The sequence below is a fragment of the Mesoplodon densirostris genome, chromosome 7, assembly GCF_025265405.1.
Source record: "Mesoplodon densirostris isolate mMesDen1 chromosome 7, mMesDen1 primary haplotype, whole genome shotgun sequence".
Lineage (NCBI taxonomy): Eukaryota > Metazoa > Chordata > Mammalia > Artiodactyla > Ziphiidae > Mesoplodon > Mesoplodon densirostris.
The window spans coordinates 103,956,103-104,244,460 of record NC_082667.1 but is presented as its reverse complement, the minus strand read 5'-3'; the positions used below and the strand labels follow the sequence as shown (position 1 = coordinate 104,244,460).

At 37.6% G+C, this 288,358-nt stretch overlaps 1 protein-coding gene and 1 pseudogene across 2 annotated transcripts; both read left to right on the top strand.

Annotated features, from left to right (window-relative positions):
* The first annotated feature begins 38,260 nt into the window (after positions 1-38,260).
* On the top strand, positions 38,261-55,039 carry LOC132494245 (protein lin-28 homolog A-like; annotated as a pseudogene).
* Positions 55,040-109,713: 54,674 nt separating this feature from the next.
* ARHGAP20 (Rho GTPase activating protein 20) lies at positions 109,714-257,509 on the top strand. 2 transcript variants are annotated; one of them, XM_060103448.1, is made up of 15 exons: positions 109,714-110,011; positions 127,552-127,634; positions 197,335-197,436; positions 205,444-205,593; positions 218,652-218,693; positions 219,609-219,693; positions 222,987-223,064; positions 227,317-227,383; positions 229,785-229,973; positions 242,244-242,422; positions 243,817-243,978; positions 248,464-248,573; positions 250,975-251,164; positions 252,356-252,470; positions 253,543-257,509. In XM_060103448.1, the coding sequence occupies exons 1-15, from the start codon at positions 109,907-109,909 to the stop codon at positions 255,390-255,392; spliced, it is 3,507 nt and encodes a 1,168-aa protein (XP_059959431.1). In that variant the 5' UTR covers positions 109,714-109,906; the 3' UTR covers positions 255,393-257,509. The 2 variants fall into 2 exon arrangements, with proteins under 2 accessions (XP_059959431.1, XP_059959430.1); XM_060103447.1 differs by having other exon boundaries at positions 197,272-197,436.
* Positions 257,510-288,358: the final 30,849 nt, after the last annotated feature.

Below are 288,358 nucleotides of genomic sequence, written 5' to 3'. Positions count from 1 at the left end.
TTCTTTCCGCAGGCTGCAGAGTCATAATTCCTCTTGTTTCTATTGACAGCCCCCTGATGAATGAGCTTGGTCCAGGGGCTTGTGTGGGCTTCCTGGTGGGAGGGCCTGGTGCCTGTGCTCTGTTGGGTGGAGTTGAGACTTTTCCCTCTGATGGGCAAGGCCGCATCAAGTGATGTGTTTTGAGGTGTCTGTGAGTTTATTATGATTTTAGACAGCCTGTCTACTGATGGGTGGGGCTGCGTTCCTATCTTCTGGTTGTTTGTTGTGAGGTGTTTAGCACTGGAGCCTGCAGGCAGTTGTGTGGGGCTGGGTCTTGGTGTTGATATGGATACCCACAGGAATGCACACTCTGATTAATATTCCCTGGGTCCTGGAATTCTTTGGTGTTCCAGCATCCTGGAGTCTATGTTCCCACCCTGGAGACCCAGGCCCGACCTCTGGTCAGGGAGCCAAGAGCCCACAAGCCACACAGTGTGGCCCAATAAAAAACAGAGAAAAGAAAAGAAAAAAAGAAAGACAAAACAAAACAAGAAAACAAAAAACAAAACAAAGCAGACAAACAAAGCTCATGGCAAATAGCAAGAACAGCAGCAAACAAACAGCAATACAACACACACACACACACACACACACAGAGAGAGAAAAAAAACAAAAACAAGGGACCAGACAACCAAACAGGGGAATTCTAATATGAGAACAATTATAAGGATTATACTAATGAAAACAAAGAATGAAAAATAAAGCAGATATGGGGGCACACAAACAACATCAACAACAACAAAAAAAAAGTGAATAAAACAGAATATACACCTATAGGTAGGTCTCTGGACCTGCTCTGGACACCGTGGGGCCAGCTTAGACTCTGATCTGGCCCAATTCCTGTGTGTATTTGCCCACAAAGTCCAGTGTTGTGAAAGCTAGACTGGTCTCAGATTTTGAAACACTCATTGTATATTCAGGTATTCCACAAATACAGGGTTTACTCAGCTGATCTTGGGGATTTAATTCACAGCTTGTGCTGGTGCATAGAAAGATTTGTGTCTCTCTTCCTCAGTTGCACCACCCTTCAGACTCAGTTTTGCTTTTAACCCCACCTCTGCATGTGTGCTGACCTCAGGCATCTGATCCTTGCCCAGGTGAGTGGAAGCAAAACCAGCAGCTGCTTGGAGCACACTTGAGTACTCCCAGTACCTGCAGCGGCAGGAGCTGGTGTATGGGAATATTGTTGTCCCGTTCCCACGCATCTCTCAACAATGGTGCCTCACTTTCTAGGCAGACCTCGCTTCCGCTAGGGGCTTTCCTGGTCTCATGTCCCTCCACTCTTGTCCCTTCTATTGTATCCACACAGCCAACTGCATTTCTCTCCCTGGGTTTGCTTTTCCAACCACATGCTTTAGCCCTCTGACCCTGCCAACTTCAGTGGACTCTTGTCCCAGGCAGGGGCACCCAGGGCTGATTCCCAAGGAGGTTTTGGGTTGGGCAGCACTCAGGCCCCTGGAGCCTACACAGGAGGAGGTGACCCTGGCCCAAGGGGTGGGTTGGCCCCCCTCAGGTGGGAGCCCTTCCCAATGTCCACCGAGGCAGAAGAAGCTGGCAAGTGGGGAAGGGGTTTAATAATGGCAGCTCTGGGCTTCCCTAGTGGTGCAATGGTTGAGAGTCTGCCTGCCAATGCAGGGGACATGGGTTTGTGCCCCGGTCCGGGAAGATCCCACATGCTGCAGAGTGGCTGGGCCCATGAGCCATGGCCACTGAGCCTGCGTGTCCGCAGCCTGTGCTCCACAATGGGAGAGGCCACAACAGGGAGAGGCCCATGTACTGCAAAATAATAATAATAATAATGGCAGCTCTGCCCCTTGCATGCCACTCGGCTCTGATGCTATGGTGTCTCAGGCTTTTTCCATAGACATTCCCAGTTGTGGTGTCCCTTGCTCCTGTCCCTTCAGGCTGTCTTTTCACAGTCAAGAACTGTCCTCTCCCTGGGTCTGCATGCCAAACCCCTCTTTCCAACACCCAGCTCCCTTTAACAAGTTGAAGAATAAAAAGCATGATCAGGACAATAGATACAGAAAAAGCTTTTGACAAAATTCAACATCTATGTATGATAAAAACTCTCAACAAAGTGGGTATAAAGGGAATATAACAAAATAAAGCACATATATGACAAGCCCATAGCAAACATCAAACTCAATGGTGAAAAGCTAAAAGCATTTCCTCTAAGATCAGGAAAAAGACAAGGACACTGCTTGCACCACTTTTATTCAACATAGTATTGGAAGTCCTAGCCACAACAATCACACAAGAAAAAGAAATAAAAGGAATTCAAATTGGAAGGAAGTATGTAAAATTGTCACTGCTTGCAGGTGACATGATACTATACAGAGAAAATCATAAAGATGCCACTAGAAAACAACTAGAACTAATCAATGAATTTGGTAAAGTTGCAAGACACAAAATTAACATACAGAGGTATCTTGCATTTCTGTACACTAACAATGAACTATCAGAAAAAGAAATTAAGAAAACAATCCCATTTATAATTGCATCAAAAAGAATAAAATATTTGGAAATAAATCTAACTAAGGATGTAAAAGGCCTGAACTTGGAAAACTATAAGACACTGATGAAAGAAATTGGAAATGACACAAGCAGATGGAAAGATATACTGTGCTCATGAATTGGAAGAATTAATAGTGTTAAAATGACCATACTATCCAAGGCAATCTACTGATTCAGTGCAATCCCTATCAAAATACTGATGACATTTTTCACAGAGCTAAAATTTATATGGAACCACAGGCCGACCCCAAATAGCCAAAGCAATCTTGAGATAAAAGAACAAAGCTGGGAAAAAATAAAATAAAACAAACAAACAAACAAAAGAACAAAGCTGGAAGTATCACACTTAAGGATTTCAACCTATACTATAAAGCTACACTAATCAAAACAGTATGGTACTGGCCCCCAAACAGACTCATAGATCAATGAAACTGAATAGAGAGCCCAGAAATAAACCCACACTTACATAGTCAATTAATCTATGACAAAGGAGGCAAGAATGTATAATGAGGAAAAGACAGCCTCTTCAATAAGTGATATTGGGAAAACTGGACAGTTACACGCAAAAGAATCAAAGTGACTGCTTTCTCACACCATATACAAAAAATAAACTCAAAGTGGGTTAGAGGCTTAAATGTAAGACCTAAAACCATAAAATTTCTAGAAGAAAACATAGGCAGTAAGCTCTTTGACATGGATCTTAGCAGTATTTTTTGAATATGTCTCCTTAGGCAAAGGAAACAAAAGAAAAATAGATAAATGGGACTACATCAAACTAAAAAGCTTGTGCACAACAAAGGAAACTACCAATAAAATGAAAAGGCTGCCTACTGCATGGGAGAAGATATTTGTAAATGATGTATCAATAAGGGGTTAATACCTAAAATATAAAACTAACTCATACAACTCAAAATTAGAAAAACAACCTGATTAAATAATGGCAGAAGACCTGAATAGACATTTTTCCAAAGAAGACATACCAATGGCCAACAGGTACATGAAAAGATGCTCAACATCACTAATCATCAGAGAAATGTGAGTTAAAGCCACAATGAGATATCACCTCACACCTGTCAGAATGGTGATTATCAAAAAGACAACAAATAGTAAGTATTGACAAGGATGTAAAGGAAAGGGACCCTTCGTGCACTGTCAGTGGAAACTGGTAAATTGGTGCAGTCACTATGGAAAACAGTATGGGATTCCTCAAAAAAATTAAAAATAGAACTACTGTATGATCCAGGAATTCCACTCCATTGTTCATAGAAGCATTATTTAAAATAGCCAAGATATGAAAGCAACCTAAATCCCCATCAATAGATAAATGGATAAAGAAAATGAGATATATATTGGAATATTACTCAGCCATATAAAAGAATCAAATTGCCATTTGCAACAACATGGATGGACCTAGAGGGTATTATGCTAAGTGAAGTAAGTCAGACAGAGAAAGACAAATACTGTATCATTTCACTTATATGTGGAATCTGAAAAATAAGACAAATGAATAAATATACTTAACAGTAACAGAGTCATAGATACAGAGTACAAATAGGTGGTTGCCAGAGGGGAGGAGTTTGGGGGTAGGAAAGAAATACGTGAGGGAGATTAAGAGGTACAAACTTTCAGTTACAAAATAAACGATTCACAGGAATGAAATGTACAGTGTGGGGAATATAGTCAATAACTATGTAATATTTTAATTATGTAATATCTTTGTATGGTGACAGATGGTAACTAGACTTACTATGGTGATCATTTTAAAATATAAAGAAATATCAAATCTCTATGTAGTGTAAAAGGAGCTAATATAGTATTATAGGTTAATTATACTTCAAAAACAAACAAACAAACATACTCATAGAAAAATAGATCAGATTTATGGTCACCAGAGGCAGGGGGTGGGGGAAGGGGAAATTGGATGAAGGTGGTCAAAAGGTACAAACTTCCATTTAAAAGATAAGTACTAGAGATGTCATGTACAACATGATAAATATAATTAATGCTATGTATGAAAGTTGTTCAGAGAGTAAATCCTAAGAGTTCTCATCGCAAAGAAAAAACTTTTTTTCTATTTCTTTAATTTTTGTTTTCATGAGATGATGGATGTTCACTTAACTTATTGTGGTCATGATTTCATGATGTGTATAAGTCAAATCATTATGCTGTACACCTTAAACTTATACAGTGCTGTTTGTCAATTATATCTCAATAAAATTAGAAGAAAAAAATTGAAAAAAAACACTGCACAGAAAGGACTGAGGAAGAAAATGTGTATTTTTCTTTTCCTTTCTGACAAAAACAAACGTTCATATCATGTTCGAGAGTCTTCAATGAAGTTTTCATATGCTTATCTCATCTAAGTCTCACAAAAACTATAAGTGGTATTTTATCGCTTTTTATAGACAGAGAAGCTCAGACTTGGAGGGTTGTGGAGCTTGTCACAAATGACAGAGCACGCAGTGGGGCATCCTGACCTGAGGTCACTAATGGGAGTTGAGATCTCTCAAGTCCTTGTCTTTCGTCTCTGGGAACATTGCTGCTGGGTCCAATCAACAGTGTTTCTGAGTGCCTACTGGACATAATAGTAGATGGTTACAAGCTGCTTATCAGAAAGAACTAAGTTTGAATAGAAGCTCTTGCTAATCTTGTAACTTGGGGCAAATTACTCTTTTATTCATTCACTCAACAAAATTTACTCTGTCCTCTGTACTACATACTGTTCTAGACACTGGGAGCACAGCTAAGAGCGAAACAGCCATGGACATTGCTCTTGTAGAGTTTACAACCTAGAGGGGGAAACTACAAATAGGGTGCATTAGTAAAATAATTCCAGAGAATGACAAGCTCCATGAAGAAGTTGATACAGGGAAAGGAGACAGAGAATGACTTTGAGGAGGAAAATACTAACTTAAATAGGATGGCCAAGAAAGGCCCCTTCTAAGAGATGAGCTTTTATCTGCAACCTGATTGACAAAAACTATCTAGACATTTGAGCACCTGGGACCAGGGAAATAGAAAGTCCAGAGGCTCTAAGAAAAGGCTAATTTGGGGTTTGAAATAAAAAGAAGGGGAAGAAAAAAGAGAAATAAGCTGGGCCATATTATAGAGGACATGAAGACCTAAGTAAGGAGGTTAAATTATTCTAATCTCAATGGGAGGTCACTAAATTTTAAGCAGGAGAGTAACATTTACTGATTTATATTAACTGCTCATAAGTCAACCACTCTAAGTCTCAATTTCCTCATCTGCAAAATTCTTATAATAGTAGCTACTTGATAGTTTTGTTGACAAGACTCAATTAGACTCCATGTACTAGCAATTTATTATTATTATTATTATTATTATTATTATTATTATTATCATTGAGATGGGTGACATTTGAACATGATGTCATAAGAAATATAATAATCAGAATATACTATAAAATATGTATAGGTTACACCAGAACTATAAATTGCATATAGACATACAGATTTCCTGCAGATTTCAGTCTACAGAATCCACTTGCAAAATGTGGAGGTGTTTGTTGCTTTGTGACTCAGCTTTATTCCTGGGAGAGGTGGAGGAGAACCTAAACCATTAATCAAGGTTATTATCTTGTTTGCTTCCTTCCAAATTCTTCTTCTTTCCAGGTGAATCTCAAAAGGCTCTATGGCTTAGTTCGCCAATCCCCATTCATTGTTGTGGCACAAATTATTTGCTGTTCACTAAAACATTTCTTCTTCCTGGGCTCGCAGCTGGATTGCCTTTCCAAGATGCTCTTGGCCACTTAGTAGTAGCCCAGAGACTAAATGTGACCAGAGGTGATTTTTACCACTTCCTGGTCAGCCTATCCTGTAAAATCCTCTTATATAAGATCCTCCATGCTCTTTCTCCTTACCCTGGCCAGATATCCATGCCCAAGACAATGTTGGGTGCTACGTATTGAAGATGGTGGAATCTCGTTAGCCTGGGTCCCTATTTGATTTGCAGAGGGGAGCCATCAGGCTTACCTGGAACTGTCTTAGACTTGGTACATCTTATAGCAGGTCCAAGGTAGTACATTGGTGAATTCCATTTCTACAGTCTTGTTACATCAAAAGTCTTGTCTTGTCATTTACTACAAAAGTCTTGTCATACATGTTTGTGACCTAATTTCTGAAAATACATGGTTCTTAATAGAAAGTCTTCAACAGATACTCATAAGACCCTAGAGGGTCTGTTCTGGTTTGATGGTATATTTTTCACTTCCCAACTACCTCTGTCCATCCATCAACCTCTCTTTTATAGAGCAGCATAAAAATGGCTGTGCTGGAAAAAACAGAAATATAGATTAATGGAACAGGATAGAAAGCCCAGAGATAAACCCACACACATCTGGTCACCTTATCTTTGATAAAGGAGGAAAGAATATACAATGGAGAAAAGAGAGTCTATTCAATAAGTGGTGCTGGGAAAACTGGACAGCTAGATGTAAAAGACTGAAATTAGAACACCCCCTAACACCATACACAAAAATAAACTCAAAATGGATTAAAGACCTAAATGTAAGGCCAGACACTATAAAACTCTTAGAGGAAAATATAGGCAGAACACTCTATGACATACATCACAGTAAGATCCTTTTTGACCCACCTCCTAGAGAAATGGAAATAAAAACAAAAATAAACAAATGGGACCTAATGAAACTTAAAAGCTTTTGCACAGCAAAGGAAACCATAAACAAGATGAAAAGACAACCTTCAGAATTGGAGAAAATATTTACAAATGAAGCAACTGACAAAGGATTAATCTCCAAAATATACAGGCAGCTCATACAGCTCAATATCAAGAAAACAAACAACCCAATCCAAAAATGGGCAGAATATCCAAATAGACATTTCTCCAAAGAAGATATACAGATTGCCAACAAACACATGAAAGGATGTTCAACTTCACTAATCATTAGAGAAATGCAAATCAAAACTATAAGGAGGTGTCACCTCACACCAGTCAGAATGGCCATCATTAAAAAATCTACAAACAATAAATGCTGGAGAGTGTGTGGAGAAAAGGGAACCCTCTTGCACTGTTGGTGGGAATATAAATTGATACAGCCACTATGGAGGACAGTATGGAGGTTCCTTAAAAAACTAAAAATAGAACTACCATACAACCCAGCAACCCCACTACTGGGCATATACTCTGAGAAAACCATAATTCAAAAAGAGTCATGTACCAAAATGTTCATTGCAGCTCTATTTACAATAGCCAGGACATGGAAGCATCCTAAGTGTCCATTGACAGATGAACGGATAAAGAAGGTGCAGTACATATATACAATGGAATATTACTCAGCCATAAAAGGAAATAAAACTGAGTTATTTGTAGTGAGGTGGATGGACCTAGAGACTGTCATACAGAGTGAAGTAAGTCAGAAAGAGAAAAACAAATACCGTATGCTAACACATATATATGGAATCTAAGAAAAAAAATGGTTCTGAAGAACCTAGGGGCAGGACAGGAATAAAGACACAGATGTAGAGAATGGACTGAGGACATGGGGAGTGGGAAGGGTAAGCTGGGACGAAGTGAGAGAGCAGCATTGACATATATACACTACCAAATGTAAAATAGATAGCTAGTGGGAAGCAGCTGCATAGCACAGGGAGATCAGCTCGGTGCTTTGTGACCACATAGAGGGGTGGGATAGGGAGGATGGGAGGGAGACGCAAGAGGGAGGAGAGATGGGGATATATGTATACGTATAGCTGATTCATTTTGTTGTACAGCAGCAACTAACACACCATTGTAAAGCAATTATACTCCAATAAAGACGTTAAAAAATAAAAAAATAAATCCAAAAAAAGAAGTTGCTGTGCTGGTTTACAATCTAGCTCAGTGATGAGTGTCTGGAAAGTGAACTCTAGGCCTCTATTTAGGGACCTTCGTCTGTAAGCTTAACTCCTCCTTGAAACTATTTTTGGGCTCAGCCTATTCTGTGCTCTCAGTGCACTGTGCTTCCCTCAGCAGGGTGCTCAGTGCACGGTATGTGTGACGTGTCTTTCCCCTCCCCCACAGCTCCTGAGGGCACACTTGATGTCTTGTTCAGCTTCCTGTCCCCAATACCCACCACTCTGACTGGCCCCTAGGAGGCCCCTAGGAGGTGCTCAGGAACTTGAATTAATTTTGGGAAGAGGGGTGTAGTTTTCCAAACTTACTGCTTTGACACAGAGGTTAGACTCCTCTGCAGTAGTAATTATCATTTACCAACATCCATTAGCTTAAACTCACTTTGGGAAGGTTTCCAGGGCAATAGTCCTCAGTCACCAATGCACCCACCTATGCTTCACACCAGCACTGTGATGTCTGCATCATGTCCACAACACTTTTTTCTGTATGAATCAGGAGCTCTAACTGGAGGCAGGGACAGTGGTGGCTTGCCACCACAGGGAGCCTGAAAAACACCCTCTCAATTCCCTGTCCTCCCCAACAGTGCTAACAGGAATGTGGGCAGTGCCCATCTTTCCTCAGTATAAGGCTGGGTTCCCAACATGCTGGAGGATTAACTAAAACCAAGAATTGGCCTTACTCAGGTTTTTTTTTCAGACTGATTGGCTCTTCAGCAGTTTGATTTTAGCAAGGGGGGAAGGAATCACCATGATCCTGTTCATTATAATTTTTGGTTGTTGTTTCAAACTTGAAAGTTTCAGAAAGTAGTAGGGACCTAGAAAAGCAGTGGTTTAGTGGATAAGGGCAAAGACTTGGAAGTTTGATAGATCCACATTTGAATTCAGATGCAACACTTACTAGCTTGTGAACCTGGGCACCGAGCCTCAGTTTTCTCATCTGTAAAGTGGGAGTGAAAACAGTACTTACTTCAAAGCATTGCTGATAAGAAAGTGAGATAATGTATATGCCTAGCACAGTGCCTTTAGTATAGTAAGTAATCAATACATATTAGCTATGATGATTATTATTAACATCACCTTGCTTTATATGATTATCTTGACACTTAATTTTATAACTGAGTGAATTGAGGCCTGGAGAGATTAAGTGATTTACACAGCTAATTGGGGGTGGAGCCACTGTAATAAATCAGATTATTATGAGACTCAGTCTGGGGTTCTACCCATTACAAAATAGAGTTTATTCCCATGCTCCAGGTTCTGAAAATCAGTGCAGTGTTCCCCTGATTTGGAATATGGTTTCATTTGCTTTCAAGACTTTTACACTGGTTGTCACCAACTGTCAGAAGAGGCAGTTTTCCTGTCTTCAAGGAGCTCATAATCTAAGCACAATCTAAAATCTTTGAATATAGATGGAAATAGAGGACACTCAGTTCATATACTAAATTGGACAAATGGGTGATCTAATACAATTTCCAAGAAAGTGTCATAGGAAGAAGCTGGGAGTAATTTGGAATCTTTCTAACAGGTCTAAAAAGACGGAGAAAGTAGACACTCAGAACATGTAAATAAAATCAAGGGAAGCTGGGATCAGAGAGATTCTCCACCCTCAGGGAGCAGCGTGGAGGCAAGTCTGCAGGAGAATAATATCCGTTGATGGTGAGGAAAGTCTAAGAAGTTAAGCAGCACAAAAGTTCCAGACTGAACGCTCAAGAGTTGTCCTTACCTGAGTCCATTATATCACTTCCTCACCAGACTTCAACCTGCTCCTTCTGCCGCTGACTCTGCTGATGGCGTTTCCAATCTCCTGTCTCCCAAGCTTAGAAATCTGTGCTTTGCCCTCAACTGTTCCTCCACCCTCATACCCAGCCATCATCAAATTCTGTTGCTCAGCCAAAAACCTGAATCCAGCTTTGGAAACTGTCCCTACCTCTCATCTCCACTGCCACTGCCCTGTCAGAGCATGGGCTTCACCTGTCAGTGATACTCCAGCAGCCTCCTAACCAGCTAACAATAATATACACTTGAGCCCTCAGTAAGTTCTCACTCCCCTCTCTTCTAGGAGTCATCAGAGCGTGGGAGTTGATATAGAAAATCAACAATCCTTCAGGATAGCCTCAGTCTTGCCTTATATTCTCTTTAGTACTTCTGTTTCAAATGGAAAAATAGACGTAAATAAGGCAATTAACACCACAGAGTGTGAAATCTGTCAGCTAATGAATCAGTGAGAAAGTTTTGTTTTTAAGTAATACATGTCTATATTTGATTGTAGAAGCTTATTTTTGTTTTTTTAAACTGCAGGAATAACTAAATATTTTGATATTAAGAATTCTCTAGCTCCTTCTAGGCCTGCCTCATGACACAATAATGAAGAAATTTCAAGGTTTTAACATGGAATGGGAATGAATTAATGGGATAATTCTTCTGAAAGAGAGATGCAACATTTACATCTTTCAAGGGTTTATTTAGTGCCTACAACATATTGAACTTCCTGTCAGGTACTATAATGGTTGCAAAAGAATCTTAAGTGTTGGTCTCTGCCTTGAAGGACCACACAGTCTTGTCTTGCTGATAAAACAAAGACAAATGGTCCTGTTAGAGAATAGTACAAGTTGTAATTTATATAACAGAAATTAACTGAGAAATTTTTAAATATTTTATTCATTCATTAAAAATATCAATAATAAACCAATTACATGTTAACATAACATTTTGTGAAAAATAACTGTATTTCAAAAAATTTAGTGGGGAGAGTGACATCATTTTACATTTTTGCAAATGTCTCTAAAATTTCACTTAAGACAGCTAATTTCCTGTATCTGCTTCTCCATTCAATCTCTTGTGATATAACATGTCATATAGCCTCCAGAAAAATCATGAGAAAATGAGAGGATAAAGAACAAATGTTAGTATTATTAAGAAGAGAATTTGATCTTCCACATCCCGTGAAAGTATCTTGAGGACCCCCATAAACAGATCCTCAGCAATCTCTGGACCATGTTTTGAGAAATGCTGATCTAACCAATGTCCAATTTGTGAACATCTGTACTGTTTATAAGCTGCATCTTGATAACAGCAATACTTTCAAGATGCTTGAGTACATTATTCAGTAATCCATCTGAAAGCCTAGAATGATGCCACTCATTAGCATGCAGCAAAAAATTTCAATAATTAATAAAACAACCTTTTTTTTTTTGCGGTACGCGGGCCTCTCACTGTTGTGGCCTCTCCCGTTGCAGAGCACAGGCTCCGGACGCGCAGGCTCAGTGGCCATGGCTCACGGGTGCAGCCGCTCCGCGGCATGTGGGATCTTCCCGGACCGGGGTACGAACCCGTGTCCCCTGCCTCGGCAGGAGGACTCTCAACCACTGCGCCACCAGGGAAGCCCAATAAAACAACCATTTATTAACTACTTTGCACATAGTAGATCCTTCGATAAGAACTTGAGGCATTTTCTTACTAAATTCCTACAACACTGAGTAGTTGAGTTGGAGTAACCCATTTTTTAAAATAAATTTATTTATTTTATTTATTATATTTTTGGCCATGTTGGGTCTTTGCTGCTGCATGCGGGCTTTCTCTAGCTGTGACAAGCAGGGGCTACTCTTCATTGCGGTGTGCGGGCTTTTCATTGTGGTGACTTCTCTTGTTGCAGAGCAGGGGCTCTAGGCATGCGGGCTTCAGCAGTTGTGGCACACGGGCTCAATAGTTGTGGCTCCTGGGCTCTAGAGCGCAGGCTCAGTGGCTGTGGCACATGGGCTTAGTTGCTCCACGGCATGTGGGGTCTTCCCGGACCAGTGTTTGAACCCGTGTCCCCTGCATTGGCAGGCGGATTCTTAACCACTGTGCCACCAGGGAAGTCCTGGAATATCCCATTTTAATGAGGAAAAAGATCCAGAAAGTTTAGCAATTGCCTCTGTTTCAACTTTGGTCTCCCTAAAGCCCATACTATCAATATGACATTATATACTGCCTTCCATGAAGCAGAAAGAATAGAATTGGGGGGCAGGGGGAGAGCAGGGGAGAAGTGAGGAAAAGTGGTACATAAAATTATGATGTCAACATAACAATATCATGATTTCTTAGAGCTTAACTAATTTTGAGAATTTGATTTTTCAAATAATTTTCATTTTACCTACTAGGCTATAGTTGTAGCAATGAGACAAAACTGAAAACATTTACATAGAATCATCTATATGATGTGAGTAGCTTTTGCATAGACGACTCTTCAACATCTTATTTGTTTTTACTGTAAGCTCTCATTATTTCCATATATTTGCCTTTTCACACCAATGAATAATATCATTGATGCACTGACCGTAATACTAATAACATGTAATAGATTTCCTTACTTAGAGGCCCCTAAGTACTAAATGCTAAATGCTTTATTAGTATTTAATCCTTACAACTCTACAGGGTAGGTATTAATTACAGTCAGCCTTCTTTATCCAGGGTTTTCACATTTGCAAATTCAACCAACTGAAATTTCCATCCGTGGTTGGTTGAATTGTGGATGCAGAACCCACAGATTCAGAGGGCAGGCAGTAGTATACCATTTTAGATAAGGGACTAAAGCATCCACACATTTTGGTATTTTGCATAGGCTTCTGGAACCATGACTGTAGCACTATTTTACAGATGAAGAAACTGAGGTTTAAAGAGGAAGGAGGCCTAAAGTGGAGGAAACTAGGACTGAACCAAAGCCTTAACTGCTCTCTACCACCTCCATGGGAAACATATTTCCTCCATCTTTTCATGCTTTGTAGCACCAAAGGACTGAATAATAAGGATGAGAAGCTGCTACAACCGGCATCCTTAACTACTGTGTCCTCCAGCCCGAGGTCCGTGAGCCACTCCGCAGGGAGACAGAAACTCTGTACCCAGGTCCTCTTTGACTCGGTCCCATGTCCAAGATCTGGCCAGTGTCTATCTTCTGATCCATGGCGGTGACAAACCACGGAGCACACCATGCACTGTGATTACTTCTTTCTTTTAAAACAGCATAAGTCATTTCAGAAAGGTTGGATTATACAATATGTTAGAAATTCATAACATTTCTTTCTGGAGTTGACACTGACCATTGACTCAGATATCTATATCAGGTTCTGGCACTGGGACATGTTTTTAGAAGAAAAACAGTTTCCTGTGAAAACATTGGAAGTGGGTATAATCATAACAACCCTGTGACAATTATAGAACATTAGGATGCAGCTTCTAAAATAGGTTGAAATGTATAAAATACACTGAAATTTCTAAAATAGCCTGAAAAGCTTCAGAAGAAAAGTTCTGTGTAAAAGTTGAGTTAAAAAATTATGTACAAAGCCAAAAGTCTATAATGTACATAAAAATAACTATTTATTCATATTGACACATGAATGAAATGTAGTGTACTGAGAATATATTTATTTTAGTAGAAGAAAATGTATGTGTTTAGACCAGATATCATCTTGAGCCCCTTGCCCCTGTGAGATCTGTACCAACATGACCTGAGCCCAAATCCACAGCCTGAGAAGAGTCTGGAACCTTCCCCACATTTTCTGTGACTTCTGGGACATTCTCTGCCTCTCCATTCTACTGCCTCAATTCCATAGCATGTCCACCCAAGCACAAAGTCCAGCCTTTGGACAACATCCCACCTCCACCCCTGTTCCCCCAACAAATCCACCTGCACCCAAGTATTTTGTGAGTTTAATAATTTTACCAATGATTTGAGGATTTTGAAGTTGAGTTAATTTTGTATCTCATGCCTCCAATATCACCTCTTTCCTCCCTTCTTCTTCTTCCTTCTTTTTCTCCCACTGGGTTAATAAGGAGATTCTTCCCTTTCACATGTGGAGAAGTTTCACTTATACTCATCTGTCTCAGTTATCTCCCTCTTAAATAAATGCTGCGTCCTTCCTAAGAGGAACTAGAAGACAAAGTTGTCTCTGTCTTCTTACATGTGTACATGTGATCCATGGAGAATGCATGAAGAGTCTATGGCTCTTTGCTACTCTGTTATGTATTGATGGGCCAAGACTCTTTGGTTTGCAAGGGACAAAAATCAAGCTCAAACTGATTTAAACACATAGGGAATCTATAGACTTCATCTATGTTAACCTCAGGTGATGCTTCATACAGTACTTAACTGAGTCATCAGGGACACCGTACATCACTCAACGCTGTTCTCCCTCTAAGGCAGGTCCTCAGTAGGTGGTGGCCCTTAAAACTCCAGTCTTGTGAAAGGCTACAACTTACTGATATATCATTATGAAGTTGATCACACAATGTTTGTTTATGCTTGGTGCCTAGTACATTGCCTGGAACATAATGAAAACCCAATAAATATTTGCTGAATTCAATTATTTGTTTGATATTTATTAAATTCCTATATGTGTCAACCTTGAGAATACAGTAGCAAACCAGACAAAGTCTCTGCTCTCATCCAGCTTAGATTCTGCTGAAGGAGACAGGTAATAAACAAATTAGATAATTTCACAGAGTGAAAAGGACTCTGAATGAATTAAACTAGGCAATATGATAGATGGTGACTAAGATGTGACAAGGGCACTATTAGACAGGGTTAGGGAAGGATCTCTTTCCTCTTTTTTTTTTTTTTTTTTTTTTCTTTTTGCGGTATGTGGGCCTCTCACTGTTGTGGCCTCTCCCGTTGCGGAGCACAGGCTCCGGATGCGCAGGCCCAGCGGCCATGGCTCACGGGCCCAGCCGCTCCGCGGCATATGGGATCCTCCCAGACCGGGGCACGAACCCGTATCCCCTGCATCGGCAGGCGGACTCTTAACCACTGCGCCACCAGGGAGGCCCTCTTTCCTCTTTGAAGATTAAATATTTGAGCTTAGATCTGAATGATAAGAAGGACCCAACTGTGTGAAATGAGAGAAGAATGTTCCAAACAAAGAAAAAAGCAGCAAAAGCTTTACAGCAGGAATGACTTTAGCAGGTTTAATATATGAGATCAGTGACAGTGGAAAATAATGAGCAAGGAGATTGCTATCACATGAGGTCAGGGAGGTAGGCAGTTGACAAACCAGTGGGACCTATAGGTCATGAGAGATCATTTGGATTTTACTCTGGTGCAATGAAAAGCTACCAGAAGATGGTACACAAGAAAACTGTGATCTGACATATTTTTTTTCATTATGGTAAAATACATATAGCATAAAATTTACCATCTTAATTTTTAAGTGTACAATTCATTAAAAGCAAGTATATTAACACTGTTGTGCAACAATCTCCAGAACTTTTTCACCTTGCAAAACTGAAATTTTATACCCATTAAACAATTCCTCATTTCCCTCTCCTCCAGCCCCTGGCAACAACTATTCTACTTTCTGTCTCTATGAATTTGACTGCTCTAAATACCTCATGTAAGTAGAATTGTACAGTATTTGTCTTTTTGTGACTGACTTATTTCACTTATCATAACGTCCTCAAGTTTCATTCATGTTGTAGCATATGTAAGAACTTTCCTCCTTTTTAAGGCTGAATAATATTCCATTGTATGTATATACCACATTTTGTTTATACATTCATCTCTCTATGGACATCTGAGTTGCTTCCACCTTTTAGCCATTGTGAATAATTCTGCTATGAACATGGGTGTATGAATATCTCTTCAAAACCCTGTTTTCAATTCTTTTGGGTATATACTCAGAAGTGGAATTGCTGAATCATAGGTAATCCTATTTTTAATTTTTTGAGGTCTGCTGTACTATTTTCCACAGTGGCTGCACCATTTTACATTCCCACCAACAGTGCATAAGGGTTCCAATTTCTCCACAACTTTACCAACAGTTGTTATTTTCTATTTTTTTGTTATTTTTTTCACACCCGTCCTAATTGATGTAAGGCAGTATCTCATTGCTGCTTTCATTTGCATTTCCCTAATGATTAGTGAAAGTGAGCATCTTCTTATGTGCTTGTTGGCCATTTATATATCATCCTTAAAGAAATGTCTTTTCAAATCCTTTGCTCATTTTTAATTGAGTTGTTTGCTTTGTTGTTGTTGAGTTTCAGGAGGTCTTTATATATTCTGGATATGGACCCCTTTATCAGATATATGATTTTCAAATATTTGCTCCCATTTTGCAATTGCCTTTTCTGTCTGTTGATTATGTCCTCTGATGCACCATTTTTAACTTAAATGTAGTCTAATTTGTCTATTTATTTTCTTTTGTTGCCTATGTTTTGATGTCATATTCAAGAAATCTTTACCAAATCCAATATCATGAGGCTTTTACCCTATGTTTTCTTTTAGGAGTTTCATGGTTTTAGCTCTTATGTTTAGGTCAACTTACATTTTCAAAAGATCACCTTGACTCCTGGTGAGAAATGGATTATGAAGAGGCAAGAATGGAGGTAGAGAGATCAGTGAGGAGGCTCTCGCTGTAGCAAGAGATGATGGTGACTTGGGCAAGAAAGGCAGTGTGGAGAAGCTTCAGTCCAACAGAGCAAACGTTTATGGAGTGTCTTCTCATGATAATAGCAACTATTGAGTGTTTATTGTGTGCTGCCTATTGCAGAGGCTGCTGGCTGCTTACACAATATCTGTGCTCCTTGTCTTTACTATGAGAACCCCAATCTTGCTTCTGATGCCAAAATGCCCAACTGAAATATTTGCCCTCTCAGGTTTCCTTACAGTCATAGGAGGCCACAAGAAAACTTCTGGCCTAGGACACATAAAGAGAAGTCTGACAGAGATTTCTGGGCAAGTTTTTGCTTTCCTGATAAAGGAATTACCCTTTCATTCTTCCTTCCTTCTTTCTTCTTTCTGAACTGGATGTGAGGATGGAGATGGAGTGACCATCTTGTAATCATGACTCAACAAACATAAAAAAGAAAACCACATGCTAAGAAAGGCAGAGTAGAGAGTTCCAGGAGCCTGGGACATTGGCACTGTCCTACATGCAGTCCCTACACCAGCCCTGCGCTGCTCCCCTCAGGACATCCCCAGGAAAGCAACCCCCGACTTGATTAAGCCATGAGAGTTTGAGTTCTATGACCTGTAACCAAACACAATTCTAACTCATACACGGGACCAGTGCTGAGTATTCAGACACATTATTTCTTTGAATCCTCAAAACAACTCTATTAAGCAGGTAGCATTAGTTCCCATTTTACATATGATAACAAGGACACTAATACCCAAAACTCTGTCCCATATGTGAATTACTGGGCTGAACAATAAGAAAACATAGAAAAATCTAAATTCTGTGGCAATGGCATAGAAAATCCAGACATCTCATGAATTGTATATAAGTAGAAAAAATGAATAATTCAAAAGGAAAATGGATAATAATAATTGTCACTTGTCTACTCATTTTTAAGACCCAGCTGAAATGTCAGCTCCTCAGGGATATCTCAGACTCTCGGAGGTCTGGGTGTCAGCTTTGTGGTCCTCTCTCCTTACATGGCCCCCTGTAGTAACATTTATTGTGTTTAATTATAATAGACATGCTTATATGTCTGTCTAAAGCACAAGCCTGTGAGCTCTTTAAGGGTAGTAACCAGGTCTTATTCATTTAGATCTTTCTAGGGGCAAACAAATGCCTGATGTAGAGGGCGAAGTGCATGGAACTGAACTGAATTAGAATCCTCATTGGTAACATTTTTTTTAAAAACCTGGTATTTTCTGATTTTCAGACTGAGATTCACAGCAAATGATGGGGTGCTGTGATGCAGCTCTAAGAAATGAAAACAAATTACAAATATCGGAAATTAATTATTAGGAGGAATGAGATAAATAAATTGTAGTAAACTAAAAATTGCAGTAATGCAAATTAAGAGCTTCCCTGGATTTATGTGAAGAGACAATGTCTGCAGAATTTACAGCAAAGTGAGTAGCATCTGCCTTGATTTAGTTTGATTGTTAAATGCCTGAGAACTTTGATTAGCAGCTGCCCTCATTAAGACCAGCATCCTGAATGCCTTTTTGCCTTTTCTTCTTCTTTTTATTTTTTTTGGCAAGATCTATGAAAATAAATATTTGAAAACTTCAGTTTATGACAGGTATTAAAAGGTAGATCAGGGATCACACTGACCTTGTAGGAACACATATGTGCTGTTCACTGGAGAAATGTAAAGACCCAAATAACAAGATTCCAGTTGGTCAGTAGTACTCCTAGACACAAGGCAAGTGGGATCCTTCCCTGGGCTCCATACTTTAGAGGCTGTATTCTGGCCCCCTTCCATTCACTCCTCTCCACTTAGCAAAAGGTCCACAGAGCAAGAGGACATGTCCACCCAGAGCCAGTGTCCCCACCACCAGACCATGCCTCAGGTTCTTGGAACTCTAGAATTCACTATACAATGGCCTCAATTCTGCTTCTGGGACAAATTGCAGCCTCTTTCTTGCATCAGTCCTCCTGAGAGCAAACTGGGTTAGGCCCAGAGGATGGACAAGAAGTGGCTGCTAGTGTGTGGGAGGTGAACAAAGCTGAAACACACAGGCAAGGTTTCCCACATCTGCTCCTGAGATTCTTTACTGAGTGGCCTGAGGCAGGGAGGAAGATGGGCCACAGAACTGTGCTCTCTCCAAACTGCAGTGTTCCAGTGTAGAACTCCAAGACAACTAACAATTGTAAACTCGAGCCTGGACTTCCAAGTGCATAGGGAGTATTCTTGTCAAAATAGGAAGATAGCACATCTTTTATTTAATAATTTGTTTTCCTGATTTATAACTTAGAAATTAAAACATTTGTACTAGCCAGACCTCCATTTATACTCCTGCCGCACATCATATGATTAATTTTAGGAGTCAGTAAAGACAGAAATTAGTAAATAAAATTGAGAGAGAAGATAACACCTAAAAGACTAACTGATTTAAAGTTTTTCCCTTTTAAATTCACCATAAATGTGAACACTGGGATGGGGAGGACCTCAGAGCCTGCCTAAGAGCCCATGACACAAAATAGATGCTCATTAAATATTAGTGGAGTGAATTAATAAGCAACAAATATGTTCATTGCAGGTTCAGTTTGACAACCAACACTGTCTGTATTATATCCACCCCACCCACCAACCCCAGCTCCTCTGGATCCCCCACATGCTGTTAATGGGATCACCATTCTCCTGATATCCCAAGCTTGATATCTCAGCACCATCTTTTACTTTGCCCTTCATTCTACCTCACCCTCAGCCAACAACACTAACTCCCAGGCCCTGCCCATCCACCAAATTCCTATAGCAATCTCCATAAACTTCTCCCCATTATAGGGAAGCCAGTATATTTTTCTTCCCTATTATATGTGACAATGTCTTATTTTTGCTTTCCCATATCACTTAACACAGGGCTTCATACCCAGCTGGCAGTGAGGAAAATTTGTTAACTATCCATCACATAAATTTTGGACGCAGCAGAATCATTTTAAAACAGTTTTATGTTCCTGTATTCGAATCCCTGCTCTGCCACTTCCTACTTGTATCATCTTATACAAATCAATCTCAGTATCCTCTGGAAAATGAAAATGATGATAACACCTACCCCTAGGGTTGCCATGAGAATTGACTGAGCTTATATGTTTAATGTAAAAATAATTAATTGAACAGTATGGAAGTTCCTTATAAAACTAAAAATAGAGCTAACGTATGATCCTGTAATCCCACTCATGGGCATATATCTGGAGAAAAACATAATTTGCAAAGATACATGCACCCCAATGTTCATTGCAGCACTATTTACAATAACCAAGACATGGAAGGAACCTAACTGTCCATCGACAGATGAATGGATAAAGAAGATGTGGTATATTTATACAATGGAATATTACTCAGCCATAAAATAGAATGAAATCAATACCATTTGCAGCAACATGGCTGGACCCAGAGATGATCAGACTAAGTGAAGTAAGCCAGATGGAGAAAGACAAATATCATATGACATTGCTTATACGTGGAATCTTTAAAAAAATGAAACAAATGAATTCATATACAAAATGGAAATAGACCCACAGACATAGAAAACAAACTTATGGTTACCAAAGGGGAAAGGTGGGGGAGGGATAAATGAGGAGTTTGAGATTAACATATACACACTACTATATATAAAATACATAACCAACAAGGACCTACTGTATAGCACAGGGAACTATACTCGATATTTTGTAATAAACTGTAAGGGAACAGAATCTGAAAAATAATGGATATATATATATATATATATATATATATATATATATATATATATAACTTAATCACTTTGCTGTACACCTGAAACTAACCCACCATAGTAAATCAACTATACTTCAATAAAAAATAAAATAAATAAAAACATTTTTAATGAAAAAAAGTGTATTAATATACACAGTAATGATAATAATAATTAGATGACTTCATATGTGTAATGCAACAAAGTACTCAAAACAGTGCCTGGCACATAATAAGCATTTACAGTAAGTCCCCTACATATGAACCTTCAAGTTGTGAACTTTCAAAAATGTGAATGTGCGTTCGCATATCCAATCACGCAAGTTAGTTCATGTGTCTGGCATGAACTACTGTACCTTTCAAGGTACTGTACTATAAGATTAAAAATGTTTTCTTTATTTTTAGTGTTTGTTTTTTATGTATTATCTGTGTGAAAAGTATTATAAACCTATTACAGTACAGTAGTACATATACCAGTTGCGTTAGTTAGGTACCTAGGCTAACTTTGTTGAACTTAAGAACAAATTGGACTTACAAACATGCTCTCGGAACAGAACTCGTTTGTATATAGGGGACTTATTGTACTATGTTTAGCTCTTTTAACAATTTTCTTTACTCTTCTCAACAACTTTACTTGATGGTGTTATTGTTCCCATTTTATAGATAAGGAAACTAGTGCTTGGAGGACTCAAAGAGCATGTCCAGAGTCACAGAGCCAGCATGGCACAACTGAAATTTGAATGGGAATCAACCCACTCCAGCCCTAGAGCTACTGACCCCTCCCTACACTGTTGCAGCCCACAAGACAGTCACTAATGCCCTGTGACTCAGGGTGACAGGAACAATGGCACAGACACCAGACAGGTGCAAACACATTAGCCCACACTGCCCTGTGGTTTTACTCTCTGGAAATAGGGAAGCACAGCCGGGGTAATTCCTTAAATCACACAGCCTTTTTGAGTCAGGCCTGGGAATAAATGTGGACTGAATATTTACTTCCCACAAGCCTTTAGATCAACCCCACCACTTCCTCTGGCACCAGAAACACACTGTGTCTGGAATGTTCAGACTTGGTTGCACAATGCCAGCCACTTGGGCTATATAAAGAGCCACATGGCAGCTGCAGGAAAAGAAATTTGAGGTTTTGCAATGCGTACCAAGACAGCATAATATTTAATAGTTTAAGAAGCATGGACCTGGCTAAAAATCTTGCAGGCACTCAATAAATACCTGGGAGCTTACTTACTTGATAGAACACTCCTGAACTTGACAACTAGCCACATCACTGCTTGTAAAAACCACCTCTGTCTTTAATCCATTCTGAGTTTGTTTTTGTGTATGGTGTTAGGGAGTGTTCTAATTTCATTCTTTTATGTGTAGCTGTCCAGTTTTCCCAGCACCACTTATTGAAGAGGCTGTCTTTTCTCCACTGTATATTCTTGAGTCCTTTATCAAAATAAGGTGACCATATGTGCATGGGTTTATTTCTGGGCTTTCTATCCTTTTCCATTGATCTATATTTCTGCTTTTGTGCCAGTACCATACTGTCTTTATTACTGTAGCTTTGTAGTATAGTCTGAAGCCTGGGAGCCTGATTCCTCCAATTCCATTTTTCTTTCTCAAGATTGCTTTGGCTACTTGGGGTCTTTAGTGTTTCCATACAAATTGTGAAATTTTTTATTCTAGTTCTGTGAAAAATGCCATTGGTAGTTTGATAGGGATTAAAGAACTAAATGTAAGGCCAGACACTATAAAACTCTTAGAGGAAAATGTAGGCCGAACACTCTATCACATAAATCACAGCAAGATCCTTTTTGACCCACCTCCTAGAGAAATGGAAATAAAAACATAAATAAGCAAATGGGACCTGATGAAACTTAAACGCTTTTGCATAGCAAAGGAAACCATAAACAAGATGAAAAGACAACCCTCAGAATGAAAGAAAATATTTGCAAATGAAGCAACTGACAAAGGATTAATCTCCAAAATATACAAGCAGCTCATGCAGCTCAATATCAAAAAAACAAACAAACAAAAAAAAACAACCCAATCCAAAATTGGGCAGAAGACCTAAATAGACATTTCTCCAAAGAAGATACACAGATTGCAAACAAATTCATGAAAGGATGCTCAACATCACTAATCATTAGAGAAATGTAAATCAAAACTACAATGATGTATCACCTCGTGCCAGTCAGAGTGGCCATCATCAAAAAATCTACAACAATAAATGCTGGAGAGTGTGTGGAGAAAAGGGAACCTGCTTGCACTGTTGGTGGGAATGTAAATTGATACAGCCACTATGGAGAACAGTATGCAGGGTTCCTTAAAAAACTAAAAATAGAACTACCACACGACCCAGCAATCCCACTACTGGGCATATACTCTGAGAAAACCATAATTCAAAAAGAGACATGTACCACAATGTTCATTGCAGCTCTATTTACAATAGCCAGGACATGGAAGCAACCTAAGTGTCCATAGACAGATGAATGGGTAAAGAAGATGTGGCACATATATACAATGGAATATTACTCAGCCATAAAAATAAACTTAATTCAGTTATTTGTAGTGAGGTGGATGGCCCTAGAGTCTGTCATATAGAGTGAAGTAAGTCAGAAAGAGAAAAACAAATATCGTATGCTAACACATATATATGGAATCTAAAAAAAAAAAAAAAAAAAGTTCTGAAGAACCTAGGGGCAGGACAGGAATAAAGATGCAGATGTAGAGAATGGACTGAGGTCACGGGGAGGGGGAAAGGTAAGCTGGGACGAAGTGAAAGAGTGGCTTGGACATATATACACTACCAAATGTAAAATAGATAGCTAGTGGGAAGCAGGAGCATAGCACAGGGAGATCAGCTCAGTGCTTTGTGACCACCTGGAGGGGTGGGATAGGGAGGGTGGGAGGGAGACTCAAGAGGGAGGAGAGATGGGGATATATGTATATGTATAGCTGATTCACTTTGTTATAAAGCAGAAACTAACACACCACTGTAAAGCAATCATAATCAAAGATGTTAAAAAAGAAAAACCACCTCTGTTCTCCCCACCAGCTTCATCCCCACTCATGACAAATTGAGTTCTTAATCAAAGAACCTAAGAAGGGTTTCCCTGGTGGCGCAGTGGTTGAGAGTCCGCCTGCCGATGCAGGGGACGAGGGTTCTTGCCTTGGTCTGGGAGGATCCCGCATGCCACGGAGTGGCTGGGCCCGTGAGCCATGGCCGCTGGGCCTGCGCGTCAGGAGCCTGTGTTCCGCAACGGGAGAGGCCACAACAGTGAGAGGCCCGCATAATGCCAAAAAAAAAAAAAAAAAAAAAGAGCCTCTTCCATTTTTATCTTCATATGAGGTTTTAATTTCTCCAAAACTTAAGGATCTGACATACTATGTTTCTTCGTGTTAAGAAATTGTTTCAAAGAACATGTACATTGCATACCCCACAGCAAGGAAACATACTAGGATATTACAGAAATAATCCCTGATGTCAATGAAAAGCAAAAATGAATAAGCCACAGAAGAAAGGATTCTAGAACTTGTTCAAGTTATTCATTGGCTTGATGAGGTGTTTTTTGGATTATTTTTGGATCTTAATTTCATGTAAGGCAATTTAAAGTTATAATTTTGCTACAGTCTTTGAGAATTTCTTATTTTTCAAAGGTTTTCATTAATTATCTCACATTTGGATATTTTGGTAAATCAAATTTAGCAATTTTTTTAAGGTCAGATCTTCAGGAATAGATGTTGTTTAAGCAACAGGAACAAAAAGCTAATTTATTTAATCCAAATTTAAAAGACAGTGTTAACCAAGAAACTTGGTTCCATTTTTCTAAGGTTAAAGAAATTAACTAGAAAAACTTGATTTCCTGAGTTCTATATTTCGGTAAATTATGCAAATGACAACAAAACATGTTGATATAAGATATTTGTTTTTCAAAACAGGATTTTTAAAACTATATGCCATAGTCCACTGATAGGTCATGAAATTAATTTAGTAGGTCACAGATAATATTCTTTCTTAAAAAGGAAATAGAATAGAATAGGATAAAAGCAATCAGAATGCATTGTAGCTTAGTTTTGCAAAATTTTTCTTTCAATTATTTATATGGATGCGTATGTGTGTTTATTGGTAATGGGTTGCAATACAAAATGTATTTTTTTACTGTGGGTTGTTGTAAAAGTGTTTGAAAGTCCATAGAGCATGTCCTGGAATTAACACATCTCCTGGCTGTTCCTCTGTACCCTGTACAGCTACAGTTTAGTACAGTCAACAAACGTTTCTTGAATGCCTACATGAGAATTGACATTCTTGCTTATGACCAAGCACCCCAAATTATCTTAAGAAAGATTCACCTATATTCACCATCTTATAGTGAATTTTTAAATGGATCAAAATGAAAAGGGTATTTGAGTTAATTCCCAAGTAAGCAAAAATTTACTTAACTAGAAAACACCATTGTTCAAACGCACTGGTTGTTATTTATAATAACCCTTTGGAAACTTGAAACTGAAAACTACTTCCTTAACTTTTTTTTTCCCCATCCTGTGCACACACTGATAAGTTTTTGCAGGGCAAGAAGAGTTTGGGGAGGATATGAGTTAGCACAGAATTTTTCATTTAAGGAAAAGAAGTGTTTATTTTGAGAAGAAATGTCATAAAAATTACACAGATTCAAAAATTTTAAGCAGTGTATGCTATCTGAAGCTTGACCATGTCTCTTTTGGCATAATTTCCCAGTCTATTTAAATATGATAAACTTTTACATTATTTAGGAATTTATTTTCAAGTAATTTCATCTCAATTACACAGATTCACTATCGTGAACGTTTAAGAAATTTTCTTTAATCTATAACTTAAAGCAATACCAAAACTCACTGATATTATACAATTCTGCATTTGTGAAGAAAGACTTTGATAAAAAAACTTAGCAGTGTAAGTCATATGATTAAAACTTTTAATTTTGAAAAATTTCAATTATTTTTGGGTGCCTTAAATATTGGGTTGGCCAAAAAGTTCGTTCAGTTAATGAATACATTATTTGGTAAAGCTCTTGGTGAAAATGAAAAATGTCTTTTATTTTTATTTAAAACCGAATGAACTTTTTGGCCAACCCAATACCTTAGTAAAGTATCTCACACAGAGCAAGTTCTCAATAAATGTTGATTAAATGGCATGATTGGAGAGTTACTAAAGTAATCAAGCAATAGCAATAAAAATCTAGCTAAAATATATTGAGGACTTGCTAAGTGCCAGGAACTGGGTTAAGCACTTTGCATGTGTTACCTGATTTAATCCTTATAAAAGTGTGGAGGTAAATATTACCAATGTGCCCGTTATACAGATGAAATAACTTTCTCAAGGTCTCATAGCTGGTTAACTGGAAGAATGGGATCTGGGATTTGAAATGGGAAATGAAATTCAACACTGGCCTCAAATTCTAACAGTGTGAAGTGAAATCCTTTGAGATGCTTTGCCCTTAAGGAAAGAGCCTTCCCACCCCGCCCCCAAGACCAGAACTCTTTGCCTACGCCTTTTCGGAGTCTTTGAGAAATTGAATTATATATGTAAAAGAGAGAGAGAGATTTGTGTCTCATCTACAGAACAAATCTTTTTCGAAGTAGAGGTGGGAGGATGAGAGGGGTGTGCAACTTTGAGACTTGGTGGGCGGCGGGGGGGCAGCTTCTCAAGCTAAAACAGGGATCCGCTCAAAGCAGTTTCCCTCCCTCATGCTCATACAACCCTGACAAGTGTCCCGAATCTGTCAGTCATGTTTCTCTTCTACTGGAAACCTGCAGACCCTCAGCCCTGCCTAAGGAGTCAGAGCCAGGCTGTTCTCTGAAAAGTACTTGCTGCTGGTTAAATCAAGCATAGGTGGGGTGGACCAGAAGAAACTCACTAGGTGGATTAAGTCAAGAGCCTCCCACAGGGTAGTAATGGTGAGCTAAGCCAGGCAAGCTAAGTTCCTCCAGGATTTGACCTGGAAAGAATAGAGAAGGGAATGAAGAAAAATGTAGAGAGAAACTGAAACAATCAGAGAGAATTATAAGAGCGGGTTTTCAGTTCTAGCTCCAATCCATACATAGTAATCCACATTTAATTAAAAAAAATTTTTTGAACAACTTTTTTTCCCTTAGGAATTTACTAAGTTTCTTTTCCTAACTAATCCATTTAAATTCTCACTATGGCTATGAAACACAGAATTAAAACCATAAACACTACTCCATGAGCATCTATTAACAATGATCTCATATTAACTGTGTCACCCAGACCTTGTCAAAGGTTGAGAGAGGCCTGTGCTTTTTCCAGAGGTTCCTGTTATACATAAAAGTGTCAAAACACCTTTGGGCAAGTTGTAGAAAAGTTAAAGTTTCCCAGTGGACCTTTTCTTCCTCAGTCTTGTCAGTGATTCTCTGTGACTATATAAACCTCATGCAGAGATCCCAGCAAAACTCAGGACTTGGGCTCTTAGCGAACAGGAAGCCAAATAATCTTTTTGTTTCCCACTCTGCTAGACCTTGGTATTATTTTAGGAAGGAGAGGGCAGAGCAAAACCTAAAGGGAGGGGGCACAGGCTGGACATGTAGGGCACAGGGGCATACGGTTCCAGGTCTGTGTGCAGGAGACCCTCAGCAGTGGCTGAGCGCAAGTGCTGGGCACCCGTGGGAAAGACAGGGTGAGGAAGGAAGAAGGAACGTCTAATAAAAGGTGAGGGCAACAGGAAGAGGGCAAAATTAAACTTTTCCTTCAATTTTTGTCTAGCTCTCATAACACAAATACACATCTTTGCCTTGGGTTTCAGTCTCATGACAATAGATCTCAGAACTCAGATCTCATAACATCAACATTGTACTTTACAGTTCACAAATGGCTTTCACTCACAGTATCATACTTAATTCTTACAACCACCAGAGTGGGACAATATTGTTATTAACTCCACTTTACAGATGATGAAACAGAGGCCAACACTATTAACTTCGGGCAGCACAGGGTCGAACCAACTCCAAATCCAGGGGTCTTTTCCATTATGTTGCCTTGGATCCAGGTGGATGAAAAGCTTCCCCAGACATCATCATCTCAGTCTTTGCCTGTTGATGTGAGACAAGGATAGAAGAAAAAAAATTTTTTTAAACCTCACTTCTCTAGAGTATAGAACCTTATTTCAATATAAATGGATGTTTCTGCTACAGTTATTTTATCCAGGACTTTTAAAGGATTTACCCTCAGAAGACTTCATCCCTTCTTAGTGCCCAACTATATATAACACTTCATATTTTGACACAAAAGATGAATATTTCATTTAGGCAGGCTGATTGAAAAGGGTAACACACTATCTTGGTTGCCCTACTTAAAAAGAAGTCTTTATGCTTTCCTGAAGTTAAAAATAGCTGGATTTTGCAGCAAAAACTTGATTGCCCCACATCCAGCATAGGAAGTGTATCAGATTAGGCCCCCGGAACTCGGTTCTCTCATTCTCTCCAGTCTGTTATTTCCTTTCTGGCTTCCTACCCAACTGCAGAAATTCTTAATACAGAACAAATAATTTGATCTTGTGCTCATTTTTTTTTTGAGTCTCCATAAAAATATGTGGGATTTTTTCTGTAAGGAATGACAACTAGCATATATTTATCAAATCAGGGTTTATAAAACATTTGTACAGTGCCCAGAAATGATCACTATTTCCTTTCTATAAATATTGATACTCAGAATCAGAAAGATTGAGTAACTTGCCCAAAGTTAGTGGCAGATCTGGGATCAGAACCCAGAAGAGTGTGCTCGGTGTCCTTCCAATATTCCGTGCTGATTTCTGTATCAGTAGGAAATCCAAACAAGATAATTTACTTAACGAACAAGCAACAAAACCCTATTCATCTATTCATTCATTAATGCATTTATTCAACAAATATTTTCTGAGCCCTTGCAAGATGCTCTTTTCTCAGAACTGGGGATATGGCATTGATAAAATAGAAGCATATATTCCAGTTGTGAATCCAGGTAATTATCAATATATATATGTGTGTGCACAATGTTAAATAGTGGTAAATATTAAGGAGAAAAATTAAGCATGGGTAGAAGGGGGACAAATTCTTATTCACGTGCACCAGGAGAATATGTCTCCTCATAAGGCTTGTGTCCGTTTTGATTTTATGGTTTTAATAGTAAAACTACTGCAAACAACCCAAATGTTCATTTTCATGAAAATGGATAATGTGTGGCATATTCACAGAGTGGAATAGTATACAATAGCAAAAATGAGTTATCTATCTCTAAGCTACAATATTTATATTATAATTAATATATAATGTTATTATAATTTACATATAATTTATATTTATATAGTCATATAGTCATATAAATTATATGTAAATTATAATATAATAATGTTATATTAATTATAATATAAATTATATAATTCTATATATTATATTGATATATAAATTATATGTAAAATTAACATATATAAATCTATAAATTGTGTAATTATAACAAAAATTATAAGTGATTTATATGTTAATATAAAAATTACATGTAATTAATATATAATACTGTGATTAATGTGGTAAGCTTTTAATATTAATATATTAAAATTATAATTTTAATAATAAAATATAATATTAAGTGGGGAAAAAAGGAAGTCTCAGGTTACATACAGTATGATGTAATTTTTATAATACCAAAAAACAAGCAAAATTTGACAATATGCTGTTCAGGGATCCATACATATGTGGTAAAAATATTTTTAAAAGTTAAAAACACAAATTCTAATGAGAAAGCAGAGGGCTGAATCAGAGAAAAACATTGTTTGGTTTCATTTATGTTGAGAATGTTCTAGCACTTAGGCTAGATAGTGGGTTCGTAGATGTTTATTTCTATTACATGCTTCAAAATTTACATATATGTTTTATACATATATTATTGTGTATTTATCAAAATTTATATAATAATAATTAAAAACTGGTACAAGAAGCATAATGAGAATTATGTCATCCTTGATATTTTATGTTTGAGTAGCCAAGGTCCAAAGATATGTGTACAGTATATTGAAATGTATAAATGTCTTTCTCATAAACTGTCTTTTAAAAATCCTGTACAGCAGTTATTACTCTTTGTACCTTACAAGTGAGTAAGCCAAGGGAGAGCTTAACAAACTTCTTTAATTTCACATACTAATCAATGGCAGAGATGTCTTAATTGTATAAAATTAATCTCCCTATAATAAAAAAGCATACAGCTTTCTTGTTGAATGAAAGACCAAATGAATCCTAGAATGTTACAGCTGGAGATCAGACTTTTTAATCTCTTCATTTCACAGATGAAGAAATTAAGACCCACACATATTAAGGATTTGCCCAGAATCTCACAGTTAGTTTAAATGGAAGAAAGGATAGTTGACTCATGTCTTATGACTCCAAGTTAAGCCACTTGTCACTCTACCAGAACATTTTTTTTATCAGATAGATATTATTATTTTGCAGCCAGTTGGCTATAAGAGAACCCAAAACTTGAACTGTAAGGCATGTACAAGTATCCATTGTTCTGATGAGTGCTAGAGAACTGTGATATACAGTAGAAAAGCTGTAATAGGAAGCCTTATTTATAACAAAATTAACTGATGTGTTAAATATTGGGGCATTTTAATTCATGGACATCAGTTTGATATTTGAAAGACATACCTATGACATAAGATAAAAAAGGACCAAACAACTGCTTTCTGGAGACAGAGAAAAGGGCCTTATCACCTTAAGAGGCCCCAACCTTAGATGTTTAACATCTGATGAAACATTAGTAGCACCGTTTCTTCAACTAGCATCAGATTCATGAAAATGTATAAAAATGAGGTGTTGCATTAGTTATTTAAGAGTACTAATAATCTCAATAGTCTTTCCTCAAACTGCTTACGATCTACAGTTTTAAAGATTTAAAATGAATTTAAATAAACCCTGCAGTGAACAGAGAATGAATTACTATAGGAAATAGAATAAAGGAATGGAAAAAGCACTAGAGTTGGAGCCAAAAACCTGAGTTTGAGTGCCAGCTCTTCCATTCACTTGTTATATGTGGTTAAACAAGTTAGTTGACTTCTCTGATCCTTGGTTCACTAATTTGTAAGGTGATGATGATAATAACTACCTTAGAGAATTAAGAAAGATAATGTATGGGAAAGGTCTTGGTAAACTGTTATATACAACACAAATATCCTTGGAGTTTTTGTATAAAAGCCTGTGATTCAATCATTTGATCATTCCGTCATCCATTCAATAAATGTATAGAGAGCACTCATTCAGTGAATGGATGAAATGGTTCTACATGCCGTGGAGCATCCAAAGATTCAAAAGACCTGATTTTGGCCCTCAGGAACTGAAGGGGACTTTTGTTTGCTCATGGACATAAATAACTACAATATGAACCTGCATGTGATAACTCCCTTAGGATTAGTATTAGGGGAAAAATGATGTAGGACTATAGGGCTGAGAGAGACCAGTCTGATTTAGAGTAATAAGAAAACGCTTCCTACAGATTGCCGTTGGGCCAGTTTTTAAAGAATGGGTAGTTTTTCTAAAAGAAGAAGATGGTATTCCAGGTGGATGGAAAAGAATGAGTGAGGGAATAGAAGCAGGAAAGCACACCTTTTAACATTTAACATTTGCCTTCTGTCTAGGCACATGATTCTGCACAAAGTCACTTCATTCACCAGTGTTCTTCCTTATAAATCCACTAACCCCAAATAGACCATGAGTTCTTTGAGTGCCAAGATGTCTCCCAGAGCCCATGACAGTGTTGGGTCCACAATGGGGATTCAGTAAATGAATGGCGTGTTTGCTGGCATATATTTAAGGAAAGCTCATGTATGCTTTCCAGATGAGAGGGTGGGGAATAGAAAAATCTGCACAGAAAATTGCTTCAAATTAACAAGACTATGGTATATGGTAACCAGTATGATTTCCCACAAACTTTGCCATTTTTCCATAAATCCTATGTTTTGTATTTTGCAAAGCAAGAGATATTACTTTAATTTGGAAAGAACACACACACACACACACAAACACACACCGCCAAGAAGAGGAGAGCAAGACTTAATCTTGAAAGCTGATGTGTGGCTTGTGTTTTGGATGCCAGTAATGATAAAACAGAGAACATTAAGCTGAATTCATAGATACTCAGAGAAATAAGCTGAATGCCAATTTCATAGATATTGAAGTTTATGGCAACATCTTTCTCTTGGTTTGGGTTCTTCTTTTTATAATTATATTGCATTGTTATTAAAGAGCTCTTTGTCCTTTCTTGTCCTTCAAGCCAGATAGTCGAGAATGATCCTGATATTAAACCCAGAACACATGGTTTGAATTAGAAGCTGTAGGAAGATTCATCTCCAATATAAAGTCATTTGCAGGAAAAATATTCCAAGATACTGTATGTGTAAATTACTAACAAATGAATTCCCAGTGAATATTTCTCTCACTCTTTTGGTTCAGTGAAACAGCAGGAAAAAAATATATTGCCAACAGAAATATTTTTATAACTTTATTTTTATTCACTTTGAGATATATCTTAGGGAACAAGTTTTTAAGAAGAACTCCAGTAAAACATGACTATGTATATTATAGATGATAAAAATTATTTTATGGTTTGACTTTGCACAAAAGAAAATAAAACCCATATATTAGAGAGTTGGTATTGATATTTTTGTAAAGAAAAAAATGTGAAGCCATCATCCAGTATTACTCTAGGGAAGTTTTCTGGCCTGAGGGTTTAAAAATATTTTTATTTGTGTAAAAGTACAAAGTAAGATCAATTTTGTTTCCTTTTCATTAAATAGCAGTAGGCAATTTGTCTGCATTGCATTTAAGAGATACTTGTCTTCTTGCTTTTGGCAACATATGAAATTGTCTTGAAGAAGACTGCAATTGATAGGAAAGAAGACATCTTTTCATATTTGCATCATATTTTGGATTCTAGAAAGAGTTGCTCTTTAAAAAGACTCAAAATTGATTTTTGACTTTTTGAAAAGCAATCTTCAGTACCAGAGCAGAGTGATATCAGCCTTGGAGATACAGTGGGAACAAGATGGGCACAGCCCTGCCCTCTTGGTGTTAAATGACCCACTGAGGACTCCTGCTCTTCCCAGTCATAAGAAAATCATGTTCTGTGGAAGGATGGAGAGAATGCAAGCAAGAAAGTCAGCCAAAAAAATAATGATAACAATAATAACAGTAACAGTTCTGTAAGGAGGCTTGTGCTTTGCATTATAAAATGACTTCCATCTTTACGTTAGTCAAAAGATGTGCCTGAAAGCTTATTGCTTCTAAATCAGGAGGCTTCAAAGTCAATAAAGCTGATTATTAAATGATTGTACTAAGTACATTCACCATTAATGTAAGTTCAAGTTTTCAAGGATAGCCTTATTGAATATTGTCCTGTATATAGAATCCTTCCTGTTGGGGCAGCTGCCTGCATGGCAAGACACAGGAAGCTGAGCAGAGCATCTAACCTGCTTTTTGCTGTTGATAATATATATATAATTTAAAGAAGACTGCCATATAGAGCAAGATCAAGGGAAACTATGGAACGTGTTTCTTTTATCACTAAACTTCAATTTATGATAAACTGTAGTCTATCTGTATTCAATTCAACCCTGATCTTCTCTACTTCAAAAAGAAAACACTGGCCTTAACTTTCTCTCATGAAGTCAAAAAAATGCTGTTTGTACCTGCTCCCTGGAGACTGGAATCAAAGGGCTGCTGCTCCCATTCTTCGAGGCTGGCTCTGACTGCCCCCACAAAAGAAGCTTAACAGTGACTGCTGATCCTGGAGAGGTCCTAATCATGATTTCCACTAACCTGATAACTAGCCTGTGTCTTTTTGTTTCCAATGGCAGAAATATAAAAATAAATTTTCCGTATGCCTTGAAGGTCTCATTTAGAAAATGGGATCAATGCGTATTCTTACCGCACCATGCATGGCTCTCCTAAACGTAGTAAGAACTGCTGAACTAGAGAACTCTTGAGTACTTAGAATAAATGGTTGGCTAACACAAGGCTTACACCTCTCCAATAATCTTTCTGTTGGAGATATATGTTGTGTAATGGCTGAAGTGTTATACAGGAGGTGGAGAAAAAAAAGCATTTAGTTAACACGTTTCTCATATTAATATCAGTGATATCAATACACTACCTGTATAGACCTGTCCTAAAGTCAAACACTGTAGAGCAGTGCTGATCCAGAAGAGAACAGGATGACTTACTTCAGATAAAGCTGGACAAATCTTTATATAAAAGAAATATTTATAGACCCTAGTTGTTGACTGCTTTTTTAAAATAATAATAATAGTAGTAGTAGTAATAATATAATGTAATGTAACATAATATAATTATAGCAATAGCAGCTAACATTCGTGAGCAGAAAATGTGGAACTCGCTTTCTGTGCATGAGATCATTTAATCATCACAGCAGCCCTATTGAGAGGAAAATGCTATTATTACCTTCATTTTACATATCAGTAAATTGTCCAAAATTATGTAGCTATAAGTAATGGATTCTGGACTCAAACCCAGGCAGTCTATTCACTATGCAACAAAACTAACGCCCAGAAGAATAAAAAATTATGGTATTATTTATTATAATTGAAAGAGTCAGGGTAAAAACTAAATAAAAGAAAGCTTATAATCTGTGAAAGTGGGGAAGGAACTAAATGTAGCATCTCTCAAACATTTCTTCATAGGAGAAAACAAAACACTTCTGTGATTAAAAAGGTTTATGAAATACTGGATTAAGCCAAGTGAAACAGTGTTTCTTGCTGGAGTGTGTCTCATGGTCTTAGTATGGAGATGTGCACTGCGAGTCTCTGAAATGGAAAGGTGGAAAGGAGCAGTCATTTAACCAAGAACACTTTTTTTTTTTTAATGGGGCATGTCTGAAGAATTGAACTGATGTTTTCCAACACAGGCTTGAGAAAAACTGACCTAATGCACAAACAAGGGAAGCAGAGGCTGGGTAAGGGAAAGGGCGGCAGATGCCAAGTAGAGAGCTTATCAGCAAGTGAGCTTGTTCACAGTCCACTTGTGGTTGGACTAAGTCACCTTATAATGGGCATTACTGAAATAGGTAACATAATCTAACATAACACAACATAATATAATAGACTTTCATTATTGAAAGTTCTGTAGGAATCCAGGAGATCAAGGAATCACTCTTTTGGCAGTTTCTTCTCCAAGGGGGAGGAGCAAGGCTGTTTAACCGACTTGAGCGTGATGATGGCCCGAGTCCACCAACTGACAGCTTAAGAGGTAGCAACCTGGTACATCCCATGCTGGAGGGGACAAAGCAGCCACAGAAGAGGACTGCAAAGGCCTGGGCCACTATCCAGTCAGGCTAATGTGGCTTGCTGTTTCCAAGGATCCACGGGACCAATATCAGAGGAGGAGAGAAGGCTGTGGAGAATACAAAATGGTAGCTTTGCTGGACATTTCTGGTGCATATGAGTGGCATCAACTGGAATGTGAATAATACAGTTCTCCTCAGGGCTTCCTGAACTTGTTGAGAGGAATTTAAGTGTGGCTAGAGTCTTCTCAATTCTGAAGCTGAGGGCCTCCCTGGTGGCGCAAGTGGTTGAGAGTCCGCCTGCCGATGCAGGGGATACGGGTTCGTGCCCCAGTCTGGGAGGATCCCATATGCCGCGGAGCGGCTGGGCCCGTGAGCCATGGCCGCTGAGCCTGCGCGTCCGGAGCCTGCGCGTCCGGAGCCTGCGCGTCCGGAGCCTGTGCTCCACAACGGGGGAGGCCACAACAGTGAGAGGCCCGCATACCGCAAAAAAAAAAAAAAAAAAAAAATTCTGAAGCTGAGCCAGCAAAACAGTAACAATTGCAGATATCATTCTATGAACCTTTAACCAGGTGCTGGGCACTCTTGTTAATGATTTTATATTATTTTATCCTCCATCAATCCTATGATGTAGGCACTATTATTTTACAGTTAAAGAGACCAAGGCAGAGTTCAGTTACTTGTACGAGGCAAAGAACTAGGAAACCAGAAACAAATAGCAGTCAAAGGAAGTTTTAAAATGTAGTTCCTACACCTCTTGCTTAAACCCTCCTGTGGTACCTCATCCATCTTAAGCCAAACTCTTTATCCTGGCTAAGGATCAAAGTAACGTGGCTTCAACCTGTCTCTCTGTTCTGGATATCATTTGCTGAGACACAAATTACCCTAAAATTTAGTGGTTTAAAACAACCACCATTGAATTCTATCTCATGATTTAGTATGTCAGGATTGGGCAAGGCTCAGCCAGATGGTTTTTCTGTCTCATGAGGGATCTATTGGAGTCACTCAGTGGTATTCAGCTGGCAACTAAGCTGATCTGAGATGGTTTCCCTCATTTGTCTGGCACCTTGGCAGGGACAACAGCTGGAAGGTTTGGCCTCATCCTCTTCATGTATTTATTCTCAGGGCCTCTCCAGGTGGTTTCGCCAGCAGGTGGTCAGCCTTCTCACATGTCAGTTTAGAGCCACAGAAGGACTAAGATGGAGGTGTCAGCCATTCTAAAGTCTAAGCTCAGATCTTGCCCAGCATCATTTCTGCCACAGGCTGGGGTTCAACGCAAACATTTGGAGGCCACTTCAGATTCAAGGGGAGGGGAAATATACCCACCTCTCTGTGAGATGTGTCTCAAAGAATAGGTGTTCATCTTTCATCTGCCATACTCTCCAACTTAGCTCATCTTCCTCTCCCTCACTCTCAGTGCTCCAGCCTCATGGGATTTCTTGCTCTTCAAATGGGCCAAGGTTATTCCTCTCTCAGGACTTTGTGTGTCTGTGCCGGGGGTGCTCTTATCCTCAAGGGTCCTTCATGTCATTCAGGTCTCAGCTTAAATGTCACTTCTTCATAGGAGCCTCCTCCTCACCATCTTGCATAGGTCTTCCCTCATTGCCCAGTCAAGCTCCCTGATTTACAGTAAGTCCCCTATATATGCCCCTTCAAGTTGCAAACTTTCAAAGATGCAAAAGTGTGTTTGCATGTCCAGTCATGTTAGTTCACACGTCTGGAATATATTGTCACGTGTGTGCATCATCTACAAGTGGTTGTGCTTTTGTGTATTTTACTGTATAGTACTGTATAGAGTACAGTAGTGCAGTATCTTTATTTCAAGCCCAGGATGTCTGGAAGCAAGCATAGAAGTAGCGGTGATGTAGCTGGTACTGCTAAGAAGTTCCAAACGATAACAATGGCAATAAAAGTGAAAATAATTGAGAGAATGGAGTGAGGTGAAAAGATGGTAGACATCGCTCATTCTCATAACATGAATCATTCAACCATCGGCCTGATTCTAAAGAACAAGGACAAGATCATGGAACATGTGAAGTCTGCTGAGCCAATGATGTTGACAATAATATCAAAGAAACGTGGAAATGTGATGGAGGAAACGGAGAAACTGCCCAGTGTGTGGATTCAGGATCATCATCAGCATCAATCCCGCTCAGTTTAATGCAGATTCAAGAGAAAGCTAAAAGCCTTTATGAAGACTTGAAGAAGAAGCATGGCGAAGAATCAGAGGGCACATATTTTAATGCCAGCCATAGTTGGTTTCATCAATTCAAGGCTAGAGCCAACTTTCACAATGTAAAAGTAAGTGACGAGGCAGCGAGTGCAGATACAGTAGCTGCCCAGGAATTTCCTGAAACACTTCGAGAAATTACTGATGAAGGCATATATTTACCCGAGCAGGTTTTTCATGTGAATGAGACAGGACTGTACTGGAAGAGGATGCCAGACCAAAGTTACATCAGTAAGGAGAAAAAGTTGATGCCAGGCTATAAAGCAGCAAAGGATAGGCTAACTCTGTTGTTTAGTGGCAATGCTTCTAGAGATATGAAGCTGAAGCCTCTCTTAGTTTATCATTCAGAGAACTCAAAAGCCCTTAAAAACATAGCCAAGGGCTATCTTCCTGTTGTGTGGAAGAGTAACCCCAAAGCCTGGGTTACACAGGCCATTTTCCAGGATTGGTTTTTCCACCACTTAATCCTTGAGGTAGAGGAATACTGCTTGGAGAAGGACGTCTCATTCCACATTCTTTTGTTGCTCAACAGTGCTCCAGGCCAGCCCCCATTCATGGATGACTTTCATCCCAAAGTCAAAGTAGTGCATCTGCCAATGAATACTATGTTGCTCGTCCAACCAATGGACCAGGGAGTCAAGAAATATTATTTTACATCATACTTTTCATCAGGCAGTAAAGGCTAGTGACAAACCAGGAACAATCTTGCGATAATTTTGGAAGGACTATAACATCTACAAGGCCATAAAGAACATTGACTGCCTGGTGTGAGGTTATGGCCATCACCACAAATGAGGTTTGGAAGAACTTTGCCCGCAGTTTGTTCACGATTTTCATGGATTTGAGAAGGTGGATGAGGAGTCCAAAGAAGTCTTCACTAACTTAGTGACCCTCAGCAAGAAGCTGGAGATAGATCTGCAAGGGGACGACTTCACTGAACTCCTTGCTGTGCAACACCAGTAGCTTACTGATGAAGACCTGATGGAACTGGAGGCCCAGAGAAAGGATGAAGAGAGACAAAAGGAAGAAGAAGTTACTGAAGAGCCAAAGAGATTCATGACACAGGAAATGGCAAGGGGATTTTCTTTATTTGAGGAGGCACTGTTAGTTTTTGAGGCACAGGACCTGAACATAGAACGGTACATGAAGGTTACAGCAGCTGTTCAGAACTGTTAGTTTTTGAGGCACAGGACCTGAACATAGAACGGTACATGAAGGTTACAGCAGCTGTTCAGAATGCAATCTAGTGTTACTGTGTCATCTATGATGAGAAAAAAAGAGCTACTACCCAGACATCACTGGATCGTTTTTTCAAGAGGTTAGATAGAATCAAATCCAACAGGGAACTAGAACCTGTGCCATCAACGTCAGGAGTGAGTGAAATTACAGCTTGCTCTCCATCTCCAATCATTAACAGTCCTTCAGCTCTACCATCTCCTACCTCCTCTCCCTCCTCCAGTCAGTAACTCTTCTTGCTTGTTCACTCAATGCCAGCCCCTGGATGGCAGCTGTTGTACTGTACTACTGTGTTTTTCAAGGTACTGTACTGTAAGATTAAAAATGTTTTCTTTTGTGTGTGTGTGTTTTTATGTATTATTTGTGTGAAAAGTATTATAAACCTATTACACTACAGTACTATATAGCTGATTGTGTTAGCTGGGTACCTAGACTAACTTTGTTGGACTTAAAAACAAATTGGACTTACGAACACAGTCTTGGAACAGAACTCGTTCGTATGCAGGGGACTTAACTGTATTTTCATGACATTACTGCCATCACTGTGAAATAACCTCTGTTCTCATTTTCTTTTTCTTTTTCTTTTTTTACTGTTTACTCCAATTAGAATGGAAGACCAGGGGAATAGGGGCTTTGTCTATCCTGCTGGCTCACTCATTCTCAGCACTTAAAACCATGCTTGGCACAAAATAAGTCTTTGGTAAATATTTGTCAAATGAAAGTATAAAGCAGAAAATTGAGGGTCAAAACTAAATTTGACTGACTTCAGAGATAAACCAAACTATCCTTGCAACCTTTTGATTTCCAGGAAGATATGGTCAGTTTAGGCCCTAGGGCAAAATATTACGTAAAGAACACAGATCGTGGACACAGTGAAATAGAAATTCACCAGCAAGGAAGCTGCAGCCAGGCCAAACTATACTGAAAATTCAAAGAAAATACGCCATTCCAGCAAAGCCCAAACATTTATTTGTCTGACTTAGTTTTAAGCAATTTTTTTTTTTTTTTTTTTGCGTTACACGGGCCTCTCACTGTTGTGGCTTCTCCCATTGCGGAGCACAGGCTCCGGACGCGCAGGCTCAGTGGCCATGGCTCACGGGCCCAGCCGCTCCGCAGCATGCAGGATCTTCCTAGATTGGGGCACGAACCCATGTCCCCTGCATCGGCAGGCAGACTCTCAACCACTGCGCCACCAGGGAAGCCCTAAGCAATTTTTTTTTTGACCTTTGGAGATGAAAGATCTCCAAGGTATGGTGTTGCCTCAAGGCCTCCTGCAGCCCAGGTCTTGTTTCTGGCTAGACTCCTCCAACACTCTGCTTTGCCAGGGCTATACTACTGAGTTTCACCCCGTCCAATCTGGAATTGGGCCACAGCCATGTTTGTGCCGAGGCTTTAGTGAAACATGGTTTATAAACACTTGTTTCCTCTGAGTCACTGCACAGACTTGTCCCTTCAGTACAAACATTCTGTTTGGTTTTATAACTGGGGAAGGAGGAGGTGGGAGCCAAGGCTAACTGGATCATGTTTGAAAGGAAAGGGGAAGTGAGAAAATTTAAATAGATTTTTCTATATTGGTGAGTTACAAAGGAACACTTATCTGGGTTTCAGAGGCATGCAGAGTTTCATCTTTATTTATTGATTTGCCTTATTAAGAAAAAAATGTTCACAGAGTAAATTTTTCCTCTTAAGCCTCCATGAAAATGCTGGAAACATGGCAAAAGTTTTACAAAAACAATTTAAGAACAATTGATGCACACATAACCTTTTTTTTAAAGTTTATATTAAATGCCCTTTACTATAGAAAAAGGAATTTTGCTTCTGATTTCCAGGCATTGTTGACTATATTATCCTTTAAATAACCACATATTAGCTTTTATCATTATAATTTTTCTGTGATTTATGCAGTTCAGATCAAGAGAATTAATTCTTTATTTTCTGCCGTTTAAAAAAGACATTCTAACTCATAACTTAGTGCCAGGCTTCTCATCTATAGAATTTGGTTTATAATAATAATACTTTCTCATAAATAACTCATAAAGTTATTATGAAACCCAGATATAATTAAATAATGAATATAAAAATATAATGCCTAATTTATTCATTTGGGGGAAATGTTTCCCACTATACCAAGCAATTCTCAGACACAAGCTGGGTGGCCTACAACTCAATTCTGACACTATCTACCAGGAGACAGCATCAGATCCCACAGGTTAGGGGCTCAGTCCTTCAAGACTCTCCCCCCAGCCCCACTTCAGATGCCAATAGCAAGTCCAGGTGGTTACCTGTGCTTCTGACTGACTGACTATAGATCGAAGGTTCCAATGACCCCCCTCCTTGAGTTTGATTAATTTAATAGAGCTGTTCATAAAACTCAGAAAATCATTTTACTTACTAGATCACCAGTTTATTATAAGAGTGTATAACTCAGGAACAGCCAGATGGAAGAAATGCACTGGGCAAGATATGTGGGAAGGGGCACACACTCTCCCTGAATATCCAGTGTTCACCAACCCAGAAGCTCTCCAAAACCCAACCTTTTTAGGTTTTTTATGGGGGCTTCATTACATAGTCATGATTGAATAAATCATCAGCCACTGGCAATTGATTTAAACTTCAGCCCCTCTCCCCTTCTTGGAGGTCAGGGGAGTGGGACTAAAAGTTCCAACCCTCTAATCACACACTTGGCTCCCGTGGTGGCCAGCCTCCACCCCTAGGTTACCTAGGTACTTTCCAAAAGTCACCTCATTAAGTTAAAAAAATCTTAAAGTTGTTTTACCTTTATCACTCTCATCATTTAAGAAATTCCAATGGTTTTAGGATTTCTGCACCAGAAACAGTGACAAAGACCAAATATGTGTTTCTTATTATACATCACAATATTTTAGCCAGTTATGTGCCTGTGGGTTTTTCCAGAAGGCTGCACTATAGCTCCCACCACCACCTCCAGACACCTCCACAAGGCAGGCTGGAAGTACCAGGAATTAACTTTCTCACCCCCACCATTCTGAAAGCAATGAGTGATGGGAATGAGTGCATTAATACCCCCTGCTCCTTCACCTCTCGAGTGGGATAATTCCAAGGCATGTGCTCTATAATTTTCCTGGAGTTTTCTCATGGGAATAAGCTTTATTTGTCCACTTTGGTAGCTGGTGAAATAACACACCTCTTCTTTCCTACCTTCCCTTTTCTTTATCAATTCCTTTTTCCCCTGCTGGTGTTTCACTTGTATTTGCACTTGAATCCTGGTCTTAGGAATTATTTCCAGAGAAAAATCCACACTGAGATAGTTTTCTTTCTTACAAAGTTATGGTTATAATTCCCAGATGAGTCAGCTAGCTTTGTACAAAATAAAATCTCCATTTTATTACCACATCTAACTATCTTATTAATCTTGGTTATTGTTATTGCCTTATAAATATCTAAAAATATAGTAAGAAAATGTATATTTTTTAAAGTTTTTTAATACACACTGCCTCAATTAATTTTCACAACAGCCCTAAGAGATAGAGAAAACAGAGACTGGAAGAGGTTAAATGACTTGCCAGGAGTTACAGGGTCAGTAAGTAAGAAAATTGGATCACCTACCCAATGTATGAGGCCTTCGGGGAAGACTATGGCTAGGTTGGCAAGTGACCAGAGCTCCCTCCAGGCATATCGGTCAATGTAGCACAGTGAATTCTAGAATATAAAACCTGGTTGAGATGGGATGTAGGAGAGTGGGGTAGGAAGCCGCCTAAAATACTCTCTACCTTGGCCTGGATTATTTCAGGAATCTCCATGGAGATGAGTTGATATGTAGATTATAGTAAACAAGAGAGGGGAAGGAAAGAGCTTTGTGAGGACAACAAAGGAATATATGCTGTGGTCCCTGCTCTCAAGGGGCTGGCAATCCTGTTAGGGAGCCAAGCTATGTGCCCGTTAAAGAATCAAGAGCAGTATCAAAGAACTCTATAATTGAAGGACAAAATATAAAACCCGATGGCAAGTGATAAAATGATTAGTTAGAGCTGGAGTAACTGAAGTTGGCTTCATGGAGAAGATAGCCTTTTAGCTCAGTGCCCTTAGGCAAATTATATAATGTCTCTGTAAAGTGAGAAAATTATTTACATCTGAAGTTAGTTAGGAGCATTAAGCGAAATAATTCAAGTAAATATGATTGAGCAGGTTTTACATTACAGATTTGAGATTAGACACTGAGGATACAAAGATTAATTAATTCATTTATTCATTCACTCATTCATTCATTCAGAAAATGTTGACTGAACACCTACTATTAGCCTAGTGAATAAAACAAAGATCCAGCTTATGTTGTACCGAGGGACATAAGCAAAAACCACACTTAACCCAATGTTTATGTATATGTTTACAACACAATTAATCAGTGCTATAAAGAAAAACAGAGCAGAATAAGGGGGCAGAGACTGATGGGAAGGTAGGGGGAGAGTGAGTTCTAAATAGAGTGACTAGGGAAGACCTCTCTGAGAAGGTAACATTTAGCAGAAGTTGGAATGAAGTAAAGGAGAAAGCCAAAAGTGGCTGTCTGGTGGAAGAGCATTCCAGCAGAGTTGTGAGGATTTGTAAAGCCCTGGGGTGGGGGTGTGCCTGGCATGTTCAAGGAAAGGCTAGACTGCACTGTGGTTGAGGCAAAGTGAACAAGGGTGAGTGTGTCAGGAAAAGGGCTCAGACAGGTGGGAAAGGGCCAGAGTGTGTTGGGCCTTGGAGACACTGGAAAGAAGTTCTGAGTGTTGTGGGAAGCCACTAGAGGATTTTGACCAGGGGAGTAATGAGATGTGGATTTATATTTTCAAAGGATCATTCTGACTGTTGCATTGGGACTAGACTAGAGGAAGGCAGATGAGAATGGAAGAAGGAAAAGTTAGGACAGGTTAGGAGAAGAATGATGACTAGGACTGGGAAGTAGTGATAGAGGTGTTGAGAAGTCACTGGATTTGAGATAAAATTTTGAAGATAAAATTAATAGAATTTTCTGATGCATTGGATGTGGGTATGAGAAGACTTCAGAAAAGTCAGAAAGAACTCCCAAGACTTTTGGTCTGAGCAATTGGATGAATATTAGCATCATTCACTATGATTGGTAAGGAAAAGCTTTAAAGGGAAAGGAAGTCAGAAGTTCAGTTTTGTACAGGTTGGGTTTAAGACACCAAGCAGAGATGTCTAGTAGGTGTCTGGATATGTGAGTGTTCAGTGCTGAGGAGAGATCCAGGCTGATGACATAAATTTGGGAGCTATTGGGATACAGAGGGCATTTAAAGCCACGAGCTCATCCTAAAGTTAGTATAGATGGATAAGGGAAGAAATGTAAAAATCAAGCCCCATGGAATGTCACTGTTTAGAATTTGGGAGAAGAGAAGGAAGAGACAAAGGTAAATAAGTCTCACCCTCAAGGAGCTCACCAGTATATAAAGCACCATATCTGGGACATATCAGAGGATCAATATACATTGCTTTTTCTTTCTTTACCCTGTATAGAGTCACTGAACTTTAAGGAGAGGCAGCTAACCATGTGGATTAAAATGACACATCTATTTCTCATGGAGCATATCTGTGCTTTGGAGGAAGGAAGCTTGTGTATCCTGTTAAGAATCACGCTCCCTGTCACCCCGGTAATTGACAGTTATAGAACACTCTTCATGGCCATCTTACTGCAGCCTCTGTTCATTGCAGGGCAGGAGAACAAGATGAAGTGAGGGTGGGAAATAAATTGAAGGTGAAAATGTATGTTCACAGAAAACATTTCATTTTAATTTATGCTTCTTTTTAATGAGCCACAAAAGTATGTAGGAAAAAGGGGGACATATTTTATATTCTTCTTGTGTTTGCTCCATAAGGACATGGGTATTGGAAAATAAAAAGTGAAAGTGGAGGATAAAACAGAGCACTAGTTTTGGAGGCATAAAGACTAGATTTGGCAAGTCTCTTAAGGTCTCTAAACCTCACTTTCCTATTTTTTAAAATGGGGGTAAGAATAATAATATCTTTTGCAAAGAATTTATGAGGTTCAAGGCATGATGTGGTGGTTTTAAAATATGTCCAAAAATTCTTTAACACTCTTCCTTCAAAAGGTAGAATCTAATCCTCCTCCCCTTGAATGTGTGCCAAACTTAGTGAATCACTTCTAATAAATCACATACAATGGAAGTGATGTTATGTGAGTTCTGAGTCTAGATCATAAAAAGGAAGGTTTCTACCTCTTTCTCTCTTATATTTCATGATCTGGGGGAAACCTGCCACCATGTTATGAGGATACTCAAGAAGCCCTATGGAGAAACTCACATGGAGAAAACAGAGGCCTCACACCAATAGCCAACACCAACTTCAACCGTGGAAGTGGTTACTCCAGCCCCATTCAGCCACCATCCTGATTGCAACCTGAGAGACCATGAGCCAGAAATGATCAGTCAAGATGCCTCTGAGTTTCTGACTGACAGAAACTGTGAGAAATAATCAATGTGTTCTAAGTCACTAGGTTTGGGGGTAATTTGTTACACAACAATAGGTAACTAATATACATGATCACATTAGCCAAAATCTTGCTAAAGAATGAAAGGTGATTTTTTCAACAGTGGTTTGAATATATGGGTGGTTAAAGTGAAGTGGAGAAGAAAGAACACTGAACTAGGACTAAAGCAACTTGGATTCTGGTCCCAGTGCAGCCATGAGGTAATTGTGACAAAGGCCTAACTTCATACTTTAGTCTCTACTGTCTTCATCTCTAATAAAAAGAGTACTTTCTGGGAAGCCTCTAGCTCTCTGATTTCTCATTCTCTGAAGGCTAATTTGACTCCTGGGGTTATGATGAGTTGTTTCCTGATCAGAATATCATGTGTACACATGAACACTTTCTGCCCCTGAGGCCTTTCTGGTAATTCTTGTCATGAGGCCAACCAGTCTTATAATCTATGGATGAATTGGCCAAAACCTACCCCCTTCAACCAGCTTACAGATATACTTGAAATTCCACAATTAAGAATTGATTCCTTGGCTTTGTCTCAAATTAAAATGTACATTCCAGCAAGATCCCTTGTATTAATATCCTATTGCTACTATAACAAGTTATCATAAACATAGAGACTTAAGACTACACAACTTTATTACCTTATAGTTCTAGAGATCAAAAGTCCAAAATCAGTCTAGAGGTCAAAAGCCCAAAATCAAGGCATCAACCAAGCTGCGTTTCTTCTGGTGGCTTCAGGGAGAATCCATTTCCTTGTGTTTTGCACATTCCAGAAGATCCCTGCATTCCTTGGCTCCAGGCTCCACGTTACTCCAACTTCTGCTTCTGTCATCATATCTCCTTCTCTGACTCTGACCCATCTGCTTCCCCATTCTAAGGACCCTTGTGATTACAAGGGACACACCCCAATTGGAGAATCCAGTATAATCTCCCCATTTCAAGATCATTTACTTCATGTCTGTAAAGTTTTTTCTTCCATGTAAGATAACATACTCATAGGTTCTGAGAATTAGGAAGTCAACATTTTGGGGGGCCATTATTCAGCTTACTGCTTTCAAATTCTTACTCTGAAGTTATTTATCTGTCACTCTCAATTATACAAGCCCTAGCCAAGAACTTGAAATTAGTCAAAGGAAGCCTTTAAGACACAAAAATATATTCATAAAGTCCATACAATTTAATCATAAGAGAGCTCCCTCAGGCTGTCACTCAATTAAGTTCAATGAATATAGATAAGGCATTTACTATGTATAATATTACTAGACGCTCTAAGGAATACCAAGAACTCTAAAAATTAGTTCTGGCCTTTTAAAAGACTTGCTATCTAAGAAGTATAAGACAAGTGCATAAATAACTGCAATACAAGGCAAAATGTGGTCACACTATCTCATCTATACAATATTCAGTAGAAAAGAGAACATAAGGAAGACTACTATCAGATGAAGATTTTAAGGAAAATGTCAGGGGGATTGAGGGGAAGGAAACAAAGATGACACTAAGTATCCATGCCTAGGTAGCTAAATAAAATGAAGAAGTCACCATCAACTTGATCATGGAAGTCAGAATGGCCACAAGGGTGTAGGGGGCTGGTCTCAGGCATGCGATGGGTACAGTGGTTCAAGAATTATTCTAGAATATCTAGATCAGGATACCCAACAGGTATTTGGAAATAAGATATGCATTTTGGAGCCAAAAGGAGAAGCTAGTATTGGAGATATAAATGAGAAAGTCATTTCTACAGAGATAGAAATTGACAATTTGGAAGTAGGTGAAATAAAAAATAAGAGAATTTAAGAGGACCAAAGAAAGAACTTCTAAAAGACAGGAAGACAGAGAGGAAGAAGCAAAGGAAAGAGAAATAGTCAGAGAAACAGGGAAATCAGAACAATGAATACCACAAAAGCTAAGGAAGAATTTCAAAAGAGAAGAAAGTGAAAGCAGAAACTAACACACAATTGTAAAACAATTATACTCCAACAAAGATGTTAAAAAAAAAAAGGGAGAAAAGAAAGGGTCAGCACTACAGGCAATTGTAAGATACCAATGTGAAGGCAGAGTTGGAAGAGAAGCTCACTTTTAGAGACTATTTCCACCATTCAGAGGCCATAAATGAAATAAACGCAAGGGCATATGTAATAGTAAAATAATTAAGAAATTATGAATTTTGACAATGTGCTACCTGTGCTTTTAATATAATGTATTTAATTATGTGTTTATATAATTTAAGTTTTTAATAATGGTTGTGTTTAACCACAACAGATAATTCCTAAAAAATGTAAATGACTGGCAATTGCAAGACAGAAAGGGCCTGTTGCAGGCTGGCTTAAAAATTCACTAATTAATCCAATAATTCATTCATTCACACTGATTTCATCTCTGCACTTTGCTAGAGCCTGAGTTAGTCATTGAGAAGATAAATAGAAATAAGAGACAACCTTTATACTTGAGAATCTCAGGTTAATGGAGAAGACATACCTGCAAACAGACCCTAGAAATAAGTATAATGAATGCTGTAATAGAAATATGTACAGGTCTGACAAGAGTACAGAAGAGGGAATAATCAGTCCTGCTGCACTAAAAAAAAAAAAAAAAAAAAAAAAAAAAGCCATACTCTTTAGCAGGAATTATAATCTACCTGGTAGTAAAACATGATGAATAGGGCCTCTGGCTATGCAGTCAGGTGGACCTGGGTTCAGATACACTTCTGCTGCTTATCAGTATTCAGTGACTAAGTAATTTTCATCTGTAAAATGTGGCTAATAATACCTATCTCACAGTTTGTTGTGAAGACTGATGGAGATGATGTCTACAAAACATTTAGCAAGTACTCAATACCTAGCTTTCAATACATTACATCAGGTGTTCTTATTTTAGTGGTTCTCCCACTGTGTTCAAATGAAAATGAAGTGCTTGTAGTTTTCTGAGCACAATGTTCTTCTTCAGGGTCTGTGCCTTTGTCTGGTGAATTCCTGCTTATTCTTTAAAATTTAAGGCAAACATCTGGTCTCCTCTGTGAAGTTAGTCATTCTCTCCTTGTGATACCACCACTTAAATACTTCATTGTGGCACCAATCATGGGATAACTTTGAACTGAGGATCCCTTGAGGGCCTGGACCATGTTTTGTTCCTCTTGGTCTCCCTAGTCCCTGACACAAAGTAGACACAAGATAAATGATCAATTAGTGAGCATATTAAATAGGAAAAGATAAAAATTTAAGTGAAGGAAAGATGTAAGATTCTAGAGACTTTAAGTTTTTTAAAAGTTCTTGCCATTTGATCAGTAATTCTAACTCGAGGAGCTAATTAGGAAATAATCCTAATTAGAGAAAATGTACAAATATAAAAAGGGTTTTGCAGTGTTATTTACAATGTCACAAACCATAATAAAGAAGGTAAACATCTAATAATGGAGACATGATTTACATTGAAAATACTTATAACTACTTGACAAAATATTATGCAATAATTAAATATGATGGGTAGAAAAACTATACAATGACAAGGGAACATGCCAACGATATAAACATATGTGGAAAAAGAAGAATGCAAAATTAAAAGTATTATCTAAATGCACACAAACACACATGCCTGTGCACATATACACACAAGAAAAGGATTGAAGAGAAATACATCAAACTGCCCAATGAAGCTTGTGTCCGGGAACATAGGTGTTGAGTGATTTATTTCCTTTATTGGAGAAGAGACCATCTCAAAATTCATCTTCTACATTTCTATAAATAATGTATTACTTTTACAAAACTTTTAAAATCATAATGTACTATTCAACATGGGCCCCTGAATTTCCCTAGGAATATTCAGCAGCCTGGGGGCAGGATCAGAGGAACCTGATGGTTGGGCTTGCTCAGAAGTGAAGCAATTGGGGGATCCTAATTAAAGTATTGTGGGGCTTCCCTGGTGGCGTAGTGGTTAAGAATCCACCTGCCAATGCAAGGCACACGGGTTCGAGCCCTGGTCCGGGATGATCCCACATGCCGCGGAGCAACCAAGCTTATGCGCCACAACTGCTGAGCTGGCACTCTGGAGCCCGCGAGCCACAACTACTGAAGCCTGCGCGCCCAGAGCCCATGCTCTGCAACAAGAGAGGCCACCACAATGAGAAGCCCGCTCATTGCAACGAGTAGTCCCCGCTCACCGCAACTAGAGAAAAGTCCATGCACAGCAATGAAGACTCAACACAGCCAAAAATAAATAAATAAAAATAAAATAAAATAAAAATAAAGTGTTGTGGGCTTGGCTCACAACAAGGTCCAGTCTGGGTATGGAAGCATATTAAAAACCAGAAAAGGGTCATGGTCTGAGAAAATGCTGTCAGAGAGGATATTTTTAAAGCTTTATATCTTGGAAATAGAATCATTCCTAAAGCCAAGCTGAAACAAATGGATAGCTTTGTTTGGTCTTACTTTAAGACACTATTTTAATAAGTTGATTCATAGAAGCAGTTAGTTGAAGGAGAAATAGTAAACCAGGATGGATGGTCAAAATTGCTGGATACTGGTTCTCCAGCAATGAGAAATAGGAGCTGACTCTACAGAGGTGGCAAGCACAAAGACCCAGAAAGAACTGCAAAAACATGGGGACCCTGGGAAGGGGCAAATGATATACACTCATGAAAGATATCCTTGCATTACATTGCGGTATGAATTATAGTATAGCAACTTGTACTTGAAACAATAATTCATATACTACAAACATGAACCTAAAATCTTCCTTTAAAAAATGTCAAAATCAATGGGAAAATGTAAGTGAAAACACTTTGTAGTATGTAAAGTGCTACACATTTGGTCAATTATTATTTTTAATACCCTTAGCATATGAAGATAGTGATCCACATAATGCATTTTAAAATGTATCTATCCAAGACAATTAATTTTTAATTGGCACTTAAAAGTATAATCTTCATTTATCTGGAAATTTTATTTATGTAGAATGCCTCATTTGCTAATACTGCTGAATAAAAAAGACATTATTGTCCCAAAGGGATGATGTCTCATAACTTAGAACAAATGAGTTATTCTGATTCTTTCCAGAGCAAATTTTGAGAGAGAGAGAGAGTGAACATAATAGCTCGAGGCATCTGGGAGAAGGGATGCCACAGATGTGGAAAGAAGGAGCAGAAAGAGGCAGTGAGGTTGTCTAAAATAAACTTTCCTTACTCCTCACTTTTGCTAAGTGTTGGCCAGTGACTGACTGCCAGGCTGCAAGCCAAATTCCAAAAGGACAAGTAAATAAACAGTTAATGCTAGTTATTCTGCAAATTTGCACATGCCTACCCACACGAGCACTAAATTAAACTTTCTCCGACTGAAATCAGGCTTCAGGCAAGTAAGAACTGTTACCTATTCTTTCCTCATTAGGTATCCTTACTGTGACTTTGGCTCTGGGGAACATTTTGGTTATAAAGCAAGCAAATAGTTAATTTGAGCCCTTTTTCTTAAGTCAGATCCCTTCCTGACTACAGCAGCTGTACTTGCTATCCTTGAGGAGAAGCTACAGACAGTAGTGTGGTCAGATTTATACTTGTAGAAAAAAACAAGCGCACGTTCTCTGAAATGTCTCAACTTTGACCAGTTTAAACTGGATTTTATTGCTGCTTGATTTCCAGAGGGCCATGTGCCTGACTGCCCAGGGGAATAGATAGTGTTCAGAATGAATATTGAAATACCGAGTCATTATTTGCTCTGGGGGAGTGCCAGAGCTGCCTGCTGCCTGGGTTTTAGGGGAGCAGAATAAAGGGTTCCTATTTTAAAGACCCAGAGTAAAAGTATTCTCCGTAATCCTTTCCAGCAAGAACAAAACGAAGCCACTGCAAACAGTGATGAATCAAAATAATATGTATGATGAGAAAGAGCATCTTTTTATTTATTTATTTTTTTATTGGAGTATAATTGCTTTACAATGGTGTGTTCGTTTCTGCTTTATAACAAAGTGAATCAGTTACACATATACATATGTTCCCATACCTCTTCCCTCTTGCGTCTCCCTCCCTCCCACCCTCCCTATCCCACCCCTCTAGGTGGTCACAAAGCACCGAGCTGATTTCCCTGTGCTATGCGGCTGCTTCCCGCTAGCTATCGATTTGACGTTTGGTAGTGTATATATGTCCATGCCTCTCCCCAGCTTTGTCACAGCTTACCCTTCCCCCTCCCCATATCCTTAAGTCCATTCTCTAGTAGGTCTGTGTCTTTATTCCTGTCTTACCCCTAGGTTCTTCATGACATTTTTTTTTCTTAAATTCCATATATATGTGTTAGCATACGGTATTTGTCTTTCTCTTTCTGACTTACTTCACTCTGTATGACAGACTCTAGGTCTATCCACAAGAGCATCTTTTTATTGTGACCAAAATGTTGATGATGGGGCCTAGGACCAGTCATTCTAAGTGGATCCCTCACCTCTCCTGGTATGCAGATTAAATTAGTAAAAAATGAGTGTCAAGGGCAGTTTGAAAAGAGGACAGGGAGTACATTATCGGCCTTCCCAACAACCTCCAGCCTCCTGTCTGAGTAGCTTGAGCAGAAGGGTAACTGTAGACGTGTAAAGCACATGCTTGTTTTAAATCTCACAGCATCTGAGCTGGCACCCTCTGAATGATTAATTTATCAGAGGCAGAGGCAGCTAGGCATCTGATCGGAAGAATGGGCTAAGGCTTCCCCAAGCACTTTTCTGAAGGCTGGCAGTTATAAAGGTCATCCTGCTATCGGAGGAAGTAATTTCACGGGCCGGTGGCGATTCTGCCTTGGGTGATGATAGACAAAGTTGCAACCAGTCATGATATTGGGGATCCCCCACTAGGTAGTGATGAAGGAGAGTAATTCTATTGAGTTCTGATTACTTTGGAGGAGTAATGCAAAGAAAACTAATTTTCCCCGTGGAGGTAAAATGTGTACCATTTGAAGTAAATGGCCCTCACCTGAAGTGGATCCCAGGCTCCCATTAGGAAAAATGATCCTGTTTTCCTTTCAGAAGGTAGCATTTCACTTAATTATAAAAGTATATCATAAGACATTTTTAAAAAATAAGGCCCCCTTACCTAACCCCTGCCCTTGAAGACTACAACATGAAGTTATGGGTCCCCATTTGGATGGGACCAGATTGGAATGCTGGGTCAGAGTGCAACATTCACGATGTATAAAAGTTGGGACCTCTGATTTGAGTGAAAGCCAACACTGGAAGTGTCTGTAACCATAGTAACCAAATCAGAAGCACGTATTAATGTTAAGCAAAGACAACTGGCAGTTTGCCTAGGCATCACTTAGAAGCATTAACTCCCTAAGGTGAGCACTGCAAATAAGAAGTCTATAGAATGATGGTTCTGCAACAGGCACCCAGTTCAGCAGCACTCATTTGTTCTCCCTGAGAAAACCACTTCACGGACCTGCCACAGTGCTGGGGGCTGCAACAGGGGCTGCAGATATAGAAGCATCACGTGAGAGCAGGGAGCAGAACCCATTCCTGGACTGATTTCTGAGATTCTGTGCCTCTTTCTTATTGAGTGTATTGCAATTACAGATTTATATTGCCTTTATTGTAATCCAGATGCACAAGTCCACCGAAATGTTGTAATTCCCACTGTAAATAATATCAGGGTAGGCTCAGACCCCTGTAATGACAAGGCATTGCCTTCCCACGGAATATATAGGGTTTCAGGGACCCTACAATGGAAGTTTACAGGTCCCCAATCAGATCAGGACTGTCAGCAAGATGTGAGGAACAGAACACAAGCTTTTAGCTTCAGAAGACCTGAGTTCAAGTCTAAGTTCACTCACTTACTTCCTGCATAACTTTGGGCAGCCTGTTTCAGGCTCAGTTACTCTATCTCTCAAATGGGGATAGTTTCCACCTTAATGAGTTCACAGGATTAAATGAGATACTATATCACAGGGTACTTGTCTTGCCCCATTAGAAATAAGCACTTTTTTCTGTGCCCTCATAGCCCATTTTATTACATTTATATCTCTTACAAGGCACCCTGCAGCTTGACTCTTAATACTTTTACATGTCTAACTCATTAAATTATGAGCTCTTTGAAGGTAGAAATAGTACCTTATATTCATTTCTTGTATCCCTAATCCTGAACCTAGTTCATTTATATGAATTAGCACATTTATATAATTTGTATTATAAGGAGTTCAATAAATACACATTTAACTGAATTTCATTCAATTAAGTTGAGTTGAATTGAACTTGCTATCTTATTTGCCCCTCAACTGCCACTTCCAACTGGGGGTATCTTCACTGAGCAGTAGGCAGTGCTGAGCAGCTTGGGTAAGGGGGAATCGGGAATGGATTCAATCAGAGTTTGGGGTGGGGTTGAAGCCTCACACCATAGTATTTTAGGAGCTGTGTCTGCCATGACCTTCTGTACAGGCTGAGGGAGTAGGGTCAAATCCAAACACTGGAGCCATACTTATGGTGCTGTTACTATTTTTCTTACCTAGCTGAGATGACCCTTTCAATAGTTCCACTTTTCCTAATTTGTTTCTCAACTTCTAGACCCAGGATGTTTTCTCTAAGAAAAACTGTATCCATTGGATAAGAGGTGAAAGATTGGAAATGACTTTGAGGATGATAAGTAAATTTGTATCATCCTCTTAATACTTATTTTTATATTATGAATTTTTTAGAGAAGATATATGCCCTCTGTCTTTCACTGGTGAATCATTGAGATTTTTATATTGGAAAGAGTATTTGTAAACTTCAAAAGACTTTACTGAGTTAAGTTGCTATTCTAAGAATAAAAGTGTAGCATGGGTTCAGTTGCCTCTCTTCCATCACTTTTAACTTAAAGAATTTGTAAACTTGGATTCAGGTCCTGGAGCCAGCTCCTGTGTGCAGCTGTCAGGAATGTCAGAGCTGAGTTCGGGTGTTCTGTGGGGCTATCCTCCCATCCCCAGGATCTCCTCTCCATTGCCTGGGCCACCTATGAATTGGATCTTTGCCTGCCTCATACCAATTATGCTCTCAAGCATAGGACAAATCTAAACCAAGTTCCTTTTGGTGTTTTTAGGGGCTCGATATTCTTGACTTTGCAATCATGTGGTACTTCATTATCTTGTATGAGCATTGCTTTTGTGGCCAGCATCACTTCAGGAAGTTCAGAGCACCCTGGCTAAAAGTGAGTCCTGGAGTGTTTCCAGTTCTTCTAAAAGGGAAGCTGATGCTGTAGTAGTATCTGGCATTCCAAACTTTTCAATGCAAGAAATTCTATCTTTCAAAAACAGGGGTCATAATAACAGCAAACACTTCTATAGTACTTTCTGTGTGCCAAGAACCATTCTAAATTATTTCTGTCATACCTATTAAGTTAATTCGTACTAGGACCCTGTAAGGTAGGTTATTTTTAATAACCCAATACTATACATAATGAGTCTGAGGTACAGAGAAATAAATACCTTGCGCAAGGTTATATAGCTATGCAGTAGTAGTGGCAGCATCCAAACCCAGATAGGAAGGTTCCAGACTCTTACCTACAAGGCTATTCATTGAAAGGGCGTGTAGAAAAGCAAAAGACACAAATTCCAAAATCTCATTATAGCAAGTAATTTCAACTATTTCCCCTCATTAATACTCTTTCTGCCTCCGGACTTCTCTGGGGCCAGCAACCGGCCGGCCAGGGGCCCAGGACCGCGGGCTCAGCCAACTACCATGGGCTCTGGGGTCAAACCAGCAGTTTGCAGGTGGCAGCGCCGAGGCACCTGAGGAGCCGCAGGAGGATGCAGCCAGGGCGCCCGTGGAGCCGCAGCTGATGCACGGAGCCGGCATCTGTAAGTGGTTCAACTTGTGCGTGGGATTCGGCTTCCTGCCCGTGACGGCCCGCGCGGGGGTCGCACTCGACCCCCAGTGGATGTCTTTGTGCACCCGAATAAGCTGCACATGGAGGGCTTCCGGAGCCTGGAGGACGGTGAGGCCGTGGAGTTCACCTTTAAGAAGTCCACCAAGGGCCTGAATGAATCTCTCCGAGTCACCGGTCCTGGTGGGGTGTTCTTTATTGGGATCGAGAGGCGGCCCAAAGGGAAGAACATGCAGAAACACAGATCAAAGGGAGACAGGTGCTACAACCGTGGAGGTCTAGACCATCATGCCAAGGAATGCAAACAGTCACCCAGCCCAAGAAGTGCCACTTCTGCCAGATCATCAACCATATCATAGCCTCGTGTCCACTGAAGGCCCAGCAAGCTCCCAGCTCATAGAGAAGGCCAGTCTACTTTCGGGAACAGAAAGAAGAGATCCACAGTCCTGCCATGCTCCCAGAGGCCCAGAATTGAGCCACAGTGGGTGGGGGCTATCCTTCTGTGATCAGAAAGTTTTGAGGAACAGGCATCAACTGGCAGAGTGGAGAAAGTGGGGACAGGGTGGGTAGAGGCAGCTGGCACTGCCATATATCTCAGGCCAGGGTCCACAGCATCACCCCCTCTTCCCTCTTGGTGGGAAGGGGTGAGGCAAAGGAACTCCAATTATACTCTATCCAAATACACCTGAGGGCTTTGGGGGGTAACCCTCCCTACATGCTTTATCTGAGTCTCCAACCCCAGAATCTCCACCTTTTGAAAGTGACCTGGATAGGGAAGTTGTTTTACTCTTAAAGAAAGATAGGGAATAATATTTCCCATGCTAGAGTGAAAAGATTAAGCATGAGACCAGATTGATGGACCCAACCCACAAGCCACTACCTTCTGTGGGAGGAAATATCTCAGGGGTAAGGCAGGGTTTTCTGCATCTTGTCTCCTCATAACCCGCTCCTGGGATAGAGTGCTGAGAACTGTCCCAAGCAGTGGGTTGTGATGATAGGCAAAAGGGGTGGTTGAGGGAACAGCTGCAGACCTGCTGTTTCTAAGCTCACTCCCACTCCATTCTGTGCCAATACAATTTTATTTATTGGCTCCCTTGGATGACTGTACCTTGGGTCCCACTTTCTCCAGGATGCCAGCTGCACTAGCTGTGTGCGAATGACTTATCTTGTGCATTTTAACTTTTTCTTCATGATATAAATATTCTGGTTTTGTATTTTTGTGTATTTTAATCTAAGGCCCTCATTCCTGCACTGTGTTCTCAGGTATGTGAGCAATCTCAGGGATAAGTCAGAAGCAGCTCCAGGTCTGCACAGCAGGAATACTTTTTGTTGCTGTATCACCAGAGGGAACAACTATTTGGAGCATATAACCTATTGAACTACCTCATTTTTGCCAATTAGAGCTGGATTTTCTTCCATAGTGTCCTCTTTAAACCCCTCCATCTTCAGTATTTCATGGGAGACTAGGTTTTAACTTGGTTGCCCCATGACTGGTCTCCTTCTATTGAAAGACTGGAAATTGGTCTGAACAGGAAAAGGTGGTACAGAGAGGTTAGGAGAGGCTGGGCCAGGTAAAAGGTGCAGAGAGGGGAAGCCAAGATTAGGTAAAGGTCAACTGTATGTGTGATAAAGGATTCCTGTTCCAGACCTCTAGTCCCAGGGCACAGGACTCTCTGTATATACCAGATCCATCCTTCACTGGATTGGGCTAGGCCTACCATGCACAACAGGGTGTATTGTGGCCCAAGCCCATACCATGCAAAGTTTTGTCACCTAAGTGTTTTCTCCTAACATCTTTCTGGTGATGATCAGTAATCAAATGGCAAAAGGAAAAAAATTTTTCCCCTCTCCCTTTCTTCTTTACTCCTTACCATGTTTATTTACTGAATTTGAATTTTTACTAGGAATTGAACTCATAGTGGAATATGATCATAAATAATGTCCACAAACAATTCACAGCCTATAGGGGACAATAGACATATAAGTAGTAGGTAATGTATTAGAGTAGAAATACAATATAAAGAAAATTGTTCTTTGCAGAAGCACTGAAGAAGAATGGTTAATTCTGCCTGGAGTTCCAGGAAGACAGAAAGACAAAGAGAAGAAACAAGGATTTGGGGAAAGTTCAGAAGTAGATATGGATTAACTCCCAATAATTGAAAATCCTTTCAATTTAATAGGTGTTTACACAGAATCTATTATGAAACTAGCATCATGTTATCGGCAAAATGAATATGAAGGATAATATGACAAGGTCCTTACCTCAAGAAGTGTACAATCTTACTGAGGGGATAAAAGCTGTAAAGTCATCCCTCAGTATCTGCAGGATTGGCTCCAGGACTCCCCTCGAATACCAAAATCCACAGATGCTCAAGCCCCTTTTATAAAATGGCATAGTACAATCAGCACTTTATATCTGTGATTTTTGACCCACGGTTGGTTGAATCCAGGGATGTGGAACTCACAGATAGGGAAAACAGATTATATACATAAAATTATCAGAAGTCTATGATAAAGTGCCAAATGCATCATGTAAACAAGAAATGCAATAGAAGATGAGAGAAGGGAGCTCTAAGTATGGAGTTAGGCAGTCACAAAGAATTTCATGGAAATAGGACCTCACTATGTGTGTTCTCTGTACTAATCTTACTATGACTCCATCTTATTTACCTATCTTAATTTTCCCTTCACTGAAACTTTTCCTTTTTTTTTCCATTTTGTTAAATTTATTTTTTTAAACCAATTTAAATCCTTTTTTTTTCTTTTATAAAAGTGTAAGGAAGGAAAAGAGAAAGAGGGAGGGAGGGAAGAAGAAAGGGAAGAAGCAAAGGAAAAGTCTCTCCATTGGCCTTTGAACCTTATGATGCTCTGAGCCACGCAATCCAATAGCATATTGTTATGTAAACACTATAGTAAAGCAAAGTGGATAAGAACCTAAGCTTAAGAGCTTGACTTCAGGGGTTCAACTCTCAGCTCTGCCGCTTATAGGTGTGTCACCTTTGACAAGTTATTTGTGTCTTGAAAAAGTCTTGAAGAGAGAAGTTGGGAACTATTTTCTATATTTAGATTTTGAAAGTTTTTGCTGGAAACTATTTTCTATATTTAGATTTTGAAAGTTTTTGCTTTTCTGTGCCCCTTATTTCATAAACCACATATTGAGGACCAAATTTCCTAATCTATAAAATGGAAATAGTAATAGTACTTTCCTCAATAGGTATATTGAGAGGATTAAGTGAGTTAATCACATTAACAAGCTTAGAGCAGCCTCTACACAAAATTATTATTCATTAGTCATTTGACAGTTGTTTCCTGAATATTCACTATGTTCCAAGAACTGAGCTACATCTTGGGAATATATAAATAAACAACTTACAAACCCTATACTCAAGGATTTCACAATTTATTGGGAGGAACACTAAACAAATAATTTTAATATAGTTTGATATTTGCTAAATTAGCTACATGCACAAGCATATCTTCATATTCTACTTTTACTAATGTAACATAAAATGCATTAACTTTTTACCAGTTAAAACTGAGCTTGCGGTCAACTGAAACTTCTAGATTTTGTCATATGAAGTATTGCTTATTAAAGTCTTTTCCTTCCTGTACTACGCAATCAAAAAGTTTATATACATAATTGTTTTCTGTATTATGTTTTATCTGATTTAAGCCTATTTTTTTTGACTTGTTAGGAATGCTTTAAATCTAAGTGTCATCCTTGCCCTAAGTCTTCCTCCCAGGTTTGTGTTATCTGTAGATTTGATGAGCATGCCTTCCACATCTTCACTAGGTTTCTGGAAGAGGACAGACATGGACGCAGCCCGTTGGCACCATGAAATAATTGCCTTCATGTTAGTACCTAGCTATTAATCACCTTTTTTATATACAACCAACTGTAAATTTTAGCTACTGTGTTATCATTCAGGTTATGTTTTTCCCCATCCCACCCCCTTCCTAGCTCCTAAATTGTGAGCTCCTCCAGGTTAGGAACACAAAACTCTGTGTCCATAGGGCCTAGTATAATTCCTGACATATAATAGATGATCAATAAATAGTTGTTGAATAAATGAATGAAACCATCTATTCTATTTGGTTTGGGTTCAAGTTTTATCCAGGATATTCCTTTGCTAAATTGCAATAACTATTCCAGGCCAAGTTTGTGATCACCCTTTGGAATCTATTAAGTTATGGGTTATTAATAATAATAATTTTAGACATTAACTTAAGAAAGATAGAGTAATGTTCATGGATAACAAAGAGAAAATAGAGCTTAATTTCTGTTTTACTTCTGCCTTTTCAAGGAAAATTATCTCCATGATGAGAAAGATAGAATAAAATGGATGAGGTAGATGCAGAGATTCTAAGAAATCATCTGGCTGCTCCCAATCAGTTCAAGTCCCTCAGCCAGGGATTAAAGCCAGGGAACTGAGAAACCTTGAAAGCAAAATCATTGTGCTCATACCAGTGAGCTTCTAAGAGAAGTAGAGAAGGCGTCTTAAAAGACAAAGTAAGTAAAGGTAAGTAGCATTCTACTTTTCTAAAGGAAAGAAAATGGATTGGCATTTTGTTTATTTTTAATTTATTCTCTTTGTCCAAATTTGATATCAAGTTTATTTAATATTGTAAAATGACTTGGGAATTTTTCTTTTTTTTTTATTGTCTTGAAGATTTTGTATAAAACTGAAATGATCTGTTCTTTAGAGTTTTGTAGAACTAATAAAATCATCTGGTAAGATGTCTTCAATCAAGGGAGGTGGTTGATTACTGATAGAATTTTTTTTAATTACAGGACTATTTAGATTTTCAATTTCTCCTTGAGGAATATGGTCATTTTGCATATGTTTAAATTTTATGGGCAAAATGTAAATGTATTATTCTTTCACTAAGTCTGCTATATTGTATTATAACCACTTTTTATTCCTAAAATTTTGTTTGTTTTACCTTTTTTTCATGATCAGTTTCAGCAGAGGCATGTTTATTAATTTTTGGTTACATTAATCTTAGTATATATTTATGCTCTGTTTTTCTAGTCTCTACTTTTATTATCGTATTACTTTTACTTTCTTTAGATTAGCTCTGTTGTTCCTTTTCTAACACAAGATTTACCCTTGGCACATCCAATTTCACTTTTTTTAATGAAGTATTTAAAGCTATAAAATTCTCTATGCCCCCTATTTTAGCTATATCCCACACATTTTAAATTATGTTATTTTTATTATTATTCAGTTCTAAGTGTTTGATAACTTTTGGGGAGGTAAGGTTAGTTTGTACTTTAATTACACTGTAGACACATGATATAATCTGTATGATACTGATCTGTTGATAGTTGAGGGTTTTTGTTTTTTGCTTTTGTTTTGCCTAAAGTGTGGTCAATATCTGTAAATGCTCCATATCTGCTTGAAAAAAACATAGTTCATCCTCCTTATTTGCAGATTCTGCAGTTGTGAATTCACCTATTCACTAAAATGTACTTGTAATGCCAAGATCAATACCTATGGTGCTTTCAAAGCCAGTTGTGAACATGCACAGAGCAGTGAAAACTTTGAATTGCACAATGTGTACGTTCCCAACTGATGTCAAACTAGGTGATACTCTGCCTTCTTATTTCAGCTCCCATAGTCTGTCTTTTTTTTTTTTTTTTTTTTTTTTTTTGCGGTATGCGGGCCTCTCACTGTTGTGGCCTCTCCCGCTGCGGAGCACAGGCTCCGGACGCGCAGGCTCAGCGGCGATGGCTCACGAGCCCAGCCGCTCCGCGGCATATGGGATCCTCCCGGACCGGGGCACGAACCCGTATCCCCTGCATCGGCAGGCGGACTCTCAACCACTGCGCCACCAGGGAGGCCCCAGTCTAATTGTCTTTTAACTGTCTACTTAGTGTCACGTTTTTGCATGTTAGTTCTTTTTGGTGGTGATTTTTCTATCTAAAACAAGCCTCCAAGCATACTCTTAAAGGGCTGTCTGGTGTTCCTGAGGGCAAGAAAGCTGTGATGTGTCTTAAGGAGAAAACATGTGTGTAAGATAAGCTTTGTCCAGGTGAAAGTTATAGTGCTTTTGCCATTGAGTTCAAGGTGTATATTAAATAAGGTGTCTTTAAAAAGAAACACACATAAAACAAGGCTCTGTATTATTGATCACTAGATGAAAATGTCATGATCAGAGGTTCTCAGAACTTAACCATGGAAGCCTCGTAGATAGCCTCATCCACCAGAGGGCAGACAGCAGAAGCACAAAGAACTACAATCCTGCAGCCTGTGGAAAGAAAACTACATTCATAGAAAGATAGACAAGATGAAAAGGCACAGGGTTATGTACTAGATGAAGGAACAAGATAAAACCCCAGAAAACAACTAAATGAAGTGGAGATAGGAAACCTTCCAGGAAAAGAATCAGAATAATGATAGTGAAGATGATCCAGGACCTTGGAAAAAGAATGGAGGCAAAGATCAAGAAGATGCAAGAAATGTTTAACAAAGACCTAGAAGAATTAAAGAACAAACAAACAGATATGAACAATATAATAACTGAAATGAAAACTACACTACAAAGAATCAATAGCAGAATAAATGAGGCAGAAGAATGGATAAGTTACCTGGAGAAACAGAATGGTGGAATTCACTGCTGTGGAACAGAATAAAGAAAAAAGAATGAAAAGAAATAAAGACAACCTAAGAGACCTCTGGGAAAACATTAAATGCAACAACATTTGAATTATACGGGTCCCAGAAAGAGAAGAGAGAGAGAAAGGACCTGAGAAAATATTTGAAGAGATTATAGTCGAAAACTTCTGTAACATGGAAAAGCAAATAGCCACCCAAGTCCAGGAAGTGCAGAGAGTCTCATACAGGAAAAACCCAAGGAGAAACACACTGAGACACATAGTAATCAAATTGGGAAAAATTAAAGACAAAGAAAAATTATTGAAAGCAGCAAGGGAAATACAAATAATAACATACAAGGGAACTTCCATAAGGTCAACAGTGGATTTCTCAGCAAAAACTCTACAAGCCAGAAGGGAGTGGCACGATATACTTAAAGTGAAAAGGAAGAATCTACAACCAATATTACTCTACCTGGCAAGGATCTCATTCATTTTCGATGGAGAAATCAAAAGCTTTACAGACAAGCAAAAGCTAAGAGAATTCAGCACCACCAAACAAGCTCTACAACAAATGCTAAAGAAACTTCTCTAAGTGGGAAACACAAGAGAAGAAAATGGCTTACAAAAACAAACCCAAAACAATTAAGAAAATGATAATAAGAACATACATATCAATAATTACCTTAAACATGAATGGATTAAATACTCCAACCAAAAGACACAGGCTTGTTGAATGGATACAAAAACAAGACCCACATATATGCTGTCTACAAGAGACCCACTTCAAACTTAGGGACACATACAGACTGAAGGTGAGGGGATGGAAAAAGATATTCCATGCAAATGGAAATCAAAAGAAAGCTGGAGTAGCAATACTCATATCAGATAAAATAGACTTTAAACTAAAGAATGTTACAAGAGATAAGGAAGGACACTACATAATGATCAAGGGATCAATCCAAGAAGAAGGTATAACAATAATAAATATATATGCACCTAACAAGGAGCACCTCAAAACATAAGGCAACTGCTAACAGCTATAAAAGAGGAAATCGACAGTAACACAATAATAGTGAGGGACTTTAACACCTCACTTACACCAATGGACAGATCATCCAAACAGAAAATTAATAAGGAAACACAAGCTTTATATGACACAATAGACCAGATAGAGTTAATTGATATTTACAGGACATTCCATCCAAAAACAGAAGATTACACTTTCTTCTCAAGTGTGCACAGAACATTCTCTGGGATAGGTCACATCCTGGATCACAAATCAAGCCTCAGTAAATTTAAGGAATTTGAAATCATATCCAGCATCTTTTCTGACCACAACACTATGAGATTAGAAATGAATTAAAGGGAAAAAAATGTAAAAAACACAAACACATGGAGGCTAAAAAATACATTACTAAATAACCAAGAGATCACTGAAGAAATCAAAGAGGAAATCAAAAAATACCTAGAGACAAATGATAATGAAAAAATGACAATCCAAAACCTATGAGATGCAGCAAAAGCAGTTCTAAAAGGGAAGTTTATAACTATACAATCCTACCTCAAGAAACAAGAAAAGTCTCAAATAAACAATCTAATCTTACACCTAAAGGAACTAGGGAAAGAAGAAAAAACAAAACCCAAAGTTAGCAGAAGGAAAGAAATCATAAAGATGAGAGCAGAAATAAATGAAATAGAAACAGAAAAAAATAGCAAAGATCAATAAAACTAAAAGCAGATTCTTTGAGAAGATAAACAAAGCTGATAAACCATTAGCCAGACTCATCAAAAAAAAAGAGGGAGAGGACTCAAATCAATAAAATTAGAAATGAAAAAGGAGAAGTTACAGCAGACACTGCAGAAATACAAAGCATCCTAAGAGACTACTACATGCAACTCTATGCCAATAAAATGGACAACCTGGAAGAAATGGACAAATTCTTAGAAAGGTATAACCTTCCAAGACTGAACCAGGAAGAAATAGAAATTATGAACAGAGCAATCACAAGTAATGTAATTGAAACTGTGATTAAAAATCTTCCAACAAACAAAAGTCCAGGACCAGATGGCTTCATAGGTGAATTTTATCAAAAATTTAGAGAAGAGCTAACACCCATCCTTCTCAAACGCTTACAAAATATTTCAGAGGAAGGAACACTCCCAAACTCATTCTATGAGGCCACGATCACCCTGATACCCAAACCAGGCAAAGATACTACAAGAAAAGAAAATTGCAGACCAATATCACTGACGAATATAGATGCAAAAATCCTCAACCAAAGACTAGCAAACAGAAACCAACAACATATTAAAAGGATCATACACCATGATCAAGTGGGATTTATCCCAGGGATGCAAAGATTCTTCAGTATATGCAAATCAATCAATGTGATACACCATATTAACAAACTGATGAATAAAAACCATATGATCATCTCAATAGATGCAGAAAAAGCTTTTGACAAAATTCAACACACATTTATGATAAAAACTCTCCAGAAAGTTGGCATAGATGGAACCTACCTCAAATAAAGAAGGCCATATCGACAAACCCACAGCAAACATCATTCTCAAAGGTGAAAAACTGAAAGCATTTCCTCTAATATCACGAACAAGACAAGGATGTCCACTCTCACCACTATTATTCAACATAGATTTGGAAGCCCTTGAAATGGCAATCAGAGAAGAAAAAGAAATAAAAGGAATATAAATTGGAAAAGCAGAAGTAAAACTGTCACTGTTTGCAGATGACATGATACTATACATAGAGAATCCTAAAGTTGCCACCAGAAAACTATTAGAGCTAATCAATAATTTGGTAACATAGCAGGATACAAAATTAATGCACAGAAATCTCTTGCATTCCTATATACTAATGATGAAAAATCTGAAAGAGAAATTAAGGAAACACTCCCATTTACCATTGCAACAAAAAGAATAAAATACCTAGGAATAAACCTACCTAGGGAGAAAAAAGACCTGTATGCAGAAAACTATAAGACACTGATTAAAGAAATTAAAGATGATACAAATAGATGGAGAGATATACCATGTTCTTGGATTGGAAGAATCAATATTGTGAAAATGGCTATACTACCCAAAGCAATCTACAGATTCAATGCAATTCCTATCAAATTGCCAATGGCATTTTTTACAGAACTAGAACAAAAAATCTTAAAATTTGTATGGAGACACAAAGACCCCGAATAGCCAAAGCAGTCTTGAGGGAAAAAGCTGGAGTTGTAGGAATCAGACTCCTTAACTTCAGACTATGCTACAAAGCTACAGTAATCAAGACAATATGGTACTGGCACAAAAACGGAAATATAGATCAATGGAACAAGATAGAAAGCTCAGAGATAAACCCATGCACCTATGGTCAAATAATCTATAACAAAGGAGGCAAGGATGTACAATGGAGAAAAGACAGTCTCCTCAATAAGTGGTGCTGGGAAAACTGGACACCTACATGTAAAAGAATTAAATCAGATCACTCCCTAACACCATACACAAAAATAAACTCAAGATGGATTAGAGACCTAAATGTAAGACCAGACACTATAAAACTCTTAGAGGAAAACATAGGAAGAACACTCTATGACATAAATCACAGCAACATCTTTTTTAATCCACTTCCTAGAGTAATGGAAATAAAACCAAAAATGAACAAATGGAACCTAATGAAATTTATAAGCTTTTTCACAGCAAAGAAAACCATAAACAAGATGAAAAGACAGCCCTCAGAATGGTTCATGCAGCTCAATATTTAAAAAAAAAAACAACCCTATCCAAAAATGGGCAGAAGACCTAAACAGACATTTCTCCAAAGAAGACATACAGAAGGCCAAGAAGCACATAAAAAGCTGCTCAACATCACTAATTATTAGAGAAATGCAAGTCAAAACTACAATGAGGTATTACTTCACACCAGTTAGAATGGGAATCATCAGAAAATCTACAAACAACAAATGCTGGAGAGGGTGTGGAGAAAAGGGAACCCTCTTGCACTCCTGGTGGGAATGTAAATTGATACAGTCACTATGGAGAACAGTATGGAGGTTCCTTAAAAAACTAAAAATAGAATTACCATATGATCAGGCAATCCCACTACTGGGCATAAACCCAGAGAAAACCATAATTCAAAAACACACATGCACCCCAATGTTCATTGCAGCACTATTTACAATAGCCAGGTCATGGAAGCAACCTAAATGCCCATCAACAGACGAATGGATAAATAAGGAGTGGTACATATATACAATGGAATATTACTCAGCCATAAAAAAGAATGAAATTGGGTCATTTGTTGAGACGTGGATGGATCTAGAGACTGTCATACAGAGTGAAGTAAGTCAGAAAGAGGAAAACAAACATCGTATATTAATGCATATATGTGGAACCTAGAGAAATTGTGCAGATGAACCGGTTTGCAGGGCAGAAATTGAGACACAGATGTAGAGAACAAACGGGGGAAAAGCTGTGGGGGGTGAGGGTAGTGGTGTGTTGAATTGGGCAATTGGGATTGACATGTATACATTGATATGTATAAAATTGATGACTAATAAGAATCAACTGTATAAAAAATAAGTAAAATAAAATTCAAAAATTCAAAAAAAAAGAATGGATAAACAATAAGGTCTTACTGTGTTGCACAGGGAACTATAGTCAATATCTTGTGATACACCATAATGGAAAAGGATATGAAAAAAATAATGTATATATAGGTGTAACTGAATCACCTTGCTGTATATCTGAAACTAATGCAACTATACATCAATAAAATAAATTTTTTTTAAAGTAAAAGAAAAAGAACCTTGTATTTCTCCTAGGACCAATGATTCAGTATTCACTAACTAAGTGTTGCTGGAACTTTACAGAACACAATTATGAAGAATAATAAGAATCAACTGTATATACACTATAATTGTTAGGCAAATATTTCTAAATATACCTATTAAATTTTCTAAAAGGAGGACATGGCCATAGTGTCAAAAACATGGTGGACCTGAGTCTCTCATTATTCTCGCTGCAAAGGACCTCAGTATAGTGAGGGAGCTGTCCTGGGCATTTCTTCAGTGCTATCTCTTAATGTATAGGTGACTAAAATACACACACACCACCACCACCACAGCCAACAACAACAACAATTTGTAGGTGACTTGAAATTTTAAGAGAGAGCAAATATATAAAGTGAAAGAGTTAGAATCCAGTTCCCAAAGGTTTCAGGCCTGTGATAGATTTTTTTGGAAACTGTCTCATGACATTAAACGCAAGCCCCTTTGTCACCAGAAGATTGCATTTCATAACGATGGACTAGGGATGGAAGCATATGGGGGCCTGAGATAACAGGCCCCTTGATAAAGTAGATGCCCTTGCTGACTGCAATAAGCCACAGCTGTTAGGTTAATTTTGTTTTCCAAAAATAAAACTTAGGTGGGACCAACCAAAGCCTAATCAGCCATTCTATGGAAGAACTGCTGCCGAAAACAGACTGACTTTTTTCCCAAAACATCATTAAGTCGTAATGTGCTTTTCCAGTATTTCCTTTCCCATCACTTTTAACAAGCAAGATGCATTAAAAAAAATATTGGCTCAATAATCAAATGTTCCTTTCATCTTCTTGTTAATTTAGAACTGTCAAAAGCCAGTATTCATGACATTTCAGTCCATTACATGGGAGTGATGATGATCCACACACTGAAACTGGCTGATATCAAATAGCCAGATATGAATGGAAACTTCTGCCAAAGGATTAAGTAACCAACATATGGGTAAGTGGTACAAAGGGGGTGTGATGGAAGTTGGTTTAAAGATATCTTGTGAAACTGACTAGTGTTAAACATTTGAAACTTTCTAGTATCTTTAAATAATCTGGATGACAAAGCACTTGCCTACAGATTCTGACTTTGTAGGATTAGAAGAGGGCTATTTATCATCAGCTGTGGTACAGTCCTGCCCCCTGTGCTCTCCCCTAAACAGTCACACAAACCTTAACATGGGAAAGACTAGAAAGGATTCCAGGACTGTGTTTTGCCTATAAAACTAATTTATAACATTTATCTTGACAAGTGTGGCTGAAGACAGCCCTAATACCTAATAAGAGTTATTTAGCAAGTGCCATAAGACCCGATGGTTAAATAAATCATTTATACTGAAAATTAACTTTTTACTCCCCCAGGCATCTATTTCAAACCTTCTCTTCTCTCTTCAAATCTCTAATTTCTCCTCCTCTTCCTCCTTATACCTAAGGATCTTACCTCATACTTCATAGAAAAATATAAATCCAGTAGAAAAAGAACCACCTCATTGCCTAATGATCCTTCTGCCAACCTCCTTACACCTTCAATCTTTTCCCTTCTACATAAATTTCTCCCTTTCTAATGGATCATTCTCATTGACATACAAACATGACTTAATTAACATCTCCTGTCTTAAAAAATCAAACTGGACTCCCTTGATTCCACATTTCTCTAGCTCCACTGTTTCTCAGCTTCCCTTAGCAGCAAAACTACTCAAAAGAGTTATCTATGCTCTTTTCTCTACTTAACCTGACTCTCATTCACTTCTTGACCTCCTCTAACTGTGCTTTTGTTCCTGCTACTCATCAGTGACCTAACCTGGTCAGCATCCCAATTCTCCATTTCCATCTTATGTGGCCTCTCAGTAGCATTGGATGTGTTACTGAACCTCTTTTTCTGCACATATTTCATATCACAATCATTTGATTTTTCTCCTGGTAAGATCCTCTCCTTCTACCAAATTTTAAACATTGAGAATATATGGGGCTGTGTCCTCCACTCCCTAATCCTCTCTGTCTACACTCTCTAGGTGATCCCATCCAGTTCTATATGTTTTAAGATAAAGACTGAATTTTTTTAGCTCTAGTCCAGGGATTCTTAAATTTCAGTGCCATGAACACCTCTGGCAGTCTGATAAAGCCTAGGAACCCCTTCATAGGAAAACATTTTAAAATGTATAAGTAAAATGCAGACTATTATAAAAGAAATATATTGTGCTGAAACACAGTTAGCAAATACAAGAAAATAGATTTATGATATTATAATAAGAGGAACTACTTCTTTAACTCATTGAGTAATATGATATAGCAGAAAGTGTAATAACCACAATATATAATACCAATGCAGTAGTGAGTATAAACTATATTCAAGATATCTGTATTAATTGTAATGAAATATGAAAACATCTCATTTTTACTGGTGACTATATCACAAGCATCAGTAATATTATTGTGGTTTGTTGTCTACAAACATAATGGATGGGAATACTAAATTTCAATAAAAACCAAATTTAGTAGTAATAAGATAATAAATGATGAAGTGGGATTTATTCTAGGAAAACAAGACCAGTTCACTACTGGGAGAACCAATAACTGTAACTTACTACATTAAAGAATAAAGGAGAAAGTTACATGATCACCTCAAAAGATTTTTAAAAAGGATTTGATAAAATTCAATATCCATTTATGATATAAAAATAAAACTCTCATCAAACTAAGAATAGAAAGACATTTTCTCAATCTGATAAGGGACATCTTTCAAAAAAACTACAAATAACATCATACTAATGGTGAAATACTGAACTCTTTCCTGACCATAGAGAAGAAAAGAATGTTTACTGTCATCACTTTTATTCAATGTTATTTTGGAGATCTAGCAAGTGAAATAGTCAATAAAATTTTTTAAAGGCATAAATGTTGGAAATGAAGGAATATAACTGTTTTAATTCACAAATGATTGACTTATATAGACAATCCAAAGAAATCTACAAAATAAATACCAAAACTGATAAGTAAATTTAGGAGGGTCACAGTACACAAGGTAAAAATACAAAAATTAATTGCATTTCTGTATACTAGCAACAATCATTTTTTAAAAATTATTCCATTTAAAATAGCACAAAAATATGAAATGTTTAGAGATAAATTTAACAAAATATGTACAAGACTTGTAGAATAAAAGATACTAAAATATTCTGAGAAAGTTAAATAAGACCTAAATAAAGGTAAAGATACCCCATGCTCATGGATTGAAAGAGTTGAGATTATGTATTGAAAGATTAATTCTAGTGTCCTTAACTGATTTATAGGCTCAATGCCATCTGAATTAAAATCCAAGCAGGCCTTTTAAATTTTTTTATATTTTTAGAAAATGGGAAGCTAATTCTAAAATTTTATGGAAATAAAAAGGACTTAGAAAAGCCAAAACAATCTTGAAAATGAACAAAATTGGAAGGCTTCTCTACAGGATTTCAAAACTTACTATATAAAGGGTAATGAAGACAGTATCCAACTGGAATAAAGATAGACAAATAGATCAATGTAACAAATTAAAGGACCTAAAAATAAGCCTATATATAGATACACATATATATGTATTATAGATACACATATATATGTATATATATACATGTTTATGTATATATAATACATATATATAATCAACTGATTTTTATCAAATATATCAATGCAATTTAAATGTGGAAGGTCTTTGACACAATTGGATAATCATATATTTTTAAAAACCACATGCACACAACCTCTACTTCTCTCTCTTACATTATACCCAAAATTAATTTGAGAAAGATCAAATTACAAACTATAAAGCTTCTAGAAGAAAACATAGGAGATTATCTTTACGACTTTGATATAGACAGAGTTCTTAGACAAAATGCAAAAGCACTAACCACAACAAAATTCATGAAAATTTAAAACTTTTGCTGGAGGGGTTTGGGCAAGATGGCAGAGTAGGAAGACCCTGAGCTCACCATCTCCCACAGCCACATAAAAATTTCCACTATCTATAATAAGGAACTGAAGACTAGCAGAAAAGATTTTCCACAATGAAAGATATAAAGAAGGAACCACAGTGAGATGGGTAAGAGGGGCAGAGATGTAGAATAGTCAAGACACACACTCCAAGATAGCTAACTCACAAAAGGGAAAATAATCACAATCACAAAGTTTCTCCCCAAGGGACAAGGAGTCTGAGCTCCACATTAGGCTCCCCAGCTTACAGGTCCTACACTGGGAAGACAAGCCCCCAAAATGTCTGGTTCTGAAAGCCAGTGGGGCCTAGGTGTGGGAGAGTCAGAGGGCTCTAGAAACAGAGACTCTGCACTTAAAGTGTGCATGCAAAATCTCTCATGTTCCAAGTCCGAGTTCAGAGGCAATAATTGGAAAGGAACCTGGGCCAGACCCACTTGCAGATCTTGGAGAGCCTCCTGGAGAGGCAAGAGGCCACTGGGATACCCGCTGAGAACAGAGATACTGGTGGTAGCCAATTCGGGAAGATTGTTCTACCATGAGGACACTCTAGTGCTGTCAAACACAATTTTGGAGTTCCTTCTCTAGCCTATTAGCACCAGGAGCTTACCCACCCACCAGTGAACAGGCATCAGTCCTGGGACACCTCCAGGCAGAGTAGGCAGTCATGCAGGGACCCAGCCTTTCACACTAGCAGGCTGGAGCCAGGGACTGGAAGCCCCAGGCCAAGCAGCCAGCCCCACAGAGACTCAGGCCCACCCACCAGCAGGCCAGCAGCCATTTCACAAGGCAAGGCATAGCAACTAACCAGACCAGGGGCCAGCCCTACCTACCAGCAGGCCCATAGTGGTCAGCCACACAACAAGGGCCCATGAAGCCCAGAGGGGGGCACCCCTGGAGCATATAGCTCTGGTAACCAGAGATGAGTGTGCTGCTGAGCTCTATAGTATGTCTTCTACATAAGGCCACTTCTCCAAGATCGGGAAATGTAACTGACCTACCTACTACATAGTTATAAACAGAGAGAATTAGACTAAATGTGGTGAGAGAGAGAAATATGTTTCAAATGAAGGAATAAGACAAAACCCCAGAAGAAGAACTACGTGAAATGGAGACAAGAAATCTATCTGATAAAGAGTTCAACGTAATGATTATAAAGATGCTCAATGAACTCATGAGAAGAATCGATGAATACAGAGAGAAGTATAACAAAGAGTTAGAAAATATAAAGAGGAACTTAAAGGAACTAAAGAGTATAATAACTGAAATAAAAATACACTAGAAAGAATCAAGAGTAGATTGGGTGATACAGAGAAACATAGAAAACTGGAAGACAGGGTAGCGGAAATCACTTGAGCTGAACAGAAGAAAGAAAAGAATTTTAAAGAATGAGAGTTTAAGAGTCCTCTGGGACAACATCAAGCATGCTAACATCCCCATTATAGGGGTCCCAGAAGAAAAACATAGATAGAAAGGGACAGAGAAATTATTTGAAGAAATAATTGCTGAAAACTTCCCAATCTGGGAAAGGAAAGAGAAATTCAGGTTCAGGAAGCACAGAGAGTCCCAAACAGGAGGAAACCAAAGACGTCCACAACAAGACACATTACAATTAAAATGTCAAAAATTAAAAGTAAAGAGAGAATCTTAAAACCATCAAGATAAAAGCAACTAGGTAAGAACAGAGAACTCCCATAAAATAATCAGCTGACTTTCCATCAGAAACCTGGCAGGCCAGAAGTGAGTGGTATGATAAATTTAAAATGATGAAGGGGAAAACCTACAATCAAGAATACTCTACTTGGCAATGCTATCATTCAGATTTGAAGGAGAGATAAAGAGTTTCACAGACAAGCAAAAGCTGAAAGAGTTCAGTACCACTAAACTGGCTTTACAAAAAATGTTGAAGGGACTTCTTTAAGCATTAAAAAAAAAGGCCATGACTACAAATATGAAAATTATGAAAAGAAAAATCTAAGGGGTAAAAGCAAACATATAGTAAAGGTAGTAGATCAACCACTTATAAACCACTTAGAAAGGTTAAAAGACAAAAGTAGTAAAATCATCTATATACACAATAAGTAGTTAAGGGATGCACAAAACAAAAACATAAAATGTGATGCCAGAAATATTAAATGTGGTGGGCCGAGTAAAAATGCATTCAAACTTAAGAGATTATCAACTTAAAACAATAATGTATAAAGGTTCGTAACAACAAACCAAAAATGTATAACAGATACAGACAAAAAAATGAAAAGTACATGCAAACGTAACACTAAAGATAGTCATCAAATCACGAGGGAAGAGAGCAAAAGAAGAAGAAACAAAAAAGAACTACAAAACAACCCCAAAGCAATGAACAAAATGGCAGTAAGTACATACCTGTTAATAATTGCTTTAACTTTAAATGGACTAAATGCTCCAACCAAAAGACATAGAGTGGTTAAATGGATTTAAAAATCAAGACTCATATATATGTTGCCTACAAAAGACTCACTTCAGAGCTAAAGAAACACAAAGACTGAAAGTGAGGAGATTGAAAAAGATATTTCATGCAACTGGAAAAGACAAGAAAGCTGAGGTAGCAATACTCATATCAGACAAAGTAGACTTTAAAACAAAGTCAACAAAACTCAAACAAGGGCATTATATAATGATAAAGAGAATAAAGAAGAGGATATTACATTCAATAACATATATGCACCCAATACAGGATCACCTAAATATATAAAGCAAATGTTAACAGACATAAAGGGAGAAGTTGACAATAATACAATAACACTAGAGGACTTTAACACTCCACTTACATTAATGGACAGATCATCTAGACAGAAAATCAATAAGGCAATGTAGTCTTTTTACTGTGGGGGGGGGGTTTAAAAATTTTTATTGTGATTAAATATATATGACATAAAATATGTCATTTAAAGCATTTTCAGTATACAATTCAGTGTACTAATTCTATTCACACTGTTGTGCAACCATCACTGCTCTGTGTTTCCAAATCTTTTCAATCACCTCCAAAAGAAACTATAAGCATAAGAATATATCTCCCATCCCCCTCTTCTCCCAGCCACTGGGAAACTCTACTCTAATTTCCATCTCTATGTATTTGCCTATCTAGATATTTCATATAAATAGAATCATACAACATTGTCTTTTTGTCACTGCCTTATTTCACATAGCATATTTTCAAGTTCATCCATGTTGTAGCATATATCACAAATATATTCCTTTACATGAGTGAATAATATCCCATTGTATGTATAGACTGCATTTCGTTTATCCATTCATTTGTTGATAGACACAAGTTGTTTCTACATTTCGGCTACTAGGAATAATGGTACAATGAACACGGGAATCAAAGTGACTTTTCTTTCTTTCTTGTTTTGTATGTTTGTTTTTATTTCTCTAGAAATGAATTGCTGGGTTATAGGGAAGGTGTACATGTACTTTTTTTTTTTAAACATCTTTATTGGAGAATAATTGCTTCACAATACTGTGTTAGTTTCTGTTGCACAACAAAGCGAATCAGCCATATGCATATACATGTCCCCATATACCCGCCTTCTTGAGCATCTCTCCCCTCCTCCCTATCCCACCCCTATAGGTCATCACAAAGCACTGAGCTGATCTCCCTGTGCTATGCTACTGCTTCCCACCAGCCAACTATTTTACATTCAGTAGTGTATATATGTCAACGCTACTCTCACCTCACCCCACCTTCAACCTCCGACCCGTTTTCCTCAAGTCCATTTTCTATGTCTACCTCTTTATTCCTGACCTTCAACTAGGTTCATCAGTACAATTTTTTTTTTTTTTAGAATTCATATATATGTGTTAGCATACGGTATTTGTTGTTTTCTATCTGACTACTTCACTCTGTATGACAGACTCTAGGTACACCCACCTCACTACAAATAACTCAATTTCGTTTGTTTTTATGGCTGAGTAATATTCCATTGTATATATGTGCCATATCTTCTTTATCCTTTCATCTGTCAATGGACATTTAGGTTGGTGCCACATTCTGGCTATTGTAAACAGTGCTGCAATGAACATTGTGGTACATGTCTCTTTTTGAATTATGGTTTTCTCAGGATATATGCCCAGTACTGGGATTGCTGGGTCATATGGTAGCTCTATTTTCAGTTTTTTAAGGAACCTCCATACTGTTTTCCATAGTGGTTGTATCAATTTACATTCCCACCAACAGCGCAGGAGGGTTCCCTTTTCACCACACCCTTTCCAGCATTTACAGTTTTTAGATTATTTGATAATGGCCGTTCTGACTTGCGTGAGGTGATACCTCATTGTAGTTTTGATTTGCATTTCTCTAATAATTAGTGATGTTGGGCATCTTTTCATGTGCCTGTTGGCCAACTGTATGTCTTCCTTGGTGAAATGTGTATTTAGATCTTCCATTTTTTAACTGGATTGTTTGGTTTTTTTTTATATTGAGCTCCATGAGCTGTTTGTATATTTTGGATATTAATCCTTTGTCTGTTGTTTCATTTGCAAATATCTTCTCCCATTCTAAGGGTTGTCTTTTCATCTTGTTTATGGTTTCCTTTGCTGGGCAAAAGCTTTTAAGTTTAATTAAGTCCCATTTGTTTATTTTTGTCTTTATTTCTCTTACTCTGTCAAAAAATATCTTGCTATGGTTTATGGCACACAGTGTTTTTCCTACGTTTTGCTCTAAGCATTTTTAGTTTCTGGTCTTACATTTAAGTCTTTAATCCATTTGGAATTTATTTTTGTGTGTGGTGTTAGGTAGTGTTCTTTTTTCTTAAACATTTTTATTGGAGCATAATTGCTTTACAATGGTGTGTTAGTTTCTGCTTTATAACAAAGTGAATCAGTTATACATATACATATATCCCCATATCTCTTCCCTCTTGCAACTCCCTCCCTCCCACCCTCCCTATCCCACACCTCTAGGTGCTCACAAAGTACCAAGCTGATCTCCCTGTGCTATGCGGCTGCTTCTCACTAGGTAGTGTTCTAATTTCATTTTTTTACATGTAGCTGTCCAGTTTTCCCATCACCACTTATTAAAGAGGCTGTCTTTTCCCCATCGTATGTTCTTGCCTCCTTTGTCATAAAATAGGTGCCCATATGTGCATGAGTTTATCTCTGGGCATTCTATCCTGTACCATTGATCTATATTTCTGTTTTTCTGCCAGTACCATACTGTCTTGATTACTGTAGCTTTGTGGTATAGTTTGAAGTCAGGGAACCTGGTTCCTCCAACTCCATTTTTCTTTCTCAAGATTGCTTTAGCTATTCAGGGTCTTTTGTGTTTCCATGTGAATTTCAAATTTTTTTATTCTAATTCTGTGAAAAATGCCATTGTTAGTTTGATAGGGATTGCATTGAATCTGTAGATGGCTTTGGGTAGTGTAGTCATTTTCACAACATTGGTTCTTCCAATCCAAGAACATGGCATATTTCTCCATCTGTTTATGTCATCTTTGATTACTTTCATCAGTGTTTTATACTTTTCAGAGTACAAGTCTTTCTCCTCCTTAGGTAGGTTTATTCCTAGGTATTGTATTCTTTTTGTTGCATTGGTAAATGGGATTGTTTCCTTAATATTTTCTTCTGATTTTTCATTGTTAATGTATAGGAATGCCAGAGATTTCTGTGCATTAATTTTGTATCCTGAAACCTTACAAAATTCATTGATTAGTTCCAGTAGTTTTCTGGTGGCATCTTTAGGATTTTCTATGGATAGTATCATGTCATCGGCAAACAGTGACAGTTTTACTTCTTCTTTTCCAACTTGTAGTCCTTTTATTTCTTTTTATTTTCTTATTTCTGTGGCTAGGACTTCCAAAACTATATTAAATAAGAGTGGAGAGAGTGGACATCCTTGTCTTATTCCTGATCTTAGTGAAAATGCTTTCAGTATTTCCACCATTGAGTATGATGCTTGCTGTGGGTTTGTCGTATATGGACTTTATTATGTTGAGGTAGGTTGCCTCTATGCCCATTTTCTGGAGAGTTTTTATCATAAATCGGTGTTGAATTTTGTCAAAAGCTTTTTCTAAATGTATTGAGATGATCATATGGTTTTTACTCCTTAATTTGTTAATGTGGTGTATCACATTGATTGATTCGTGTATATTCAGGAATCCTTGCATCCCTGGGATAAATCCCACTTGATCATGATGTACGACCCTTTTAATGTGTTGTTGGATTCTGTTTGCTAATATTTTGTTCAGGATTTTTCATCTATGTTCTTCAGTGATATTGGTCTATAATTTTCTTTTTTTGTGATAACTTTTTCTGGTTTTGGTATCGGGGTGATGGTAGTTTCACAGAATGAATTAGGGAGTGTTTCTCCATCTGCAATTTTTTGGAAGATTTTGAGAAGGATGGGTGTTAGCTCTTCTCTGAATCTTTGATAGAATTCACCTGTGAAGCCACCATGTCCTGGATTTTTGTTTGTTGGAAGATTTTTAATTATAGTTTCAATTTCATTACTTGTGATAGATCTGTTTATATTTTCTAATTCTTCATTCAGTCTTGGAAAATTGTACCTTTCAAAACATTTGTCCATTTCTTCATGGTTGTCCATTTTATTTGCATATAGTTGTTTGTAGTAGTCTCTTAAAATCTTTTCTATTTCTTCAGTGTCAGTTGTGATTTCTCCTTTTCATTTCTAATTTTATTGATTTGCATGCTTTCCATTTTTACTTGATGAGTCTTGATCAGGCTTTATCAATTTTGTTTATCTTCTCAAAGAACCAGCTTTTAATTTTATTGATCTTTGCTATTGTTTCCTTCATTTCTATTTCATTTATTTCTGCTCTGATATTTATGATTTCTTTCCTTCTACTGACTTAGGGCTTTCTTTGCTCGTCTTTCTCTAGTGGTTTTAAGTGTAAGGTTAGATTGTTTATTTGAGATTTTTCTTGTTTCTCGAGGTGAGATTGTATTGCTAGTAACTTCCATCTTAGAACTGCTTTTGCTGTATCCCATAGGTTTTGGGTCATCGTGTTTTCATTGTATTTGTTTCTATGTATTTTTTTATTTCTTCAATGATTTCTTTAGTGATCTCTTGGTTATTTAGTAGCACACTATTTAGCCTCCATGTATTTGTGTTTTTTACAGTTCTTTTCCTGTAATTGGTTTCCAGTCTCATAGTGTTGTGGTTAGAAATGATGCTTCATATAATTTCAATTTTCTTAAATTTTCCTAGGCTTGATTTGTGACCCAAGATGTGATATATCCTGGAGAATAGATTTTCTGTTTGGATGATCTGTCCATTGGTGTAAGTGGGATGTTAAAATCCCCTAATATTATTGTGTTACTGTCAATTTCTCCTTTCATGCTTGTTAGCATTTGCCTTATGTACTGAGGTGTTCCTATGTTGGGTGCATAAACATTTGTAATTGTTATATTTTCTTCTTGGATTGATCCTTTGATCATTATGTAGTGTCCCTCCTTATCTCTTGTAAAAGTCTTTATTTTAAAGTCTATTTTATCTGATATGAGTATTGCTACTCCAGGTTTCTTTTGATTTGCATTTGCATGGAATATCTTTTTCCATCCCTTCACTTTCAGTCTGTATGTGTCCCTAGGTCTGAAGTGGGTCTCTTATAGACAGCATATATATGGCTCTTGTTTTTGTATCCATTCAGCCAACCTGTGTCTTTTGGTTGGGGCATTTAATCCGTTTACATTCAAGTTTATTATCAATATGTATGTTCCTATTACTATTTTCTTAATTTGTCTTGGGTTTGTTTTTGTGGGTCTTTTCTTCTCTTGTGTTTCCCACTTAGAGAAGTTTCTTTAGCAGTTGTTTTATAGCTGGTTTGGTCTTGCAGAATTCTCTTAACTTTTGCTTGTCTGAAAAGCTTTTGTCTTCTCCATAGAATATGAATGAGATCCTTGCTGGGTAGAGTAATTTTGGTTAGAGATTTTTCTCTTTCATCACTTTAAGTATATCCTGCCACTCCCTTATGGCTTGAAGAGTTTCCACTGAAAAATCAGGTGATAACCTTATGGGGATTCCTTTGTATGTTATTTTTTGTTCTTCCCTTGCTGCTTTTAATATTTTTTCTCTGAATTTAATCTTTGTTAGCTTGATTAATATGTGCCTTGATGTGGTTCTCCTGGAGTTTATCCTGTATGGGACTCTCTGTGCTTCCTGGACTTGGGTGACTGTTTCCTTTCCCATGTTAGGGAAGTTTATAACCGTAATCTCTTCAAATATTTTCTCAAACCCTTTCTCTTTCTCTTCTTCTTCTGGGACCCCTAAAATTCAGACGTTGGAGCATTTAGTGTTGTTCCAGAGGTCTTTGAGGTTGTCTTCAATTCTTTTCATTCTTTTTTCTTTATTCTGCTCCTCGACAGTTATTTCCACCATTTTCTCTTCCATCTCACTTATTCATTCTTCTGCCTCCATTATTCTGTTATTGATTCATTCTAGTGAATTTTTCATTCCAGTTATTGTGTTGTTCATCTCTGTTTGTTCTTTACTTCTTCTAGATGTTTGTTAAACATCTCTTGTATTTATCCGTGCCTCCATTCTATATCTGAGATTCTGGATCATCTTTACTATCATTACTCTGAATTCCTTCTCAGGTAGATTGCCTATTCCCTCTTCATTTATTTGGTCTTGTAGGTTTTTACCTTGCTCCTTCATTGGTAAGATATGTTTTTTGCCATGTCAATGTTTTTTTCTTTTTTTATGAGTGGGATTGTGTTCCTGTCTTACTGGTTGTTTGGCCTGAGGCCTCCAATATATGAGTTTGTAGCCTATTGGGTAGAGGTGAGTCTTGGTGCTGAGATGAGGAACTCTGTGAGACCTCACTCCGATGAATATTCCCTGGGGTCTGAGGTTCTCTGTTAGTCCAGTGGTTCGGATGTGGAGCTCCCACTGCAGGAGCTTCGGCCTGACCCCAGGTTCGTGAACCAAGATCCCAAAAACCACCTGGGGCAGCAAAAAAAAAAAAAAAAAGAAAAAGAAAAAGAACAATAACAAAGTAAAAAATAAAATTAGGAAACTTACAGATATGTTAGGAAGAATATAAAAATAAAAATAAGATGAATCATCAAGAGGAAGGTACATCAGTACCACAATAGTAAAAAAGAGGAGGAGGGAAAAGAAAAAAAAAGGGGGGTAAAGGCCTTGGCTTTTACCAAGGATGGTGGAGCCTAAGTAAGGGTGATGTTTGGGTGGTGGGCAGGGCCAATGCTAAGGATTCACAGGGCTGGAAAAGGCCCTGGGGGCTGTGGACAGTGAGGTTTAAGCTCAAGGAACAGAAGGGGCCTAGGTTTGCTCCCAACCCCTGGTCTCAGAGGGCAGGGGACCTCATCTGGGAGCATAGCAGGCTTCCTGGGCTCGAGTGGGTGGGGCAAATGCCCTTCTCTCCTCTCCTGCTCCTCTTATCTGGGAGGGCCCCTCCCACCTGCCTCTCCTGATCTCCCCAACCTACCTCCTATGCCTGAAAGGACCTACTTAGCCTGGAGGGGGCTCTGGAGGGCAGGGGGCCAGCCTGGGAGCTTAGCAGGCTCCTGTACCCAAGTGGGTGGGGCAATCGCCCTCGGCTCCTCTCCTGCTCCTCCCAGATGGCTCCTCCCCACTGCCTCTCCTGATCTCCCCAGCCTCCCTCCTATGCCCCCAGGACCCACGTGTCCTGGATGGGGCTTTGGAAGGGGAACACTGTCTTGGGAGCTCAGCAGGGTCCCTGGCCCAAGTGGGCCAGGCAATCGCCCTCCACTCCTCTCCTGCTCTTCCTGGAGAGTCCCTCCCCCAGCCTCTCCTGACCTCCCTGGGCTCAGGGGTGCCGATCCTGTCTGGCCTCCACTTCTCCCTCCTCAGTCCCCCTATGTCCTACCGGTTCACTTTGGGGTTTCTCCCATCTCCTTGGGCGTCAGAGTTCCCCACCAGTGGCTGGCAGGCACCCCAGTTCTGGGGAGATGCTAAATCCGTGTCTTCCCACACCACCATCTTGACTCCACCTCTCATGCAATGTGGCCTTAAGTGACACATGGGTCAGTGGATTTAATAGATATCTACAGAACATTCCATCCAAAAATAGCAGAATGGACATTCTTTTCAAAAGCACTTGCAACATTCTCCAGGATAGATCACATGCTAGGCCACAAAACAAGTCCCAATAAATTTAAGAAGACTGAAATCATATAAAACATCTTTTCCAAACACCACAGTATGAGACTACATCAAGGACAAGAAAAGAAACTACAAAAAACAAACATGTACAGGCTAACCAATATGCTACTAAACAACGAATGGATCACTGAAAAAGTTGAAGAGGAAATCAAAAAATACTTGGAGACAAAGCAAAATGAAAACACAATGATTCAAAAGCTATGGGATGCAGCAAAAACTGTCCTGGAAGGAAAAATTATAATGATACAAGCCTACCACAGGAAACAAGAAACATCTCAAATAAACACTCTAACCTTACAACTAAAGTAATTAGAAAACAAAGAACAAACAAAATCCAATGTTAGTAAAAGAAAAGAAATAATAAAGATTGGAACCGAAACAAATGAAATAGAGACAAAAAAATAAAAAAGATCAATGAAACTGGTTCAAGAGTTGGTTCTTTGAAAAGATAATCAAAATTGATAAACCATTAGCCAGACTCATCAAGAAAAAAAAAAGAGGGCTCAAATAATAAAATAAGAAATGAAAGAGGAGAAGTTACAACACCATAGATATACAAAAGATCACAAGAGATTACTACAAAAAAATTATGTGCCAACAAAGGACAGTCTAGAAGAAATGGATAAATTCCTAGAAATGTACACTCTTCCAAGACAGAATCAGGAAGAAATTGAAAACATAAACAGAGTGTTTACTAGTAATGAAATTGAATCAGTAGTCAAAAAAAAAATCCTAAAAATACAAAAGTGCAAAATGAGATTAATTCATAGGTGAATTCTACCAAACATTTAAAGAAGAGGTAATGCCTATATTTCTTAAACTATACCAAAAAGTTGAAGAGGAAGTAATGCTTCCAAGTTCATTCTACAAAGCCAGCATCATTCTGATACAAACACCAAACACACAATGAAAAAAAAATTACAAGCCAATATGACTGATGAACATTGATGCAAAAATTCTCAACAAAATTTTAGCAAATAAATTCAACAATACATTAAAAGGATCATACACCATGATCAAGTTTGATAAATGTCAGGGATGCAAGAATATTTCAATATTCACAAATAAATCAAAGTGATACACCACATTAACAACTGAAGAATAAAAATCATATAATCATCTCAATAGATCCAGAAAAAGGTTTTGATAAAATTCAACATCCATTTTCAATAAAAATTCTCAACAAAGTAGGTATAGAGATATAAACTTTCAATGTAATAAAGGCTATATATGGCAAAACCACAGCCAACATCATGCTCAATGGTGAAAAGCTGAAAACATTTCCTCTAAGATCTGAAACAAGACAAGTTTGGTAACTCCCACTACTTTAATTCATCATAGTATTTGAAGTCCTAGCCACAGCAACAAGACAAGAAAAAGAAACAAAAGGAACCCAAATTGGAAAGAAAAAAGTAAAATCATCACTGTTTGTAGATGACATGATACTATACATAGAAAATCCTAAAGACACCACCAAAAAAGATTAGAAGTCATCAATGAGTTCAATAAAGTTGCAGGATACAAAATTAATATACATAAGTCTCTTTTTGTTTCTATACACTAACAACAAACTATCAGAAATAAAAATTAAGAAAACAATCCCATTACAATTGCATAAAAAAGAATAAAATACTTACGAATAAATCTAACCAAGGAGGTAAAAAATCTGTACTCAGAAAAGTAAAAGACACTGATGAAAGAAATTGGAAATGACACAAACAGATGGAAAGATATAATATGCTCATGAACTGGAGGAACTAATATTGCTAAAATGACCATACAACCCAAGGCAATCTACAGATTCAATGCAATCCTTATCAAAATACTGATGAGATTTTTCACAGAACTAGAACAAATAGTCCTAAAATTTATATGGAACCACAGGTAACCCAGAATAACCAAAGCAATCTTGAAAAAAAAGAACAAAGATTGAAATATCACACTTGCTGATTTCAACTTATACTATAAAGCTACAGCAATCAAAACAGTATGGTACTTGCCCCCAAACAGACACATAGATCAATGAAACTAAATAGAGATCCCAGAAATAAACCCACACTTACATGGTCAATTAATCTAGGACAAAGGAGGCAAGAATTACTATGGGGAAAAGACAACCTCTCCAACAAGTGGTGTTGGGAAAACTGGACAGCTACATGCAGAAGCCTCAAACTGGACTACTTTCTCACACCATATATAAAAATAAACTCAAAATGGATTAGAGACTTAAATGTAAGACCCCAAACCAGAATTTTTTTAGAAAAAAAGCATGGAGTAAGTTCTTTCACATGGATCTTAGCAATATTTTTTGGATATGTCTCCTTAGGCAAAGGAAACAAACAAAAAAATAGACAAGTGGGACTACATCAAACTTAAAAGCTCGTGTACAGCAAAGGAAAATATCAAGAAAATAAAAAGCCTGCCCACTGCATGGGAGAAGATATTTGCAAATGATGCATCAATAAGGGGTTAATATCCAAAATATAAAAATAACTCATACAAGTCAAAAGGTGAGAGTGGGAGGAGACCTTCAAGATGGCAGAGGAGTAAAAGGTGGAGATCACCATCCTCCCCAAAAACATCAGAAATACATCTTCATGTGGAACAACTCCAACAGAGCACCTACTGAATGCTGGCAGAAGACCTCAGACTTCCCAAAAGGCAAGAAAATCCCCACATACCAGGGTAGGGCAAAAGAAAAAAAGAAAAAACAGAGACAAAAGAATAGGGACAGGACCTGAACCTCTGGGAGGGAGCTGTGAAAGAGGAAACGTTTCCACACACTAGGAAGCCCTTTTACTGAAGGAGACGTTGGGTGGGTGGGGGGTGAAGCTCAGAGCCACGAAGGAGCGTGCAGCAACAGGGGTGCAAAGGGCAAAGCACAGAGATCCCCGGACAGAAGATTGGAGCCAACCAGCACTCACCAGCCTGAGAGGCTTGTCTGCTCACCTGCTGGGGAAGGCGGGGGTTGGGAGCTGAGGCTCAGACTTCGGAGGTCAGACCACAGGGAGAAGACTGGGGTTGGCTGCATGAAAACAACCTGAAGGGGGCCAGTGCACCACAGCTAGTATTCTCCAGGATAGGTCATATCTTGGGTCACAAATCAAGCCTTGGTAAATTTAAGCAAATTGTAATCATATCAAGTATCTTTTCCGACCACAATGTTATGAGAATAGATATCAATTACAGGAAAAAATCTGCACAAAATACAAACACATGGAGGCTAAACAACACACTACTAAATAACTAAGAGATCACTGAAGAAATCAAAGAGGAAATCAAAAAATACCTAGAAACAAATGACAATGAAAACACAACAGCCCAAAATCTATGGGATGCAGCAAAAGCAGTTCTAAGAGGGAAGTTTATAGCAATAAAATCCTAACTCAAGAAAGAAACATCTCAAATAACCAACCTATCTTTACACCTAAAACAATTAGAGAAAGAAGAACAAAAAAACCCCAAAGTGAGCAATAGGAAAAAAATCATAAATATCAGATCAGAAATAAATGAAAAAGAAATGAAGGAAACAATAGCAAATATCAATAAAACTAAAAGTTGGTTCTTTGAGGAGATAAACAATATTAATAAACCAATAGCAAGACTCATCAAGAAAAAAAGGGAGAAGACTCAAATCAATAGAATTAGAAATGAAAAAGGAGAGAAGTAACAGCTGACACTGCAGAAATACAAGGGATCATGAGAGATTACTACGAGCAACTCTATGCCAATAAAATGGACAACCACAAAGAAATGGACAAATTCTTAGAAAAGCACAACCTTTGGAGACTGAATCAGGAAGGCACAGAAAATATAAACAGACCAATCACAAGCACTGAAATTGAGATTGTGATTAAAAATCTTCAAACAAACAAAAGCCCAGGACCAGATGGCTTCACAGGCGAATTCTATCAAACATTTAGAGAAGAACTAACACCTATCCTTCTCAAACTCTTGCAAAATATAGCAGAGGGAGGAACACTCCCAAACTCATTCTACGAGGCCACCATCACCCTGATACCAAAACCAGACAAAGATGTCACAAAGAAAGAAAACTACAGGCCAATATCACTGATAAACATAGATGCAAAAATCCTCAACAAAATACTAGCAAACAGAATCCAACAGCACATTAAAAGTATTATACACCATGATCAAGTGGGGTTTATTTCAGGGATGCAAGGATTCTTCAATATACACAAATCAATCAATGTGATAAACCATATTAACAAACTGAAGGAGAAAAACCATATGATCATCTCAATAGATGCAGAAAAATCTTTTGAAGAATTCAACACACATTTATGATAAAAAAAAAAACTCTCCAGAAAGCAGGCATAGAGGGAACTTTCCTCAACATAATAAAGGCCATATATGACAAACCCACAGCCAACATCATTCTCAGTGGTGAAAAACTGGAATTATTTCCACTAAGATCAGGAAAAAGACAAGTTGCCCACTCTCACCACTATTATTCAACATAGTTTTGGAAGTTTTAGCCACAGAAATCAGAGAAGAAAAGAAATAAAAGGAATCCAAATTGGAAAAGAAGAAGTAAAGCTGTCACTGTTTGCATGCAGATGACATGATACTATACATAGAGAATCCTAAACATGCTACCAGAAAACTACTAGAGCTAATCAATGAATTTGGTAAAGTAGCAGGATACAAAATTAATGCACAGAAATCTCTTGCATTCCTACATATTAATGATGAAAAATCTGAAAGCGCAATTAAGGAAACACTCCCATTTACCACTGCAACAAAAAGAATAAAATACCTACGAAACAATCCTACCTAAGGAAACAAAAGTCCTGTATGCAGAAAACTGTAAGACACTGATGAAAGAAATTAAAGATGATACAAACAGATGGAGAGATATACCATGTTCTTGGATTTGAATAATTAATATTGTGAAATACTACCAAAGCAATCTACAGATTCAATGTAATCCCTATCAAGCTACCAATGGCATTTTAAACAGAACTAGAACAAAAAAATTTCAAAATGTGTATGGAAACACAAAAGAACCCAAATAGCCAAAGCAATCTTGAGAAAGAAAGACAGAGCTGGAGGAATCAGGCTCCCTGACGTCAGACTATACTACAAAGCTACGGTAATCAAGACAGTATGGTACTGGCACAAAAACAGAAATATGTATCAATGGAACAGGATAGAAAGCCCAGAGATAAACCCACACACGTATGGTCACCTTCTTTTTGATAAAGGAGGCAAGAATATGCAATGGAGAAAAGACAGCCTCTTCAATAAGTGGTACTGGGAAAACTGGACAGCTACATGTAAAAGAATGAAATTAGAACACTTCCTAACACCATACACTAAACTAAACTCAAAATGGATTGAAGACTTAAATGTAAGGCCAGACACTATAAAATTCTTAGAGGAAAACATAGGCAGAACACTCTATGACATACATCACAGCAAGATCCTTTTTGACCCACCTCCTAGAGAAATGGAAATAAAAACGAAAATAAATGGGACCTAATGAAATGGGACTTAATGAAACTTAAAAGCTTTTGCACAGCAAAGGAAACCATAAACAAGACCAAAAAACAACCCTCAGAATGGGAGAAAATATTTGCAAATGAAGCAACTGACAAAAGATTAATCTCTAAAATATACAGGCAGCTCAGGCAGCTCAATATCAAAAAAACAAAAAATCCAGTCCAAAAATGGGCAGAAGACCTAAATAGACATTTCTCCAAAGAAGACATACAAATTGCCAACAAACACATGAAATGATGCTCAGCATCACTAATCATTAGAGAAAGGCAAATCAAAACTGCAATGAGGTGTCACCTCACACCAGGCAGAATGGCCATCATCAAAAAATCTACAGACAATAAATGCTGGAGAGGGTGTGGAGAAAAGGGCAACCTCTTGCAGTGTTGGTGGGAATGTAAATTGATACACTCACTATGAGGAACAGTATGGAGGTTCCTTAAAATACTAAAAATAGAACTACCATACAACCCAGCAATCCCAGTATTGGGCATATATCCTGAGAAAACCATATTTCAAAAAGAGTCATGGGGACTTCCATGGTGATGCAGTGGTTGAGAATCTGCCTGCCGGTTCAGGGGACATGGGTTTGAGCCCTGGTCTTGGAAGATCCCACATGCCGTAGAGCAACTGGGCCTGTGAGCCACAACTACTGAGCCTGCGCATCTGGAGCCTGTGCTCTGCAACAAGAGAGGCCATGATAGTGAGAGGCCCACGCACTGCGATGAAGAGTGGCCCCCACTTGCCACAACTAGAGAAAGCCCTCGCACAGAAACAAAGACCCAACACAGCCAAAAATAAATAATTTTTTTAAAAAAGAGTCATGTACCACAATATTCATTGCAGCTCTATTTACAATAGCCAAGACATGGAACAACCTAAGTGTCCATCGACAGATGAATGGATAAAGAAGATGTGGCACATATATACAATGGAATATTACTCAGCCATAAAAAGAAACGAAATTGAGTTATTTGTAGTGAGGTAGTTGGACTTAGAGACTGTCATACAGAGTGAAGTAAGTCAGAAAGAGAAAAACAAATACCGTATGCTAACACATATATATGGAATCTAAGAGAAAAAAATGGTTCTGAAAAACCTAGAGGCAGGACAGGAATAAAGATGCAGACATAGAGAATGGACTTGAGGACATGGCTAGTGGGAAGGCTAAGTTGGGATGAAGTGAGAGAGAGGCATGGACATATATACACTACCAAACGTAAAATAGATAGCTAGTGGGAAGCAGCTGCATAGCACAGGGAGATCAGCTCAGTGCTTTGTGACCACCTAGAGGGGTGGGATAGGGAGGGTGGGAGGGAGATGCAAGAGGGAGGAGATATGGGGATATATGTATATGTATAGCTGATTCACTTTGTTATAAAGCAGAAACTAACACACCATTGTAAAGCAGTTATATTCCCATAAGGATGTTAAAGGAAAAAACTGAGAGTGGATGCCAGAGAGTCCTGGCTCAAAGAGAGCTAAGGTAATGGTTAAGATAATTATTCTCAAACTTGAGCATGCACCAAAATCATCTGGAGATTTTCTAAAACACAACTTGCTGGACCTCACCCTCCAGATTTCTGATTCAGTTGGTCTGAGGTGGAACTTGATAAACTACATTATAAATAAGCTCTCTTTTGATACTGATGCTGGTAGTTTGAAATCACAACTTGAGAACCACTAAGTTAATAGAACGTGGCACCCCTATCGGCAATATAAATGGACAGACAATAAAAATATTGTTAAATTTTGTAAGTCAAAAGAAATCATGAATAGATAATCAGGGCTAACAGCCTGATTACCCATCCTTGACTTGTTTTTTTAGAGTGAGGCTTATGGGGTCCAGATAATAAACAGGTTTGACTCAGAGTGCATCTACTTGATCCATGGTCATCTCCTCAACATTGGTTCCTTGGCCTATGAAGCAAGAACTATGACACTAGAGAAGGCCAAGTGGAAGCCTCTGAAATTTCCCAGTTGAGAATATAAAATTGCTTCCCAGGAATGTAAGAGAAGATTGCTAACTTAAAAAACCTGAAGGATACAGAAATGGTGTCCACATTGAATCTCCATTAATTCACTAGTCTGGGTCCTACAAAAATTAGATGGATCCCACAGAATGAACGTGGGATAATGCAAAATCAACCAAGTAGTAGGCCCAATTGTTGTGCCAGATGTAGCTAAAACTAGATACCATGGCCTTGGGTACTTGGTATAAGGTTACTAATCTGAGGAATATTTTTTTTTTTTTACCCTATCTGGAAGGAGGGCTAGAAGCAATTTACATTCATGTGGGACAAACATCAGTATAAAGTTATAGTCATGTCCCAGGGATGTTAACTATTCTGCTGTCTGTCTTAATATAATCCAAAGGAACCTAGACCATCTAGGCACTCTGCAGAATATCTCAGTGGGCAGAAGAGATCACATTAATTGAACAAAATAAGAAAGGACCTTGGCAAGTACATTGGAGGCCTTGGTAAGATATGCGCATTCTAAAGATGGAGGACCTGCCAGATCAGTGAAATGTTCAGGAAACTAGTGGGGGAGCCTAAGATATCTTACCAAAGTAAAGTACAGATTATTACATCTTGTCCCTCTGACCATGAAAAAAGAAACACAAAACTTCTTTATTGAATTCTGGAGTCAGCACATTCCCCAACTGGAAACACTGCTCTGCCCATTTACTGAGTGACCCATAATGCTGCCAGCTTTGAGTGAGACCTGGAGCAAGGACATGCCCTGCACAGGTCCAGTCGGTGGTGTCAATAGCCTTGCCACTCAGGCCATATGACTCATACAACCCAGGAGACCCTACTGTACCTCTGGTGGGAAAAGACACTGTGTGGAATTCATGGAAAGCAGCCATAGGAGAATCACAAGTAGATCCTAGGGTCATGCCATCTATAACACAAAATTATACACCATTCGACAAACATACTACAATATATGTATCCCAATATATACAGGGCCCTAGTAGAGATGGAGATTTGACTGTGAAACATCAGGTGACTATGAGGCCAGAACAGTTCATCATTCTGTCAGACCTACCAAGACTGCCTTTCCCAGCATCAATCCATCTTAAGATAGAAGGGGTATATCTGGAGTTGAGCATAAGAATAAGCAGAGAATGTAAGCAAGCTAGTGATGGGGAATCTTTGGATAGTGTACTGGTCATCCACTTTGTATGAAAAGAGCAGTAGGCCAAGGAAAGAATATAAACCCATGGCAGTGATGATTGACTTGGCAGGGGCATGAAGGAGAAAGATGGGGAGATTGTGTACAAGTTTGGGGAGAAGGCATGTGGACAGACAAATGGGAGAGAATACAAACGGTAAAGATCTTTGTGTCACATGTTATCACCACCAGAAAGCAAACACCCACAGAAGAGGCACTTAACCCCCAAGTAGACAGAATGGCCTAGCCATCTGATGTCAGCCTACCTTTGCCACTGGAAAAATAAGTGCTAGTACAATCGGTTTATATTTTAAAAAAGCCATAGAGGATACTCATGGGCCCAATTGCACAGGCTCCCAATCACCAGGGTTGATTCAGTTACTACCACTGCCAAATGTGCCCCCTGCCAACGACAGAAACCCATGCTGAGTCCCTGTTACTATCTCTTGAAGAGATCAGTTCGCCTCTTAGCAGATTTATTACAGTGGATTCCCTCCACACTGGAAGGGTCAACAATTCATCTTGACTAGAAGTGCCCCATATTCCAGGTAGGGTTTGCCTTTCCTGCCCACAAGGCCTCAAACAGTATCACCAATTGAGAGCTTTCAGAGACAATATCCTGCAAGTGCCATTCTCTGGGCCAGTATGCAGTCTATTTAGGGTCCCAGGTGACCAACTGGGGAATTTTTTGGTATTCTTATGCACAGTTTTGATGGTAAATGGACAAATGCTACAGCCATAGCCTGAGGACGGCATGGTGGCTAAAGAGAGCTACCTTGCCCAAGATTATGCTTACATCTCCATAGGCAGCCCACCTCTAATGACAGTTCTCTGTGGGATTACAAGGGCCCAGCCCACTTGCCTCAATTGTGGATATCTCTGAAGGTCCAGCCCTTCAGAGTTCCCTGTGGAATTGGTTAAGGCCTCTGTTGCAACCATGTTGCAATTTTACATTTCCATCTGCCCAATCCTGCTTCCTTTATTCCCTCACAGATGTTTCTGTGAGCACTTTCTGATAACGCTCCTACACACAAATCACAGGATCTGTAGGATAGTTGGACATGAAGAGAATGGAGGTATGAAGACCAGCTTGTAAGAACCCAAGCAACAGGTAATAAAGGCCTGAGAAGAGGAGTGTGTGTGTGTGTGTGTGTGTGTGTGTGTGTGCGCACGCACACACTCGCTGAGGTTAGAAGAAGATGCAAGTTTGAGCATTCCTTACTGTTTAACGTGGAGATTGAGGAAAAGGTAGGAATCAGGTTTTTACTTTTGAGGAAAAGGTAGGAGTCACGTTTTTACTTTTGGGGTTGACAGAAAGGTAGTAAAAATGAGAGAAAAGAAGAGGAGCCAATGTAATGGGAGATGAGGAAGCGTCCACCTAGACCTGTTGCATTTGAGTGTATCCCTGAAGGAAATGCCGTAACTTTAATACATTTAATGGAAACCATTGAGTGAGTAGGGACAGCTCCTCAGCCATCCTTGTGAAAAGATTTTTTCCTACACAAGACCTCGTTAAAAAGAAATTAATGGGACTTCCCTGGTGGCACAGTGGTTAAGAATCCGCCTGCCAATGCTGGGGACACGGGTTCGAGCCCTGGTCCGGGAAGATCCCACATGCCGTGGAGCAACTAAGTCATCTTAACTGAGTGCCACAACTACTGAAGCCCATGCGCCTAGAGCCTGTGCTCCCCAAAAGAGACGCCACCACAATGAGAAGCCCGTGCACTGCAACGAAGAGTAGCCCCCGCTCACCACAGCTAGAGAAAGCCTGCACATAGCAACAAAGACCCAATGCAGCCAAAAATAAATAAATAAAATTAAAAAAAAAAGAAATTAACGCCCCAAATGAAGTCATTTGCTCCCTACCCACAGCAAATCAAGATTTAATTGCAGTTTCAACCCTTTCCAGAAATGTGACCTTTAAAACAATCAACCTGAAACTTCCTGATCCACACTAGGTAAACTGCATGATAAAACCCTTGTTCCCTTCCCCCACAAAAGAAGATGGCCTGACCCCCAAATAACCCTTTCTTTTCTTTTGCTAAGCCTTCCTTGGCCCATCCTCCTTTCTGTAAAAGCCTTCCTTCTTATAGCGCCTTCCTCAGAGTGCCCTGCTAGTTGCTAGATGGGATGCTGCCTGGTTCATGAATAGTTGAATAAAGCCAAGTAGATCTTCAAATTTACTCTGTTGAATTTTGTTCTTTTAAGAGCCTGTAAGTGATGAGGGTGAACTTCACTAGACCACAACTGGAAGGATAGCACAATGCTAGAGGTTTCTCCTCTTCATTGTTCCTACCTCCAGACTTGAGGTATGGGATTCCTCCAGCAGGAACGCTTTAAGAAATGATCAATCTTTATAACATTTTTTCTTTCAAAAAATAAAACGGGATGAAACATAATGTATCTACCAGGTGGAGAGATTCGTAAAATAAATAGGAAAATCTTTGACATACGAGACTGTATCTTCAATGGAGAGATACATAAAAATATTTCCCTGAAGTCAAAGTAGAATGCCTTTATTTTGCAGAGAATTTTTGCAGAGAAGTATCAGAGGCATACAAACCATATCAGTCTGTAAGAAAAAGACTCTATAAGAAAACTTGATCAAGTCAGCCTATCCTGTTATAAATTACTTTCCTGGTTTGAGAAAACACTGTTTTTTAAATTTAATTACGCAGAGCTCCTCTCTCACGTTATCTTTTAAGTCACTAAACTATTCATCTGCAATAGATTTCCTTCCTTAGGAAAGGCAGGAGCAGTAGTTAGAAGGGATATTCTAATCAATTTGCAGTGTACTGCAGAGGAGGATGTAAAGTTCTTGGGTGTGTTTCTTCTCCACCGTAGGCTATTTCTAATGAATGCAGTTAGGCCTAATCTTTCTCTACCTTCCCATCATAGGTCAGTCCTTCACATACTTAAAGATTTGGCAAACTAATGTTTGTTTGTACACAAGATCTTTTCTTTTCTTTTTCCTTTCCTTTCCTTCCTTTCCTTTCCTTCCCTCCTTTTCTTTCTCCTTCCCTCCCTCCCTCCCCATTCCTCCTCTCTCTCTACACCCCCCAGTCCTTCCCTCCCAAACATAGATCTGGATACTTGAAGGGCAGCAAGATGACTATGACAATTCAGGGAATGTGACTGTGTAGGTGGGGAACATGTGTCTCCAGTTCTGTGTTGGTGCCTGTGTAAACAAGACACATGATAAATGTGTAAAGCACCAGCCAGTAAAATACTTAAATTGGGAATCCCCCCAATTTTTCTACTTGTATTTCATTAGCATTTGGGAAGAGTGTTAACATTTGGTTAAGCTAAATCCTGCTGCTGTTCTTGTCAAGATAACAAAAAAGTGCAGTATCTGCTGTAATTTTATCTTGTTCCCTCTTAATATCTCCCTACAGAGCAACAGTATGCCTATAGCAACACAGTCTGTGATACAATGAAGCTTTCTTCACTTGGTCTTTTCTTTCTAGAGAGCATTGTTTTCTTACCTTGTCCATGGATTCAGTGTAGATGGTGCCTAATGTTCCTAACCAAAAGACTTAGCAGAAGATATATTACTGCTCTAACTCACACATCCTACCTTCCTTGAAAGTGAATGTGTATTTCTCTCTCTTCCTTGCCACACAGGGTATGCAAACAAAAGACTGTCTCACCTCACCTGATGGGGCTAGCGCTTAGCAATGTCACATGTTTAAGCATAGTTCTGTGAAATTTAATTTGTTAAAAACCCCATTAAACATTCATGTATACTTTATTTCATTCCATTCCTTGCTGATTACTAAAGGATTGTTATATGTCAACATAAGCATTTTCTTTTCTCATTGCTCTCCTCTTCCCGCTCTGTTCTTTGAGTTATGGTGTCATTCAGTAATTTAACATTGAAGTATTTTATCACTGGAACTATGGACAAAGCTTTCAGTGCCTTAATGATTAGCTCACAGAAGAGAGAAAAGTCTTCTCAAGTTTAATTTACAGGAGAGTGAATTCCCATTGTTTCACTCTTATTTGCATACTCTCTTATTTTGTAAGGCCTTTTTTCATGGTTTAGGAAAGATGAAAAGAAGATCATTTTTCTCCTTCCCACCCCACCCTCTCCTCTCAGACCATAGCCAGTGCCTATCACAAGACTTAGTCAAGAAATTGCAAAATTAACTTGAGGCTCCCACCCTAGAGCTAAGGTTCAGGGAAATTCATGTCTGTATTAAACCGAAGATAACAGTAAATACCGCCTGTGTTGTGCTTTACATTATTCAACATGGTTTTACCTACATCTCATATATGCCAAGCCAGCAAACCTTTGAGGTAAGTGTTAAATATATCTGAATTGAAGTGCAGAGCCATAAGTAATTTGCCTGTGTTTACTCAGTTGGGAAGTGGAGCCAGGAAGCAAACTTAGATCCTTGATTCCAAGTGGAGTTTCTCTGCTTAATTCCATGATTTGTGCTAATGGTTCTTAAAGGAAAGTACCAGCAGCAAATTCATAAACTTTTAAAATTGAGGTATAATTAATATCTGTTTTTTTAAATTGAGATATAATTGACATATAATAGTATATTACTTTCAGGTGTACAACATGATTCGATATATGTGTACTGCAAAATGATCACCACAGTAAGTCCAGTTAACATCCATCACCACAAACAGTTACAGTTTTTTTCTTATGATGAAATATTTAAGATCTAACCTCTTAGCAACTTTTAAATATACATTACAATACTATTAACTATAGTTGCCATGTTGTACATTACATCACCTGGACTTATTTATTTTATAACTAGAAGTTTGTACCTTTGATGCCCTTCACCCATCTTAGATGTCTTTTTAATTTCTATTTTTAAGGATAAATATGTTTTCAGTTTAAATAAAATGCTAGATGGTCAAGTTATTGGGTATCAGTAATGTACATGAGAATGCCAGGAATGTACAATGACTACAAAAAATAACGTAAATATGCTTGTGGAGATTTAAAAATATTTGTATGCACTAGCTACTTGTTCTTCCCTGGAATAAACATTGCAGGTCTTCTTCTTGATTGTTTTCAAACAGTTTTTAGGATTCATAATTAAAATCAACTATAAAATCTTCCTTCAAATGGCCATTTCATAAAATGGTTTTGCTATCCCAACCCAGGTATAAAAAGAAGTGAACAGATTCAAGGTTGATTGCTATTTAAGTGATCCTTACCCAGGAACAACAAATAGTTGCAAAGCTATAATCCCAGACCAGTTGTCTCCCTGAATCAACCAGTCAACATTTACTATTCTAGAAAATCAAATCAATTTTAACATTAGCCTAAATATGGTACAATTAACAACGACCACCAAAAAACCTCTACTAGTATTTCCAAACAAAATAAATACATTCTTTTTGGCTCATTGTAGTTTGGGATTAACTACATTCAGGTCCATTACTGGATAATCTAAAATTAACTATTTGCCTGAAGAAGAACTTTTTTAAAAAAGTCTTGTTTTTAAAATTTCAGAAGAGCATCTAAGAATTTTTTTCATTGATGACTTTAAAATTCTCACAGGGCATATTATGCCCTCCAAGAAACTAAAGACTCAGCTCAAATCATGGTGGGAATTTCTTTCTATGGCCCATTACCTCAGAATGTGGGTTCATAACAGTAAAATAAAATCAGAGCATAGTCGTAACTGATATATTGGTCTCTTATACAAAAATAAAATCTACATTCATTGATTTGCTCATCCCTGAAGCAATTTGACTGTCTGTATTATATACTTCTGTACATATAACCAGTCCCAAAGTAACCACTCCTCCAAAGTTTTCTATTTTCTAATTCACAAATGCAAGGATTTGGCTATTGCTTCATAGAATCATACTATAAAATATCTCCTGATCTGGCCAGTAACTGGAAATCTTTTATTCTAAATCTTAAAATATATTTTTTTTCTCAAAAACAAAAGAAAGGACAAGTAAAGAGATATCTGAACAGGCAGAGAAAGCAGAGCTTATTAGGTTTGTTTTGTTTTCCACAGGAAAAATTGCTAAGGAAGTAAATAGAATAGCAGTGTTTAGTTATCTTGTGAGAATGTCACCACTTTCTGCCCTTCTCCAATTTCTTTGGTTTCTAAAGCACACCTAGAACCAAAGCTCCCTTGTCACAAAGTTCAATTCTGATCTTGAATGAAAATTGACTAGGGCATGTTTACTAGATCATAAAATAGGGTGGTTTAGTGAAAGCCTTAGGAATCAATCATGGTATCTCTTTCTGTATAGCATGTTTTCCAAGAAAAGGTGAATAGGGGAGGAGAATGGATGGAAATCAAATCAAATTATTATTAAACACACACACACACACACACACACATACACACACACACACAATATTAAAGGTTGATCCACTGGAAAGTCCATGACTGATGGAATCATATAGGTCTGAATTGAATCCCAGCCCTATCATATGTTGGGAAAATTATTTCACCTTTTAATACTTCAGTTTTCTTATCTGAGGGGAAAACATCATCCACAGAATCATTATAATTAAATGAAAGAATGAATATAAAGGGCTTTGAAATTATACACCTGGGTTGGATTCCTGGCTCACACAATCCTGGCAAGTGATTTAATGTTGTAGGACCTCAAACTCCTCATTTTTAAAAACAGGAATAATGATAGTGCATTTCTTATAGGTTTATTGTAAAGACTGAATGAGATCATGTATAAAGGACTTAGTCCAGTACCAAGCATATAGTACACATTCATGAAATGGTCATTCTCTTTTTCCCTTCCCTTTAGTTTCCAAATGTAACTTTCTTTCTTGCAAGTATTCTTATTAAACATTCTAATAACTTAGCTTCTATCAAACTCCCCCTACTAAAATTTAGAAATATAGGGAAAAATTCATCTTAAATTTCATTCTGAAAGTGAAACTTAGTAAATGTGCCTGTTTGCCAATGTTCTATTGATTAAACAAATTTCTAAAGATGTTTTATTTTTAAAATATGTTGTTTATGCTTTTTAGAAACCAAAAATATATATAGTAAGTACAAGAAAAAAATGAAAAGATTCCTGCACCCAGAATTAATTACTGTTAACATCTTAGCAAATTCGCTTCTAAATATTTTTTTGTTTTAAACAAAATTTGCCCTATTGTTTTTGTAAAAATAATACATGCTAATTAAAAAAGATCAAGAACTCCAGAAAACTAAAGTTTTAAAATCACTTTAAACCACACTACCCATAAATTACTGTTATTAATATTAGAAGAAAATAATTCAAGATATTTCCTACTAAAGATAGATGGATGAAGTCATGAATGTGTTTATGGATGGATGGATGGATGGATGGATAGAAAATAATTAAATTCTATTTCCCTTGAATTTTATTAAAAAACATATAAATAAATTGAAGGAATTGTAGGGATTGAGGGAGACAAAGAGAGACTATAAACTATTAATGACCTGTCGTTTTTTAAAAACATATAATTATATAAACATATTTTAGTTAATATTCATTGATGCCATGCTTTAAAAGACATTAATGGTCTTCTTTCCTAGTCTCTTCCTTTGATCTCTCAAAAAACTTTTATTTTTTTTATCTTTACATCATCAATATTTAACCATGCTCATTTCTTGTCCTGTTTCCATACCCCATAATTAATTCATATTGGTTTTATACTTAAATTGACTCAGTGCTTACCCACCAGTCTTTTACTATGATTTCTATATTCCTGAATTCTTTATTTTGATTCATTACTTAAATGGCTAGATTTATTTGTCAAGATATTCTTTCAGTAATGCTGTGTTCTCCAAACTGAGAATGACTGTTTGCTGCCTTTATATCATAATGCCATTTTGGCTAGATACATTTCTTGACGCTCTGTGGAGAAGTATGAAGCCAGCCTCAATCAACCCTTTCCCCTTGTAGGTAATTTGCTTTTTTTAAAGATGACTTTTGGAGCAGTTTTAGGTTTGCAATAAAACTGAGAGGAAGGTATACAGATTTCCCATATACCCTCTGCCCCAACAAATGTATAGCATCCCCCTTTATCAACATCACTCACCAACATCACTCACCAGAATGGTACATTTTTTTTTTTTTTTTTACCAAGGATAAACCTACATTGACAATTGTAATCACACAAAATCCATAGTTACTTAAGGGTTCACTCTTGGTGTTGTACATTTAAAAAGTTTGGACAAATGTATAATGACATCTATCCATCTTTATAATATCACACAGAGTATTTTCACTGCCCTGAAAGTCCTCTGTGCTCTGCCTATGCATCTCCTCTCCTCCCCAACCACTGGCAACCACTGATCTTTCTATTGTCTCCATACTTTTGTCTTCCAGAATGTCATATAGTTGGTATCATACGGTATGTAGCCTTCTCAGTGTGGCTTCTTTCACTTAGTAATATGCATTTAAGTTCCTCCATGTCTTTTCATGGCTTGATAGCTCATTTCTTTTTAGTACTGAATGCTATTCCATTGTCTGATATACTACAGTTTAGTTATCCATTCACCTACTGAAGGACATCCTGGTTGCTTCCAAGTTTTGACAATTATGAATAAAGCTGCTGTAAACATCAATGTACAGGTTTTTGTGTGGACATAAGTTTTCAACTCCTTTGGGTAAATACCAAAGAGCACAATTACTGGATCATATGGTAAGAGTACGTTTAGTTTTGTAAGAAACGGCCAAACTGTCTTCCAAAGTGGATGTACCACTAGCAATGAATGAGAGTTGCTGTTGTTGCACAGCCTCACCAGCATTTGGTGTTGTCATTGTTCTGGATTTTGGCCATTCTAATAGGTGTGTAGTGGTATCTCGCTGTTGTTGTTTTAATTTATATTTCACTGATGACATATCACGTGGAGCATCTTTTCTTATGCTTTTCTTACGCTTATTTGCCATCTGTATATCTTCTTTAGTGAGGTGTCTATTAAGAGCTTTGGCCCAATTTTCAATCAGGTTGTCTGTTTTCTTATTGTTGAGTTTTGAGTTTTCTGTATTTTGGATGACATTTCTTTATCAGATGTGTCTTTTGCGAATATTTTCTACCAATCTGTAGCTTGTCTATCTAATTCTCTTGATATTTCTGCAGTGCAGAAGTTTTTAATTTATTAATTATTTCTTTTATCAATTATGCTTTTGGTGTTATATCTAAAAAGACATCACCACCTAGATTTTCTCCTTATAGTTTTGCATTTTACCTTTAGGTCTATAATACACTTTGAGTTAATATTTGTGAAGGGTGTAAGGTCTGTGTTTAGGTTTCTTTTTTTGTTTGTTTTTTTGCATATGGATGTTCAATTGTTCCAGTACCATTTTTTGAAGAGATTAACTTTGCTCCATCATATGGTCTTTGCCCCTTTTTCCAAAGACAATTTAGCTATATTTATGGGGGGTCTATTTCTGGGCTTTCTATTCTGTTTCACTGATCTATTTGTATATTCTTTCACCAATACCACACTGTCTTAATTATTATATTTTTATGGTAAGTCCTTAAGTCGAGTAGCATCAGTCCTCCAACTTTGTTCTTCTTCAAATATTGTGTTGGCTATTCTGGGTTTTTGCCTCTCCATATAAACTTTATAAGTTTATTGATATCTATAAAATAAATTGCTGGGATTTTGATTGGGATTACATTGAATCCATAGATCAAGCTGGGGGATAATTGATATCTTAACAACATTGTCTTCCTATCCATGCTCATGGAAATCCCTCCATTTATTTAGTTCTTTTTTAATATCATTCATCAAAGTTTTACAGTTTTCCTCATATGGATCTTGCATATATTTTGTTAGATTTATACCTAAGTATTTCATTTCCGGTGTGCTAATGTAAATGTTATTCTGTTTTTAATTTCAAATTCCACTTGTTCATTATTGGTACATAGGAAAGCAATTGACTTTTGTATATTAACTTTGTATTCTGCAACCTTGCTATGTCACTTATTAGGTCACGGAGTTATTTTATTGATTCTTTTGATGTTCTACATAGATGATCAGGTCATCTGCAAATAAGACAGTTTTCTGTCTTCCTTCCCAATCTGTATAGTTTTTATTTCCTTTTCTTGCCTTATTGAATTTCCAGTCTGACATTGAAAAGGAGTGGTGAGAAGGGACAAGAAGTGCCTTATACCTGATCTTAGTGGAAAAGCTTTGGGTTTCTCATCACTAAGTATGAAGTTAGCTGTAGGTTTTTTATAGATAGTCTTTATCAAATGAAGAAATTCCCTCTCTATTCCTAGTTTGTTAAGGTGTGTTTTATAGCCAAGAATGTGGTCTCTCTTGGTGATTATTCCATGTGAGCTTGAGAAAAATGTGTAATGTGCTGTTGTTGGGTAAAGTAGTCTATAGAAGAAAATTATATCCAGTTGATTGATGCTGCTGTTGAGGTCATCTATGTCCATACTGATTTTCTGAATGCTGGATCTATCCCTTTCTGAGACAGAAAGGGAGAGAGGAGTGTTGAAGTCTCTAACTATGAATAATGAATTCATCTATTTCTCCTTGCAGTTTTTTGCCTCACATAGTCTGACACTCTGTTGTTCGGCACATACATGTTAATAATTGTAACGTCTTCTTGGGGAATTGAGTCTTTTATCATATGTAATGCCCTCTTTATCCATAATAACTGTCCTTACTTTGAAGTCTGCTCTGTCTGAAATTAATATAGATACTCCTACTTTATTTTGATTAGTGTTAGCATGGTATATTTTTCTCCATCCCTTTACTTTTAATCTATATGTATCTTTATATTTAAAGTAGGTTTCTTGCAAATAACGTATAGTTGGGTCATGTTTTTTGATCTACTCTGAAAATCTGTTTTTTAATTGGTGCATTTAGACCACTGACATCCAAAGTGATTGCTGATATAGTTGGATTAATCTCTACCATCATTGTTACTGTGTTGCATATGTTGCCCTTATTCTTTGTTCCTATTTTTGTCTTCCATTCTTTTTCTGCCTCTTGTAGTTTTAATTGACCATTTTTTATGTTCACATTTTCTCTCTCCTCTTAGCACATCAGTTATACTTTTAAAAAAACTATTCTTAGTTCTTGCCCTAGAATTTGCAATATACTTTTATAACTAATCCAAATCCACATTCACATAACACTACACCACTTCACAGGTAGTGAGTACCTTATAGTAACAAAATATTCTTAATTCCTTTCTCCTGTCATTTATTTCTCTTATATATAAGCATATGTATGACATATTCATAAGCATAAATAACCAAATACATTATTGCTATTATTATTTTTAGTAAACTGTTATCTGTTAGACCAATAAAGAATAAGAAAAAATGTTTTTATTTTACCTTCACTTATTCCTTCTTTGATGTTCTTTCTTTTTTTAAATGTAGAACTGAATTTCTGATCCTATATTATTTTCCCTGTCTCTAAAGAACTTTTTTTTAACTTTTCATACATGTCAGGTCTACTGGCAACACATTCCCTCAATTTTTGTTTCTCTGAGAAAGTTTTTATTTCTCCTTTACTTTTGAATGATAATGTTTTTCAGGGTACAGGATTCTAGGTTGTCGGCTTTTTTTTTTCCTCTCAGCACTTTAAATACTTCCCTCCACTCTCTTATTAGCATAGTTTCTGAGAAGTCAGATGTAATTGTTATCTTTGCTCGTCTATAAGTAAGTTTTCTTCCTCTAGCTTCTTCCAGGATTTTTTTCTTCATCATTCATTTTCTATAATTTGAAAATAATATGTATAGGCGTCATTTGTTGGCATTTATTCTGCTTGGTCTTCTCAATCTTCCTGGATTCCTGGTTTGGTGTCTGACATTAATTTGGGGAAATTCTTAGTTATTAGTGTTTCAAATATTTCTTCTATTCCTCTCTTTCTTCTCCTTCCGGTACTCCCATTATGTGTTTGTTACACCTTTTGTAGTTGTCCCACAGTCCTTGGATATTCTGTTCTTTTTTTTCAACCTTTGTTTTCTTTCCTTTTCAGATTTTAAGGACTCTATTGATATGTCATCTAGTGTAGAGGTTCTTTCCCCAGCATTATCCAACCTACTAAATGAGCTGTTATGGTGGGGTTTTTTTTAATCTCTAACATTTCTTTTTGGTTCATTCTTGGGATTACCTACCTCTCTGCTTACATTGCCCATCTGTTCTTACATGCTGTCTACTTTATCATTAGAGCCCTTACTATATTAGTCATAGTTGTTTCAAGTACCTGGTCTGATCATTCAAACATTCCTGCCTTGTCTGGATCTGATGCTTGCTCTGGCTCTTCCGTTTGGGTTTTTTGCCTTTTGTTATGCCTGGTAACTTTATCTTGATGGCCAGACATGGTGTACTGGGTAAAAGGAACTGCTGTAAGTAGGCCTTTAGTAATGTGATGGTGAGGTGTGTGGGAGGGGAAGTGTTCTATAGTCCTATGATTAGGTCTTACTGTTTTACTGAGCCTATGCTTCTGGATAGTGAACTTCACAAGCATTCCTCAGTTTTTTCTGTTTGTTTGTTTTTTGTTTTTTCCTCCCAACTTACATACAATAGGATGGCTAGAGTTGGCTGGAATTGCATATTTCCTTTCCCAGGTCACTTAAGCTGTGATAATACTCCATCAGGCTAGGCTCTGGTAAACTAGTTTTCCCCGAGGGCAGGCCTTATTAAGAAGAACAGAATGCTTTGGCATATTTCAAAATGATTCCTTTTCCCTTCTCCCTGGTGGAAACCCTCAGGGATTTCACTCCAATACTTAGTATGGGAACCTGATTGAGCTCCTGGAAGTAAATATCACAATATGTGGGACACCTCCTATGTCTGAGATCTCTAGAGTTTTTAATTTTCAGAGTTATCCGTATTGAGCCTCCAGCAATTAATCAATTACAGTTCAGGTTTTCCTACACTGGCACTGGTTCTAGTGGCAAGTTTCTGTCTTTGCTCCAGTAAGCTGTGGCTCCCTGCCTGTATTTGCCTGCCTGCCTCTCAATTTTGGGGGTAGCCATTTGCCTTGTGTCCTCCCTTCCTATGGATCTAAGAAGGGTGGTTTACTTTTCAGTCCATTCAACTTTTTACTTGTTAAGAGCTAGTGGTGACTCCTAAGCTCCTTATAAGCAAAACCAGAAATTCAATAATTTACTTTTTATTCCTGAATAAGTGAAGAAATTTTTCTTCATCCTTTCATTCATTCAACAAATATTTACTGGGCACCTACAACTTCCCAGACTGGGTTCCAGTCTGGTATTCCAAGCACTGGGTTCTAAGCACTGGTATTATAACAGTGAACAAAACATCATGCCTTCATGGAACTTGCATGATAGTGGAATCTTGAAGTTGAATACTTTAATAAGAATATATCTTTGTGTTAAGCATTTTATTTTAAATTTACCAAGAACAGAGTGTGCTCTTTTGATCTTAAAATTAAATTTTTGTTCAAATTTATTTAATTTTTCTGTAATGACATTGGTTTCAGTCATTTTATTTTCTTAAGCACACAACCTCTCTTTTCATCTTTGAGCTTTTGTTCATTGAATATGGGTTCATATTAAGTTGTTCTATAGAATGCAGCATTTATGAATTTTCTGTTCCTTTACTTTATATTTTCATTTAGGTTGGACTCTATCTTTTGCATCTAATTCATGATTTCATGTTGTGCTGTAGTATTTTTGCATTGTTGTCAAGTCATTTGTTTCATCTTGTTCATTCTCTTATCTCTTTTGAGATTTTGTTATATATTCTCTATTAGGATTCTCTGCTTCTAGTTGGAGTGGAGACCATTCCAGTAAGGGAAGACCTTTAAGCTTTAGATCATTTCTTCAACTGCAGTTATGGAGCCTCTCTGGCCATAAGGAAGAGGTATTATCACCTATTTCTCTCCAGCAATAGTTCCTGCTAATCAACGATCAGAAGGAAGGGAGAAAAAATAAGGATATTTACCCATTTTGTTTCTTTCTAAGTTTAGTGATACTAGGGAGAGTTCTATTTGGCCAGTTTAGAAGTTCATCCTCTAGGATTTGTAGTGAGGTAAGAAATACAGCCCTACTACTCTTTTTTACTACTCTCCAGAATATTTTTCACCCCCTCAATAACCAGGTTTTGAAATGTTTTACTTAGGTCAATGTTTTCTAAACTTGGATGCAGCTATGGAGCTTTAAAAAATTCTGACATTCAGGCTGCACCCCAGACCAGTTAAATTAGACTCCTTGGAGATGAAATCCAAATACAATTATAAAAAGCTCCCAAGGTGGTTTCAATGCTTGAGACCCAAGCTTAAGAACCGCAAGCTTAGGTTATGCTCCTTTCCTTCTTTGGTGACAGTTGGTAATTTTTTTAAACACGCTTTTTGCTCATTTTGTGATATGCTTTGGGAGAGAAGTTCTATGGTAAAATTTTAACCTGCCATCTTCTTAATAACTTCTTAACAGGAAATTGAATAGTTCTCAATAACTATTTACTAATTGCTTACATTGTCTTTTTCCTATGTATGATACAGTCCTCTGAAATCCACTTCTGCCTTTCCTTCACTCAACACAGAACTATTTATCATGGCGGCAAAAAACCTCCTCCTCATTCCATTTGTGGGTAATTTAACAATATACATTTTGAATAAAAATAACAGTATAAGTGTTATAATTATATCCAGTATTAGGAAAATCATAAATTCACTTATCTGACAAACATTTGTGGGATCACAAGTCATTTGTGGGATCAAAAGTCATGACACTTCAACGGGGGGGGCGGGGAGAGAAAGAGAAAGACTGCATGTACAAGTGCATGTTGGAAAAAGAGAAATGATAGGGGCTTGGGAGATGCATATATTAAACATATGAGTAGGAAAAGAGGATCCAGTGAAGGTGACTTAGAGAATTTAGAGAAATAGGAGGGCAACTGGAATGTAAGCTTCAGGAGAGTAGAAAGCATGTCTAAATTGTTCATTTTGTACCGTCAGTGCTTAAGATGGTAGTAAGCACAACTGGGTAATTGATATAGATTTGTGAAATGAATGAGAAGTACAGTGTCATAGCTGCCAAGAGAAGAGTGGCCGGTCATATGCTACAAAGAGTTATCCTTGAATTGATTATAGAAGCTATTTGCATTTGATCTTTGGGAAATCATGGAAGGTATCTCATATTTACAAGGAAGGCAATGAAAAAGTGGAGGCAGTTCATACGGATTCCCTTCTCCAAAAGTTGGCAGTGAAGAAAAAAGAAAGTTAGGGGGAAGGGACTGTAGTAAGTGCTAATACACTTTAGCAGTATTTCCAATGAAACCCTTCACTATGGAACCCTTTTCTTCCCTAAAAGCATCTTAAGGGACTAGTGTTGCACATAAGATGCTTTGAAAAATATGCTTTAAACTGAAAATTCTTTCAGCATGTTCATCTCTAAGTTCTTTTTATTTGACATAAGCACTATTAAAAAATAAGTCATATTTTTGTTTAATTACCAGTACCATTTTCTGTAATTTTATATTGCAAGTATGCAACAGGTGATTTTCATTTATAATTTAAATAGGATTTAAGGTTAAGAATTTAAGTCTCACAGTTTTGAGAGTAACAACTGGACTAGAATACTGTTCCACCACTTATTAGTCGAGCAATCTTGCACAGCTTCCTGAATCTTCTGAGCTCCCTAACTCTACCATATCAGCAAGACAATAATCAACTGTGAAGCAGATCTAGCAGAGAAACAGGAGTATAATTAAAAGAGCTGGTTTCCACAAATCTCTGGAGAGGATTATAACATAAACATGTAGACAGAGCTAAAAAACATTCAGTCAATTGAAATGCCTAGGAAAAACAAAGAGAAACAAATTTTTAAACCCAAAGTGATTTGTGAGGGAGAGAAGTGTCACGATTGTGCTTACCTTTGAAGGACGGGCAGGAGCACGATGCATGTGGTAGACAATAAATGATCTTTAGTTAATTAACTTAGTCTGGCTTACAGAGCAACCTAAACTTCGGTAGAAAACATCTTTTTCTTCCTTTTTTTTTTTGCTACTTATTAAAATATCAAGTTGCTTTGTAAAATACATTTTTTTAAATGATTAAGTTAAGCCTCTGACCAGCAAGCAAGCTTACCATGGACTAAGCAGAAGGGTTTAGGGTCATATCTAGTTTTATCTCACATGAAATGGATGCAACACAATGTATGATGCTCTTCATTCATAAGGAACAAAACTAAGACAATACCATTAAGTGTAGCAGTTAAGAACGTAGGTTTGGGGGTCCTGGGTTTGATTCTGGCTCTTGGACTCAATAGCTATATAATCTTTGACAAGTAGCTTGATATCTCTGAGTATCAGGCTCTTCATTTGTATGGTGGGCATAAAGCCCTTAGTTTTGTTTTGAATATTTTGAAAGTGTGTAAAACGCTTAGCATAGTGGTTGGCTACCTAATCCATATTTCTACCAAAGCCCTCAATGAATGGTATTTATTGTTAATAATATTATAATACTGTTCACACCATAAGCATATGGCCTTTGGATTCAATCAGATCTGGGTTCAAATCCTGACTCCATCACTTTTTGGTTGTGTGACTTCAGAAAATTGCTTAACAATTCTCTGAGCCTCATCTTCATATTTAAAGTGAGTATAATAATACCCACATCTTTGGTGATGGTCAAGGTTAAATGAGATAATGTATGTAAGGTATACCTAACACTTGGCAGGCATTCAACAGATGCCAGTTCCCTTTCTACCACTTTCCCTAGGAAATAACCAAATTTTTACCATGGAATCTAAGGTCCTTCACGGTCTGGTCCTTAGCTCTTTTTCTAGCCTGAACTCCTAACATCCTCTATCTCTTCCTTCCTCCCTTCCCTAACCCCCATGTCTTCCACTTCATAAGCTTCCACTTTTAGAACTGGGATTATGTTCTGTAAGGAAACAGCCCCTTTTGAGATTCTGAACAAGGATGATAAAGAAAGCACTACATCTGATCTTGATAATTAAGTAAAGTCAAAAGCTCTCTTCTATCAAGGCTCCTAGTTACCTTGGAGAGGACTTGATCTCTTACAACATTAGACACTGTCAATTTTTTCTCTTGTTGAAAACCTCTTATTACCTTTGCTTTAAACACACACACACACACACACACACACACACACACACACACACGGTGTTTCTCATTTTTCTCTGCCCTGTTCTCTTCCTCTCTTGCCAGTTTTTCATTTTCCATTGCCTTACCTGTTAGTGGTTCCCCAGCATTAGGGACAGTAGTGACAGGACAATCATAGGGTTGTTGTGAGCATGAAATGTAATAACAGCTACAACTCAGTTTTAGCTGATTGTTGCCTTGCAGAAATTGAGCTGAGTGTTGCCAATATTTTCTGATTTTTATCAAGAGGACAGAGATTTTTATGTAAACTATCTTGATTTTTAAGGTTGGCAACAAGTTTGAAAAAAAGAGTGTATACATTGAAAAACATTTCTGAATTCACTCTGTGGGCCATCTGTTTGCAGCTCGGCTCTAGGATATTTGGATACTCGATCATATTCCAAGTGCCTGGCATGGTGTCTGGCACATAGCAGGAGCACAATAAATATACATTGAATGAACACCTTGCATAGACATCTCCCTTTACAGCTAACCTTGTTCACTGTTATTCAATCTAATGGTTGGCAAAACATTTTGGTTTCATTCTTAGATTGGTTCCTGTTAAGGGTCTGCTATTGGTATTTCCCAGCTGTTAAATGTTGCTATTCTTAGTACTTTGCTTAATGGTTTGTTTCAAAATCTTCTGGATACATCCTGCTTGTGTCAGACATGGTCATCACACTCCTTCAACTGCCTTGTCATCACTTTTGTTTTTTGGCATCACCCTTTTCTACAACATAACATTCCCAGTGCAGGGAAAATGGTTTTTACTATCTAAGGGATGACAGGACTAGCCTAGGACTGTTTCTTCCCTATCAGAGCATCTTCCTTATTACTGTACAGCATAATGAAGATGGTTGTTTCTAATACTTCATTTATTCATTCCTTCAAAGGTAAGTCATTGAAAAAAAAATCATTGAAAGTATACTTCTGTGCCTGGCACAAAGAAGACAAATAAATATAACCTTTAATTTCAAGGAGCTTACAGGCAAGTAAAACAGATAATAAAAGTATAGTGTAATACATGGCTATAAAGAGAAGAAACCACACACAGGAGAGACAGTACAGCCAAGTGGTTAAGAGCACTGGTTCTGGAGCAGACTCTCCAGGTTCCAAGCTTGGCTTCACTACTTAACATCTGTTTAACAAGTTATTTAACATCTCTGTGGCTTGGTTTTCCAATTTGGAAAGTAAGGTGTGAGGAAATCTACCCTGCAGGATTATTATGAAGATTTAAGTAAATTAGTATGTGTAAAATGCTTAGAGTAGTGTCTGATATGAAGCAAGCACTCAATAAACAAGTAAGCACTCAATAAATGTTATCTGTTACTACTACAGAAGGTGCACTTAACCCTTTGTGTGTGATTGGTGTGTGGAGGTAGCTAGGTAAAGAGTAATAAAGTCAGGAAGATTTCCCTGATTTAATTATTAACATAAGTGTTGAAGATTTATTTCCTCAACAAATATTTATTGGGTATTTACTATGCACCCTGAACTAGATAAGTAAGTATAAAGCAGTAAGTTGGAAAATATAGAAGGAAAATTTCCCAGGCAATGGAAACAGCAGGTTCAAAGCCATGAAGATGTGAGAGGTCAAGACAAGTTCTTGAAGTGCAAATAGTTCAATGAGAGGGAGAAAAGGGTGAGAGGTGAAAAGGGGTAAGAAATGAGAAAAGAAAGAAGTGAGGGCAAGGGTGTCAGATTGTACTGACATTTGTACTATAGCATTTGAAATTTATTCCATAGACACAAGGAGCCAAAGCAGGTTTTAAGCAGAGGAGTGATGTGATCTGATTTGTGTTCTTAAATCATTACACTGGTAATCATATTAATCTGAGCAAACTCAGTTTTATTTAGGAAGTGAGACCTCCCTCAAAACTCCTTATAGGAGAGGGGTAGGATGGTTTTCTAAGCAAATCAGAACTAATGGATTTTGAAATAAAAGCACTTAGAAATTAAGAAGTGAAAGTGGGTTTTCCATGTATGCAGTATAAATAATACTTTGATTTGGAGCATGAGGTATTTATCTCAAAAAGAAACAGCTGTTAATACACGAGGCTCTGAAATAACCAACTCTAGCCTGGCCCTTCTGCATCTATCTCATATCCTTTTTGCATGTCATTCATTCATTGAGTCAACAAATATTTATTGTGCCAGACACTGGTCTAGGCACTTGGGATGAACAACAATAAGGAGTCTTGCTCTCTGGAAGACAAAGATAATAAACCTTAAACATAATAAGTAAATTACATGAAATATTCTTTAAAATTATTGAAATTAAAAACTGAAGCAGAGCAAGAGAACTGAAATCATCTATTCATGATAGGAATCACAATAGCATGATTTCAACAAGGAAGGAAAAGAGCTGCAAAGCCCTCTGCAGTGTAACATTCATGAAAAACTCTAGGGTAAGTGCAAAGTCCTGTCTCTGGACATGGATCTAAGCAGCAGAGAGTCACCCTGAAAACGTGTGTGTGTGTGTATATGATTTATAAAATTATATATATATATATATATATATATATATATATGTGCATGCATGATTTACAAAGCCTGTGTAAGCCTACTTTAAACAATGTGATATGGACGAGGCTTAAATTGGGCTGGAATATTTTCTCCCCACTACTTCCACAATAAACAATTCCGGGGTTTGGTGGTGGTGGTAGTGTGTGGGTGTGTTTTGGACAGCAACTTCTGCTTGGAACAGAGCTGGCTAGAACCCTATTCTTCTACAACCTGACCTGATAACAGCCCATCCCAGCAGGAGTCTCAATCTGTTATTTCTTACCAGAAAAACAAACAAACCTCTTCCACAAGCTAGTATCATAGAGCGGTGTCCTTCATCACTAATCCGCCCTATAGAGTCCCTGACTCCAAGGGAAGAATGCCATCTACCGAATCATCCGCCCCAGTCAGCCAGTCCTGCAAAGTGAGGCAATACTCAACTCAGCCCAGGTCGGCTCCAAATCCCCTCCCTCTGATTATTCTTTAGCCTTTAAAAAATTTGCCACTATTTGGGCTGACAGGAAGTTATGCTCTCAGCGCAGATATCTGATAAACACTTCCACATATTGTAGCCTTCTCAATAGCTAAGCCAAATTTCAGAGTCCTCTCTCTGCCGCATTTTCCTTAATTGCGCTTGCACGTCTGGAATGCCCGGGTCTCTGCAGCTCGCAGAGAAACCGCCAGTGCAAATTGCGCGGGGGCTGCTGCCGGGCGGCTGCAGAGCCACCTAGGGCAGGCTAACGTGCGGGACCGCACGACAGGTCAGGCGGCGCCGCGGGCTTCGCATGTGCGCGGCTCCGGCCCTCTGCACCGTGCGACTCCGTCCCCGGCCTCCCGGGCGGGGAAGGGGCGGGGGCGGGGGACCCCTCGGCGGTCGGCCGAGAGCTAGGCAGGAATCGCTGCCACTCCTCTGTTCAGGCTGAGGTCGCCACAGCTGCGCCGCTCCACGAGCTAACGGGGCGCCTTCCCCACGGGCGCGGCGCGGGAAGGGATAGGGTCGGGTGCGAGTGGGCTGGGCAGCTGGAGAGGCGCGCATCCACGCTAGAGGCCTGCGTTCGTGACACCGGCCGGTGAGCTCCTTCGGGCTGGCCCCACTCGGAGGCGCAGACTGAGAAGGTCGGTCGGGCGCCCGTGCCCTAATATATATATAGAAGGGCGCGCCTCAGGCCGGACCGGTGCGGGGAGGGCCGCGGCCGGAGGAGGGCGGCCTGGGGAGGGCCCAGCGCGGGTCGCCTGGCGCCGAGGGGCGGGCCCGAGGCGGGGCGGCCGCGGCGCTGACGGGCGGTCGCCGCCGCAATCGCCTGCAGCTGCGGTGCCGAGCGCGGGCGGCGGTACATGGCCCCGACGGGAGGCGCGCGGCTCGCACCCGGAGCCCGGCTTGTCACCTGAGCTCGTCGCCCGCCTCGGCCCCGCGCGTCTTTGCCCGTCCGGCCGCCGTCCCACGGACATGCCCGAGTAGCCTCCTCCTGGGCTGGGATTTGCTTGAAAGTCCTCTTCATGGAAGCGATGTCCCCCCAGCAGGAGACTCTAGGTGGGCAGCCGGGGCGCTCCTCTTCCCTGACAGGAGTGTCTCGGATCGCGGGCGCCCCCGGAACCAAGAAGGTGAGGACGCCGAGCGGGGCCCGGCGCCCGCCGCCGCCGCGCGGGCCGGACGCCGCAGGGATTTAACACTCGAGGCCCGCGTCATTCGTCCGAGGCCATTCCCGCCTTCCCGTCTCCCAAGTCACCCCGTCGCCCCCGGGTTTTTCGCGTCTAGAGTCTCAGTCGCTCTCGGAGCGGACCCGGCAGCCTCCCTCCCCGTCTCCATCCGCCGCGGGGCCCGCGCCCCCTTCCTCCCTCAGGCGGGGCGCGCAGCCCGGGTTTGGGGCATCGCCCTTCCCGGCCCCTCTGGGTGCCCGTCCCCGGGGTTCCCTGAGGTCCCCCGGGAGCTCACCGTCCCTTGACGGGGTCAGCTCCGAGGTCGTCAGGGCAGCGGCGTCCGCCCAAGTGCGGCTACCGCGCTGAGGAAGGTAGGCGGCCGGGCTGCGGCGCCTGCGGGGCTCTGCCCCTCACCTGGACGCGGCCTCTCCGCGATATTTTGCTGGGGGTGGCCGGGAAGAGGTGCCTGCCCCCACAGAACGACTCCCGGTCGACGCCCGGGGACGCGGAGAGCCGGTTCGGCTTGGAATTGGGCTGGGTGGGGCAGGTGAGCTGCGGCGGAGGGGCCTTCACCCTAAGCTTGTCCCCTGGCCCTCGGGGCTTGGCGGGGCTGGAGAGGGGTCGGGTGTCAGTGTGGGCGTGCGGGCGGCGCGCGTGGCCCCTGACAAAGCTGGAGGGAGGGATGCGGGCAACAACTTGTAGCGTTCCTTTCGGATAAACACGGCCGCCGAGCGGCGTGCCGATTCCGATGGGGTCAGGTTTCATTGGAACGGTTCCCTCAGCAAGTGCACGTGGCCGCGAGCTGCCGGCCTCTGCCGCTCGGCTCTCGGAGGAATTGATTTGGGTGTTTCTAGCCGTGTCTGCTCTCGATCCTCCCCTCCCCCCAAACCTGATATTTGGCTGTTTTTTCTCTGTGTCCTGGTGGGTCCCTTCCAGCTTCTGTGGAGAAAAATTGGGATTAGAGGGATAACCTAACTCATCCTTAAGAAATGTCTTGAGGCATTACATTTGCATCATTGGAACCTTAAGGGGCTACGCAGGCTCCCCTGATTGTCCGAATCTTACTGCCTTTCATGACTCTTCCCAACAGGATCTTGGGTTGGCTAGAGGTCAGTGGAAGAGTGGTGAGATCGGTGCTGAGTACCGAAGTGTGTGTGAGCTCCCAAGGACCTTGACTGTGTCGCGGAGCCATCTAGGAGTGTCAGTGAACTTGATGTTGTATTGGCTGTAGTGCTAGTTCAAGCCTTTGATGTATGGAGGCTGCGGTTTGTCCTTGTCGCTTTTCCCCTTCAGAGATGCAGGGAGAGAGAGAGAGAGAGGGAGAGGGAGGGAGGGAGAGAATTTACTAGGTTAGTGCTATATGAATTTTCAGTAATTAACATAGGTTTTAAAGCAGTTTTAATTCCTGTAAACTTAAGGTATTGGGGGAAATAAAGTATTTGTATTCCAGAACAGATCTCATCCTTTTTTACTAACGGCAATTAAGCGAGAAAGCATGAGAGTAGCTTGATCAATCAAGAAGTACTTGTCCAATAAATGAAGGGTTGCTGTGCATCTTAAGCCGTTGTCCTTAAGATGCTGTCCTTCATTATAAAACGTAATGATTTGTCCCATTACCAATCTAGTCTTTTCCTTTTAAAATTTTGACAGTCTGGTCTTTCTACAGCTTTTTACTCCCTTTAGGATGAGAGTGAGGTTGAAGAACTGTTTTATTTTGCTTTTAATATTTTTTTCCAGAAAAGTGCATCTCTGCCTGTTTTAAATGTTAGTAGGCATATCTGTTTGATTTCAGACCTCCATAGAAAATAGAAAATAATAATAATAAAATAATATTTCCAAATTGTAGCTCACAGAATCATTGCCATTATACTCTCATGGACCACAATCTTTTTGTATCCCCAGTACTCAACAGATTGATCTTTTATGTTTCATCTTACCTTTTTAGTGCTTGGTAGTCCTAGTGAGTCATGAGACATATTTCTTAAAAAGTCTACTATATGGTTGTACTGTTAATTACTAAGACTTGGATCAGTGTTGTTTAAACTGCCAGTTACAATCAACATTTTTAAAAATGAAATAGAACAGAAAATATTGGCACAGTGGTAAGGGTAAAGACTGCCTTGTGTAACTTTTTTCTCTTTCATTTATATATAAATGAAATGCATTTTGGGTAGCGATGTAAAATGTGTTTCTTACTGAACGGTCAGAATTTTTTTTAACATCTTTATTGGAGCATAATTGCTTTACAATGGTGTGTTAGTTTCTGCTTTATAACAAAGTGAATCAGCTATACATATACATATTTCTCCCTATCTCCTCCCTGTTGTGTCTCCCTCCCACCCTCCTTATCCCACCCTAGAATTTTTACAGTTTCCTATTTGTGAAATGAAAGATAACAATAGTACCTAAGTCCTCAAGATAGTTAGGAAAATTAAATGTGAAATTGAGTGAATATTAATATATAATAGCACTCAATAAGTGGTAGCTCTTATTGTTTGTATTTCCCCACCGTGTCTGTAATTCACACTACTATGTCCCAATTGTTCAAGCTAAAAATCTAGAATTTGTTTTCAACTACTGGCATATATTTCCTCAGTCTACAACAACCATCAGAAAGGCCAGTCGAATATCACTTCAAAACATATCTTGGGGCCTCCCTGGTGGCGCAAGTGGTTGAGAGTCCGCCTGCCGATGCAGGGGATATGGGTTCATGCCCCGGTCTGGGAGGATCCCATATGCCGCGGAGCGGCTGGGCCCGTGAGCCATGGCCGCTGAGCCTGCGCGTCCGGAGCCTGCGCGTCCGGAGCCTGTGCTCCGCAACGGGGGAGGCCACAACAGTGAGAGGCCCGCATACCGCAAAAAAAACAAACAAACAAAAAAAAACATATCTTGAATTTCTCCACTTTCATCTCCATTGCTGCCATTGTAGTCGAAGCCAAACCACCACCATCTCTCATTGAACATTTGCAGAAATTCCCTAACTTGTCTAACAACTTTTTTGCTTTTCCCTGACCCAGTCTCCATTTAGAAGCACCAGAATGATCTTTAAAAATTTAAATTGATCATGTTCCTCACTGCTTAAAATCTTGTGGTGGCTTTCCATCATATTTAGAATAAAATTCAGACTCCTGTACTTAGCCCTCCCTACTTCATCCCCCTTATCTGCCTTTTCTGCTTTGTTTGTGTGTTCTCCAGCCACATGGGCCTTCCTTTTCACACACTGAGTCATCACATTCATTCTGTTCTGAGGCTTTGGTGTTGCTATTCCCTTTTATCTTTTTTTTGCCACACATCTTTGCAGTGTTGATTCTTTCTAATTGGTCTGATCTTAGGTTCTCCCAGAGGCCTGTCCTGACTACTTAAGTGGAAGTTGCCTCTCAGTCATGTTCTGTACCTTCTGTTTTATTCTCATTTTAACATTCGGCCTTGCCTTATATATTATTATTTACTTCCTTGTTGTGTTACCTGAACTTCTCACCAGATTGTGAAAACCATGAGAATAGGGACATTATCTGTATTGTTCAAGGCAGCTGCCTCAGTGTGGAGGACAGTGCTACATATTAGGTACTCATTAAATATAAGCTGGGTTACATACGGCAGTGAAGAGGGACAGATATGCCCCTGTGTTCAGAGTTTATGATTTAGAGCAAGATCAGCAAACCTTTTCTTAGAGAGCCAGCTAGTGAATAATTTAGGTTTGTAGACCGTAAGGTGTGTCTGTTGCAGTTACCCACTATGCAATTGTAGTACTAAAGCAGCCATAGACAATATGTAAATGAATGGGCACAGCTATGTTCCAATAAAACTTTATTTAGAAAAACAGGAGGTGAATCCCTGGTGTTGTTTGCTGACCTCTAGAGCATGGCTGTTGACTAGAACTTTCTGTAGTGAGAGAACTGCTCTTTATTTACAGTGTCCAGTTTGTTGCTTTGGATAAAATTCTGGATAGTTCTTCTGGATAACATATCCTTGAGCATATCCACGTTTGGGCAGAACAGTTTTTGTGAAATGAAATGGCAGCACATATTAGAATAATTTCAGTTAGGGATGATTTGTGTCATTTTCAAGCCCCTGACCCTTTGGTTTCACATAGTAATTGAAAAGTCTTTAAATAAGATAGGTGTTGGGGAGGGAAGAGAGACTTACAGGCACAGAAAATCAGTCAAAGCAAAAGGATTTTAAAATAGCTCCAACATTTAAAAATGTCACAGATACTATTATACATTTCTTTCTGGCGTTTCTTTCTACATTCTCTGGGCCCAAATCCGTTTATAGCAATTTATGGTACAACACACCTGAGAGCCAACTTTAAGCCATGTGTGTGTCTTGCAATTGGGGTTTGAATGAAGCATCTTTGTGTGTAAGACTTGGTTTTATTCTTTAATACTGAGAAAAATATTATGCTCATGGTTAGGCCAGTATCCTACTGAATACTTTTCTGATGTTATTCACAAAGTGAGTGGCATAAAATCAGGTACATGAGATTGTTTTGGCTGAGAGCAGTCTGGAATTATCAAAAACTGAATTAGATCAGGAAGAGCCTGTTATCACCGGTGTGACCTCTGAACTTCTGGCTGTACTTTGTTTCTTCGTTTGTAAAATGGGGGTAATAATCCATATCCTGTATATCTCACAAGGTTGTTTTTTATGGGTCAAAAGAAGAAAGAATATAAAAACACTTTCGAAAAAAGTGCAGAAGCCATTAGTAATTTTTACCAGGTGATACCTGTAAAGCAATAAAAAAAGTTTTATTTCATTGGATTTAATACAAGAACTTTACATGCAAATGAGTGAATGCTATTTGTCTTATTCAGCTCGGGTTGCTGTAACAAAATACCATAAACTGGTGGCTTAAACAAAGGACATTTATTTCCTGCAGTTGTAGAGGCTATGAATTCCCATCATCCGGGTGCCAGCCAATTCAGTTCCTGGTGAGAGCCCTCTTCTTGGCTTCCAGTTCTTGCTGTGTCCTCACATGGGAGACAGAGTGAGAAGAAAGAGTGAGGGAGGTGAGGGGGAAGAAAGGGAGGGAGAGGTAGTGAGAGAGATGGAGGTGGAGTTAGATATCTTTGGTTTCTTCTCATAAAGGCACTAACCTTGTCATAGGGGCCCTGTTCTCATGACCTCATCTAAGCCTAATCACCTCCCATAGACCCCACCTCTTAATACCATTACACTGGAGGTTAGGGCTTCAACATATGAATCTGGTGGGGGGGGGACAAGTATTTGGCCTACCACTAACCATCAAAGCAGTCAGCCTTGAATGTCATAAATATCAAATATTGTAAGGTAGAAACTTGAGGGAAAAGATAAGAGTTTACTGTTTATAATATATGGAAAAGTAAAGGAAATTTTTCAAAAACTTCTTTAAGTAAATGCCTAACTCTATATAATACACATTGATGATAATATATGGAGTAGGCATTATTAATATACTCTTAGAGAGGAAGGAACTGAGCCCTGCCAAGGCTGCATGTAGTAAGCAGCAGAGCTGGAATTTGAACCCAGATCTTCCAACTCTATTTCTCTTTCCAACTAGACTATAGATGCATTTTTTATTGTTTATAACATAAGATGTAAGGGAGAGTAGATTTGAATTTTATATAAGCAGGTGAACAAGCCATATTTGAGAAGTTTTTCTCCTGAGAGATAATTTCATTCTTCAGGGAGCAGTCTCTACCTTCTCCGTGTACCACAGAATATTATGTTCACGGCTGCCATTAGAAAGAGAATGTTAGGTAAATGCATTAGTCAGGGTTCTCCAGAAAAACAGACCAGTAGGAGTCCCATAATTGCCATCTGCACAAAAGTCGGTGGTGTCATTCACCACCATCTTTTCCTGAGGACAGGAAGAAATGAGATGTTCCAGCTGGACAGTGAGGGAGGCAAAAGGGGCAAATTCCTCCTTCCTCCAATTTTGTTCTGTAAAGGTCCTCAAGCGATTGAATGATGCCCACCCGCACTGGGGAGGACAACCTACTGTACTGAGTCCACCAATTCAAATGCTGATTTCATCTGGAAATGCCCTCACAGACACACCCAGAAATAATGTGTAATCTGAGCATGCCATGGACAGTCAAGTTGACACATAAAATTAACCATCATAGTAAATATTGACTAATAGTGACAATCAGGGACACAATCATTGCTATAATTTCTTTGGAAATTTGTGATCTTTATGCCTTGGTATCTGTCATCTGTCATTTTCAGGTGTTTTATATAAGGCACTCATATTTCAGGAGCTCTTTAGCCAGGCCTGCTTTCCACGTTGATGTCTCAGTCCTGCTTGCTGTTGGAAAACTTGGCATATTCTCCAAACTCATAGAAATATATTTCAAGGTTATGTGTGGGTGCACAGAATCCTATGCCTCAGTTGTTTCCACCGTGGAAAATTGTGTGTGGGAAACCCAGCTGAAACTCTTGATTCAGTAAACATTTTGATACCATGAATCTTAAGTGTAGGAAAAAACTTGCTTCCATAGTTATCTTCACTTAAAATGTGAACACAGCAGTGCATTTTAACGTAGCAAAAGAAAAATTAATTTTTGTGACTCTGGCATTCATATATTGGAACAGAATATGTTGCTTTTTATGAAATGAAAGTTAAAGATACTTTATTTTTACATATTTGTGTAAAAAGTAATTATTAACTTTGAATATTGAGTCCTCCAAGTTAAATAGAGAGTTGTAACTTATAGACTGAAAATTCACAAGTCACAGAAACCTAAATGGTGCAATTGCTTTTTGGTTCTGAAATGAAATTTGTTGTGAAGCAATTTATAACTCTTTCCCTTCACCATTCTTCTGATTTAGGGTTTGATGAAAGGTCTGTGGGATAAGAGGTGGAAGATATTCAGTAGACTGGGAGAAGTGAGACAGCTGATAACATCTTCAGAAAGTGAAAACTTGAACTTCAATAATTTGGGTGTCTGAATTCTTTCACTGTTCTTATCCTGCCATCCAGGACTTGGTGGTTCTTCTTTTCAAAGTAAAGATGTCTTGTGCCTTATAGGACCACATACAACTTAACAAACATCTGTGATTATAAAACTTGCCTTCTTAGAAGGTATCAGTAGCTGAAAATACACTGGACTTCAATTTAAATTGCTGCTAAAACATGTTATAAACTATACAGTGTCACAAAAATAAATAGGTATATAATATCAAGGTTAGATATGTGTGTGTTTACAAACTTATATATACATACACTCATATACACAGTGCTTTGAGGACATATATGTACATTTTATTATTGTGATTTGATGGAGTTTCATGACTCATACCCCTCAGTCTCCAGAGTATTTGGCAACAACCTCTGTTACAGGCTGAATGTTTGTGTCCTCCCAAAACTCAGATTTTGAGGCTGTAACCCCCAGTATGATAATATAGTTGACCCTTGAACAATGTGGGGGTTAGGGGTGCTGACCCTCCACGCAGTCAAAAATCCACTTAGAACTTTACAGTGGGCCCTCTCTATCCACGGTTCTGCATCCACATATTCAACCAACCTCGTATGGTTTAGTACTATAGTATGTATTTATTGAAAAAATATTCATATGTAAGTGGACCTGCACAGTTCAGATTTGTGTCCTTCAAGGGTCAACTGTATTTGGAGATAGGGGAAATAATTAGCTTAGAAGAGGTCATGAAGGCAGAATCCCTATGATGGGTTTACTGCCCTTATAAGAGACCAGAAAGCTTGCTCTGTGTGTACCCCATGTGAGGGTACAACAAAAAGGCAGCTGTCTGCAAAGCAGGAAGAGGGCCGTCACCAAGAACTAAATCTGCTGACACCTTGACCTTGGACTTCCTAGCCTCCAGAACCATGAGAACTAAGTTTGTGTCATTTAAATCATCCAATCTGTGTTATTTTGGTATAGTAAGTAGCCTGAGCTTGCTGACTACCTTTATTATTACTTTTTAAGATTTATTATTTATTTATTTATTTATTTAATTTACTTTTGGGTGCATCGGGTCTTAGTTGCGGCACATGGGATCTTCGTTGAGACGTGTGAGATCTTTTGTTGCAGCGTGCGGTCTTCTCTCTAGTTGTGGCATGTGGACTCCAGAGCACATGGACTCTGTAGTTTGCAGCATGCGGGCTCTAGTTGAGGCGTACGGGCTTAGTTGCCCAGTGGCATGTGGGATCTTTGTTCCCTGACCAGGGATGGAACCCATGGCCCCTGCACGGTAAGGTGGATTCTTTACCACTGGCCACCAGGGAAGTCCCCAGACTACCTTTAAAATAAACTTTCGGGCTTCCCTGGTGGCGCAGTGGTTGAGAGTTCGCCTGCCGATGCAGGGGACACGGGTTTGTGCCCCAGTCCAGGAAGATCCCACATGCCGCGGAGCGGCTGGGCCCGTGAGCCATGGCCGCTGAGCCTGCATGTCCGGAGCCTGTGCTCCGCAATGGGAGAGGCCGCAACGGTGAGAGACACGTGTAACGCAAAAAATAATAATAATAATAATAATAATAAAATAAATAAAAAATAAAATATAAACTTTTGTTGAGGTGAAAGTTTGCTTTCCTGTTCTGTTGGTATAGCAAGTGTTCTAGATCACAGGGACTCTAAGGTTCTAATGTGTGCAGAAAGCCTTCAAGGTGAATGCTCAATTCGTTAGTAGCCACAGCAGCAGTTTTTTGAAGCAGCCTAGGATGAGGTGATGTTTACCTTTTGTTTACTTATGGAAGACTTAGCCACAGTGTGGGAGGCTGGAAAGGGACCAGAGAAAACTGCCTTTTGTCAGCCACCAATAATGGGGCTTGTAGGCAACATAGCCAGTTTATTTTATAATTTTGTTTCAGTCTGATTTTCTTTATCCAGGACAAGTTTAGATTAGAAATATCCAACTGACAGCAGAAATAGCTCTATCAGTATGTCACTGCTGTGCTGAACAGCCTTGACCTAATTTTGACAGACAGCTGTCACATGGCACAACTGAAAGGTAAGGCCTGTTTCTGGATGTCTGGTCACTTGTATGTGGACTCTGAAAATGGAATGTATGTGTGCCCACATCAGATCATATTTCAAAGATTTGGAAAACCCAATTGCTCTGTGGCCTTTTGCTTTCCCTGTTTACGTTCGTCCTAATTTATACTTAGGAGAGTGTCTGTATTTCCTCTTCTACCCCTACATTCACCATCTGGAACCTCAGCTTACACAGTAGGCATTATGAGGTTACAGTATATCTGAATCTGATCAGATCTTGGCCTGTTTTTTATTCTTATTTGATACACTCTGGTTTTTACCATTATGGTTTTTGGATTTGATCACTGTACTCTTCCCCTCTGCAGGAGGAAGTGAGAGGTTGCAGAGTTTTCCAACAATGTCTGATACATTCAAGCCTCTTAGCCTTCATGCAGGTGGATGGGCACTGGGGAACCAGAGAACCCTTATGTTACAGTGTGCCATGGATGTAAAAATAATAGCACTTCGTATGGACTGTGATGTGAAAAATTTAGTGAAGCCCTGCCCTGTAAGGGAATATTAGGGAGAGACCATTGGTGATCAACCTTGCCTACTCCAGGGTGCTACTAAAGGGAATCATGACAGGAGGTTGAAACTGGTAGCTTTGCCAAAGAAGAAAGTCCAGCCAACTTGAAGGCCCATAGTGGTACTCCAGAAGTCTGCATGGTAGGGTAGAGACAGAGGAACAAATAATAATGTAGAAGAGGAGTTCTACTATCCTTATATTTATTACATACAGTACTTATGCACTCTAAAGCATTACTCTGTATGTTATACTATCATGGTGCTTTCCCTGTCAAAGGACTTTCACATATATAATCTGTTTTGATTCTTTGTGGTAGGTCAAACAGTCATGTTGTTTTACAGAGAAGACTCTGAGAAGTGATAGAACCAGGATCCAGAATTTAGGTCCAATATCTCCTAGCCCAGTGCTGATTCTCCTACATTACATAGATTCTCAGGTTCGTTATTTTATTTCAAAGTTCTTGTCTCACAGAAAGAGGAAAGATAGCCAAAAGTAGAAACATTTCTTTCTTAATTTCAGAGAGAAATTATATCTTTTTATAATAGTCTGGGCTGTGATGACATTTGTTTTAATTAAATGCTCAAACTGATTCTGGCTGGCATGATTATGAGTAAATAGAAGATCATACTCATCACAGACAAAAGTGACAATAGTGGGAAGCTTCAGCTCATCCAGTGGTCAAAACCTTGTGATAATAAGACATAAAAGCAAGGGGCAGGGGTAAAAATAATTTCCTTGTTCCCTTGCAGGGCCAATGTCTTTGAGGTATGTCTCTGCAAATAAATGCTGCAGACATGTAGGGAAGACAAGAAAGAAATAGTTCATTGCTCACTAAATTGTACAGATTAGCCACAAAGGATTAAGAGTCAAATTTGAGTACGGTAATTTGTAAATTTGATTTAACATTTTTTTTCTATCTTTGAAAGTTTAGAGTTCTTAAAACTTTCCTCAAAGTCCTTATTTTAACGTTATGCTCATTTTAAATGTTTGAAAGTGACTTTAGTACATTTGACTTAAATTCAACTGAAATGCTTGAATGTTTTTCTTCATAAAGTGACTGGAACAAAGCAAAGTCTGAAAAATTGTAGTTCATCTGACTTAACTCTTTCATCCTGGTCCTTTCTTTTGATAGGCTTTTTTTTTCCCTTTAAATCTCTATGGGAACTGAGAATGACCAGATTCAGAGTGATTTAGAGGTTCCAAAAATAGCTCTGTATCTCCTGGTTGACATGAAGTTAACATTCCAGTGAGAGGGCCTCCCTGGTGGCGCAAGTGGTTGAGAGTCCGCCTGCCGATGCAGGGGATACGGGTTCGTGCCCCGGTCTGGGAGGATCCCATATGCCGCGGAGCGGCTGGGCCTGTGAGCCATGGCCGCTGAGCCTGCGCATCCGGAGCCTGCGCTCCGCAACGGGGGAGGCCACAACAGTGAGAGGCCCACATACCGCAAAAAAAAAAAAAAAAAAAAAAAAAAAAAAAAAAAAAATTCCAGTGAGAGATTACCTATAGGTTTCTCTAAAAATTTTTTTTTAATTAGTTAATTTATTTTTGGCTGTGTTGGGTCTTCGTTGCTGCACGCGGGCTTTCTCTAGTTGTGGCGAGCGGGGACTACTCTTTGTTGTGGTGTGCGGGTTTCTCACTGCAGTGGCTTCTCTTGTTGCAGAGCACGGGCTCTAGAGCACAGGCTCAGTAGTTGTGGCGCATGGGCTTAGTTGCTCGGCGGCATGTGGAATCTTCCCAGACCAGGGCTGGAACCCGTGTCCCCTGCATTGGTAGGCGGATTCTTAACTACTGCACAACCAGAGAAACCCTACATATAGGTTTTTAATATAAACAGTGTTTTATGCGTTGTTGAAAATAAAAGAACAAAACTTTTTTCTTTGATAACCTGCTTACAATTTTATTTTCCTACGTAGGCACACTTGCATTACCACCTTAAACTCTCAGGTATTGGTAGCGTTAATTCATTGATTTAACACACAGCTATTGAGAATTTACTATGTGGAAATACTGAGTAGGGCACTGGAGGAATAGGGAAGGAATAGTGGCAAACCACAATAAGCAGGTGGGCATATTCCTCAGATCTCTGAGGAATTCAAATGGAGAGCCACTCAGAAATTTTGTACAAAAACATGTTGGACAAAAAACAAATAAGTAATTTCCATTTTAATGTAAATATACTTCAGATGATTATTATATGAGTAAGGAAAATTATAGCTTCTGGCTATGAACCAGTTTGCTGGGCTGGAGCCCAGTGGTTTAGTAGTTTGGTAGTTAATTTTTGTTGCTGTTGTTTTTGTTTTTTACATTTTAACAGCCTTGTTGAGATATAATTTGTATACCATTTATCCACTTAAAAGTAGATTCAGTGGTTTTTAGTATATTCCTAGAATTGTGCATTCATTTCCACAATTTTAGAACATTTTCATTACCACAAAAAGAAACACTGCACCCGTTAGCCATTACACCCCAATTCCCTCATCCCCCAAACCCCAGGCAAGCACTAATCTAAGTTCCTATAGATTTGTTTATTCTGGATATTTCATTTAAATGGAGTCATATAGTATGTGGTCCTTTGGGACTGACTTCTTTTAATTAGCATGATGTTTTCAAGATTCATCCATGTTGTTGCATATTTCATTGCTTCTTTTATTTTATTGGCAAGTAATATTCTGTTTTATGGATGTACCACATTTTGTTTATGCATTCATCAGTTGATGGACATTGGGGTTGTTTCCACTTTTTGACTGTTATGAATAATGTTGCTGTGAACATTCATGTACATGTTTTTGTGTGGACATATATTTGCCTTTCTCTTGGTTATACACCCAAGAGGAATTTCAGGATCATATGGTAACTCTATGTTTAGCCATTTGCAGAACTTACAAACTGTTTTGCAAAGTGACAGTGCCATTTTACATTCCCACTAGCAGTGAATAACAGTTCAGTTTATCCACATCCTCACACTTGTTGTTTGTCTTTTTTATTGTAGCCATCCTGATGAGTATAAAGTGGTATTTCAGAGTTTTGATTTGCATTTCCCTGATGGCTAGTGATGTTGAGCACCTTTTCATGTGCTTATTGGCCATTTGTATATCTCCTTAGGAGAACTGTCTATTCAGATACTTTGCCCATTTTTAAATTAGCTTACTTGTCTTTATTGAATTGTAACAGTTCCTTAAATTTAAATATTCTGGATACAAATCCCTTATCAGATATATGATTTGCAAAAATGTTCTCCCATTCTGTGGGTTTTCTTTTCACTGCCTTAATAGTGTCCATTGAAGCACAGAAGTTTTAACCTTGATGATGTCCAATTTATCTGGGTTTTTTTTTTGTTGTTGTTTGTGCTTTTGGTCATATCTAAGAAACCATTGCCTAATCCACGGTCACAGATATTTATGCCTATATTTTCTTCTAAAATTTTTATAGTTTCAGCTCTTTTAGGTCGTTGATCCATTTCGAGTCAATTTTTGTATATGGTGTGAGATAGGAGTCCAACTTCATTCTTTTGCATGTGGATATCCACTTGTCCCAGCACCATTTGTTGACAAGGAATTAACTTGCCAACAAGTTAAAAGAATCATCAGACAAATGTTTACTATGAAACTCAATGGTAATGTAAATGTCAACACTATGTCAAAAGATGTAGTTTGCAATGTGCAACGATGATTCTACCATCCAGTGCCATAGCAAATGCTTATATTTCCTTAGTGACAGCATTCCAGCAGAACCCCTTTAAGTAAGTTTGTTTATGTTTCTGTGTGTGTGTTTGGGCGCAGTAGCGTAGATGTGGACAATGAGTGGATTTTTAAATTCACTTAAAACCTTCATCTATTGAGTATATAGTTTGTACCGGGTATTGTACTAGCCTCTAGGAATGCAAAGATTGGTCTGCTACAGAGTAGAATTTCAGTAGTTGTTGAAGGATGGGAGAAAGTTTGGAAATAAGATGTAGTCCTTGCTCTCTAGAAAGGGGCAGAAAGATAATTATAATATAATCTGAAATGCTATAACTGAGGCATAGCTGTGAAGCAAGTTAGGAACACAGAGAACTCAACATTTAGTTCATCCAACTGATTAAAAAAAGAATTGGGGCTTCCCTGGTGGCGCAGTGGTTGAGGGTCCGCCTGCTGATGCAGGGGGTGCAGGTTCGTGCCCCGGTCCGGGAGGATCCCACATGCCACGGAGCAGCTGGGCCTTTGGGCCGTGGCCACTGGGCCTGCGTGTCCGGAGCCTGTGCTCCACAACGGGAGGGGCCACAACAGTGAGAGGCCCACATACAGAAAAAAAAAAAAAAAAGAATTGAAGTGGAAAACACCTTGCACGTTAGCTGGTAAAGTTGCTACAGTTTTGTGTTATTATTGAAACATGAAAGAAAAATGACGTATAGGCATTAGGGTCTCATCTTCACTTATGATCTCCATTCATTTACTCTTTGGCAGAATAGTTTTTTTGCCTCTGATACTGAATATAGCCGCAGAGGAGACAGCTTAGAAAACCAAAGATCTAATTTCTCTCTAGTGCTTAAACCTTGGCAAATGGTACAAAATCAAGAAAATCATTTCTAAAAGATTAATGCAGTTGATTTTTTCCCTAATGTTTAGTTTGTCAATTTAGAAGATTACCTTTTAAAAATTACTCAGTTTCAGAATGGCATCCAATGTTTATGAGGTAATCTCAATATAGACATCAAGCACTTGGGCATTCTGAAAAACCACACTGTGGATTATGATTTTTAATCTAACAAAGAAACCTACACTGTTTTAAAACTATTTTCTGTTTCCTGTGAGGCAAACGATCATAGTTTTCCCTGTCACTGAACAACTGGGAAATTTGTTGGTGCTGGTACAATATAAGTAGAGCCTCAGTCTATCCTGACAAGTTTGTAGTATTGTACATTTAGAAAGGAATCGATAGTCTCCTATTTCCATGTATTGTATTTCACACAGTTGTTATAAACAAAAAGAAAATCCAAGTCTTTATTGCCTGAGAACAGATTCTTTGATAGATATGTGAATTTTTTTGAAGTCACCATTGGTTCTTTGTTTTGCTATACTTTTGAGCAAAAGAAAGAGATATGTATTTTGAATGAATTAATACCTAGGCTCCCATTATATTGACAACTCTTAAGACTTTTTATGCCTTACAAGAGAAATGAATCCTACGAATTCTAAATTCATTTTGTATATAATGTTTATTTTCTAGCATATCCAGGGTGAATCTTTGGTAGACACTTAACATGAGAATATCAGAAGTAGAAGGAACCTAAGAGACTATGTAGTCCAAATTTTCTCATTTTCTAGATACAGAAATGGAGGCCCAGAGGGGTGTCTGAATTGCCTTAGGCTGCATGTCTCATTAGTAGTGGTGTAAGTCTCAGTACAAACAATAGGACCTCAAATAAAAATAATATTTTGCCTGTAGTTTGACTGCATTCTCTGAATTTGAGTCTACTAGATGACATAGATACACTCAGCATTTGACTTCTCACACATCTGCCAATTTTATAACTAAGAAAACACAATCTAATTACTATATACAAATATATACAAATGGTACTCTCCATTAGGTCTCCATGAAAAACTCCTATTTTAAAAGAACCTTTACAGAAGAAAATTTGTCAATCTTCTTTAATTATCCATTCTCATGTTTAACAGCCGTCACTCTCAGAAAGATTTCCTTGTATGGGAAGGTTTCAAATTTGGAGTCCATGGATCCCTCAAGAATGCATGTTGGGGTTTTCTGAACCCCTTGAAGTTATGTTCATAATTTCATTCACAGCTTTTATAAATATCTTGAGGGATTAACCTGGATTCTCAGTCTATAGTATAGCTGCATTTCTTTTCGCCTTATCTTCTTTGGAAGACCCTTGTTATCCTCTGTATTATAACTGCATTACTTTGGAGATTTACTGTTTCCAAATGAAGAATTTAAGATCATTTTAACTTGTCTTAGGGTTCTTTCTTTTTTTCACATTTTTAACTCATGTTTATGGCTGTCTTTTGAGCCCTTTCCAAATTCTTTGTAAACCCAAAAGCCAAGGAGCTCAGAATTAGAAACCATATGTTAATGGAGATCTTGTTTAGGCACTTGGATCTGCTGAGAGTAGTGTCAGAGGATTAGGAGCAGCAGAAGTAAGACTGCTGAGATAGGTCCAGGAATGTGGCCCCTGCTCAGGTAGGCTAGGCAGACCCTCAAGGTCAAAACGGATCGAGGGTAAGGGGCCCAGGTCAAGCTTAAAGGATTGGGCGCATTTCAAAGTTCAAAACATAGTAAATAGATCTTGAGTAAAGGGATTCAGGATAAGGAGTAGGAATCAAACCTAGACCTGAAGGTGAAACAGAATCCTGCAGAAAATCTGCATAGGAGCAAACTGCTACCTTTCTAAGTAAAATCAACCTAATCTTCCAGAATTGAGACTCTTCATATGGGAACAGGCTGCTGGACTTTGCAATACAAATACTTGTCTCCTAGATTTCCCTTCACCCTGCAACTTCTACATTCACACTGGCCTCAGGATGTTAGATTCCTGAGAGTTGGGTTCCCAGGAGATGTGACTAATGGCAAACAGTAGGATAGGGCTTATGAGCTATAATATATAAAGTAGTTTATCACAATCACTGGGGTTCAGAGGGATTACAGATTCTTCTGGGAATCCGATGAAAACTGTGGGCTTTCTTTTCAGAAGGAAGGCACCAAATACTATCATGTGAAAAATTGTCTACAGTTTAAGCTGCCCTGAAACTGATTCATGGTTAATAACTCCTGATTGAGAAGTATGGTGTTCCATATTCCTTACCCGTTTGTTTCCTGTTCTTTATTAATGTTTCACATAATTGTTTCTGTTGCTGTCTGAGGTATACTGAGGAGGTTTGGGCATTTAGTTTTCACATGTGAGCCAAAAGATTAATGGAGGGAACAGCAACACGGAGGCCATGGCACTGCTGACAACAATAATGGGAGAGATCCATGGGGGTATATGGTGAAATGGGGGGAAAGAACTGTGCCAAAGGAGTCTAGTATCCCCTTCTCACTAGATCATTTCTCTTCTCTTCCTTAGGATGATCTAGATGTTATTAAGAAGTAGTTCCTAGGCCCTCAGGCAGTGGGTGAAACTTCTGGCCATGAAAGGGTGAGAGGGTAGAGCAGGAAGAATGCTTTGGTGACACAGCCTGAACTTCACTCATGGCTATTTGTGACTGTATTGTAAATGTTCCCATTTATATCCAGTGGCAGTTCCTCTGACTCTATCTAGAGGTGTTAAATCTGTAAGATTGAAAATCTAGAGAGTAATTATCGGGTTAATTCAAGTTAAATAAAACCTCACCACAAATTTTAGGTCCTGTATAACAGAGTACCTGAATTATCCAATTAATCCTATATTTATATACCACTTAGAAAAGAAAAAAAATTCTTTTTTTTTTAAATTACAGCAAAAAAAAAAAAAAAAAAAAAACCTCCTTGGAAAAACAGATTCCCCAATGTGTAAATGTTTAAATTTAAACGTCTATTAAATGTGTAAGAAATCTAGTCTCCATCTTGTGCTTTAAGTACTTCTCTTCTCCGTTTCCTTGATCTCTTCAAATTCTGTCTGTCCCTGAAGCCCAGTTTGGGGCCTACCCTACCAATGAGATAGATCTAGTAGAACCTACTCTGATAACGTTTTAGAGTATAAATTAGATAATCCAGTCCTGCCTTTGGCATAGGGCCTGGCATATAATAAGCAGTAAAGCTGCAGTTGATGATAATGGTTATGAGCTGTTTTCCCAAATACTCTAGTCACCATTTAACCACCTTGTTCTCTGACCATAAAAAATACTTACTGCCTGTACCACTTTTTGACACTTACTATCTTAGTTTACATGTTATTATTTATTTCCAGAATAAGATTGCAAACTCCTTGATAGGTAATGATAGGCAATACAAAACTTGTTGAGTTGGATTGAAAATTGGCATTTACTTGCTTTACAAGCCATGTGGTCTTCATTGTGATCTTTCTTCCTCTACAGAAAATGAAAACACTAGCAGAAAGGAGGAGGAGTGCTCCATCTCTTATCCTGGATAAAGCCCTGCAAAAACGACCTAGTACCAAGTAAGTGAAAAGCTTTGTATTTGGTATGTGCTTCATTTCTTTTACCTGTGGGGTTTGTTTGCTTTTTATCAGGACCAGAATTCTCTGTTAAATAATAGAAAATATGACTTCTGAGTTTATTTAATAAGGCCTATTCTTTATGTGAAACTTAAAGCCTTTTAAGAGCTGGTGATCTTGCTTTAAAACTGATTCAGAAGTGAATCTTACATCGCATGGTACACAAACATGCATGTTCCACACATTGTTAAAGTTTATTTATGGAAACAATTAGAAATCAGTATACTAAAGATAAGTTATTTTAACCACTATACATGTTTGGTTAGGCACAAACTTTTGCTTACGTTTTATCATAAGGTGATGCCTGTGTATAGGTAAAAGGCAAGTTTTCACCAATTTTAGATATGAAGAAAGAAAGATTAAGATTATTAAAAAATTGAGTGTTGATTTCTTTTAGACATTATTGATTAGATTAATTAGTGATTAATTCGTGAAATTTAAAGTGGAAAAACAGGCTGTGGACATCTTAAGAGAGTCTTTCATAATAGTTAGAAATTGAATGGCTATTCAATCATTAATTTATTCAATAATTTTTAATGGCATTTTAACTCAGAGGCATTTTATGTTCAAAGAAAACCTGTGATGATTTTCCTCTAATACATGAATCCTTTCATGTAAAGTGAAGTCCTTAGCACTTTTTTAAAAGTGAGGGTATATCTGATATTGCTATGAATGGTGTGCTAATTTAACATAAAATCTATGTGAAGGCATGGAATTTTTTTTCAGTGTCCAAAATAAATTATATAGCCAAATCCCAAAGAGTGAAACTTTCAAAATACTTAAGTCCCTCCCCTCTTAGTACTCAGCAAGTTCTCAGACTCAGGCAGCTCCCCCAGCTGTCCACAAATGACACACACTTTAGTCACTGGGTTGATCAGAAAATGTAAGTTACTTTTAATAGATGCCTAATCAAAATTTAATTAGGAAGATATTCTCTGCCAAATGAGTAATACAGTAATATACTTCAGTGCCATATATAAATGACTTTTAGATTGTTTACATTAGTATATCTTTGCATTCATGTGGATAAGAAAAGAATGGTTATATCTTCACAGTTTGAACTTGATTACCTAGAAAACTCAGGAGAAATTATTTTTTAGGGGAGGTAGACAGAGGAGGCAGAACTGTCTTTAATTCTACTGTATATGTAAAAATAGCTTTATTATTCACTTTTTTAAAAACAGGTAAACAGTTTTAGGTAACATTTTTTATTGGAAGTTCCTGGGATGAACATGTGTTAAGCTTTTTAATTAAAAGTAGCCCTTATTTATATCAGAGAAGCTTTAGCCCCAAATCAGGGGTCAAATAGTGGCCCACTTACCCGCTAACCCAGGGTGAGGATTTACAACAGTATGCATGTAGGTACTGAAAGTTCATATAGACCATTGGTTCTCAACAGGGTAGTACTAACCTCCAGGGGGCATTTTGGAATTTTGTGAAGCAAAATGATTTAGGGGGCAGTCGCCAGAGATACTAGACATCACATAGTGCACAGGACATCCTACACAACAGTTTTGTGGCTCTTGCATAGTTTTTGAATGTCCAATGTATGGAATACTTGTGAAGAGGGGGGAAAAACTTTATATAATTATCTATGCCTATAACTATGTTTTATATACAAAGTATTTTATATCCTTTTAGGTAGATTTAATAAACACTAAAGTTTCCAGAAATGTAACTACCTTGCATACCAAGAGATAATTGCACTTCGTATTGTTTGGAATCATTGCAGAAAATCACTTGGCTTTACTTCATTTTCTCGTACTTGTTGCATGGAATAGTTTCTTATCATCCTACTTATCTTAAATGTAAATATCTTCATTATAATTAGGTGTAAGTATCTGATTACTTCATTGTCTTTTAATATAGACATGAATGAGCATAGACATATTGAAATACATAATTTATTATTAATTACTTTCATTTCCCTTTATATTACTATACTGTAATTTTGAAATTCTGTTAAATATCTGTGAATTTTGTTTCAGGATAGAAAAAGAGGAATTGGAATAAATGTATATGCATTTGTCCTTTATATAACAAAGGGACATTGGATCTAGGATTGAGAATGACTGATAGAGATAAAGTGTCAGGTTAAGGAAAAAGCTAACACCTACCTGACTTACTGGGGTTGTTTTGAGTTAGAGAACCAATATGATAATATACAACCATGTCCTTCCCCACTTCTGCCTCCCCATCACCTCTGCAATAATTGCTGCTTACATTAGAGTCAGTTTCCCAAATCCCTGCCTCAGAAATAGGGAAATATGATGTTTTTTTGGCAAAATAAAAAAGGAAAAAAGTACTTTTAAGTTGAAGATGGATATGTTTTAATCTTCAGTTTATTTCCTGTGAGTTTCTCCAGGTCAGTAGTGTGAGTGCATAGTGCAGGGGAACAGGACCTTCACCTATCTTTTAGAAATAATGTTTTTATGCTATGTAGTATTGGGTGTTGAATGTGTACAAAATATTTGTAAGTAGTGTGATCTCAGGATTGGAATGAACCTTAAAGGTCATCTAGTCTGGTGGTTTCCAAAGCTTTTAAAGTCAGTATTCTGCAGAGGGACCCAGGCATCTACATATTTTTCAAAACCTCTTCATAGTTGATTCTGATACACTCTTGGTAGAGAACCACTATGACAGTCTACAAAAGAATCCTTTCATAAAAGAATGCTTTTAAAAAGGGAATACTGAACCAAAATTTTAAGGAAGTACAGAATTATAATATGTATTTCTTATAAAACAGTGTAGACATTATAAAACCAAAAGCAAAGTTCCCTCTCCATCCCCAGGGGCAACCATGATTAATCATTTGTATGTCCTTCTAAACCTCATCTATGCAAGTGTGATTAGAATTTTCATTTGCTTTCTGTAATGTTTAAATTCTCACTTTAATATAGATAAATAGTTCTTTGCATTTTCAAGTCTTGCAGTTTTTAAAAAAAAATTAGAGATCAAATCCTATTACAACAACCATTCAAGAAAGTCTTTGAATTCTGACCATCTTTATATAATGTACACTCCTGAAAAGTTACATCAATCAGTTAATGAACTTGCTATTTTAAAGAAACTTTGTAGTGAATTGTTTTATAAAGTAAATCACTTCTTTAACTCAAATTTTCATAATTTGAACTTTGCTTTTCTATAATTTATACCCAGGAAACAAGGAAAATTTCTGAAATCTAAGCTGAGCACACCTATTTGAAGTAGAACTTTATGCAACAAAATTCGAGTACCTAAAAAGAATCTTTACTATCTCTTTGCATGTAATATCATGGGAGCTAACATATAAAAGATTTGTACACAGTGTGTCGACAGACAGCAAAGAAATTGAGTGTTTTATTTATTAGCATTGCATATTTCTTGAGTTAAATAAAGCCATCATAACATTTCATATTTCTTGAGTTAAACCTATATTTGATTTTGGCTTTGCAATAGAATGTTATTTCTACTGTTGCCCCCTAGTTAAGGTGTTATTTATTAATTAATGACTTGTAGGTGATAAAGCTTTTGTCCAAAGTTTAGCAAACATCCGCAGAGGATTTAATGGAATCCTTTCATTTAACAGCTGTTGCATCTCAATTTTTATTGAATTTAATTAACAAGAGCTAGGTTTAAAAGAGGAGGAAATAGGTTAAGCGGTGACTTAAACGTGTTTATGTGTTAAACATAGTTTTAGCTCCAAAATTCTTTGTTCAACCCATCAAGTTCATAAGGAAGGGTCAATTTAGAGATTTTAACTTTTTTGGGGGGTTATCTGGACACCATTGATCAGCTGGAGGTGATTCCTCTAAGTAATTATTATATTAGCTGGTATAGCAGATGACACGTATCTTTCACACTAAGAAGGTTAGTAGTTTTCCAACATGGCTGCACTCAGCTGTTTTTACTCTCAAACACAATAGTGTTCAGTTCTGTGTTTAAGGATGACCTCACCTCATGTAATAGCCATCCTCCTGGTAAGACTCTGGGCACCTATATTAGAGGGCTTAGTTTCCTTAAAAGTAAAATGAGAGTATTGAAGTTATTATCTGTTGAACCCTTCTACTTCTAGTTCTATTGCTATATAATTATGATTTGTTGAAATTCAATACTTCCTACACTTACTCTGAATTCTAAATCATTCTTAATTACTTGCAGTTTCCTAAACACAGTATACTGTCTAGCATTGTCTCAAATGTCACTTCCTTCAGGAACTCCTCTAAGCCTTTGTAAATAACATTTGTGCTCCTATAGCACCTTGTATATCTTGAACCACAGCACTCATCCCACTGCACTGGCATTACAGTTTATGTCAGGGTCCCATTAATGTCCTTGACATTTTTTAATAAAATAATGCCTTATAAATAATATCTGGTGTTCAATTATTATTTGTTGGATGAATCGGTGAATAAGCGAGTGACTCCATTTCCAAACTACAATAGGAATTTAATAAGTTAGCACAGTAGTTTCTGACTTTCCTGCCCTCCTTTGAGTAGCCAATACATAAAAGACCTTCCTTGTTCATTGGTATTATTTGTGAAATTCTAGCTAGGGAAAAAGGAAGATTACTTTTAATAAAATGATTCTGAGTTATTGTTAAGAAGTTATTTCATGCAGCGGAATACCACAAGAACTCATGTATGTGGTCTGTAAATACCACATATAGTGGCATTCTTGTGGTACTTCTTCATTGTTTACTTAGGGATAAATTCAACTCATACAAACTTTTCTTCCATAAATTCACTTGTTTTGATGTGGTATTCAGCCCACCTTGTAGAAAAATACACAAAAATATACCCACTTTTGTTTTAAGTTACAGTGTTAGCATTTTCAAGTTAGTATTCACCCATCTCCATCCTTACCTCCAAATCAATTTATTGTGTGTGTGCTGCTTGAAAGACTTTGTAGTAGGTACTTTACATATATTATGTTTTAAATCTCTGCTTATTGCTGCTGAGAGGAGAGAAAGGCAATGCCAAGGAAGTGTTGTGGTGCAGCAGGAAGTGCTTGGGCTTTGGCTGCATTCTAATGCTGCCTCTCCATCCTGATTTTCTGTGTGACCTCAGGTAAATTACCTAATCTCTGAGTCTCAGGGTCTTCCTCTGTAAAGTATGAATCTAATGCTTTCATAGAATATGAAATGAGAAAATAAGTGAAGATGTTTAAAAGATTGACTTAGTTATTATTAGTTGCCTCTTTCCTTCCCTTAGATATATTTCATTTTCAAGCTTTAAACCTCCTGAATTATCCAGTACCATTTGTTAATGAAAAGCACCTACTTTATTATCACAGCATTGTATGACAAGAAACAAATCATTGAGCCTGGCTCATTATATAGTAGAAATTGAGTCAAAGACTTGCCCTAGGTCACACAATTGATTAACATTAGAGATAGGAATGGAAATCCAGGTCTCTGATCTTGATGGAATATTCTTTGCATTACACAAACAAAAGGAATATGATATAGTATCTAAGAGCATGGATTCTGGAGCCAAACTGCCAGGTTTGAATCCCAGTACTGCCCCTTACCAGTCATGTGATCTTGGGTTTTTAAACCAGGGATAATAATAAACCCTACCTCATAAGGTTGTAAGAAAGACTAAATGGGTATTATATATGTAAAGCTTTTAATGTAGTCTCTAGCACATAATCAGTGCTTTTATATTTGAAGTCTATGTTGTTGTTGTAGTGGTAATAGTAGTAGTAGTAGTAGTAGTGGAAGCATTAATAAAGAAATAGAAGTTCATATTATCCTGGTAAAAAGACTCTTTGAGGACCATAATAGATGGAAAATTTTAAAAGATGAAAGATGCAATCTGGAAGCCAGCTAGACTCTAGTATTAAATTCATTTTAGCAAGATAATTATATTTCTAGGCCTGGCCTGAAGCAATATTAGCTCAGAATATTTGGGATTTATTCCTGGTAGACCCTAACAATTCTTGAGGTCTCCCTAGGCAAAAATTCAAAGTATACCTAGGATGATTCTGGGAAATAAGGGCTTGAGACATGGAGGATTGACCTGCTTTGCTTGGCCACTTGAGATGAAGGGGCTCCAGGAGCATCATATGTGCCAAAGCTATGAATCAAGATTAGACACATGTAGAATTAGCGAGTTTGGGGTAAGGATACTAGGGTGAGAGAGTCAAAGCAGAAGCCATTCGAGACTCGGAAAGCAGCTGTTTGCTAACTGACTTCGTCCTTTTGGTCAGTTCACTCCTGTTATGTATGACTCTACACACACACACACACACACTCACTCACTCACTCACTCACTCACTCACTCATATACACGCTAACATTGTCCTACTCAGAATGTCCCACACTGTGTTCTGCAAATTTCTCATTATTCCATTTCCTTTTTCTCTGTCATGTTAGCATCTAACATCTAATTAGTCTAAAGTGGATGATAACTTGCCATACTTTTAAATGCAAGGAGAACATTTATACTCTGGAGTAGTTTACTGAGGATTGTGGTCAAATCTACTTTCATAAGAGAATGAAAACCTGCTTCTACCTGTGATAAGTGTAAACTTCACAGATATGGTCATTGAAATGGACTGAATGATCTCATAAAGGCCACCTCATGCTGAGACTCTAAGATAGTTATGGTAACTGATAGAATTTAAAGGAAAAGTCAATTTAAAAGGGAAGTTACTAGACTTTCCTTTGGAATTCTATAAACCTTCTGTACCTAGATACAATTTTTTGATACAAGACTTTTAAATAAAATTTTAAATTTTAGAGGAATTAAAAAAAATCTTTAAGACCTTTTCAAAATTACAATAAACTCTACTGTTATATTACCTTAGATAAAAACCTGTATTCGGGTTTTTTTTTAAAGAAAAAATCACTATTCATTGTGCTGCCTTGCATTACATGCCAGTTGGCTGTAAATAAGGCCTATTCCTACAGTTTTGGACAATGTGTTCTGAGGTTTTAGGACCTGTAGATGATTCAAGGTATGGGATGAGCAGAACACCAAGTAGAAATTTAATACACGAAGGTTACCAGCAGTCTACAGGGTCCCTTCTTTCCTTGCCAGGAACATTTTCCAAAGAAAGAGATGGAAGCAATTGCTTTGTAATGTGGCGAAGTTGACAAATTTTTACCGAAACAAAAGGTTTCCCAGGACCACATATCACTTTATTCTCTTCAAACTACTTTTTTTGTTTGTTTGTTTTGCGGTACGCAGGCCTCTCACTATTGTGGCCTCTCCCGTTGTGGAGCACAGGCTCCAGACGCGCAGGCTCAGCGGCCATGGCTCACGGGCCCAGCCGCTCCGCGGCATGTGGGATCTTCCTGGACCGGGGCACGAACCCGTGTCCCCTGCGTCGGCAGGCAGACCCTCAACCACTGCGCCACCAGGGAAGCCCCAAACTACTTTTCACATTCTTTAAAAATGATCAAATACATCTGTTCCTGGTGTAGTATGCTATTTTCCTATCGTATGATTCTGGGAGGAAATCTTTAGAAGATGTAAGTCTCTCCACATTCTAGTGAGCTTTGACAGGGTCAAATTAATTTATTTCTGCACTTGCAAAACAGTACATCCATTTAATTTCTTTATCCCAACTATAACCTAATTTGTTAATTGCAGTTATGATTCAGTTTTATCTTTCATTTTGGCACCAGGAAAGCACTGTCTCATTAGTGAATGTTTATTCACTTTTCCTCACCCCTCTCCACGGGGTTAGCAGGATGTCCTAAGACATCCTTACTATACTGAGCTAAATACTGCCTTACCCTGTACATCTTGAAAGATTTCTCAGAGGAGCTTTGGAATTTCATGATTGACTTTCCTTCAAAACCTTTAAAAAAGCAGAAGAATAATTGTTAGTCTTATTGAGAACCTTCCTACTATTATGATTAAGAAAGTATGGACTATGGAGCCATTCTTCCTGGGTTTGAATCTGGCCCTCCTTATTACCAAGCATGAGAACTTTGGCAAGTTTCATAACCTCTTCAGGCCTCACTTTTCTCGTCTGTAAAATGGGGATAACCTCATAGGGGATTGAGGGAGTTAAAATTGTAATATATCTGGCACATTTTAAGCATTATGTAAGTTTTTTGTTAAATAAAATTATTAAAAATATATAAATCCTTGTGCTGCCATGTCACATAATGTCTAATTCTCTTAGTGTTCCAGGTATAGGTTTTTCTTCTACTTGACTACCTGCATTTTGAGTGAAGGGACCGTGTTTTCTGCTCTTATATCTGCATATTTAGTGCTAGGTATAGAACAGATACTCTATAAATATTAGATGAGCTGAATGAGTGATTCTTCCCCTAGCTAAGTAAGTCAACTCTCAGTTGGAGTAGAAAGAAGGATAAGAGTCCACTGCTGCCTGAGAAAGTGACACAGCCAGCGTCGAAAAGCTACACAAAGAAATGCCAGTTCTGGAGTGACCAGCAGTTTAATGTTTGTTGATTTAATGCTCACATGTTTAACCTCTCAGCTGTATAATGAGTCACTGCCATTGATTCTCTGATGCATAGCTCCTGGTGTTATGAGAAGACACAGGGAATGGATTCTAGTTTCTGCTCTATCACTAATGACCCTGGTGGAGTCACCTAGCCTTTCTTCAGCCAGGACTCTTTCCTTACCTGTCAGTGGTGGGAGGAGGGGGAGGGTGCAGTTGACTAAATCCTTTATATACTTTCTCCACCAGCCCCCAACTGTACAATTTTGTGTTTCTTTAGGCTAACCATAACTCAGTCACAAGGAGAATGGAAAATGGTATGAATGCTTCTTACAAACCCTTTTATCACAACTCTTAAAACATCTCCAAGTGTGTGTCTGTCACACTACTAAGAAATGAGTATCCTCCTTATGCTGTTTTAGTGCAGAGGTCAAGCATTTGCTTATGTGGGATCTTTGGTCAGTTTATTGTCATAATGTCATTTTGGTAGCCAGTCTCCATAATGGCCCCAATGATTCCTACCTCCTGGAATTCACATACTTGTCCAGTCCTCCCACACACATTGTATCTGAATTGATCTCTGTAACCAATAGGATATTGCAAAAATGATGATTTATCACTTCTGAGATTAGGTTATAAAAGACCAACCTTCTGTCTCGATTGCTCTCACGCTTTCTCCATCTCTGTAATCATTTTCTCTGGGGGAAGCAATGTCCTAAGTAGCCGTCTACAGAGGCCTATAATGGGAGGAACTGAAGCCTCCAACCAACAGCCACGTGAATAACCTTGCAAGTGGATTTTCAAATCCCAGTCAAGTCTTCAGAGATTGCAGCCCTAGCTTGACTGCAACCTCGTAAGAAACCTGAGCCAGACTCACCCAGCTAAGCTACTCCCTGGTTCCTGACCCTTAGAAACTGTGTGGGATAATAAATGTTTGTTGTTTTAAGTGGCTATGTTTTGGGGTAATTTGTTATGTAGCAAGTGATAACCAATACAGTCGTCTTCAAGTCATGAAACTAGCTTTCTAGAATGCTTCTCCTATATACCTTTTATGTATTCTTACTGCTAGAAGTGGGAAGATGGAAACAGATACTGTTCCCATTTATAAATGAAAATGCTCATTCCCCAGATCATGAAATTTATTGGAAAAGGGGCCAGTTGACATTCTTTCTTTAAACAGCTTTATTGAGATACAGTTCATACCATTTAATTCACCCATTTAAAGTGTACAGTTCAGTGGTTTTTAGTATATTCACAGAGTTGTGCAGCCATCACAACTTTTAAAGCGTTTTCATCCCTCCTAAAAGAAACCCCATAGCCATTAGCTGTCATTCTTCATTCTCTCCCATGTCCCTTCTTTCCCTATCTCTAGCTTTAAGCAGCCACTGACTTCCTTTCTGTCTCTATAGCTTTGCCTCTTCTGGGCATTTCATATAAATGCAGTCATGCACTATGTGGTCTTTTGTAACTGGCCTCTTTCAGTTAGCATGATATTTTCAGGGTTCATCTATGTTGTAGTTTGTATCAATAATTCATTACTTTTCTTTGTTGTTAATATTTCATTATATGGATAGATACAACAGTTTTGTTTATTTGGTCATCAGTCGATGGACATTTGGGTTATTTTCACCTGTTGGCCATTATGAATAATGCTGCTGTGAACATTCATGTGTAAGTTTTTATGTTTCATTTTTCTTGCATACATCCAGGAGTGGAATTGTTGCATCATATGGTAACTCTATGTTTAGCTTTTGGAGGAGCCAAATATTTTCCAAGGCAGCTGCACCATTCCTACCAGCAATATATGATGGTTCTGACTTCTCCACATCCTTACCAATCCTTGTTATTTTCTGTCTTTTTACCTATAGTCATCTTGGTGAGTGTGAAGGGGTATTGCTTGTGGTTTTCATTTTCATTTCCCTTATGACATTGAGCATCTTTCATGTGTTTATTTTCCATTTGCATATCTTTTGGGTGGGAATTTTCCATTTAAAACTTAGAGCATTTTTAATTGGGTTGTCTCTTTATTAGTGAGTTGTAAGAGTTCAGTATTCTTAATATTATGTGTGCATATGCAAAGCAAAATACAGGATTGTAGCATTAATTAGTAGCTTCCAAGGCTCCCAAAGCACTTGAGCCTGAAACATCTGGAAGATCAACCAAGTTTCAGTTGTCTAATTAATTTTGTATCTGTATAACTTTGGCTTGGTCTTTTTTTTTTTTTTCCATTGAGACTAACCCTTCAGTTTTTGGAAAAAAATAATTTCTGTGAGGTGAATCCAAAATGGTTCTGTGGCAGGTTTCTGTGATGCATACTCTATAAATTAACATTAACTTAGGACATTTAATCATCCTAACTTTTTTGATAATTATGGTTTTCTAGAATAGCTGCTTTTTTGTTTATTTTCTACAAACACATGTTTTAATAATTATAAAGTTAATATACGTGTATTTTAGAAAATTTGGAAAATGCAGAGAGGTACAAATAAAATTTTGGTCTGCATTCCTAGATATCAACCTTGACACCTTTTTCTGGCATTTGACTTCAAATTTTATGTATCTTATGACTGAATCATCAACATGATCATAAATAATGCTTTATACGGTAGAAACATTCCATACTTACCATATTTGCCTTATATATGTAAACATTGAAGTAGAAAGAGGAAAACAAAGCAGCTGCCTTAAGGCATGAAAGAAAGCTTCAAAGAAGTGATACAGTATATGCTGAGTTTTAATGGATGAGTAGGAGTTCTTTAGCATAGGAAATGGGTGACATAATATTCTAGCAATGAGAACTTAAGTTAGAGCTCAAAGTTTCCAGAAAGGAGTGGAGATGGGGCTAGTACAGTAAATAAGGATCAGACTGGGAACGACCTTTGTCAGGCTGAAGACTTTAGATTTCTGAGTAGTAGGGAAATAATATAAAAAAATCAGTCAATTATGTGATTTAACTTGTGTTTTTGAAAGAAAGCGCTATCAAAGAATTGATTGGAAGAGAGAGATGGGCAAGACAGGTAGAGAGACTATTTAAGAGACAGTTGAAAATAATTCAGGTAAATGATAATGAAGTACTTATACAGTGAAGGGGAAATTTTTAGAGACTTTTAGGAATGAGAATCAATAAGATTTGGATGTAAGGAAGTGAAAGGAGTTAAGAATGAAGTTTCTAGCTTTTGAATACTGGATAGATGGTTTCGAACATGGTAAATTTTGAGGTGTATGACAAAGTGTTAGTATTAGCAGTACTGATAAAATGTATAATTTAAACTGAGTGCTTACCAGGTACCAAGTTCTTAGTTAAGTATTTGACGCATACATTTTGGGGTAATTTTTTCATTTTACAAATAAGGATATTTAATCTTAGAAGTTTAAAATAATTTACTTTAGATCTCACAACTATTAAGTAATGGAGTTTAAATTTAAATCTACTTCTCTCTGACTTTAAAATTCATGATCTTACCCAATATATTATACTGCCTCAATAAAAGCAATTCAATTTTGAGAATTTCCTATCTCATAAGGTATATAAAGAACATTTCTAGAAGCTAAGTTTATAAACTTCACTGTAACTATTTTAATCTCATTGTAACCATTAGGTTCTGTCTGGTGTGACAGATCAGAGATTATCACTTTAAATGAAAATGATAGAATGGTTCCGAAATTACTCTGCCACTTAGCAAACATTGATTTTTATCTAACTCATAGAGGCTAAAAATTCCTATAAATTACAAATTTATAAATTTGTAAAAATTATAAATTATGTTATTCTTTTTTTACTTAATGTTGGATATTTTCTAGTGTAAAGCGGGAAGTTGAAATGCTATATATTTTATTTTGTATTACTTGTTTTTGTTTTCATTTGGACTCTAATTTTTAATGTTAACTTGTTTATGGCTTGTACCAGAGAATATGGTTGTATGGTGTTTGATTTTTAAATTTTCTTTATGATTTGACACATAGATTTTTAGGAGTTTTACATGTATGTTGAAAAGTATGTTACCAGTTATGTAAATCATCAATACCTTCCTAATATTTTGTCCTCATCTTCTGTCACCTGCTAAAAGAGGGGTGAAATGTTTCCCACTTCAGTTGTGAACTTATAAATGTCTTCTTGTTATTCTATTAGTTTATTGCTTTATGTATTTTGAACCTGTATTGTGAGGTCCGTAAAGCTCAGGGTAGTTATATCTTTTTGGTATATTGTACATTTTATCAAGTGGAAATATCTCTGTTTTGTCCTATTTATTTCTTTTGGGTCTGTATTCTTTAGCTAAGTGAAATGTTTTTGAGATTCATCATTGTTACATTTATTAGAAGTTTGTTTCATTTTCTTGTCAAGTAGTATTCCATTGTATGGATATACCACAGTTAGCTTATTCACTCATGTGTTGATGGACATTTGAGTTGTTTGCAGTTTGGAGCTATTATGAAGAAAGCTTCTATGAACGTTTGTGTGTAGGTCTTTATGTGGGCATATGTTTTCACTCTGTTGGGTAAATACCTAAGAGTTGAATTACTGAATCATATAGTGTTTGTCTAACTTTAAATTGCCAGACTGTTTTCTATAGTGGTTGTACCATTTTACATACCTGTCAGTAATGTATGAGACTTTGAGTTGCTCACCTCTTTCCCAAAACTTACTAAATGACAGTTAAAAATATCTTTGGTCTTTCTAGTGGGTGTGTTGTTGGTATCTCATTATGGTTTACATTTGCATTTTCCTGAAGACTAATAATATTGTGCATCATTTCAGGTAATTATTGCCTATTCATATATTTTTCTTTGTGAACTGATCTGTTTAAATCTTTTGCTCATTTCTTTATTTATAAACCTAGAGAGTTGAAGGAGTTCTTTATATATTCTGGTTAAGTGTTTTGTCAAATATATATATGGTGAAAATATTTCCTCTAAATCTGTCTTTTCATTTTCTTAACATTGCTTTTTGAGGAGCAAGAAGTTTTTTATGATGCAGTCTAATTTTATCAAGTTTTTTCTTGGTTTATACATTGTGTGTCTTATCTAAGAAATATTTGAATACTTGAAAGTCTCAAAGATACTATCCTATGTTCTCTTCTCTTAGGCCTGTGATCAAGTTGGATTTAATTTTTGTATATAGTATATATGGTAGAGGTTTAGTATTTTTCCTAATGGATATCCAGTTGTTGCCATACCAATGATTGAAGAGAGTTTCTTTTGCCAGTTGGATTGGGAAAAAGGACATGTTTTCATTCTGGAAACTTTGTCAAAAATCAATTTGCCATATATGTGTAAGTCTACTTAGACTTAATTTTGTTCCATCAATCTATATGTCTGTCCTTACCAGTATTATACTATCTTGATTCCTGAGCTTTCTAACAGGTCTTTTATGTTTTTTATTGATATTTTAACTTTTTATTACATGTTCCATTTGGTCATTGATAATATATAGAAATACAGTTGAGTTTTTGTTTATTGACCTTTAATCTCTTGATCTTATAAATTTATTTATTAGTTCTATTAGCTTTTTTAAAAGATTCTGTTAGCTTTAATGTAGATTTCTCAGGATATTCTGCATACACACTCATTTCCTATGTGAATAAAGACATTTTTACTTCTTCCATTCCAATCTGTTCAATTTTTTAAAAAATTTCCTTTCCTTGCCCTAATGTACTGGCTAAAACCTCTGGTATATTGTTGAACAGAAATGGTAAGAGAAGACTTACTTTTTTGTTCCTCTTCTTAGTTAGGAGAATATTAAGTCTTTCATCATTAAGTTTGATATTAGCTAGCTACAGGGTCTTTTTGTAGATGTCCTTTATTCAATGGAGGAAGGTCCCTTTAATTCCCAGTTTTTGAGTGTTTTATCATAAATGAGTGTTGAATTTTGTCAAATGCTTTTCCTGCAACTTTGAAATGATCATATATTATGATTTCCTTCTTTTAGTCTTAATGAGGTGGACTACATTGATTTTTTAAAATGAACTTTTAATTTTAGAATATCTTTAGATTTACAGAAAAGTTATAAAAACATTACAGCATTTCAGCATATCCTCCAACCAGTATACCCTATTGTTAACATCTTACGGTACTACAGTGAATTTGTCACAAATAATGAGTCACCATTAATACATTGTTATTAACTAAAGGCCATACATAATCAGATTTACTTAGTTTTTAATTAATGTCCTTTTTCTATTCTAGGATTTTATCCCAGATAAAATATTAGATTTAGTCATTATATCTTCCTTAGGCTCCTTTAGACTGTGACAGTTTCTCAGATTTTTCTTGATTTTTATGACCTTGACAATTTTGAGGAGTATTGGTAGACAATTTTGAGGTATTTTGTAGAATGTTCTTCAATTTGGGTTTGTCTGATATTTTCTTGTAGTTAGAAAGGGGTTATGGGTTTATAAAATATTTTCAGTCCATACGCATGATGAAGTTTTCCTGTCTAGTTTGGGCATCAAGGTGATGGTGACCTCATAAAATGAGTTGAGAATTGTTACCTCCTTCTTTGAAAGGGCATGTAAAGGAATGTCATTATTTCTTTCTAGAATGCTTAGAGTAGAATTTACTAGTAAAGTTACCTAGTATTTGAGTTTTCTTTCTAGGTTTTAAATTATGATTTTAATGTTTTAAATAGATGTAGAACTATTGAGGTATTTTATTCCTTCTTGAGTCAGTTTTGATGATTTGTTTCTTTCAAGGAATGTGCCCGTTTCATCCTAGTTGTCAACTTAATCACAACAAAGTTATACATAATATTCTTTTATGTTTTTAATGTCTGTAAGTACTGTAATGATATTCTTTCTTTCATTCTTGGTATTTGTAATTTCTAGATTCTTTTTTTTCTTAGATTAGTCTAGCTAGAAGCACATCAATTTTATGATCTTTTCAAAAAATCAGCTTTTGGTTTTATTGCTTTTCTCTGTTGTATGTTCACTTTCTATTTCACTGATTTTTTGCTTTTGTTTTTGCTTTTAAAGAGTTATTGGAGTAAAAGTATGTACAGTAAGGTACCCAAATTTAAAGTGTGCAGTTCACCCATTAAACCATCACTACAATCAAGATAATGAACAGTTCCATACACTTCAAAAGTTTCCTCATGTGCCTTTGTAATTCATTCTTTCCTGCTACCCTACCAACCTGTCCTCAGGCAATCAGTGATCTATCAGTACTTGATGTCACTATTAGGTTAGTTGGCATTTCTGAGAATTTTATATAAATACTATGTTCCATTTTTATTGCTGACTAGTATTGCACTAGTATTGTGGTATGTGGGTATACCACAATTTATATATTCCTTTTACCTGCTGGTAGGGTTTTTTTCCTGTCTTGTGATGAAAAATAAAGCTGCTTTATACATTCATGTACAAATATTTACATGTACTTGTATTTCATAGTTTTTTATTTCTTGGTAAGTATCAAGAAGTAGAATAGCTTGATTGTATGGTAGGCGTATTAAGAAACTGCTGAATTGTTTTCCAAAGTGGTTGTACCATTTTATATTCCCACTAGGTTATGAAAGTTATCATTGCTCCACATTTTCACCAACATTTAGTATGGTCATTTTTTAAATGTTCAGCTGTTTTTGTATGTGTGTTATATATATCTCTATAGTTTTAATTTGTATTTCTCTGGTTGCTAATAAATTTGAGTGTCTTTTCATGGGCTTATTTGCCATCCATATATTATCTTTGGTAAAGTGTCAGTTCAAATCTCTTGTTCATTTTGTATTGGGTTGTTTGTCCTCATTGTTGAGTTTTATGTATTCTTTATAAATTCCAGATCTGTACTGCTTAGTATGTTAGTCAGTAACCAGTGGGAATTTACATTTAAATTAATTAAAATTAAATATTCAATACTATAAATTTGGTTCCCTAGTTACACTAGCCACATTTCAAGTGCTCATTTAGTCATATATGAATAGTAGCTACCTGTTGGACAGTGCAGATATAAAATAGTTCCATAATCTCAGAAAATCCTCTTGGCAGTGCAGTTCTAGATATAAGTTCCTTTTTGAGCATATGTTTTGTGAATATCTTCTGGTATGTAGCTTGCCTTTTCATTATAATAACAGTCTTTCAAAGAGCCAAGTTTTAAATTTTAATGAAATTATCATATTTTTCCTTTTATACATTTGTGCATTCTGTGTTCAATTAAAATATTTTCTTTTTAGATCCAAGGTCAAGATTTCCTCCTATGTATTATTTTAGAATTTTTATAGTTTTAGATTTTATATTTAGGGCTGTGATCCATTTTGAGTTAATTTTTGTATGTCAGATGAGATCAGGGTTGATGTTCATTTTTACTGCGTATGGCCAACCAGTTGTTCCAGCACCATTTTTGAAAAGATTATCCTTTCCTCACTTACAGTCTTTGCACCAGTGTCAAATAATCATTTGGTTATGTAAATGTGTGCCTACTTCTGGATTCTATTCTGTTCTCATGATAGTATCACACTATCTTATTGTAGCTTTAAAATATGTTTTTAAATCAGTTTGTGCAAATCCTTCAACTGTTTTTCTTATTTTTCAAAATTGTTTTGGTATTAGGTCCTATAAGCTTCCGTATAAATTTTTAAATCAGCTTAACAATTTCTTCAGTAACAATGCTGGGAATTTAATGATGATTGCATTTCATTGACATCAGTGTGGGTAAGGTAGATGTTTTAGCAATATTGACTCTCCCCATCTGTGAACATGGTATCTGTTCATTTATTTCATCAGCTTTTATTTTCCTCAACAATATTTTACAATTTTCAGTATCTTGCACATATTTTGTCAAATTTATCCCTAGTATTTTAAATTGTTTGATGATATTGTAAGTGATACAGTTTTTAAATTTCAACTTCCAATTGTCATTGCTAATATATAAAAAATATCATATATATATATATATATATATATATATATATACATATATGAGAGAGAGAGATTGTATCTAGCAACCTTATTAAATTCACTATTAGTTCTAGTAGTATTTTTTGGTAGATTGATTAGGATTTTCTACATAAATAATCATATCATTTTTCACTCAATGCCCCTTATGTTAATGAGGTTTCTCCATTTTGGCTGTTGGAAACATGAACTGTTTGCACCCCTCTGAATTCAGGGTATTGTTCTACCTGCCTTTTCCTGGTGATTATTTCCTCAGCCCCGGGTCCTTTCCTCACACATATACACTGATCAGTTCTCAGATGAAACCCTTTAAGCCTTTAACCCTTTAACCCTCTAAGCTCTGTCTATGGACAGCTCTTTCCTCATTGGTACTCTGAATTCTAGCTACTCTGGCCTCTTTGAATTCTCAACTCCGTCTCCTCAAGCTGGGCTGTATTTGGCTTCCTCTTCTCTGCATTGTGGAGTGGAATCTCTCTCTAGGCAGCAATCTGGGACAATCTCAGGGCTCACCTCATTTGTTTCTCTTCTCTTAGGGAATCACTGTTCTGTGTTCCTGTTGTCCAGTGTCTGAAATGATTGATTCCTTTATCTTTTCTCTTCTCTTCCCTTCTCTTCTCTCTCTTTTTTTGTTTGTTTGTTTGTTTAAACTATTCTAGGCTGATTGGGAACAGAAATCTCTGTTTTGATGACTTCTGCTCTTATCTTTGTTATTTTCTTCCTTTCACTTATTTTCAATTTTATTTGTTTTTTTCCTAAATTCTTAAAATGGAAGCTCAGCTTATTGATTTTAAACCTTTTGTCTTTTCTAAAATGAGAAATTTTTTCTAAGCACTGGTTTAGCTGCATTCCACAAATTTAGATATGTTGTGTTTTCATTCTCATTTAGTTCAAAATGTTTTTCTAATTTCCCTATGATTTCTTCTTATACCCATGGTTATTGTTTCATGTTGTTTAATTTCCAAATATTTCAGGACTTTCCTGATGTCTTTCTGTTATTGATCCTAATTTAATTCTGTCGTAATTAGAAAACACACTTTGTATGATTTCTGCAACTTATCTATTAGGATTTTAAGTGGTATTGTACTGGGTCTATAGAGATCAATTAGAATGGAATTGATATCTTAACAATATTGAATCTTCCAATACATGTACCAGATATATTTCTACATTTATTTACACTTTCTGTAATATCTATCAGCAGTGTTTTATAGTTTTCAGTGTACTAGTATTTTACATATTTTTTCATATTCACTCCTAAATATTTCATATTTTAATGCTATTTGTAAACAGTATTTTTTATTTCTTTTTTCAAGTGTTTGTTGCCTGTGTGTAGAAATACAACTGATTTTTGTAGATTGTACATTGTCTATCCTGCAACCTTGCTAAACTCATTTATTAATTTTAGTAGATTTTTGTTGATTCTGTTGAACTTTCTACAAAGACTACCATGTTGTCTATGAACAAGATAGTTGTACTTCTTCCTTCCAATCTAGATGCCTTTTATTTCCTTTTCTTGCATGATTTCTCTGGCCAAAACCTGCAGTACAATGTTGAAGACAAGAAGTGATGGTGGACATCTTTGTCTTATTCCTGATAATAAGAGGAGAGAGGAAATTATCTTCTGTTCCTAGATTGCTGACTTTTTATTGTGAATGAGTATTGAATTTTGTCAAATGCCTTTTCACCATCTATTGCAATGATCTTATAATTTTTTGTTTTTAATTTGTTAATATGTGAATTGTATTGAGTGATTTTAAAATGTTAAAGCAACTCTGAGGGCCTCCCTGGTGGCGCAGTGGTTGAGAGTCCGCCTGCCGATGCAGGGGATACGGGTTCGTGCCCCGGTCTGGGAGGATCCCATATGCCGCGGAGCGGCTGGGCCCGTGAGCCATGGCCGCTGGGCCTGCGCATCCGGAGCCTGTGCTCCGCAACGGGAGAGGCCACAACAGTGAGAGGCCCGCATACCGCAAAAAGAAAAAAAAAAAAAAAAAAAAAGCAACTCTGAATTCGATAAACCCCACTTTGTCGTTGTATAATAACCTTTGCATAATATAATATCCTAAAACTACTGGTCTGTAGTTTTCTTTACTTGTAATGTCTTTATGTGGCTCAGGTATTAGGGTAATGCTAGTCTCTATGAATGAGTTGGGAAGTTTCTCCCCTTCACTCTTCTGGAAGAGTTTGTGTAGGATTAGTATTCTTTCTTTCTTAAATTTTGGTAGAATTCACCTCTGAAGCCATCTGGGCCTGGAGTTTTGCTTTGTTTTGTTTGTTTGTTTTATGGGAAAGCTTTAACTACATTTTCAGTTTCTTAATAGGACTATTCATTTATTTATTTTATTTTTATTAAACTGTGGTAGATTATGTAGTTCAAGGATTTTTTTCCATTTCAACTAAGTTGTCAGATGTATAGCCATATTATTTTTCATAGTATTCCCTTATGATCTTGTAGAGACTGTAGTGATACTTCCTCTTGAATTTCTTATACTAGTAATTCTAATACTAGTGCACTATATAATAGGAATATTAGTGTCTTTTCTCTTTTATTCTTGGTCAGTGTAGAAAAGGTTTAACAATTTTTATCAGTATTCTCAAAGAACCAGCTTTTGGTTTCATTAATTTCTCCTATTGCTTTTCTGTTTTCTGTTTCAACGATACCTACTTTGGTCCTGAGTATTACCTTTCTTCTGCTTATTCTGGATTTAATTTGCTCTTGTTTTTCTCAGGTTTCTTAAGTAGTTGTGTTAAGGTCTTTCTTCTTTTTCTAATATAGACATTGAATAGCATAAATCTCTCAAGTGCTACTTTAGTGGCCACCCACGAATTCTGGTATGTAGTGTTTTTCTTTTCGTTTGAAAACATTTTCTAATTTCCATTTTGATTTATTATTTGATATATGGGTGGTTTAAATGTATAATTTTTAGTTATGCCAAGATGTTCTTGGTTCGACTTAAGTACTTCCTTCCTCAGAACTGGAACCAGATATTTCTCCAAGACTGTAATCTAAGCACTAAGGGCATTCACTGCCAGTAGGTTGGTCATCATTTCTGGGTCTTTTCTAGTGGATATCATACAGAGAATATACCCTCTTTAGACACAAAATATGTCATAACTGAATATAAATTTATTTCCAACTCAGATTCAGAACTACAGGTGTTTTACTTAACCTAGTCTATGTTGATATCTATGTTTCCTTTCATGCTGAGAATACCACTTTCAGTGACTCTGGGAATATGAAATGGAATATCATATAATTATATTATCTTACAATATATACACAACTGTTTCAGAATAACATGAACACTACTACCCTCAATATGATTACTGGAAATAGTTGGATTTTTTAAGCAATTATCTTTATCTCTATGGCATATCCCAGTAGTGATGTACAGTAATATTACTGTTTTTTAAAGTCACTTGGAATAGTTTTTCTCTATGTGATTATTTTGGCTAATTTGTTTAGATTTTCCTTTTATAGTTTTATAGTATTTAAAAACTATACAGTTTTATAAAAGTTTTATAGTTTATACTTTATAATTTTATAGTTTATAGTTTTGTAAAATTTTTAAATAAAATTTGTACAGTTATGTAAATATTTACGTAGTACAAGTTGAATCTCTTTTAAAACAAGATATATTGAAAGAAGCTTAGTTTCTGTTTCTGTCTCTTCAACCTTGGTTTTTTCTTCCCTTTACCATTGGTAACTTTTAAAACATTCAAATTTTTATATAAGCAGATATGAATATATATGTATATATCCTCTTTCTTAAACAATAATATATACTTTCCACCCCACTTTTTTTATATAACACTATATCTGTGTGGTTGCTTTATACTAGTATATAGAGATATTTTTCTTCCCTTTCTACAGTTTCCTGGTAATCCATTGCTTACATATGCCATGGTTTATTCAGCCAGTCCCTTACTGATAAATGTATGATTACTTTGTTTTTACTCTTTGCTGTAATTGATACTCCAGTGATAAACTTGTACTTATCAGAAGTGGGATTACTGTATATAATTTTGCTAGATATTGAGACATTTTCCCATTGTAAAGTTGTGCCATTTCCATTTTCACCACTGATATGGAAGAGTTCCTATCTCTGCCATAGCCTCACTAACAGATTATGTTGATAAGATATATCAGGATACTTTTAATATAAATTTCTATTGGTGTGAAGTAAAACTTATATTTTAAATTATATACCATTCTAAATAAATGTAAACTAAATTTTGAAATATTTACTAGGCTCTGAAAACATAATCAGAAATGCATGAAAAAACAAAAACTCATCAGTGCAATGTAGAAATATAAAAATACATAAAAATAAATGCTGAATTATTGTTTCAGCTATGTCAGTTTTTTAAAAGTATAATTTGGATGTGTTAATGATGAGAGTGTCACTGAATTTTTTTTAAACTGAGAACTTACCCCCAGACAATATTTCAATATCAGTATTACAGTTAGAAGTAAAATTTTACTAGACTTTCACATTAACTCATTGGTTTTAAAGGACCTTTTTCAATTAACTTCTGGACGTGAATTCCTTGTCCTCCTGCTGTTGTTTTTCCCCCACTGCGTTTTTCCCCCAGTGTTTTGGATAAACACGTTTTTTATTTATTACATAAAAATGAGCTTATCGTTATGTTTGTGCACCTGGATACTGAAATGGACTCATTCCTCTTGGACTTAGTAATTGTCTGCTTTTTATGAAGAAGAAAATAAGATGAAAACAGGAAAAGAAGACAAAGCAATCAGTATCAACTTTTTTTTTTAACCTCCCACAAACACTGGATAAATAGGATAACTTTTAAGTGGAACTACTGGTTTAACAATGGCCCTCTGATATATTTGTTTCAGAATTGTGCAAACTTCTGAACTGAATATCAGCAATCTGTAGTGTAGAAATTTGGACTCAGTTTTCACTGGGCTGAAATTTTTTAATCTAATGACAATTAGAGATAACACTAATCTGGTGGGGGTAATATTAAATTGTCTTCTAACATTTTAATTAGGAAAAATTTTAACATAAAGTTATAGAATCGTACACATATTCACTAACTATACTTTATATGTAATTGTTGACATTTGCCCTATTTGTTTCATCTGTATTCATCTAGGTATTTCCATATCTATAATTTTTCTGAAACATTTGAAATTAAAGTACAGACATAGTGCTTTCACAGAATACTTCATATAAAACTCCTAAAAATAGAGAATTCCTCTAGACAAGAAAACCATTATCACATCTAAGAAATTTTAAATTTTCTTAATATCATCTAACACACGTTTATATTCAAATTGTCCTAATAGTCCCTACATTTTTTAATAGCTGTCATTTTTAAAACCAGGATTTAAATCAAGGTTTACAATTTCATCTGGTTGTTATGTCTCCTTAGTCCCTTGGAGACAGACTAAGAACAGATATAGAACAGTCCCTACAACTTTTGTTTTTAATCCTTAGCCCTTAATTTTTTAAGAAACTAGTCCTAAATTCTGGATATGTCTGTAGAAGAGCTGACATATTAGTTATCTGTGTCTATATAACAATTTATCCCAAACTTAGAAACTTAAAACAAGTAATATTTATTATTTCACACAGTTTCTGAAAATGAGAAATTTAGAAGCAATTTAGCTGGATGGGTCTGGCACAGATATTCTCATAACGTTGTAGTCAAGATGTCAACTGGTGCTGCAGTCATCTGATGTCTTGACTGATGCTGGAGGATCCACTAACAGTAACATTCACTCATGTGGCTCTTAGCAGGAGGCCTCAGTTTTTTGGTATGTGGATCTCTCTATAGGGTTGGTAACAACATGGCAGCTAGCTTGCCCCATCCAAGAGAAAGACACACACAGAGAAACTGACCAAGATGAAAGCTAGAGTATTTTTATAATCTAATCTTGGAAGTGACATGCTGTCACTTCTGCCATATTCTCTTAGTCTATGGACTAACACTAATACAGTGTTGGGGGGATATAGGGTATGAATAACAATAGGCAGATATCATGGTGCACCAACTTAGGGGCTGGCCACTACAGCCCACATTCTGGATTTGTCTGGTTTCTTTGTTTGTCATTTAATGTGTTCCTTTATTTCTCCCATATTTCCTATAAACTGGGAGTTGTGTCTAATTGCTTGACTATATTCAAGTAATCGTTATGTGCAAGAATGCTTCTTAGATAATACAGTGTATTTCATATTGCATCACTTCAGGATGTACATAATGTCAAGTTGTTGTACTTGGCTAAGGTGAGCTGATATCCTTTATAAAGGTATTTTTTTTCCCTTTGCAATTAGAAAGTAATATGTGAGTTGATGCTTTGACACCAGATATCCTGTTTGGGGGGCAAGAATTTGAAATTCCTGTGATCTTTAACATTAGTAGCTAACTTTTTTGTGCGTTTGTTATCTGCTAAGTACTTTTAAATACATTTATTCATTTTAACTTTCACAGTGCCATGAAATAAGTGCTCTTAATTATCCCCATTTTAATAAGTGAGAAAAGTTTAAGCTCCTAGAGTTTAAACGTTAAGGTACACAACTAGTAAATGACAAAGCTGGTATTTCAGTTCAGGTATGTCTGACTCCAGAGCCCATGTTGTTGACAGTACTGCTTATAGAAAGAATGGGAGCACTTATACATAGTGTAAAAAGGAGGTCTCTTGAAAATACAGGTAGGAACCCAGGAATACAAGGGATAAGCTAGCGAGTTTGGTAGCTATGCTTCAACTACCTGACATTTTAGACAGAATTCCATAGCTTAAAAACAGAATCATACTTAAACTATTCTAGGCAAATGAGAAGCTATACTATTTAAAAGATTTCTAGAGACCATTATACTACTCAAGAACTCATTCCTTGGCAAAAATCATTTTCTAGTCTAGAAATAGAATTTTGTTGTATATATTCTAATATATCTGATGCACAGTTGTTGTTAACAACTATAACATAAAATTACAGTTAAAGCAAATATTTAAATGATTCCAGACAGAGTTTTATTGGTGGGGGCGAGGTAGTAGAGGGGGGAGGGAAAAAAAAACAAGCTTCAGTGGAAAAAGAAAGAGAATTGTTTACTCTTTTATGGTTAGACCTCTAAAGCAATGCTGATAAATAGTGTTCTTTCAGTAGTGGAAATGTTCTATCTGTGGACAGAAGCTACTGTATTGAGTTATGCAACTTCAAAGGGTAATTGTAAATTCAAGTAGAATTCAAAGTTCCTTTATTGTATTTCTTTATTTCAGATACAGATATTCCTCTTTTTGTACTAGTAAAGAAATGTGGAATCTTAAAAATCATGGAGAATTGGAAAGGCTTTTCTAAAATTATCATATAGATCTTTCCACCAGTCTTTTCATTTTATGAACAAGGAACCTTAAGGTAAGAGAGATTGAATGCCTAAGGTTACAAAGCAAGGGAGGGTTAGAACTAGGGCTAGGGCTAGGGCCCAGGTGTTCACTGTTCCCACTCTAGCCTCAGTTTTTCTCTCATATCTGACCTTAAAAATAAGAGAGTGGTTAAAAAAGAGGCCATTATAATCAAGAACGGTATATTCATAAAGAGAATAGCAGAAGTGCTGCTTGCTTTCTAAGGCAATGAAAATAGGCACCTAGAAATGTGGGTAACCTCTTTTAATTCTGAGAGGGAAAGATCAGGATAATTGTTCTTAGAGATTGTGTTCCTGAGAATATCTACTCCCCACTGGTGTAAGAAGTAGAGAAATAGGGTAGAGCTACTGCTGATGGGTGTGGATAAATTGGCTCTGTGCTCCCACAGGCTAATGAAGATATTATAATATGAAAACAGGCTGACCTGCCGGCACTCTCCACTTACCCCCAAGTTAAGCCTCAGGATTCAACCCCTTTCAAAAACTTATGGCAGAATAGTTCATCGCTTTTTCTTTTTAGCCCTTCCCACTCCCTGTTATTATTTATTCACTTTTCTCTCATTCTCACAGTTCCCTCTATAAGCCGGCAACAGTGGTGTCTTCTAACACATACCTCAGGTAACTAGAAGGTATACTGCTCTGTGAAAACAAAAACCTCTGAGGACAGTGGTTCACAAAGTCTGCTCCTGGAAATCACCTGGGAATATGTTAGAAATTCTGAAAAAAAGGTCCTACACCTTATTGAATCAAAAATTCCAGGACTAGGGCTTCCCTGGTGGCACAGTGGTTGAGAGTCCGCCTGCCGATGCAGGGGACACAGGTTCGTGCCCCGGTCCGGGAAGATCCCACATGCCACAGAGCAGCTAGGCCCGTGAGCCATGGCCACTGAGCCTGCGTGTCCGGAGCCTGTGCTTCGCAACGGAAGAGGCCACAACAGTGAGAGGCCCGCGTACTGCAAAAAAAAAAAAAAAAAAAAAAAAAATTACAGGACTAGAGCCCGGCATACTCCATTTTAACAAGTCCTAAATGTGATTCAGATACAGGCTAAAATTTGAGGTTATTCTCTAGATGAAGTCTTATTCTCCGAAGTGATTAAGCCATAGTCAAGTAGCATAGCCCAAGGAGTGAAATTCAGATAACATAGTTAATCCTTAAGCAATACTAGAAGGGCAGTTTCCAGGCCTCTTCAGGATTACTGAATGTCTGGAGAGAGCTTCTGCAGACTCTGGTAGCCCAAAACAAAAACAAACAATAAATAGCAACAACCTGAGCATAGAATGTTGTAGACATGGGCCAAACCTGAGTCCTCCGACAGAAATGGAGTCATTACTGAGCAATATCCATGTTTCACTGTATTGCATTACGTGAACCAGAGTTTAACTCTGCCCTGTAAGTAAGAATGTTTTTTCAGCACATAATTTTTTTTTAATCTGCTTTTCCTCCCACATAGGAACTGTGAAACATGAAGTTAGTAATTCTTCCTATTGCCAGGTATAAATTGTTACTAGATGTCTCCAGTAGGAGGGACTCTCTGCTTGAGCTACTTTTAAATACGTTCTCTAGTTTTTATGCCAAGGAGGAGATAGGAACTGTAGTGCCTTAAGGAAGAAGAGGATTATACAAAGGCTACAGTGAGACAGTTGTTTTCCTAAAGCAAGTGACTGTTTAGACTTCTTAAGGTTTCTACAGAAGTCCCAAATGAGTATTGCTGCAGAGGATGTTGGTGCCTCTGCTGTGATAGGGAGCCACTGCTACTAGTAGTAATAGCCATTATGTATTGAGCACATGTATTCCAGTTGTGCTTAGCTAGTGCCTTAGGTGGATTATCTCATTTAATCTTCACAACTACTCTGAGAGGTAAGCATTAATACTTCTATTTGACAGACTGGTAAAATACAGCTTAAAAGGCTTAATTAACTGGCCAAAGCCACATAGTCTTGAAGCAAGCAGACCAGGTTTCAAACTCAGGTCTGTCTGACTCCAGAGTTTATGCTCTTAATCCTCACCTCTTAGCACTCCTTCCCCACACCTTCAGACCTAAACACTTCTATGGTTTATTTACCTCTCTTTGCCTTAAATATATTTTCCTTCTGCTTCTGCACTTAGAGAACTACTTCAGGGCTCAGTTGAATTTGTGCTTTTTTACACCTTTCCTGGCCAGATTTTCCTATCTTCCTTCTCCAAGCTCCCCTGACTCCTCACACTAAATTCCCATCATGATTTTTCATTTAAGCTATGTTATATCTCTCTCACCACACATTGTATTATAATCATATCTTATCACCTCTCTCAAAGGCCAGTGACTACCTCACAGCCAAATTTAATTTGTTATTCTTTTTCCCATTGCTCCAGCCTACATTTATAGTTCCCTTCTATGATATTCTAAAAATCTTAGAAATTTAGAACTGTGATGGACTTAACACAAAAAAGAAGAAGATTTAACTCACATCTTTGAGGACCAAAAGTTGAAAAACTATTACATGGCTGGTAACTGCTGCTTTCCTTAATAAAATAAATCCTGAGGAGACTATCATTCCCATTATAACAATGAGTAAAAGCCATATAGTCTTCATAATTATAACTTTTCTTGAACCCATTAGTGAACTGAGTTTGTAAGACAACCAAGTGAACTAAACTCCAAAGAGTGACAAGTCCCTCTGAAAAGAGATAGGACTCACAAATTGTTTCACTTTTAAAAGAGCATAAGATGAAGATATTGACCATCATCAAAGTGGGTAAGAAGAAATCTACTAAAAGTTTAATGCACTTCTTAAAGGCCAAGTTTGGGCTAAAGTATCAGTTTAAAGAACACAGAGGGAGTTAACATTTACTTGTAGGCTCTTTTTCTTGAGCCTCCACTAGTTTTCTCACAAGAAAGCTTAGAGGGTAGGTCAGGAGATGGAAAAGAGCCCACCTTGTATGCCTGTAAGCACAGGCATACAAAAGTTGATTGGTTGCCTCTAGGAGACAGATATGAAATACTGCCTTCTTCCTCAGAACCTCTTTTCATATTAAGCAAAAGCCTTAAGCCACCGAGGGAAAGATAGAAAACCCTCTCACCCTCAGGGACCAGATGAAACTCCATTGGTTCCTGGGGAGGGATATAAGCAAAACCCATCTGCCTCTTAGAATTGAACTTCTCCCTCACCTATGGGACTCAAGCAGATATCCACTGCTTCTGGATCATCTACCCATATGGAAAAGGCAGAAAAACCTCTTTGTCCCAGGATTCTGCACCAATACAAACCAAAGGTCTGCTGTCACTGAGGGAGAAGCTGGAAACTTGTTCAAGAGCTATCACAGATTCAAGGCAGAATTTGGCTGCTATAGGGATTGAGGAGGGGCAGGAATATGAGAAGATCCTACCTCAGAGGCCCAGGTGCATATACTTTGCCTAAAATTGAGACAAATCAGAAGGACTGAGAATCCCGCATGCTCTTACCAAGAGCCTCATGCTGAGTAGCAAGCAATAGGAGTCTACTGCTAGGACAAGAACAAGAGCTGGCAAGAACCCCGCCCCCCCAACCTGCCACAAACTACAGGCATTCAGGGACTGCTAAAAGATGACAATGGAGCAGGAACACTGAGAAAAACTCTCCAGTATTCCAGGCCTCACACTAAGCACAAGGCAATAGCAGTCCATCACTGGAAGAATCTGAAGCCTGTGGTACACTGAGTTTAAAGATAGCAACAACAAAACCCAAACCCATCTCAATGACTGACTAAATTGACCCAACTTCTCATGCTAATGGCCTAACAGAAGAAGAGGCATGCCCATTTATTTCCATGAGAAAACTCTAGATTCCTCAGTCTCTATTGTTCTGCTATTAAAATGTCCAGTATTCAATCAAAAAATTTACAACACATTAAGTAGCAAGAAAAAAAGCCACTGTTGAAAGATAAAGCAGTCAACTGGACTTAGAGATGAACCAGATGTTGGAACTATCAGATAGGGACATTTAAAACAACTATGATTAATATGTAAAGGATCTAGTGGAAAAGGTGGACAACATTCATGAACAGATGGGAAATTTTAGCAAGGAGTTGGAAACTGAAAAAGAGTCAAGAGGAAATCTTGAAGATAAACATGTGATATCAAAAGTGAGGAATTCTTCAACAAGTTTATCCACAGACTTGACATAGCTGAAGAAAGTAATAGAAATTTTCCAAAGTGAAACACAAAGAAAACACATGTGAATCATCCAGGAGCTGAGGAATAATACCAAACATCCTAACATACATGTAACTGGTCCCATAAGAAGAGAGGAAAATGGGGCAGAAAAAATACTTGAAGATACAAATGACCAAGAGTTTTACAAAATTAATAAAGAGGCTCGGAAACTCTTAAGCTGAATAACTAAACCCCAATCCTTCTACATTGGTAGTCAAAGGAGAATATCCAGGCAGGGAGGGATGGCTGGAACTCTCAGTTCAGTGTCTTAACCCTTTACTTGCAAAAACCATTGAGGATCTTTCTCTAGTTATCACTGCTATTATCACATTGGCAGTTTAAGATCCTGAGCCATTTGTACATGTAGAAGTCTTCCTTTAGTGCCAGCATCACAGCAAGGGCAGACTAAATGGGATTACCTAAGCAAAACACAGGAATTCATTTCTCAATCTGTGTTCAATGTAAATGGGAAACATTTCTGTTGTCAGATGTTCAACTGAGGGGAAGAAATGTTCATCAGTTTTCACTGTACATACAGCATAGTAAAAGCTCTGGAAAACAGGGAAGTAAAGAAACCTCTTCAATCTCATATTTCCCTTAGGTTCCTTTTTCCTGATCTTCACAGAACATAAGCTCTAGTAGGGATAGGTATTTTGTATGTCTCATTCACCTCTTAGAACAATGCCTGGTAACTGTTAATATATTCCAGAAATATTTAAGTGACAACTATGTGTCAGGCACTTTTCTAGGCATTTGGTTATATAGTTATCCTTGCTTTCATGGAGTTTACATTCTAGTGGGGAGACGTGGATAGCAAAACACACAAACAAATGAGGGTATTGGAAATTAGTACCTAGTATGGGGAAAAAAAAAACAGGGCAATTAGAGAGTGACTAGGTAGGATAGCAGGGCAGGCCTCCCTGAGCTGGACACCTGTTAACGTCCCATGGAAGATAATCAGAGAAATGCTGGGCCCTAAGGGAAATAACATAGCATTAGAAAATATCATTTCTAAATTAGAACGTTTTCTTTCCTCCCTTTCTCCTGGTCATCTCAGTGCCAACCCCAAGGAGCTCCACGTTTTTATAAGGCACCAGATCAAAGAGTGAGAAGTCAGAGTCAGGAATTATCATCCACTTCAGAGACCTGCCTCTTCCCATGTCACTAGCCTTGACAGTATCTGCCACCTTCAGAGAAGACCCATGACTGTCTATAAGGGGCTTTACAAGACCATAACAAAATAGACATTCATCATCATAATTCATAAAGCAAATATTCATTGAGTTTCCTGTGACCAGGAACTGCTAGGAACACAGCAGTGAATAAAGCAGACAAAACCCATTGTCCTCATGGAGGGCGGGACCCTGATTTTGTCCTTAATATTTGGGGCACTTTAAGCTCTGGTTCTAGAAGAGAAGAAGGCTTGTTCCCCACCTCTCCTTTTGTTTTCTTCTCTTTCCAAAGTCTGTCTACTTAACTTCCGGGTTATAGAAAGAACAGAGTATAGATAGCTCAAACGTAGTTAGTTTGACTCTGTTTTTTATGGGATATTGACACTCCTTATAGATCTCCAGAGTTGAGGTCACTGGGGGAGCTTTTTCTGAAGAATGAGAAAGGTGAAACTTCCATTGGAATTTGTGCTCTGCTTAAAGCTTTATTCTCAAACCTTCTCTGAACCCCTATAGACAGAAACCTCTGGAATTTATTTCCAATATAATTTTATTTGGAATGATAGAAACAGTAGAGCACTTTCCCAGTAACCTCTTTTTCAGTGAGGCCTCTATGACAGGGAGCATTGTTTTAGCACTTGTGCTGTATGGTCAGAGAAAGCACCTTTAGCAGTGCACTAAAATTTTCACAGTCTGGAAATAAATCAGGCCACATGTGTGTTTGCTCAGCTCTACCAACACAGATGCAATGCGTGCTTTCTGCTTTGTTAAGGCAATGATGTCATTTTTGCTGTATGAAAAATGACTTTAAAATGTGGTTTGGTTATAGTTGAGCTGTCGAATTTTATTTTGTCTGGCTTTTAGCTTGTGTGTTTCGCACTTGAACATGCACCAGCAGTTATTTAGAAGTATTCCGTTTATTACTAACATTTTGAAAGACTTTGAATAAAATATAAATTAAGACATTTGTTACTTAGCATTAATTTATTATCATTGTGATTAATCTCTTGATGATTTGATCATGAGAAAAAAGTTTGAGAATGATGAAAGGATTTTTAATATGATGATTTCAATATGATGGTTCCCATTAGTGTCCAGTTGGTGAGTACTTTAATGCTTCTTGTTTTTCTTTAGTCCAGTTTGGATTTCAATTCAGTAAACATTTGTTGAGTGTATGCTAGGCTTTGTATTTTGTAAGGAGCAAAACTGAAAGATTCGCCCTTGCATGGGGGATTAGAATTCCAAAACCACGCTGGGCAACTTAACACATGCTTTTGTACATGTGCACACAGACGAAGTCTTCGAGTCTGAGTTAGAGTCTGTTAATTTGGTCAAGAAAAACAGTTGGTTAAGGCTTTTTCTAATATCTTTTAGCTTTTTCTCAATTTTTGGAATGCTTTGATCACTAGAAGCCCCTATGACTGAAATTGCGTGAAGTCAAATATTCATCTTTCTGGAATTCTCCTCCCTTCGTCTTTTATTTTTATTTAGGAGCATTGATGGAAAAGAATTCCAGAAATAGAGTGATGTGGATATAAAAGTGAGACTACAATCATATAGTAGGTAGGGAACAAGAACATAAAGTAGGGAACAAGAACAAATAAGCAGATGGGTCTGCCTTCCCTCGGGAGAGTTAGTTACTTTATGCAGTGCTCCACTGGGTTACTGGAACTATGGTAATCATCCGCCAGAGGAGAGGAGAACCTCTCTTTCCCACTCCTACCCTACTCCAGCTAAAGATTGTTAGTATCAACACAGATTCAGAGAGAAGTGGCTTTAGGGTTTGGTTTTGGTTTCTGAATGATCCAGGTAAATTGAGTGATTGCTCCACTTTACTTTTGTTGGTGGAGAAGAAACTAAAGGCACGGTTTTGTTTGTTTAGCTGTTCACTCCACACACATTCGAGTTCTCTGTACCAGGCACAATTCGAGAAACAGGGGATTAGAAATACGACATGGAGAGCGGGCCGGGAAGATGACGGAAGAGTAAGATGCAGAGACTAACTTCCTCCCCACAGGTACATCAGAAATACATCTACACATGGAACCGCTCCTATAGAACACCCACTGAACACTGGCAGAAGACCTCAGACCTCCCAAAAGGCAAGAAACTCCCCCATGTACCTGGGTAGGGCAAAAGAAAAAAAGAATAAACAGAGACAAAAGAATAAGGACAGGACCTGCACCAGTGGGAGGGAGCTGTGAAGGAGGAAAGGTTTCCACACAGTAGAAGCCCCTTCGTGGGCAGAGTCTGCAGGTGGCGGAGGAGGGAAGATTCAAAGCCGTGGAGGAGAGCACAGCAAGAGGGGTGCGGAGGGCAAAGCGGAGAGATTCCAGCACAGAGGATCAGTGCCGACCAGCACTCACCAGCCCGAGAGGCTTCTCTGATCACCCGCCGAGGTGGGCGGGGGCTGGGAGCTGAGGCTCAGGCTTCGGTCAGATCACAAGGAGAGGACTGGCAGGTGAACACAGCCTGAAGAGGTTAGTGCACCACGGCTAGCCAGGAGGGAGTCTGGGAAAAAGTCTAGACCTGCCGAAGAGGCAAGAGATGTTTTCTTACCTCTTTGTTTCCTGGTGCGCGAGGAGAGGGGATTAAGAGCGCTGCTTAAGGAGCTCCAGAGACGGGCGCAAGCTGCGGCTAAAAGTGCGGACCCCAGAGACGGGCATGAGACGCTAAGGCTGCTGCTGCCACCACCAAGAAGCCTGTGAGCAAGCACAGGTCACTCTCCACACCTCCCCTCCTGGGAGCCTGTGCAGCCTGACACCGCAAGGGTCCCGTGATCCATGGAAAACTTCCCCTGGAGAATACACGGCATGCCTCAGGCTGGTGCAAAGTCACGCCGGCCTCTGCCGCTGCAGGCTCACAACTCATTCTGTGCCCCTCACTCCCCACGGCCAGAGTGAGCCAGAGCCCCTGATTCAGCTGCTCCTTTAACTCCGTCCTGTCTGAGCGAAGAACAGATGCCCTCAGGCGACCTACACACAGAGGCGGGGCCAAATCCAAAGCTGAACCCCGGGAGCTGTTCGAACAAAGAAGAGAAAGGGAACTCTCTCCCAGCAGCCTCAGGAGCAGCAGATTAAAGCTCCACAATCAACTTGATGTACCCTGCATCTGTGGAATACGTGAATAGACAACGAATCATCCCACATTGAGGAGGTAGACTTTGAGAGCAAGATATATTATTTTTTCACCTTTTCATCTTTTTATGAGTGTGTATGTGTATGCTTCTGTGTGAGATTTTGTCTGTATGGCTATGCTTTCATCATTTGTCCTAGGATTCTGTCAATCCATTTCTTTTTTTTTAACTTAAAATTTTTTTTCCTTAATTATTTTTTACTTTAATAAATTTATTTTATTTTATCTTACTTTATTTTATTTTATCCTGTTTCTTTCTTTCTACTTTTCCTCCCTTTTACTCTAAGCCGTGTGGTTCAAAGGGTCTTGGTGCTCCAGCCAGGAGTCAGTGCTGTGCCTCTGAGGTGGGAGAGCCAACTTCAGGACATTGGTCCACAAGAGACCTCCCAGCTCCACATAATATCAAATCGTGAAAATCTCCCAGAGATCTCCATCTCAACACCAAGACTCAGCTTCACTCAACGACAAGCAAGCTACAGTGCTGGGCACCCTATGCCAAACAACTAGCAAGACAGGAACACAACCCCACTCGTTAGCAGAGAGGTTGCCTAAAATCATAATCAGTCCACAGACACCCCAAAACACACAACCAGACGTGGACCTGTGCACCAGAAAGACAAGATCCAGCCTGATTCACCAGAACACAGGCACTAGTCCCCTCCACCAGGAAGCCTACACAACCCACTGAACCAAATTTAGCCACTGGGAACAGAAACCAAAAACAACAGGAACTACGAACCTGCAGGCTGCAAAAACGAGACACCAAACACAGTAAGATAAGCAAAATGAGAAGACAGAAAAACACACAGCAGACGAAGGAGCAAGGTGAAAACCCACCAGACATAACAAATGAAGAGGAAATAAGAATCTACCTGAAAAATAATTCAGAATAATGATAGAAAAGATGACCCAAAATCTTGGAAATAGAATAGAGAAAATGCAAGAAATATTTAACAAGGACCTAGAAGAACTAAAGATGAAACAAGCAATGATGAACAACATAATAAATGAAATTAAAAATACTCTAGAAGGGAACAATAGCAGAATAACTGAGGCAGAAGAAAGGATAAGTGACCTGGAAGATAAAATAGTGGAAATAACTACTGCAGAGCAGAATAAAGAAAAAAAGAATGAAAAGAACAGAGGATAGTCACAGAGACCTCTGGGGCAACATTAAATGCACCAACATTCGAATTATAGGAGTGCCAGAAAAAGAAGAGAAAAACCAAGAGACTGAGAAAATATTTGAAGACATTACAGTTGAAAACTTCCCTAATATGGGAAAGGAAATAGTTAATCAAGTCCAGGAAGAACAGAGAGTCCCATACGGGATAAATCCAAGGAGAAACATGGCAAAACACATATTAATCAAACTAACACAAATTAAATACAAAGAAAACATATTAAAAGCAGCAAGGGAAAAACAACAAATAACACACAAGGGAATCCCCATAAGGTTAACAGCTGATCTTTCAGCAGAAACTCTGCAAGCCAGAAGCGAGTGGCAGAACATATTTAAAGTGATGAAGGACAGAAACCTACAACCATGATTACTCTACCCAGCAAGGATCTCATCCAGATTTGATGGAGAAATTAAAACCTTTACAGACAAGTAAAAGCTGAGAGAGTTCAGCACCACCAAACCAGCTTTTACAACAAATGCTAAAGGAACTTCTCTAGGTAAGAAACACAAGAGAAGGAAAAGACCTACAATAACAAACCCAAAACAATTAAGAAAATGAGAATCGGAACATACATATCGATAATTACCTTAAATGTAAATGGATTAAATGATCCCACCAAAACACACAGACTGGTTGAATGGATACAAAAACAAGACCCATATATATGCTGTTGACAAGAGACCCACTTCAGACCTAGGGACACATACAGACTGAAAGTGAGGGGGTGGAAAAAGATATTCCATGCAAATGGAAATCAAAAGAAAGCTGGAGTAGCAATTCTCATATCAGACAAAATAGACTTTAAAATAAAGACTGTTAGAAAAGACAAAGAAGGACACTACATAATGATCAAGGGATCGATCCAAGAAGAAGATATAACAATTGTAAACATTTATGCACCCAACACAGGAGCACCTCAATACATAAGGCAAGTACTAACAGCCATAAAAGGGGAAATCAACAGTACAAATTCATAGTAGGGGACTTTAACACCCCACTTTCATCAATGGACAGATCATCCAACATGAAAATAAATACGGAAACACAAGCTTTAAATAATACATTAAACAAGATGGACTTAATTGATATTTATAGGACATTCCATCCAAACACAACAGAATACACGTTCTTCTCACATGCTCATGGAACATTCTCCAGGATAAATCATATCTTGGGTCACAAATCAAGCCTCGGTAAATTTAAGAAAATCGAAATCTTATCAAGTATCTTTTCTGACCACAACGCTGTGAGACTAAATATCAGTTACAGGAAAAAATCTGTAAAAAATACAAACACATGGAGGCAAAACAGTACACTAGTTAATAACCAAGAGATCACTGAAGAAATCAAAGAGGAAATCAAAAAATATTTAGAAACAAATGACAATGAAAAGACGATGACCCAAAACCTATGGGATGCAGCAAAAGCAGTTCTAAGAGGGATGTTTATAGCAATAAAATCCTACCTTAAGAAACAGGAGGGCTTCCCTGGTGGTGCAGTGGTTGAGAGTCCGCCTGCCGATGCAGGGGACACGGGTTCGTGCCCCGATCCTGGAAGATCCCACATGCCGCGGAGCGGCTGGGCCCGCGAGCCATGGCCGCGGAGCCTGTGTGTCCGGAGCCTGTGTTCCGCAACGGGAGAGGCCACAGCAGTGAGAGGCCCGCGTACAGAAGAAAAAAAAAAAAAAAAAAAAAAAAGAAACAGGAAACATCTCAAGTAAACAACCTAACCATGCACGTAAAGCAATTAGAGAAAGAAAAACAAAAAAAAAACCCAAATTTAGCAGAAGGAAAGAAATCATAAAGATCAGATCATAAAGAAATGAAAAAGAAATGAAGGAAATGAAAGCAAATATCAATAAAACTAAAAGCTCATTCTTTGAGAAGATAAACAAAATTGATAAACCATTAGCCAGACTCATCAAGAAAAAAAAGGGAGAAGACACAAATCAATAGAATTGCAAATGAAAAAGGAGAAGTAACAACTGACACTGCAGAAATACAAAAGATCATGAGAGACTACTACAAGCAACTCTATGCCAATAAAATGGACAACCTGGAAGAAATGGACAAATTCTTATAAATGCACTACCTGCCAAGACTGACTCAGGAAGAAATAGAAAATATGAACAGACCAATCACAAGCACTGAAATTCAAACTGTGATTAACAGGCTTCCAACAAACAAAAGCCCAGGACCAGATGGCTTCACAGGAGAATTCTATCAAACATTTAGAGAAGAGCTAATACCTATCCTTCTCAAACTCTTCCAAAATATAGCAGAGGGAGGAACACTCCCAAACTCATTCTACGAGGCCACCATCACCCTGATACCAAAACCAGACAAAGATGTCACAAAGAAAGATAACTACAGGCTAACATTACTGATGAACATACATGAAAAAATCCTCAATAAAATACTAGCAAACAGAATCCAACAGCACATTAAAAGGATCATACACCATGATCAAGTGGGGTTTATTCCAGGAATGCAAGTATTCAATATATGCAAATCAATCAACGTGATACACCATATTAAGTAATTGAAGGAGAAAAACCATATGATCATCCCAATAGATGCAGAGAAAGCTTCTGACAAAATTCAACAACGATTTATGATAAAAACCCTGCAGAAAATAGGCATAGAGGGAACTTTCCTCAACATAATAAAGGCCATACATGACAAACCCACAGCCAACATCATCCTCAATGGTGAAAAACTGAAACCATTTCCACTAAGATCAGGAACAAGACAAGTTGCCCACTCTCACCACTCTTATTCAACATAGTTTTGGAAGTCTTAGCCACAGCAAGCAGAGAAGAAAAGGAAATAAAAGGAATCCAAATCAGAAAAGAAGAAGTAAAGCTGTCAATGTTTGCAGATGACATGATACTGTACATAGAGAATCATAAAGATGCTACCAGAAAACTCCTAGAGCTAATCAATGAATTTGGTAAAGTAGCAGGATACAAAATTAATGCACAGAAATCTCTGGCATTCCTATACACTAATGATGAAAAATCTGAAAGTGAAATCAAGAAAACAGTCCCATCTACCACTGCAACAAAAAGAATAAAATATCTAGGAATAAACCTACCTAAGGAGACAAAAGACCTGTATGCAGAAAATTATAAGACACTGATGAAAGAAATTAAATATAATACAGATAGATGGAGAGATGTACCTTGTTCTTGGATTGGAAGAATCAACATTGTGAAAATGACTCTACTACCCAAAACAATCTACAGATTCAATGCAATCCCTATCAAACTACCACTGGCATTTTTCACAGAAGTAGAACAAAAAAAATCACAATTTGTATGGAAACGCAAAAGACCCTGAATAGCCAAAGCAATCTTGAAAACGAAAAATGGAGCTGGAGGAATCAGGCTCCCTGACTTCAGACTATACTACAAAGCTACAGTAATCAAGACAGTATGGTACTGGCACCAAAACAGAAATATAGATCAATGAAACAGGATAGAAAGCCCAGAGATAAACCCACAGACATATGGTCCCCTTATCTTTGATAAAGGAGGCAAGAATATAAAGTGGAGAGAATACAGCCTCTTCAATAAGTGGTGCTGGGAAACTGGACAGGGACATGTAAAAGTATGAGATTAGAACACTCCCTAACACCATACAAAGAAATACGCTCAAAATGGATTCAAGTCCTAAATGTAAAGCCAGAAACTATCAAACTCTTAGAGGAAAACATAGGTAGAACACTCTATGACATAAATCACAGCAAGATCCTTTTGGACCCACCTCCTAGAGAAATGGAAATAAAGACAAAAATAAATAAATGGGACCTAATGAAACTTCAAAGCTTTTGCACAGCAAAGGAAACCATAAACAAGACCAAAAGACAACCCTCAGAATGGGAGAAAATATTTGCAAATGAAGCAACTGACAAAGGATTAATCTCCAAAATTTACAAGCAGCTCATGCAGCTCGATAACAAAGAAACAAACAACCCAATCCAAAAATGGGCAGAAGGCCTAAATAGACATTTCTCCAAAGAAGATATACAGACTGCAAACAAACACATGAAAAAATGCTCAAATCAAATCAGAAATGCAAATCAAAACTACAATGAGATATCATCTCCCACTGGTCAGAATGGCCATCATCAAAAAATCTAGAAACAATAAATGCTGGAGAGGATGTGGAGAAAAGGGAACCCTGTTGCACTGCTGGTGGGAATGTAAATTGATACAGCCACTATGGAGAACAGTATGGAGGTTCCTTAAAAATTACAATATGAATTACCATATGACCCAGCAATCCCACTACTGGGCATATACCCTGAGAAAACCATAATTCAAAAATAGACATGTACCAAAATATTCATTGCAGCTCTATTTACAATAGCCAGGACATGGAAGCAACCTAAGTGTCCATCAACAGATGAATGGATAAAGAAGATGTGGCACATATATCCAATGGAATATTACTCAGCCATAAAAAGAAACGAAATTGAATTATTTGTAGTGAGGTGGATGGACCTAGAGTCTGTCATCCAGAGTGAAGTAAGTCAGAAAGAGAAAAACAAATACCGTATGCTAACACATATATATGGAATCTAAGGGGAAAAAAAAGAAAAGGTCATGAAGAACCTAGGGCTAAGATGGGAATAAAGACACAGACCTACTAGAGAATGGACTTGAGGATATGGGGAGGGGTAAGGATAAGCTGTCACAAAGTGAGAGAATGCAATGGACATATATACATTACCAAACGTAAAATAGCTAGCTAGTGGGAAGCAGCTGCATAGCACAGGGAGATCAACTCGGTGCTTTGTGACCATCTAGAGGGGTGAGATAGGGAGGGTGGGAGTGAGGGAGATGCAAGAGGGAAGAGATATGGGAACATATGTTTATATATAACTGATTCACTTTTTTATGAAGCAGAAGCTGACACACCATTGTAAAGCAATTATACTCCAATAAAGATGTTAAATATATATATATATATATATACACACATACATACATACATTTTAATAAAAGAAGAAATAAGACATGGATCCTACCTTGCTACACAGTGTAAAGTGCTCATTGGGAGCTCCATACAGTTGGGGAAACATGGCATACAGATACAAAATAAGTGGAGAACATGAAGGATAATATGTAGTTAAGTGTTAAGTAGCACATTTGTAGTACTTCAGTCAACAAATAATAATAACACCTGTTATGAGTCAGATACTGCTAATATATGAAGATACAGATTTTTTTTAAGTTTCACATAATTTCTGTTTAGAGAGGAGAAGGATCAAGTAATGTAGGTAATTTAAACATAAACTGTAAAATTTTTCCTGTTCTCAGTGACCCTTTAGCAAATAGTGTTTTCATTGTGACCATTTTCAACCAGAAAAATGTAAAAAAAGACAAAGATCATGTACTATGAGAAAAACTAGATGAAAAGTACTGCCAAAACTGGCACTTCTGTCCAAAATTTAATGCCTATTCCAAAGCCTACTTGCTTTTAGGCATCAGGAAACCATTGTTCCAGGCCTGACTTTTAATAAGTAATTTTGTGACCTTTAGCAAATCACCTGATCTTTTTATGCCGAAGTTTTTCTCTTTTGTCCTAATCCTAACTCTCTGAAAAACTCAGATCAAATGCTGACTCCTCTGTGAAGCTTTTTCAGATCTCCTCTCTTCCTCCTTGTCCACCCTCTTCTTCCCACTTCACCACCTACTTGTTTTGAAGGACACTTTCTGACTCCTAAATTCACTTAACATTTGAGTTATACTTCTTTTCTATGATACATACCACTTGGGGCCTTATAGTGTATAATTTTTACATCTTATTTCACTACTTTCAATACATCTAGATGCCAACCAATGGGGTCTGGTCAACTTAAAGGATTTTTTGTGTTTGTTTTGTTTGTTTGTTGTTTCAGTGACAGATGCCAAAGTTTTACAGGGTAAAAGGAGTGTTATATTTCATTCAGGTATTTGCACCAGTGGTGACAGTCCCAGTTTAAAAGTATTAATAATTGGAAATTAGACAATTTCTTATACAACAGTAAATATAAAAATTGATTCCCTTAACAGCTTAAAAATCTGTATCACAACATTTGTTGACAGTATATATTATGTATGTTCCATATAAAGCTTTTATTTTAAGGCTTGGGTTAACTTTTGTTTGAAATTGGAAAGTGTATTAGATTTTCATGCTTTCAAGAGTTAATGTCAGGGTACTTCCCTGGTGGCACAGTGCTTAAGAATTCTCCTGCCAGTGCAGGGGATGCGGGTTCGATCCCTGGTCCGAGAAGATCCCACATGCCATGGAGCAACTAAGCCCCGTGCACCACAACTGCTGATCCTACGCTCTGGAGCCCACAAGCCACAACTACTAATCCGTGTGCCACAACTGCTGAAGCCCATGTGCCCAGAGCCCATGCTCCACAAGAGAAGCCACCACAATGAGAAGCCTGTGCACCCCAATGAAGAGTAACCCCCACTCACAACTAGAGAAAGCCCACACACAGCAATAAAGACCCAACACAGCCAAAAATAAAAATAAAATTGAAAAAAAAAGAGTTAATGTCAGGATTAAATATCCCAGCATAGGCTTTCTTGAAGCACTTGAGGTATATTAAGTCAACCCTATCTAAAACAAACTGCAGCATTTTTAAGTGTTATTGTTTTTATTCTACCTACAATAAGTACAATTTAGCACAGTAAGACAAACAACCAGGTTATCTGGAAAGCTCAGAATTTGGGGCACTTTTATCAAAAAGTGAATTTGGGGCACTTTTATCAAAAAGAGACAAATGAGAATATTGCGACTGACCGCAGAGATTTACTTATTTATAAAGCATTTTGTGTTGTGGTATGGGACCTAAGAGCATATTCCTTTGTCTGGAATCTTAATTACTGGTGTCCATAACAACTGCTGGATCCTATTATCAAGGATTTAGTCATATATATGTCCATATATGACTGAGTTTGGTAGACAGGATGGCTGTTCAGTCACAAAGATTGGAACAAAAAGCATGTTGGGCTTTTTGGTAGTTTATTCAAGGCTTTCATGTACAATGTACTTTTAAAACATATTCTTTTTGAAAACTGAAATAAACTAGCTGTCAAAGAAAGTGTTCCGATATCTTTTCCCTATAACATATTAACTGATTCTTCACTTCAACGTTGATTTTATGAAAAGCTGCCAATGTTTGATAAAAGATCCTGCTGCTGAGCATAAGAAAACATACTTTGCATCCTCAGAGGGAAGGTACTTTATTAGCACTGTGGGGAGAATTTTCTGGAATATATGAAAATATCTGCTCTAATTATGATAGCTTTTATGTTCTACTCAGTTTAGTTTTTATGTTATAGTGAGAGAATACTGTTAGAACTTTTTAATGCCTCTGCCAAATAATGGCTAAGACCATTTTATTAGCACTTCTTTGGATATGTTTCCAATTTTATTTGGTATCTTTTTAACAGTTTTTTCCAAAAAATTGTATATGGTTTTAGACAAGTTATATGATGATTCTTGCAGAATCATCAATTACCTAAAATTTGATGTAAACCAAATTGGAATCATTTCTTCATGAATACCCACCAGAATTGTTCTTAACAGGGTAACTGGTGACTGTCGTAATGCCAAGCCCAATGGTCAAACCATCTTCCTTGACCTTTGTGATGTTGGATAACCCCTATCTCTCCATTCTTCCCTGGGCTTCTTAGCTCTATTTACTGACAGCTAGGTTTCTCCTTTCCCAACTTCTAAATGTTGAGGTGTCCCAGGGCACAGTGCTTGAACCTGTTCTCTCTACATACTTACTCCCTACATGACCCGATCTCATTCATAGCTTTAACATCTCCATTTTATGTCTAATTGTTATTTGAAATTTGTATGTCTAAAACAGATTTTCTTATCTCCACCCCTACCCCCATTACTCATGCCAGAAATCAGTCTATCATCAAATCCTATTAAGTTCTACCTTGAAATATATCCAGAATAGAACTATTTCTTACCACCTCCACAGCTACCAAACCACAATTATTTCTCTCCTTAGTATATTTCAAAAAGTTTTTACTTAAGGAATTTTAGTCAACTCAGTACTGTGATTTTCCTTTAAATTTTCTTTAAGCAATAATTTATTACATGCTTCAACTTTTGCCTCCTTCCATTCTGTTCACCATATAGATCCTGTCACTCCTCTGTCCAAACCACCACCGCCTCTTCTTATCCCACTCAGAATAAAAAAGGTGAAATTCTTTGCATGGCCCCTGGCTACTTCATTGACTGCTATATCCACAGTGCCTTGAATAGTGCTTAATGCATTGTCGGCAATCATTTGTATGTAAGTGACTAAGCAAATTATATGTAAATATGGACTATGATTGGGATTTTAAAAATAAAAGTTAAACTTCTTCAAGTAGTTTATCCAAATCAATATAGGAAAACAACACATTGGATTAAAATACTCCTTTAATATTCAACTTTATATTTAGCACGCACTAAAAAGTTTATTTTCTTTTATTTCCCAAATGATTTAAATTGAAATAAATTTATCAAAACCAAGAAGGTGCTTAAGAATGTATTTCAAAGCCTCTGAGTTTTTTGAGACTTCAACCAACTCATCGCTATGATTATTTTTTTTAATGTCTTAAAGTAAGTATTACGTTGTTCTTCCTTGCTCTGAAATGTATTATGTAGGTAATTTGGTAAAATTGCATAGTTGACCCTTGAACAAGTAGGGGGCTTAAAGGACACTGACCTTCCATGCAGTTGAAAATCTACATATAATTTATGGTTGGCCCTCCATATTGGTGGTTCCTCTGCATTAAAGGATTCAACCATGGGTCGTGTAGTACTGTAGTGTTTACTATTGAGAAAAATCAGTGTATTAGTGGACCACCACAGTTCAAACCCATGTTGTTCAAGGGTCAGCTATAAAGATTCCCGTCAATGCTGTCTTCTCTATTACTTATGAATCAACTAATTGAATCAACTCATTTATGCATCAGCTTTAATATTGACATTTTGTTGTAAGTGAGCTGTAGGTAGTGGATAACTTAAGTCACTACCTTGAGTATACGGCCTTGAGAACTTTATAGTTCATAAGTATATTTCTTAATTTCTTAATTAGAAGTTATGAAATAATATTTTTTAACTTCAGCAGATCCAGAAACTATAGATAGAACTACTTTTAATCAGGTATGCTCCTTTTGTTCCTTCCAGTATACCATTATATAATTATTACCTGAACCAAACTACTCAAACTACAGGAGTGCCAAGTTGGCATATTGGTGACTTGGTTCACTGTTGAATAAGTAAACAAACTAACATATAACCATATCACATTGTAATCACTACACATAAGTTTCCTTGAGTAGGTTAAATATATTTGCCATCCTTATCTGATTCAAGAAGATGAACCAAACCAATTTTACTTAGTTGATAATTAAGATAAACAATAGTTTTAAGTTAACAAGCCACACAAGTGACTTAATTGGTTTGGGGGCTTCTCCATGCTTAGGTGGAATCTGTCTGTTCCTACTCATTCTTTCATAATGAAATACAGCTGTTCTTCTTGAGGAGGTGTCATTTTCACTGGAACGTTTCAAGTTCTAAAGCTCAGGTTTTTCTCTAAGTGGATTACCTTATTGTGTATAATTTGTATGTATTTTTTTAAGTTCTCAGAGACAGTGCTCATAAGACCTTATTCTCTCCTTTCTTACAATGTCTCGACAAGTGTTTTGTACTAAGCGAATTCCTAATAGATGTTGTTGAGCAATTTCTGTGTCGGGGCTATGAAGAAGTTATGTAGTTTACTCACTTCTTCGGAGATAATATCCCTTTGTGTGTGGATCTTGCTCTGTTACTGTAACTGTTCATTACAGTAAATCCTCCACATATGAGCAAGTTCCATTCCAACAGCGTGTTTGTAAGTCCAATTTGTACCTAAGTCCAACAAAGTTAGCCTAAGTACCCAGCTAACACAATCTGCTATACAGGACTGTACTGTAATAGGTTTATAATACTTTTCACACAAACAGTACATAAAAAACAAACACAAAAAATAAAGAAAATACTTTTAATCTTACAGTACATTACCTTGAAAAGTACAGTAGTATAGTACAACAACTGGCATCCAGGGGCTGACATCGAGTGAACAGGCAAGAAGAGTTACTGACTGGAGGAGGGAGAAGAGGTAGGAGATGGTAGAGCTGAAGGATCGTCAGCAATAGGAGATGGAGGGCAAGCTGCAGTTTCACTCACGCCTGACGTTGATGGCACAGGTTCTGGTTCCTTGCTGGATTCAGTTATATCTACCCTCTTGAAAAAACGATCCAGTGATGTCTGGGTAGTAGCTCTTTTTTTTGTCATCATAGATGATACAGTAGCACTGGATTGTGCTCTGAACAGCTGCTTCAGCCTTTGTGTACTGTTCTACGTTCAGGTTCTGTGCTTCAAAAACTAATAGTGGGCCTCCCTGGTGGCGCAGTGGTTGGGAGTCCGCCTGCCGATGCAGGGGACACGGGTTCGTGCCCTGGTCCGGGAGGATCCCACATGCTGAGGAGTGGCTGGGCCCGTGAGCCATGGCCGCTGAGCCTGCGCGTCCGGAGCCTGTGCTCCGCAACGGGAGAGGCCACAACAGTGAGAGGCCCGCGTAACGCAAAAAAAAAAAAAAAAAAAAAAAAAAAAAAACTAATAGTGCCTCCTTAAATAAAGAAAATCCCCTTGCCATTTCCTGTGTCATGAATCGGTTCTTCAGTTACTTCTTCTTCCTCTTGTCTCTCTTCGTCCTTTCTCTGGGCCTCCAATTCCATCAGGTCTTCATCAGTAAGCTCCTGGTGTTGCACAGCAAGGAGTTCAGTGAAATCGTCCCCTTGCAGATCTAGCTCTAGCTTCTCGCTGAGGGTCACTAAGTTAGTGAAGACTTCTTTGGACTCCTCATCCACCTTCTCAAATCCACGAAAATCATGAACAAACTGCTGGCAAAGGTTTTTCCAAACCCCATTCATGGTGATGGCCATAACCTCACGCCAAGCAAAGTCAATGTTTTTTTATGGCGTTATAGATGTCACAGTCCTTCCAAAATTGTTGCAAGATTGTTCCTGACTCGTCACTTGCCTTTACTGCCTGACGAAAAGTGTGACATAAATAATATTTCTTGAAAGTTGCTATAACTCCCTGGTCCATAGGTTGGATGAGCGACGTAGTATTTGGTGGCAGATGTACTACTTTGACGTTGGGTTGAAAGTCGCCCATGAATTGGGGGTGGCCCGGAGCATTGTCGAGCAGCAAAAGAATGTTGAATGGGATGTCCTTCTCCAAGCAGTATTTCTCTACATCAGGGATAAAGTGGCGGAAAAACCAGTCCTGGAAAATAGCCTGTGTAACCCAGGCTTTGGTGTACTCTTCCACACAACAGGAAGAGAGCCCTTGGCTATGTTTTTAAGGGCTTTTGGGTTCTCTGAATGATAAACTAAGAGAGGCTTCAGCTTCATATCGCTGGAAACATTGCCACCAAACAACAGAGTTAGCCTATCCTTTGCTGCTTTATAGCCTGGCATCAACTTTGTCTCCTTACTAATGTAACTTTGGTGTGGCATCCTCTTCCAGTACAGTCCTGTCTCACCCACATTAAAAACTAGGTTGTAAATACACGCCTTCATCAATAATTTATCGAAGTGTTTCAGGAAATTTTGGGGCAGCTACCATATCTGCACTTGCTGCCTTGTCACTTACTTTTACATTTTGCAGTTTGGCTCTAGCCTTGAACTGATGAAACCAGCCATGGCTGGCATTAAAATATGCACCATCTGATTCTTCGCCATGTTTCTTCTTCAAGTCTTAATAAAGGCTTTTAGCTTTGTTTTGAATCAGCATTAAGTTGAGTGGGACTCGACATTGATGTTGATCCTGCATCTGCACACTGAGAAGTTTCTCCATTTCCTCCATGACTTTTCCACTCTTCTTCGATATTATTGTCGACATCATCAGCAAAGCAGACTTCACATGTTCCATGATCTTGTCCTCGTTCTGTAGAATCATGCCAGTGGTTGAACGATGCATGTTATAAGAATGAATGACATTTACCATCTTTTCACCTCACTCCACTTTCTCAATTATTTTCACTTTTGTTTCCATTGTTATCACTTGGCGCTTATTAGCAGTACCACCTCCATCACCACTGCTTTTATGCTTGCTTCCGGACATCCTGGGCTTGAAATAAAGATGCTGTACTCTATACAGTACTGTATAAAGTACACAAAAGCACAACCACTTCACATGTGACAGTATGCGCCGGACGTGTGAACTAACTTACGTGACTGAACATGGGAATACACTTTTGAGTCTTTGAAAGTTTGCAACTTGAAGGTTCGTATGTAGGGAACTTATGGTAGTGCCCTCTGTGTTTCACTCTTCCCTTCCATATAGCTATTCTGTGTTTGCTTATTTAATGTTTACATTTTCCTTGCTCTTTAAATATTAGCATCATTGATATAAAATTGTTCTCACTATATCACTTATGCTGCCTGTTCTAATCAGCATTTTGATGATAATTAAAAGTGCTTCTTTGTATATTTCTTAGCCTCACTCACTTTGTTTATCCAACCATTCATTGATGTATCCTATAAGCCCTTATCCTAGTTTAGTTCATTTTGATCCTGGTATTATCACTATCACTAAGTTCTGTTTTAATAGCAAGTCAGAATTCAGACTGTATAATATGAACTATGTGATGTGTCATTTAATCATCGATGTTAATTTGGAAGTGGAAATAATAGCACATATTGTGTACAGCCACATCATATACAATTTTCTTTGGTAAGTTGGATCTGATTTTACCTAGATGATGACTATTGAAATGTAATAGTACGTTTTCATGTTTTATCCAATCAATAAGACAGATAATTGCTTTAGACTAGATTTCCTGAAAATGTGCTTTTAATGTCTGAGATGTTTGAGATAGTCATGAATATTTAATGGACAGATTGGTATTGTTGAATAAGATAGAATTTTGATGTTGGTAGTGTTTTGTTTTGTGTTTTTGGTCACACAGCTTGTGGGCTCTTAGTTCCATGACCAGGGATCAAACCTGTGCCCCCAGCAGTGCAAGTGCAGAGTCCTAACCACTGAAACACCAGAGAATTTCCTTGGTAGTGGTTTTTTTGTATCTTCATTTCAGTAGTTATTTCTTTTTGTTCTAAATTACTTCTGGACAAGTTTATTCTCTAAGACTCACCAGGGTTACCTTTACACAGGCAATATAGAGATTTCTAACCTGATATAGCATCATAACCAGGTAGGGTACAATAGATGCTAGAACTTGAATGCTAGGTTAATGAGTTGGGCTTACCCTTTAGACAGTGTACATGGCATGCATTGATAATATACATCAGGAAGATTAATATGATAGAAGAAGGAAGTAAGTAGTATAGATTGAAGAAGTGAGAGCAAGGAAGTAGCAAATCCAGTTAAGGAATTTATTACAAACTATAGGAGAGTTTATGAGGATCTAGACTAAGGAGATTATCTTTTTTTAGTTAGAATGCCCTTAAACATAAGATGTGATTATATGTGGGGAACAAAAGAGAGAGGAATCAAAAGTAACAATAGGACCTTTATACATTGCTGGTGGGATTGTAAAATAATACAGCCACTGTGGAAAACTGTTCGGTGGTTCCTCAATAACTTAAACATAGAATTACCATATGATCCAACAATTCCACTCCTGGGTATATACACTCAAAAGAAAAACAACAGATGTTGAAACAAAAATATGCACATGAAGTTTTGTAATAACACTATTCACTATAGCCATAAGGTGGAAACAGCCCAAATGTCCATCAACTAATGAATGGATAAACAAATATGGTATATTCATAGAATGGAATATTATTCATCAATAAAAAGGAATTAAGTACTAATTCATACTACAATATTGATGAACCTTGAAAACATTATGCTAAGTGAAAGAAACCAGACATGAAAGGCCACATATTATATGGTATAAAATATTCAGAATAGGCAAATCCATAGAGACAGGAAGAGGTTACTAGTTGCCAGAGACTGGATGGAGTGTGGAGTGTGGAGTGACTGTTTAATAGGTACAGCTTTTCCTTTAGGATGATGAAAATATTCAGGAACTAGGTCGTTGTGATAGTTGTACAACACTGTGAATATACTAAATGCCACTGAATTATACATTTTAAAATGGTAAAAATGATAAAATGTTATTTTATGTGTATTTTACCATAATTTTAAAAAATAACTTAAAATTAAGCTTTTTTTAATTTAAAAAAAGAGTAACACTAGGACAAGAATCACCAACTTAAATGCTTTCAGGTCCCTGGGAGGTGCAGGAAACAGAGTAAAGAATTAGCAAGAGAGGGAACTGGTGAACTGAACAGTCAAAATCACGTCTTTGAAACCTCTGTGTGGGCCAAATAAAACATGACTGTGAGTTATGGTTTTCAACCTCTGTTACAGATTGAACAGAGCAACAATGATGGGTGATGTCAAGCAGATAGCTGACAGTAGAACTAGACTCATGATTCCATAAAAGTTAGGAAGAGGATAAATCTAAATTGTTTATCTCATAAGTTCACCATTTAGCACGATACCAAACCAACACATATAGAGGCTCACCAGGAATTTGTTGAATGAAAAATAAATTAAAAATAAGTAAGTAAATAAAGGCTGGACAGTACCTCTGTATTCCTTTTCTTAGTCAATTCTATCACCATCTACCTACCCCCACAGCTAATCAATTTGCAAATTTTAACAATCTTTATTTTTAATATCTCTTGAATATGTTTTTTCCTATATCTTCTATCCTTTTCTCACTGCCAACTCAGGTCCATGACACTTCTTGACTTACATTGCTGCAATAAATTCCTAAAGATCTCCCTTCCTCTAAGCTTGCCCTCCTCTAGTCTCTTCAACATATTGCAAAACACAGTATCCTCCTTAAAATCCTTTAATGCTTTCAGATAAAGGCTAAATGTGCTAGGAAAAACTTCTCTAATATGGGCCCTTCCTCATCCGCTTCTGCTGTTCTTCAGGCCTTCGTCACTCCAGCATTTCTGAACTTCCACAGTTCCTGAAGCATACCATGCATATTATGTTTGGCATGCTCTTCTTTCTGTAGAGAATGCCCTTCAGCCTTCATTGTTCTGTCCAGCCCTTAAGACTTCAATTCCTCCAAGAAACTTTCCTAACCAATTCAGTCTCAGATAGGACCTCCTATTTATGTTCCTCCCTGTGCCCTCAATATGCTACATATTTTTATTGAACTTACCTCACTGGTTTATCACTGTGTTTACTGTCTGATTCCCCTATCACATTGCTAGCTCCTTGAGGCTAGGGACCACATCTATCTCCAGTGCCTGGTGCGTGGCAACCACCCAGCAACAGCAACCCTTATCACTACTACAAATAACTAATTTATTATATGGTGATCATATACTCAATATATGTTAAATGAGGATATTTAAGAGGTACAAGGTAGGATGTAAGTGCCAGATACATGAGATACCAATCAAGGATTCAATTGAGAGAAAATTTTCATGGAAGAGATGGTATTTGGAATGAGCAGTGACCATGTGCTAGGCTTTGAGGTTATCAAGATCCTATCTAGTACTTGTGATGATAATCACTAATTGATTGCCACTTATAAACATAGACATTTCCAAGAATCATTCTGAATTTTAGTTTATTTTCTTTTGTAATTTAAGATCAAGCAACACTACCTGTAAAACTGTACCTAAAAGTTGACTCACTTTTACAATGAGCCTTAGTAATAAATATTTTTTAAGACTGTATTTTATTTTATTTTTCTATGCAGCAGGTTCTTATTAGTTATGTCTTATACATATTAGTGTATATATGTCAATCCCAATCTCCCAATTCCTCCAACCACCACCACCACCAACCCCTGCTTTCCCCCTTCATGTCCATACATTTGTTCTCTACATCTGTGTCTCTATTTCTGCCTTGCAAACTGGTTCATCTGTACCATTTTTCTGGATTCCACATATATGCGTTAACATATGATATTTGTTTTTCTCTTTCTGACTTACTTCACTGTGTATGACACTCTATAGGTCAATCCACATCTCTACAAATGACTCAATTTTGTTCCTTTTTATGGCTGAGTAATATTCCACTGTATATATGTACCACATCTTCCTTATACGTTAGTCTGTTGATGGGCATTTAGGTTGCTTCCATGAACTGGCTATTGTAAATAGTGCTGAAGTGAACATTGGGGTGCATGTGTCTTTTTGAATTATGGTTTTCTCTGGGTATATGCCCAGTAGTAGGATTGCTGAGTCATATGGTAGTTCTATTTTTAGTTTTTTAAGGAACCTCCATACTGTTCTCCATAGTGGCTGTATCAATTTACATTCCCACCAACAGTGCAAGAGGGTTCCCTTTTCTTCACACTCTCTCCAGCATTTGTTGTTTATAGATTTTCTGATGTTGGGTATTCTAACTAGTGTGAGGTGATACCTCATTGTAGTTTTGATTTTCATTTCTCTAATGATTAGTGATGTTGAGCAGCTTTTCATGTGCCTCTTGGCCATCTGTATGTCTTCTTTGGAGAAATGTCTATTTAGGTCTTCTGCCCATTTTTTTTGATTGGGTTGTTTTTTTTTTTTATGTTGAGCTACATGAGGTGTTTATATATTTTGGAGATTAATCCTTTGTCCGTTGATTCATTTCCAAATATTTTCTCCCATTCTGAGGGTTGTCTTTTCATCTTGTTTATAGTTTCCTCTGCTGTGCAAAAGGTTTTAAGTTTAATTAGGCCCCATTTGTTTATTTCTGTTTGAATTTCCATTACTCTAGGAGGTGGGTCAAAAAAGATCTTCCTGTGATTTATGTCAAAGAGTGTTCTTCCTATGTTTTTCTCTAAGAGTTTTATACTGTTTGGCCTTACACTTAAGTATTTAATCCATTTTGAGTTTATTTTTGTGTATGGTATTAGAGAATGTTCTAATTTCATTCTTTTACATGTAGCTGTCCAGTTTTCCCAGCACCACTTATTGAAGAGACTCTTTGTTCCATTGTATATCCTTGCCTCCTTCATCATAGATTAGTTGGCCACAGGTGCATGGGTTTATCTCTAGGCTTTCTATCCTGTTCCATTGATCTGTATTTCTGTTTTTATGCCAGTACCATATTGTCTTGATTACTGTAGCTTTGTAGTATAGTCTAAAGTCAGGGTGTCTGATTTCTCCAGCTCCATTTTTTTCCCTCAAGATTGTTTTGGGCGCTTCCCTGGTAGCACAGTGGTTGGGAGTCCGCTTGCCGATGCAGGGGACACGGGTTCGTGCCCCGGTCCAGGAGGATCCCACATGCCGCGGAGCAGCTGGGCCCGTGAGCCATGGCCGCTGAGCCTGCGCGTCCAGACCCTGTGCTCCACAACGAGAGAGGCCACAACAGGGAGAGGCCTGTGTACTGCAAAAAAAAAAAAAAAAAAAAAAAAAAAAAAAGATTGTTTTGGCTATTCAGGGTCTTTGTGTCTCCATACAAATTTTAAGATTTTTTTTTCTTGTTCCGTAAAAAATGCCATTGGTAATTTGATAGGGATTGCATTGAAACTGTAGATTGCTTTGGGTAGTATAGTCATTTTCACAATATTGATTCTTCCAGTCTAAGATCATGGTATATCTCTCCATCTGTTTGTGTCATCTTTGATTTCTTTCATCAGTGTCTTATAGTTTTCTAAGTACAGGTCTTTTGCCTCCTGAGGTAGGTTTTTTTCTAGGTATTTTATTCTTTTTGTTGCAATGGTGAATGGGATTGTTTCCTTAACTTCTGTTTCTGATATTTCATTGCTAGTGTATAGGAATGCAAGAGATTTCTGTGTATTAATTCTGTATCCTGCAACTTTACCAAATTCACTGATTCCCTCTAGTAGTTTTCTGGTGTCATCTTAGGATTCTATATGTATAGTATGTCATCTGCAAACAGTGACAGTTTTATTTCTTCTTTTCCAATTTGTATTCCTTTTATTTCTTTCTCTTCTCTGATTGCTGTGGCTAGGATTTCCAAAACCATGTTGAATTACAGTGGTGAGAGAGGATATCCTTGTCTTGTTTCTCATCTTGGAGGAAATGCATTAAGTTTTTCCCCATTGAGAATGACGTTTGCTGTGAGTTTGTTGTATATGGTCTTTATTATTTGAGGTAGGTTCCCTCTATGCCCACTTTCTGGAGAGCTTTTATCATAAATGGGTGTTGAATTTTGTCAGAAGCTTATTCTGTATCTACTGAGATGATCATATGGTTTTTATTCTTCAATTTGTTAATATGGTTTATCACATTGTTTGATTTGCCTATATTGAAGAATCCTTGCATCCCTGGGATAAATCCCACTTGATCATGGTGTATGATCCTTTTAATGTGTTGCTGGATTCTGTTTGCTAGTATTTTGTTGAGGATTTTTTCATATACATTCATTAGTGATATTGGTCTGTAATTTTCTTTTTTGTGTGATATCTTTGTCTGGTTTTGGTATCAGGGTGATGGTGGCCTCGTAGAATGAGTTTGGGAGTGTTCCTTCCTCTGCAATTTTTTGGAAGAGTTTGAGAAGGATGGCTGTTAGCTCTTCTCTAAATGTTTGATAAAATTCACCTGTGAAGCCATCCAGTCCTGGACTTTTTTTTTGTTGGAAGATTTTTAATTACAGTTTCAATTTCATTACTTTTGATTGGTCTGCTCATATTTTCTATTTCTTCCTGGTTTAGTCTTGGAAGGTTATACCTTTCTAAGAACTTTTCCATTTTTTCCAGGTTGTCCCTTTTATTGACATAGAGTTGCGTGTGGTAGTCTCTTAGGATGCTTTGTATTTCTGCAGTGTCCATTGTAACTTCTCCTTTTTCATTTCTAATTTTCTTGATTTGAGTCCTCTCCCTCTTTTTCATGGTGAGTGGCTAAAGGTTTATCAATTTTGTTTATCTTTTCAAAGAACCAGCTTTTAGTTTTATTGATCATTGCTATTGTTTTCTTTTTTCTATTTCATTTATTTCTGCTCTATTTATGATTTCTTTCCTTCTACTAACCTTGGATTTTGTTTGTTATTCTTTCTCTACTTCCTTTAGGTGTAAGGTTAGATTGTTTATTTGAGATTTTTCTTGTTTCTTGAGGTAGGATTGTATTGCTATACACTTCCCTCTTAGAACTGCTTTTGCTGCATCTCGTAGGTTTTGGTTCATCCTGGTTTTCTTGTCATTTGTCTCTAGGTATTTTTTGATTTCTTCAGTGATCTCTTGGTTATTTAGTAACGTGTTGTTTAGCCTCCATGGTTTGTGTTTTTTTCCCTGTAATTTACTTCTAATCTCAGCGTGGTCGGAAAAGATGCTTTATATGATTTCAGTTTTCTGTAATTTACCAAGGCTTTATTTGTGACCCAAGATGTGATCTATCCTGGAGAATGCTCCATGTGCAATTGAGAAGAAAGTGTAATCTGCTGTTTTTGGTTGGAGTGTCCTATAAATATCAATTAAATCTATCTGGTCTATTGTGTCATTTAAAGCTTGTGTCTCCTTATTAATTTTCTGTCTGGATGATCTGTCCATTGGTGTGAGGAGGTGTCAACGTCTCCCACTATTATTGTATTACTGTCAATTTCCTTTTTTATAGCTGTTAGTATTTGCCTTATATATTCAGGTGCTCCTTTGTTGGGTGCCTATATATTTATAATTGTTATATCTTCTTGGATCGATTCCTTGATCATTATGTAAGTTTCCTTCCTTGTCTCTTGTAACATTCTTTATTTTAAAGTCTATTTTATCTGATATGAGTATTGCTATTCCAGCTTTCTTTTGATTTCCATTTGCATGGAATATCTTTTTCCATCCTCTCACCTTCAGTCTGTATGTGTCCCTAGGTCTGAAGTGGGTCTCTTGTAGACAGCATATATATGGGTCATGTTTCTGTATCCATGTTATGGTCATGTTTCTTTTGGTTGGAGCATTTGTTCCATTTGCATTTAAGGTAATTATCAATATGTATGTTCCTGTGACCATTTTCTTAATTGTTTTGGGTTTTTTTTTGTAGGTCCTTTTCTTCTCTTGTGTTTCCCACTTAGAAAAGTTCCTTTAGCATTTGTTGTAGGCCTGGTTTGGTGGTGCTGAATTCTCTTATCTTTTACTTGTCTGTAAAGCTTTTGATGTCTCCGTCAAATCTAAATGAGATCCTTGCTTGGTAGAGTAGTCTTGGTTGTAGTTTCTTCCCTTTCATCACTTTAAATATATCATGCCACTCTGTTTTGGCTTGTAGAGTTTCTGCTGAGAGATCAGCTATTAACCTTATGGGAGTTCCCTTGTATGTTATTTGTCATTTTTCCCTTGTTGCTTTTAGTAATTTTTCTCTGTCTTTAATTTCTGTCAATTTGATTACTATGTGTCTTGGCCTGTTTCTCCTTGGGTTTATCCTGTCTGGGACTCTGCACTTCCTGGGCTTCAGTGGCTATTTCCTTTCCCATGTTAGGGAAGTTTTCGACTATAATCTCTTCAAATATTTTCTCAGGCCTTTTCTCTCTCTCTTCTCCTTCTGGGACCCCTGTAATGCAAATGTTTGTGCATTTAATGTTATCCCAGAGGTCTCATAGGCTGTCTTCATTTCTTTTCATTCTTTTTTTCTTTATTCTGCTCTGAGGTAGTTATTTCCACTAGTTTATCTTCCAGGTCACTTATCCGTTCTGCCTCAGTTATTCTGCTATTGATTCCTTCTAGTGTATTTTTGATTTCATTTATTGTATTGTTCATCTCTGTTTGTTTGCTCTTTAATTATTCTAGATGTTTTTTCTTTAATTGTTCTAGGTCTTTTTTAAACATTTCTCACATCTTCTCAATCTTTGCCTCCATTCTTTTTCTGAGGTCCTGGATCATCTTCACTATCAGTATTCTGAATCCTTTTTCTGGAAGTTTGCCTATCTCCACTTCATTTAATTGTTTTTCTGGCATTTTGTTCCTTCATACAGCACACAGCCCTCTGCCTTTTCATTTTGCCTCTCTTTCTGTGAATGTTGTTTTCGTTCCACAGGCTGCAGGATTGTAGTTTTTCTTGCTTCTGCTGTCTTCCCTCTCATGGATGAGGCTATCTAAGAGGCTTGTGCATGCTTCCTGATGGGAGGGACTGGTGGTGGGTAGAGCTGGGTGTTGCTCTGGTAGGCAGAGCTCAGTAAAACTTTAATCTGCTTGTCTGCTGATGGGTGGGGCTGAATTCCCTCCCTGTTGGTTGTTTGGCCTGAGGTGACCCAGCACTGGAGGCTACAGGCTCTTTGGTGGGCTAATGGTGGACTCTAGGAGGGCTCATGACAAGGAGTACTTCCCAGAACTTCCGCTGCTAGTGTCTTTGTCCCCGCGGTGAGCCACAGCCACCCCCTCCTCTGCAGGAAACCCTCCAACACTAGCAAGTAGGTCTGGTTCAGTCTCCTGTGGCATCACTGCTCCTTCCCCTGGGTCCTGATGCACACACTACTTTGTGTGCGCTCCAAGAGTAGAGCCTCTGTTTCCCCCAGTCCTGTCAAAGTCCTGCAATCAAATCCCACTAGCCTTCAAAGTCTGATTCTCTGGGAATTCCTCCTCCCATTACCAAACCCCCAGGTTGGGAAGCCTGATGTGATGCTCAGAACCTTCGCTCCAGTGGGTGGACTTCTGTGGTATAATTGTTCTCCAGTTTATGAGCCACCCACCCAGTGGTTATGAGATTTGATTTTATTGTGATTGCGCCCCTTCTACTGTCTCATTGAAGCTTCTCCTTTGTCTTTGGATCTGGGTATGTTTTTTGGTGAGTTCCAGTGTCTTCCTGTCGATGACTGTTCAGCAGTTAGTTGTGATTCCAGTGGTCTCGCAAGAGGCAGTGAGCACACGTCCTTCTACTCTGCCATCTTGAACAAATCTCCTTAGTAATAAATATTAAGAGATATTACTGTGGCTCAGTTTCATGAAAGCTATTATCTAGTTTTAGTGAAAAATGATTAAGGTCCTAAAACTCCTTTTTGCCTTTCTGAAGTGGCTTCACAAACCTATTTGAAAATGAAATGTTAATACATAAGATGCAGGCAGCAGGTTAATTCTTAGACTCTGATTGTATTTGTTAGATCATTTTAGAGCTTTGTTAATTATAACTTGTAAAACCTAATCAAGCTATATTAAGAGGCTAAATAGAATGTTATCATCTTGACCTCCTTCCCATTTCCATACTCAAAGAGACTAAAATAAACACATCTGCATTGCACTCAGGATAAAAATAAACAGTTCAGAGTTACATAATTGAGAAATACATTTTTAAGTAGGAAACATTGATTAAGATTGTAGTTTTAAAGAAAACAAAGGTTGTTTGTGTTTTTGTTTCCTTCTACAAAAGATTTTTTCTTTTTAAATTATGTGAGTACTGAGATGTTTATTTTTCTGTAGAGTGCTGTCAGAATGTTGTGTTTTTTTTTAACCAATGCTTAGCTTGCTAAAATCACAAGGCATCTCTTGCCATACTTATGTATAGACATTTAAAATGAAAGACTGTAGGCATGTACATTGATAAATCTACACTGAAAAAGCAAGATTTTTAACTTAATTGTGAGTACCCCCCACACCATCATCAAATCTATTTATTTGAAAGTATTATTGTGAGATGGAAAATGAATTATTATGTACTAAAATCCTTTGGAATTGCTTTAAAACACAACCCATTTTTGAAATAACCTAATTAACATTTAGTCTATACTAACCCCAAGCAAAAAAAAAAAAAAATCTTTTTAACTCCCTAATTACTTCAGATTAGTCTTTATTTATAAGCATTTAAATGTTTTAGAAGCAATATTGTTTCAACTAGGGTCAGCAAAGTATGGCCCAGAGAGGCTGCCTGTTTTTATAAATAAGGTTTTTTTGGATCATAGCCACACCTGTTCCTTTAGGTATTATCTATGGCTAATTTTGCCATACAATGGCTAGTTGAATATTTGACAACAGAGATCAACAAAGCCTAAACTATTTACTATCAGACCCTCTGAGTAATAGTTTGAGTATCCCTGGTTTAAATGCTACTACTATCTAATGGTTTATCATTGTCATCAGAAAGCAGTTATTCATTGAATACGTAAAGCCAAAATACAAAAAAATGATTTTCCCCTTGCAAAATTTTCCTGCCAGGCCATTAAGAAACTAGAGCTATGTAAAATGCTGTTAGCCATTTCTTCATTCATTCATTGCTTGCTAGCCTTGTCCTCACTCCGTTTTCACAAGAGTAAGTTAAATTTTATTCTTGTTTTCTATAAATTTGAAAATCACTACGTAATACAAGATGCTATTATGCCTTCTCCTATTCCCCCACCCCAGAAGATTTTGAAATAGGAAGGATTTTTCTGTGTGATGGTGAATCTGGGTCTTTCTCTATGTTCAATTCCAATCTATAATATTAAACATAGTAACTCCATTTCCCTTTTATTTCAAAGGACTTCAGTTGATTTATTTGCCTTGTTATTCACTTCTGCATCTCTGCAAATTATACATAGTATGTGCTTAATTAGTAATTAGTGAGCATAACAGAATTCACTTATTTGGAATGGTAACTATAGCTCAAAAAACACAGGAAATGATGGAACAAATCTTAAAAGTTCACTTTACCTTAAGTAGAAATAAATGCTATTTATACTTAGTTTAAAAACACAGTTGTAGAATTTTAGAATGTTAGAACCAGTCTTAGAGAGTTGGAAGAGAGCAGTAATTTTCAAACTTCAGTGTGCATTAGAATCACCTGAGTGGCTTGTTAAAATACAAAATGCTCAGGCAACCCTCCAGAGTTTCTGATTCAGTAAGTCTGAGGTGGCCCTGAGAATCTGCATTTTTAAGAAATTCCTAGTTGTTGCTGATGCCACTTGTGGGGAAACCACACTTTAAGAACAACTGTAATAGAGGAAGGGGTGGCTGATTACTCAGATATTACCTCAGAGAGTTATCAAGATAGTGTGTGGTTCTCAGCCCTTTAGTATGCCCAGGAGAGATCAGATACTGAGACCCATACTATTCAAATCCAAGAAACATAAATAAGTCAGAATCTCCATTTATTGCAGCTGCCATGTGAACCAGATACTTGGGATGACAGAGCATGGTCTCTTATACCCTCTACTTTGATGGAGACCCTGACAAATTCTTGTTCTTTGAGCTCCTTTAAAAATTAGACTAATACAAGAAATATCTCTTAGTTCTTGTCATTATTGTTATTACTGTTGCTTGGATTTTACACTGACTTGTTTCCCTGAGGCCACTTTAATGTATGCTTATCCTTGCCTTTATAAACTATACTTTAGGATAGGGTTGTTTTCACAGAGTTTCCCTCTCATCAGTAATCTTATTGTTTTCTTTTTAATTTTCTATTGACACATAGTTGATGTATAATATTATGTAAATTACAGGTGTACAATATAGTGATTCATAATTTTTAAGGGTTATTATCCACTTACAGTTATTATAAAATATTGGCTGTATTCCTTTGTTTTACAGTATATCCTTATATCATATTTTATACATAATATCATGTACCTCTTAATTCCCTACCCCTATGTTGCCATTCTCACCTTCCCTCTCCCCACTGGTAACCACTAGTTTGTTCTTTGTATCTGTGAGTATGCTTCTTTTTAATTATATTCACTAGTTTGCTGTATTTTTTAGATTCCGCATATAAGTGATATCATACAGTATTTGTCTTTCTCTGTCTGATTTATTTCAATTTACATAATACCCTTCAAGTCATTCGATGTTGTTGCAGATGGCAAAATTTCATTCTTTTTTATGGCTGGATATTCCATTATATATATATATATATATATATATATATATATTATCTTCTTTATCCATTCATCTGTTGACGGACACTTAGGTTGCTTTCATATCTTGGCTATTGTAAATAATGCTGCTGTGAACATTAGGGGTGCATGTATCTTTTGAATTAGTGTTTTTTCTTTTTTTTTGGATATATACCCAGGAGTAGAATTCCTTGGTCAAATGGTAGTTCTATTTTTAGCTTTTTGAGAAACCTCCATAATGTTTTCTACAGTGGCCGCACCAATTTACATTCCTGCCAATGGTATATGAGGATTCCCTTTTCTCCACATACTCGCCAACATTTGTTACTTGTGTTCTTATTGATGATAGCCATTCTGACAGGTGTGAGGTGATATCTCATTGTGGTTTTGATTTGCATTTACCTGATGATTAGCAATGTTGAGCATCTTTTCATGTGCCTTTTGGCCGTTTGTGTGTCCTCTTTGGAGAAATGTCTGTTCAGGTCTTCTGACCTTTTTTTTTTTGGTTGGTTTTTTTTTTGGTGGTTGTTTTTTTTTTTTTTTTTTTTTTTTTGCAGTATGCGGGCCTCTCACTGTTGTGGCCTCTCCTGTTGCAGAGCACAGGCTCCGGACGCACAGGCTCAGCGGCCATGGTTCATGGGCCCAGCTGCTCTGCGGCATGTGGGATCATCCCAGACCGGGGCACGAACCCGTGTCCCCTGCATCGGCAGGTGGACTCTCAACCACTGTGCCACCAGGGAAGCCCCTTTGACCATTTTTTAATCAGGTTATTTGTTTTTTGATGTATGAGCTGTTTATATATATTGGCTATTAAACCCCTTATCAGTCATATCATTTGCAAATATTCTCTCCCATTCAGTAGGCTGTCTTTTTGTTTTGTCAGTGGTGTCCTTTGCTGTGCAAAAGATTTTAAGTTTAATTAGGTCCCATTTGCTTATTTTTGCTTCTATTTTGTTTGCTTTAGGAGATGGATCCAAAATATTATTGCTACAATTTATTTCAAAGAGAGTTCTGCTTATGTTTTCTTCTAGGAGTTTTGTGGTTTCCAATCTTACATTTAGGTCTTTAATCCATTTTAAATTTATTTTGTATATCGGTGTTAGAGAATGTTCTAATTTCATTCTTCAACATGTAGCTGTCCAGTTTTCCCAGCACAACTTATTGAAGAGACTGTCTTTTCTCCATTGTATATTCTTGCTTCCTTTGTAAGGGATTAATTGACCAAATACATTATTATTGACCAATACATTATTAATTAATAATTAATTAATCTGGTCTCTCCAGTTCCATTCACCTATGTGTATCTTTTTGTGCAGTATCATACTGTTTTGATTACTGTGGTTTTGTAGGATAATTTTAAGTCAGGGATCATGATTCCTCCAGCTCTCTTCTTTTTTCTCAAGATTGTTTTGGCTATACAAAGCCTTTTGTGTTTCCATACAGATTTTTTAAGTTATTTGTTCTAGTACTGCGAAAAATGTCCTTGGTGTTTTGATAGGGATTGCATTGAATCTATAGATTGCCTTGGGAAGCATGGTCATTTTAACAACATTGATTCTTTCGATTTAAGAACATGATATATCTTTCCATCTGTGTCATCTTTAATTTCTTTCATCAGTGTCTTATAGTTTTCAGAGTACATGTCTTTTGCCTCCTGAGGTAGTTTTATTCCCAGGTATTTTATTCTTTTTGCTGTGATGGTAAATGGGATTGTTTCCTTAATTTCTTTTTCTGATTTTTCATTGTTAGTGTATAGGAATGCCAGAGATTTCTGTGCATTAATTTTGTATCCTGAGACCTTACCAAATTCATTGATTAGTTCTAGTAGTTTTCTGGTGGCATCTTTAGGATTTTCTATGTATAGTATCATGTCATCTGCAAACAATGAGCGTTTTACTTCTTTCTTTCCAATTTGGATTCCTTTTATTTCTTTTTCTTCTCTAATTGCTGTGGCCAGGACTTCCAATACTGTGTTGAATAAAAGTGGCAAGAGTGGGCATCCCTGACTCGTTCCTGATCTTAGAGGAAATGCTTTCAACTTTTCACCATCCAGTATGTGGTTAGCTGTGGGTTTGTCATATGTGGACTTTCTTATGTTGAGGTTTATTCCCTGTATGCCCACTTTCTGGGGAGTTTTTGTCATAAATGGATGCTGAATTTTGTCAAACGCTTTTTGTCAAAAGCATCTATTGAGATGATCATATGGTTTTTATTCTTCAGTTTGTTAATGTGGTATATCACATTGACTGGTTTACATATAATGAAAATTACTTGCATCCCTGGGCTAAATCCCATTTGTTCCTGGTGTATAATACTTTTAATATGTTGTTGGATTTATTTTGCTAATATTTTGTTGAGGGTTTTTGCATCTGTATTCATCAGTGATAGTGGTCTGTAATTTTCCTTTTTGTGTGACATATTTGTCTGGTTTGGGTATCAAGGTGATGCTGACCTCATAGAATGAGCCCAGGAATATTCCTTCTCCTGCAATTTTTTGGAATATTTTGAGAACAATAGGTGTCAACTTTTCTCTAAATGTTTGGTAGACTTCACCTGTGAAGCCATATGGTACTGGACTTTTGTTTGTTAGGAGTTTTTAAGTTATTGATTTAATTTAATTACTGGTATCTGGTCTGTTCAAATTTTCTGTTTCTTCTTAGTTCAGTCTTGGGAGATTTACCTTTCTAAGAATTTGTCCATTTCTTCTAGGCTGTGCATTTTTGGCATATATTTGTTTGTAGTAGTCTTTTGTGATCCTTTGAATTTTTGTGGTGTCAGTTGTAACTTCTCCTTTTTTATTTCTGATTTTAGTGATTTGAGCCCTCTCCCTTTTTCTCTTGAGTGTCTGACTAAATGTTTATGCATTTTGTTTATGTTTTCCAAGAATCAGCTTTTAGCTTCATTGAACTTTTCTATTGTTTTTTTAATCTCTATTTTATTTATTTCTGCCCTGACCTTTATAATTTCCTTCCTTCTACTAACTTTCGGCTTTGTTTGTTCTTGCTCTAGTTCCTTTAGGTGTAAGGTTAGATGGTTTATTTGAGATTTTTCTTGTTTCCTGAGGTAAGCTTGTATTGCTATAAACTTCCCTTTTATAACTGCTTTTGCTGAGTACCATCAATTTTTGGATCATTGTGCTTTTGTTTTCATTTGTCTCTAGGTATTTTTTGATTTCCTCTTTGATTTCTTCAATGATCCATTGGTTGTTTAGTAGTGTATTTTTTAGCCTCCACATGTTTATGATTTTTGCATTTTTTTTCTTGTAGTTGGTTTCAGTCTCATAGCATTGTGATCAGAAAAGATGCTTGATCTGATTTCAATTTTCTTAAATTTACCAAGCCTTGTTTTGTAGCCTATCATGTGATTTATCCTGGAGAACATTCTGTGTGCACTTGAAAAGAACATGTATTCTGCTGCTTTCAGATAGAATGCTTTACATGCATCAATTAAGTTCTTCTGCTCTAATGTGTCATTTAAGGTTAGTGTTCCTTATTGATTTTCTTTCTGGATGATTTGTCCATTGATATAAGTGGTGTGTCAAAGCACCCTATTATTATTGTGTTACTGTCGATTTCTTCCTTTATGCCCGTTAACATTTGCTTTATGTGCTTAGGTGCACCAATGTTGGATGCATATATATTTACAATTGTTCTATCTTCTTGGATTGATCCCTTCATCATCATGTAGTGTCCTTCTTTAACAGCCTTTACTATATAATCTCTTTTGTCTGATATAAGGTAGCAATGCTTACATTACTTTCTTTTGATTTCCATTTGCATGGAATATCTTTTTTCATACCTTCACTTTCAGTCTGTGTGTGTCTTCAGATCTGAAGCAAGTCTCTTGTAGGCAGCACATATTTAGGTCTGGTTTTTTGTGTCCATTCAATTACTCTGTGTTTTGATTGTAGAATTTAGTCCATGTACATTTAAGGTAATTATTGATATGTATGTTCTTGTTGCCATTTTGTTACTTGTTTTGGGGTTGCTATTGTAGGTCTTTTTTTCTTTCTTCTTTTATTCTCTTCTCTTGTGATTTGATGACTGTCTTTAGTGTTATGTTTGGATTCCTTTTTCTTTTTTTGTGTATATCTATTATAGATTGTTGGTTTGTTGTTACCATGAGGCTTTTATGTAGCCACGTGTGTGTGTGTGTGTGTATACACAATTATTTAAAGTTGCTGATCTCAAGTTTAAAAGCAGTTTAACAACCTTGCATTTTTACCTGCCCCCTGTGTTTACTGTTTGTGACAGCATATTTTACATCCTTTTGTGTATCCCTTAACTACTTGCTGTGTATATAGATGATTTTACTACTTTTGCCCTTTAACCTTCCTACTAGATTTATATGTGGTTGGCCTACTACCTTTACTGTATATTTGCCATTACCAATGAGATTTTTCCTTTCATAATTTTCATATTTCTAGTTGTGGCCTTTTCTGTTTAGAGAAATCACTTTAACATTTTTTATTATGTTGGTTTTGTGGTGCTGAACTCTTACCTCTTACTTCTCTGTAAAACTTTTGATCTCTCCTCCAAATCTGAAGGAGAGCCTTGCTGGGTAGAGATTTCATGTTTGTAGGTTTTTCTCTTTCATCATTGAAAATATATCATGTCACTTCCTTCTGGCCTGCAGATTTTCTGCTGAAAAGTCAGCTGATTGCCTTCTGAGAGTTCCTTTGTAGGTAAGTTGTTGCTTTTCCCTTGCTGCTTTTCATAAGTAGTCTATCTTTATTTTTAGACATTTTAATAACAGTGTGTTTTGGCTTTGTCCTCTTTGGGTTGATTCTGTATGAGATTGTTTCTTTTCTCAACTTAGGGAAGTTTTCCATTTTTGTGTCTTCAAAATATGTTCTCTGATCCTTTCACTCTCTCTTGTCCTTCTGGGATCCCTGTATTGGGAATATTGATGCACTAGATATTGTCCTAGAGCTCTCAAACTGTCCTTATTCCTTTTCATTCTTTTTGCTGTTCAGCATCAGTGGTTTCCACTACCCTGGATACTAGCTTGCTGATTCATTCTTCTGTATGATTTAGTCTACTGTTGATTCTTTCTAGTGTATTTTTCATTTCAGTTATTGTATTCTTCATCTCTGTTTGGGTGTTCTTTAAATTTTCTAACTCTTTGTTAAAAACTTCTGACTTCTCACTCTGTGCATCCATTCTATTCCCAAGTTCTTTGATCACCTTTACAGTCACTACCCTAAACTTCTTCTCATGTAGATTTCCTATCTTCACTTCACTTAATTCTTCTCCTGCAGTTTTTATCTTGTTCCTTTGTCTGGAACATTTTCCTCTGTCACCTCATTTTGCCTAAGTTGCTCTATTTTTATGTATCTGGTAGATTGGTTATGATTCCTAACCTTGGAGAAGTTGCCTTTTGTAGGGTATGTCCTATGTGTTCCAGTAGCACACTCCCCTCTCATCACCTAATCTATATGCTCTAGAAGTTCCCCCTATGAAGGCTACATCTATCCTTCTGTTGTGGCAGGCTGACTATGTAGATGGTCTGGAAGCTTGGATGGCCCAGGATCTTACCTTGTGCAGAGGCTGCCAGCCACTGGTTGTTGGGACTGGGTCACAAAGTGGCTAACTGTCGAACCCCAGGAGGCCCCGGTGCTTATGCTACCTCACTGGTTTGCAGAGTCAGGGTCCAGAAGACTCCAGGGCTATTGCCCACCCACTGGTAGGTGAAGCCAGGTCCTGGGGTTCATGCTGGATGATTGCCAGTCAGGGCTGCATCCTGGAAGCTGGTTTCAGAGCCCAGGGATCCCAGAGTTGGTGTCAGGTCACTGGTTGGGGGAGGGTTTCCTGATAGAGTTGGGTATGGGGTCCAGGGTGTCTCAGAGCTTATGCCAGCCTGCTAGTGGGCAGGGCTGAGGCCCAGCTGGTCTCACAGCAAGGTCTGGCCTGCTGTGAGCAAGCCGGGTACCATAGGCTGCAGGATAGTGGTTTACTTCTGTCTGCCCCCTGGTGGGTCAGACTGGTCTAGAGGTTAGTGCAGGCTTCCTATAGGGCAGTGGGGGACCCAGGGTCTTCCAGAGATGTTGCCTGCCCAATGGTGAATGGAGCTGTGTCCAGGACCTTCTGGTGTGCAGGGCCATGTCTAGAGGCATGTCTAGAGGTGGCTGTGGACTCAGGATGACTTCAGGCAGCCTGTCTGCTGATGGGTGGAACTTTGTCCCCACCCAGTTAGTTGCTTGGCCTGAGGCATCCCAGCACTGGCACCTACAGGCTGTTGAGGCTATATCTTGGCACTAATGAGCTAGAGGGAGCATCCTACAATGTCACCTGCAAGCACCAGCTTCCACATAGTAGAAGAAGCTTCCAAGAATGGTTGCCGCCAGTGTCTATTTCCCCAGGGTGAGCCACAGCCACCCATCCCCTGCCTGTCTGGGGGACTCTCCAAGACCAGCAGATAGGTCTGTCCCAGGCTTCTATCAAATTACTGCTTTTGCCCTGGGTCCTGGTTCATGTGAGATTTTGGGTGCACCCTTTAAGAGCAAAGTCTCTATTTCCCCCCAGTCCTGTGGGGCTCCCGAAATTAAGCCCTGCTGCCTTCAGTGTCAAATGCTCTGGGGGCTTGTCTTCCTGGTACAAGACCCCTGGGCTGGGGAACCTGATGTGCAGCTCAGAGCTCTCACTCCAGTGGGAGGACCTCTGCAATGTAATTATTTTTCTGTTTGTGAGTCACCCACCCTAGGGTATGTGACTTCACTATATCACGAGTCCACCCCTCCTACCTATCTCGTTGTGGTTCCTTCTTTATGTCCTTAGTTGTAGAAGATCTTTTCTGATAGGTTCTGGTCTTTTTCAGTGAGGGTTGTTCTGCATATAGCTGTGATTTTGGTATGTTTGTGAGAGGAGGTGAGCTCAAGGTCTTTCTCCTCTGCTGTCTTGGCCTGGCCCAACCTCTCTCATCAGTAATCTTAATTCCACCTTTTGAGTACATGTTAATATAGTTAGTCACATATACAAATTATAAAAGGAATTTAAAGACCTTCTACTCCAACTGCCTTACTTTACAATGAGGAAACTGAGGCAGCCAAAATAACTCACCATGTCACACTACTTTGGAAAACGTCTTAGATTAGCCCACACCCTCTCCTACCCCCATCAAGTCCTAAACTACTGAGCTCAACTGCCATGGGTGGAGGAGGAATCTGAGTCGGTATGAATGAAGTTCTTTTCCTTTTGAAAGGCTACATGGAATTTTTTAAAGTAAGTGTTTTGAACATACTTAACTTGTAAGTCCCCTCCACTTAATAGCAGTGTGTTTTAACTGCTATGAACATCAGCTTCCAAATCTGTGAAATGAGGGATGATACCTACCTTCAGGGCTTAAGTATTGTTTCTCTCTTCTTCCTCCTTTTCCTCTTAAAGTCACCTTCTAGTGTTCAGCTGTTGAAAAATAACCAGATTTACTGCCTTTAATTCTTCACTATTCTTTTCACTCCTCACCTCAAACCCTAGATCGTTTGAGTTCTGCCCTTACCATTTTCCTGGAACTGCTTTGTTGAAGGTCTTAATGAACAACTGATGACTTTTTTCCCAGACATCTTCTCAGTCTTCAACTTGTTATCCCGTTCACCAGTTTCAGTACTACAGACCACCACTGCTTTTTATTCTTCTTTTCCTGCTGCTCTATACACTACTCTCCATCTTGTTCACAGTTTCTCCTCCTTTCTTCACCCCTTCAGATTACATTTTTTTCAGGGATGTGTTTCTGCCTTTTTTCTTATTCTTTACCCCTTTGGGCAGTTCTAGTCATTCCCATAGTATTATTTATGCAACTGCCTTTGTATGATAACAAATATGACATCTCTTTTAAGTGCTGGCTGCCTGCCTTATCTCCCCATGTCACCTAGTCCCCTGGTAATTTCACACTCAATATATTTGAAGCTGCACTCATCTCTTCTTCCTCAGCCACAATGTGTTTTCTCTACAGTGTTCTTCATCTTCGTTAATCTCAAAAATGTGTATGTGAATATAGGAGACATAGATTATCCAAAGCAATTTTAAAAAAGAAAAAGTTGGTAGATTTATACTACCTAATTTCATGATTTACTGTAAAGATAGAATAATAAGGCAATGTGGTTCTGGCATAGATTAATTCTTAAAAAGATCAGTGAAACAGAATAGACAGCCTGGAAATAGACCCATGATCTTACAGTCACGTGATTTTCAACAAAGGTACCAAAGCAATCCACTGAGGAAAGGAAAACCTTTTGTGCATATGGTGCTAGAACAATATGGTATTCATATAGAAAAACAAAATGAAGCTTAGCCCTTACCTTATACCATAAACCAAAATTAATTTAAGACAGACCATAGACTTAGATGTAAAAACTAAAATCATACAGATTTTAGTGGAAAACATAGGAGAGTATCTTCATGACTTGGGGTAGGCAAAGATTTCTTAGAAAGGACACAGAAAACAAATACCATTTTAAAAGTGATAAATTAGACTTCATCAAAATTAAAAACTTTTTAAGTTTTAAGAAATGTACAGGCAAATCACAGACTGGGAGAAAATATTTGCAAAACATTTGACAGAGATAATATATATATGTGTATATATGTATATGTGTATAGGTATGTATGTGTATATGTGTATATGTGTGTGTATATATGTATATCAGGAGATAGATAGATAGATAGATCCAGGATATATAAAAAATTCCTACAACTAAATAATAAAAAGATACATAACACAACCTTTTTAAGTAGGCAAAATATTTGGAGACAGTACACAAATTAATATATACAAATAACCAATAAGAACATGAGTGTTCAACATTATTAGTCATCAGGGAAATGCAAATTAAAATCTTAATGAGACACTAGTATATATACACTAGAATGGCCAAAATTTAAAAGATTGATAATGCAAATGTTGATATGGTTGTGAAGTACCTAGAATTATCCTTTACTATTGTTGAAAATATAAATTGGTACAACCACTTTGGGAAACTTACTGGTAGTTTTTTTCTAAAAATAAACATGACAACAATTCTGTGACCCAGCAGTTCCACTGTGAGATATTTCTCCAAGAAAAATGTAAACATAGATCATAAAAAAGACCAATAGAAGTTTAATAGCAGTTTTAGTCATAATAGCTAAATACTGGAGAGAGCCCACGTGTCCATCAGTAGGAGAATGAATAAGCAAACTGATATATTTATACAGTGGAATACTGTTCATCAATATAAAGGAATGGATTACTAATAAACGTAATAAAAACATGCTGAGTAAGAAATGTCTTACACTAAAAGAGTACATACTAAGGTTTTGTTAATATGAAATTCTAGAATAGGCAAAACTAATCTTCAGTGGGAAGAAAAATCATAATAATGGTTGCCTTAGGGTTGATGGAGAAGGGATTGATGGTTGAAAGGAATTTGAGGGACTTGGGGGCTGATCAATGAAAAAACTATGACCCTTGGACAGGTTTGCATAAGACAGGAAGTCCCTTACAGCATGAGACAATCTAGCAGTTTATGGCCAAAGGACCACCATCCAAAAAAGGAGGAGGGCAAGGGAATTCCTGAGGTGAAGGAGATTGGAGTGGGTGGCTCTGGAGATTACCTGTCTAAATGATGTTGCTCAGCAGCATGGTGGGGAGTCTAGGTCAGAGAGCTCCAAAGGCAGTAGTGACTTGGGTCTTATAACCACAAGGCTCTGTCTTATCAATGGCTAGCAGGTGTTGGGTGTAGTTTTGTGGAGTATACAAAGCAGGCAAGCTATAAAATGGTTAAAAATCTGCTTGTTTTGGGTTATTTTTTAAATAATTAGGTGTATAAAAATGTTAGTTTAGTTCCAGCAGACTTTGGAGCTAATGGATCTCAGCCTGCAACAAAGAGATAAACAACTTGAGCCAATACATAGAGGCCGTCTTCATCTAATTAATATAACAACTGAAAAGGGATAAGAGGAAATTTTTTGAAGTGATGATAATGTTCTATATCTTGATAAGGGTTTAAATTACACAAGTGAATATGTTTTTCAAAATTCAGAAAATATACAGCTAAGAATTGTGCATTTCATTGTACATGATATGCATGCTGAAGTATTTAGGGGGAAATGTACTGCTGTATGCAGTTTTTACTGAAATGTCAAAAATAGAATGGGTTAATTGAGAGAGAGTTAGATAGGTATCTGATAAAGCAAGTACAGTAAAATTTTACTGGTAGAATCTAGTTGGGATATACATATATAATAAACATAAGTTTATTGTAAAACTTTTAATTTTGCTTGTTGTTTAAAAAATTTTATAATAAAATATTAAGGACCACCATGTGGAGACAGACTGAGGGACCTGTTAGAAAACTATGCCATTGCATTAAAAAAAATAGAGAGTTTTATATTTCTTGACCAAATTTAACCTATAATTTTTTGTAGAAACTCAATCCTATATTTGATCATTTGACTAAAGATCTCTGGTGTTTGATCTGTTACAGGGAAAGTCCTTCTGCTAGCGTGGACACATGTGCATTTCTGTCATCATTTTTGTGCTCCAATAGGACTCTGCTAATTGATGGCCGGGTAGAACTGAAAAGAGGTCTGCAGAGGCAGGAGCGACATCTTTTCCTGTTCAATGATCTGTTTATCGTGGCCAAAATCAAGTAGGTATAGTGGACACTCTCTCCTGGTTATCATTATAAAATTGCATTTCCACCAACAAAGGTTACCTTTCTATTCAATGTTCACTGTAAGAATATCTGGCCTCTGTTACCATAACTAATATCTGAAGTGAGTTTTATGTTTGTTTTGTTTTGTTTTGATTTGGTTTTGAAAAGATGTTTCACATATTTATTCATTCAACAAGTGTTCATTTAAGTCCCGCTCTCTGCCATGCTCTGAATAAATAAAGGGGATACAGTGAAGAATGTGATGGGTACAGTCCCTGCTTTCATTCTAATGTGTGTAGGGAGAAATGACAAATTGTGCTTAATGCTGTGAAGAAAATATGGTGAAGTGAAATATGGGATATATGTTAGGTAGGTATAGACGGGGGGGGTGGAAATCAAGGAAGAATGAAAAACAACTAGCCATGCAGATATTAGTAAGATGGGTATTCTAGGCAGAGGGAACAGCAGGTATAAGGGTGGTAGGGAAAGTTTGGCCCTTTGGAGGAGTTAAAAGAAGGCCAGCATAATAAGCAGGAAGAGAGTAATATAAATTGAGATTGGAGAAATAGACAAGGATCAAGTTATCAGGACCATTGTGGGCTGCATTAATTATCTATTAATTATCTATTGCTGTATAACAGATTACCCCAAAACATAACAGTTTATGACTACAAACATCTTATACATTTTCTCTGAGTCAGGAACCTGGGAATGGCTTAGCTAGTGGTTCTGGCTCAGGGGCCCTCATGAGGTTGCAGTCAAGCTTTTGAACCAGGGTTATAGTCATGTCAGAGCTTAACTGGAGAGAATCTTGAAACTTCCCAGATCACTATGTGGATCCTGGCAGGCCTCAGTTCTACAATGGCTGCTTTCCAGAGTTCTTCTCCATGTAAGTTTCTCCACAGGTCTGCTTGTAACGTGGTATTGTTTCCTTCAAAGTGAAAGATCCAAGAGAGTGAGGAAGAGAGTATTAAAGGGAGAGAACACCTAAAATAGAAGCTGCAGTCTTTTATAGCCTAATTTTGAAAGTAGCATACCATCATTTCTGATGTAGGCTATTGGCCACACAGATCATCCTTGGTACAATTGGAAGGGAACTACACAAGTGTGAGTATTAGGAAGCCAGGATCATTGGGGGCCATCTTGGAGGATGGGTACCACAAAGGCTATGATAGGAGTTTGGATTTTATTCCAAATGGTTTTAATTAAGGGAGTAGAATAATGTACATATTTTTAAAATATTGTTCTGGATATGATATGTAATGGATTAGAGGACAGAAAAGAGTAGAAGCAAGGCCACTGGACAGGAGGTTATTGTAGTAGTCCCGATGAGATATAATGAAGGCTTTATCTGGGGAAATGGCGGTTAAAGGAAGGACGCAGACATATTTGGAATATACTTTAGAGGTAACCAAAAGAATTCACTTTTCGCTCAACACTAAATGCCAGTGCAGTTATCATCCAACCTAGAACACAATAGTTATAACTTGCTCCATCCCCCATTCTCACTGTTTATGAAACATCATAAAAGAGTAGTTTAACAAATCCAATCTCATCAAGAGATTTTTTGTCACTAGAGAAGAGTAAACTTTTTTCTACTATCCGTACCCTCACACCTAAGTTATGCCATGTCACAAATAAGATGCGGGTGGGGAGGAGATCAAGATTGTGGAGTAGGAGGATGCTGAGCTCACCTCTCCCCAAAAACACATCAGAAGTACATCTACATGAAAATAAATTCTCACTAAAAACAAACTGGAGACTGGCAGAAAGACTCTTCCGGCAATCAAGGCTGTAAAGAAAGATCCACAGGGAGTCAGGAAGGAAGGGAGGAGAAGCAATCAAGTCAGGACTCACATCCCTAGGAAGGGAAGAGAAGAGGAGGGAAATATCATGGGCTTGCAGATCCTCCCTGGGGAGTGAGGGGTTTGAACCACATATTGGGCACCCCAGCCAGCACTGGGAAGACAAGTCCCCTTAGTTGGTTTGAAAACCACTGACTGACAGGAGGGCTGTAAGAAACCGAGACTCCACCCATGAAGAAATGGACACACTCTTTCTTACTCCCAAAACAAGGCAGAGGAAGCAGATTAAAACTGCCCAGGGCTCTGACAATAGTGAACACCCCAGCCTCGCCTCTAACTCTGGCGCAATTACCAACTAGGATGAAGGCTAATGTTGCCGAGACAAGTGTGCACTTGCAGGGGATGGAGCCAGCTTAGACCTAGCACTGCAGTTAAATGCAGCAAGGATGTTTATTGCTGGCACTCACAGAGGGCAGCAGATCAGGGGCTGTCTGAAGCTCTGACTGACATGCTGGAGCCATCTCAGTGTGTGCTTTAGCTGCACCAGGTGCCTGCTCCAAATCCCTCTTGCTGCATTGCTACTCCCCTCTGGGGTGAAGGTACCATGGCTGGGAGAGGGGAGAGTGCATACTTAGAGGAAAAGAACCAGCTCGTATCTGACCCTTAGGGCTTCTGCTCCAACAGTATGGACCTGACCCTGCCACAAATAGGGTGGTGATAGCTACTGAACATAAGAGAAACTTAGTTTACACCTGGCTCTGGCTCTAGGCCTCTGTCTCCAGCCCTACCTCTCACCAAGGTGATAGCTGCCAGCACACCGTGGGAGAAGATATGACCCACGCTCAATTCAGATCCAGCTCTCCCACCAAAGCCACTGAGAACACACATACTTGAATAGGAATACTCCCACACAAGGACACTGCTTCAAGACTGGGATAGGTAAGTATTCACCTAATTTCACAGAGACAGAGAAAGTTAAACAAAATGAGAAGAAAGAAGAATTTGTTTCAAACAAAAGAACAAGAAAAAAACCTGAAAAACAACTAATGAAACAGATAAATAACTTACCAGATAAAGAGTTCAAAGTAGTAGTAATAAAAAAGCTAATTGAACTTGGGAAAAGAATAGATGAACACAGCGAGAATTTTGACAAGGAACTAGAAAATATAAAAAGTACCCGTCAGAGCTTAAGAATACAATAACTGAAATGAAAAACACTCTAGAAGGAATTAAAAGACTAGATAATACAAAAGAATGCATAAGTGTTCTACAAGATAGAATAATGAAAATCACTAATCAAAAAGAAAATGTAGGACAACATCAAGCATACTAACATTTGTATTATACTGGTTCCAGAGGAGAAGAGAGAGAGAAACAGGCCAAAAAGGTATTTGTGGACATTATGGCTGAAAACTTCCCAAACCTGAAGAAGGAAACAGATAACTAGGTGCAGGAACCATAGAGAGTCCCAAACAAGATGAAACCAAAGAGACCCACACCAAAACATACCACATTAAAACGGCAAAAGTTAAAGATAGAGAGACTTCTAAAGGTAGCAAGGGAAAAACAAAGTGTCATGTACAAGGAAACCCCCATAAGGCAATCAGCTGATTTTTCTACAGAAACTTTGCAGGCTAGAACAGAATGGCATGATATATTAAAAGTGCTGAGAGGGAAAAACCTACAACCTAGGTTACTCTACCTAGCAAGGTTTTCATTCAGAATTGAAGGAGAGATAAAGAACTTCTCAGACAAGCAAGAACTAAAAGAGCTCATCAATACTAACTTGACCCTAAAACATGTTTAAGAGTCTTCTCTTAGTAGAAAAGAAAAGGCTACAACAAGAAGTAACAAATTACAGAAAAGGAAACATACAACTAATAAAAGAAAATATACAGTAAAGGCTGAGGATCAATGACTTAAATAAGACAGTATGAAGTTTAAAGGACAAAGATTATAAAAATCAACTATAACTAAAATAAACAGTTAAGGGATAAATATGAACTTGTGAAATAGGACATCAAAAACACAAAATGTGGGGGAAAGAAGAAAAAATGTAGATTTTTTTAGAATGTGTTTGGACTTAAATGACTCTCAGTTTAAAACAAGTAGATATATGTCAACATATGTGAACCCCATGGTAATCACAAATAAAAAAAACCTACAATAGATACACAAAAACTAAAAAGAAAGGAACACAAACATTCCACTAAAGAAAATCATGAAACCACGAGAAAAAAGGAAACAGAAGAAAAAAAGGAACAGAGAGGAAAACAAAAACACTAGAAAACCAATAACAAAATGGCAATAAGAGTACCTATCAATAATCACTTTAAATGTCATTGGAAAAAATATATCAAAAAACGTTGATTGTATTAAAAAATCCAAGATCCATCTATATACTGCCTACAGGAGACTTACTTCACAGCTAAAGACACATACAGACTGAAAGTGAGGGGATGGAAAAAGATATTTCATGCAAATGGAAAAGACAAGAAAGCTGGAGTAGCAATACTCATATCAGATAAAGTAGACTTTAAAGCAAAGGCTATAAGAAAAGACAAAGATGGGCAATAGGAAAGGATAAAGGGATCAATACAAGAAGAGGTATTATACTCATTGACATACATGCACCCAGTACAGGAGCATCTAAATATATCAAGCAAATGTTAAAAGAGAGAAAATGTTAAAAGGGAGAAACTGACAATAATACAATAATAGTAGGGGATGTGAGCACCCCACTTACATCAATGAACAGATCATCCAGACAGAAAATCATTAAGGCAACAGTGGTCTTAAATGGCATAATAGACCAGGTGGACTTAATAGATAGCTACAGCACACTCCAACCAAACCCAGCAGAATACACATTCTTTTCAGGTGTACATGGAACATTCTCCAGGATGGATCACATACTAGGCCAGAAAACAAGTGTCATCAAATTTAACAGGATAGAAATTATATCAAGCATCTTCCACTCACAACTGTATGAAACTGGAAATCAATTACAAAAAGAAAAATGGGAAAGTCACAAACATGTGGAGACTAAACAATGCTACAGAAAAACCAATGGGTCAATGAAAAAATCAAAGAAGAAATCAGAATATACCTTGAGACAGATGAAAGTGGAAACAGAACACTTCAGAGTTTATGATATGCAGCTAGAGTGGTTCTGAGAGGGAAGTTTATAGCAATACAGGCCTTCCTCAGGGAACAAGGAAAATCTCAAATAAACAACCTAACCCACCATCTAAAGGAGTTAGATAAAGAAGAACAACGAAAGCCCAAAGTCTTTCTTTCTTTGGCTAAGGTATTTTATTTGCTCCATTTTATGCTGAATGTTGACAATGTTTGCCTAAACTTGTTTTGAGTTTATTGTCAATTCTTTTCCATACTGAATTAGAACAAGTATTAAAGCTGGATGCGACCTTAGGGACCACTTTTGATATTCATTAGAAAGCTGAATTAAAAGTTATTTTTCCTATAGAATTAGGGCTTTACATTTTTTTAAAACAACGTTTATGAGCATCAGAGTATTTAGAAAGAAGCTGATATTATCTCTGTTAATAGCCATAGAGCACCTATTTGGAATTTACTAAAAGGAAATGAAAGTAGTTATTTCATACCCTCTTAAGCCATCACTATTCTCATATTTTATTTCCTAAACAAATAGGGAAGTAATGATGAATTCTGTGTAGGTCAAAAAGATGAGGAGAAAAAAAAGTTCTGATTATTAATTCATTACCAGTAGAATTACCATCAGATACTTGTGGAATATACCATACTCTCTACCCCAAAACGTATTTAATAGACCATCTCCATCTTAGAATGGAGGGATATCTCTCTAGAATCCTGTGTATTTCAACAGTTCACTGGAATTCATACTTTTAAATTTCCATTGGAATTGTCTAATACTGTTGGAAATTGAGAGTGAAAAATCTGAAGATACACACTGTGACCCTAATACTATCCATCTTAATATAAAGCTTTATCAGAACACTTGTTTTAAATATTTTTAAACTAGTACCTCCAGCTTTATGGACATAAATGTTCATGAGATTTCTCCCCTACTTCCAAAATAAACAGTTCCATCAGAAAGCCTTGTAGGTGAGGAGATTTGAAAAAGTAAGTCTTAAGATAGTAAAGCTGAAGGAAAGTTCATGGATACAAAGTCACCTCCAGGTGCTTTGTAAGAATGGCTATATCCAGGGCTTTTTATAGATACCTAATGGTTATGAGCATAAACAAGCTCAAGAGTCAACCCTGCTCAGGTTCGGATTCTAGCTCTGCTAGTTAAGCTGTTTGGCTTTTGGCAAATTACTTAACCTCCCTGTGGCAACTTTTCCTCATCTCTAAAATGTTTGAGGATTAAACTTAACAATACGTGTAAAGTGTTAACAGTGACTGGCAAATGGTAAGTTCTCAATAAATATTGACCATTAGAAAGTATTGTTTACACTTTTGGACAGTTCCTTGTTTTTTGTATAATGAGGTGGAAATCTTGGTACTTTATTGATCTAGGGAAGGAATTGTTGGAATGGCTTTTTCCAAATCAATAGGTATACAAGTTCCCACATGGTATTTGAAGTATCTAATATAAAGAGAGGTCTGCATTAAAAAATTCAAAATGTATGAGAACAGATATGGAAACGTACTTTTCCTTGGAAAAGATTCATAGTTTCAGTTTTATATTACCTAGATAGCTGCCATCAAGAAATAAGATTTTTAAAAGAAAAAAAAAAGTAGGATTTTACTTTTTAAAAAATCGAATGATTTATAGCAATAGGGTGAAAAATACTGAAATGAAATATAGAATGAAGGCATTGTGCCTCAAGGCACTTTTCTATTGTACTTAACATTGTGTGCCCTACAGGAAGCATAGATGAGGCTTTGAATCTAGATTATTCTTCATGCATAGTTCCTGAAAAATCCCTTTATATTTTATAAATCCTACTGAAGAATTTTAGCTTTAAATGTTCCATGAGGAGTTTTAGGGATACTTCCATATGAAGCATCTTTGATTTCATTTTAGCTTTTAATGTTTCCATAAATGTCTCTGAATAATAGGAAGTACCGAGGTTTCCCTGGGCATTATCTTTATCCTTACCAGTGCCTTCTAACTATTTAAGTCTCAGGTCCATTATGAGCATTAAATCTGTAAACTAGGTCAAGAGATATGATAGTGTCAATATCAGGGTTGTAAGGGGGATTAGATAGAAATTGTCAAAAAGCAATTTCATTGCCAGCTTAAAAGTAAATCACCTTCTCTGTACCCAGAGATAAATATTAATTGTATCAACTCTACTTAAATATAATACTTCCTGGCATCTTTTTTTTTTCAGCTTAGTTTAGGGTCTATTTTTAAGCTACAGTTTTTTCAATTTTAGCCAAAATATAAGGGGAAATGGTTTAAAAAGGAAATTTAAAATAATCTTTGCTTCTAAAGACTAGAAAATCATGACCACTCAGTTGGAAGTGCATTGTAAATTTCTCTAATTAATTCCAGTTTATATCTTTTAGTGCATATAAAGTGAAAATTTTATAAATATTTTAATAAATAATGTTTAATGTTTTATTCAGCCACTCAAATATTTTTGGAAATAAGCAAGTTGTAAATAATAAAAGAATTAATTTTGGGCTTCCCTGGTGGCGCAGTGGTTGAGAGTCCGCCTGCCGATGCAGGGGAAACAGGTTTGTGCCCCAGTCCGGGAAGATCCCACGTGCCGCAGAGCAGCTGGGCCCGTGAGCCATGGCCACTGAGCCTGCGTGTCCGGAGCCTGTGCTCCGCAATGGGAGGGGCCACAACAGTGAGAGGCCCGCATACAGCAAAAAAAAAAAAAAAAAAAAAAAAAAAAAAAAAAAAATTAATTTTTTATAACAGCAGTAAGTTTAAAATTAGGTTTTTGATCCAAATGCAATGCTCAACGTATAGAAAAATAAAGTTGCCAGTTTATGGCTATTTGCTGCCATAAATGCAGGCATGAGGACCAATACACCAAATGTTTCAACGGCCTTTTTGGGCTAAGGTAGCCAAACATTACAATTTACTGTGGTAGGCACTGAAGGTAAGAAAAATGAATAAGACATTCTTTGCCCATGATTAGTGAAAACTGTCCTCTTATCACAAGTATAGAAGTTCTTATAAAATTTAAGAAACAGAATAACAAAAAATCCTGTCTGGTTTTTATCTTTCTAGATATAACAACAACTTTAAGATAAAAAATAAAATAAAATTAAGTGACATGTGGACAGCAAGCTGTGTGGATGAAGTTGGAGAAGGCAACACCAATGCCCTGAAATCCTTTGTCTTAGGCTGGCCCACAGTGAACTTCGTGGCCACTTTCAGGTGAGAGCCATAGCTTGTCCTGTATTCACATGGGTCAGCTACTGTGAAATACAGTCAGCTATGTAATTTCTAGGATGGAGAGAAAAAAAGTTAATGCAGTTTTGTTCCCCTAATTTTTTTAAGAAAAATATTTTATTCTGATTGATCTGCTCTATTTTGTCAATAAGTTCATTTGTATTCTGAAACCAATAACTCATCTTTTGGCACACCCCCAATAAAGACACCTGTATGCCTTATGTTTCTCCCAAAGAATTTTTTATTAAAATACATGAAATATAATGGTAAATATTGAGAACTCTTGGAATCATTTACCTTGGTTTGAGCTGTGATTTTTAAAGGGACTACTGAAACACCTCAGAGACCATAGAAGAGGAACAGAGTGGTCAGAGCTCTAGGACCCCCCTCTCCAACATCCCATTCCCTCATGTTTAGGTATTTTCTTTGTATATTGAGCTTTCAAGTTGGCTTTTTAAACCACTGAAACAGACCTTTTACTGAAAATAATTTTATAAAATACCCCAATTAAGCTTGAATAACTGGTTTACACTCCCAAATTTCTTAAAAACTAGTTTTTAATTATAGAAATAAATTTAATATCATGAAATGATGTGGTTCCTAAATTTCTATCTATAGAGATGTGACAATCAAAAGCAAATTTATGACTCAAGGAGTGAAAGTCAGTTTCCTAAGACTCACTCCTTGGCTGGGATGGAGTTGGAGAATGTACAAATAGAGAATCTGTGTACTCTTATCTGAACATGCTGATTGGTACTTTTCAGTTCAGAGCGAGCATACCAAAACTCAAACTTGTGATTTTGAACGATTGCACCCTCAAGTCCAATATTTGTTTTACACTTAAAAGAGCTGGTCTTTATTTCATGCACACATTTTTCTTTCTACTTCTTCTCTTCTCATTACCATCAAACTCCTCAGGCACCATCCTAAAGCCAGATAACTAAATGTTATAAGCTGTTAATTTTCTAATAAAGGAAAGGCATGCCATTAAATTCTATTATGTACTATTGGCCTACCACAAGATATTAAGAACTTACTTGGAAGAAACATGTATTTGTATCGTTCTCTGCATATCTTCTTTTCCATGACAGACTTCTCTATATATTATCAATTCCTATTGTTTAATCTTAGAGTTTACAGCTGAAAGGAAGCGATTTCAAATGAGGGATGGGACTACATGACGTCTTTAATCAAGGAGTTTCCATAAAACTTTTTTAAGAAGAAGGGAAAATGTAGAAACAAGTTTTGCATCCACTGTAATTCCTCAAAAAGTATAGTACTTTAACTGAATGATTAACATCATTAGTGATGTTGTGTGAATATCATCTATGCTTTGATAGAATGTAATGAGGAGCAATTCACTTCTGTGGTATTTCTCCCCCAAACCCATAACCCCAGTCTAATCCTGAGAAAAATATTAGACAAGCCCAAATTGAGGGATGTTCTGTGGGGTTACCTGACCAGTAAGCCTCAAAATTGTCAAGGTCAGAATAAACAACAACCAGGAAAAGACACAAAAAAGGTCACTAAGGAGACATAATAACTAAATGCTATGTGGAATCCTCGAATGCATCCTAGAATAGAAAAAGGACATTAATGGAAAAACTGGTGAAATCTGAATAGTCAATAGTTTAGTTAATGGTAATGCACCAATATTGGTTTCTTAGTTTGACAAATGTGCCATGATTATGTAAGAGGATAACATTAGAGGAAACTAAAACTGGGTGTGAGTTATACAGGGATACTGTGTACTCAACCTTTGTAACTTTTCTGAAAATCTAAAATTATTTCAAAATTAAAAGATTACTCTTTAAAAAAGTAGTGTTGAAGAGTTCGGACTCTGGTATGGCAGAGTGAGGTCTTAACAGACTGACCACTCTATAGATAACAACTGTAAACTCTGAACAAAACACAAACAACAACGCCCTGAAGGTTCTGGAAAGTGAATAAAAGTTGGCAGATTTTGGAGAAGAATTGAAACTTTTTATTTATTTATTTATTTATTTTTGGCTGTGTTGGGTCGTCATTGCTGCATGTGGGCTTTCTCTATTTGCGGCAAGTGGGGACTACTCTTGTTGCAGAGTGCAGGCTCTAGGCGTGTGGGCTTGCCCAGTAGTTGTGGCTCGCGGGCTCTAGAATGCAAGCTCAGTAGTTGTGGCACACGAGCTTAGTTGCTCCATGGCAAGTAAGATCTTCCCGGACCAAAGCTCGAACCCGTATCCTTTGCATTGGGAGGTGAGTTCTTAACCACTGTGCCATCAGGGAAGCACCAGCACTGGGCAAGTTTTCTGTTTTTAAGGCATTATTAGCCTGAGGAAAGGCTGCAGTCAAATCATGGTGCAGAGCAACTAAACTGATGAAAACCCAGTCTTTCTGAGCTGAAACACCAAAGTACAGAGTCTGGGTCAGCCACAGCCACAGGAACGTGAGGAAGGAAATCTCAAAAAGAAGAGTATCACAGAAAGGAAGCTCCAAATTTTTTGTTTAGACTCTGCCTAAGTCTCTGGCTGAATGCTGAACCACACATGCATGGAACAGACTTTAAAGGAGTTTGAATCTAAGGCTAAAAGAATTGAACTGAGGTGCTGCTCAACACAGGTGAAATAGAGTTTGCAGCTTGAATCTAATAAATTTAGTTGTCTGTTAAAACAAAAACATTATTTTGCAAATATAACAAAACACAGAGTCTCTAAAACAGAACATTTGTAATGTCTAGAATGTAATCTAAAATTTTTTAACATATGAAGAACCTGAAAAGGAAAAAGATAACAAATAGAAGCCAATCCTAAGATGATCTATTGTTGGAATTACTGTAAAAGAACTTTAAAGCAGCTCTTATAACTATGCTCAGTAGGTAAAAGGAAAAGCCAATTGAAATGAATGAAAAGATAGGAAATCTCAGCAGAGAAATAGAAAATATTTTTTAAAAGCCAAATGAAAATTCTAGAACTAAAAATTGTATCTTAAATTTTTAAAAAATCCCTCTGTGGCTTTAGTTGCAAAATGGAAATGAAAGAGAAATGAGTCAGTGAAATTGAAGGTATATCAATAGAAATTGTCCACTCTGAGGAAGAGAGGGAAAAAAAAGATTTTTTTAATGAAATATACATCAGAGACTTGTAGGAAAACCAAAACATTCCCGTAACATACATGTAACGGGAATTCCAGAAAGAGGAGAGACAGGGAATGTAGCAGAATAAATAATGGTTTGAAAACCTCCCAAATTTGGTGAAAGACATAAATGTAAGCTCTGTGAACCCTAAATAGGAGTAATGTGAAGAAAACTTCACTAATTCATGTTATATAGGCAAACCGCTATAAACCAAAGATAAGAGAAAATCATGAAAGCAGCCAGAAAAAAACAACACATTACAGATAGTGGAACAACAATTTGCCTCACTGTGGTTTTTTTCATCAGAAATTATGGCTGTTTCAGAGGTCAGTGAAATGACATCTTTAAAGTGTTTAAAGAAGACTCAGATTGATCAAGATGGCAGAGTAGGAGGATGTGGAACTTACCTCCCCCCACAAACACTTCAAAAATACATCTATGTGTGGAATACTTCTCACTGAAAACTAACTGGAAACTGGCAGAAAGACTTCTGTACAGCCAAGGCTGTAAGAAAGATCCACACATAATCAGGTAGGAAGGGAAGAAAAGTGATCAGGCCGGGACCTTGCCACTGGGAGGGGACTCAGAGGAAAAGGGAGATTAAACAGGCAGAGACCTGCCCTGGGGAGTGAACAGTTCAAGCCACAGATTGGGCATTCCACTCCCGGCGTCCTACACAGGGGAGACCAACCCCCTTGGCTGGTTGGAGGACTGCTGGAATTAACAGGAAGGCTGTGGAAAACTTAGACTCTGCTTGCACACCCATACCCAGAAACACACACACACACAAGCTGGCTTGCCCCTGAGGCAGGTTGGAGAGGGCCGATAAAGGATCACTCTAGTGGCTGCCAGTTTCCTGTGGCCACCTCAGTGTGCGCCTCGGCTGTGGCAGAGTGACTGTTCAAGCCCCGCTTACTCCATGTTGCAACTCCCCACTGGAGCAAGGGCCGCCATGACTAAAGACAGAGCTTGGACCACCAGAGGCACCTTGGTCCCGGGGTGGCATCTGGGTGGGGTGGCAGTGTCCATTGTTGGTACTTACTTAAGTAGTGCATCAGAAGCAGCCCAGAACTCTATACAACAGCCAGTCCACCATTGCTCATGTCCTGATATATGGAGAGAGTTCACATGGACCCCACTTGCCCTGCAGTACAGCTCCCCAGTGAGGTGGAGAGAAAGAAGGACAAAGAGAACTTGGACCCAAGGCTACCTGTGAGCAGATTAAGGAAAACAATTGCAGATTCCTGCACAGGCAGCAGATTAGAGACAGCTCAGATATCTGTCTGAGGCCAACATTAACCGAGAGCCAACACAGGGCCCCCTTGCATCAGCACTGCCCCCACTGGAGCAAGGGTCACAGTGCTTGGAGAATTGAAAGCACATACTTAACGGGAACAGAGCCAGCTCAGGACTGAATCTCAGGGCTTCTGCTGCAGCAACTTGAGACCCACTGAGCAGAGAGGAAGTCCTGCCTCACATGTAGCTTCAGCTCTAGCCTATCCATCTCCAGCCACACCCACTACCAAGGCTATAGCTGCCAACACACACTGAGGAAAAATGTGACTTGCATCCACATCAAATCCAGCTCTCCCACCAAAGGCACTGGGCACACAGAGTCTGTATAGAGATGCTCCCACATAAGTACACCAGTTCAAGAATATCATACGTAAGTGTTTCACCAAAATTCATAGAGGCAGAGAACGTTAAGCAAAATGAAAAGGCAGAGGAACTGGTCTCAGTTGAAATAAGAGAAAACCCCTGAGAGAAATAAATAATAAAACAAATAAACAATGTATCAGACAAAGAATTCAAAACGTTTATAATAAAAGTATTAGCTGGATTAGGGAAAAATAAATGAACACAGTGAAAAATTTTAACAAGAATCTAGAAAATATGAAAAGACCCAGTTAGAAATGAAGAATTCAATAATCAAAATAAAAAACACACTAAAAGGAATAGCAGACTATGTGACCTAGAAGATAGAATAATAAAAATCACTTAATCAGAACAGAAAAAAATTTTTTAATGAGAAAAGTTTAAAATATCTCTGGGATAACATTAAGCTTACCAACATTCACATTATAGGAGTCCCAGAAGGAAAAGAGAGGAAGAAAGGGATTGAAAATATATTTCATGAAATTATGGCTGAAAACTTCCCAAACCTGAAGAGAGCAACAGATACCCAGGTACAGGAAGCACAGAGGATCCCAAACAGGACAGGAAGGAGTGACATGATGTATTCAAAGCGCTGAAAGGGAAAAACTTTCAACCTAAGATACTCTACCCAGCAAGATTATCATCTGGAGTCTTAGGAGCGATAAAGGACTTCACAGAAAGCAAAAACTGAAAGAATTCATCAGTACTAAACCTACCCTAAAATAAAAGTTAAAGGGTTTTCTCTAAGTGGAAAATAAGTAAGAATCTATAGGAAAGGGAAAATTCCACTAGGAAAGGCAAAAGATAGTAAGAACTGAGGATCAACCACTTAAGTAGGCTAGTATGAAAATAAAGACAAAAAATTGTAAAAGTAGCTATAACCACAATAAACAGTTAAGGGATAAACATGAAAATGTAAAATATGACATCAAAAACACAAAATGTAGGAGGGGGAGTAAAAAATATAGATCTTTTAGGATGTGTTTGAATTTAAATGACTACAGTTTAAAATACGTAGATGTAGTTTTAGGTCAACATATATGAACCCCGTGGTCACCACAAATCAAAAACCTACCATAGATACTCAAAAACTAAAAAGAACACAAGCATACTACTAAAGAAAATCATAAAATCACAGGGAAGAAACAGAAAGAGAAGAAAAGACAAGAGAAGAACTACAAAAACTACAAAAAACAACCAGAAAACAAGTAATAAAATGGCAATAAATACATACCTATTAATAATTACCTTAAATATCAATGGACTAAATGCTCCAATCAATAGACATATCTGGCTGATTGGATTTAAAAAAAAAAAGAAAGCAAGACCCACCTATATGCTGCCTACAAGAGACTCACTTCTGAGCTAAAGAAACACACAGACTGAAAGTGAAGGCATGGGAAAATATATTTCATACAAGTGGAAAAGACAAGAAAGCTGGAATCTCAATACTCATAGCAGACAAAATAGATTTTTTAAAAGGGTATAACAATAGACAAAAAAGGGCATTATTTTATGATAAAGGGATCAATAAAAGAAGAGGATATTATACTCATTAATATATATGCATCCAATACAGGAGCATCTAAACATGTAAAGCAAATATTAAAAGACATAAAGGGAGAAACTGACAGTAATACAATAATAGTAGGGGATGTTAACACCACACTTACATCAATGGACAGATCATCCAGATAGAAAATAATTAAGGCAACAGTGGTCTTAAATGGCAAAATATACCATGTGGACTTAATAGATAGCTACAGCACACTCCAACCAAAACCAGCAGAATACACATTCTTTTCAAGTGTACATGGAACATTCTCCAGGATAGATCACATACTAGGCCAGAAAACATGTGTCAGCAAATTTAACAGGATAGAAATTATATCAAGCATCTTTTCCAATGACAACTAGAAAACAATTACAGAAAGAAAAATGTGAAAAGCACAAATACTTGGAGACTAAACAACATGCTACTGAAAAGCCAATGGGACAATGCTAAAATCAAAGAAGAAATAAGAAAATACCTTGAGAAAAATGAAAATGGAAACACAACACTCCAAAATCTGTAGGATGCAGCAAAAGCAGTTCTAAGAGGGAAGCTTATAGCAATACAGGCCTTCCTCAAGAAACAAGAAAATTCTCAAACAACCTAACCTACTACTTAAAGGAATGGAAAGAAAAGAACAAAGAAAGCTAAAAGTCAGCAGAAGGAAGGAAATAGTAAGGAACAGAAAGGAAACAAGTAAAATAGAGACCAAAAAAAAGAAAAAAAGAAAAGACCAACGAAACCAAGAGCTGGTTTTTTGAAAAGATAAACAAAATAGATAAACCTTTAGCTAGGCTCACCAAGAAGAAAAGGGAGAGGACCCAAAGAAACAAAATAAGAAATGAAAGAGGAGAAATAACAACTAATACCACAGAGATACAAAAATCATAAAAGAACTCTGTGAACAGTTGTCCAACAAATTGGCAGCCTAGAAGAAATAGACAGATGTCTAAAAATATACAACCTGCTAACAGTGTATCAAGAGGAAACAGACAATTTGAACAGACTGATCACTAGTACTGAAATTGAATTTGTAATTTAAAAAAACCTACTAACAAACAAAAGTCCAGGACCAGATGGCTTCACAGGAAAATTCTATCAAATATATAAAGAAGAGTTAATTCCTATCCTTCTCAAACTATCACAAAAAATTGAAGAGGAAGGGGCACTCCCAGACTCATTCTACGAAGCCACCATTACCCTGATACCAAAACCAGGCAAAGACACTACAAAAAAAGAAAATTACAGGCCAATATATTTGGTGAATATACATGCAAAAATCCACAACAAAATATTAGCAAACGGAATCCAACAGTATATAGAAAGAATCATACACCATGATGAAGTGGGATTTATTCCAGGGATACAAGGATGCTTCAGCATTTGCAAATCAATCAGTATGATATACCACATTAACAAATGGAAAGATAAAAATCACATCATCATCTCAATAGATGCAGAAAAAGCATTTGACAAAATTCAACATCCATTCATAATAAAAACCCTCATCAAAGTTGGATTAGAGGGAACATATCTCAACATAATAAAGAGCATTATGAAAAACCCAGAGATAACATCATATTCAATGGTGAAAAACTGTTGTTCCTCTAAATTCAGGAACAAGACAAGGATGCTCACTCTCACCACTTTTATTTAACATAGTATTGTAAGTCTGTGCCACAGCAGTCAGAGAAGAAAAAGATATGAAGGGCGTCCAAAGTGGAAGAGAAGAAGTAAAACTGTCACTATGCTGATGACATGGTACTATGGATAGAAAACCCTAAAGTCTCCACCCAAAACTATTAGAACTAATAAATGAATTCAGCAAAGTTGCAAGATATGAGCTTAATATACATAAATCTGTTGTTTTTCTATATGCTAATACTGAACTATCAGAAAGAGAAAGCAAGAAAACAATCCCGTTTAAAATCACATCAAAAAGAATAAAATGCCTAGGAATAAACTTAACCAAGGAGGTGAAAGACCTATACACTGAAAACTATGAAACACTGAAGGAAATTGAAGATGATACAGAGAAATGGAAAGATATCCCATGCTCTTAGATTTGAAGAATTAATATTGTTAAAGTGACCATACTACCCAAAGCAATCTACAGATGTATTGCAATCTGTATGAAAATACCCATGACATTTTTCACAGAACTGAACAAATAATCCTAGTATTCATTTGGAAATACAAAAGACCCTGAATTGCTGAAGCAACCTTGAGAAAAAAGGACAAAGCTGGAGGTATCACCCTCGCAGACTTCAAACTGTACTACAAAGCTACAATAATCAAAACAGCATGATACTGGCACAAAAACAGATCCGTAGATCAATGGAATAGAATAGAGAGCCCAGAAATAAACTCACTCACCTACAGTCACTTAATCTACAACAAAGGAGGCAAGAATATACAATGGAGAAAATAAAGTCTCTTCAATAAGTGGTACTAGGAAAACTGGACATCTACATGTAAAACAATGAGATCAGAACATCCCCTCATACTGTATACAAAAATAGTCAAAATAGATTAAAGTCCTAAATGTAAGACCAGAAACCATAAAACTCATAGAAGAAAACATAGGCAGAACACTCTGACATAAACAGTAACAATATTTTTTGGAACCTATTTCCGAAGGTAAAATAAATAAAAGCAAAAATAAAGAAATGAGATCTAATTTAACTAAGAGCTTTTGCATAGCAAAGGAGACCACTGACAAAACAAAAAGACAACCTACAGAATAAGAGAAGATATTTGAAAATATGATCAACAAGGTGATAATATCTAAAGTATTTAAACAGCTCGTGCAACCCACTATCAAAAAAAAACAAACACCCAATCCCAAAATAGGCAGAAGACCTGAATAGACATTTTTCCAAAGATGATTTACAGCAGGCACATGAAAAGATGCTCAACATCGCTAATTATTTGAGAAATGCAAATCAAAACAATAATGAGATATCACCTCACACCTTTCAGAATGGTTGTCATCAACAAGAACACAAATAACAAATGTTTTTGAGGATGTGGATAAAAGGGAACCCTTGTACACTGTTGGTGAGAATGTAAATTGGTGCAGCCACTGTGGAAAACAGTATGGAGGCCCTTCAAAAAAACCTAAAAACTACCACAGGATCCAGCAGTTTCACTCCTGGATATATATACAGAAAAAAAAAATGAAAACACTGAAGATACATGTACCCAATGTTCATAATGGCATTATTTACAATACCCAAGATATGGAAGCAACCCGTGTCCATCAACAGACGAATGGATAAAGATGTGGTGTATATTTACATATACATACACACACACACACACACACACACACACACACACACACACACACAATGGAGTATTACTCAGACATAAAAAAGAATGAAATTCTGCCATCTGCAGCAATGTGAATGGACCTTGAGAATATTATGCTTAGTGATGCATGTCAACAAAAGACAAATACTGTATAATATTACTTATAAGTGAAATCTAGAAAGTAAATCAAATGAATGGATATAGAAAAACAGAAACAGACTCAAAGATACAGAAAACAAAGTAGTGGTTACCAGTGAGGAGAAGGAAGGAGGGAGGGGCACGTTAGGGGTATGGGATTAAGAGATACAAACTACCCTGTATAAAATAAATAAGCAACAAGGATATATTGAACAGGATAGAGAATTATTATTTTATAATAACTCTTAATGTAATATAATCTATAAAAATACTGAATCACTATACTGTATACCTCAATACTTCAGTTAAAAAATTAAGTATTTAAAGAAAAAGCTTTCAACCTAGAATACTATATCTAGCAAAAATATCCTTCAAAAAAATTTTTAAACTCTAAGAATTTATCACCAGCAGAACTGTACTACAAAAAAATAAATGCTGACAGAAATTCTTCAGCCTGAAGTGAAATGATATAATAGAGTGGCTCAAATCTTTACCAAGGAGTAAACAACATCAGAAATCATTTATGTATCAGGAAATATTAGGAAAATCTAGTTCATGATCACTTTAAAATGCTGTCAGGCTAGCAACTCAAGAAGCAGTCTTTCATAGCCAGTCACTCTAATATCTATAAAGAAATAAAAATGTAGACTAATAGCTTTGAAATCTAAGACTGACAGTCAACTGTCAGAATCTGTAAGGAATTCCCAGCTAAGTCAGATTGGGGGAAGAGCAGCCAATAAATGTGAAATTCCCCTGCTTTACCTTTGGAAATGGGGTAGATACCACAACCTGAAAAAGGCTGAAAGGAATGTCATATCTCTATCACTACTTGGACCCTGATTCACAAACCTAGGATCTATATCTGTCAGAAAAATAGGAACTGGACCTTAATTTTAAGATAACTATACAGTAAAATGGGAACGTTGTTTAGAAGATACAGAAAGTATTTAAATCTGACAGTGATCTATCTACAGGAAGAATCAGAAGCATAGTATTTTAAGTTAGGTACCTAGTATGAATCTTATTCTGCAAACTCGGGTGTGCAGCAAAAGCCTGTTTATGTATAGATCAAATTAAAACCTACCTTGAGCCCCCATTTTGCCAGGTTTTTAGGAAATTAAACTTTCTTCTTTACTGGAACCCCTGTTTTCTTAAGGTAGAACCAGGATATGGGAGACTTCTGTGATGTCTTCAAAACAGATGAAAAGTCTGACCTTCAGTCTCTTTGTGGCCACTGCTGACATTATCTCTGCTATGCCCAGAGTTGTTCTTTGACATCCGAGATGCTCTGATTCCTTGCCACTTGTGGGCTGCAGGTATCTTAGCTGAAGTAAAAACCTTGGTGCCTAGGAACAAGCCTCCTCCCTTGCTCCTTATAACCATTTCCTCTGGGGACTTTCTGTTTCTTTAGGCACCTCAATTGAGTGACATTGGTTCCCAGCTAACTCTTAGGGATAACAGACTCTATCTTCTCCCAAGTTAGAGGGAATCTTTCCAATCTGTCTTACCCTTTTTCTTTCTCTAAGATATGTGGCTTTCTTCTCTCCTGGCTCTTATCATAGGTGTTTATTAAACTCAGAGCTAACCTTGATTTTGGAGTACTTCCGTTTTTAGTTCTATAAAAATGCCTGAGATGAATAATTACTAAGGAAAGAGAAGTCCTGGATTCTTGCATAGAGCAGGAGATGGGGAAAATACAAGAAGATTACCAAATCAATGTCAATGAATTAACCTGATGCACTTCATAATTTGTTTATTTTAAAGTAATTGTACACTACATATTCAAACAATGGAACACTATACAGCAATGAGACTGAACAAGCTAAAACCACATGCAGTAATATGGATGTGTCACAAATATAATGTTGAATGAAAGAAGCCAGATACAAAATAGTACATACTATATGGTTACATTTATATAAAGTATCCAAACAAACAAAACTATTCTATTTTGTTAGAAGTCAGTATAGTGGGAACTAGTGCCTGAAAGGGAACACAGAGAGACCTTCCATGGTGGTTTTCTGTTTCATAATCTGGGTGCAAGATCACATGGGTGTGTTCAATTTGTGAAAATTCTTCAAACAGTACATTTAAGCATTGTACAGTTTGTGTCTTACATGTCAATTAAAAGTTCAAAAAACACTAAGTGTTTAAAGGGGTAATTTTCTTTAATTGCTTTGAAAAAAGTTTTAAGGTCTAAAGAAAACTCATCTATTTTTCAACACAGATTTTTGCTAAATAATTATAATATTTGACATAAATGAACCTAGAAAATCTTCTGTTTATGAAAGGAGAAGACATCAAAGATTGTAAGGAGTTGTGAAAAATGAAAATTAGTCAGTGGCAAAAGAGATATAATGCACTTTCTGATTACCAATTCTGGGAGGTTGCTTATGGAGAAAATGGCTAAGCTACAAAGAAACAAATTACAAATATTTGTTAAATATATTTTTCTGGAACAAGAAAATAACTAGTGTTTCCAACTTCTTTGAGAAGATTAGAAACATGATTTTAAAAGCTAATGAGCAATAAGGCCATATAGAAATAAACTTTATTTTTAACTTTAAGAATTAAATGCAGCAGTGACTTCAGTAAAATTAATAATTAAGTTATTTAGTTGTTAATGAATTGATCTTAATCAGAGGGTTATAGTAATTAAGAATAAGTTCTATGAACTAATTGGCTAAATTATAGTTCTGCCATATGTATAGAGAAATAAGTGTTTCTTTTCCTGACAACCAACTGGTTTCTGGGCCAAGATATTTCCATCGATGTGCCAGATTTCTCCTTAACCTCTTTAATCTCAAATGAAGCATATTTTCTACTTGCATGGCACTTAAAACTACAAAAACGCTCTGAGATAATTAGCCCAGTTTTACAGATGTGGAAATCGAAGCTTAGCAATGTTAAGTGATTTGCCCATGATGATATATCTTGCATATATTTTGAAACAAGGTGTTTGGATTCCAAATCAAGTGCTCTTTCCACTATCAGGATACCACTTGTAAAAGAGCCATAAAGTAAGAAAATGGGTCTGTCTTGGATCTGTCCAAGAGGTTTTAATAAAACTACGCTTAACTGTGTAGTTCTGCCTAATGGACATTTTCACTTCAGGGTTCTTCAGAACACAATCATGCCAGGATTGCAGTTGTGTGCACCCACATCAGTAACAACAGGTTGTTGATATTTTGTTTGGATTGACAATCTTAATTCGTTAGAAATAAGTATTTTATGTGGTTTAATTTTGTCTCCCATTTTCTTTGATTGTAGTTCTCCAGAACAGAAAGACAGATGGCTCTCTCTCCTTCAGAGGTATTTTTTCCAGTATATATATATATATATATTTTTAATCTTTAAGTTGTAGTTGAATGAATTAAATTTTTCTCTGCAGGGATGTGCCCCAAACTATCCCCCTTTGCCTTAGTAGAAATTGTTCATTTGTCCTCAAAATAAGCTGTTTAGACTGTACACTAGCAACTACTTACTGTAAATAATGTTCTGTCATTACGTGTATTTCTTTCTTACTAGGAAGGAGAACACTGAGGTCTGCTTAGATCATTCTAGACAGAAATTAGTCAGTAATCTCTCCCATCTCTTTTGGTGTCTCCAACCTACCATGTGGAGCTAACAGTTTCCTCAAAGCATGTATTAAGTTTCCATACATGGAGGTTTTCTGCTGAGGACCTCAAAATTCAATTATTTTACCTACCTTTGAGCATTAAGACTAAAATGGTCAATTGAGGTTCATCTCTTTTTCCCATAGTCCTTCCCTGCTCTCCTTTCCCAAGCATGGAGACGACCAAGATATATACTGCACTGGAGAGCTCAATGAGAGATAAAAGGCCATTGTTTTGGATTTGGTCTAGTAAAGTATTTTATGTGCTCCTGTACTTATCACTAAGATTCTGGGCCTGTCCAGAGAAGGTAGGGAAGCTTTGAGGATAAAACACCACCCAGAGGTGCCTTAACCTGACTGTACTTCTCAAGCCTTAGTTGAAATAGATCTCCTCTTCTTTTTTGTGCCCATGCCTAATGTCCTGAGAATTTTTTAAAATTTTGTTCCAACCCATAATGTAATCTGACTTTGCTGAGTCTCTCCATCTGTCTTTTAAAAAATAGCATATAAGTATATTGAAAATATTAGCAAAATAGATTGATTTAAAAATAAGCCATTGGCAAAATCCATCTGACTCAGTGTTGTTTTGGGTTGTTGTTGCATTTGATTAGATACATCAATCTAGAGAAAGAGAAGGACTACCCGAAGAGCATTCCCCTCAAAATCTTCGCCAAGGACATTGGGAATTGTGCCTATGTAAGTGTTTCTAAGCCAGAAAATTAAATTCCAAGTCCCTGCATAAGGTAGAACACCATGGATAAAAAGAGAGACAGGCAGGCAGACAGACAGACAGTCTGTGTATGTGCTGTGGAAGGTAGGCATTTAGAAATACCATTATGAGAAAGTGCATTTTCTGGGGTATCTGTGTATCTTTGTTCATATGAAAAGTAACCCTAGAGAAAGCGAAGCAAGAGAAATTCATATTAATTACAGTATTTAACATTTACACTTGGAAAGAATATTGCCTGTCGGATGCCTCTTTCCTCCCTCTGGCATTAATGTTTCTCTGGATCCTTTCAGTAGCAGCTGCAGAGACTTGTAGTAAAGACATTTCCACAAGGAGATATTTCCTATTAGTATTAAGCACTTTCTTCCAACTTGTCACTTCTTAAGTAGAGAGTGGGTTTTGGAAAGTTCTTCATTCTTTGATTTTTTAAGTATTGAATTCCTCAGGTTAATAAATGGATGAGCTGGGAGAGATAACATTTTAATGGATCAGCATATTCTACCTCATGGTTTTTATCATTTTGGTCAATAAAAATTAAGTTTGTTTAGCCCTAGTTGTTATGTGGAATTTCATGACTGAAATATCATGCCAAGATGTTATCAATGATGCACAAAATGGAAATGAATATTTTTATGATACTGTGGTTTGCCACACTTCCTAGCAGCCCTAGATCACACAGAATAGTTTTGTGTGTGGAAAAATATGTAGTACAAAACAGTTACGTTTTGGGCAAAAGTCATGCAAATGTTCTGACATGAGTGCTAGATGTCACTGCCTGAGGGAAATGCTCAAATGTGTATGCTATGAGACTACAGACATCTTATGTAGCAAAGTAAAGAGGAAAAAACACCACTGTTTTTCTGACGGCTTTGATTCAGTTGTTATGGCAGTTGGTTACATTCAGGATTTTCATGGAAAAACCCTTGAATTTTTTCCAACACTTTCAGTGTATGGAAAGTGTGTGCTTGAGAAAGGACTGGTTTTGGAAAAGAAGACGAGATTGGTTGAATTGGATGCTCTGTTTTATCACTAGTACCCTGGTTAAAGGCCATGATGATATGACACACTGTCCTTTGCTCTCTAAGTTGTTTCATGGAAAGAGTCTCCTTTCAGGGAGCCCTGCTTGCAGAGTGATTCCCCCCAAATAGCAGTGCATGTATGAGAAGCATTCTTTATCCTTGGCCTCTAGTTATGCACAACCTGTTAGTGAATTCTGCTAATATGGGGAAAAAATAGCCACATTCTCGGTTTTGTCTCTTTATTTTGTTTGTTTACTAGGCAAGGAACACTTATCTGCTAAAATTCATTTGTTTTGTCTACCCAAGAGGCAGGCAGGAAAAAAAAAAAACACATCCTATAATTATTATTTTGAACATATATACCTAATATTAAGAAAAAGCATTATCTTAGAAACCAGGGGGCCTCCCTGGTGGCGCAAGTGGTTGAGAGTCCGCCTGCCGATGCAGGGGATACGGGTTCGTGCCCCGGTCTGGGAGGATCCCATATGCCGCGGAGCGGCTGGGCCCGTGAGCCATGGCCGCTGAGCCTGCGCGTCCGGAGCCTGCGCGTCCGGAGCCTGTGCTCCGCAACGGGGGAGGCCACAACAGTGAGAGGCCCGCATACCGCAAAAAAAAAAAAAAAAAAGAAACCAGGTACATTGGGAGTGATTATTAGTATTACAGGATAGATCCTTCACTTCACAAAAGACTTTATAGAGTGTTTCTTTAAATTAAATGAAAGGGTTTTCAGACTCAAAAGAAAAAAGCAGAAGCCTTTCATGATATTCTTTCTCAAGTTAAAGCCCAGTATGTGAAACATCTCTGCCATTCTGGTAGAAGACAAACACTGAGGCTTCCCTGTTCATTTCTGAGATACTTTTGCTTAATCCTTGGAGCTATAAGGAACACCATTTAAAATCAGTTAACAAACTTGAGGCAATTTGTCATGTCAAGTAATAGGCTTATAGAGAATAAATACCGTAGTGGAGAGATAAGTGATGAGTTATCAGTAGATTTCACTTAGCTTTATTTTTAGATCATTTTGTTTCCGTTTATGTTCCTTATTTGTGCCATTTAAGCCTTATCAGGGACACAGCACTAATTGCTCATTTATCCAATAATTATAATATGTAAAACCTACCCTATGTGCATAGTAAATATTTCTTTTTTAATTTTTATTTTATCTTGGAGTATAGTTGATTAACAATGTTGTGTTAGTTTCAGGTGTACAGCAAAGTGATTCAGTTACACAGTACATATACATGTATCTATACTTTTTCAAATTCTTTTCTCATTTAGGTTATTACAGAGTATTGGGCAGAGTTCCTTGTGCTATACAGTATGTCCTTGTTGGTTATCTATTTTAAATATAGCAGTGTGTACATGTCAATCCCAAACTCCCAATATTTCTTTTTTGATAGCATAGCATTGTCTTATATTTAAATAATGTCTATTTAGAGTTCAGTTACCTCTATAGATATCTCGGAATCTCGTTAATTCCATTTATCTTTCTTGTGAACTTTTTATTTTTAAATAGTAATTTCTCAACGTAGTTTAGCATTTAGCATAGGGCTATTATAGATACCCTATTCAGTGGCAGAGTTGGTAACAGAATTGAGCTTTCTAAAATTTTCAATTTGTTTGCTAGGCTCATTGGTTTTAAGGCCTCTAAAGATTTCAACAACGAAAATCTCAGCAGCCACGGTGCCTGACATACAGAGAGTGCTCAATAAATAGTGGGGGGGTTTTTAAAGATGTCTTTTGTAACCATTTCTTACTCTGATTTTACCTGAATTAACTTTACCATACAAAGAAATGAAAACCCACGCTGTGAAAACAGTACTCAGAAAGAAATAGAAAGTAATCTAATGCTCTCCCTTTTTAACTGCACAATGCTTATTGGAAATAGTCATGGACATGATGCAGAGGGCCAACCTCACTGATTTTTTTTGTTTGTTTGATTGGGAGGGTGGTCCTGTCTCTCTGAAATATATTTATTCTTTTTATTTCTGGCTTAAGTTCTTATATTTTTGAGTGATATATTCTTTATTTTAAGAGGAAGAGATATTTTATTAAAAGGCATAATATATAATGTAATGAAAGTAAATTATCAAGGGTTTGTGTTCTACTTAAGTTGTGCTTTACTCTGTCAACACTTGAAATCAGGATTTGCCTATGGATAATCACTTGACAATAATTATTTGTTCACCTGTTTTAAAATTCTTTATTTATAGCTGTATTTCTTATTTCTTTTTTTTCCACAGTCTAAAACTATAACAGTAACGAATTCAGATACAGCAAATGAAGTTATCAACATGTCACTGCCAATGCTAGGGATAACTGTAAGTTACTCTGGTAGATATTCATAATTAAAAACAAACTTTGATACTTTGATTCTTATAAATATTATCCCTTCCATCATAAGACAGATGCTTATTAGAGATACCAGTCATATTTTGTCCCCAGAAATGTTGAAAATAAGGACAGTAAAGTTTTTTATTCTTTTTGAGGGTTTTGTTTTGTTTTGTTTTTAATTGAAGTGTAGTTGAATTACAACATTGTTGGGTTGGCCAAAAAGTGTGTTTGGTTTTTTCAGTAACATCGTATGGAAAAACCCGAACTAACTTTTTGGCCAATCTAATAGTTTCAGGTGTACAACATAGTGATTTGATGTTTTTATAGATTATACTGCATATAAAGTTATTATAAAATATTGGCTATATTCCCTGTGCTGTACATTACATCCATGTATCTTATTTATTTTATACCTAGTAGTTTATATCTCATAATCCCCTTCACCTATCTTGCCCTTCCTCCTACCCTACAACTCATTGGTAACACTAGTTCTCTGTATGTCTGTTTCTGTTTTGTTATATCTGTTTATTTGTTTTATTTTTTAGAAGCTACATATAAATGAATATATACAGTATTTGTCTTTCTCTAGTCTATCCATGTTGTTACAAATGACAAAATTTTCATTCTTATTTATGGCTGAGTAGTATTCCACTATACATACACACACACGCACGCACACAAATACACACACACACCACATATTCTTCATCCATTTATCTGTTGATCGACACTTGGGTTGCTTCAATATCTTGGATATTATAAATAATGTCACTGTGAACATTGGGGTGTGTGTATCTTTTCAAATTAGTGTTTTTGTTTTCTTTGGATATATTCCCAGGAGTGGAATGGCTGGATCTTATGGTAATTCTATTTTTAGGTTTTTGAGGAACCTCCATACTATTTTCCACAAGGGCTGTACCAATTTACATTCTCACCAATAATGTACAAGGGTTCCCTTTATCTACATCCTTGAAAATATTTGTTACTTGTGGTTGTTTTGATGATAACCATTCTTAAAGGTGTGAGGTAATATCTCATTGTTTTGATTTGCATTTCTCTGATAATTAGCGATGTTGAGCATCTTTTCATGTGCCTGTTAGCTAGCCATCTGTAAGTCATCTTTGGAAAAATATCTATTCAGGTCTTCTGCCATTTTAGGATTGGATTGTTTGGTTTTTTTGATATTGAGTTGTATGAGCTGTTTAAACATTTTGGATATTAACCCCTTGTCGGTCATATCATTTTCAAATATCTTCTCCCATTCTGTAGGTTGTCTTCTTGTTTTGTCAGTGGTCTCCTTTGCTATGTAAAATCTTTTACTTTAATTATGTCTCATTTCCTTATTTTTGCTTTTATTTGTTTTGCCTTGGGAGATAGATGCAAAAAAAATATTGTTACTGATTATGTCAAAAAGTGTTCTGCCTGTGTTCTCTTCTAGGAGTTTTATGGTTTCCAGTCTTAACATTTAGGCCTTTAATCCATTTTGACTTTATTTTTGTACATGGTAGGGGAAATATTCTAATTTCAGTTTTTATGTGCAGCTGTCTGGTTTTCCCATTACCACTATTGAAGAGACTTTATTTTCTCCATTGTATACTTTTTCCTCCTTTATTGTAGATTAATTGACCATATACATGTGGGTTTATTTCTGGGTTCTCTATTCTGTTGCATTAATATATGTGTCTGTTTTTGTGCCAGTATCATACTGTTTTGATTACTGTAGCTTTGTAGTATCATTTGAAGCCAGGGAGCATGATAACTCCAGCTTTGTTCTTTTTTCTCAAGAATGCTTTGGTTATTTGGGGATATTTCATGGTTCCATACAAATTTTAGGATTATTTGTTCTAGTTCTGTGAAAAATGTCATGGGTATTTTGATAGGGATTGAATTAAATATCAGTTGCTTTAGGTAGTATGGACATTTTAACAATATTAATCCTTCCAATCAATGAACATGAGTTATCTTTCCATTTATTTGTCTCATGTTTGGTTTCTTTATTAATGTTTTATAATTTCCAGAGTATAGGGCTTTTGCCTAGGACAGAAAAGTCTTAATATTAGCTTAATATTGAGTGCTCTTCTTCCACTCCCATTTTATAACCTGTGTGAACTGAAAAGCATAATAAGATTAGACTATAATTTTAGAGAGATAATAATATGCATTTTAATTTTATATGCTATACATATACCGTTAGGGGTTTTTTTGGTATAAAAACCTCCCTCCCCCCTTCTCACTTGTCACTATATGACTATTCTTTCCCTATCTCCTCTCCTGATTCTTCCTCCTTACCTAATTATTCACTTACCCCAAGAGTCAATCAGTCTTAGCATGATGAATTCTGAAGGATTTGCTCTACAGTAGAATTTTTACATAAAGAACATATAGCTAATAACCATATTCACTGGCTGCAGGTCCACAGGATAAGGCAGATGGTACCTCCTATTGAATCTGTAAATTTAAAAGTAAGCTTTGAATTAGATCATGGATATAAAGATTTTTAGTATGGACACCACATTTTCCCCAGTTTTGCTTTCAGCTTCTGCTTCTTTCTGTTTCATGGGGCAATGATGAGTTTTCGAAATTTTATTAATAGGGAAGATTGGGATGTTTGAGGATGAGGTAGGGAAAAAGAATTGGAAAGTTCTCACGTCCTCCCTACCAGTATATAAAAACCACACAGTAGGTACTTGTATTAAAGGGAATGACTTTCAGAAGGATGGAACTAAAGGAAGCACTTGAACAACACCATTTCTTGAGTGAGATTCTCTATAAATATGCAAACATGGTGTTACTAAGATGTGACATAACATATATTTAAGATATGCCATAGTCTTAACTGTATTTCAGTTTGCTTTTACACATTGCTATTATAAGCCCTTAAGAACTCAGGGCAACCACAATTTAGAATAATAAATCTGATTTATTTTAGTGAAATTTAATAATATATTTAAGATGTAAATAAATATATATGCACTGAGTAAAGCAGGCACCTCTGCATTGATTTCTAAGCTTATATAATTATACATTGGAAGAGAATGAGCAGTTTAAGGGAAGGAAGGGAGATTAATTAATGACATGACTCATTTTCTTATTTATGCTTTCCTTTTGGATAAAGTGATCAATCTCATCATACCAAAAATATTTCTGTTCAATATAATTAGGAACTGAGGCTGTTTGGTTGTACTGTTCTAAGGGATTATTAAGGTGTTTTCAGACACTACAAAAAAAAAAGAAATGATCACTGTTAGATTGCTCTTCCTGTTTGCAATAAAAAATTTTTTGACTAGGGAATAGTGAAGGAAGTGAGAGAGTAGGGGAGGGTATTGGGAGGGCTAATCTCCTAGCCAGGACCCTCCATTATAAGGTCAGGGTCCTGATTTTTAATCAGAAGATAAAGGCAAGAATATTAAATATTGTCAGTCTGTTGTAATTTCATTTAAAACATTTTTGCTTTATCTTCTAGAGGATACAGCAAAGTCTGTATAATTTAGTATTATTTCTTTCAAGTGGGAGTTTCAATATTGCTGAGTTGTAATTCTGCTAGTGAACAGTTTCATTGTTCCCCATAACTGGGCCTATTCTCTAGAAAGAATTCTTGTCCTTTCTGTCCCTAGGCTTGGACTTGCCCAAAATAAAGCCAGTGTGGATTGTGCCAGCTACCTGTCTCCTTTCCTCAAAGCCCGTTGGTCATTCTTCTTCCACTCAGAAGCAGCTAAGCTAATAATCAACTTTTGAGACTTTACTTTTTCATCACAGACACAGCAGTGTAGTGGCTTTCTGGATAACAAGGTTGCCTTTGCAGGGACATGTTGGAGATTAAGTCCAATATTCTCTGAGAAGTTTAGAGATAGCAGAAGGCAGGACTCTGAAGAAGATAGATTTACCTTTTAGAAAACCAGGAAGTTTCTGCTTACTTTTTAAAAAGGCATATATATGATTTCATATTCTGTGGGCTACCCATAATAGTGAGGGCCTAACTCTATTGCAGTTCATGGATCCCTAGTCATCCCTAGGGAAAAAGGGCAGGATTCCTTAGTCTTCTGTTGGGGATTAGAGAGGGAGAGATGGTTTGTAGGAATCAGCACTGCCATCTTCAAAGGCCATATCCACCCCCATGTACCTCAAAAGTATTTATATTGTCCCTGGTTTTTCTTTTTTGCAAAACATAAAATTGCCAAAAAAAAATCCTCATTCATTTACCAAATGTGAAAGAATTATTGTTAATTCTTTATCTCCAAGGGCTCTGAGAGAGAATACCAGTTATGGGTCAATTCTGGCAAAGAAGAGGCACCATACCCACTTATTGGTAAGTTTCTATGAAAATATAAGATAGGATTGATTGTGTTTTCATTATAATTCTAAATGTCTCAGAGAATTGGTCATATGGTCCTAAATTTCAATACTATTAAATATTAATCTTCTATAATATTCATATATTAATTTAATAAATATCAAATATTTCCTATGTGCCAGACAAATAATATCTCTTCTTTCAAGAAGCTAATGATATAGTTTGGAAGAGAAATGTAAATTTTCTTCTTGTTTTGTCACTTTACAAAAGCACTATCTTGTCAACCTTTTTAAATTTTTTTCCAAAATAAAGCAATATGTATTGGTATTCCTTTTTCCCTATATATTTATTTTTCATATTTAGTTTTTGAATTCCCTGTTCCCTTTCCTACCTACTACTTGTCTCTATGGAAGACTATCTATAATCCAATCATGTCTCAATCTATCAATATCAGTGAGTATTTAACACCTGCCCTGCGCCCAGCACTTTCCTAGGCATTATAAAGACAATGAAATTAAACCATTTAGATTCTTAGTTAGTCTTCATTGACTAACTTAGCAATAACTACTACTTTACTAACTACTTTGCTACTTCTCTAGTCAAATTTTCCAGCATTTGTTTTGAAAAATTATTGGTAAATAGGTTACATCTTCACCTTATTTAAATCATTTAGTTAAAAAATATTCTTGATCAGTGAGGCCATTCAGTGTAGTTAACAGAAATAAACCAATTACAATAAGGGACAGTATCTGTAGCAGATCTTGAGATGATGACATTGATGATTGACGGTGATGATGATGATTTCTGTTAATAATTTTTAAATGCTTACTATCCTGCCAGAATTGGGCAAAGCATATCATATGAGTTATCTCATGGAATCCTTTCATTTACCTGTGAGATCACTACTGTGTAATTCAGGTTTCAAATAATCTGAATACTCTAAAACCAAACTTTTCTATGAAATGTATATTCTCAGACTTAAAGTAAAGCAAGTCATTGTGTACATGGCGGGGACAAAATTCACTGCATTTCCAGTTTCTTAATGTTGTCATTTTTGTAAAAGTCAATGAGCAACAATTAAAGCTGTGTTTAAAAACCGAATGAGTACATAAAATAATTGTTTTAATAAAATATATTAATTTAATTAAAACTATATAGATGGTAACTCTCAGATGCAGGAGGGAAGAGATGCGGGAACAGATGTATATGTATGACTGATTCACTTTGTTATAAAGCAGAAACTAATAAAAAATGAAAAAAAAATACATGGGACACGGGACATGATTGTTACTTAGCAACCATTCTCCATTGCATATTTTAACATGCCTTGCAAACTTCAATTGTAGATTAGCTATTGGCTATTTTGATAAATTGATTTTTCTTTATTGCTGTCATGGAAGTCCTTTTTTTACCTTAATCCCTGCAAGTTGCTATAGAACTTGATGTTAATGGAACATTGACATTGTATGCCTATGCCAGATGGAAAGGAAATGGAAGAGTTCACTGAATTACATTCAGTGATAAATCAGGAATAGAAGAGAATTTACCCTCTTTAAAACGTAAACTAAGTCTATGGCATAATGGTACGTAAGGATTAATTTTTAAAATGCAATTACTTAAGAGTACTAAAGAGCAAAAAATCATGTTGCAGTCAGATGTCCAGGGTTTAGTTTTTCTAGTTTGAAAATTCCTTTTTGAACCTTGTCTCTTTTTCTAATACCCTGCAGTCTTTCTTCTAATTATTGCCTATGAATAACAACCTCAGAGGGCAGTGGTGGGAGGGAAGCGTAAATCAAACAAACCAGTCCTAATGAGTCTTGAGTAACTCTAATTATATAACTAGTAAACAGTATAAAATGTCTTTTTCAGAAAGATATCTTGTGTTGAATAATAGTAATAATAGTGATGCTTGAAATATATAGTTTTCTGCCCTTATTATTTAAATAATATTAACTACTAATGTTTACTTATTTAATCCTTATAATGCTGTGTGATAGGTAGGGTAAATATTTTAAATCAGAGGTCAAGGATTGGCTGAAGATTTACAGATATAGTTAGTGTCAAAGGAGAAACTAGAATACCTTTAAATACTCTCAGATGTGAACATAGGAAAAGTCAACATTATGCAACTTAAAGACAATCTGTGCATTCCCAAACAAGATATTCTTTAAAGATTTTTTTCCTCTTTGTTTTTTTTTTTTCTCCCCTCTCCAAAATAAAAGACCACTCTGGTTGGGCTGCTGCATTATGCACTGGTCTCCAACTGTAAGAGTGTGCATGGTGATCATTAAGTCAAAAAAAGGATTCTTTATTCCAAAAGTCCCAGGAGCAAATTGCAGTACATTCCAGTATGTAGCACACACGCTCTTGGTGTCAGTCAGCCTAAAGTCTATGTTTAGATTTTTTCTCTGTGTAGGGCATGAATATCCCTATGGAATTAAAATGAGCCATCTTCGAGACACTGCACTCCTGACGCAGGGATCAAAGGATTCCCCCACACCTTCCAACTTCCAAGAGCCCTTCCTCATGGAACAGCTGCCCCGAGAGATGCAATGCCAGTTCATCCTGAAGCCCAGCCACCTGACTGTGGCCCAGCAGCTGAGTGGTGAGTTTTCTCCCTCGTAGAGCCTTTTTTTAGCAAAACTTTTCATTCCTGAAAGCAAAGTTTTCAAAGTTCTTTGCCTTTATACAGACAAAGACCCAAACTTCCAGCCAAATGAAGTATTTTTTCTTTTGAATTTGCTAAGTGTTTTGAAAGGAAAGATGGAGTTTTAGAAGATGGTTTTATAAATCAGCAGTAGGAGTGACTGACTTGTAATCAGCAGTTACTGACTGCAGTAGAGTCTGTTCCTTCTTTCTTCACTATTCTTTCCCCTTTAACCTATGCCCACTGCAGAGTCAAAGGCACCAGGCAGTGCTGCACGTGCTTCAATGCTTTCTTTGTACTGTAATACATTGCATTGTGTGTTCCCCCTAAATGGTCACATTATAAAAAGGAGGCTGTCAGTGATGGGTGTCAGGAGACTCTGATGCCCTACCTGGATCCTGGTACTGGTAAGTATGTTAAGATTAAGATGATTTCCACAGAAATCTCTCCTTTGTCTACTAATCTATTCTGATCCCTGTGAACGTAACCATCCCTTACCCACACCATAATAAAGACTCCAGAATGATAAAAGTGATATTCAACATAGGACCATCATTAATTACCCTAACCCAAGTTTGAGCTTTATGCCCTCAGTCTGAGAATAAATTGTGTAGAAAGTAGAAGAAAATATATCACACCAAAAAGTGTGAGTGGGGTAATAGAAAATTGATGCTGAATTTTTGTAGCTGCCTTTGTCAATTTGAACAAACTGGGGGACCCAGTGAATAGTGGCCATTGTTTTATACTCATCCCCCCACACATGCTTGTCCAACCCTGTCACTTTCTGTTGATGACCTAGCCTCACACTTTATACTTTATTGAAGTCATTGGTCAGAACTCCCTGATCTTGCTAACACCAGCTTAAAAACTTATCTTACATTTGCACTAGTCCTCCTCTCTCCTGCAGTGGTAAATTGAGGTTTTGAACCCTAAGGCTATTTACTCACATCTTTGGACCATTTGGGAGGGGTATTATATAGATGTTATAGTTTTCCATCCAGTAAAATGTGAGCTCCATGAAGGCAGAGAGTTTGGTTTGTTTTGTTTACTGCTATATTACCAGCACCTGGAACAGTGTCTGAATATATATATATATATATATAAAAGCATCCATTAAATATTTGTTGAATTAATTTATTAATAGGTCTGTTGTTAGTATTCATTAAAGATATAAAGGGAATGTTGCCTTTATAATTAAGCTGAGGAGAATAATATTTTACTCTTCTACTTTTATACTTATGTTTTTCAAAATTGTTTCTCTGGGTCCCTTGTCAATAAAATAAAATAAATATATTTTAATTAATTGGACCAAAATAATCAGAGATCAAGAATCCTAAGGGTCTTACCCAGTTTTTCCAACGACCTGCTTATTAAATTGTAGGCATCCTCTACTTATTAATCCTCTGTTTCTCCCTGTTAAAAGTTAAGATAATAATGGTTGCAGCTGTAAGATGATTCATGATAAATGGGATCAGGGATGGAGTAACTATAGACCAATGGTGACAACCTACCTGTGTAGCTAAAAAATTAACAGATGAACCAGTTTTGTATTTTTTTAATACAGGGGATTTTGGTGAACAACTGCTTTGGAAACCACTGACTTAGATCAGGGATCAACAGACTTTCTCTGTAAGGGACCAGGTAGTAAAATTTGCAAGTCAGCAGACAAAATTGAGGCTATTATGTAGGTACTTACATAACAAGAGAAAACAAATTTCCACAAATTTTTCACTGATGATGTTCAATATGTAATAGTAATTGAGTACCGTTTTATGTAATACACATATACATACTAATGAGAAGAATTGAATTCTTTTTTGGAAATAACATTTTGCTTAATTGGGGTTCAAAATTAATATTCCTATGATAACAATTGAATGCAAAATGTTCTGATCTGTAATGAGATTTTATATATTTCATGATCTTTGAAAATATCTTTTCACACAGATAGGTACTGCCAAACACTAATATATCATTCTACAAGCATAAAATTTTAATTGAGCATATTCCTCTGTTTGGAGGCATTTGTAGAATTTTGTTAGATTCTTCCTTTGATATTTGCCTTTTGGCATGTTGTTTCATTGCAAATTAATCACTTCCAATTGAAGGTTAGGTGGAAGTTAAAGGATTTTGGAATATGGAAATTTCTTTTTGTACAGTTCAGTTGCACAAATGATTTTGAAACATAGAAAATTCCTGTCACTTGCATTAAGGTTGGTAAATACTGCTGGAACTGTAGTCTGAGCCCAGGAAATACATCTGCTATAAGTTTTTATGGAAATGGAGATCTCGCTTCTTGTTTTAACTTTAGACAGGAGGAGAAGGGTAAAAGTAGCTTGACATTACTTGTCCATTAAATGTCTTAAATGTCAAATTAGTGTTTTTGTTTTCTTCAGATAATTACCCAGAAATGGAAATGCTGCATCCTATGGTTGTACTATTTTTAGTTTATTGAGGAACCTCCATACTGTTTTCCATAGTGACTGCACCAAATTACATTCCCATCAACAGTGCACATGAGGTTTCCCTTTCTCCACATCTTCACCAACACTTGTCATTTTTTGTCATTTTGATAATAGCCATTCTAACAAGTGTGAGTTGATATCTCATTGTGGTTTTGATTTGCATTTCTCTAATGATTAGTGATGTTGAAAATCTTTACATATGCCTATTGGCCATCTGCATTTCCTCTTTAGAAAAATGTCTTTTCAGGTCCTCTGCCCATTTTTAAAATCAGGTTGCTTGATTTTCTGCTATTGAGTTGTATGAGTTCTTTATATATTTTGGATGTTAACCCCTTATCAGATACATGATTTGCAAATATTTTCCCCCATTCAGTAAATTGATTTTCTATTTTGTTGATGGGTTCCTTTGCTGTGCAGGGACTTTTTAGTTTGACGTAGTCTTTTGTTTATTTTTGCTTTTGTTGCCTTTGTTTTTGGTGTAAAATCCGAAAAATCATTGCCAAGACCAGTGGCAAGTAGCTTACCCTCATGTTTCCTTCTAGGAGTTTTATAATTTCAGTTCTTACATTCAAGTCTTGATCCATTTTGAGTTAATTTTTGTGTATGGGTGGTCCAGTTACATGTTTTTCATGTTGCTGTCCAGTTTTCCCAACACCACTTATTGAAGAAATTATCCTCTCCTCATTGTATGTTCTTGGCTCCTTTGTCATAAATTAATTGACCATAAGTGCATGTGCTTATTTCTGGACTCTCTATTCTGTTCCATTGATCTGTGTATCTGTTTTTATGCCAATATCATACTGTTTTGATCACTATAGCTTTATAATATAGTTTGAAATTAGGAAGCATGATGCCTCCAGCTTTGTTCTTGCTTCTCAAGATCGCTTTGTCTGTTTGGGGCCTTTTGTGGTTCCATACAAATTTTAGAATTGTTCTATTACTGTGAAAACTGCCATTGGAATTTTGATAGGGATTGCACTGAGTCTATCAACTGCTTTGGATAGTATGGAGATCTTAATAATATTAATTCTTCCAATCCATGAGCTTGGAATGTCTTTCCATTTATTTGTGTCTTCTTCAATTTCTTTCATCAGTGCCTTATAGTTTTCAGTGAACAGGTCTTTCAGCTTCTTGGTTAAATTTATTCCTAGGTATTTTATTCTTTTTGGTGTAATTATAAATGTGCTTATTTTCTTAAATTCTCTTTCTGATAGTTTATTATCAGTGTATAGAAACACAACAGATATCTATATATTGATTTTATATCTTGCAAATGGACTGAATTCATTTAGCAGTTCTAAAAGTTTTTTTGGTGAAGTCTTTAGAGTTTTCTGTATATAGTATTATGTCATCTGCAAATAGTGACAGTTTTACTTTTTCCTTTCTAATTTGGATACCTTTTATTTCTTTTTCTTGCCTACTTGTTTTGGCTAGGACTTCCAATACTATGTTGAATAAAAATGGTGAGAGTGGGCATCCTTGTCTTGTTTCTGATCTTAGAGGAAAAGCTTTTGACTTTTCACCATTGAGTATGATGTTAGCTGTCATATATGACCTTTATTATGTTGAGTTACATTTCCTCTATTCCCACTGTCTTGAGAGTTTTTAATCATAAATGAATGTTGAATTTTGTTAAGTGTTTTCTTTATCTATTGAAATGATCATATGACTTTTATCTTCTATTTTGTTAATGTGGTGTATCATGTTGATTGATTTGCAGAATATGAACCATCCTTGTATCCCTGGAATAAATCCAACTTGATCATGACATGATTCTTTTAATGTACTGTTGAATTCAGTTTGATGGTATTCTGTTGAGAATGTTTGCCTATATGTTCATCAGAGATATTGGCCTATAATTTTCTTTTCTTGTGGTTTCCTTGTCTGGTTTGGTATCAGAGTAATGCTGGCCTTGTAAAATGACTTTGGAATCTGTTTTCTGGAAGACTTTGAGAAGCATTGGTATTCATTCTTCTTTGAATGTTTGGTAGAATTTACCAGTGAAACTGTCAGGTCCTGGACTTTTGTTTATAGGGAGTTTTTAAATTACTGATTCAGTCTCCCTATCAATAATCAATCTGTTCAGATTTTCTATTTCTTCATATTCAGTCTTGGAAGTTTGTATGTTTCTAAGAATTTATCTATTTTTTCTAGGTTGTCCAAGTTGTTGGCATATAATTGTTCATAGTAGTCTCTTATGATCCTGTATATTTCTGTGGTATCAGTTGTAACATCTCTTTTATTTCTGATTTTATTTATTTTAGCTCTTTCTTATTGAGTCTGGCTAAAGGTTTATCAATTTTGTTCATTTTTTCAAAGAACCAGCTCTTAGTTTCATTGATCTCATCTACTGTCTTTTAGTCTCTATTTCATTTACTGCTGCTCTAATATTTGTTATTTCCTTCCTTCTAGTAACTTTGAGCTTAGTTTGTTCTTTTAGTTCCTTGAGATGTAAAGTTAAGTTGTGTACTTGAGTTTTTTTGTTTCTTGAAGTAGGCATTTATTGATATGAACTTCTCTCTTAGAACTCCTTCTGCTGCATTCATAAGTTTCGTATATAATATTTCCATTTTCATTTGTCTCAAGGTATTTTTCTATTCCACTTTTGATTCTTTCATTGACCCATAGGTTGTTAAAAGTAGCATGTTGTTTAATCTCTACATATTTGTGAATATTCCAGTTTTCTCATGTAATTGATTTCTAGTTTCATACCACTGTGGTTAGAAGAAATGTTTGATATGATTTCAGCCTTCTTAAATTTGTTAAGACTTGTTTTGTGGCCTAACGTATGATCTATCCTGGAGAATGTTCCATGTGCACTTGAGAAAAATGTATGTTCTGTTGCTTTTGGATGTAATGTTTTGCGTGTGTGTATGTATACCTTAGTTCATCTGATTTAACTTGTCATTTAAGGCCAATGTTTTCTTACTGTTTTCTGTCTGAATGATCTATCCATTTATGTAAATGGGTTATCAAAGTCCCCTACTATTATTTATTGCTGTTTATTTCTACCATTTGCTTTATATGTTTAGGTGCTCCTATATTGGGTGCATAAATATTTACAAATTTTATATCCTCTTGTTGGATCGACATCATTATGTAATGCCTTTTTTTGTCTGTTATTACAGTCTTTGTTTTAAAGTTTATTTTGTCTGATATAAGTATAGCTACTCCAGCTTTCTTTTGGTTTCCATTTTCATGAAATATCTTTTCCCATCCCTTCATTTTCAGTCTGTGAATGTTCTTAGGTCTGAAGTGAGTCTCTTGTAGGCAGCATGTAGATGGGTCTTGTTTTTTTTATCCATTCAGTCCCTCTCTGTCTTTTGATTGGAGAAATTACTCCACTTATATTTAAAGTAATTATTGATAGATATGTTATTTCCATTTCTGTTGTTTTCTGGCTGTTTTGTGGTTCCTCTGTTCATTTCTTCTCCTCTTGCTTTCTTCCTTTGTGGTTTGATGACTTTAGTGATATGCTTAGGTTCCTTTGTTATTATGTTTTGTGTATCTACTTTAGGTTTTTGCTTGTTGGTTACCATGAGGCTTACGTGTAACAACTTGTATTTGTAACATTATTTTTATGTTGGTACCAACTTAAGTTTGAACACATTGTAAAGCTCTACATATTTATTCTCCCCACCCCCAACATTTTGTTTTCTGATGTCACATTTTACATCTTTTTATCTTGTGTACCCTTATTTAAATATTGTAGTTAGTTATTTTTTTTTTACTATTTCTGTCTTTTAACCTTCATATTAGCTTTATAAGTAATTAATTCACTACCTTTACCATATATTTACCTTTACCAGTGAGATTTTTACTTTTATATATTATTAATTAGTCCCCCTTCTTTTCAGCTTAAAAACGTGCCTTTAACATCTCTTATAAGGCTGGTTTAGTGGTGATGAACTCCTTTAGCTTTTGCTTGTCTGGAAATCTCTATCTCTCCTTCAATTCTGAATGATAACTTTGCTAGATAGAGTATTTTTGGTTGGAAATTTTTGTCTTTCAGTACTTGGAATATATTGTGCCATTTCCTTCTGACCTTTAAAATTTCTGCTGAAAAATCTGCTGATAGTCTAATGGGGTTTCCCTTGTATGTAATAAGTTGTTTTTCTCTTGTAGCTTTTAAGATTCTCTCCTTGTCTTTACCTTTTGACATTTTAATTATAATGTGTCTTGGTGTAGATCTCTGGGTTCATCTATTTCAAACTCTCTGGGCTTCCTAGATCTGAATTTCTGTTTCCCCAAGTTAGAACAATTTTCAGCCATTATTTCTTCAAATAAGTTTACTTCCCCTTTCTCTTTTTTCTTTTTCCAGGACCCCTATAATGTGATGTTTAATACATTTCATGTTGTCCCATTTAAGCTATCTTCACTTTTTTTCATTCTTTTTTCTTTTTGCTTCTCTGATTGGGTGAGTTTCTGTGCCCTGTCTCAAGTTCACTGATCCTTTCTTCTGCTTCATCAATCAGTTGTTGACCCCTCCCCCTGGGTATTTTTCAATTCAGTTATTCTTTAGTTCTGTGACTTCTGTTTGGAACTTTCTTATATTTTCTATCTCTGTTGAAGTTCTCGCTGTGTTCATCCATTCTTCTCCCAAGTTCAGTGAGCATTTTTATGACCATTGCTGGAAATTTTAATCAGGTAAATTACTTATCTCCATTTCATTAACTTTTTTTCTGAGGTTTTATCTTGTTCTTTCATTTAGAACATATTTCTCTATTTCTTCATTTTGCTTGATTCTATATTGGTTTCTATGTATTACATGAAACAGCCACCTCTTCCAGTCTTGAACCATTGTCCTTGTGTAAGAGATAAACCTTTTCATTCAATCCTTCCCTAGCTCTTGGTTTTCTCTCAACCCTTTGTAATTGTCCAAGCAGCCTGTTTTATTTTTAATAGCTCCCAGTAGTTGAGGATGTACCAAGATCAGTCAGTGTCCCAAAGGGGAGAGAGCTCGGTCAGTACCTTTATTCAGGCTGATTGGAAACCATGTCCTCAGGCAGCAGCTTTTCAAGAATGCAAATATATGCAGTCCTCTAGGACTGCAAACAAACATGCTGGCCCCCAGAGCCAAGCTATCTGGAGGTGTCCCCTGGCAGCAGTCACAAAAATTGGGACTCCAAGTGGGTGTATAAACTCCTTTCTTGGAGATACCATTGTTCTGTAGTCATGCATAGGGGAGTGCAAAGATGGTGTCCCCTGGGTACCTTCTTTGAGAGCACCTCCATAACCTCTAGGTGTATGCCAAACCTGAAGCCTTCCCCCAAGGGCTGAAGTTCCTGGATGAGCAAATAGGCCACTTTTACAAAAAGACTGGGGGTGTGTTTCAGTCTGCTGTCTGTGCAATACCCTAGGGATGGCAGTCTTCTAAGAACTGTTTCTATAATTGTTACAGTCCTGTGGGACCCAGGAATGCAAGACCCCCTGGCCAGGTGATCAAGGGGCATTCCCTGGATGATAGCTGCAAAAACTGTGTCACCAAATGTAAAAACCAGTGCACCAGGGGTGTGTAGCACCTCTCAGGAGATAGAGGCACTCTGGAGCACAGCAGAGGGAGAGCACAAAAATGGTGCCCACTAGCTGAAGCAGAGCAGAGGGGGAGTGCAAAGATGGCATCCACTGAAGAAAGGAAAAGAAGAGAAAGAAAAAGAGGACAGGAGGAAAAGGAAAGAAAGAAGAAAAAGAAAAAGATGATACCCAACAGAAAGGGTGGTGGGGGGGAAGATGGTGCCTGCAGGCTTTAGCAATGCAGAGGAGAGTAGGAAGATAGTGTCCACCAGCATCTGTCCTGGGGAGTATCCCAGCAGCCCCCTGCCCCTTAGACCAATGCTTTAAAATTAGTAAGTTAATCTCTTTCACATGAAGTCTGGGTGCTTTTCAAAGGGCTGCTTGTGGACTGAGCTCTGGGGTGGGTGAGGCTGGGCATAAGCCCTTTAAGAACCCTCCCTCAGGGCTTCGCTGGTGGTGCAGTGGTTAAGAATCCACCTACCAGTGCAGGGGACACAGGTTCAAGCCCTAGACCAGGAAGATCCCACATGCCACAGAGCAACTAAGCCCATGCACCACAACTACTGAGCCTGTGTTCTAGAGGCCACAAGCCACAACTTCTGAGCCCGTGCACCTAGAGCCCATGCTCCGCAACAAGAGAAGTCACTGCAGTGAGAAGCCCACACACAGCACTAGCCCCCACTCTCCACAACTAGAGAAAAGCCTGCATGCAGCAACAAAGACCCAGTGCAGCCAAAAATAAAATAAATTTTAAAAATTTAAAAGAAGGAACCCTCCCTCAGTTCCACAAAGCCCCACATGTCTCATGGCGTGAGACATGTTGGTCTTCAAAGTGAGATGTTTGGGGGGCTCATCCCTCAGATGCCAGATCTTAAAAGTTGGGGTGACCTATGTGGGGTATGAACCCTTCACTCCTTCTGGGGAAGCTCTGGGTTTTGAGTTTCTTCCTGACTATGGGTCATTGCACAAGGGTTGGGGTTTATGGTGAGATGATGTCTCAGCCTTTTCTACCCACTTGGATGTAGTTTCCTTCTCATTTGCCCGATGTAACAGGGTCTCTTCGCCTGTTTTGAGGGTTTTTTCAGAGGAAATTGTTCCATATATAGCTGTAGATACAGTGTATCCATGGAAGGAGGTGAGTTCAAGATCTTCCTACATCACCATCTTGCTAAAATTTCTAATTAAGCAGTTTTTGTTGTGGTTATTTATTACGCTTTAATAATCTATAAGTACAAGCTTTTAAGAATTACAATTTTTAATATTCAGTTCCATAATTTAAGCACGAAGAAACTCTAGCTTGAATCTTGCCAGAATTGTTTAGGAAAGCTGGATGTACATGAATTTCATTTGCTCTGCATTTACATCATCCTAATCCTTTTTATAACAATTGCATGTTTTTTCATCAGCCTTTGACATTTAGAAAGTAAGAGCTATGCATTAAAACCTCTGCGAGAAAGTAAACTTTAATGAAATTTTTTTCTCTCAATCCCAAAGGGAACATGAACTCTAAAATTGACTGTTGTACATAATAAAAGGCATGGCTGCAGCTGAAAACATTTATAATAAAATGAAGAACTCAATTTCTACTTTATCCTCTGTCTACATTCATCAGATAGCTGGGTATATCTATAACTTTATGATAGAACATTCTTCCTAAGAAGTGTGTGAAAGTTAAAAGCTCAAATAAATCTGGTTTCAAAATAGTGAAACCAGATTAAATGTGAGGAAACTGGACTGAGTACAGCTACTCAACATATATAAAGGTATATATTAAACAAACATTTGCACATATTGACATTGCTGGCATACAGGAACCCCCTTCTGGATTTAAGAATAAGGTTCAGTTTCCTTTTCTGTTTTTTAAAATGGTGGAGGTTGGGAGTGTCAGGGCAGAAAGGAAGTGCTTTAGTTAAGCAGAGTCAGGTATTCCTTCCTGTCTGCATACTTCCTGAAGGCTGTTACACAGATGGAGAAAGGGTGTGGGGAGGAGGTCCTCTTTGTGGAGAGGAGATTGGTGTCTTAGCAGCTTTAATCAAGATTGCTATGACCTATGCCCTGAGCAAAGTAGCACTTTTCATACACTGTCCTATTTAATCCTCTCAATAAGGCTTTGAGGTGTAGGTAATTTTCTCATTTTAAAATGAAGAAAAAGGGTAAGTAACGTGCATAAATTAGTGTTTGAGCCAGTAGTCTAAGTGGGCTCCTGACTTCAGAACCAAAGACCTTTACACCTGGATGTATGCACATTAATGATGCACTGACTGTATCCTGAGGAAGCCAAGGGTGGATGATGGTCTGAAGGCTTTTCAGTAAAATGTTACTTATTTGATTATCCTCCCATGATTTGGTTTTTTTAGTATTTGGTTTAAGTTGGTTATGCTAAGGAAATAAACAGTATAAAACACTTGTTTGAAATGAGGATTTGACACTGCCTCCCTGAAAATATTATCTCCTTCATTGTTCCATTGTCAGGGAGTGCTGAGTAGCTGAACATCATCTCTGGCATCTTGGTTGCTTGTCAGGACCACACAGCTGTAGTGTATTGACTAATTTCATGCACTGTCCCTAGAGAAAATGGAGTCTAACCCTGTGTGGTCGCCACCTGGGAGTTATGGCCTTTCAAATCTCAGCCCTATTAGCCTTAACTGCAAGCTGTTTTGAAACTGCCCCACACAGGTGCATGCTTCGGGGATCAGCCAGAGATTTAGGCAGAATTTATACACAATGTTTGGGGCTCCCACTATTCCGTTTTCTCCTTTCTGGGATCCCCCCCTCACTTTCCAGCTGCTCTGGTTACCTCCATCTCTATTCTCTAGTTTTTTCAAGCCAGTAAGAGTGCAGGTTTCTCTCCTAATTTTAGTCACCCCTACACCCTGGGGCCCATCCTCTGGCTGAAAGCTGTAAAAATAGGAAACTTACCCAGTGCCATGCCATTCCCTTCTTCCAAGCATCAGACTTTCACCTCCACTGTCTATCTTCTTTTGGTTACTCTTTAGTGCCCTCAGGTAGGCTTTTATATTTTTTAATTTTGTCCAGAGTTTATAGTTGTTACCTGTGCGTATGTGTTGAGGGCCAGAGGGCACACACGGCAGAAAGGTCCAAAAGGAACCTTAATAAGCTGTCTTTTTAAGTATCAAATTCTGTGCAAATCAATCAATTTTCATGTTAAAATTAGATACAGCTGACATCAAAAATGTCTTAGAATTATGATCTCACAAAATCATGATTCACTGTTGATCTTTCTTACTTCTGCCTGTTTTGTTCATACTATCTTTTACCACCTAAATGTCTCCTCAGTTCAATTACTGTTTGAGAATGATTTATTGAGTAGTTAACGTCACATAAGTCGTGGTGCTAGATCCTCTACCTATTGAAGTCGTGTTCCTTCAAAATTCACATCAAATGCACATGACTCCAGGATCACTCTCTCGCTTCTAATTGGTAGATAGATGTGCTTTATTGTTCTTCTGAATACCTTTGATGCTTTGTTCCCCGCTTATGACATTTTATTTATTAATATACTTGCTTTCCCCTCACCCCCCATCACCAGCCTTGTTCCCCCATTAGATTGTAAACTTTACCATGGCAAGGGCAAGTCTCACTCATGTTTGTATCCATCCATGCTTCCTTAAACATGCTTTTGAAAGTCAGGAACCAAAAAGATACATGAAAGTCTTTGCAGTTGGAAAAAAAGGGGGGAATATAGAACACTAGTTTCCTATATCTCTATCCTCAGTAGTAGAGTGGAACATCAGATAATAAAGCATTCTTTTTTCTAGAGAGCAACTTAATAGAGACAACTCTTCTTCCCCTAATTCTTCTTCTTCCTCCTCTTTGTTTACCTCCTCCTCCTCCTCTTCCTCTTTCCCCTTCTCCTCTCCTCTCTCCTTTTCTCCTTCTTCCTTTCTTTTTCTCACTATTTAATTGTGATCTAATTTAATCTTCAACTTTTTTTGTATGCTTAGTCTCCACTTCAAAATGGGATATGTGTTGGTATGAAACCCTTTTGCTTTAATTGTTATAGTTCAGTAAGGGATTCCTCTTTTACCTATGAAAATTTAGTGCCAGAACTTAACTAAATAGCACAATGATGTCTCCAAGATAGATAGGCAAATAACCCAAATGTTTGATTCTTCCTTAATTTATAAACTACTGAGCCATAGTAATGTACGTACTGTAAAATGAGAACTATAGAAATAAGATTAAGTGAATTAAATTATTTTCCCTAATAATTTCACTTCTTCCTTAGATTCAGGTCAGAAGACATTTAAAAGGAGAAGATCCATCATAAACTGGGCCTTCTGGCGGGGCTCTAGCACTCACCTGGATAACTTGCCCATGTCACCAACATCTCCTGTGCCTGGACAGCTCTTTGGGGTTTCTCTGCCAGATATCTGTGAGAACGACAATCTGCCCAAAGCTGTCTTGGTAAGTCTCATTTTGGCCTGTAACACTAACAGGAAAGGAGGTTTGGGGAAAGAGAGCTCGGGGAGGTAAATCTATCCCCAAATGGAAAATTATAGACACCCGTGGCTCTGGCTGAGAATCTTTGTCATTACTTCAAAGAATAAAAATCTGATTAAGCTATTGCAGAGTCATAAGGCGGACATAATAGGGAGACATGATCTAGTCTACTGGTTTCAGGGAAAAGCCACATAAACCTGCTCAGATAAATTAGAATCTGCTCTGTAGACAGAGAATCCACATTAGCCCTCACATTTCTCCCACACCCTTTCTTGAACCCTACATTGTTCAGAAAGTCTCATTTAATCACTTTAGCAACAGAGACTAAATCTTATATTTCTATACTAAATCTTATATTTTTATTTGTATTCCAAGTCTTTAAGCATAAAGATACATCTGCTGGCATTTAATTATCTTTTGTATGTAGAAGAGATCAAATGAAAACCACTGAGTATTATTGTCTCTGGTTAATATAGTAAATGATGACTGTTAAGCAACATTTATTGAGTGTCCACTATCCTCCAAGCACAATGCTAGATGCCTGGCACTCTTTCCTGTATTGTGCATCTATTGTACTAGTCTAGCCACTTTATTGCTTATCTGTCACAACAGATTTAGAGGGTAGTTACCATCATCATCATCATCATCACCATCATTCCTACTTTACAAATTAAAGGAAAAAAAAACCTCGAGTTTACCAAAGGTCACACAATAAATATGTGTCATAGCTAGGTTCCAGATCCCATGGGTTGCTCGTCTCCAACACCTATTCTTTTCCTACATGGCAAGCAGAGGACACACAGAAAGAAAGAAAGCAAAATGAAAGACTGAACAGAATGGAATGGAATGGAATGAAGAAAACTCTCTGGAAGAGATTATTTTGGAGGCTGATTTTAAAAGAAGGAAGTAAATACAGGAAGTAGAATAAAATGTTAAGTCACATGAAAAGAAAGACAAGCAAGTGGAGAGTGAATTTGGCAAGAGCATTTCCATATTAGGGGAAAAGAGTCCATATTAGAGAATAATGGGGAAAGAGTAGTTAGGGAGGAGAGAGACAAGTTAACAGGTACCTTGAAGTGACTGTTGGTTCACTGAAAAAAAGACAGTCTCATTAAAGCAAGCATTTAAAGTAAAGTGTTTTAGATGTTGAATATAGCAAGAACAAATAGGAGAAAGAGATTTAGAGATAGCAAAAAAACAAATTGACTTTAAATCTCTAGGAGGCCATCTAGCCCCAATCCTTCAGGGCTTCCCCCTGTTATACCCTAGCCTCTGGCAGCTGGAGAGGGCAAATACATGTTCCCTTGCTTGTTATGCATGAAGTGCCATTTTGATTTTTTTTCCCTTGTTCCCCATAGGATATGCTTTTCTTTCTTAACCAAAAAGGACCCCTCACAAAAGGCATCTTCAGACAGTCGGCCAATGTGAAATCCTGCAGAGAGCTGAAAGAGAAATTGAATTCTGGAGCTGAAGTACAACTAGACTGTGAATCTATTTTCGTGATAGCATCTGTCTTAAAGGTAGGGAAAGTTCTCCCTTCATCCACCCCACAGCATAGCTCTGGAAAAAGACAACTGGTTTCTCTCATTATAACATTATCCCCATCTGCAAAGGACCATAATAGAATTAGAATCTTAAAAAGTGTTAAATAACACTTCACAAAGTCACATTGTCCTTTAAAAGCCACTGCTAATGATGTGGCATGTCAGACAGGCTTTTTAAAATTTTTTCATCCCACCTCACTCTCCTCATCTTCACGTCTGCCAATCCCATGCAAAAAAATTAAATTAAATAAAAATTAAAAATAATCATAACACACAGCATATTTACCAAAGTAAACATCCTGATGACTTTCTCACAATCTCACTATCTTCCTAATAAAGGCAAAATTTTCAAAAGTAAACTTTTATTAAACTTTGAAACAGAGTTTACCAGAGTAAACAAACATTTGCCTAACAACTGAAACAAAAATTGCTCACTGAGACCACTGAAAACTCCATTCATTTATACAGTCACCCCCAATGCCTTTTAAAAGTAAAGTTGGAATAGGAATGACTCCAACATCCAGTCCTTCTTTTATGAAATCCTTACCACATTTGGCATTCTTAAAGGTTCTCACCCTTCATCCCATGTGTGTCTGGTATTTCACAGTAAGCTTCTTTGCTGCAAATATTTTTGCCACATAACTAATTGGCCACAGGTCAACTTTGCCATAAAAAATAAAATAACTGGTTGACAGTTTGTTTTAATATACACAATATAAAACTTATGACAGATGATGATGATTGGTCCCAAGAGTTGGTTTCATATTTTGAAACACACTACATTGGAGGTGAAGGAGGCCAAGGGCCTTGAAGGCATAGCATGAACCCACATTTCCCCTAGAACTTAGGAACATTTATCAATGGACAAATGACAGTATGCCAAAAGCATATAATGGTGTGGCAGGCTTTCAGAAACACTCAGGCACAAATATGCATCCTAGTACCTAGTATTTGAAACCTGGTGCCTCTCTTAATGAAGGAAGAAATTTTAGCAAAAAAGAAAAAGTGTGATGCTGAACAAGAGATGAATCAACAAGCAAAAAAAATGTGTAAAATACTATGAACAAAAGACTTGGAAGGCAAGTGCTTAAGTACAACCCACAAAATAATGTCAGTTAATTGTTCAGTATTGCCATGAATCTACACACATTTTAAATGTGTTCAAATATTTTGCATTTCACAATAAAGACTTTAACTTTGTTATTCTCATGTTTCATTATATCCTTTTTAATGTCCCTCATTTATTTTTTGTTATTTTACCTTTTATGGTAGAATTGCCTTACAGCCAATTCATTATCTGGTAAAAGTTTTTGCAACAAAAATGCTTGTGGCAGATAAGCTTACTTATGGCAAAAAAACCTAGAACCCACCCCTGTGGTTACTTAACTCACATCCACAGTTGAGTTAGACTTCTAAAATGTTTTCCTCCTCCCATTCTTGAAAATGCCTCACATTTTTGGAAAACCTAGAGTCAAAATGAGCTTTTAGCAGAGTTTTGACCTCAGCAATAGCTTCTGCACACCAACATCAGGCTCCCATCTCCCAGCAGGGTTGGAATGAACTAGAGCTAGGGGTGGAGACAGTGCCTTAGCCTGCATCCCAGGGCCTGGAGCATAAAAACCAAATTAAGGAAAACATGGTGAAGAAGACTCTTGCATATCTCTACTGCTGGTCAATTGCTTACAGAACCATACTTCATGACTTAATGAACAATCAGATGTCTCTTGGTAAAAGGTCCATGTCTGCTCTTAAACAATCCCTGCCATGGACTTTCACAATAAAGTATCACTCAAAAGAACTGGAGAAGTGGAGCTAGGGTCATCTAATTTATTCTACACAGGATTTGTGATTACCCTTCAATCCTGGAGTACAATAAAATTATGTATGGTGTGCTTAGCCACATAACATGTCATACATGCAGATATATGTATGATGAATTTTTCTCTTTTTTTTTTTACCATATAATTAGGCTTTCTCCCATCTCTTAATTTAAGAAGTTAAAGCCTATGTTTTAGAAAATTTTCCTTACTATGCTATTCATCACAGCACTATGCTTCTTAAAACTTTGTACTAAATTGTTGAGGCTATTACAAGGAAGTATGGTTCTAGAAGAGTTAAACTGTATTTCAGATTGAAGAAATTGTACTTATAGAAGAATAAACAAAAGACAGAAAGTAATCCAAATGATTGAAAAGTCTGGTTAGATGGGTTCCAACTAATTAAAGTTTCATAATCATATAACTGTGTTTTACTCTCATTTCTTCCAAGTGGTTTTAGGAAAGGGAAACTTTTTACTGAAAGTTTTTGAGCTTTTGTTTTGTTTCTTGTTTTTAAGACTATTTGGAAGTGATACTTAAGTTTTCCTTTAATTTTTTGCTTATACTGGTTTTGTTTAAATATAAGCTTAACCTTCAAACTATAATTGGAAGAAAATTGCTTGAGATACTGTAATTTTGATCCATCAGACCTTTGAGGAAAAGTTCATTTTTAATCCTAGGAATCTCATCTCGAATTAATATGGACATTCTGCTGATGGCCTGGGTTCTGGTTTTGGAGGGGAGGAGGCTTTCCGTTGAGTGCTAAGAGTTGGTGATTGTCATTCAGAACCAACTCTCACAGCCTTTCTCAGACCAATGGTGGTTGTTATTTCGTAACTTGTTATTCCAGCTGTGGAGAGTTCATTGAGATGTTACAAGTTATTATCTTTCAAGTGTAGGTTTTAAGATTTAATGATTTTTTTTTCAAAACAGATCATAAGTATTTTTTCCACTGAGATTTAAAAAGAGAGACATTGTCACTGCCCCAATTTGAAATAACAGATTTTGGCTCTTCTGACTCTGACTTTTAAAGTAGGTGCAGCAACTAAAGTTAGTCTGAAATTGTGAAAATTTGGTAGCTTTACCCAAAAGAAAGAGGTAACTTTTGTGATGACACATCTGAATCACAAGTATCCAGGTACATTTCTACTGAAAAATGTAATAGAACAGAGAAAGACTTTGTATCAATCATCTTCCTACTTGTTAACTACTCTAAAACAAATGTATGATAACAGGTAACATGACTACAAAGAGGTTTATAAACATTATTTTAGAATCTCAGTTATAGTTAGTTGACCTTCCCTTGTCCTTCACTAATATTTGACCATATGACAAATAGCAACAGCTCAGTAATGACCTCGACTATGTCTGGGACTGTGCTTGGCATTAAGGTGTATGATGTAGAAGGGGAGGGTCTGATCCTGCCCTGAAGGAGCTAATAAGCTAGTGGGGGACATGCTCACCTAATTAGCTAACTGCAACACTTAGGTATCACAGCTTCCATCTTAGTAATAAAAACATGACATATAAGTAACAAGTTGTGCCTTGCCGTTTTAAAGCACATAGATGAAGTTGCTGATTTGATTTTCCAGCAAGGATTAAAATTATTCAATTGCAGACTTTCACCTATCTCCGTGTTGTAGGCAGGAGCTTGCAAGAGGATAGTCAACCATGGGTACAGTGCTTAGATATGAAATTGAGTTTTGTCTGCCTGAAGTTTACTAAGGTGGAGATCAGACTTTGCAAGTTTGGCTTGTTAGAAGCATGACAAAAGCAGCATAGAGAGTTGGCCTAGATCAGAAAGGAACATAGGACCAGGACCAAAATTAGTTCATTTTTAAGCTTTTTATTAACATATGTCAAACAACAAACTCCGTTGATTATATCCTACTTGTGTCATAGTCTGGTTTCACCACACCTAGCCCTGCCAGTGGTCTCAGCATAAAAGGCTCTCAACGGCCAGAAAGGATAATGTACCAGGGACATATTATTTAATGTACATTAAGCATGGGGTGCTGTCCTAGGCTCCCAGATCCCAGCCATAGCCTGGAGTGCTTTCTCCCCATGATACATGAGAGCCCTTCTATGGGGAATATAAGGAGAAACTATAAGTACCTCTGGATGGAATTATTCACCAATGCCATTGGAATATAAAGTTCTAACAGAGACTTGGTTTTATTTACTACTCTATCCCTAGTACCTTAAACAGTGCCTGGCACATATGAATAAATATGTATAGAATGATTGGACGACTAATTACCACATTATGAATCTCACAAATATCTTCATGCATTTCTTTTAACTAGTGAAATAAAAAGGATTTAGGATGGTTTGCCAGACCCTGCCATGTTATACTAATTTGCTGAAATGTACACACACAGGAGGTTTCATCCCAAACAGGTTGTCCATTATCTTTACCACTATAGTCCAGAATCCAATTTCCCTCTGGTTTTTGTTAGAAAAATATCAAAGCATGCATCTCTATGTGTGCACATCATTGAAGGGTTGGCACAGAGCTCTGTGTATTCCAAAGCAGGGACAACTTAACTGTACTTTCCAATAACATGTCTTCTTTGTAGTTTCTCTAATACATAATTAGCATGAGAATAACAATTTAAAATATTTATTTTTCCCTGTATATAAGGATTTTCTACGAAATATTCCAGGAAGTACTTTTTCGTCAGATCTCTATGATCATTGGGTCTGTGTAATGGATCAAGGAAATGATGAAGAAAAAATAAATGCAGTTCAAAGGTAATTATTCTAATTTGGTCATTTCTCAAAAATACTTTTTAAAAAACATATTTTATAAGCTTGTCTATTAATGTAATATGACTATCAAAGTCAAATCCATGAGGACCAGTTTAAAAATAGATTTATGCTAGCTACTGTCATTTTTATTGTTTTTTCCCTAACCTTATTAACATGGAATACTCTACCATTGTACACCTTCTGTATATCTGAATCTGATAGGAGCTGAAACCCATTAGATCAATAGCTAACACAGTAGACCCAATCTACAATTTATGATCTTAGTTTTGGTAAATATTTAACTAACCAGACAATTCCTTATATACTTCACTTAGCAACTGAATTCATATAGAGAAAATTCCTTCCCCTCAAGGAACTAAGTCTAGTCGAATAGATAGAATAGATGAAACAAAGAATAATAGTGTAGTATAATCAGTGCTATGAAAGAGATATATGGAGAAGGGTATGTGGGAATACTACAGAGGGAAAAGTGTATTGTCTGTATTCATGCAAAGAATTCATTGTCTGTACTCATGCAAAGGTAAGTTGCTGGCAGGACTCGCCACACTGATTCCTGAATATTTCCTGCATTATAAGAGAAGCAATACTTCCAGTTCTGTGAAAACCTAAGAATCCCAATATCATTTATTTGCCTATGCTTGTTTAGTACAGGTTTTTAATTGAGCAGCTTTCAAATACAAATTATTATGTACACACTGCTATTGATAGACACCTTTTATCAGTAGAAGAAAATAGTATAACTGTTGAAGACACCAGAATCAAAGCCATGTAACAAAATTCTATCTCTGTTTTCATTAAGCTTTGGTGGAAACCATTCAGAGGTAGTGAACATCGGATTCTGTATTTTGTTGCTCATTGTCTAAAACTTTATGTTCTACAAAGTGTTAAATGGGCGATTTTTTTTAAAGAGGGTAGACGTATGGCTTTCATACAGATACAGAATGAACACGTGAAAGATTTTATTTAAAACATTAATTAATGAGAGAACTAGGAAGATATTACTGCCAGTTCAAAGGAGATTTCAAACTATCAATACCACAACTTACATAGTTAAATCAGAAATGCTGAAATGAATTTACAAGTAGATGCAAAACTGACTTTTACTACTGGGGCACGGGGGTGTATGTACAAATAAACCATTTATCTCTCCACCAGACAGAATTTTCCAGTCTATAGACAAGTGTTAAGTGCACTGCTGTCAGTAATCTACAATTTTCAGAGTTGTAAAATAACTCAAAGGTTTAGGGCCCCCATAGAATCAGATACCCTAGAGCAGGGGTCCCCAACCCCTGGGCCATGAACCAGTACCAGTCTGCGGCCTGAGAGGAACCGGGCCACACAGCAGGAGGTAAGTGCGCAGCGGGTAAGCGAGCGAAGCTTCATCTGCTGCTCCCCATCGCGCCCCATCTCTCACATTACCGCCTGAACCATGCCCCCCAACCCCACTGTCCATGGAAAAATTTTCGTCCATGAAACCGGTCCCCGGTGCCAAAAAGGTTGGGGACCACTGCACTAGAGTATGATAGACAGTGCCTCACTTTCCATTGAATACATTCAGTAATCTTTTGGTCCATTTCAGTATCTTTCATAATTTGTCCCTACAAAACTGTACTCATTGTCAGTCCATAGTGCTGAAGAAACACCTCTCTGCTGTTTATGCAACAGGAGTCAGATTACCCAATGTAACCCCAGGGTACACATTCTTGTTGGAAAAAAGCAACAAGCATGACTATCAACATATGTTTTCTGTATGGTAGTAAAAATCATTTTTAGTGAATGATCATTTAAAATCCCTTATCAATTACAAAATAGGAACAGTAGGAGAAATACTATCGTAAGGTTGACTTATGTGTGAAAGTAACACCAGTGAGATAAAGAGATGTGAGACAAAACTGACCTCGGAAGCTGTGGGAGCAGGGCATAAGCTCTCAGAATGGACCTGGGAGTCTTCGTAGCTGAAGTCTGGGTTTTTACCAAGAGACAGAATCCTTGTGTTGCTACTTGGAAGTAAAGGAGCATATTAAATATAACTTTAATTTCATCAGAAAGTTTTTTTGGGTTTTGGTTGAGAATATTCTGGAATGTTACAGGATTTGCATAAGACACATTGTACCAGTTTCAGGTAAATATTTCAGGCAGCATTTTTTTATGAACCATTTTTCTGCATTCTTTCACATTTTCATTGGATTGTGAAGGCAGTGTACAAAATAAATAAATAAATCTCCAGTGTTCACTTTCTCTCCTATGTACAGGCAGTCCTCACTTTGCATGTACCATGTTTACACACTTTCCCATACATCTCAACTGTGAAAAGCAAGGGCTGCCTGGCTATACAAGTTTTCTATGAAATGTTTGCTTAAAGAGTGCATTTTTCTGTCTTTAGGCTATTAGACCAGCTTCCAAGAGCCAATGTTATTCTCCTAAGGTATCTTTTTGGGGTATTATACAACATTGAGCAACATTCATCATCCAATCAGATGACTGCATTTAATTTAGCAGTGTGCATCGCTCCAAGCATTCTTTGGCCTCCTACTTCCTCCAGCCCAGAACTAGAAAGCGAATTTACAAAAAAGGTAATGAAGTTTTTCATTTTTATGCTGTGAGGGACCAAGTCCCCATTTTGAACCTAACATTCAGGGTATTAATTCTGAAAGGTATTTTCTTAAATAACTTCAGTACATACCCTTATAAATTTGAGTTCATTGAGTGTTTTATCCTATCCTGGTAGACTGTAGAAAGGTGATTTCTTGAGCAAAAAATGTGATAGCAGTTGGATTACTTCCCTTTTCCCTTTCAGGAGGAAAACCAACTATGACTGACTGACTTAAACCATAGAGTGATAAGAAATCAGTTGATATGATTTTAAAAAGAAATAAGGACTTTGGTATTTGACAGGTCAGGGTTGGATTCTCAGCCCTACCACTTGCCAGATGTACAATCTTGGGCAAAATTAGTTACATTGATCCACAGTTTCCTCATCTAAAAAATGGAGGTGTTGATAATATTGACATAGTTCATACAGTAGTTACTTGAAATCACACTCGTGTAGGGCCTGGTGGTTAGTACAGGGGTGGGGGCATCAGTTCCCCTTGCTCCCAACATTCTGCCTGCTCCTTTGCCTCAGCTATTGGAGCAAGAAAACTATGTAAAGGTTCCAGTGTATCCCAGGGAGGCACAAAGCTCCCTAGTAAAATCTTACCTCTTCCCCCAAGCACCTCCAGTTAAGGAGCTTAAGGGAAGGAAATGCATAGGAAGAGACTAGTCTGGCAAAATACAAGTTTTCTCTCCAGCTGTCTCTCTCCTTCACAATAACTCCACAGAGGATACCTACCCACTTCCCACGCTTATGACACCTGCCTTTTACATAAGAAATTCATTTTATAAGAGTTCATCTAATGATGCTTCATGAATTTTAATGAGAAGGTATATTTCTTCACCCCAAAAGCCCTATAGAGAATACTTAAAATTACTCTAATTTTAAAGACAGAACTATTGGCATAAAAATGTTAGCATTAAGCCAAGGTCACACATAATAACAAATAATAACTATAGTCCACTGATTAAAGTTAATTTCTATGCTCAAACTACTCTTGAAAGTATCAAGTTTGTTAGAGGAAACTGTATTGTATACTTTTAAAGCAGACATGAATTTTTCTCAGGATTCTTTTGCATTTTTTGTTAGAATCAGGATTCATATATGAAATGTGATTTCTAGATATGCTATATGAGAAGTAGCAGTTCATTTTTGTCCCTTTTTTGTACAGGTTTCTCTTCTCATACAATTTCTGATTGAAAATTGCTGTCGGATATTTGGAGAAGAAATCACTTCCCTCTTGGGAGAGGTTTCAGTGAGATGTGATACTAGAGAGAATGCCTCAGGTATTGTGAAACATTGGATTGTTTTTTGTGGGAAATAGACGCACATCTGTGAAGATCAGCTGGGACAGTGGTTATCCTGGAGCCCACAGCAGCTCAGTTGAAGGAGGCCTCTCACCTGGGTTAGTGGGCCTAGGACTTCCGCTCCTTCCTTAGAAGGCCTGCTAATAGGTCAGAGTATGTTAACACTGTGGTAGGGTTAAGAAATGGATAAGACAAGGTCCCAAACTCCAAGAAGTTGTTAGTGGCAGCGTTATATGGTATGATGTTTTTAACCTTTCTTTAAATAAAACTTTACAAGGAACCCCAATATGAATAACACAGCTGCTGTGGTTGAAACTGGAGTAGAAGGCCCAGAGGCAGTAGAGGCAGCCCTGGTTTTTTTGCTCCTCACCTTCCTCCTAGAGGTCCCTGAGACTTCTCAGAATTCTAGTGCACTGCAAAAACACTTTAAAAACAACTAGCACCATGGGGCAGGCCAGGGTGTGTTAGGGGTAAAGACGTTCAACGTTCCAGATTATGAATTCCTGTACCACCAATTACTAGTTATGTTACCTTTGGCCAATTATTCTATGTCACTGAAAATCATTATCTTCGTTTATAAATATGGATAACCATAATATCTAACTGTGATTGTTGTATTAAAGATTAAATAAAGGATAGTAAAAAAAACTTTGTCAAATAGAAATTGTTAGGATTAGTAAATGGTATCTCTGAGACTAATTATGTTAATTATGTATATCCACCAGCTAATCCACTTAAAAGACAAGAGTCTTCTTCAGAACCTGGGTATATCTGGCATTAATTCCTTTATATTTTTAACTGTTTCTTGGTATCTCCTCATTGCTTTGAGGAAATCTTACTTAAGGAAAGCCCATTTCTTCAGGAACGGAGGTAAATCTAGTATACCCCAACAGTTTACTTTTAATTCTGCACTTACAACTGGGAAGATTGTGAAAGATCCTTTCTTTCTTTAGAGCAGGAATTTGAACAATCTGCATGAAAACAGAATTAAGCTAAACATCATCACAGTTGGGTAAGTAAAAACAATAATCATGATTCGCTTTTTCAACAGATATCTCTTGTTTCCAACTGAATGACTCCTCCTATGACAGCTTGGAGAATGAGCTGAATGAGGATGTTGATGCCCCGTGTAGTGACTTGGTAAAGAAACTTGGTCAGGGTAGCAGAAGCATGGACTCCGTGTTAACCCTCAGTGACTACGACCTCGACCAGCCTGAGGTAGAAGGTCTTTTAACCCTGAGCGACTTTGACTTAGACCATTCTAAAGACGAAGACATTCAAATGGAGCAGCCTCTTGAATCCAAGCCAGTGAACATTGCAGTGTACACAAAGGACCCCCTGCAGGATCATGCCAGGGCCCCCTCTGGCATGAGCACGCCCAGCCACCTGTCCACAACTGCAGCAGATGCTCCAAAAAGCTTGAGGCGACACCGGCGCTGCTCAGAGCCCAGCTACGACTATCTAGATTCAAAGCTTTCCTATCTCAGGGAGTTTTATCAGAAAAAGCTACGCAAGTCCAGCTGTGATGCAATTCTCTCGAAAAAAGATGAGAGCCAACTGAATCAGAATCAGCCCCTCCAGGAAGAGGGTAAGACATGTTTTAAAAAGAGTTTATTCATAGGCACTGATGTCAAGAAAAATGCCACTAATAAAAATGTTAAGAAAAAAAGCTTGTCTGATAATGAAGGAAATCATGTAAAACTTTTTCCTAAATCCAAGCCAGTAGCTATTTCCATGGCATCTTATAGTCACATGTCCTCATGTGATCATCCCAGGAGCCAGACCTTTGATACAGATACATCTGGGTACTCCCCACCACACACAACAGATGCCCTCAAGAGTTCAAGGAGGCACCGGCGATGCTCAGAGCCTAACATTGATGACCAACACTGCAAACTGACCTATCTCAGGGGGATTCATTCAAAGAAACAACATAAAGCCAGCTATGAAACCAGTCTCTTGCATGGAGAGGAAGATTATCTCAAGCGGCACAAGTCTTTGCAAATGGAGGGGCAAAAGCTTATTAATCAGAGTTTGGTCATGGGGATCGAGGTGGGCAAGACTAGTGCCACAAACCAAAACACTGATAAGGTTTTACTCCCAAGATTAAACATTTGCTCAAGGACTAGCTATTCCAGCTTGTCCTCCCCAGGCACTTCTCCATCTGGCTCATCAGTGAGCTCCCAAGACAGTGCTTTTTCTCAGATTTCTGAACACTCTGTGTTTACACCCACTGAAACTTCCTCTCCAATAGATTGCACTTTTCAGGCTCAAAGAAAACAGGAAGAGCTTTCTTCTGACTTTAGCAGTTCCAGCCTCATTTCTGGAATTCCTGGTCCCTCATCAGGGCAGGCCAGCGGCCGCCTGGCTTATACAAAAAAGGACAGTGTAGAGTGGCATTCACAAATGCATTCTGTAACTCTTCACCCCAGCACATGGTTGAGAAATGGAGTAGCCAGTTTGAAAAACTGGTCCCTCAAAAAGAAGGCAAGGGCACCCAGACCAGAGGAAAATAAAATACGTTCTCTAAAAGGACACACGGAGCCTCCTCCACATGCTTCTGGTGTTCCAGAAGCCAACGCACTGCATGAGAGACAGAAAGACACGCCCCGAAGGGCGGCTGAAGGACTTGGAGCTGTGCAAACAGCCCGCTGGTATAGTTCTTACCCCAGCCAGGACTCAGAGAAACACTGTAGCTCTCCAGTCAGCCTAGTGGAAGACAGACTCGGGCTTTGTATGAAGTCACCCGAAGAAGGAGAGATTAGTGGGCAGTGTTCTGGTACTCTGCCTCACGGAAGATCCTCACCCAGCTCTTTGACTGTGGATCACGTGTGCAGCCCAGACTCAGGGCCTACAGTGGTTTGTGATGTTGAGGACAGACATTTGACCAAAGACATTTAACCGCAATAAGAATCTGATGTCTACAAGAACAGAAACTGGGCTAATCATGATATAAAGATAATAATTATTATGACCTCTTTGTGTAAAATACCTGGGATGGGTAGCATAAGGACAATCATTGCTAATACTTAGGACAACAAAAGAATTCTCTTTATTGAGACTATTTGGCAAAAAGTTTAGACTAAAAAATTTTGTCACCTGAGTGTTTGGGAGGCTCTTCCTTATTAGAGCATGGTTTGATTCTGTCATGCGTTTTAAGAACTACGAGCAGAGGGCTAGAGAAAGCATCTTCTGTAGAGGAAACATGCCATGTATGATGAAATTAGTAACCTGAGAAAGCCAGGATGTCAAAAGTGAAGAATAGGAACTGTAGAGAGAGAGGGAAGGGTGCAGAGAAACCATCCACGTTCCATGGAATGTGTTTAATAAGTAGGCAAGAAAAATGCCACTAATCAAAGCTACAGAAGGAAAACGAGTTCAATAATAAAGGAAATTATTTGAAACTTTTCCCCAAATCTGAACCAGTGGCCATTTCTGTGACATCTTATAGTCAGTCACATGTCCTCACAACATCATTTCAGGTATTAGCCCATTGATGCAGCTAGAGAGGAAGAAAACTACAGTGATTCAAAAGCCATGAGTACCATGATATAATAGTCTTTGTTTGTTTGTTTTGGGTTTTTTTTTTGGTTGTGTTGGTTGTGTTTTTCCATTAGTGTTTCATTGCTCCGCAGAGGTTCCAGGACACAGAACTGTGAGGAGAAAGAAGGAGATGGTTGCTCATTTCAGTGTCCTTGAGAGGTGCCTGAGCTAGAAACATTCTCCAGAAATGCATTTTTCCTGTTATACGGTGACCTTCTGACTGTGTTTGCTGTCTTAGTGTGGAGGAAAAAACTGCCACAGCAGTCCTTTCACTATTACACAATTGCTATTGCCAACATGTGATCAAAGCATGGCTCCTCTTTGCTGAAATATTTTTCTGCTCCTTACCTCTTAGATTAGTCAGCCAGAAAAAATTACTGGTAAATCATCCCTTTTCTGATTGCCACTTGGCGTTTGAGAACAGTTTTGAGGTTGGCAGGTTATAAAGAGTCACAGAAAAGAGGAGCCATAAGAGTGGCTGTCAGGCCTTCTTTCAGACAGTCATCGGCTTTGGATTTTCTTACCTCCAGAAGTTTTTACATATTCTTTGTCCTAAATGATTCACGGTTTATACCCCATTGGTTTATTTCATATCCATGGGCATTTCTCCTCTCTCTTGCCTTAAAGTTTATACCAGTACCTCTCCTGGATTATTTCCATGGATTATTTGGCCTTGCCAGCCAGTGTGAAGGGGAGGAATCAGAAATGGATGTGCATCTTCCTTCATTTTAAATACTTACTTATAAGAAGTTGCTTAGAACCCATTTGGTTTCTTTAGTTCAGTATCAGATGGACCTTCCTCCCACAAATTTACTTATTCCAAATTATTTTTCTCAGTCACCCAGAAACTTTCATGTCAAAATGTTCTTTCACTGTTGTCCTAAAGGTTGCATTTTCCAGTTATAGAAAAAAAAAATAATGTTTTCTGTAAGATAGAAGAAGTCCTTTCAGTATTAGCTATAGGTGCTACCTACCTCTAGGGGATAGGGCCCTGTTTGTCCTAAGCATTATAATTAACTTTCAGAACTCTCTCCAAAGAGCTCCTTTATGACACTGGCCATCTCAGTCACAGATGTGAAGTAGATTTTTCCTTATAACTAACCACCCCTATATTTAGACTCCTAAGTGTCCATAGGCATCTTCTGTGGTATAATATATAAAGGCAACAGGGATTCCCCTCACCCTTAGGGCATACTACTGCAGAACCACAAGATGTGAATGAAGCTCTTATAGCTTGGAGTGTCTTTCCAGAAGAAATTGCTTCTGTACTTAACAAAATAATAGTTCTATCCTTTTTGCTTTCATATTGATGGATAGGAAATCATCCACTCAGTTTGAAGCATGGAAGAAAATAGATGCTGAGGTTCTTCAATAACCATTCCTACTCTCTGTGTTCCCTTAGATACTCCTGTAACATTTAATGTGAATAGTTAATATTGCTGTAAAGTATTATATTGTATGATTTGAAGACAGACTACATGTCATTTTATTATACTCTGTCAATCTATAATATATTAGACCAATGCTTTATCTAAAATCCTTTTGAGTTTGTATAATATATCTTGACAAATTTTACTACCATATGTTATGTAATAAATGTGTATTTTTGTACTTGCAGAAACTGCTGCTAAATTTTAAAGTTGTTTGGTTTTAAAGGCACTGATAATGGATATGTATGAAGTCCATTTTGTCTATTAAATAAAACACCATTCTTCAGAGTTAACAGTCCCACCAGAGCAATATCGCCCTTTGTAGACTCGTTTTAGCTAATGAGCCCAATTTCTGCCTAACATTGGAAATTTCATAAAATGTAATTAATGTTGAATTGGAACTTTGAGCTTTTAGTCATAGGCCATGGTCAGTCTCTCTAGAAAAAGAGGGTTTTTTTTCTTTTATAGTTTTCTAATCTTGCTGTTTACCAAATAAGTTATGCTTCAGACACAAAGTCTTCATTTTTCTTAGATATTATATTTACACTGTTCTCCTAGAATCAGATACGTATTAAGTCTCTATTCTCATATCAGAGAACCATCAACTCAGTTTAATTGATTGTATGAGATTTTCTTGTCTAAATTTGAACCATTCTGACCAGAGTATCCAGTTGACTCCAGACACGTCCAGACATCCCAAGATGTCTGGATCCACATACTACAAGACATCAGTACTTATGAAGTCATGTAAACTTATCAAATATTCTCATTTCCTATGACTGCTGCATCTTTGCCTTCTCAAAGTTCATGGAAGTTCACCCTATGTAAGTTTAAGCACCATTTCAAGAAGATTCAAAAAAATATACTACCTTAGTCCAGAAAAAAAATGGTTTGCTCTGAGCAAAATACAAAGATGATTTTTGCTTTTAAAGAAGAGGCTTAATCTACTAAAAACATTGGATTCAATAAATTATCTCACTTTGTGTTTTTCTACTTTTCATGGCATGGCATCGAATTGAAAGGATCTAATGTATCCTTGAACCAATGGCATATTTTGTCTTTGAAAATAAGAATATTATGTATCTTAATCTAAATTATGGTAGAAAGTGTTTAACTGATCTTTTCCTACCTGGTCATGTTTTAATGACTTGAGAGGAAGTCTTTGCAAACTGTTTATTTCAACACAAAGAAAAAAAATGAATAATAAAGCTGGGTAAAATGTTAACTTCTTTAATATCTAGTCTGGTTACAAGGATATCTCATAAGCTAAGTTTCCTGCTGAAAGGAAGAGAACTCTTGAGTTCTGTGCTTTCTACCCCAAGTATGAGTCTACTCTGTTCCTAAGCCACCTATGAGTATAAATCCTTCATTTGTATTATTTTAAAAAGGGGAACTAAGTAAACTTTAGTTCTGTATAATGTGAGATATGTGGTAGAATTGGCAGAAGGCTCTGAGGTATAATTTGGAAAATTTTGTTTCCAAGTCCCAAAGAAATATGCACAGGGTGGTAATAGATGTATATTGTTATTTAATTTGTACAGTGTGTGTTCTCATTGTGCAATGTCAGAGGGCATGTGCATTTGTAGATACTTCAAAGTGTTTTTCTAACCTATTTAATTTCTTAAGGCAAAGTAAATATGTTTTCAGGAGTTTGATTTTATATGACAATAGAAGATGTGGGTTTGGGAGACATTAAGATTTAAGTGCTAGTTGTTTTCATTCATCTAGCTTTAATTTTTAGATTACAGTAACTTGGAATGAAATTTAGAACATCTTACAGCCTCTTGATCTGCCAGTGAATAAATTAGCTAAAAACCTGTACTTGTGAGGTAGGCCCATTACTCTGGGCCAGCAAAATGGATGCTGTAAAGAAATATTCTGGAGGAGAGGGGGAAGATGGCAGAAGAGTAAGACGCAGAGATCACCTTCCTCCCCACAGATACATCAAAAATACATCTACACGTGGACCAGCTCCTACAGAACACCTACTGAACGCTGGCAGAAGACCTCAGATCCCCCAAAAGGCAAGAAATTCCCCACGTACCTTGGTAGAGCAAAAGAAAAAAGAATAAACAGAGACAAAAGAATAGGGACGGGACCTGCACCAGTGGAAGGGAGCTATGAAGGAGGAAAGGTTTCCACACACTAGAAAGGTCCTCCATGGGTGGAGACTGCAGGTGACAGAGGGGGGAAGCTTCAGAACCGCAGAGGAGAGCACAGTAACAGGGGTGCGGAGGGCAAAGAAGAGAGATTCCCGCACAGAGGATAGGTGCCGACCGGGACTCACCAGCCCGAGAGGCTTGTCTGCTCACCCACCAAGGTGGGCAGGGGCTGGGAGCTGAGGCTTGGGAATCTGTCGGATGGCAAGGAGAGGACTGGTGCGAGAACACAGCCTGAAGGGGTTAGTGCACCACAGCTAGCCAGGAGGGATTCTGGGAAAAGTCTGGACCCGCTGAAGAGGCAAGAGACTTTTTTTTTTCCCTCTTTGTTTCCTGGTGCACAAGGAGAGGGGATTAGGAGCGCTCTTTAAAGGAACTCCAGAGATGGGTGAGAGCCATAGCTAACAGCGCGGACCCCGGAGACGGGCATGATACACTAAGGCTGCTACTGCCGACACCAAGAAGCCTGTGTGCGAACACAGGTCACTATCCACACATCCCTTCTGGGGAGGCTATGCAGCCTGCCACTGCCAGGGTACTGGGATTCAGGGACAACTTTCCCAGGAGAACGCACGGCGTGCCTCAGGCTGGTGCAACATCCCACCAGCCTTTGCTGCCGCAGGCTCACCCCGCATCCGGACCCCTCTCTCCCCCCAGCCTGAGTGAGCCACAGCCACCGAGTCAGCTGCTCCTTTAACCCCGTCCTGTCTGAGCGAAGAACAGACAACCGCCAGTGACCTACAAGCAGAGGCAGGGCCAAATCCAAAGCTGAGCCCCGGGAGCTGTGCGAACAAAGAAGAGAAAGGGAAATCTCTCCCAGCAGCCTCAGGAGCAGCAGATTAAATCTCCACAATCAACTTGATTTACCCTGCATCTGTGAAATACTTGAATAGACAATGAATCATCCCAAATTGAGGAGGTGGACTTTGAGAGCAAGATTTATGATTTTTTTTTCACTTTTTTCCTCTTTTTGTGAGTGTGTATGTGTATGCTTCTGTGTGAGATTTTGTCTGTATAGCTTTGTTTTCACCATTTATCCAAGGGTTCTCTGTCCTTTTTTGTTGTTGTTTTTTGTTATTTTTTAATTTAAAACTTTTTTTCTTAATAATAATTTTTTATTTTAATAACTTTATTATATTTTATCTTTATTTTATTTTACCCTCTTTTTTCCTTCTTTCTTTCTTTCTACTTTTTCTTTCTTTCCTTCTTTCTTTCTTTCTTTCTTTCTAATTTTTCTTCCTTTTATTCTGAGCCATGTGGATGAAAGACTCTTAGAGCTGCATGCAGGACTCAGTGCTGTGCCTCTGAGGTGGGAGAGCCAACTTCAGGACACTGGTCCACAAGAGACCTCCCAGCTCCACATAATATCAAATGGCGAAAATCTCCCAGAGATCTCCATCTCAACACCAGCACACAGCTTCACCCAGCGACCAACAAGCAACAGTGCTGGGCACCCTATGCCAAACAACTAGCAAGACAGGAACACAACCCCACCCATTAGCAGAGAGGCTGCCTAAAATCATACTAAGCCCACAGACACCCGAGAACACACCACCAGACGTGGATCTGCCCCCCAGAAAGACAAGATCCAGCCTCATCCACCAGAACACAGGCACTAGTCCCCTCCAACAGGAAGCCTACACAACCCACTGAACCAAACTTAGCCACTGGGGACAGACATCAAAAACAACAGGAACTACGAACCTGCAGCCTGTAAAAAGGAGACCCCAAACACAGTAAGATAAGCAAAATGAGAAGACAGAAAAACACAGAGCAGATGAAGGATCAAGACAAAAACCAACCAGACCTAACAAATGAAGAGGAAATAGGCAGTCTACCTGAAAAATAATTCAGAATAATGACAGTAAAAATGATCCAAAATCTTGGAAATAGAATAGAGAAAATGCAAGGAACATTTAACAAGGACCTAGACGAACTAATAATGAAAAAAGCAATGATGAACAACACAATAAATGAAATGAAAAATACTCTAGATGGGATCAATAGCAGAATAACTGAGGCATAAGAACGGATAAGTGACCTGGAAGATAAAATAGTGGAAATAACTACTGCACAGCAGAATAAAGAGAAAAGAATGAAAAGAACTGAGTACAGTCTGAGAGACCTCTGGGACAACATTAAATGCACCAACATTCGAATTATAGGGGTTCCAAAAGAAGAAGAGAAAAAGAAAGGGACTGAGAAAATATTTGAAGAGATTATAGTTGAAAACTTCCCTAATATGGAAAAGGAAATAGTTAATCAAGTCCAGGAAGCACAGAGTGTCCCATACAGGACAAATCCAAGGAGAAACACGCCAAGACACATATTAATCAAACTGTCAAAAATTAAATACGAAGAAAACATATTAAAAGCATCAAGGGAAAAGCAACATATAACACACAAGGGAATCACCATAAGTTTAACAGCTAAACTTTCAGCAGAAACTCTGCAATCAAGAAGGAACTGGCAGGACATATTTAAAGTGATGAAGGAGAAAAAGCTACAACCAAGAACACTCTACCCAGCAAGGATCTCATTCAGATTTGATGGAGAAATTAAAAGCCTTACAGACAAGCAAAAGCTGAGAGAACTCAGCACCACAAAACCAGCTTTACAACAAATGCTAAAGGAATTTCTCTAGGCAAGAAACACAACAGAAGGAAAAGACCTACAATAACAAACCCAAAACAATTAAGAAAATGGGAATAGGAGCATACATATTGATAATTACCTTAAATGTAAATGGATTAAATGCTCCCAAGAAAAGACACAGACTGGCTGAATGGATACAAAAACAAGACCTATATATATGCTGTCTACAAGAGACCCACTTCAGACCTAGAGACACATACAGGTTGAAAGTAAGGGGATGGAAAAAGATATTCCATGCAAATGGAAACCAAAAGAAAGCTGGAGTAGCAATTCTCATATCAGACAAAATAGACTTTAAAATAAAGATTATTAAAGAGACAAAGAATGACACTACATAATGATCAAGGAATCGGTGCAAGAAGAAGTTATAAAAATTGTAAATATTTATGCACCCAACATCAGTGCACCTCAATACATAAGGCAAATACTAAGAACCATAAAATGGGAAATTGACAGTAACACAATCATAGTAGGGGAATTTAACACCCCACTTTCACCAATGGACAGATCATCCAAAATGAAAATAAATAAGGAAACACCAGCTTTAAATGATACATTAAAGAAGATGGAGTTAATTGATATTTATCGGACATTCCATCGAAAAACAACAGCATACACATTTTTCTCAAATCCTTATGGAACATTCTCCAGGATAGATCATATCTTGGGTCACAAATCAAGCCTTGGTAAATTTAAGAAAATTGAAATTGTATCAAGTATCTTTTCCAACCAAATGCTATGAGACTAGATATCAATTACAGGAAAAGATCTGTAAAAAATACAAACACATGGAGGCTAAACAATACACTACTTAATAACAAAGTGATCACAGAAGAAATCAAAGTGGAAATCAAAAAATACCTAGGAATAAATGACAATGGAGAAAGACGATCCAAAACCTATAGGATGCAGCAAAAGCTGTTCTAAGAGGGAAGTTTATAGCAATAAAATCCTACCTTAAGAAACAGGAAACATCTCCAATAAACAACCTAACCTTGCACCTAAAGCAATTAGAGACAGAAAAACAAAAAAAACCCCAAAGTCCGCTGAAGGAAAGAAATCATAAAAATCGGATCAGAAATAAATGAAAAACAAATGAAGGAAACAATAACAAAGATCAATAAAACTAAAAGCTGGTTCTTTGAGAATATAAACAAAATTGGTAAACCATTAGTCAGACTCATCAAGAAAAAAAGGGAGAAGACTCAAATCAATAGAATTAGAAATGAAAAAAGAGAAGTAACAACTGACACTGCAGAAATACAAAATATCATGAGAGATTACTACAAGCAACTCCATGCCAACAAAATGGACAACCTGGAAGAAATGGACCAATTCTTAGAAATGCACAACCTGCCAAGACTGAATCAGGAAGAAATAGAAAATATGAACAGACCAATCACAAGCACTAAAATTGAAAGTGTGATTAAAAATCTTCCAACAAACAGAAGCCCAGGACCAGATGGCTTCACAGGCGAATTCTATCAAACATTTAGAGAAGAGATAACACCTATCCTTCTCAAACTCTTCCAAAATATAGCAGAGGGAGGAACACTCCCAAACTCATTCTAAGAGGCCATTATCACCCTGATACCAAAACCAGACAAGGATGTCAGAAAGAAACAAAACTACAGGCCAATATCACTGATGAACATAGATGCAAAACTCCTCAACAAAACACTAGCAAACAGAATCCAACAGCACATTAAAAGGATCATACACCATGATCAAGTGGGGTTTATCCCAGGAATGCAAGGATTCTTCAATATACGCAAATCAATCAACGTGATACACCACATTAACAAATTGAAAGAGAAAAACGATATGATCATCTTAATAGATGCAGAGAAACCTTTTGACAAAATGCAACACCCATTTATGATTAAAGCCCTGTAGAAAGTAGGCATAGAGGGAACTTTCCTCAACATAATAAAGGCCATATATGACAAACCCACAGCCAACATCATCCTCAATGGTGAAAAACTGAAAACATTTCCACTAAGATCAGGAACAAGACAAGGTTGCCAACTCTCACTACTCTTATTCAACATAGTTCTGGAAGTTTTAGCCACAGTCATCAGAGAGGAAAAGGAAATAAAAGGAAACTAAATAGGAAAAGAAGAAGTAAAGCTGTCACTGTTTGCAGATGACATGATACTATACATAGAGAATCCTAAAGATGCTACTAGAAAATGACTAGAGCTAATCAATGAATTTGATAAAGTAGCACGATACAAAATTAATGCACAGAAATCTCTGGCATTCTTATACACTAATGATGAAAAATCTGAAAGTGAAATCAATAAAACACTCCCATTTACCATTGCAACAAAAAGAATAAAATATCTAGGAATAAACCTACCTAAGGAGACAAAAGACCTGTATGCAGAAAGTTATAAGACACTGATGAAAGAAATTAAAGATGATACAAATAGATGGAGAGATGTACCATGTTCTTGGATTGGAAGAATCAACATTGTGAAAATGACTCTACTACCCAAAGCAATCTACAGATTCAATGCAATCCCTATCAAACTACCACTGGCCTTTTTCACAGAACTGGAACAAAAGCTTTCACAATTTGTATGGAAACACAAAAGACCCCGAATAGCCAAAACAATATTGATAAGGAAAAACGGAGCTGGAGGAATCAGGCTCCCAGACTTCAGAGTATACTACAAAGCTACAGTAATCAAGGCAGTAAGGTACTGGCACCAAAACAGAAATATAGATCAATGGAACAGGATAGAGATCCCAGAGATAAACCCACGCACATATGGTCACCTTATCTTTGATATAGGAGGCAGGAATGTACAGTGGAGAAGGACATCCTCTTCAATAAGTGGTGTTGGGAAAACTGGACAGGGACATGTAAAAGTATGAGATTAGAACACCTCTTAACACCATACACAAAAATAAACTCAAAATGGGTTAAAGACCTAAATGTAAGGCCAGAAACTATCAAAATCTTAGAGGAAAACATAGGCAGAACACTCTATGACATAAATCACAGCAAGATCCTTTTGGACCCACCTCCTAGAGAAATGGAAATAAAAACCATAATAAACATATGGTACCTAATGAAGCTTCAAAGCTTTTCACAGGAAAGGAAACCATAAACAAGACCCAAAGACAACCCTCAGAATGGGAGAAAATATTTGCAAATGAAGCAACTGACAAAGGATTAATCTCCAAAATTTACAAGCAGCTCATGCAGCTCAATAACAAAAAACAAACAACCCAATCCAAAAATGGGCAGAAGACCTAAGTAGACATTTCTGCAAAGAAGATATACAGACTGCCAACAAACACATGAAAGAATGCTAAACATCATTAATCATTAGAGAAATGCAAATCAAAACCACAATGAGATATCATCTCACACCGGTCAGAATTGCCATCATCAAAAAAATCTAGAAACAATAAATGCTGGAGAGGGTGTGGAAAAAAGGGAACACTCTTGCACTGCTGGTGGGAATGTGAATTGGTACAGCCTCTATGGAGAACAGTATGGAGGTTCCTTTAAAAACTACAAATAGAACTACCATATGAACCAGCAATCCTACTACTGGGCATATACCCTGAGTAAACCATAATTCAAAAAGAGTCATGTACCAAAATGTTCACTGCAGCTCTATTTACAATAACCAGCAGATGGAAACAACCTAAGTGTCCATCATCAGATGAATGGATAAAGAAGATGTGGCACATATATACAATGGAATATTAGCCATAAAAAAAACGAAATTGAGTTATTTGTAGTGAGGTGGATTGACCTAGAGTCTTTCATACGGAGTGAAGTAAGTCAGAAGGAGAAAGACAAATACTGTATGCCAACACATATATATGGAATCTAAGAAAAAAAATGTCATGAAAAATCTAGAGTAAGATAGGAATAAAGACACAGACCTACTAGAGAATGGACTTTAGGTTATGGGGAGGTGGAAGGGTAAGCTGTGACAATGTGAGAGAGTGGCATGGACATATATACACTACCAAACATAAAATAGATAGCTAGTGGGAAGCAGCTGCATAGCACAGGGAGATCAGCTCGGTGCTTTGTGACCACCTGGATGGGTGGAATAGGGAGTGTGGGAGGGAGGGAGATGCAAGAGGGAGGAGATATGGGAACATATGTATATGTATAACTGATTCACTTTGTTATAAAGCAGAAACTGCCACACCAGTTTAAAGCAATTATATTCCAATAAAGATGTAAAAAAATAAAAGTAAAAAAGAAATACTCTGTCTCTACCAGGTCACAGGGACTCATGGTTACTGCCTAAAATTTTCAGAAGGAAAAAAGTCATTTTATATCTTTGCCCCAAGAATGGGATGACTGAGAAATGGAGAATCATCAAAATACATGCACACAGAGAAGCTTACTGCCTGAAGCTTACAGCAAATGAACAGAGGGGAAGGAAAGCTGTAGATGATCTAATTCACTGAGTCACAAAATGTTCAAGGAAAGTTAAGAAAAGAGAAAGAGTATGGCTAGGGAGAGATAGAGATATTACAAATGATACATATGCTAGTCAGCCAGTTTAATTTTTATTGCCTGGTACTATTCTAGACCCCAGGATAAAGTAAAAAATGATAGATTGTTCCTGTCCTCAGGGACCTTAAAGAACAAAGGAAAAATTTGGGCTGTGTAGAAGAAGGGGAACAGTAACATTGGGCACTCACTGTTGCCTGCATGCACTGGCAACCAGAGATTATTAGTTTTATTTCATTTAGTGCTCACAATAGCCCTATGTTCTTGGTACATTCAGCTAGAAACTCATTCTAAACACAGGCTCTTTTTTTTCACTTTCATCTTAAAATAGGGACGATGATAATACCTCTTCCATAATAAAGCAGATACAAGTTATGTATGAGGGCCAATACAAACTTTGCTAAGTTATTGTGTCTCAGCTAGATCTCTCTAAGAGAATCATTCAGTATCAGAAATAATTCAGAAACCTATGATAAATGCAAAAATAGTTGGGCTGAAAGTTGGTCCAAACAAAATGGTATAGACTTGTGTCTCCCTTCTCCTTCTCTTTAAGTACATCTATATATCCTGGAGACAATGCAAAGGACAACCAAAGGACAACCCAAAAGATGGGTGAATTGGATCAGAACCCTAGGACTGGGAAAAAACACAGTAACAGAGCATCTTTCATTCCCCTCAGCCAACAGAAGAAGGGAAGCCAGGCCCGGCCTTTTCCAACCTAGCAAACGAAGGCAGCAGAGATATATGCATTCCTCTCCCAGTTCAGAGCGAGTCCTTCTGACACCATTGGGTAAGCCAGGCCCCACCAGCAAGAAGGAGAGTTGAGCCACACTAAGTGGCCAGGCCTGAGACTTCCCTCCCCCACTGGGAGATACTGGAGTGACCAGGCAATAACAGAAAGGACTAACACAACAAGAAGTTCAGCCTGGGAAGCATCTTTGTCCCAGCAGGCATAAGATTCCCTACCATCCAACCACCCAAAGACACTAGGATGTCCAGAAGCCATGGAAGGGAGGGATTCTATACCACAAAGAGCACTCAGCCTGGGGAGTCTCAGGGCAAAGAACAAATAGGTTTCTCTGGCTGAAAACAGATCAAAGTAGCACCACAAAGCCTCTGAAAAACTATCAATGGGCCTACAATACCTGGTAGGCCAGGGCCTATGTGCTAAAGCTAAACAAGGTGACTGCCTACTAAAATAAAAGATTTAAATAGGGCCCAGAGTCTCCTAACATAACAGAAAAAATGTCCAGGATACAATTTGAAATCACCTGTCATACCAAGAACCAGGAAAATCACAACTTCAATGAGAAAAGAAAACTGACACCAACATCAAGATGATTTAAAAGCAGCCATCTTAAAAATGTGTCAACAGGGCCTCCCTGGTGGCGCAAGTGGTTGAGAGTCCGCCTGCCGATGCAGGGGATACGGGTTCGTGCCCCGGTCTGGGAGGATCCCATATGCCGCGGAGCGGCTGGGCCCGTGAGCCATGGCCGCTGGGCCTGCGCGTCCGGAGCCTGCGCGTCCGGAGCCTGTGCTCCACAACGGGGGAGGCCACAACAGTGAGAGGCCCGCATACCGCAAAAAAAAAAAAAAAAAAAAAAAAAAAAAAAAAAAAATGTGTCAACAGGCAAATAAACACAAATTATCTTGAAACAAATGAAAAAAAGTCCTACCAAAGAAATAGAAGTTGCACAAAAGGGTCAAATGAAAATTGTAGAACTGAAAAATACAATAACAGATTTTAAAAACTCAGTAGCAGAGTGGAGATGACAGAGGATAGAATCAGTGAACTTGAGGACAGATAGAATTTACACAATCTGAACAACAGAGAAAATAGACTAAAATAAATAAATAAGGATGAACAGAGCCTCAGAGACCTGTGGAACAGTAACAAAAGATCCAACATTTGTATCATCAGAGTTTCAGAAGGAGAGAGGATAGGGCTGAAAGAGTATTCAGAGAAATGATATCTAAAAACTTCCCAAATTTGATAAAATATACAAACCTACACATTCAAGAAGCTGAGTGAAACCCAAACTGGATAAATGCAAAGAAAGACACATCACAATTAAATAGTTGAAGACTAATGATGAAAAACTGTTGAAAGCAGTAAACAACACCTTACCTATAGGGGAACACCAAATTAAATTATCATCTGAAACTATGGAGGCCAGAAGAAAGTGGCACATTTTGCAAGTGCTGAAAGAAAAGAACTGTCAACCCAGAATCCCATATCCAGTGAAACTGTCCTTTGTAAACAAAGGAGAAATAAAGACCTTCTCAGATGAAGGAAAACTTTAAAGAATTTGTCACTAACAGACAGACTCTTAAAGACTGGCCAAAGGAATTTCTTTAAACAGAAAGTAAATGCTAGAGAAAGGGAATTTGGAGCATCATGAAGAAAGGACAATGGAAGGGAGAAATAATAGTATATAATGGTTGACTGTCCACATGAGTTTTGGAAGTCATATTTGATGCTTGAAACTAAAATTATAACACCATTTGATACTCAAGACAATGATATTTAAAAGTGGGAAAAATAAAGGGACCTAATAGAAATGAGGTTCCTATACTTCACTTGAAGGGGCAAAATGTTGATAACAGTATAATGTAATACGCTATATATGTATATTGTAATAATTAGGGCAACTACAGAAACTATATATTTGGAGAACATTTCTTTCCTAAACACTGTAAGTAAATCAGGATGGAATCCTTAAAAAATGTTTAAGCCACAGGAAGACAAAATAGAGACAGAAGAACAAAAAGTAGAGGAAAAAACAGAAAACAGACAATAAAATGGCATGCTTAAGCTCCAACATATATTACCTTAAATATAAATGATCCACATGTATCAATCAAAAGGCAAAGATTGACAGAGTGGATTAAAAAAACAAACAAAAAGAACCTTACCTAACTACGTCCTATCTACAGGAAACTCACTTCAAATTCAATGACATAGATAAGTTGAAAGTAAAAAGATGAAAAAGATATACCATACAAACATTAATCAAAAGAAAGCAGGAGTGGCTATATTAAAATTGGATAAGGTAAACTTCAGATAAAGGAAAATAACTAGAGACAGAAACATATATCATATAACAATAAAAGGCTCAATCCATCAGAACATATAACAACCCTAAATGTGTATGAACAAACAACAAATCTTCAAAATAGGTAAAGCAAATAATGACATAACTGAAAGGAGAGATAAAACCACAATTACAGTTGAAGACTTCAACACTCCTTTCTCAACAATTGATAGAACAACTAGACAGAAAACCAGCAACTATATAGACCTCACCAGCACCATGAACTGAAAGGTTATAATAGGCATTTATAGAACACTTCACCCAACAATAACAAAAAGCACATTCTCTTCAATTGTCCATGGAACATAAAACAAAACAGACCATATCCTGGGCCACAAAACAAACATCAACATTTTTAAAAGTCAAAATCATGCAGAATGTTTTCTGACCACAATGCAATCTAAATAGAAATCAATAACAGAAAGATAACAGGAAAATCTTCAAACACATGGAAACCAAACAACATACTGCTAAATAATCCATTGGTCAAAAAGGACGTTTCAAATGAAGTTTTTTTAGATGATAGAAGTAAATGAAAATACAACATATCAAAATATGTGGTATACTGCTAAATCAATGTCAAGAGGAAAATCCATAATACTAAGTGCTTACACTAAAAAAGAGGAAAGGAGAGGAGTCAAGATGGTGGAATAGGAGGACATGGAATTTGTCACTCCTCATGGCTACAGCAGGCATTCATCTACGGATGGAACAATTCCCACAGAGCACCTGCTAAACATTAGTGGAAGACTCTGGACACCTAAAAAAACGAAAGAAAGAAAAAAAAATGAATCAGAAAAGGGACCAGCAACCCCAGCAGGAAGCTGAAGGTGAGTGGAGGTCCCCAGACTCAGAAAAACTCACTCACGGTGGGAAAATCAGCAGGGACAGAAAAGGACCTTCAATGGGATCAAGGGAGAATACAGTACACGGTCTGTGGAAGGCAGGAAAAAGTAAACTGCAGGCAGTGTCTACACTGCAGCTCCGCACCTTCCCGAATAGAGTTGTCAGTTGTGAAAAGGAGCTGGGCACTGGAAACTAGGCTTTGGAGCATGTACTCAGGGAAGGGACAGCTGTTGGCTATGAAAATACGGACTGAAGGGACTGGAGTAAGAAGCCCCACACCTGAGAAAGTCTTCAGAAAAAGCCTGAGATACCATAAAATGAGACATTAGTGTTGAGTGGCACGCAAGGGACAGAGCCGCCATTATAACCCCTTTTCCCAACCGCCTGCTTCTTCAGCCTCCGTGGGCACTGGGAGGAGCTCCCACCTGAACAAACCCACTCCCCCCCTCTGATCAGGGTCTCCTCTGCCCATGTGGGTTCTGGGGACTTGAGTGTCAACCATCCCAAAGCCTCCTTGGGAATCAGCCCTGGGCACCCCTGCCTGGGACAAGAATCTGCCGATGCTGCTGGGCGCTGAGTTCTAAAGCATGGGGCTGGGGGAAAGTATCCAGGGAGAGGAATACTGTGGGCTATGTGGATACAGCAGAGGGGATGGGAGGCGGCACATGGCCGGGAATGCCTATAAAGGAAGCTTAGTCGGCCTAGAAAGGGAGTCACCATTGTTGAGAGGTGCATGAGGGACAGGGCCACCACCACTCCCATTCACCAGAGCCACAGTCTGTTCCAACTATATGCTGGACCCACTGCTGAAGGCAAACTGCAGACACTCCAATTGTGGCTGCAGTACTCAGGCCCTGGCATGAGTGAGTAAGTGTGCCCCAAGCATCCTCTGCTTTTGCTCCCTCTCATCTGGGCAAGGAAAAGAGCCTGAGGGCAGCACACACGCAGAGGTAGGGTCAAAACCAAAGCTGAGCCCCAGGGGTGGTGCGACTAAGGAAGAGGAACAGAAATCTTTCCATGCAGCTGCACAAACTGTGGATTAAATCCCTGAGATCGGATGGACAAATCCTGCATCTGTAGAATACCTGAATAGACAACAAGTGTTTCAACATTTGAGACCAGTCTAGCCTTCGCAGCACTGGACTCTGGGGACAAGTGCACCTGGGAATCGGGCCAGGTCAGAGTCTGTGCTGGCTCCACAGTGCCCACAGCAGTTCCAGAGACCTACCTAGAAGTATTGGGGGCTTCCTGGGGAGGCAGGATTGGCTCTGGCTCACTGTGGGAGCAAGGACACTGAAAGAGGAGGCCCCAGGAAAATATTCTTCTTACTATTATTCTAATTTTGTTTGTTTTATGTTTCTCAGTTGTTGGCGTTGTTACTTTTATTATTTTTTGCCTTTTATTTGTGGTATTTATTCTTTTTAATCTTTTTTCAATATATGAAATTTTATATTTCTCTATATTTAATTTACTTTGTTTCTTTGTGGTTTTGTTCCTTGTTTTTCTTCTTCCTTATCTGTTTTTTATTTTATTTTTCTTCTTTACATTGTTTTTATGTGTATATTTTATGTTTTTTTCACTTTTTATGTTGTTCGTTTGCATTCTGTTTTGCTTTATTTTTCATTCTTTGTTTTTGTTAGTTTAGCCCTTATTGACTGTTCTCATATTAGAATTCTTTTGTTTGTTGGTCTCTTCCCTTGTTTTTTTAATTTTATTTTTCTATTTTTTTATTTTTTCTCTTTTTTTTCTGCGTGTGTGTGTTTGTGTGCTGTGTTGTTGTTGGTGCTATTTGTTTGATGCTATTTTTGTTATTTGTCTTGGGTTTTGTTCATCTGTTTGTTTTCTTTTCATTTTTTTCTCTTTTCTTTTCTCTCTTTTCTCTGAGGTCACTGTGTGGCTTGTGGGCTCTTGGTTCCCCAGCCAGGGGTCGGGCCTGGGCCTCTGGGGTGGGAGCGTAGGCTCCAGGATGCTGGACCACCAGAGAATTCCCAGGTCAGGGAATATTAATTGGTGTATGTGCTCCTAGAGATAACTGTATCAACAACAAGACCAAGACCCACAAAACTGCCTTCAGGCTCCAGTGCTAGACACTTCACTCCAAACATCCAGCAAGACAGGAACACAGCCCCACCCATCAGTAGAAAGGTTGCATAAAGTCATACTAAGCTCACAGACACCCTAAGAAACACCACCTGATGAGGACCTGGACTTCAAAGGGAAAAGACTCACTCCACCCCCCCATAGCGCAGGCAAAAGGCCTACCCACCAGGATACCTGCACAAGCCCCTGGAACAACCTCACTCACCAGGGGGCAGACAACAGAAGCTAGAGGAACTACAACCCTGCAGCCTGCAGAAAGAAGAACATAAAAACTGTAGGTTAGACAAAATGAGACAACAGAGAATTATGTTGCAGATGAAGGAAGAACATAAAATCCCACAAGACCATATAAATGAAGAGGAAATAGGGAAATAGGCAATCTACCTGAAAAAGAATTCAGAGTAATGACAGTAAAAATGATCCAAGATCTTGGAAATAGAATGGAGGCATAGATCAAGAAGATTAAAAAGGACCTAGAAGGGGCTGCCCTGGTGGCGCAGTGGTTGAGAGTCTGCCTGCCAATGCAGGGGACACGGGTTCGTGCCCCAGTCTGGGAAGATCCCAGATGCGGTGGAGTGGCTGGGCCCGTGAGACATGGCCACTGAGTCTGTGCATCCGGAGCCTGTGCTCCGCAATGGGAGAGGCCACAACAGTGAGAGGCCCACGTACGGCAAAAAAAAATAAAATAAAATAAAAGAACTAGAAGAACTAAAGAACAAACAATCAGTGAAGAACCACACAATAACTGAAATGAAAAATACACTAGGGGAAATCAACAGCAGAATAACTGAGACAAAAGGACAAATAAGTGAGCTGGAAGATAGAATGGTGGAAATAACTGCCAAGGAGCAGAATAAAGAAAAAGAATGAAAAGAATAAGGACAGTATCAGAGACCTCTTGGAAAACATTAAATGCACCAACATTCAAATTATAGGGGTCCCAGAAGAAGAAGAGAAAGGAAAAGGGCCTGAGAACATATTTGAAGAGATTATAGTTGAAAATTCCCTAACATGTGAAAGGAAATAGTCAATCAAGTCCAAGAAGTGCAGAGAGTTCCATACAGGATAATCCCAAGGAGAAACATGCCAAGACAAATATTAATCAAAGTAACAAAAATTAAATAAAAAGAAAAGTTAAAAGCTGAAAGAGGAAAGAAAGAAATAACCTACAAGGGAATTCTCTTAAGGTTATCAGCTAATTTTTCAGCAGAAATTCTGCAGGTCAGAAGGGAGTGGCAAGACATTTAAAGTGATGAAAGGGAAAAAGCTACAAACAAGACTACTCTACCCAGAGAGGATCTCATTCAGATTTGACAGAGAAATCAAAAGCTTTAAGAAAAAGTTAAGAGAATTCAGCACCACCAGATCAGCTTTAAAACAAATGCTAAAGGAACTTCTCTAGGCGAGAAACACAAGAACATAAAAAAGGACCTACAAGAACACATGCAAAACAATTAAGAAAATTGTAATAGGAACATACATATCTATAATTACCATAAATGTAAATGGATTTAATGTTCCAACCAAAAGACACAACTAACTGAATGGATAAAAGAACAAGACCCGTGTATACACTGTCTACAAGAGACCAACTTCAGGCCTAGGGACACATACAGACTGAAAGTGAGGGGAAGGAAAAAGATATTCCATGAAAATGGGAATCAAAAGAAAGCTGGCGTAGCACAACTCATATCAGACAAGATGGACTTTAAAATAAAGACTATTACAAGAGACAAGGAAGGACACTACATAATGGTAAAGGGATCAATTCAAGAAGAAGATATACCAATTATAAATATCTATACACGCAATATAGGAGCACCTCAATACATAAGGCAAATGCTAACAGCCATAAAAGGAGAAATTGACAGTAACATAATAATAGTGAGGGATTTTAACATCCCACTTACACCAGTTCACAGATAATCCAGACCGAAACACAAGCTTTAAATGACACAAGAGACCAAATAGACTTAAATGATATTTATAGGACATTCCACCTGAAAGCAGAAATTACACTTTCTTCTCAAGTGCTCATGGAATATTCTCCAGGATAGATCACATCTTGGGTCAAAAATAAAGCCTTGGTAAATTTTAAAAAATTGAAATCATGTCAAGAATCTTTTCCAAACACAATGCTAGGAGAGTATAGATAAATTACAGGAAAATAAGTGTAAAAATACAAATGCATGGAGGCTAAACAACACGTTACTAAAGAACCAAGACATTGCTGAAGAAATCAAAGGGGAAATCAAAAAATACCTAGAAAAAAATGACAATGAAAACACCATGACCCAAAACCTATGGGATGCAGCAAAAGGAGTTGTAAGAGGGAAGTTTATATCAATACAATCCTACCTCAAGAAGCAAGAAGAACTTCAAATAAACAACCTAAAGTTACACCTAAAGCAACTAGAGAAAGAAGAACAAACAAAACCCAAAGTTAGTAGAAGGAAAGAAATCATAAATATAAGAGCAGAAATAAATGAAATACAAATGAAGAAAAGAAGAGCAAAGATCAGTAAGACTAAAAGCTAGTTCTTTGAGAAGAAAAACAAAATTGATAAAACTTTAGCCAGACTCATCAGGGAAAAAAAGAAGAGGACTCAAATCAATAAAATTAGGAGTGAAAAAGGAGAAGTTACAACTGACAACACAGAAATACAAAAGATCATAAGAGAGTACTACAAGCAACTATTTGCTAATAAAATGGACAACCTGGAAGAAAAGGACAAATTCTTAGAAAAATACAACCTTCCAAAACTGAACCAGGAAGAAATAGAAAATATGAACAGACCAATCACAAGTAATGAAACTGAAACTGTGATTAAAAATCGTGCAACAAACAAAAGTCCAGGACCAGATGGCTTCATTGGTCAATTCATCAAACATTTAGAGAAGAGCTAACACCTATCCTTCTCAAACTCTTCCAAAAAACGGCAGAGGATGGAACACACCCAAACTCATTCTATGAGGCCACCATCACCCTGATACCAAAACCAGACAAAGATACCACAAATAAATAAAACTACAGGCCAATATCACTGATGAACATAGACGCAAAAATCCTCAAAAAAATACTAGCAAATCGAATCCAACAACACATTAAGAGGATCATACACCATGATCAAGTGGGTTTTATCCCAGAAATGCAAGGATTCTTTAATATATGCAAATCAATCAATGTGATACACAATATTAACAAATTGAAGAATAAAAACCATATGATCTCAGCAGATGCAGAGAAAGCTTTGGACAAAATTCAGTACCCATTTATGATAAAAACTCTCCACAAAGTAGGCATAGAGGGAACCTACCTCAATATAATAGAGGCCATATATGACAAACCCACAGCAAACATTATTCTCAATGGTGAAAAACTGAAAGCATTTCCTCTAACATGAGGAAAAAGACAAGGGTGTCTCACCCCTTGTCTCACCACTCTTATTCAACATACTTTTGGAAGTCCTAGCCACAGTAGTCAGAGAAGAAAAAGAAATAAGAGGACTTCAAATTGGAAAAGAAGAAGTAAAAGTCTCACTATTTGAAGATGATGTGATTCTATACATAAAAATTCCTAAAGATGCCACCAGAAAACTACTAGAGCTAATCAATGAATTTAGTAAAGTTGCAGGATACAAAATTAATACACAGAAGTCCCTTTCATTCCTATACACTAACAACAAAAGATCAGAAATAGAAATTAAGGAAATAATCCCATTTACCATTGCAACAAAAAGAATATATCAAAATATTTAGGAATAAACCTACCAAAGGAGGCAAAACACCTGTACACAAAATACCATAAGATACTGATGAAAGAAATCAAAGATGATACAAACATATGGAGAGATATACCATGTTCTTAGATTGAAAGAATCAATTTGTGAAAACGACTATACTACCCAAAGCAATCTACAGATTCAATACAATCCCTATCAAATTACCAATGGCATTTTTCACAGAACTAGAACAGAAATTTTTACAATTTTTATGGAAACACAACAGACCCCCGAATAGACAAAGCAATCTTGAGATAAAAAAACAGAGCTTGGTGAATCAGGCTCCCTGACTTCAGAATATATTACAAAGCTACAGTAATCAAGACAGTATGGTACTGGCACAGAAACAGAAATATAGATCAATGGAACAGGATAGAAAGCCCAGAGATAACCCCACACACCTTTGGTCACCTAATCTATGACAAAGGAGGTAAAAATATATAATGGAGAAAAGACAGCCTCTTCAATAAATGGTACTGGGAAAACTGGACAGCTACATGTAGAAGAATGATATTGGAACACTCCCAACACCATACACAAAAATAATCTCAAAATGGATTAAAGACCTAAATCTAAGGCCAGACACTATCAAACTCTTAGAGGAAAACATAGGCAGAACACTCTTTGACATAAATCATAGCAGGATCTTTTTGACCCACCTCCTACAGTAATGAAAATAAAAATTAAAATAAACACATGGGACCTAATTAAACTTAAAAGCTCTTGTACAGGAAAGGAAACCATAAACTAGATGAAAAGACAAACCTCAGAATGGGAGAAAATACTTGCAAATGAAGCAACTGACAAAGGATTAATCTCTAAATTATATAAGCAGCTCATGCAGCTCAATATCAAAGAAACAAACAACCCAATCAAAAAATGGGTGGAAGACCTAAATGGACATTTCTCCAAAGAAGACATACAGATGTTCAAGATGTACATGAAAAGATGCTCAACATCACTAATTAGTAGAGAAATGCAAATCAAAAGTACAATAAGGTATCACCTCACACTGGTCAGAATGGCCATCATCAAAAAATCTAAAAATAAGAAATGCTGAAGAGGGTGTGAGCCCTCTTACTGTTAGTGGGAATGTAAATTGATACAGCCACTATAGAAAACAGTATGAAGTGTCCTTAAAACACTATAAATAGATCTACCATATGAACCAGCAATCCCAATACTGGCATGTACCCTGAGAAAACCATAATTCAAAAAGGCTCATGCACCCCAGTGTTCATAGCAGCACTATTTAAAATAGCCAGGACATAGAAGCAACCTAAATGTCCATCAACAGAGGAGTGGATAAGGAAGATACGGTACATATGTAGAATGGAATATTACTCAGCCATAAAAAGGAACAAAATTGGGTCATTTTTAGAGACATGGGTGGACCTAGAGAGCATTGTACAGAGTGAAGTAAGTCAGAAGGAGAAAAACAAATATTGTATATTAATGCATATATGGAGAATCTAGAAAAATTGTATAGATGACCTTATTTGCCAAGCAGAAATAGAGATACAGACATAGAGAAAACAATGTATGGATACGAAAGGGGAAAGGGGTGGAGTGGGAAGAATTGGGAGATTGGGATTGACACATATACAGTACTGATACTATGTATAAAATAGGCAGCTGATGGGAATATATTGTATAGCACAGGGAACTCTACTTAATGCCCTGTCATGTCCTAAATGGGAAGGAAAGCCAAAAGGGAAGGGATATATGTATATGTATGGCTGATTCATTTTGCTGTGCAGTAGAAGCTAACACAACATTGTAAAACAACTATATGACAATAAAAATTAATTTTAAAAAATTAAAAAAGAAGAAAGATCTCAAATCAATTAACTAACTTCCTACCTCAAGAAACTATAATAAGAAGAGCAAAATAACCCAAAGCAAGGAGAAGGAAGGAAGCAATAAGGATTAGAGCAGAAATCTATAAAATTGAATTTAGGAAAACAATAAAGATTATCCATTAAAAAAAATGTTGGTTCATTGAACAAAATTAATAAAATTGAGAAACCTTTACATAGACTGATGAGAAAACAACCCCATAAACCACCAATATCAGGAATAAAACAGGATATCATCATAGATCCTGCAGCCATTAAAAGGATAGTAAGAGAATACTTCAAATATTTTTAACACTCATAAATTTGACAGCTTAAAAGAGATGGAAAAATTCCTCAAAAACCACACATTACCAAACCTCAACCAAGGTGTAATTGATAATCTGAAACAGTCCTAAGGCAGAAATAGAACCTCAACCTAAACTTCGCATCTTATACAAAAATTAATTGAGGGCTTCCCTGGTGGCACAGTGGTTAAGAATCTGCCTGCTAATGCGGGGACACAGGTTCAACCCTGGTCCTGGAAGATCCCACATGCTGCAGAACAACTACGTTCATGCACCACAACTACTGAGCCTGCGCTCTAGAGCACACGAGCCACAACTACTGAGCCTGTGTGCAACAACTACTGAAGCCCATGCCCCTAGAGCCCATGCTCTGCAACAAGAGAAACTCCCACTATGAGAAGCCCATGCAGCGCAATGAAGAGTAGCCCCCGCTCGCTGCAACCAGAGAAGAGCCTGCACACAGCAACAAAGACCAAATGTGGCCAAAAATAAAATAAATAATTTTTTTAAAAAAATTAATTGAAAATGGATCATGGATCATGGACTTAAATGTAGATTTTAAACTATAAAATCTTCAGGAAAAAGACAGCTGAAGATGTTTAGGATCTAGAGCTAGGTATAAAGTGCTTTGATTTGACACTAAAAGCATGATCCACAGAAGGAAAAAAATGATAATTTGGACGTCATCAGAATTAAAAAATTTCCTCTGTCATACAACACATGAAGAGGATGTGGTGATAAAGACTGGGAGAAAATATTTGCAAGCCACATATTTGACAAAGGACTGGTATCTAGAATACATATGAAAAGAACTCTCAAAACTCAACAGGAAAAAAAATTTTTTTAAGTCTAATCTGGCATGTAAGGAGCTTGAAAGTTATCACTCATCCTCACAAGGAAAAAGCTAAACAAACAAAACCAAGAACTCTTCTCAGATTCATCAAAGAGTGGAGGTTACAGAGAAAACTGCTGACAGGTGGATACAGAGAATCACAGCTTACCAGAGCAGAAGTCTCTGCTGGAACTGGTCCTGAATAGGAATGCTTAACCTACAGTTGATGGACTGCTGAGGGCTCAGGGCAGACAAGAGCGAGAGTTAAGAGCTCCAGGGTCCCCAGACTTGAAGGACACCACACTTTTGTCAGTTTTACCTCCAAGAGCCCTAACAGGTTCTCACAGTGAAGAACAGACAAGATCCCCTCAAGCTCTCATCAAGGAGAGGAGAAAAGTAGCCATTTTGAAATATGCCCAGAGCATTCTGTTCTCTTCCTGTTAAAAGCCTGTCCTCAAGGAAAACTATTTTACCAGAGCCTAACAAACAGAGAGGAAAGGTTATACTCAACTCCAACCCACTCTAGACTTCCATGTGGAGGAAGGGAAATACCTAACTTCAGCACTCATAGTCTTCCCGTCTTACTTGAGGGAGATTTAAAAAAAAAACAAAACTGAGAATCTTAGTCATCAGAAATATTTCTTTTTCAATTGTTTTCTACAGTGTTAGGAAGTGTTCTAATTTCATTCTATACACATAGCTGTCCAGTTTTCCCAGCACCACTTATTGAAGAGGCTGTCTTTTCTCCATTGTACATTTTTACCTCCTTTGTCAAAGATAAGGTGACCATATGTGTGTGGGTTTATCTCTGGGCTTTCTATCCTGTTCCATTGACCTATATTTATGTTTCTGTGCAAGTACCATACTGTCTTGATTACTGTAGCTTTGTAGAATAGTCTGAAGTCCTGGAGCCTGATTCCTCTAGCTCCATTTTTCTTTCTCAATATTGTTTTGGCTATTTGGGGTCTTTTGTGTTTCCATACAAATTGTGAAATTTTTTGTTCTAGTTCTGTGAAGAATGCCATTGGTAGTTTTATAGGGATTTCATTGAATCTGTAGTTTGATTTGGGTAGTATAGTTATATTCACAATCTTGATTCTTCCAATCCAAGAACATGGTCCAAACACTATACAATTCTTAGAATAAAACATAGGCAGAACACACTTTGACATAAATCACAGCAAGATCCTATTTGACCCACCTCCTAGAGTAATGGAAATAAAAACAAAAGTAAATAAATAGGACCTAATGAAACTTAAAAGCTTTTGCACAATAAAGGAAACCATAAACAAGATGAAAAGACAACCCTCAGAATGGGAGAAGATATTTGCAAATGAAGCAAATGACAAATGGTTAATCTCCAAAATATATAAGCAGCTCTGAAGCTCAATATCAAAAAAAAAAAAACAACCCAATCCAAAAATGTATGGAAGACCTAAAGACATTTCTCTAGGGAAGACATACAGCTGGCCAGCAAACACATGAAAAGATGCTCAACATCACTAATTATTAGAGAAATGCAAATCAAAACTATAATGAGGTTTCACCTCACACTGGTGAGAATGGCCATCATCAAAAAATCTACAGGGCTTCCCTGGTGGTGCAGTGGTTGAGAATCTGCCTGATAATGCAGGGGACACAGGTATGAGCCCTGGTTTGGGAGGATCCCACATGCCATGGAGCAACTAGGCCTGTGAGCCACAACTACTGAGCCTGCACGTCTGGAGCCTGCGCTCTGCAACAAGAGAGGCCACGATAGTGAGAGGCCTGTGCACTGCGATGAAGAGTGGCCCCCACTTGCCACAACTAGAGAAAGCCCTCACACAGAAATGAAGACGTAACACAGCAAAAATAAATAAATTAATTAATAAACTCCTACCCCCAACATCACAAAAAAAATCTAAAAAAAATAAGTGCTGGAGAGGGTGTGTAGAAAAGGGAACCATCTTGCACTGTTGGTGGTAATGTAAATAGATACAGCCTCTTTGGAGAACAGTATGGAGGTTCCTTTAAAAGCTAAACATACAGCTACCATATGACCTAACAATCCAACTACTGGGCATATACCCTGAGAAAACCATAATTCAAAAAGATAGAGAGGAATGAAGATGGTAGAGTAGAAGTATGTGCTGTCATCCCCTCTTGGGAGAACACCAGAATCACAACTAGATGCTGGACAATCATCGACAGGAAGACACTGGAACTCACCAGAAAAGATACACCATATCCAAAGATAAAGGAGAAGACAAAATGAGATGGTAGGAGGGATACAATCACAGTAAAATCAAATCCCATAACTGCTGGGTGGGTGACTCACAGACTGGAGAATAATTATACCACAGAAGTTCACACAATGGAGTGAAGGTTCTGAGCCCCACATCAAGCTTCCCAACCTAGGGGTCCGGCAAGAGGAGGAGGAATTACTAGAGAATCAGACTTTGAAAGGTAGTGGGAATTGATTGCAGGATTTCGACAGGACTGGGAGAAACAGAGACTCCACCCTTGGAGGGCACACACAAAGTAGTGTGCACATTGGAACCCAGGGGAAGGAGCAGTGACCAAGGGGAGACTGAACCAGACCTACGTGCTAGTGTTGGAGGGTCTCCTTCAGAAGTGGGGGAGGTGCTGTAGCTCACCGTGGGGACAAGGACACTGGCAGCAGAAGTTCTGGGAAGTACTCCATGGTGTGAGCCCTCCCAGAGTCTGCCATTAGCTCAGGAAAGTCCAGGTAGTCTCCAGTGTTGGGTCACCTCAGGTGAAACAACCAACAGGGAGGGAACAGAGCCCCACCCATCAACAGCCAAGTGGATTAAAGTTTTACTGAGCTCTGCCCACCAGAGAAACAGTCAGCTCTACCCACTACCAGTCCATCCCATCAAGCCTGTTAGATAGCCTCATCCAACAGAGGGAAGACAGCAGAAGCAAGAAGAACTACAATCCTGCAGCCTGTGGAATGAAAACAACATTCACAGAAAGATAGACAAGATGAAAAGGCAGAGGGTTATGTACCAGATGAAGGAACAAGATAAAACCCCAGAAAAACAACTAAATGAAGTGGAGACAGGCAACCTTCCAGAAAATGAATTCAGAATAATGATAGTGAAGATGATCCAGGACCTCGGAAGAGGAATGGAGGCAAAGATCAAGAAGATGCAAGAAAAGTTTAACAAAGACCTAGAAGAATTAAAGAACAAACAAACAGAGATGAACAATACAATAATGGAAATGAAAACTACATTAGAAGGAATAAATAGCAGAATAACTGAGACAGCAGAACGGATAAGTGACCTGGAAGACAGAATGGTGGAATTCAGTACTTCAGAACAGAATAAAGAAAAAAGAATGAAAAGAAATGAAGACAGCCTAAGAGACCTCTGGGACAACATTAAATGCAACAACATTCTCATTATAGGGGTCCAGGAAGGAGAAGAGAGAGAAAAAGGACCAGAGAAAATATTTGAAGAAATTATAGTCAAAAAGTTCCCTAACATGGGAAAGGAAATAGCTACCCAAGTCCAGGAAGCACAGCGAGTGCCATAAAGGATAACCCCAAGGAGAAACACACTGAGATATATAGTAATCAAATTGGCAAAAATTAAAGACATAGAAAAATTATTGAAAGCAGCAAGGGAAAAATAAAAAATATCACATAAGGGAACTCCCATAAAGTTATCAACTGATTTCTCAGCAGAAACTCTACAAGTAAGAACAGAGTGGCATGATATACTTAAAGTGATGAAAGGGAAGAACCTACAACCAAGATTACTCTACCCAGCAAGGATCTCATTCAAATTTGATGGAGAAATCAAAAGCTTTACAGACAAGCAAAAGCTAAGAGAATACAGCACCACCAAACCAGATCTACAGCAAATGCTAAAGGAATTTCTCTAAGTGGTAAACACAAGAGAAGAAAAGGAAAGAAACCCAAAATAATTAAGAAAATGGTCACAGGAACATACAGATCGATAATTACCTTAAATGTGAGTGGATTAAATGTTCCAACCAAAAGAAACAGGCTTCCGGAATAGATACAAAAACAAGACCCATATATATGCTGTCTACAAGAGACCCACTTCAGACCTAGGGACACATACAGACTGAAAGTGAGGGGATAGAAAAATATATTCCATGCAAATGGAAATCAAAAGGAAGCTGGAGTGGGAATTCTCATATCAGATAAAATAGACTTTAAAACAAAGACTATTACAAGAGACAAAGAGGGACAGTACATAATGATCAAGGGATCAATCCAAGAAGAAGATATAACAATTATAAATATATATGCACCCAACATAGGAGCACCTCAATATATAAGGAAACTGCTAACAGCTATAAAAGAGGAAATCGACAATAACACAATAATAGTGGGGGACTTTAACACCTCAATTACACCAATGGACAGATAATCCAAAATGAAAATAAATAAGGAAACAGAAGCTTTAAATGACACAATAGACCAGATAGATTTAATTGATATTTATAGGACATTCCATCCAAAAAGAGCAGATCACACATTCTGCTCAAGTGCGCATGGAACGTTCTCCAGGATAGATCACATCTTGGGTCACAAATCAAGCCTCAGTAAATTTAAGAAAATTGAAGTCATATCAAGCATCTTTTCTGACCACAACACTATTAGATTAGAAATGAATTACAGTGAAAAAAAAGAAAAAAAACACAAGCACATGGAGGCTAAACAATATGTTATTAAATAACCAAGAGATCACTGAAGAAATCAAAGAGGAAATCAAAAAATACCTAGAGACAAATGACAATGAAAACACGATGATACAAAACCTATGGGATGTAGCAAAAGCAGTTCTACAAGGGAAGTTTATAGCTATACAAGCCTACTTCAAGAAACAAGAAAAATCTCAAGTAAACGATCAAACCTTACACCTAAAGGAATTAGAGAAAGAAGAACAAACAAAACCCAAAGTTAGCAGACAGAAAGAAATCATAAAGATAAGAGCAGAAAAAAATGAAATAGGAACAAAGAAAATAATAGCAACGATCAATAAAAATAAAAGCTGGTTCATTGAGAAGATAAACAAAATTGATAAACCATTAGCCAGACGCATCAAGGAAAAGAGGGAGAGGAACCAAATCAATAAAATTAGAAATGAAAAAGGAGATATTACAACAGACACCGCAGAAATACAAAGCATCCTAAGAGAATACTACCAGCAACTCTATGCCAATAAAATGTACAACCTGGAAGAAATGGACAAATTCTTCAAAAAGTAAAACTTCCAAGACTGAACCAGGAAGAAATAGAAAATATGAACAAACCAATCACAAGCAATGAAATTGAAACTGTGATTAAAATCTTCCAACAAACAATAGTCCAGGACCAGATGGCTTCACAGGTGAATTCTATCAAACATTTAGAGAAGAGCTAACACCCATCCTTCTCAAACACTTACAAAAAATTGAAGAGGAAGGAACACTCCCAAACTCATTCTATGAGGCCACCATTACCCTGATCCCAAAACCAGTCAAAGATACTACAAAAAAAGAAAATTACAGACCAATATCACTGATGAATATAGATTCAAAAATCCTCAACAAAATACTAGCAAACCAAATCCAACACCACATTAAAAGTATCATTCAAGTATCATGATCAAGAGGGATTTATCCCAGGGACGCAAGGATTTCTCAATATACGCAAATCAATCAGTGTGATACACCATATTAACAAATTGAAGAATAAAAACCATATGATCATCTCAATAGATGCAGAAAAAGCTTTAGAGAAAATTCAACACCTATTTATGATAAAAACTCTCCAGAAAGTGGGCATAGAGGGATCCTACCTTAACATAATAAAGGCCATATTCAACAAACACACAGCAAACATCATTCTCAATGGTGAAAAACTGAAAGCATTTACTCTAAGATCAGGAATGAGAAAAGGATGTCCACTCTCACCACTATTATTCAACATAGTTTTGGAAGTCCTAGCTATGGCAATCAGAGAATAAAAAGAAATAAAAAGTACAAATTGGAAAAGAAGTAAAACTGTCACTGTTTGCAGACGACATGATACTGTACATAGAGAATCCTAAAAATGCCACCAGAAAACTACTAGAGCTAATCAATGAATTTTGTAAACTAGCAGGATACAAAATTAATGCACAGAAATCTCTTGCCTTCCTATATACTAATGATGAAAAATCGGAAAGAGAAATTATGGAAACACTCCCATTTACCATTGCAACAAAAAGTATAAAATACCTAGGAATAGAGGCTTCCCTGGTGGCACAGTGGTTGAGAGTCCACCTGCCGGTGCAGGGGACACGGGTTCGTGCCTCGGACTGGGAAGATCCCACATGCCACAGAGCAGCTGGGCCTGCAAGCCATGGCCGCTGAGCTTGCGTGTCCAGGGCCTGTGCTCTGCAGCAGGAGAGGCCAGAACAGTGAGAGACCCACGTACCTCAAAAAAAAAAAAAAAAAAAAAAAAACCTAAGAATAAACCTACCTAGGGAGACAAAAGACCTGTATGCAGAAAACTATAAGACACTGATGAAAGAAATTTAAGATGATACCAACAGATGGAGAAATATGCCATGTTCTTGGATTGGAAGAATCAATACTGTGAAAATGACTATACTACACAAAGCAATCTACAGATTCAATTCAATCCCTATCAAATTACCAATGGCATTTTTTACGGAACTAGAACTAATCATTCTAAAATTTGTATGGAGACACAGAAGACTGCTAATAGTCAAAGCAGTCTTGAAGGAAAAAAACGGAGCTGGAGGAATAAGACTCCTTGACTTCAGACTATACTACAAAGCTACAGTAATCAAGACAATATGGTACTGGCACAAAAACAGAAATGTAGATCAATGGAACAAGATAGAAAGTCCAGAGATAAACCTACGCACCTATGGCCAACTAATCTATTACAAAGGAGGCAAAGATATACAATGTAGAAAAGACAGTCTCTTCAATAAGTGGTGCTGGGAAAACTGGACAGCTACATGTAAAAGAACGAAATTAGAACACTCCCTAACACCATACACAAAGATAAACTCAAAATGGATTAGATACCTAAATCTAAGACCAGACACTATAAAACTCTTAGAGGAAAACATAGGCAGAACACTCTGACATAAATCACAGCAAGATTTTTTTGATCCCCTTCCTAGAGTAATGGAAATAAAAACAAATATAAACAAATAGGACCTAATGAAACTTCAAAACTTTTGCACAGCAAAGGAAACCATAAAAAAGATGAAAATACAACCCTCAGAATGGGAGAAAATATTTGCAAATGAATCAATGGACAAAGGATTAATCTCCAGAATATATAAACTGCTCATGCAGCTCAGTATTAAAGAAATAAACAACTCAACCCAATCAAAAAATGGGCAGAAGAGCTAAATAGACATTTCTCCAAAGAAGACATACAGATGGCCAACAAGCACATGAAAAGCTGCTCATCATCACTAATTATTAGAGAAATGCAAATCAAAACTACAATGAGGGGAGCTTCTCTGGTGGCGCAGTGGTTGAGAGTCCGCTTGCCGATGCATGGGACACAGGTTCGTGCCCCGGTCCTGGAAGATCCCACATGCCACGGAGCGGCTAGGCCCATGATCCATGGCCACTGAGCCTGCGTGTCCGGAACCTGTGCTCCACAACGGGAGAGGCCACAACAGTGAGAGGCCCGCATACCACACACAAAAAAAAAAAAAACCTACAATGAGGTATCACCTCACACCAGTTTGAATGGGCATCATCAGAAAATCTACAAACAACAAATGCTGGAGAGCTTGTGGAGAAAAGGGAACCCTCTTGCACTGTTGGTGGGAATATAAATTGATACAACCACTATGGAGAACAGTATGGAGGTTCCTTTAAAAACTAAAAATAGAGTTACCATATGATCCAGCAATCCCACTACTGGGCATATACCCAGAGAAAACCATAATTCAAAAAGACACATGCACCACAATGTTCATTGCAGCACTATTTACAATAGCCAGGTCATGGAAGCAACCTAAATGCCCATCGATAGATGAATGGATAACGAGGTTGTGGTACATATATACAATGGAATATTACTCAGACATGAAAAGGAATGAAATTGAGTCATTTGTTGAGATGTGGATGGATCTAAAGACTGTCATACAGAGTGAAGTAAGTCAGAAAGAGAAAAACAAATATTGTATATTAACGCATGTATGTGGAACCTAGAAAAATGGTACAGATGAACTGGTTTGCAGGGAAGAAGTTGAGACACAAATGTAGAGAACAAACGTATGGACACCAAGGGGGGAAAACTGTGGTGGAGTGGGGATGGTGGTGTGCTGAATTGGGCGATTGGGATTGACATGTATACACTGATGTGTGTAAAATTGATGACTAATAAGAACCTGCAGTACAAAAAAACAAAAAACAAACAAAAGAACCAATTAATACTAAACTTTCTTTGGGTTATTTGTATGGAAATATGTTAATATAAATGTTTCAGACATGAAATTTCTAAAAACCTTATATGTTCTGGTATAATGTTATAAGTAATAATTCTAGTTATTACTTTAAAATGTATATCTCAGAAATAACTAAGATGAACTTTTGTCAAATCTTTAACCGTGATCATTTTTAAGTCTTTTGTCATTTCCAGACAGTTCTGGGTGTCCTCTGATGCTTTTGCAAAAATGTTCCTATAAAAGGATTTCATCTTCAAGGAATTCATGGAAAAGACTCTGACAAGTACAGGTTTCTGGTAACTGACTATACTGCTGAACTGAATGAATAAGCATTTTCAGA

Bases quoted from the DNA above. Each gene is read 5' to 3' on its own strand.
- ARHGAP20 (XM_060103447.1), top strand. From the start codon at position 109,907: ATGGAAGCGATGTCCCCCCAGCAGGAGACTCTAGGTGGGCAGCCGGGG. The intron at 242,423-243,816 runs GTAAGTCTCATT...TGTTCCCCATAG, and splicing joins ATCTGCCCAAAGCTGTCTTG to GATATGCTTTTCTTTCTTAA. The intron at 252,471-253,542 runs GTATTGTGAAAC...CTTTTTCAACAG, and splicing joins TACTAGAGAGAATGCCTCAG to ATATCTCTTGTTTCCAACTG.